General features: G+C 40.1%; 4 protein-coding genes, 2 long non-coding RNA genes and 4 pseudogenes across 8 annotated transcripts; 3 read left to right on the top strand and 7 right to left on the bottom strand.

Annotated features, from left to right (window-relative positions):
* Positions 1-4,699: 4,699 nt before the first annotated feature.
* Positions 4,700-7,519, top strand: LOC120738389 (annotated as a pseudogene).
* Positions 7,520-16,427: 8,908 nt separating this feature from the next.
* Positions 16,428-17,449, bottom strand: LOC120738360 (annotated as a pseudogene).
* Positions 17,450-25,688: 8,239 nt separating this feature from the next.
* Positions 25,689-27,678, bottom strand: LOC120738333. The gene is made up of 4 exons (XR_005696952.1): positions 27,564-27,678; positions 27,037-27,189; positions 26,570-26,659; positions 25,689-25,974 (listed from the first exon to the last, which is right to left on the bottom strand). It is a non-coding gene; the product is annotated as an uncharacterized LOC120738333 (long non-coding RNA).
* A 27,127-nt stretch (positions 27,679-54,805) lies between these two features.
* On the top strand, positions 54,806-177,655 carry map4l (microtubule associated protein 4 like). The gene is made up of 17 exons (XM_040039522.1): positions 54,806-54,949; positions 74,557-74,756; positions 96,240-96,326; positions 97,460-97,534; positions 98,941-99,180; positions 106,233-107,585; positions 139,119-139,480; positions 143,147-143,344; positions 149,880-149,988; positions 153,263-153,322; positions 153,960-154,216; positions 158,937-158,996; positions 165,038-165,130; positions 167,779-167,860; positions 167,945-168,054; positions 168,230-168,422; positions 170,672-177,655. The coding sequence occupies exons 2-17, from the start codon at positions 74,567-74,569 to the stop codon at positions 170,674-170,676; spliced, it is 3,474 nt and encodes a 1,157-aa protein (XP_039895456.1). The 5' UTR covers positions 54,806-54,949; positions 74,557-74,566; the 3' UTR covers positions 170,677-177,655.
* Positions 177,656-191,004: 13,349 nt separating this feature from the next.
* Positions 191,005-202,172, bottom strand: LOC120738373 (annotated as a pseudogene).
* A 4,304-nt stretch (positions 202,173-206,476) lies between these two features.
* On the bottom strand, positions 206,477-217,576 carry LOC120738374 (myosin-7-like). 3 transcript variants are annotated; one of them, XM_040039564.1, is made up of 39 exons: positions 217,457-217,576; positions 217,225-217,261; positions 216,621-216,843; positions 216,399-216,542; positions 216,154-216,310; positions 216,033-216,060; positions 215,838-215,946; positions 215,650-215,742; positions 215,484-215,547; positions 215,178-215,276; positions 214,990-215,093; positions 214,751-214,889; positions 214,227-214,345; positions 213,994-214,143; positions 213,722-213,892; positions 213,283-213,592; positions 213,053-213,129; positions 212,532-212,737; positions 212,306-212,429; positions 212,092-212,228; positions 211,511-211,766; positions 211,164-211,406; positions 210,913-211,089; positions 210,680-210,825; positions 210,499-210,589; positions 210,011-210,400; positions 209,783-209,909; positions 209,588-209,706; positions 209,311-209,507; positions 209,048-209,231; positions 208,808-208,973; positions 208,601-208,725; positions 208,185-208,493; positions 207,889-208,092; positions 207,504-207,800; positions 207,274-207,378; positions 207,095-207,190; positions 206,870-207,004; positions 206,583-206,603 (listed from the first exon to the last, which is right to left on the bottom strand). In XM_040039564.1, exons 3-39 carry the CDS (start codon positions 216,819-216,821, stop codon positions 206,583-206,585), a joined length of 5,820 nt encoding a protein of 1,939 aa, XP_039895498.1. In that variant the 5' UTR covers positions 216,822-216,843; positions 217,225-217,261; positions 217,457-217,576. The 3 variants fall into 3 exon arrangements, with proteins under 3 accessions (XP_039895497.1, XP_039895498.1, XP_039895499.1); XM_040039565.1 differs by having other exon boundaries at positions 216,621-216,829; XM_040039563.1 differs by lacking the exons at positions 217,225-217,261; positions 217,457-217,576 and having other exon boundaries at positions 206,477-206,603; positions 216,621-216,821.
* LOC120738377 lies at positions 212,585-239,071 on the top strand. The gene is made up of 6 exons (XR_005696960.1): positions 212,585-212,695; positions 220,104-220,195; positions 220,347-220,484; positions 228,838-228,980; positions 234,871-234,956; positions 237,001-239,071. It is a non-coding gene; the product is annotated as an uncharacterized LOC120738377 (long non-coding RNA).
* Positions 221,861-232,594, bottom strand: LOC120738372 (annotated as a pseudogene).
* Positions 236,973-252,777, bottom strand: LOC120738376 (myosin-7). The gene is made up of 39 exons (XM_040039569.1): positions 252,648-252,777; positions 252,504-252,539; positions 252,174-252,381; positions 250,774-250,917; positions 250,531-250,687; positions 250,415-250,442; positions 249,267-249,372; positions 249,090-249,182; positions 248,646-248,709; positions 248,463-248,561; positions 248,274-248,377; positions 247,746-247,884; positions 247,536-247,654; positions 247,301-247,450; positions 247,028-247,198; positions 246,635-246,944; positions 246,437-246,513; positions 246,092-246,297; positions 245,798-245,921; positions 245,452-245,588; positions 245,101-245,356; positions 244,707-244,949; positions 244,432-244,608; positions 244,179-244,324; positions 243,999-244,089; positions 243,519-243,908; positions 243,286-243,412; positions 242,985-243,103; positions 242,701-242,897; positions 242,289-242,472; positions 241,826-241,991; positions 241,609-241,733; positions 241,216-241,524; positions 240,925-241,128; positions 240,522-240,818; positions 240,231-240,335; positions 239,630-239,725; positions 239,227-239,361; positions 236,973-237,088 (listed from the first exon to the last, which is right to left on the bottom strand). Exons 3-39 carry the CDS (start codon positions 252,372-252,374, stop codon positions 237,068-237,070), a joined length of 5,817 nt encoding a protein of 1,938 aa, XP_039895503.1. The 5' UTR covers positions 252,375-252,381; positions 252,504-252,539; positions 252,648-252,777; the 3' UTR covers positions 236,973-237,067.
* A 4,616-nt stretch (positions 252,778-257,393) lies between these two features.
* On the bottom strand, positions 257,394-273,456 carry LOC120738375 (myosin-7-like). Its single transcript, XM_040039568.1, has 39 exons — positions 273,390-273,456; positions 272,935-272,995; positions 272,520-272,727; positions 271,786-271,929; positions 270,557-270,713; positions 270,444-270,471; positions 270,254-270,359; positions 269,787-269,879; positions 269,613-269,676; positions 269,415-269,513; positions 269,210-269,313; positions 268,920-269,058; positions 268,731-268,849; positions 268,452-268,601; positions 268,190-268,360; positions 267,791-268,100; positions 267,631-267,710; positions 267,335-267,540; positions 265,572-265,695; positions 265,347-265,483; positions 265,011-265,266; positions 263,084-263,326; positions 262,809-262,985; positions 262,566-262,711; positions 262,380-262,470; positions 261,909-262,298; positions 261,705-261,831; positions 261,503-261,621; positions 261,198-261,394; positions 260,173-260,356; positions 259,787-259,952; positions 259,573-259,697; positions 259,169-259,477; positions 258,884-259,087; positions 258,499-258,795; positions 258,289-258,393; positions 257,989-258,084; positions 257,766-257,900; positions 257,394-257,524 (listed from the first exon to the last, which is right to left on the bottom strand). The coding sequence occupies exons 3-39, from the start codon at positions 272,718-272,720 to the stop codon at positions 257,504-257,506; spliced, it is 5,820 nt and encodes a 1,939-aa protein (XP_039895502.1). The 5' UTR covers positions 272,721-272,727; positions 272,935-272,995; positions 273,390-273,456; the 3' UTR covers positions 257,394-257,503.
* Positions 273,457-276,784: the final 3,328 nt, after the last annotated feature.

Genomic DNA, 276,784 nt, shown 5'->3' with positions numbered 1-276,784 from the left:
TCCATAGGTTATCTGACCCCTGGCAGGAAGTGTTGTGACAGGTATGGATGGAAGAACATGACTGGAAGACGGTGGTCCTTTCATTCTGTACACCGGAAACTCTACAAACGGTTACAATTAGGCAGGGCAGCACTTTGTGTGTGCGTGGATACATATGTGTGTGTGTGTGTACCTCTTTAGAAATCTTTGTGGGGACCAAAAACTGGAATTTTACTATACTTGTGGGGACCAAAGGTCACTTTGAGGACAAAAGTGCCTGTCCTCGTGAGTTTGAAGGCATTTTTGAAAGTCAAAATGTGGTTTTAGTTTCAGGGTTACAGTTAGGTTATGGTTTAGGCTAAGGGTTAGGGTTAATCCTTCATTTTTGATGGTTAGGATAAGCATTATGTCAATTACATAACCTCACTAAGATATAAAAATGAGAATGTGTGTGTGTGTGTGTGACAGAGAGTGGCAACAGTTGCCTCAAGGCGCTTTATATTTTAAGATAAAGACCCTTCAATAATGCTTCGAGAACGCCAACAATCAGATGACCCCATATGAGCAAGCACTTGGAGATGGTGGAAAGGAAAGACTCCCTTTTAACAGAAGGAAACCTAAGGCAAAGCCAGGTTCAGGGAGGTGTAGCCATCTACCCCGTTCAGTTGTGGGTGAGGGGAGGAAAATGGGATCAAAAGACGCCGAGGAAGAGAGCCAGAGATTAATAATAACTCACAATTAAATGCAAAGTGAAAAGAAGTGAGAGTAGAACAAACGCTCATTGCTTCATATTAAGCATCATCACATGATGCTTAATATGAAGCAGCAGTCTAAGCCCACTGAAGTGTAACTAAGGGAGGATTCAGGATCAAGTGATCCAGCTCTAACTATATGCTTTATCAAAAAGGAAAGTTTTAAGCCCGATCTTAAAAATAGAGAGGATGTCTGTCTGCTGAATCCAAACTGGGAGCTGATTCCACAGACAGCCTGAAAGCTGAAGGCTCTGCCTCCCATTCAACTTTTAAATATTCTAGGAACAACAAGTAAGGCCGCAGTCTGAGAGTGAAGTGCTTTATTTGATCAATATGATAATATTAGGTCTTTAAGATAAGATGGGGCACAATTATTCCAGACCTAGTATGCACTGAGAAGGATTTTAAATTCAATTCTGGATTTAACAGAGAGCTTATGAAGAGAATGCAGCGATAGAACGGGAGAAATATGCTCTCATTTTGATGCGCTGAGAGGTTTTGAACATATTAGTTTAATTTAGGATAATTGCTGACGTTGGTTTTTAAATTCTTTAAGTTTTAGTTGATTTAGTATCACAAGATTATTGTTGACTAAATCTAAAGTTGATTCAGTTTACTTAAATATGTAGTGTTTACAAAGCCTCTTATTTTCCTTGACATCAAATGCAAAATGTGTCTGTATGTCTACTCTTCTCTTCCCCACAAACATCGATGTTTTGTCATGTTTCCATGAAAAACAGTAAGCATGGGGGTAAGGTCGCTGACATACATTAACAGTATGAAATTAACAAGTGATGTGATAGTTTTGAAGCCACACAACAGCTACCTAACATTCAGAGCACAAGGTTCTTGGTATGTTCACCAAATGCAAAGTTTTTGTGACACGTGATTGCATACACAGTCTGTGAAATATGGCTTATTAGTATGACACAAATTTGTGCGTGTCAAACCTTTTCAACTTGGGTGAAAAATTTGCGTAGCTCTCCAGGTGGGGGTTAGAGAGAAGTGAGCAGAATAATAGGATTCATCATAAGTTAAAACAAATACATTACTACAACCTCCTTGTTCTGTTGGCTGCTGAGCTGGATATTCATGGGTTTCCAACATGACTGTATTTAAATCAGTAATGGGTGGTGAAACTTTGCTTGTCATTTAGTGTGAACATCACTATACGAGTTTCTCCAAATGTCTCAAGTCCACTTTTTTACTTTTGGACCAAATGTCTGAAATGTCTGCTCCACATATCAAGCCAGATTTTTTATTTTCCAGGTAATTCCACTAAAAATGCTCCAACCGGCACTGACGGGAGAATCACAGTCAATAAGTTTAGAGGACAGCAGGTTGCATTATTTCAGGAAAACCTGATAATTAAATCAGCCACACCACTAACTCTAGCACTGAGATCAATGATATAAAAACAATTCACACACGTTAAGGTTGTTAGGAAGTTGTTTTTCCATATCTCCTAGAATGTAAACATGCTTTCAAACATTGTTTTAGTCCTGGTGGATAGATTCACTTTTGGAACCAGACTTGAGTGAACACAAGAGGGCCAAACACCCAGATTTCATCTAGAAGTGAGGTACTAGGTCTAAAAACATGCAAGAGGAACCCCCAACTTGTTCAGTGTAAAATCAAAAAGACCATAAAGGAAATAATATGCAAAATGATAACAAAAAACATGATAGGATAAAGCAATTTAGTAATACAGACTGCCAGCTAGAGCAGGGCGATATGACCAAAAATATTTATCACGATATACATTTGAAAATTTGCGATAACGATATAACTGACGATATAATTGACACTAGACAAAATACTTTACAACTCCACAACTTTATTAGTGCAAAAAAACCCATCAATGTATTTTTACTTAAACAAGCAGCTGTTTTTTACGTGCATTAAAGTTATATAAAAATTTAACAGTGGAAATGCAAATTCCGTGCTGTCAGTTTAACCAAAAGGCATTTCCAGTGGAAATTGGCCGACATGTCCTCAGCATAACCATGTATAATATCCACAAAACTTAAAAAGAGGTTATACACACACAATATGGTAATATTATGTTGAAGCACAGTACGTATCACTCCGCGAGGCTCCTGCCTACGATAGCTGTAATGCTCCGACAATCCATCAAGCGGTGCGGGTTCGTAGCTTAGCAAAGTCGTACTAAAACATTTGACAGATTTTTGAGCGCTGTGTACCACATAAAATCGTTTCGAGGTCAGTAAACACAACCAGAATTCATACATAAGGCACACGGGATTATAAGGGGCACTGTCGATTTTCAGAAAAATCAAAGGATTGATTTTAAGTGTGCCGTATTTTCCAAAAAACACGGTAATAACGACGGCCCGCTAGCATGCTCTACCAAAAATAGTGCTTTGTTGTGTATCTGACGGACGAAAGCTAAACCAGTTCCACACCACTGAAGTTGCAGCATTTTTACAAACGATTCTGGTCCATCCACTTCATTCAACGATCTGCTTTCGCCGCCATGCTTTTTCCGCTGTGTGCGTATGAAAACAAAGGCACTGCGCGTGCGTGTTTTACCCATATTCTATCACGATATTTCATTTTTCTATCGTTGCCTAACATTATACCGGTATTACCGTGAACGGTATGATATGGCCCAGCCCTACTGCCAGCTAATGTAAGTGACAGCCAGCCGTATAGTCTATAAGCAAATAATGTTCGTCCATCTCTACATCATTACCTTCTCTTATTTTATTTCAGCTCCAAAAAATCTCCAGGACACTGGGACAAGTACAATAAACAGCACGATTCTGGGTACTGTATTGCTCTGACAAGGATAAGTTGGTAGCAGCCGGGGTAACCAGAGGAGTACCACATCTGGGCCTCATTATCTAGTGACAGATGAGTTGTATTCTGCCGGGCGACACAGCTTGGGGCTGGGTAGAGGTGTATTCTGACAGAGGGAAATGACATCATGCAGAGAAATGATGATGATTCCTGGGCCTTGGGGAGCCATTTCTGGTCTAGAGGCATTTCATTAAGTTTCATTTTATTGGGATTGTCATTAACTGATACCGTAAAGAGAGTCTCACTGCGGTCCTGAGCTAGGTCCTTGTTGTATTTCTTGTATTTCAGAGGATCAAATACACCCGTGTGCATAAATGTGTGAATGAATGAATGCTCCTCCTCTCGTTCATCATTTTGCTATTTTCTTCCTCCTTCATGTATTCCCTTTCAAAAATGGAAATGTATGAGATTGCAGGTTTAAATTACAGTATCTGTAAAAAGTTAAATTGTGTAAAGAGAACATTGTAGGAAATGCATTAGAACTTAGACATGGGTAAAGTAAAGTAACATTGACACAAGCATGATGAGCTGCTTTCTTGCATCACTTCACTTCAAAGACTAGCACAGTCTGATGGTATGGATACCGCAGCCGCCTGTGGAGGAGCTACAAGGCATCTGTTTCTCTAAAAGCCTGAGCTACTTGTCCTGTGTGTCTGTTTGTTTATTGGTCTGTTTGTTGTTAATTTTTTGTTTTTGCAATTTCCCACAAGGAAGAGCTGCAATGTACAAGAATATTCACATGAGTTTAGGACAAGTTCATCTTTTCTTTTTTCTTTTGCCTTTAAACTAATTTTCAAGGGCTGAGGTACCAGACACTAAGGCAGAAAAATATTTTCTAATGATCCTTCGGTCCTTTATCAGGACAAATTTGGTAACAGAACACAATTAATAGATGCTCAAAAGGGACGTACACAGACAAATTAATCATTAAGGGGATTTAAGATTGGCTCGCCCCTCCCTGAGCCTGGTTCTGCCGGAGATTTCTTCCTGTTAAAAGGAGTTTTTCCTTCTCACTGTTGCCAAAGTGCTTGCTCATAGGGGGTCATATGATTGTTGGCTTTTTCTCTGTATATATATATATATATAGACCCTTATATTGTAAGGGTCTGCCATACAATATAAAGCACCTTGAGGTGACTGTTGTTGTGATTTGGCGCTGTATAAATAAAATTGAATTGACAATTCTAACACTCATTTTTTATCACTTCAGTGATAAGAGGAAAAAAAGGTCCCAAAACATTTGGGTGGTAGTGTATGTAATCATGTTGTAAGGATCGCGAGTATATCTGACTGAGCCAACCACGATGCAGGTGTTTTTCTGTATACAGATTGTATGTGCAAGGGCTCTAAGTACATTCTAGGGAGTACTGGTCTGAATGTTGATAGCCCTGCAAACCCAAACAGAAGCGTGGAAAGATCGGCTCTCCAAAAACGGCATGTGCCTGAACATCAAGAAGACTGAGTACCTTAATGGGGCCCCCAGACCAACAGTACCATCACTACAAAACTCGACCAGACGCCAGACTCCGAGTCAACGCAGCGTGGATGAAGTGGCGTCAGGTCAGTGGAGTCTTATGTGACAAGAGAATGCCAATCTATCTTAAGGCAAAAGTTTATAAGTCGATTGTGCGCCCAGTGGCACTCTACGGCTCAGAGGGCTGGCCAGCGACGACCAAGCACGAACAAGCCCTTCACACCATGGAGATGAAGATGCTGAGGTGGCCTCTGGGTCTCACATGACTAGACCGAGCAAGGAACGAAGATGTCAGGAAACGATGGGGAGTGACACCGATCACAGAGAAGATGCGGGAGGCGAGGCTCCGATGGTACGGCCATGTTGCCCGTAGCGATAAGAACTCCATCGCAAAGACAGCCCAGCAATTAGATCTGGGTGGCAACAGGCCATGAGGAAGACCAAAAAAGTGCTGGATGGACCGAATCAAAGATGATATGAAGGCTGCGAATGTTACACCAGAAGACGCCCTGGATAGGAAGAAGTGGAGGAAGGCATGCAAAACAGCGGACCCTGCATCGCGGGATATGAACTGCTAGGGAGGAAGAAGACTGGCCTGAATATTGATGTGGTTGTAAGGTTTGTGTTGCATCTTGTTCTCAATTGTGAGACCGAAAATATTTTAAAGACTAATGTAACAATGGAGGAATTTCTTATTCTCATCAAGTCTTTCTATAGTTTTGTTTGTTATTAAAATTAACAAGATAAAAATTTTATAAATCTCTGTGGCAACCTGTCCAGGGGGTACCCCGCCTTTCAGCCTACGTCAGCTGGGATAGGCTCTAGCCCCCCACACTCTGCAAATGAGAACTGGATAAGTGGAAGAGGATGGATGCATACAATTCATTATGCTGCTGTATTCCAGTTCAGTACACTATCTTTAGCTGAAAGGGAGTGATGTTGTGCTGAACACTGTACAGAGATGTTGCTAAAATTGATAATTACCAGTCTAAAGTTCTCAGGTGGCAAAAAGGAGATGAAAACAATGCAACGGACTGAATTAAGAGGTTAACTTTGTCTCCTGCTGTGTTACAAGCGTGAGTCTGCATGTGTTCTCTTGGCTTCAGTTTAGCTGAGATGTTTTGCTTACCCGTCATTCACATCAAGCTCACTGAATCTCCGTTTCAGCCTGTGGAGTTTTCAAAGCTCCCCATTCTGCTCCAAAGGAAACAGTGTGCTCTCCTCAGAGGCTAGCTAACGTGCTAGTGCTCTACTGAGATTAGTGCAGTCAGTCGTCGCCTCTGATTTTCAGTGGCTGTATTGCAGTGGAAACGAACAACAGTCTCTTTGATGTCGGCACTCACATATTGAAATGGAGAATGCTGTAATGCATCTGGGGAGGTTAAAAAGACCTGAATTCTTTGTTTTTATAGTATCCCTCTGTAACGACACACCAACAACCTGTGAAAATGGGGAGTGTGTAAAATGTTAAAAAAAAACAATGCAATGACTTGCAAATTTCATAAAACCATATTTTATATACAATACTACATAGAAGTGTTTAAACTGAAACATGTTATTACACATTTTGAATTTGATGGCAGCAACATATCTCAAAAGTTGGGACAGGGACAACAAAAGACCAGAAGGCTAAGTGGTACTATAGGCTGAAAATAATGTGTAATATTTTATCACCAGCGCTGAAAGGTAAATACATGCTGCCATCCGCACAATGGGCCAGATTTCCTAAACAGGGCAAAATGGCAAGTGAGAGCAATCCCCAAATAGCGCTAATAGGAGTGATTCACAAAAGTTGTGTTGTCTTACTTGCAATTTTGTGACTGTGCTGTCTATTTAAACTTATTTTGACTGCTGTATAGATAACAGGATGCTACATAGTGGTAAACATGGTTCTGGCCAAAAGCAAAAATGAATAGCAGAAACAAAGTAACGTTAGCTTGTTATTCAAAATGTACTTAAGAAGAATTTTCACATACTCGTTGATTGGCTTTACTTTAGAGCACTACCATCATCACTGCATTTTCTGCAGCAGCAAGTAGTTACTGTGCTTTTTAAAGTTTCTTTTGGCTGCTCCCTTATTCACTGTGTTGGGATCACTGTGGTGGCTAACTCAGCAAATTTATTTGGCAGATTTTGACACGTCCTTATGGGGTTAAGGTTAGAGATTTGTATCTCCTTCTGGAAGCAAACCAGGGATTTTATGCTTGTTGAGTTTAAACCACTACACTATGAGTACTACCTGCTTCGTCAGATTTTAAATAACCCTATAAAATTCTTGTTATTTCTGAAGATTAAACCAGCAGGTATGAATATTTTGGGGTGTTGCTCAATGACAAACATCACATCTGTGGTTGGTTTTCCACTGTCATTTGTCAGATGTCTGCAATGTAAACAGCACATTTCAATGCCTTTCTCTGAAGTCAGAAGAAGAAAAATTATCCAATATTTAATTAAAAAGCACAGATCAGAATAAAGAACAAATGGAAGAAAATATTAAATTTCTAGCTGAACTGTCTCCTCCTGATCCCCCAGATTTATTTATGCATTTGGTTAAAAGGTTAAGAACTGAAAGAAGTTCTGCATTACTACACTACTGCATTAGTAAAGTTTTACCAGGCTTTGTGTGTAAAAAGTCTTTTTATATGCTAGAGCTGCATTTTTATTTTTATTTTATTTTATTTTATTTGTTGCCACTTTAGACACAGCAGTCTACATATTTATGAAGTGTAAGGTTAAACTGAAGCATGTCCATCATCATATTTTTGATGGATTATATATAGGCATTAAATAAATGTTTTGTATTAAAAAACACATAAAAAATATTAAGGTCACAACTACAGACTGTAAAAAGTTGTCTGTTGTTTTTAGGAATGAAGACTGGAGTGTCGCCCAGCAGTTGTGAGGCAGGGTACACAGTGTGTCAGTCTGTGACACGCAGAGACAGACAACCATTTAGAATCACCTGTTAACCTCAGATGCATGTCACTGGACTGTAATACAATGAGTTTTGTACTACACAAGATAAGCTACCAGTTGTGCTTTTTCTAAAATAACCTCCCAGCTCACTCTGGCCATCAACCATCTGTTTTGAGAAGCTGGAGTTTCAGTTTTCGGCTCTTACTGTGATGTTAGATTTCCAGTAAAAGATTTACTAAAATGTTTGCTGTGTTTGTGAGCCTTTTGGGTGCAAACTGCTTCTTATATTTGACAAAGGGTTTGTTTGTTTGTTTAGTAATTCCAACAGTCTATATTATTTATTAAGGTGTTTAAAGGTCCTTCATGGTTAATAGTTTTTTTTCTCCTTCCTGCTCCACTGCGTTTTGTATCCTTGTCTTCTCCTGTGGTCTGTCTTCCCCCTTCCTTTCTTTTACTATTTCTGTGCCACTGTGTCTGTGTCTGCTGTTCCCTGCTTTTTACCTGATGATGGTAACCTGCACTACCATCATCACCTGCATATGCTGAACATTTCTGCATGCAGCACCGTGAACATGCATGGTGTGTGGCGACAGCAAGATATGCACTGCATTTACTGATAAGTTCAAGGACTAAATGGCAAACTACTGCAAACATCTGGATGCATTTTATTGAGCTAAAGGGTTCATATAGGTCCTTAAATTTTAAACACCACACTTTATCCATTATTTTTCAGATTTTTATTACAGGTCCTGACCAGTATAACAGTACATTTATTCACATTGCTATTTCACAGTGACTATTATTTTCTACTTGTACACCTCTGAATAAAAAAGATTTACATGCATATTAATAATATTGAAATCTCATTTGCATATCTTACTATAATAATAATAATATTAATGATAATAATTCATATGATTAATATTATTACAGTACATTTTAACACTGTACTACTCCTGTCACCGTTTTGTTCCACAGTTTGCCCACTTTAAAGGTTATTGCTGTTACCTTGAACTAAAACCCAGAATCTTGCTGTATTTGTTGAGTTTACAGTGTACCTGTGGTCACAGGGTGTCCTTTTCAAGCCAATATTAGACAAAACAGTCTTTACTTCAAGTAAAACGCAAAGCAGCACAAGTTTTCTCAGCTCTCTTTCCAAGTCTGTCTTGAGGCCTCACTCTGATGCTGAGAGCTGAAACCTCAGCTTCAAAGCTCTGTCTGTCAGCTGATTGGCTGACACAGCGAACAAACAAACTCCAAACTCACTGAAAGCCTATTGCTGGTGCTGACAGAACATTTTCATCCCATTTCTGTATCCCTCCACTGGCACACACAGATATGTTGCTGTGAAGCGTTTTGAGTAAAACACCCTGCTGTGTGTGCGTATGTTGGACAGAATGTTGGATTCCTATCAAGCTATGTTGGAGGATCTAAAACAGGCACTTGTTATTATCACTCACACTTTATTTAATACATCTGCAAAGGCTCCAATGCAAAACTAATATATATATATATATATATATATATATATATATATATATATATATATATATATATATATACACAGTATATACTGGGTGGGCCAGTATGGGCCATTTATATGGATACACCGTAATAAAATGGGAATGGTTGGTGATATTAAAGTCCTGTTTGTGGCACATTAGTATATGTGAGGGGACAAACTCCTCAAGATGGTTGGTGACCATGGTGGCCATTTAGAAGTCGGCCATCTTGGATGCAACTTTTGTTTTTTCAATAGGAAGAGGGCCATGTGACACATCAAACTTATTGGTAATGTCACAAGAAAAACAATGGTGTGCTTGGTTTCAACGTAACTTTATTCTTTCATGAGTTATTTACAAGTTTCTGACCACTTATAAAATGTGTTCAATGTGCTGCCCATTGTGTTGGATTGTCAATGCAACCCTCTTCTCCCACTCTTCACACACTGATAGCAACACCGCAGGAGAAATGCCAGCACAGGCATCCAGTATCCGTAGTTTCAGGTGCTGCATATCTTGTATCTTCACACCATAGACAATTGCCTTCAGATGACCCCAAAGACAAAAGTCTAAGGGGGTCAGATCGGGAGACCTTGGGGGCCATTCAACTGGCCCATGACGACCAATCCACTTTCCAGGAAACTGTTCATCTAGGAATGCTCGGACCTGGCACCCATAATGTGGTGGTGCACCATCTTGCTGGAAAAACTCAGGGAACGTGCCAGCTTCAGTGCATAAAGAGGGAAACACATCATCATGTAGCAATTTCAAATATCCAGTGGCCTTGAGGTTTGCATTGATGAAGAATGGACCCACTATTGTTGTACCCCATATACCACACCAAACCATCACTTTTGTTGTTCCAACAGTCTTGGAGGGATCCATCCAATGTGGGTTAGTGTCAGACCAATAGCGGTGGTTTTGTTTGTTAACTTCACCATTCACATAAAAGTTTGCCTCATCACTGAACAAAATCTTCTGCGTGAACTGAGGGTCCTGTTTTAATTTTTGTTTTGCCCATTCTGCAAATTCTGTGCGCCGATCTGCATCATCCTCATTGAGATGCTGCAGTAGCTGGAGTTTGTAAGGGTGCCATTTGTGAATAGCTAATATCCACCAAAGGGATGTTCGACTAATGCCACTCTCCAGTGACATGCGGCGAGTGCTACGCTGTGGGCTCTTGCTGAATGAAGCTAGGACAGCCACTGATGTTTCTTTATTAGTGACAGTTTTCTTGCATCCACATTTTGGCAAATCCAACACTGAACCAGTTTCACGAAACTTAGCAAGCAGTTTGCTAACTGTAGCATGGGAGATGGGTGGTCTCGTAGGGTGTCTTGCATTGAAATCTGCTGCAATGACCCGGTTACTGCGTTCACCAGATATCAACACAATTTCAATCCGCTCCTCACGTGTTAACCTGTTCGACATGTCAATGGCTGTGAACAAAGAGAAACTTGTAAATAACTCATGAAAGAATAAAGTTACGTTGAAACCAAGCACACCATTGTTTTTCTTGTGACATTACCAATAAGATTGATGTGTCACATGGCCCTCTTCCTATTGAAAAAACAAAAGTTGCATCCAAGATGGCCGACTTCTAAATGGTCACCATGGTCACCACCCATCTTGAGGAGTTTGCCCCCTCACATATAATAATGTGCCACAAACAGGACTTTAATATCACCAACCATTCCCATGTTATTACGGTGTATCCATATAAATGGCCCATACTGGCCCACCCTGTGGCGGAAAATTAACACTGCACATGACTCTGAACACACCATCCCCACTGTCAAATATGGTGGTGGCAGCATCATGCTCTGGGGGTGCTTCTCTTCAGCAGGGACAGGGAAGCTGGTCAGAGTTGATGGGAAGATGGATGGAGCCAAATACAGGGCAATCTTGGAAGAAAACCTCTTGGAGTCTGCAAAAGACTTAAGACTGGGGCGGAGGTTCACCTTCCAGCAGGACAACGACCCTAAACATAAAGCCAGGGCAACAATGGGATGGTTTAAAACAAATATCCATGTGTTAGAACGGCCCAGTCAAAGACAGATTTAAATCCAATCGAGAATCTGTGTCAAGATCTGAAAACTGCTGTTCACAAATGCTGTCCATCTAATCTGACTGAGCTGGAGCTGTTTAGCAAAGAAGAATGAGCAAGGATTTCAGTCTCTAGATGTGCAAAGCTGGTAGAGACAGACCCTAAAAGACTGGCAGCTGGAATTGCAGCAAAAGGTGGTTCTACAAAGTATTGACTCAGGGGGCTGAATAATTACGCACACCCCACTTTTCAGTTATTTATTTGTAAAAAATGTTTGGAATCATGTATGATTTTTGTTCCACTTCTCACGTGTGCACCACTTTGTGTTGGTCCTTCACATGGAATTCCAATAAAATTCCAACACTGTCCACACCTTCTGTTTGTGAGGGCCAGCCACGAGGAGAAAGTTTGTGAAATGAAATAATCATACAGGAATAGGAGCTAAAGAGAATTAACTGAACGCCTGCACCAAGGCACAGTATAAGAAAAAAGAAGGCATCACGCACAACTACTGTAGTAGAGTCCGAGAATAAAAAAATATAGAGATGAAAATTGGTATAATAAGTTCAGTTTAAGTGTTTTATTTTTTTGATATTTGTGGCCACTCTGGGGGCCACTCCAGTGTTGCAGATCAGATGGTTCTGCAGTGTGACAGAATAAAGGAAAAGAACACTGTGCAGGGTGTTTTGCTGTCAGGTCTCAGTGACCTCTGTGATGAAGCATTCCTATCTTTATGGAACTGTTCTCTCCTGGGATGACAGTCGCCCCCATCGGTAGAGCACTCGGGCTCACCGAATGTCTGATTTTTGGAACATTGTCTTGGACAGTGATCTCCCAAGTTTTCAAATTTATAGTGAGACCAGATCATGCAGAAATAATTGTTTATTTATCCTTACAACCCAATTGTACTTCAGTCGTAAAGATGATGAAAGAAACCCCCAAAATCAGTTACGTCCATCACTATTATCAACAATAAGAAAAATCAGTAAGAATCAAAGAGAAAGAACACAGACGCACCTTACTAAGACACTAGCAGGGTATCAGTCACAAAACATCATTGAGACAATGTTTTTCGTTTGTCTTTTGTTGGTTATATTTTAAATAAATTCTCTTTTCTTACAGTGAACCTGCTTGACTTTTATACTTACTATGAAACATACATCTACAAAATCCTAAAGTCAAAAGTCAAATCTTTAAATTATTATTTTCTTTTTAATTCTTCTAAAGAAATATTCAGATAATGACACATTTGTTTACTTCCAGTTGTTTTTTAAGGGTGTAATATTCTGACGTTTTTCATCAGACCTGGATGCTGATCAAAGCAGCGTCTGTCAGTCTGCTGACTAACGCTGCTAAAAACCATAACCTCTGAGTCACTTCTGTTTTAGAAAACTTTCATCGCTTTATCTGCCGGGGCACGCACCGCAAGCCACCGCTGTTTATCGAATCATATCATAATCACAACAAACCGCTTTGGAACTAAAAGTGGACTTCAAAGCTGTAGGAAAATATTTTTGGCTGCCTTTATCCTTTCTTTATTTCTTTCTTCATTAAACCATCTGGACCTTCTTCCTCTTTTTTCTTGATCTGTCCTTCCAGTTTCCTTCCTCCTCCTCTCTTATATTCTACCTATGTCTCATACATTTCCCTCCTTAAGCCCACATTCACCATTTCTCCCTTATTTCCCTCTCAGCCATCCTCTTTCTATCTATCCTTCCATCTCTCCATCCTGCTCTCTCTGACATGTCTTTGTGTTTCCTGTCCTTTGTGAAACCCTCCTCTCTGTCACATCTTGTTTTCCTCGTTCTATCCTGTTTTAATCCAGTCCCCCCCCCCCTCTTAGGACAGAGTCACGCTATTGGAGGAAACGGGTGAATAGTAAGCGCTGAGTGACAGGTTATTCTGGTCCGACTGTGGAGGTAAACATCTCGAGGTAATGGAGGTAAACGTCCGGTCAGTTGGCTGGGTGGTATACAAACAATAGGCCAGTAGGTTCTGGTTGGGCAGTGACACAGTCCGGATTGTCTGGTGGGCCAGAAAACTCACACAAACTAAATGAATCTAGTCTACTCTTCCACAACTAACTGCAAAATTCTTATTTTCATATCATAGCAAAACACTTTAGTGAATCACCTTGTCCAAACTGGCAATGTAATTTTTCATTTAATTTTTATTAATAGTTTCTCAAAGTTCAAAAATGTGGAAAGGTCAGACTAAGGACCCGGTAATAAGGTTTACTTATAGACTTTGATATTCCAAGGATAAATAATCTAATCAATCAGATTCTATTTGAAAAGGCAATTATGGATTGTAGGCTAATAATTTATCTTCAACCAATTTACCATTTACCACTAAATTGGTCGTCATTTAAACCTTAGAACATATTTAAACAATTATACTACAATTATAAATAATATGTTTACAAATCAGTAGTAGTATTGTACTTATTAGCTATTGTTATTAGTAGTAGTAGTTTGTGAAACAAAAAAGTAATTGTGTTAAAAAGTATATATGGTATTATGTATGGTATTTCAGCATATTGATTCGTGATCGATGAGTCCATTCAGTCAAAACTGTTGGTGTGTCAGGGATATGCAGACACACCAACAGCGTTGACTAGTTTCCTTTAGTGAAACTAGTCTCACTCCCAACTTGTCACATTTTAGCCTATTAGTTCTTAATGATGGTTATTAGAGACTACTGCAGAGTGGTTTATAGTGCCGTGTTTACATGTGTACTTGCCAAGTGAAAGGTCGCTGGTTCCAGCCAGATACCCAAATCCCTTTGGCCTGGTGTCAGGAAGGGCATCCATGTAAACCTGATTACCTATAACAAACTTAAACAAGACAACAACAAAAACAAAAAAAACAAAATCATTTCCTGTACAATTAATACTTCAGTGCTGTTTTGTTGTGGTCGTTTAATTTCACTAACTGTAACTTTTTGTAAAAAGGATTTTATCCAAGCCACCAAAGTGGTTAAAATAAAACTTGATATTATAGATGAATGCTAATATAAGGGAGTCCATGTACAACAAGATAGTTTCTTACATGCACAACTAAATTATATATTTAAAAAAAATCTTCAGGTTACGTATGTGGCAGTCTGCTTTTCTTTCACAGGATGCTGGATCAAAGAACATAGCAGGTAGGGGTTGCTGTTGTTTCTGTAATTTGACCTCACAGTAGCAGCTAGGATCGGCCCCTAATCTATTTATTATTATTAGTATTATTAAATAAGAGACAGTTACCTGCTTAACTCAATTTTTTGGTTTTTGGTTTTTGTTGTTATTTTTCCCCCAGATTTCCGTTGCATTTGTTGACCTGCCATCCTGTTCTGGTGATGATAAAGTCAATCTGCAGGCTCAGAAGTCAAACTGCTACATTTGAAAGGTAAATAGGGGTCACGTGGTTATGTGTGTGTGTGGTACGGCTGTCTGTGCAATAAGCATTCTGTGTGTACACGCACACTCTAGCAATCACACAAAAACATACTTTTCATGTGGGACGTCTCCATGTTATGGCTGGGTGCTCTCAGAGATGGAGAGTTAGTGGAGATGTTGTCTGCTTCTCTTTATCTTCAGCATGTACTAGCAGTGCTTACAGCAAAGCCACGGCAAGAGGTTTCATCTGTTCTTCTGGGCTAGATATTCTCAGTTCAGATAAATGGTAACATTTATTTAAACAGTGACACATTTTTGCTTTCTCATCAAACTATCCATTGTTTTTCAACAAGGCCACGAGAGTGAAATGTAAAACTGTGACCTCAGTCCCTCAGACCACCCTGATTAATGATGCTATTGCTTCACGACAGCAGTAGCATCGCGATCAAGTCGTAGTGGATCAAGTCACAGTCATATGTTTCATATTGATACTGTTGTTCGGTTAGTTAGTTGTTCCGACAATTAAAAGCTACAAAGTAGCCTTTCATTTTGCCTGAATCCTTGAATCTCTTGAATTTTCTTACCACATGAATTTCATCTTCCTCTGTTTCTTCCTCACTGCTAGCTTGTGCTAGCAGCAACAGCCTCCTGTGACTGAGAGGCCTGGTTACTATTTGTTACTAGTTGTTGCTGGTACTACTGCTCACAGTGCAGCAGTTAACATGTTGGTTAATTTGACACATTCTGCTGCATCTATTTTCAGATTTTCAGCTCCACCTTTTCACCACTTGATCTACACTAAATTTATTCTACAAGCTCCGTGAGCGCACAGTGAAGGTAGCGGAGGGGTTGGTCTGATTGGGCAATCCAGTGTCAGTAATGAAAATAAGTGAATGGGCTGCTGTCAGTGCTTGTACAGCCAGTGTGCAGCAGTCCTTGAGGCTGGCAGATGCTGTCAGCATGACGTTTGGGGTTTAAATTGTAAGAAGTAAAGTTGGAAATTACAGAAATCTATCATTTAATTACTTTGGTGTATTGTGAATGGCCATGGTGAGAAAATGTGTAAAATATGTGAAAATACAGTTCCTTTCACATTTACCAATGTCATGCAGTGGGCCAGATTGGAGTCTTTGCCAGGCCAAATCTGGCCTCCAGACCTTATGTTTGATACCCCTGTCCTAAACACACTTCATGTTATTTATATTATTAGTGGATGAACAATGCTTTGCTTGATGAATTCTGTTTCACAATGATAATAAGAGTCGACTTCAAGGGGTCAAAGAGCAATTATCCCTGTGGTGTCCCTTAAAGTTGCACTCTTAAACACATATAACTCAGTCTTTCTTTAGGCAACTGTCTCATCATATGACCAACTTCTGATCTAAAGAGCAGAGTGGGAGTCATGACAAAATGGCTGTGCATTAGTGCACATGCCACATGCTAAAAGAGATACAGCCGTTCTGGAGATACAGAGGTCCCTGCATTTTCCAATGCCAAGCCTCCTACTGTACATTTTACTGTTATATTCTTCTTTTTCTTCTTTCCTAGCGGTTCATGTCCTGCTGGATGCAGGGTCCGCTATTTTGCACACATTCCTCCACTTCTTCCTATCCAGAGCATCTTCCGGTGTGATGTTCGCAGCCTTCATATTGTCTTTGATTTGGTCCATCCAGCGCTTTTTTGGTCTTCGTCGTGGCCTGTTGTTGCCCCCGGTCTAATCGTTGGCCTATTTTCGCAACGGCATTATCATCGCAACGGACAACATGGCCGTATCATCGGAGACTCAACACTCGCATCTTGTCCGTGATCGGCGCCACTCCCCATCATTTCCTGACGTCTTCGTTCATCACTCGGTCGAGTCATGTGAGACCCAGGGGCCACCTCTGCATCTTCATCTCCATGGTGCGAAGAACTTGCCCGTGCTTGGTCGTCGCTGGCCAGCACTCTGAGCCGTAGAGTGTCACTGGACGCACGATCGATTTGTTGACTTTCCCCTTGAGGTAGATTGGCATTCCCTTGTCACACAGGACTCCAGTGACCTGACGCCACTTCATCCACGCTGCGTCTGCTAACGTTTTGAAGTCCGAGGTGATGAGGGACCCAAGCTATTTGAATTGGTGACTTTGGTCAGTGGCTCGCCCTTGATGGTGATAGTGCCGTCAGTCTGGGGGCCGCATTCAAGGTACTCAGTCTTCTTGATGTTCAGGTACATGCTGTTTTTGAAGAGCCGATCTTTCCACACTTGTGTTCGAGTTTGCAGGGCTGGGTGGTCTTCTGTTTCCGATAGGCTCACATCATCTGCATACAGGAGGCTCCATGGGTGTGGTGATTGCAAGTCGGCCATCGCAGTGTCCAGACAGAAGATGAACAATAGGGTGAGAGGGCCGAGGCCTGGTGGATGCTGACGGTGATCAGGAAGGCTGGCGATCATGGGACCACACTTGTAACGTTGCAATAGAGCAGTTGAGTCCATTTCACATAAGCTTTTGGGGCACCGTGGGTTTGTAGCGATCGCCAAATCAGCTCGTGAGGGACCAGATCGAATGCCTTTTCCAGGTCCAGGAAGACCAGAACATTTTACTGGTACATTAAACACAGACCTTCCCAAAGTGTGGGGCCCGCCCCCTGGGGGGGGCGCAGAGCCATTGCAGGGGGGGCGCGGTATGAAAAGGGGGGGAAAAAACCCAAAATGCTTGGACACTGCCAGCACGGGGCTCCCACACAAACGCAAAGCAGGAGATGAAGCATTGCTGAATATGTTTCCAAACCATCTTCATACTAAGCCAAAGCCTAGAAAATATGGTGAAGCATATCTTCCCTTTGATTTCACCTGCACAAGTGCCGAGGTAGGTCTCCCCTGCAGAATTGGTTTTCCCTTCGTCGGGAGCAGCGCTGGGCTCTTCAAATCACGGACGAACAGTATCCCACATTCTTGATTTTTAGTTCACAAACACTTGTTGTAATGACTAACTACTCCTGACATTTTGGAGATGTTTGCTCTTTATACAGTAAAGTTACAGCGGGATACAAATAACATCAGGCTGATCCTGACACGATTTGTTCCCTCGGTTCAAATCACGGACAAACAGTATCCTACAGTTGTTTATGTTTTTAAACCCATTTTGCACAGAGAGGCATTTTTGGAAAAATGTATTGACAGCAATATTGAATATTATTACACAGGAAAAAAAACAACTACACGTAAAATAATCACACCGTGACACCTCTGCCTTTGTAAATAGAGGGACAGTAACTGTGTGTGTGTATGTAAGCGTGTAAAACCTGCAGACAGTCAGATTAACAGTATTTTGTCTCTATCTGCCATTCTGCTATTCATCTCATGTAAACAATAACGTGGTGCACAGCATGACGTGAAAAAAGTCACATACCTTTGATGTTGCGTGACAAACTCTGTATTCCTCGTCCACACGTAAACGCAAAAACTGAATTTTAAAAAATCTCAGTTTTCGGTGATTCAAAACGCCGTTTACATGTGGACGAAACAGCTGCCTTTTCAAAACTACCCGTATAGGTGCGGACATAGCGTAAAAGAGTTAGTAGTTTATTTTATTACTACCTGTAATTTATTGCAGATTGGGGTGGGGTGGCTGTAGCTCAGGTGGCAGAGCAGGTCAGCCACTAATCAGAAGGTCGGTGGTTCGATCCCAGGCTGCCTCCTGGCTGCATGACAAATATCCTTGGGGAAGATACTAACCCCATGTTACCTACTGGTGGTGGTGCCAGTGTCCGGCAGCCTCCCCTCTGTCAGTGCGCCCCAGGGCAGCTGTGGCTACAATGTAGCTTGCCATTGCCAGTGTGTGAATGTGTGTGTGAATGACTGAATGTAGTGTGAAGTTCTTTGGGGTCCTTAGGGACTATAAAAGCGCTATACAAATGCAGGCCATTTACCATTTACTTGTATTTCGACCGTAGCTCAGGGGGTTGGGAAGCGTATCTGTAACCGGAAGGTCGCCGGTTCGATCCCCGGGCTCTCTGTCCTGGTTGTTGTGCCCTTGGGCAAGACACTTTACCCTACCGCCTACTGGTGTTGGCCAGAGGGGCCGATGGCGCGATATGGCAGCCTCGCTTCTGTCAGTCTGCCCCAGGGCAGCTGTGGCTACAACCGTAGCTTGCCTCCACCAGTGTGTGAATGCGAGAGTGAATGAATAGTGGCATTGTAAAGCGCTTTGGGTGCCTTGAAAAGCGCTATATAAATCCAATCCATTACAGGGAGTGCAGAATTATTAGGCAAGTTGTATTTTTGAGGAATAATTTTATTATTGAACAACAACCATGTTCTCAATGAACCCAAAAAACTCATCAATATCAAAGCTGAATGTTTGTGGAAGTAGTTTTTAGTTTGTTTTTAGTTTTAGCTGTTTTAGGGGGATATCTGTGTGTGCAGGTGACTATTACTGTGCATAATTATTAGGAAACTTAACAAGAAACAAATATATACCCATTTCAATTATTTATTTTTACCAGTGAAACCAATATAACATCTCCACATTCACAAATATACATTTCTGACATTCAAAAACAAAACAAAAACAAATCAGCGACCAATATAGCCACCTTTCTTTGCAAGGACACTCAAAAGCCTGCCATCCATGGATTCTGTCAGTGTTTTGATCTGTTCACCATCAACATTGCGTGCAGCAGCAACCACAGCCTCCCAGACACTGTACAGAGAGGTGTACTGTTTTCCCTCCTTGTAAATCTCACATTTGATGATGGACCACAGGTTCTCAATGGGGTTCAGATCAGGTGAACAAGGAGGCCATGTCATTAGTTTTTCTTCTTTTATACCCTTTCTTGCCAGCCACGCTGTGGAGTACTTGGACGCGTGTGATGGAGCATTGTCCTGCATGAAAATCATGTTTTTCTTGAAGGATGCAGACTTCTTCCTGTACCACTGCTTGAAGAAGGTGTCTTCCAGAAACTGGCAGTAGGACTGGGAGTTGAGCTTGACTCCATCCTCAACCCGAAAAGGCCCCACAAGCTCATCTTTGATGATACCAGCCCAAACCAGTACTCCACCTCCACCTTGCTGGCGTCTGAGTCGGACTGGAGCTCTCTGCCCTTTACCAATCCAGCCACGGGCCCATCCATCTGGCCCATCAAGACTCACTCTCATTTCATCAGTCCATAAAACCTTAGAAAAACCAGTCTTGAGATATTTCTTGGCCCAGTCTTGACGTTTCAGCTTGTGTGTCTTGTTCAGTGGTGGTCGTCTTTCAGCCTTTCTTACCTTGGCCATGTCTCTGAGTATTGCACACCTTGTGCTTTTGGGCACTCCAGTGATGTTGCAGCTCTGAAATATGGCCAAACTGGTGGCAAGTGGCATCTTGGCAGCTGCACGCTTGACTTTTCTCAGTTCATGGGCAGTTATTTTGCGCCTTGGTTTTTCCACACGCTTCTTGCGACCCTGTTGACTATTTTGAATGAAACGCTTGATTGTTCGATGATCACGCTTCAGAAGCTTTGCAATTTTGAGACTGCTGCATCCCTCTGCAAGATATCTCACTATTTTTGACTTTTCTGAGCCTGTCAAGTCCTTCTTTTGACCCATTTTGCCAAAGGAAAGGACGTTGCCTAATAATTATGCACACCTGATATAGGGTGTTGATGTCATTAGACCACACCCCTTCTCATTACAATGTTGCACATCACCTAATATGCTTAATTGGTAGTAGGCTTTCGAGCCTATACAGCTTGGAGTAAGACAACATGCATGAAGAGGATGATGTGGACAAAATACTCATTTGCCTAATAATTCTGCACTCCCTATATTATTATTATTTCCTTAATTGTTTACTAAATGTTTGAGGTGTGAAATAAACCGCAATGGAGCAAAATAGGGGTGTGTGTGGTCGGAGGATGTGTTTGTGCGCGTGCGTGCGTGCACGGGAGGGGGGGGGGGGGGGGGACATTTTTCTTGTAAAACAAAGGGGGCCTAGCAAAAAAAGTTTGGGAACCACTGCATTAAACATATTATTTGCACTTGTATTTACAGTTTTTCCACTCTTTAAGACAGAATGTTAGCGCTGTTATTTCCAAAATCAAATGCTAAAAATCACACCAGCTGTCACAAACACACAAAAAAGAGAAAAGAAACAGACTGTCAATCTTTAAAAAATGGAACTGACATCAATATCCTGTCTCTGCCTCTAGGTGTTAAGCCAAGAGGGACACACACTCACACAAAGGAAGTGTGTGAGGCCCTCTCTGTCTGGCAGAGTGGAAGATGATTCTCTTCAAGGAATGAGACCACTTAGTAATTTATTCACACTGGTGGCCAATACAAACCATCTCCTAACATTACACTGTTAGATCTAAGCATGCAACAAGTCTGTGATCCTACACACCAAGAACTACACTAAGACCTGAAATTTGTAAGAACCATTCACTGCCCACAAATGTGTGGAATTTACATCTCAGCCCTTTGCCGAAGAATATGCAAACTGTGCCTTAAAGTAATTTAAATCTAGACTGGTTTTAATGTTTTTATCTTCTGTGATAAGCACATTGAGTTTGCATGTAAGCAAATGTGCTAATAAATAAAACTGCCATTGCCATTCTGTTTAGGTGAGAAAATAATGATTTGATGGCTTGGCACACATATATTGTTGCAGGCAGAATTCCTTTCACTTTAATGTACATTTAAGTTTCGTTAGTTACACAGCTGTTACAGCAACCAATGAGATGCTCCAACCAAAAAGCATTAAAAATAGTCCTCATAAATACAATTACAGTAGCTTTGAGACCAACATCGCTATTAATGTGAACCAATTTTGTTTCATTTTCACCTTTTAGTTGGTGCAAGCATATGCCTATAAAAATAACTGCAAGCTTGCTAATGCTAGCTTTACTTTATCTGCAACTTAGATTCATCCAGCACGGTTTATAAATCACAGTTCATGTCAACATCCAACTCAAATCGAGAATCAGTGGCTCCTACGCAAGCTAGGCTTCCTAAATCACATTTCATCTTATTATATAAAACACTGCACCTCCAATCTCGTAACTGTTTTTAACTAACATCTGTTTAACCTCCTGGGACCTGGCGTCCACATATGTGGACATCACATTTTGGGTTAAATTTTGCTCTAAAAGGGCCTGATATCCACTTACAAGGACATTATACTGATACTTTTCTATGAACAATTTTAAACAAATATCCTCATATATGGCTCTTATTTTTCTTAAAAACAAAAATAAGGTAAAAAAAAAAAAAATCTGGTAATTCTTTGTTTTTACATTCATCGGGCCCCAATATGCCCGAATATCAAAGAGAAATTAAAAATGCATGCAGTGGAAGAGTTCAGGTCTTAGGAGGTTAATGCCTGTTTTATTCTGATTGTGAACTGATTTCTTAATTATTAATTACTGAATGAACATCAAGTTTTATAAAAAAAGAAAAAGAAAAAAAAGACTCTAGTGACCAAGAACATAACCTCGTTAGAGATCCCATCATATAAGCTGAGATCTTTTTTTCTTATAGAAATCTACTGTTTTTGTGACCACCAGTCACTACTTGGTGACCGGGAGAAAACAAAAAAAACCTCCCAAACCCTGAAAAACCTGAACCATAAAATAATTTCCAGAAAATTTTAATTGTTTTAACTGAGCTGTTGATGAACCTTTTGACAATTCGTTGAAAGAAATTAAATCTTAATTTGTACATGTGACTTTTAATTTGTATCGTTTTTCTGTAATTTATTGCTTGAAAATGTATCATGCAATTTATTCAGGTTGTTCAGGAAAAAAAAAAAAAAACACACTGATGATGTAGAGGTCTTATTACAGTGTCTCTAATGGACGTTACAGGGTTTAAGTTTTATAAAAACTATTTACTGCATGACAATGGAAGCTGTAAAGGAAACAGTAAAGTGGTGTCAAGAGATGTTGGAATTTCCTCACCCATTTGGACTAAAGTAAAACATCACCTTGTGTAACCAAAATGAAGAAACAAAGGTACCAGACAGCTACTGCTGCCGTGCTGCCACCTCCCCCAAAAGGTCTGGGTTCAGGAGGTAAGGGATATGTGGAGAGAGTGAATGAGGAGAGTGGGATACAGAGGGGTGAGGAAGGGTAGGGAAGTAAGAGGAGACCTCTGCACCTTCTTGGAGTGTTTATATAATGGTGGTAGGATATCCTGCTACATGGTGAAATCATTACAGACTTGTGAAGTCTTGGTTTGTGTGTGTGTGTGTGTGTGTGTGTGTGCATGTGTGTGTGCATGTGTGTGTGTGTGTGCGTGTGTGTGTGTGCGCGCGCCAAAGGTCAAAACTCTTTGTTGAATTTGTTGAATCAAACCGAGTGAGTGAGATGAGTTAGTCGTTGCATGTGCTGCACAGATCTTTATGAAGAGGAAACATAACAGTTAAAGGTGCTCAGACTGCACTGTAAAAAATGAAGCTCAGGAATTCTAACAAAACAAACTAATGTTTTTAGTTTGTGGTCATTTAAATCAAATGGGCATATTATGTGTTTAATATTAAACATGACCAACACTGAAAAAAATATGTTGTTGGAATTACTTAATTCAATAGTGGACATTTGTTGCACACAGATGTTTTGCTTTGGCAGCAACCTAAACAATTGAGTTAAATTAACACAATTTATTCATGTTCAATAAACCTGTGCAATTTGTGTTGATAAAATGTGACTTAAACATGTTTTGATGAAGTAATTTGAGCTCTTGGAATATTTTAATCCTTCACAATTTTCTCACTTTATCCCAACACCATTCAATAACTTTTACCCAATACTACTTGGTCACTTAAATACTACATGTTATCTTCAAATTATATTTTGCTATTATATTCTAGTATCAAATACACAATTTTCAAATGGAGGCCTTATAACAGATTGTATTGTTCTTTTCCAAGATGGTTGCTGGCATCCACCAGTAACCTTTCAAAACAAAATGTCTAATTTCACTGCATTGACAGTAGGTAGAGAATTAAACTGACATTACTCCTCCACTGAATCTATATAAATCAACAGTTAAATAATGTCAGTTTTTCCGTGTTCTCTGGAATCAATCACAGCAAAGAAATTAGACTGTTTCTTTTGAAAAATGTTACAGGACAATACAAAACATTCTATTGAAGGCCTCTGACGTCAAGATTCAGTTAAACAACAATTATAACTAAACAATTTGAGGTAATGTTAGTTTCCATTAAAATTAAATTAGGTTACTGAATTGGCAAACACCTTCCTATTAACACTACCCATTTTACCCCAATAACTAAAGAAATTAGCATTTGCAGGTCAAAACCTTTATTCAAGAGATGCAAAAACAACATTGATACAGTGACTGTCAAGAATTACAGCACTGATCATACTGTGACATCTTGGTTCAAAACAGCACACTTAGAAATAGGGATGGGTATCGTTTAGGTTTTATCCGATACCGGTGCCAAATCGGTACTTTTGAAACGGTGCCGGTGCTCAAACGGTGCTCAAACCGGTGCTTAAAGAATGGAGAACACAAAATTGGTCCAAAAACCTCTCATGTTCAGCTGTTTTTTTGTAAAAAGATAACAATGTTAGCCTTTTCTGCAGCTATGGGTCATATATGGTATCACTCTTGGCTGGAAGCAGTGCTTAAACAATGGAAAAAACACAAACTTTGTCCAAAACCTCTCATGTTTAACTGTTTTCCACTTTTTCTTTGGTCATTTTAGCCTTTTTGGCCAGGGTGAAGGGAGTATCTGCCATCAAACAAGAAGACAGCTGCATGTAGCTATGATGATGTTTGCTAGTTCACCTTACATGCATTAATTTAATAATGTGGTTAGCCTACTCAACGTAAATTAAACACGAACAACATTAAGCTACTCACGCAGAGAAGAACGGCTGCTGCTGCCATCATCATCCTCATCATTTCTGCTACACTGGCAGGGATAGGGGCCAGGACTCTCCTCTTCGGGGTTTTTGGGGGATATTGCTAACTCCGGGTCAGATAACAGGCAACCCACGCACAGTAGATGTGCTCGGTGTGAGGTCTCGCAGCAAGCTATCATACGGCGCATTTCTGGGCTTTTAAAAAAAACGCTATGCGTTGCCAGGTGTTTCGTCGGATTTGAGGTGTTACCTCCTTTGACAGTATCACAGTATCAGCTTAAAGCACTTGTTGCAGGCTGCTGAGTTTGCATATTTTGCTGTGAAGTACAGCCAGACTTTTGACCGCTTCGCCTTGGGCATTTTTAATCTGTAGCTCTGCTCTAAAAGAACGCACGTACCTGGACCCGCCTACTATCCTCGGAAACGTAAAATTATTGGCTAGAAGTGTATCACAGCTCTGGAAAAAAAGCACCGAAATAAAGCACCGAAATGTGCGCTGCTTTTCGGTCTGGTTACTACCGTTTATGTCAGAACCGGTGCCATCATGGCACCGGACACCGGTACCCATCCCTACTTAGAAATATTCAATTTTCTATACTTCAACTGAATGAAACTGAAAATACCATTTCACACGACCCATATGGGATATTTAGACTGTATAACTGTTCACGCTACATCTCTTCACTAGTAAAAGAAAGAAAAAATACAAAGAGAAATTTAAAAATGCTGCCAAACAGACAAACAGAGAACTTGTACAGAGCAAAAGGAAAAACAAACAACAACAAAAAAACGGCCCTGTCCTCATGGCAGTTGCAGAGTATATAAAAATGAACCCTGCGATCTGTTCTTGGAATTGAGCTTCAAAACTGCAGCAGAACAAGTGTGAGCTTTAAATGTCCTCTCACCTAGAGCTGATCACCTTGCATGCATAACAGTGAGCTTTCCTTGCAGGAGCAGTTTTGTCTTAGTTTTGGCTTTTCTTGAGAGTTGAGTCACATCCAACTCTATTACCACCCTTTGAATCACCTCAAAAGTGTAGCAGAGCTGTGATGGGTAACTCATATTGAAGAAATAAAAAAGGTCCAAACAGCATGGCTACTGCAAAGGTCACGTTATCCAGATCTTGAAGAACTACTACACCCTCGATGATGATGCCAACATCAGAAAAGTCATTGCCTGGCGCATCTCTGGAGACAGATGTTCATTGTGGTTTTCTCAATCTGTGCAGTGGCCTCAGTCAAGTCCTGGTTAAACACAAAACATTTTTTTAAGATTCCTTTTTAAACTCATCTCTTTTGAATCTACCAGTTCTAATGTTAGAGTAATTTAAACCAATGAAAGCAACATAGTAAATAGCTATAGCCAAAGAGTGGCCTGCCATGCTGCCATTCATGGTCTAACAGAGTTTCTAAGAGAGAGTAAAAAACATAATAATTTGAAATGCTTTACATTAGTTTTTGTTAGAAAGACACCGGCCCATCAGAAATCCAGGTTATGTCACTCAGAAGATGTTAGAATTTAGACTTTCAGCCCCACAATTTGGTTAGCTGTTGGTCAGTTGGTCATTTTTTTTTCAAACAAAAGCTAATGTAAATATTGGTGGGATTATCCTTTGTTCACTAGAATGACAAATTCAAAGGTTTTTCACAGTGATGTGACCCCTAATACAGGGTGGGGTGGGGCCTCAAGGGCCGGCGGCCGAGTTCACTACCAGGCCTCATGTGAACTTCAAATTATTAACGAGGACTACTAGTACTAACCAGTCCAATGAGGATCAAGTGGATAACTAAATGCATTTTTAAATGTTGCAAAGCCACAATCTACTCATAAAACACTCACCATGAACTCCTGCACCAAGATGTTGCAATTGTCTTTCACACAGATGCGGAGCACTTTGATGAGGGACTCCCTTTGAGCATTAATGTCATCCTTAAGTATTATAACAAAGAAAACAGAGATTTGTGAACTCAAAATTTTCAGTAGCACAGAAGAAAATGATCCCAGACAATAACTCTTGACTTTTTAAACCAGTCAACATGCAACACCAGCATCTACAAAGCAATATCAAAAGTTCCTGTTTGACATCAACTTTATGGATATACAGTTTCCAGAACATATATTTTTTTAAAAAGACATTTTTTTCTCAGTGGGCCAGTAAATGCATGACGAAAATTATGGCATCCTTTCAGTGGAATCAGTACTCACAGGTAATAGTTGACTGTTTCAATGGATGCAGCATAAAAATCTTTTACTGACCTAATGCAATACATATACACTTTGTAGTTAAAGAATTTTAAAGTTCTTACTGTCATCATGGCAGCTACATCCTTTAGCTTTGTGCCCTGTTCCCCCGATCACTTTGCAAACACTTTCAGCAGACCGTCAGAGAGAAACTCAGCTCCGTCAGAAACCTTGACTGTAAAGGCATGGTTGGGATGCACTGGAATGCTGCATGTTATCTGAAATGACATAAAATTATTTTGAAATAACAGCAGGCACTGTGCTTGGTTAATCAGTAATGTTTTGTTGAATAAAAACTGTGTTTCCAGATCTTATGGGATTAAAAAAGTCCAAACATGTTTGTTTCTGATTTGCAACCCAACAACCCACAAGTTACAACCTCATTTTAGTTCAAGTGTGCATTAACGTGAGTCCAGTAATCACCTTTCTGACAATACATACAGGTATAAGCTAAACCTATGGCAGATTTTGGATTTCTCGGTTGTATTAATAGGGTGGTCTGTTTGAGTATGCATGCACCTAATAATTAAAAATAAATTTATGATAATCAAGTAACAGAAACCTTAAGCGAAAATAGAATATACTTTCTCACCATAACACCTTGAACCCACAATCCATCAGCTGACTCCTGGTGAAATGCAGAATAGAGGTCGTCTCTCAATGTGCAGCAAAAAAAAAACAAAAAAACAAAAAGAAAAGGACAGCAGGTGAGGGCAGGAGGGGTAGGGATGTAAGCTAGCATAATGTCGCTGATGATATTAGCTAAAGCTGTTCAATGTTCAAAATCTCACTAACACCACGGTGCAGTAAATACACAATGTAACTGAAGAGTCAGTTGGCAAATCTATTCACACAGAAAACCAAATTATGTTATGAGTGCCTCGTAATTAGGTTTAATGTGATATTACGGCTCTTGTGCCAAAGACAAATTCAAATGAAAAAGCGCCAATTCTTTGACAACAGATAAAACAGCAAATAAGCTAACGGCTCTTTTTTAGCATGTTACATGGCGACACTCTAGACGTTTAACTACATTTGGCTGAAATATGGTAAATATTCATTCAAAAATCAAGACATACCAAAAAACGTAGAGTTGGCTGCTCGACTTGACTGAGACGGATGCCTTTTTTAAACCACGATCCAAAGCCCGTGAGATGAAATCACGCGTGGTTTCACGAGATTTAACGTTGCTATATTATTGACTTACTTCGCCTGAACATGATATGAACAATTTACTACACCCTTTCTACATATCATGTAGTTTTTACACTATATAGTTACATTTAACTTTAAAACATGAGGCAATTGTGTTAAATACATGCAAGATGCAAACATAAATCCAAGAGATGGCCAGTCCCTTTTTTTCAGTGAACGTTTGTAGAGGTAATCCCAATAAGATCTCAGCCCGCCCTGCATTCTCCGATGTCCTCAGAGCAGATATGTCTGATCTTGCTACTAACTTACATACTTGAATTCAGCCTGTTTTAACTTTAAGATCCTTGCAGTAAAAGATGCATTATAGTGACCAGCTTAGCACTTACAAAATTTTGAAAACTGAGTTTAGCGTCACAAAAAGCGTCACAAAAAGAAAAACAGGTTTCAAATTAAATATATGCTGATATTTATGAAGTAATTACATGTCTCTGATTTTTTATTTTCTGTATTTGTTGTTGAGCATTCAGTAGGACGACTTCAGTTTGTTCAGAATGCAACAACCAGAGTTCTGACATTTACTACATTTACTGAACATATTACCCCAACATTCAAGTCTTGTCACCAGCTCCCAGTGTGATACAGAATTCCCTTTAAAATTCTTCTGTTAGTTTATAAAGCTCTCTGCGGTTTGCATGTTGTCAGTGACACAAACGCTGACATAAAAATAAAATCTGATCATTAGCATTGAATCCATTATATTGTGTTACTAACTCGCTTATCTGCTGCTCATACATGAAGGATGTCGGTGTGTCTGAGCACTTTGAAGGGGAAAAAAAGGTCACAGGAAAGTCTCTAAATCCTTTAATCTTCACTGTTAAACCATTTCCATTGTAATAAATAAATGTGCAAACAGTCAGACATAAAAGACAGGAAATAGCATTAGTTTCTGTGGCTGTGCTACAGTAATTAGATCTTACACACACTCACTGTGGCTCATGTGATCTAGCACAGGTCACTTTTTCAGTAGAGCTGTGTGTGTGTGTGTGTGTGTGTGTGTGTGTGTGTGCGTGTGTGTGTGTGTGTGTGTGTGTGTGTGTGTGCACTTTCCTCCCTTGGACACCGATATGACTATTTTTTATCCATTTGACCACTCTTCTGAAGTTGCTCACTTGGTTGCCTTTTGGAAGCTTCCTACACTCAGCCTGGTCAAATTAAAGCATATATACTTTCCACATCCACAGTCCCCTAGGTCAGCTCAGATCCCAGTCATATAAATTTTGTCATCAGACTGTTAGCATGATAAACCCATGTTAGCAAACAAACCCAGAGCCCATTTGGTGTACATCAAGTGTAGCCACAGAATTTAAATTACAATGTACCAACTACACGGATGACGGATATCAAGTTGATGTCAAGGAAGCAGAACAGGAATGAGTATTTGGCCGTTGGGTCTTCAGCAATCAGTGTCTCTAATAGAGTTTAATGTACGCTTAAGCAGACCTTCAGCCGCACAACATCATCGTCTGCTGCTCAGAGTTCTGGAAAACCAGAGTCGCTCTGCTCCACACTGCCAACAGTAATAAAACATTTTCCAACCACCACTGAACAATGGACAAGAAGTAGTTATCAAGTCAAAAAAAACAACCCTATATTTAAAACTAATTCCAAAAAAAGTTCTCCCTGTATATTAGGCCTTTTGAAATCAAGAAGACTCTTAATGGTAAGACTTCAACTAAAACTGTGAGAAGTCTGCTAATTTTTCATGCGTCACACTCAAAGCCTGTATTTGCCAGTGCTCTCTTATTTTGTTTGGACTCCAGATTCCCTTTTCTGGGCCCACTATCTACTGATCCTGTCCAGTCTGCCAGCCCTTCTACTCTTGCTTGCCTGTCAACACAACCACATGCTCCCCTGGATCAAATTAATATCTTTGGTTGCTTAAACCCAACTCTGGTCTTCTGCACCCCCATTTGAGTCAATCTGTTTAAAACAAGAAATTTCCTTGAGGGGTCTTAAAGCATTATATCCTGTTATGAAGACCAATTTTATGTTCTTTAACCCTATAACGCCCTTTGTATCATATTTGATACATGAGTTTCTGCAACCTCTATCTCATCAATATGATCAATACTTACCATGTTATGGACAAAACTCTTTTTTGTCTAAAATTAACATTGTTGTTAACAAAAACTTGCCAAAAACGCCCAATGTATCAAATGTGATACAAAAAATATATAATAAATATACAATAAAACTATATCGTACACAAAATGATATACCAAAAAAATGTGGATTTTGTTATAAGGGTTAATAAACATCTCAGTTCCAAAAAAAAAAAGAATTTGCTGGCTATTTTTTGATGGGTTGGGTCTTACAGGGTTAATTTAGTAAAACTCACATTATCAATAAGAACTTGCATTGATAAGACATGTACCTACATTTTCTTTCATTAAATCTGACATCTATTCGCGTGTAACATTCTCTGTTGTGGCAAGCATGACTCTACTGAACTATGTTTACTTTTTTAAGTTAAAAAACTGACCTCACAGCCCATTGTTGGCTAGTGGTGCTGGTTTCAGTATATGCAGTATAGGCAAATATACTGTTTATAAGGTTAGAGAAACCTGTAGTGAGGTGAGTCTGAAGAATTCACTGGGATGATGACAAAACGCTTCTCCCACTGAAAACGCTACGTCCAGATGAGGGTTTTTTTTTAGTGGCATGGTACTCACAGGATTTCGACTAATATCAAATAGTATGCACAGTATTGTCTTAAGTTACTTTCATTTTCATGTTTGGTTTAATCACCAAAATGTTTTCCTTCTTTTACACAGAAGCACTGCATAACAGGTTGGATATGGTCTTTATCACCACTCCCCATACTAAAAACACAGAGACACACTTCCTGTGCTTGTGTCTCACAAAGTTGGTAGATTCTTTGAGGACGTTAATGTTCTCTTTTTGTCTCTCATGATGTGAATGTGAGTGTACAGTTGTAATAGCAGACACACTCGTGCACATTTCCTCGCCCTATCTAGGAGGAAGTTTTACATTTGTCACTCTCATGTCTGTCTTCCTACCTTGGACGTGTTGTGTGGGGTGGAGGGTTTGTCCTTTTGGGGGGCTGTTTGTATTCTGACTTGCACAAAGTAATGCAAAGAGTGGAAAGGTGCTGAAAAGCAGAGAGCTGTAACATATTCAACAACGAAGCATGGATCCCCCGGAGGCTTATTCATACAAACACGGAGCAGGAGAGGAAACAAGAATGAATGGATTGATGAAAGAATGAGAGAGAATGTAAGAGTCTGTGCGGGAAAGAATGTTAGTCCTGCGTGTCTGCAAGAAGCCCGACCGACACATCAAGGCGTATTCAGTTACCTTTACTTTCTACATTTCAAAATATATATACCGAGTGCTTTGAGAAGCAATTTAGAAGAGAAATTATCTAAATCCAAATGGCGTAGATGCATTTTAATGTTTAAAGTTGAACTAACAATAATACAGTTTTGAACTTAGCAGATGGAAGCTGATGCTGACTCGATTTCAATATAAGTACGGTATTTCCAGGGTTCACAGTCACTGAAGCCTTTAAAGTATTCAGTTTAAGGCATCTAGCATGTTCATGTAGTTCAAGGTTAGAGTTCAGAAAATGAAAATGCTGCCCTACAAAGGCAGAAAGCAGTAATTACACAAACAGTAAAGTGAAGAAAAGGCCATGTAAATAGGTTTATCCCAAATGTAAACCATAATATAACTGGAGAATGCATTTCCTGATGAAAATGCAGTGCAAATGCTGATTTTTAGCTGAAATCCTGTAATTGCTTAAATATTTGGGAAGCTTGTTAAATTTAACAGAAATACACTGAATCATTTCCCTATAAGGCAAAATCTCCTATTCTTTAAATCACGTTAAGAGTGGAATGATGTATTTTAAATGAATATTTAAAAAAAAGAATATTTGCAAAACATCTGCTGTGTGTGTGTGTGTGTGTGTGTGTGTGTAGGTGTGTGTGTGTGTGTGTGTGTGTGTGTGTGTGTGTGTGTGTGTCAGTGAATGAGTGAATTACAGAGTAAGAGAGGCATCAAATGAGGAGGTAAATTAGTTTTTAATAGTTTTTTAAACTTGCAGATGTCTCACTGCAGTCTTCACACAATATGTTGTGTGTTAACTTTGAATATATTTGTCACTTCTGGTGGTAAGTTGAATTTATTTGTCACAGACACTGACTAAATCTAATGTACTCCTGACTTCATGGGCTCCGACAGGGACTTGTACTTTTATACTTTTGTTAATGGTTGTGATGTCAACATTGTCCAAACAGACTTTGAAGCATTAGGAGAAGCTTTAGAGTAATTGTCCCAGTGAAGAACCTCCTTCTGAAAGTCCACCAATGTCTGATGTTCCTCCAGTTTAAGTTGAACGGTTTAATCCCTCAAAAATGTACAGAATAAAAAGCCCCCTTTTCCATTAGTACCTACTCAGTACCTACAAGCATGCAAACAAGGTACTACTGGTTTGTAATGGAAAACTAGTTGATCCGAGTCGAGTTGTGACGATTCGTGGCGAGTCGACCCCAGTAGGTACTAATTGAAAAGGGGCTAAAATAACATCTCAATACTGTGAAAGCTTAATCAGCATTCACACTAATAATATTAAAAAAATCAGAATAATCGGTTATTTTCCAACAAATAAATATAATAAAACAAATAGATATAACATATGACATGCAATAGTGACATACAAACACACAAGAATTAAAAGCAGACGAGTGGCGTGCTCCTCTTCTTCCAGCGCATCACAGGAAGAAGAGGAGCACGTAGCAGCAAATAAGACCAGAGCCCCAAGTGACATCAAGAGTAGGGCCACGTGTTCTGACCAATAGTTAAAAACATCACCATGTAAAAATGTTGTAAATACTTCACTCACCAAGTAGAAGTTATGGCTTGAGCTATTTTTCCCCAACTTGTTAATAACATTACTGTAAGGTCACTACAATTAATGTAGTTTGTTGGAAGTGAGTTATAGTATATTAAAAAAAACAACAACAACAACAACAACAGTTCTTTAACAAAATATTTTTGTCCTATGACGCCTTTCAGCAGCTCGGTAGTGCGGTGGTAAGTATTGTTTACTCCACCAGCTGGCTGGGGCCTCTCTGTGTGGAGTTTGCATGTTCTGTCTGTGTTTGTGTGGGTTCTTCTCTCCACGCACTCCAGCTTCCTCCCACAGTCCAAAGACATGTAGTTAATGAGGTTAGGTTAACTGGTGATTCTAAATTGTCCTCAGAATCAGAATACTTTCATAATCCCTATGAAAACTATGGGGTTACATAGGTGTGAATGTGGTTGTCTGTTTCTTAAGTGTTGTTGATGTTTTGGGGTTTTTTTAGTTTAAATTTCTTATGTTTTCTGAGTTTACAAACCCCCATAATTGTGTAAGAATTACAGATGAAAGCTGCTCAGTCTGATGACCTGCGTGAACAAATCACTTTTCATCACTAATAAGATGACCAGCTTTCACTGACACGAGATGGAATAAAGGATCATTTCACTTTGCCTTAAAATATTAGAAATTAACACTGATTTTCCTGCAGACAGTCAGACTGTATACCACATCATAATTATCAACCTGTCTTTGATTGAGCAAGTGTCAAAGATAAATATCATGTAGCAGGCAAAAAATATTTTAATCCATCCATTATTGTACTCACTTCATGATATGCTCTTTCGGCCCCTTAAAAAAGGTAAAATATGAAAGTATTTTTTTAAAAAGCCGTAATCCCCCTATTATCCGCTAGGTGGTGCTGTATGTACCTCATATTAGCTCTGGTTTCGTGGCTTTTGAATTGCTGTCTCACAGATTGTGCTCTTCGTGTTTTTTCATTTGAAACAGGAACTGGAGTTAACTGTTTCACTGGACTATATGAGGCAGATAAAATCATTCAAAGAAAGTAAAAGCAAAATAAAAACAAATTTAACAATTATCTAATATCAGTCAATGTATTTATAAGCACAGTTAAAAACAACACAGGTTGTGTACAGGTTTTTTACTGTGTACAACAGTACACAGTAAAAAAAGTAAAAAGTAGAACAAACACACACAGAGAATAAAACATTATACTCAGTCACTATTAAAAGCTAAAGAGTAAAAATGCATTTTCAGATGGGTTTTTAAAAGCCCGACACTAACCCTAGTATGGTAAAGCTCTAAAACCTACTGATTTGGGGCTATTGGTTGTAATCTATGGTAACCAAGAAAAAAATGACATAATTTATATTAAACTATAACTTCTGAATTTCCTCAAGAACAGTTTTACTGTGAGCTGAATGAGAAAAGCTCAAAACATGTTTCCACTAAAATCCCTGCTGTTTGTAATGTTACACACCGGCCTGGGGGGGCTGGAGTGCAACACAAGAAAAATAATAAAAGAAGTAAATCACACAGCCACAGCGTTACAATGACTAGTCGTTTTATTAACTTGACAGGTAGCGAGCGTCAGGGTGGGCATGGCCAAAACAACAAACAAAACACACTGGAAATGAATCAGAACTAACTTACCTATAGTGAATCAACCCCAAAAGAAAATACGAACCTCTAACCTGTCTCCCTACCCGAAACAGGAGAAAAAGGTTGTGAAAGAAACGGCTTCCCACCCCTACAGTTACCATGTCCAGATGCGACTCTCTAAACTGTTTTTACTGCAGCCCAGCTCTGTCACACGCCACGAAGGGCCCCAAACGCGCAGCTCACTGGAAACAGGAAGTAGTAGGAGAGGCTGCCGGCCCAGTCAGGTCCCAATTTGTAGCTGGCCTCATTCCCTCTTCCACCAATGGTCAGCCTCCACCTGGAAACTTACATAACAGACATCACAGAGTACAAACAATGCCCCCGCGTGGTGTGGCAAGTAACAGCACCACACAGCAACAATGACCTGGGTCATAACACCCCCCCCATCTAAAATCAAGCATCTCCATCCTTTAAGAGATGCTGAATCTAGGTCTCTACTCAGGATAGTGCATCGGCCACAATATTATCAGCCCCTCGGAGATGATGAATGTCAATGTTAAAATCCTGCAGCAACAAGGACCATCGCATGAGGCGCTGGTTGTTATTCCGCATGCGAGAAAGGAAGACCAGAGGATTGTGGTCAGTATAAACAACAGTTGGTGCGGGGCTGGAACTGACGTACACTTCAAAATGTTGGAGGGCCAAAAGTAACGCTAAAGTCTCCTTCTCAATTGTGCTATAATTCATCTGATGCTTATTGAACTTTCTCGAGAAGTAGCACACTGGGTGATCAATTCCCCAGTCATCCTCCTGCAAAAGTACAGCACCTGCACCATAAGCACTGGCATCCACCTCCAACTTGAACGTGCGAGTAAAATCAGGGGCACCTAACACTGGGGCACTGCATAACAGGGCTTTGGCTGAGTCAAATGCTTCCTGACAGTCAGAGTTCCACAAAAAGAGGTGTGACGGACTTGTCAACGCAGTCAAGGGAGTAACCACTGTGGCAAAATTTTTGCAGAACCCACGGTAGTAGCCACACATCCCCAGAAAACGGCGAAGTTGACGGCGTGTTGTTGGTACTGGGAAATCCAAAATGGCCTGGACTTTGGCCGTGAGAGGGCGTACCTGCCCCTGTCCCACCTGTTTCCCCAGATAGGTAACCACAGCTTTGCTGAACTCGCACTTGGCAAGATTCACTGTCAAACAGGCACCCTTCAACCGGGCAAAAACTTCCCGCAGCGTGTCCATGTGCTCTGGCCAGGTTGGTGAATAAACTACAATATCATCTAAGTAAACCTCACAGCCATGGACACCCAATAGCACCGTATTCATCAGTCTTTGGAACGTGGCCGGAGCATTTCTTAACCCAAACAGCATCACCGTATATTGCAGGAAGTGGTCTGGTGTCACAAAAGCAGAGATCTCAGCCGCCCGTTGTGAAAGGGGCACCTGCCAATAACCTTTCAAAAGATCCAGCTTTGTGACAAATCTGGCTGAACCCACCCTATCTATGCAGTCATCCATAAGTGGGAGCAGAAAAGAGTCTGGTTTAGTGACGGCATTTACTTTGCGGTAATCATTACAGAAGCGTGGAGTTTGGTCAGATTTAGGCACCAAAAGGGTAGGTGAACTCCAGGGGCTGAAGCCAGGGACCGCAAAACCATTCTTCAGCAAGTATTCCACCTCCTTTTTCATAACAGCCCGCTTTACTGGGTTGACCCGGTAGGCATGCTGCTTAATGGGCCTGTGGTCACCAACATCTATATCATGCTCAAGCATGGTGGTTTGAGTCGGTTTGTCACTGAAAAGCACGGTATGGCCACAGATCAGACTATATATGTCCTGCTTGAGGGGCTCATCCAAGTAAAACAAATGAGCCTCAAGTTCCTCCAGGATTTTAGAATTCTCTAAGTGTGCCCCAGAACTTGGTCCCTGGTGCTCATGCAACCCATCCACCTCAGGTTGGTAGGAGGGTGATCCCACCGTCACAATAGGGGAGCCCATGTCGGTATGACTCTTTTCACGGTCCACATATTTCTTTAACATGCTGATGCGACAGACCCGGGACTTTTTCCGCCTATCTGGGGTTTTAATCAGATAATCTGTGTCACTGATTTGGCGCTCAACCTCATAAGGACCACTAAAGCGAGCTTGAAGACATGAACCCACGACTGGTAGGAAAACCAAAACATGCTCACCAGGCAGAAAGGTACGCTTGAGGGTTTTCCTATCATACCTCTCCTTCATATTACTCTGGGCATTAGAAAGCGAGCTACGTGCCAACTCACACACAGCGTGCAACCTCTCCCTAAACGAACTCACATAATCAAGTACATTGTGCGCGGGTCTCGGCTGGTCTGCAAGCCACCTCTCCTGGAGCAGACGTAAGGGTCCACGCATAGTGTGTCCAAAAACCAACTCTGCCAGGCTAAAACCCAGGGACTCTGGAAACAGGAAGTAGTAGGAGAGGCTGCCGGCCCAGTCAGGTCCCAATTTGTAGCTGGCCTCATTCCCTCTTCCACCAATGGTCAGCCTCCACCTGGAAACTTACATAACAGACATCACAGAGTACAAACAATGCCCCCGCATGGTGTGGCAAGTAACAGCACCACACGGCAACAATGACCTGGGTCATAACAGTAAAAAACAACAAAAACAAACATATTCCACCATTTCCTTTTATTGCTTCTATTTTCACTCATGCTTTTAATCTTCTCAGCTGCCTCCCTTTTCCCTCTTTATATTCCTCCTCCTTACCCATGCTCTGTAAAACTAAACCGCTGCATATCTGCTGCCAAATGCCAGCACTGTGAGTCCCTTTTTTTTATTCATATATTCAGATAATCTTATTTAGATTTTAATTTTAAAGAACAAGCAAAAAAATATTGGGTTTCAAATCCTCTCCATTATATTGTTATTGTCAAACATTCATACAAAGTCATATAAAAGTAACGCCATGTAACAGACATGGAAGGAATGAGCAACAGACAAAAAACATCATAATAAGTATCATTACACAAAAAACCATAGATATGCAATCTAAATAGCAATAAATGTTTGGCCTAAATCTGGTCCATCTGCAGTTTTCTATCACTATATTCAGTTAAATTCAATTTTATTTATATTATTATAGTATTTTTATTCTTATTGTTAAGTTAAAAATTCTGCGACAACAGAAGGAAAATCTCAGTGACCTGATGACCTCAGCAATAAGCAACAGTGAGGAGAAAGAAGTGCCTGCTAACAGGAAGAGACCTCAAGCAATAATAGCTGAAGGCTCCGCCTCCCATTCTACTTTTGGAAACTCTATGAACCATAAGATCTCTTGCCTCTGAGAATGTATGAGCATTTGTATAAAATATTACAATGAGATCTTTAAGGTATGATGAGGCCTAATTGATTTAGGACTTTGCATGTGAGGATGATTCCATATTCAGTTATAAGATTAAGAGGAAGACAATAAAGAGTATCTATATGGTAAATTCCAATAGCTTTTCTGGTTTCACTTTACTTGAGCAAGAAGAATGTTTCTTTTTACTATCTGTGATAAGTTAATGTTAACTGCATGGTGAAAATAATGGTTTACTTATTATTTCTGAGCGATATGAACTTAAAGCAAATGAATAAGAATAAAGGAATCAATGGCATGATCTCACCAGTGGAGAAAGTAATGCCACTGAATGGTACCCTATTTAGGGGTGTCACACAAACTCTTTTAATGTCCTCCTTAAGTATATCCATGAATTTTCACTATGGTTTTCTTCTACTTCGCCTGCTTTGAAGCTCCATCTTCAACATTTTTTGTTCAGTACAGTGCTCCCTCGTTTATAGCGGGAGTTCTAAAAATAACCCACAATAGGTGAAATCCGTGAAGTAGCCAACTTTATTTTTTACAATTAGTATAGATGTTTTAAGGCCGTAAAACCCCTCACTATACATTTTATACACTTTTCTCAGGCAGGCCTTGACATTTCCACACTTTTCTCTCTTGTTTAAACACTCTCAAAGTTCAAATGTTCGTAGAAAAATAAGTCCAGTATTATAGAATGAAACCAAAGATCAAACCATATTTTTAGGTCCAGAACATGGGAATAGAGCAGCTACGAGAGAATTCAACATCAATGAATCAATGGTAAGGAAGTAGAGGAAGAGAAGAATGAGTAAAGTTTGACTTATCTGACTGTTTTGTTTCGCTTAATGCGCCTTATGGTCCAAAAAATATGGTACCTTCTACCTTCTGTAGTGACAATTCCTTTTGTTTGACAAACCAAACGTCCCACAATTAGAAATCCACAAGCCACTGTTGCACTGAGATAATATTTTGTACACAGGCAAAAGAAGTCCATCCATCCATCCATCCATCCATCTTCATCCGCTTTGTCCGGGGCCGGGTCGCGGGGGCAGCAGCCTAAGCAAAGAGGCCCAGACCTCCCTCTCCCCAGCCACCTCCTCCAGCTTATCCGGGGGAATACCAAGGCGTTCCCAGGCCAGCCGAGAGATATAATCTCTCCAGCGTGTCCTGGGTCTGCCCCGGGGCCTCCTCCCGGTGGGACATGCCTGGAACACCTCACCCAGGAGGCGCCCAGGGGGCATCCTTGTCAGATGCCCGAACCACCTCAGCTGGCTCCTTTCGATGTGGAGCAGCAGCTGCTCTACTCTGAGCCCCTCCCGGATGGCCGAACTTCTCACCCTATCTCTAAGGGAGAGGCCAGCCACCCTTCGGAGGAAGCTCATTTCTGCCGCTTGTATCCGCGATCTCGTTCTTTCGGTCACTACCCACAGCTCGTGGCCATAGGTGAGGGTAGGGACGTAGATCGACCGGTAAATTGAGAGCTTCGCTTTTACACTCAGCTCCCTCTTCACCACGACGGACCGGTGCAGCGTCCGCATTACTGCAGCTGCAGCCCCAATCCGTCTGTCGATCTCCGGCTCCCTTCTCCCATCACTCGCGAACAAGACCCCGAGATACTTGAACTCCTCCACTTGGGGCAGGAACTCATCCCCGGCAAAAGAAGTCCACTGTCCAAACTTGAAAGTTGTGTTTTTATGGTTTATTCATCCAGTTTGGCAAGCAATAACAAGATCCATTTTTTGTTACTTCCTGCTGCTTCTCCTGCTCTGGTAAAAAAACAAAACAAAAAAAAAACATAGACCCACCCCAGTGCATGCTGGTCCTATACCAGTCTCTTTATTTATAGAAAAAATGGCCCTACAGTTCTTACTGGCTGACTTAACAAGGTAAACACCAAAACAAAACAAAACATTGAAACAAATATTAACCTATAAATAAAACTTTTAAATAAACAAACCAAAAAAACATAAGTACAGCACCTGCATGTGGATCAACAGCTTCCTCTCGGGCCGTAGACAGAGAGTCAGAGTTGGCCATCACACATCCTCAGCCCTGAGTCTCAGCACTGGCTCACCCCAGGGCTGTGTGCTCAGTCCACTGCTCTACTCTCTCTACACACACGACTGCACTCCTCGCCACCACAGCAACATCTTTGTGAAATTTGCAGATGACACCACAGTGGTGGGGCTCATTTCCAAGGGAGACGAGTCTACGTACAGAGACGAGGTGGAGCAGCTGACGTCATGGTGTAAGGCCAATAACCTCCTCCTCAACACTTCAAAAACCAAAGAACTCATAATAGATTTCAGAAGGAAAAAGGCAGAGATCCAACCACTATTCATAAATGGGGACTGTGTAGAAAGGGTGGCAAGCTTCCGCTTCCTGGGAGTCAATATAGAGGAGAACCTTTCCTGGAGTGTGAACACCTCCGAGCTGCTGAAAAAGGCCCAACAGAGACTGTACTTCCTGAGAATTCTCAGGAGGAATAACATCACACAGAAACTGCTGGTGTCCTTCTACAGAGCCACCATTGAGAGTGTTCTAACTTACTGCATATGTATTTGGTACACTAGCTGCACAGGGGCTCAGAGGAAAGCACTCCAAGGGATCATTAACACCGCCCAAAAGATCACTGGCTGCCCTCTCCCCACACTGGAAGTTCTACACAATGCCCACTGTTTTAAAAAGGCCCAAAACATCATAAAAGACACCTCACATCCTGGCCACTCCCTGTTCGAACTGTTGCCCTCAGGCAGACGGTACAGGGCAATCAGAGCAAGGACTAATAGACTCAAACACAGCTGTTATCCAACTGCAATAACACATCTGAATACTACAAAAAAAATGTCCATCACGCCACTCTTGTGTTAATCTATGCATGGCCTGAAGCATGTGTGTGGGAATGTATGTGAATGTTTTATTGTTACATCTTATTAGTATTTTAAGTATTCTATCTATTTTATTTATTGAATTTTATTGTTTTATTTATATTTTGATATTGCTAGGGATGATGCAATGATCGGGGACCATTCTTCATTTCGTTGTTCTCGTGACAATGACAATAAAGTTTCTGATTCTGATTCTGATTCTGATTCTAAACTAACAACAAAGTTTAACAAATTTCAAAATAATAAAAATAAAAAACAAATAGCTCCAACACTCGGGCCTCTAATTGTGTATACAATCACAATTACTTCAAAATCCCAAAAGGAGGAGCTATTCCCTTAAGCAGGTCCTTAATCTTCGTTGATTATTTTCTTCAAGATGAGGCTTCCAGTAGCAAAAGAAGTTTTGCCACTGGCCTTTCCAAAACACTGGTCTTTGTTTGTAGTCTCACAGAATGCACCAAGCCTTTTGCATCCTGGTTTACATTTAAGACTTTCACCATCATCCATGATCCTCTTGGAGCTGTAGCGTCTGCAATCAAAACAACATCTCCAGGTATAAAACATCTTTTAGTTCTCGTCCATTTTTGTCTTTCTTGCATCAGAGGTAGGTACTCAGAAAGCCATCTCTTCCAAAACAACTCTGCCTACAACTCTGTACCTGTTTCCACCTTTTCCTGACATGAAGATCACTTTGATCAAACAGTCCTGGTGGTAAAACTGGTTTGTTTTTCAGCAACAAGAAGTGATTGGGTGTCAGTGTTTCAAGATCATTTGAGTCATCTGAAACTCTGGCAATGGGTCTGTCGTTCAACATAGCTTCAACCTCACAGAAGACTGTTTGGAGTCCTTCATCATCCAAAACTTGTTCTTTGAGAACTGAGGCAAAAATACTCTTTATGGAGTATAGAGGCTCTCCCACAAGTAAGTAATGAATAAGATAGTTGGTAGGATTTTGTAATTCCTCCACAATGACATTCACTGTCAGGTCCTTTTTGACCTCTGGGTCATCTGCAGAAATTACACTGTACTCCACATCCAGTTTAGGCCATTCCTCCTTTGACTTATAGAGAAATTCTGGCCCATTTATCCATGTCCTACATTTGAGGAAGTCCCCAGCTCTCATGCCTCTGGATGCGTCATCTGCAGGATTCTCCTTGGAAGAAACATATCTCCACTGATTCACATCTGTTGCTTCTCGAATGACAGCAATTCTGTTTGCAACAAAAGTATTAAATCTTCTGGTTTCATTGGAGATGTATTTCAGTACTGTTGTGCGGTTGTTTTTATTTCTGCTGTTACTTCCAGTGCGCAGGGGACCATTTATGACCCAGCCAACTTTGGTTTCTACAGCATAAGGTCCACCTTCCACACTGTTTATCACCTTCCATGGCTCTAAAACGTTGGAAGCACCAGTAGCTCCACATCTGCATCAATGTTGTGAAGTTTAACATATTATTATTCAACGTAGAAAATGGCATGGTCTTTTGAGTCAAAACATCTGGCAACGCCATGAAATCATTGGCTCCCAAACCAGACACTTGTGCACTAACGATCCTATTTTGACTCATTGTTCTCGAAAGGATATTGGTCTTTTTACCCTTTAGATTCAATCTTTTTGCCAGGGTTTCTGTGCAGAATGTACCTGAACTTCCAGGATCCAGAAATGCATAGGTTTGCAGAATTTTATTGCTCTTTTGGCTCTTAACTTGAACTGGAACAATAGAAAAAAATGCATCAACTTCATGACCGGCCCCAATATGCCCACATGTCTGAGTGGTTGCGGTTGAAAAGTTGACATAGGAGCTTGTCATCTGTTGAATTTGTTCTGAAGATGCACTTGGATCTTCTCGCTCTATATGAAGAACCCCTGGGTGCTTTTGTTGACACATATTGCAATCCCCAAGAACAACAAGCCCTCATGCCTGAATGACTACCGGCCAGTTGCACTGACCTCGGTGGTTATGAAGGTGTTCGAGAGGCTGTTGAAGAAAGCCATCTCCTCTTCCATCCCAGACACCACAGATCCGCTCCAGTTTGCCTACCAACCCAACTGATCCACAGAGGACGCCATCACCCACGTCCTGTACACCACCCTCAGCCAAATGGACAAGAAACAGGGTAACTATGTAAGAATGCTGTTTGCTGATTACAGCTCAGCATTCAACACAATAGTGCCCGGTAGACTGTTCAGAAAGCTGAAGGATCTAGGACTCAACAGCCGTCTGTGTGCATGGGTGTTGGACTTCCTGTGTGTACAGAGAGACAGCCAGGTTCATAATGGATATAAGGAAGTTTTTTCAAAAAAAGGAGCCACATTCAGGTAAAAGTGTAAGATCAAATGATCTGACAATAAAGGATAATGTTGGATCAGTGTTTCAATATTTATATCTTTTATTAGATGTACATGTGGTTTGGTAATTTGTCTTTTGTTTGAAAGTACACTGAGAGAGGACTTTTTCATTAGTGATCTTAATGGTATTTTTTTTTTTTATATTAACGTAATTTTTTCATCTAATTGAATACAATCTATTTGTGTATGATTGTTGGTCTGAAGAGGTAGAGAGGAAAGAGGGGAACGTGAGGAGAAAGTACAAGGTCAGGAAGAACCTGGTAAGAAAACAGACAGGGAACAGTGACAGGCAAAACAGAAACTGTTAAACTAACAAAGAAATAAAACCTTATTTTACTCATACAATCTGGAAGTTGTGTCCTCCCTATATTAAAGCTGCTATACAGAATCTGCAAAACAAACTGGGTTGAAACATTTTTGACCCTCTTTAACAACATTCTAATATAACATCATCATTGAATGGGGAGATTAAAATGAATGATATATTTTTATGTGTTTCATAAACACATAAAAATATATCATTTTTATGTGTTTAAAAATGGGCCATTGGCCCATAAATATATCATTTATGGGCCGATGGGTTTTGTTTTGTTTTGTTTTTGTTTTGTTTTTCCCCCGTAACAGTATAAACACTGAAAGGTGGTGGATTGGCCAGATGCTGGGCGATGTGTAAAAATAACTCAGTTGTTTGGTGGTGGCTATTGCGGAGCTTCCACAGATTCAGTAACATTAGCAAGTGGTGGAGGCCAGCAGATGCAACACGCTGGCAGGTGGATGACGGAAAGGCAGGAGGAGCAGAGACCTGAGGCAGTGAACTGAACTTCAGGTAAGAAGTTATGACTTGCAGTCTATCTGGGTCAGATATAAACGAAGTGTAGTTTATTTTCGTTATGCTGACTTTTTACAGTCAGTTACAATAACTCGTACTGCGTAGTAGCTAGCATGACAGAGTTTTTATACTGCTGGGCGGGTGCTATGATATTATTGATGTTGAACTTGTTTTATCTTATTTTATTTATAAGGTTAGTTATTAGAGTTGCTAACCGTCCCGTAAAAAACTGAATCGTCTAGTATTCAGAGAAAATATTGTGCATTTGGTATTGAGGTGAAAAGAAACACAGTTTGTCACGGACACAAAGCTGGAGTTATTCTGTGTCTTTGCCGCACAGCTGCCTTTTCTTCTCTCATTCTCTCCCGTCCCTCTCCTATTTCTACTTCAATCATGAAACTGATCAATGATCATCTTATCGGCTTTTCTCTCTTGTTTGTTTATCTCCCACTTTGCGCCAGAACGGGGAACAGGGTCCCATCATAATTTCTTCAGAAGTAGCTAAGTACTGTATATGATGCCAGTATTTTTCCCACATTTTCTAGATACTGTACCAGTACTGTGTGTAAAATGCCATCAAAAAGTCAATTAAGTTTTATTCTTTCTCACCTGTCTCCTTTCACTTATTAAAGGTTGCCATGTTAGAAAAAATATTTTGCCCTGCCATGCTGTTTATTGATGTGGCAAATGAATGGTTTATGAAAATATATCTAAATCTGTCATCAGTAATCAGTAATGATCATGTCTCACCTCTAGTCACCATGTGTTGTAGATAGTTCAGGAGGCTAACTCGACCAAGCAGTCTACTTTCAGGTACTGTTTAGAATACCAGAATAGGGAGGATGGTGTAGGTTTAAGTTTATTAGACTGATACATATATACCAACAAGACAGTGTACCTGTGACAACAGCGTTTGTTTTCATTCAAAGGATTTAAGGTTTTTCCTATAATACCATGGTGGGCCGGTCACCAGTCAAAATGCCCGGGCCGATTTTTTGTCCCAGTCCAGCCCTGGTTTCAGCCACATCTCTACTAAAACCTCAGCCAATAGCAGGTAGGCCAAATTCTGGACCATCTAGTTATCTGTATGACTGCTGCAGTACGTGCACCACATTTGCGCACTATCAGAAAGTGCCAAACAGCCCTGGTGGAGTGAGGAGCTGTAAGAGAAGCAGAGTGCTCTGTTCAAATTCTAAAGATGTCTTAAGCTTGTTTCAAAGATTCTGTACAGCAGCTTTAAATGTTTTCCAAAAGCACACACACACTTACCTTATCAGTGTTTCTCAAACTTTTTACCGCTTGTTGTTATGTCATCTTAAATCAGTCATGTGATTTGGAGATGCAGCGTGTCCGTGGACCCCAGAGGCTTAATAACACTCACACAACCCTGTTGGTGTAGTCGATTTTTTGTCAGTTCAGCCTTATATATTATGTTTAACCCGAGTGACCACCCGGTCAGCTGGTGGGTAACAGGCATCTCCGAAAATGTTAGAGCACTTTTGCAAATATGTGATGTCTTGATAAATCGAGCAGATATTTGAAATTTACACAGCACCAGTCTCGCATGAAAATATCTTAAAAGTTTCTTTTGTGACCCACAAAGAGTAATATTTCAAACTCCGCCACTCTGCGTTCCTCCGCCGCTACCCGATCCATACCGGAAACCCGATCGGTACCCCGCATGCGCAAATCATACGTCACTTCCTCTCTTTGCCAGCATTGCGACATTCAATATATTTGAATGATGCGGTTAGCGCCCAGTTAGCTCCTAGCATTTCTCAACAGCTCTGCCTCCTTTTCGACTACCAGGACATTTAAACAATGGATAATCCGTATACAAACAAATTCATGCTTTTCTCCTCAACAGAGAGCGTTCCCCGATTGAACAACAGCGCCGTAAAATAAGAAGAATGGCGCCTAATTACAGAGTTAATAATACAGACTTTGTAATATGTCACGTGAAGATTCATCAGCCAGATGAAGTGTTTACTGACAACTGACAGTGATAGCGAACATCATCATCACTATTCCAATCAATCCTCTCCACACAGACAAGCATAAACACACTCGACTATCACTAAATCAAATTTAACACATGTTTGTAATGACGCTAATTCAGTTTACAATAGGGTTCATTTGCTCGGTCAGCAGGTGGCAGTATCCTCGAACACTGGGGAGTAAACTGCCATTAAACGAACAGAAGAAGAAGAAAACCCCTGCACATGTGCGGTACGGATTGGGTAGACCCGATTTGTACGGTCCAACTTTGCACATGCGCAGTAAGGATCGGGGAGTCCTAATCCGTCACTATCTTTTTATTTTTTTGTTTTTGTCTACATTATATTAAATGTTTCATTATCGGAAACATTTTAAGAGATACTTGTTATTCTTAACATCTACACAGATACTCTGACCCGTAACTATCGTAAAATGCTTCGACCGGAAGTAGACACCTTTCGCGCATGCGGGGTACGGATCGGGTTTCCGGTACGGATCGGGTAGTGACAGTGCCTCGTTTGAGTTTTGGACGAAATGGATTCTGGGATATTGCATTTCGCCATTTCGAGCTGATTGGAGACCAAAACAGCCAATCAGATTTTTTTGCATCCAAGTCTGTGATTGGCTGATTTTGTGGCACAAATATAACGGTGTACAGAAAGAGTTGAACGTGCACAGGCAGAAATGTTGAGAGCGCAAGCAACACATTGCGAGCAAGCGCAAATGCAAAAACTGAGCGAGAGGGGCTGCTATTGTGTGTGTGTGTGTGTGTGTGTGTGTGTGTGTGTGTGTGTATGGATAATAGCAAACACTGAAATACAGTTTTTGCACACAGCAATGAATTTTGTTCACTCAAATTTAGCTTTTCTTTGCTCAAAATAAATTTCTCCTCAATATGCAACACTTGCACCTGCAATTTCTTTTTACGTGCACTCATGTTTTTTTTTACGTGCGCTCAGAATAGTGGCACAAAAGTAACGCCATACCAATCAGCCGCCGCCAGCTCTTTAAAGACATACCACAGAACAAATATCCAGCCGGCCAGGGCCATAACATGGCGATTGAAGATTTATGTAAGTTTGACAAGCTGAACGCACTGTACTGTACAGGAGACACTGCACGGAGGAGACTGATTGATCTGCAGCCAATTAGGACACAGAACACAATGCACTGGGAAAAAAAACATGCAAAATTGCACACAAAAATCCGCGAAACAGCAAGGCCACAAAAGGTGAACCTCGTTATAGGGAGGGACCACTGTATATCCACTATCTCTCCTCTTCAAAGGTCCAAACATCTCAGTCTTGTCTCTCTACTTCTATTTCCAAACCACTCCCATTTCAATTTTCCATCCTGGTGACTTCCAATGAAAATCCTAACATCTTCAGCTTTGTCTCCTTCACCTCAGTAGTCTCCTTTTGTTAGTGCCACTGTATCCAAACCATACATCATAGCAGGTCTCACTACCATCTTGTAAACTCCTGCAGCTATCTTTCTGTCACAAATTGCCCTGACACTTGTCTCTACCTACTCCACTTTGCATTCTCTTCTTCATCTGTCTTGTCCACTTTCCGGTGCTTAGGATGATTGACCCCAAGTATTTAAACTCATCTACTTTCACTATCTCTACTTGCACGTTTCCACCTCTCTCCCTCTCATTCACACACATGTATTCTGCCTTCACTCTACTGACTATTCCTCTTCTCTCCAGAGCATTCCTCTACCTCACAAGTTTCTTTTCCACCTGCTCCCTACTCTCATAATTGATCACAACATTGTCTACAAACATCATAGTCCACAGAAACACCTATCTGACCTCATTTGTCAACCTGTTCATCACTCTTGTAAGCAAAAAGGGGTTCAGAGCTGATCTACACCTCAAAAGACCCATCTGTCAAAATCGTAAATTTTGCAGATGACTGAGAGTTACAGACAATGCATACATATGTGGAGTTCCGCAGCTGGCCCTGTGGTGCACACAGAAAAGCCAAGAGTTGAATAAACTGTAGGCATGACAGTGGCCCCTGTCCATTATCCTCCCTCACCTCACTCAAGTAATCACTCAAGTCTAAAGTTATGCCGATCCAGACGTCACCCAGATTAATAAGGTCCGTATGAGGTTCTCAAGATTTAAGAATTGGACAGCAGCAGGTCCTGACACAGTTCACATGTACTGACTAAATAAGCTAACTGCACTCCATGAGCACCTGGGCACCTGTCCCCCAGAAGGGACCAGTCTCATCCAACTATTGGCCAACAACCTGCCTCAGCACAACATGAAAGCTATATAATATCAGCTAAGATGAACAGGCTTCATACATGAGTGGGGCCCAGAAAGGAACAGGCAGGAACACCAAAGGGGCAAAACACCTCCTTCTGATAGAGCAGTCACTCAAGACTGTAAGACCAAAATGACTCTCCTGTGAACTACCTGGATTGATTACAAGAAAGCCTGTGATTCAACGCCCTACACATCGATCCTGGAACAGCTAGAACCATACAAGATCAACAAGAGCCTAAGAGCTTTCATTAGGAATTCGATGGGGACATGGAAGAAAACCCTAGAAGCCAACTTCAAGCCAATAGTACAAGTCGCCATCAAGTGCGGGATTTACCAAGAAGATACTTTGTCCCACTGCTGTTCTGCTAATTTTTAATTGTAAAAAAAAGTTGGCCCATCAAAAAAAGTTTAGGAACCACTGGGTGAACTGGAGATTCTCATTTTGTTAGGCCTGTTGCTCCCTAGAGTGTACCCCATGAGAGCTGGCACAAGCTCCAGACCCCCATCTCAAGCTTGAATTGGATGAGCAAAAGAAAATAGATGAATGGAGGTTGTATTTCAATCAGAAAATGAAACTTAGTGAATCCCAAATATTTCGTACTGTATATAGTTTTTGATCTCAGTACCCTCAGTAGCAATCTGAGTTTTGGAAGAAAAAAAATTCCAAATGAGATTATTTCTGATATTATGAGTTGTTGTAGGTGTTTTATGTTGTCCCATCTCAAATCACCAAAGTTTTTAAATTTTCAATTGTCTAGTCTGGTAGCTCCAGCTTGGCTAAAAATGTATGATCCAAAGGTTGCACATATATAATGTTTGCTGTGAAATTTTTACTTCTTACAGTACCGATCAAAAGTTTAAAACCACTTAAAAAAATGGCAAAGAAAATCATGTTTTGCATGGTTGGATCTTAACAGGGCAGAGCTTCAAGATGCAACAAGAAGAAATGGGAGTGAGACATAACATTTTTTGGAGCATGGAATTTATTGAAAACAACACTTAAACTGAAACAGGCTGTTTTACAGCTGATCAAAAGTTTAGGATCACACCTCCAAAAGAAACCCTGTGAACCCCCAAAACAAAAGTTCCAAACATGAACTCAGTAATGAGTAGCTCCGCTGTTTCTATTGATCGCTTTAAAAATTTGTTGGGGCATGCTTGATGCAAGAGATTCCATGAGGTGAATGGGAACATTTCTCCAAGTGGTGAAGACAGCCGCATGAAGGGTATCTAAAGTCTGGAACTGTTGTCCGTTTTTGTAAACATCCCTTGCCATCCATCCCCAGGGAAACACGCAGGGTGGTCCAAAGGATCACCTCCTGAAGTTTCATTGTTCCGCTGAAGGAAAAAGCACCCCAGAATATTACGGCACTCCCTCCACTGTGGCGCGTAGAAAACATCTCAGGTGGGATCTGCTTGTCATGACAGCAACGTTGGAAACCATCAGGACCATCAAGGTTATATTTTTTCTCATCAGAGAATAAAACTTTCTTCCACCTTTCAGTGTCCCATCTTTGGTGCTCTCATGCAAAGAGAACAGAACAGTCAGCTCTGTGGCGTTCAAGGAGACGAGGCCTTTGAAGACGTTCTTCATTTTTGAAGCCCTTTAGTCTCAGATGCCGTCTGATGGTTATGGGGCTGCAGTTGGCACCAGTAATGGCCTTAATTTGGGTCAAGGATTATCCAGTGTCTTAATGGATACCCAATTGGATCCTCCAGCTCAGTGCTGGTGAAATTATTTGGGGTCTTCCACTTGACTTTTTTGTTCCATAACCCTCAGGATCATTTAAGAAATTCCAAATGACTGTCTTACTGCGTCCCACCTCAGCAGCGATGCCGTGCTGAGAGAAACCCTGCTTATGCAGTTCAACAACCCGACCATGTTCAAAAAGGGAACTTTTTTTGCTTTTGCCATCAGAATGTCATGACAGTGTGACTACCTGACAGAAAATAACAATAAATCCACATATCTGCACAGTTTTGGCCTTTTAAACACATGTGATCTTAAACTTTTGATTAATGAAAAAAAATAAAATAAAAAACAATGACTGAGCATGAATATCTCAGAAACTAAAGATTAAAATTTTCACTGGTCATTCTTACCATAGAGCAGAATCGAATCAGTATCTGTAATTTGGGGCATACTTAAAAAAGCTTACAATTTCACAGCAATCATTATGTATATCTAAACTTTGGACCATAAAATTTTTACAGAACAGACAGAAATATCAGAGAAAGCACAAGACTAATGTCAAGGATCAGCTGCAGTACAAATAAAAACCTACAGGGAGCCAGAACCAACCACATCTTGTATTTGCCTATTTGCCTCCCTGTTCCTCACCCATGCTTTACAGTCTTCACTTCCCTCACCCCCTTTAACCCAGACACCCCCTGTGTAGCCTCGCCCCAAATCCTTTCTCTTCTCTAAATCTCCTTCCTACACAACCCAGACCCTTTCAATGCTGCCAATAATCAAACCAGCTCTCCTATAATAACCTTCAAATGTTTTTATATAATGCTCCAAAAACAGCAAATGTGCCATTTTCATGACATATTACTTATCATTATCCATAGATAGAGAGAATGCTTCCATGTGTCCACTGTGTTGTGTTTAAGCCTTCATATAAAAGTGATTTTATGCGTGAGCCAGAGTGTACATGGTATATCCACAGAATTAGTGTGTCAATCCCTAAGTTAAGCCTCAGCACTGCAGGGGTTCACTCTTTATTTAGGTCATCAGATGGTTAAAAAGTCAAACCCCTCCAGATTGGTGCAAACTGAAAAAAAGACTGATTGCAGCTCCAACAACTGGTCTGTGTTGCCTAAATCCTGCATGGGCCCTCATATTCAGAGGTGGCCACCGACTTTTTGTTTGTTATGCAGGATTTGATAGCAGATTTTATGCTGAACTCCTTTTGTATGATTATCTTCTGCATCTGTATTAAAATGATCAGTAGTTGAGCACCAATAACCAGGACATATGCCTGTATGTGGAAAAAGGAGCTAGTTTTCAAGCCAAACTTCATCTACATGGAACTTTACAATCATATTCTAAATACATGAACAGAAGCATCAATATATTACATTGTTCATGACAGAGTGAGAGATGGGGTACATCCTGCACAAGGTGTCAGTTTATGACAAGACTACCATAGAGATATGTTGTTTTTACAGATTCTATTTCTGAATAGAATCTATTATTGAATTATTCCATGTATAAGGAGCATTGTAAGTGAGTGAAGTGTGGTGGTTTTTAAAAGCATTGCATGTATTTATTTTGATAATGAATCAGTTGATATTATTATTATTGTCTTGCATCCCCCCCCCCCCCCAATAAAATTATGAATTATCTTGCATAAATAGGCTGTTGATTTTCTTTACTCATTTCAGTTATTACCAGCAAAATAGTTGCATGTTTAATCATCTGGGAATCAACCCAAAATTACTAATTTAATTAGACAGAGATCTTTGTCAGTGCTGTGTTGGTGTATTGCAATCAGAAGCTGCCTTTTATCTGCTAACATCAAGTAGCTACGTTAGAGAGCTGTATACCATAAACTGTGTGGACATGAGGCAGAGACACACAGACTTATGTTGCTGGAGCACTGGGTCACTGTGCTCACACCCCTAGATGATGCATGGTACATGGACTGGTATTTATATAGCAGTTTTCTACTCCAACTGAGCGCTCAAAGTGCTTTTTACTTCAAGTGACTGTGAGCAACTGTGGCTCAATATGTACAGCTTATTGTGTAGAGGTGGAGGAAATATAAAGAAAATCACCTTAAAACTGAACTAATATGAAAGATGAAACTTTTAGAGTGTACCGGGCTACAAATATGCTTTTCAAAGAGTATTGTATCATGGCAGCCTATGATCGCAGACCAACCCTTGGAGCCAGCCTCAAGTGGCACCTGGAGAAACTGAAGTTTTTGCCGCATTGGCACTGGCTTCATATTTCAGCTGCAAAGATTGGTTGTCATTGATTGGGACTTAGACCTCAAAGGAGGACCTTCAATTTAGAGTAACTAGATAACAGTACATGTCATTAAACTGCAGGAACTCCAACTGAATAGTTACTTAACAAATTCATTAAATAAAAGCTTTTATGATATTTGAATTTTGATGATGTGTAAGAGAAGGGCTCGTTGCACAGTGGCAGGAAGAGCAACTTTAAGTGTCTTGTCATGTCTTTTACTTTTTAATGAGAGGATTTTAGGAATGGGACAAAATGAATAAAACTGTGCAAAAAGAAGTGAGATGGAAGAATGATACAGCAGAAAGGAAAGAGAGAGACTTGAGCGGATAGATGGTGTGACAGATTGAGTTTCGGTAAGGCAGGACCAGAGATGCTGATGATAGAAAGAGAGGAGGGGGGATGATGCACATAGACAGGGACATTACATAACACTTCATCAGAGCAGAAGAGGAAAAGGGAGGGTAATAGGAGGAGAGGCTGTCACGCAGACTGTGAATGAGAAGAAACCACTCCTCTATTCTGCAAGAACCTTGAGGCCATGCCCCCTGGTTTGACCCATCAGGAGTAACTACAGTCGAGAAAGGAAAACAGAAATGGATGAGTTCAGAACAGGTTTAAAGCTAGAACTTTTTACTTTTTCAAGGATGCCCTCCTGATAATCACTCAAAATTTTATTTGAACAAATAAAATTAGTTTTTTTGTTTTATTAATACAAGAACAGATCAAACTGGCACATGTATTATTGATACGATACTAATCAGTATTTTATGTGTAATGATGATATTTTTGAATCAACAATGAATAATGAAAGAACTGCTATTATAAGCGTTCCTCTCAGCTCTTTTGGGGATAAAAAAAAATGTGTGTCTGCAAATGGATAAAAAAGTTCTTTGCAACCCACCTCTACCCCCAACATCACTTGCCATACTGTTTCTGACTTAATCAGTGTAACATATCTGTTGTCACTGATACCTGCTCTGTTTTGTGCTGGGTCTTGCTATAGCTCTCTAGCTTTCAACATGTGAATGTGGAGCTATGCCACCAAACAAAAATTACTGGCAATTCTGGAACTGACTGAAGCAAGAATATGCCGATGTTCAATTACAGCAGCTACTTTTATTAATGAACATATCAAGTTCTTCATTTCATTTATTTTATTTCATCATTTCATAACAATAGATGAGATCATGAAGTAAGTAGTAATAGATAGTGATTGGTGTCAGATGAATGGTGCCCCCAACTGTGATGAATATATTCATAAGAACAGTCAACAATAGGCGCTAACAAATCCTGGCTTAGGGGATCAGTTAGGTACATGTTGTTATCAATCATATACAAAGATAGGACATGATTATTAGTGTCTGAATTGAGTTAGACTGGTGGAAATACACAATTACTTTCTGCAAGGAGAGTTCTATAGGAACTTTGTTACTTTGATATTTTGCTTGTTGACCATTTTTGTGCTTGTGTATTGTAAACAATATGTGTTATTTGGAGATTACAAACAAACTGCACTGAATCAAATGGAAGGTATAATCCTAGATAATCCTATAGAAACCTCTGTGTCCCCCAGCAGCCACTCAGTCCTCTGGTTCGCTAGCAGCTCACACAATCATCTTAACAAATGTGAAAATATTAAAAGTTAAAGGACACAAGGCAGGCAAAGCTGATGGAAACTGCAGATCAAAAAGATAATTTCAAACATTTTATCACAGAATATCCCATGTACCTGGGTAACCTGAGACTAGAATGTCCACTAGCAACCAACACTAGCTACAAAGTGAACTAGCCCTCTTTGTTAATGGGGTTGTCTGAGAAATAATATGACTTACTGCATGGTTCAGCCCATGCAGAAGGTTTGTGGTTCAGTTTTAATGAGTGAATATTAAATATTTTTATTCTTCATTAAGGTCACTTATAGCACTAATATTAGACTTTAAATTGAGAATTTCAGAAACCAAATGTCCATTTTTTATATACAGTCTCTGGTTGCTGTGTATGTCTCTTAATGTCAAGGATAATTACATTTATAACACAAGATTTAGTTGTATGAAATTATAATTCATTTTCATATTTGGGATTGAAAAATACATCTTGTTGAAGAAAAAAAAAATGCATATTGAGCAAGTAGCTTACTTAAGAGACTTCTTTCATCACGTTAGAAATTACAGGACAAAAATATTCTCCCAGAACAACTTTTTATCGTCCCTTTACCAGAAGGAGAGAAGCAAAATGCCCTCACACATAAAACAGCAACCAGAGCCCCTCAATGTGGAGACCAACGGTTGCATATTTTTCTCTAATTTGTCACCCACTGTACGTGTTTTCATATTAACACGCTCCCCCTGAGATGTACGATTAAATCTCTAAATAATCAAGCCAAAACAAATACCGCTGTCACCGGCGGTCCGTAAAGGCGGCAGCTTCCCCTCCCGCATGCAGACTCTGAAGACTCCTCGTTTGACGCTCCAGGTTCCTGATTGGTCGAGCTGTTCGGGGGAAGGGGCGTGGCTTGCGTCTCAGTCCTGGCACCAGTTTGCTCTGCAAGCACCGAAAGGTGGAGAGATTTTCCCCATCACACACTCTTACTGTCAAACACACACGTTCAGCGAGAGACTCGGGACGCATCCACACGGTGAGTTTCACTGTTTTAACGTGATTCGGGACGTGTCATCGCGTTTTCTCTGCATCCTGGCGATGCGCCAGCCTCGCGTGGGCCTTTATAAATGAAATGTAATTGGTGCCATATTTATATTCAGGTCTGCAGGTTGCAGTGGCACGGAGGCAGGCCTATATTTAGCTTATGATATGGCGGAATCATAGTCGGAGACATCGCTGTGCGCGGTGTTTCCCATCCCAATGGGGAGAGGATGGTGGGCGTGTGAGGAGGAGAAAGAGTCGGGGTGGCGGGGGGTGAGGGGGGTTCAGTGTCTCATGCAGAGGTCCGTGGATTCGTGTCTCTTTGTTATGGTGGTGCCGCAGAGTCGGGATGATACACCCCTCCTGCTGAAAAATCACTACAAAACAGATTCCTCCGATAGTCCTGCTTTGGCTCCTCATTAGTAAGCCAGTAGTAATTGTAGTGGTCTCAGTGCATTTAGCCAGCACCTCTGTCATTATAATATTCCTACATGGGACCGTAGTAGGTTTTACATGATGTTTATCTCTATGGTGAAACAGATGCATCTCCAGTACAGCGAAGGCCTTGTTATATAAAGAATAGAAGAGTATCTGATTTTTATACATAGTACCCCCCCAGTCGAGACGCATACACACTTACACGCACAGACACACTCTGCATGCTGTGTGTGTGTGTGGATTAGAGCGCATTGTTTCGTCTATGCTCATTTTTTCTCCTCTAGGGCTCTTTCTGCCTTTTCTCTATCTCACATGTGAAACCGCATTGAGCTACAGGACTGTAGACTGTCTGTGGGAATACTATGGGAAAATGGTTGTCTCTATTCTGCACTCAAAGTAGAAATGGATTGAAGGTTCAAGTAAACGGTGCATATCTGCTCTGTGTGTGATAGCTGGAGCCAAAGAAGCTACATGATGCAATGCTGAGTAAAATCTCTAAAGCCGAAGAACGTGGCTGCCCCGTTACATAAAGTGGGCATCATCTGTAGCCTGGTACACGGTACAGAGCGTATGTCACTTTGACATGCTCAGTGTGTTTGGGGAGACAGACATCTGAAATAATGTACTCTCATTACACCAGTCAGACTCATCTGACACTGTATTTCAAAGTTGTTGTGTGTTTGTTTATAACTGACATTTCATTAAAAACAGATCGCTGTTTCTGTTTGATCAGTTAATTATTTGCTCTATAGATTGTGAAGATGCAGAAAATCGTAATGTTTAAAAAGGGGAAAAGACTTTGCCATTTGATTGATAGTCACCATGGTCACCAACTCATTTCCAGAGGTTTCTCATATCACTTTATTGTCATTTTGTTGCTGATTATAACAACAACAAACTCATACTACAATGTCATTGTTCCGCATTATCATCTTAAAATTATTGTATATAATATCGTTCAGGTATTTTAATATTGTGATATTGTATTTGACTTAAAAGAGGTTGATGGATCTTTCTTTTCTGTGTTCTGAGTTAAAGAGGTAATTAAGCAAAGTCACATTTGCCAGTATTAACATATAGTAAATGGACTGGTTCTTAGAGAGCGCTTTTCTACTCTACTTGAGCACTCCAAGTGCCTTATACACCTTATTCACACAAGCACTTTTTTGGTGTCTAAGTGCTTTCTATCTAACACTCTGATCAGTGTATTAGGGACAGGCCACTTGGGTTTCAGTATCTTGACCAAGGACACTTTGGCATGCAGACTGGAGCAGCCAGGTATCAAACTACCAACCTTCCAATTAGATGGCCTGTTCTACCTCCTGAGTCACAGCCACTCTTGTATGTAGTCGTAGTCTAAAAATGTAATCCCCGAGATCTAAATAGCCCTAAAGCTGACCCTTAACTACAGCATGTGATTTCTGATTACTAAGACTTGGAAGAATGATTATCAAAATTGTTCTTGGCAATCAGGAGAACCCCCCCCCCCCAAAAAAAAAAAAAAAAATTCTAACTGACATACTTTAGGATTAAGTTTATGACAATGAGCAAAGACTGTCATTTAATCTGAAATGACTTAAAATCTCCAACTCACTGAATTTTGAGAACAGGCCGAGTACAATATTTGTATCCAACATGACCAAAACTTCCAGTGGCTTATTAGTTAAACTGTTCTCATTCCAATGGTGTCATGTTTGGCTGTTTTGTCAAAGCCCCTGGTGTCTCACAGCCCCTGGTGTCTCACACATAGGCGTAAGATATCCTTTGATGATGGTATTATTGGATGCCAAGGGCGAATGCTAAAAACAGGACCAGGAGACTGCAGTTTTTATCTCTTCTCACTTCTTAGCTTTAGGCACCAACACTGCTTACTTAGGTTTAGAAAAAGAACGCTATTTGGGCTAAAACAAACCTATTCAAAGTGTTAACTATGCATGCTAAAAAATAAATGATGCTAAAAGGATAGCCAGTCACCTCAAATTTGACAGTAAGGGACCTGAAGAGTGTATATGTGATGAGTTCAGATTAAAACTGAGCTCAGATATTCTAAATCTTTGCAAACAGGAAGTAATTTTTGTAGGTGAGAGTGCAGAGGACTACACAGTCCAAGTAACCGCAGAGTAGCAAATCAGGAGAACATCCAGATTCCAGACCAGGTGCATGAAAATTCCAGATCATGAATATATAAATGAAAAAGGCATGTCAGTTCAACTCCTTTGACTCCTTGAATGTTTGAATCACAGAGATACTAAATGTAAAAAACGTAAGGCCATTTTTTGCCTGAGACTGCTGGCACAGAAGCTAGATGGATTATCAGAGATGTTTTAATGCATGAGCGTTGTAATGATGATGATGCCATAATTTCTGCCTCAGGGATTGGTGGGATTACATCCAATCCTTCTCAAAGGGATCAACCAAGTAGCCCGGAAGTCAGCAGGCACCCAGCTAGGTATAGTTAACATTTTTGCATCATTTGTAAGGCAATAGGCTTTTCTAGGCTTTTCCACTAAACCAAGCAAACAATATCATTATAGAGCTGGTCAAACCTTGACTACATATATAAGTCATTTTACAGTGTAGCATTGACAGTAATAATCAGTTGTTAGCAGGAAATGTGTAAGCTCTGTTGTCATTCAGTAAGTCAACAAGTCAGCCAGGCAGAGCTAGTACTGTAGAGATACGATCTAATCATGTTGTAGTTTCTCCAGGCGATATCATAGGCCTGGCTTGTAAAATAAGATAAGATGACCTTTATTAGTCCCACAGGTGGGAAATTTGTTAAAATGTAAGAATTATGTAAAAAATGTAAGCTTATGTAACAAAACATGGAGTTATCTCATAAGATTTGTGCCCAGCATGAAACCAGGCGATATGAAGAGTGATAGCTTTCTGTAGCCATTAGGTTTTTCTGGAACTTTAAAGAAAATCTATGGACTACAAGATGAACTTCATTTGTTATCCAAAACTATGATGTTTCCTATTTTTTTCTGTTAAGTAAAGAGGAATGGAACAGTGGAAAAGATGACTAGATTACCAACAGTTAGTGGTCTACAAAAAAAGTAGTAACGGTTGTAAATAATATTGCTAATTATTAAAGTCCTACGGTCAGGAGGAGTCCTAGGTAAGGAGCTTCTGGAGTTAAGGAGTTTTCCTTTAACTGTTCCGTACACCTCTATGGAGAATTTTACTCTATTGTAGCAATTTGTTTCGCTTTTCAGTTCAATTCAATTAAGTTTAATTTATGTAGTACCAAATCACAACAACAGTCATATCAAGTTGCTTTATATTTTAAGGTAAGGACCCTACAATTTATAAAGAACAATCCCAATGATCAGACTGTGAGCAAGTACTTGGCGACAGCAGGAAGGTAAAACTCCCTTTCAACAGGAAGAAACCTTCGGCAGAACCAGGCTCAGGGAGGAGCAGCCATCTGCCACAACTGGATGGGGGTGAGGGGAGGAAAACAGGACGAAAGACGTACCGTAGAAGAGAGCCAGAGTTTAATAAGAGCTAATGATTAAATGCACAGTGTGTAGTCCTTTCCAACTGATTGCTGTTCTATCTCTAAACACCCATGTTTCATGGTGCACAAGGGATGTGTATTCACCAAAAATGTTTGGGTAACACAAACACCAACCAGCAGTCAAAATAAGCAACTAGCTGTTGAAAATAGTGTGAATACTAGCTGAAATGTCAGACCAAATAACATTAATAATAAGGATAAAATTACCGTAGGTAAATTATCAGATAATGAAACAGCCGATGAAAGATAATACTGCTTTTTGTATGCTGGCTTATAAGCCCTTGGTTTGTGTGACAAATTTGGGTTTACAGCTTGCTGCATTGCTTTTAAGTGACAACATAAGTCAAATAATGCAGCTGTGTTACTCACACATGGAAAATAAACTGTCTATCAAATTCCACAAACTTTCATCTTGACACGTTTCAAAACATTATGTTAAGACTAACTGTAAATCCACTGAAATGGAAATTGTGCTTGCAGTCTCACTCCTGCTTAGTGATGAATTCACAGTGAATTAACTTTTCATTAATTCTATATATTTATAAGTTTCCCCCCTCTGAATATTTTAATGTTATCCAGTCAGGTTTTCACTTTGCTAATATATGGATCCTTAATGTGTTACACCAGTCACTTTGAGAATTCCTCTAAAGACTTTCAACAAACTTCATTTATTATTGAAGCCAATTTTATTGCCAGATTGGGGACAAGGTGCGTTAACTTCCCTCAAACATTTATTATGTCTGATGAAATATATCAGTCACTGAAAGAAACATTATTGTTATGTAGTGTTTTAATCCTGCACACATGTTATCCGCTACTGGAAATATCAGGTTATGTGCTTTGATTGCACTGTTATCTTCAAATTATTTGGTTCATGTGAGGATTGGTGAGGAGGTGACCATGTTAAACAGTGTGAACATAGACCTGGTGCTGCTGCCTTATTTGTGGTTACCATAGTGATCTGCCTTGGTTAAAAGTGGATCACATTAAAGCACTTTTCCTGCTTTGTGAGACAGATCTTTTAAGAGAAATGTCGTTGCTAAATCTCAAAATAAACAGTTCAGTGCATTTTTAAAGGTTGATTGATAGCTGTAACTTCAAGATGGAAAGAGCAAAGAGCTTAATTGGTCAACCTCTAATAGTTAGCAAGACAGCAGTTCTTCTGTGAGGACTGTCAGTTTGCTTGAGGGCTTGGCGTTGAACAAAAGTGCTTCAAATGGGAATGCACACCAGATAACACTGTGTATGAAACCTTTAGAACGGGAAAGGCTGGCGTTGTATTGGATGTTAAAGTACTTGCTGTATATGATGATCAGTCCCTGTTACATCCAGGGTATCCAGTGGCATCTGTGCATTGACGGATGGGTTAGCATTATAGATTTAAACAGAGCCTTTAGTATTACTATTAATACCATTACTAGTAACTCAATTATCCATTTACTAATTTACACATCATGATCTTTATCAGATCACCCAGATGAGCTACTTAAATGTGACCAAGGTAAATACCAACAGATATCAAGCACAGTGCAAAAATGATTGTCCATGTAGCCTTTGGAGTGAGCCAACTGTACAGTAGAGGTTCAGTGAATAGATCAAACAATGGCTTCAGAGGCAACAACAAAGGTCAGTTTTTCCTGTGGAGAAAAGAGGCGGAGATTCAAATCAGACCTGACATCATGTGGCAGTTGAACCAGGAATGATGGGAAACACTGTGTTCCTTTCTCATCTTCATATTCATCCTTCTGAGAGCTTCCATTATTATGTGTTCATGATTTGAAATAAGCAAAGGTTATTTCTGTCCTACTGAGCTTAAGATCAGACCAGCCATCAGCCAGTACAGCAGAGCGAGGCAGGAATGAGTATAAAATGTCCCCTTCATTTAAAGCATCAAAACATGCACCCTGCTCCCAGGATGTAAGCAAGAGTTCATTATTTAAACCCAAAGTCTGGAGTGCAGTCACAGTTCATCCCAGTTAAATGTTTGGGTGCAGAAAAATGTTAGCTGCTCAAAATAAGTTGAAGTTTATCCAATCCTCCATATCCATCCAGTCACAATGTTTATTTTTAAACAATAAAATAAACAAATCTCAGTGGTCCGAAACGCAGTGTATTCACTGGCTGAGTCATCCCTAATGGCTTTTCAGTTAAATGGAACCGCAGTTCTGAATACAAAAGGACACATGAACTCAATGTAATTGTTCCTCAAACTGAATTCATTATCAATCACATGTCACTAAGCACACGCAGTATGCTTAGATGAGTGACTACTGTGTTGTCACTCAATTAGCCGAGTCCCATTTTTGAAGCCTAAGATGAGCATTTTTGCTGTTGCTGCTTGTTTTTGCAAACAGACATGATGAATTGATCTGACAGTGAAACCACACATTCACTAGCTATTGATTTGTGACCTCTCAGTCACAAGCTTGGTTTGATGTTTGACATCATCTGACAGAATATCTCTTGAAGTTGGATTGCAAACTTGGAAACTTTATTGGTAACTACTAGCCTAACACAAAGACATTTCTTATTTGACTGTCAACTGCTTAGTTTAAATGTATCAAGCTTTCATTTATGAAAAGATGAATGTGACTATGGTCATTTACAGTTCAACATTTTTACTTTTAGACTTTACTAGAGTAGCTTTGCATGATTCACAGTTCAAAATAAACCTTATTCTTACTCTTGGTACCATTTCTTAAGTAATCATCCATCTAAAACAAGATGTTAAAGCTCCCTTTTTTCCTCTCTTTAGGCCAAATTCTTGCTAGTACATAACATGTAGCTGTGCACACAAACTGGCTGTCTTAGCCATATCCTCTCTTTTGACATCATACTGAACAAAAAAGTTAAAAAAAAATACTGAGCCAAGCCAAGTTTTTACAGTCTAATGAGCCTCTGCTTTTTTCTGCTTTTTGCTATTTGTGCATACATCAACCTCATTATTAAACCTTGGCCATGTTTAACACGAACCTCCACCACTGAATCAGTATATATGTCTCCAGAAAAAAAAGCACAAGCATAATAGGCCCACCTTAATGGACCAAGAATGAAAGAAAGTAACAGAAACAGTGTTCTGTTGAATGAATGTGCTACAAAACACAGAAAGAAAAATCTATGAAATCAGAGTATGCACACAGCAAGAAAAAAGTGAGATGGAAAGATACAGTATCATTTCATGCAGATCAGTTTCCATTTGTTCTCCTCTATTCAACTTCACCAGCTCATATCATCTGTGCACTTCTTGTTTTCTTGAGTACCTTGACAACACACACACACACACACACACACACACAGAAACTGAAACACAACACAAAGTCACACTTGACAGGTTTGCGCAGTTAGTAATCTGGATTTAGCTGACTTGTCTGCACCTACCCTCATATACTGGAACGTGTGTGTGTGTGTGTGTGTGTTATCAGCGGTAATATAAACTGCTGCTCATCAGAGACAGTCTGTGCATGTATGTGTGTGGGTGTGTCAGAACTTGTGCCCATCAAGGAGGAGACAGTGAGGAGCTGCTGAGTCACCATGGCGACTGGCTGGGCAGCCATGACAGGACTTTGTTAACACGTTTTGATGGCATGAGTCTGAAAAACAGAAACCTTCTTATATCACTGATATGATGTTTTTGTCCTGATTCTTTAATCAATGAGAATGGTTCTTTATAGTTACCTACATGTTTCCTGTTTTCATATCACATTGTTTTCCTGCTGTCAGGACCAGGGTTTTAATAGTTTTGCAATTTTCATTCGTTTTTATTTTTATTTAGTTTTGACTTCAGATTTTCAATTATATATCAGTTTTAATTAGTTTTTACCAATTGTTTGCTAGTTTAGTTTAGTTTTTATTTTTTTGAAAATCCTTAGTTTCAGTTTAGTTTTGATTAGTTTCAGTTATAGTTTTAGTTGTGTTTGCAATAATTAAGTGCAACAAAATCCCAGTTTCATCATATCAGTCATGCTCTTCTGCTTATCCTTGGGTATGTTGCTATTCCAGCTACCATACCCTGCACCCTGGACAGGTCGCCTGTCTGTCGCAGGGCTAACACGCAGAGACAGACAACTCACAGTCTCACCTATGGATTCTTTAAATAAATAAATAAATAAATAAATAAAGGCAGATGAACAACCATTGATACCAGGCAACTATAAAATTTATATCTTGGCTCCAATGAGACTATTAACTCTTGCAGCACCGGGTGTTCATAATTTTGGTTCAAGTGAATTGATAAACTTTTTGAAGGCAATTGACTCACACAGTTGTGTAGATATCCCCGTCCTGTTGTCTCGGGATGCATCACGCTGCCTTGCCTGGGGTTAGCTTCTGTTTTCTGGGGATGAGAGTTGAGTGTGCTCCCTTCTCAAGGTAAGCTAGGTTAGCCTTCTTGTGTGAGCTTTTCAAGTGCACTTTAAGGTTTGTGGGATTTTTTTCCTTTAGAAATGTCCCTCATAATTTGTCTCTTTCCACTACAAGACACTTCATCCAAAACACAGTCATATTCAAAGTAATCCCAAATTGGACTCTGGCGCTTTCTCCCGACTTTTCCTGACATGATTCTGCGCGTGGACGGAGCAGTAACACAGACGACTCGACTAACGCACTGCCACCTGCTGGCATAATGAGACACAGCAAGAAAAAAATCTGGAAACTAAACTTCATCTTCACCCTTGACTATTGTATGACACACACACATCTACGAAAACTAAACACATTTTTGCTATAAATTCAGTTAATTTTAGTTAGTTTTGTGAACACTCATTACAGTTTTAGTTAGTTTTCCTTTTTTTTGTTTTTATTTTTATTTCCGTTAACGAAAATGTTTTTTCACTTCTAGTTTTCGTTATTTCGTTAGTTTTCGTTAACGATAATAACCTTGGTCAGGACCATGTGTTTGTCACACCAGGTTTTATTAAAAACATAAAAGGAGAAAAGCAAGAAAACATACGTAGCATGATGAAACCACGATTGAACTGGTATTTCTTTCAGAGTCAACATTTCTAAACCAGTTAATGGACTCTCAGACACATTTCAGCTCTCTAGATTACTTGCTCCCAATTAAATTAGGGAACATATTTATCCTCCACATCTGCCAGCTTTGTCATCTAGCTGCTGAGAGGAGCTGCCTGTCATTGTGGGACAGATCCCTGCTTGGCATGTAACCACGCAGATGAAATCGACTTTGTTCACCGAGTAGTGAGTGTGGATGAGCTCCTTCTATTTCCCTAAAGCTGCACATAACAATTTGTAACTACTTATTAGAACTTATTTAACCTCAGATGTTACTGCTTGCTGTGGAGTCATCATTCAAATGACTTGCTTCACATTAGATATAGTTGTTTGATCTTTCATTAATATGAAAGTTTAGATCAGTAGAGCTTCAAAATACATATGTGCGATGTGTTTAGATTGATGATATGGCACCATGTGGTTAGTCTCCAATAGAGATTTGCAGCTGTGATGGTGGAAGAGCATACAGCCCACTGTCCCTTAACAGACGTTGTTGTTTTTTTTATTACTTTGAGCCAGCTGTTTTCCTACTTTAAGGTACAGATACATCAATCCAGCCATGTTTAGTTCCATCTGAAATACACACCTTGTCTTAAGGTATTTGATGTCACTAGTACAAATCTCATACCAGTGTTAAATGAGTTTGTGTTTTGTTCCATTTGCGTTTTTGTTTTTTTGTGCAAAGTGCAAATCTATATGAAACAGGTCGATGGAGATGCAGCCAGGATTCAAATTTGGTGGAATGCAATGTCAAACCAAATTACAGTGTCCTTCTTGATCTTAGATCTGGAAAATGGAAACACACATCTTCCATTATTCTTTTTTCTTATTACTCCTACTTTCAATGTCATGGAAAGTGTTGCTACAGCAGCGATGTGCTCCTCTACTTTTTTGTGAATGAGCCTGGATGCACAGATGTATTTAAATGAATATATGTGCTATGTTGACTCATAAAATCTCATAATAAACCAGAATCCTGAATATAACCATGTGTTGGTAACTGCACTTAATACTGTAGCTACAAATATTTGTGGTCTTCTAAGCCAAACAGAAGTGCAAATGCATATGATTTTTTTGCCATTTTTAGCCACCAACGAGCACAGTGAATGTGGGAAAGTATATCTCCCCGGGGCCACTAACCTCTCCATTCACTGCTGTTACATCATTAGCACAGATTTAGATATTGTACTGTGAGTCATCACAGAGCTGAATTGACCTACAGCTTAGCTGAAAAACTGACTTGTATCTTTCTGTGTAATGAAAACAAGTGTTTTCTAGTCTGTGGTGAGATGATAACTTGACCAGATGTGTAACAAAATCAGAACTGTATTCATTCCAATTTTGTAAATCTATTTTAACCCACATACAGATGAGAAGTGAATGAAAAAAAATTACAGTGTAAAAGAAAATTGTGTGAATTCCATCTTGACAGTAACTGATAGTGTCCTGGTGTCCATCTCTCCACCTGGTTGCATTGAGTCTTCTGTCATGCAGACATCTGTGGTGAACAAAACAGTAATCACATAGTCACGGTTGCAAGCGTGAAGTGTTAAAGTCAGCGGTGTAGAGAAGCGAATCACCAGTTTTGTTTGTGGCTGAACTTGTGCTGCTGCTGTAGCTCAGAGGTTTACTTTACGTTATGGACGTAGCTGTGTAGTAATCACGCAGCAGACCACAGTCCACGGTTCAGTGCTTTTCAGCATACTTGCTTTATTAACGGTTGCTGTTCACACACTCGTGCTGCAGCTTTACAGCTCAGCCGCACACACTATACTTCCACTATACTTCAAGCCCCTGGCTGTCACCACTAATCTCACAATGTACTGGGCCCAGCTGCTTGTCTTCCTAGGAACACTATATGATATAATACTATATAATAATATATTAACAATGGAAAGTTATGTGCACACTGACATATGTTTAGGACATGCACAAAAGTACCACATTTGGTGTAAATCCCATAATAATCATTGATTATGAATGGTCAGTACAGTCACATCAGTGATGTTAACTTGGTCAAAACACAACAAGGGCAAGAGATGTTCAGCACCAACGGCCTGATAGCGAATTGAGTCTTAGTCCAACTTCTCAGGCACTCATGCTGCCTGTCATCATCATAGAATCAGTTTCAGCTGGGTCTTCATCTCTCTTTTTAAAATCTAGCTAGCTAGTATTGTTTTCCCTGACGCCTCTGTGTTGCATCAGAATAAAAGTGGTCAAGTTGTTTTCTGCTTTTGTCAGAACTATCAGTCTGGCTTTGGTTGAGAACAAGCGTAGGGATTGGAATTGAGAAGAGCTTCCAAATTCTTATCAATCTCAGCAGTTCCTGTTTTCAATGTTGGCACAGTTTTCTGATAAGTGCACATTGCAAAAATATATCAAACTCAACTTGCGCATTTGAGTCATATGCAAGTTTTATTTGTAGTCTATATCTACCATTCATGCTGATCATTAAGAGTGTAAAAGATGGATGTCATCATTTATTATTTGATTTCTCAGAGCTGTTGCTGCTGTATGTTTGGAACCAGAAGTAACATCATTTGAGTGAAAGAACATCAGTGCTAAGTTGTCAGCTAATGGTAGCTAGCTTGGTTGTCAAGCTTCCCCCTTTAAAGAGCTCCGGTGTAACACACAGACACACATATCTGCTAAGCTAAAATAATTTGCAAATAAATAATAGACTATAATGGTAAAAGGTAAGTGGACTGGTTCTTATATAGGGGTTCCCTACTCTACCTGAGCGTTCAAAATGTTTTATATGACAGTCCTCACTCACACAAGCACTTTTTTCTAAGTGCTTTCTAGCTACCAATCACACACTAATACTGCAATGGATGCAAGTTGGGGTTAGTATCTTGCTCAAAGACATTTGGCATGTAGACTGGGAGCAATCAGGGATTGAACTACCAAACTTACAATTAGTTGACCTGCTCTACTTCCTGAGCTTCAGCTTTTTTTTTTAAACTCTGGAGGTTGGGTCATACCCAGAAACATACACAGTTGCAATGATGCTGAAAACGTGTACCTTTTGTTCCACATGGAAAGTTGTGAAAGGATCAGTAAGGAAACTGATAAAGAATCAGACTACTGTATCAACAAAAAAATATCTACAGGATTTAGATAATATCTTGGTAAACTTCTTACCAAGCTTCTTGCTTCTGAAACACTTAGGAATCAGATTACTCCCTCCTCGAGTTGTTCATTAGACTACTCAGCTGCTTTACCTGTTGGTGCTGATAAACTGTTCTCTGACATGTTACTAACCCTAACCCTAACTAAGGTTGTAAAAACAGCCCGATGTACAACCTGTTCTTTGGATCCTCTAACAGCCTGGGCTATAAAAGAACTGTGGTCAGTATTAGGACCCTACATTCTGTTTCCCTTAAGTACTTCGTTGACAACCGGAGTCTTCCCTGAATGTTTTAAATCAGCTGTGGTAGTACCAGTATCTTGAAAAAGCCTGGACTGGACGTTGACATGGTTGCAAACTATAGACCCATCTCACATCTTTCTTTTTTGTCTAAGGTCTTTGAAAAAGTGGTTTTTAAGCAGTTCACTGAGCATTTGTTAACAAACAATCTGTTTGAACCTTTTCAGTCTGCTTTTAGACCAAATCACTCCACAGAAACAGCCTTAGTCAAAGTGGTAAATGATCTGCTGGTAAATGCAAACAACGATCGCACTTCAGCTTTATTACTGCTGGATCTAAGTGCTGCGTTTGACACTGTGGATCACTGTATTTTATTGGATAGGCTTGAACATTTTATTGGAGTTACAGGAAATATTTTATCATGGCTGAGATCTTACCTGTCTGGGAGGTCTCAGACTGTTAGTTTTAAAAATGATCTCTCCGAGACCTGGGCAATGAGGCATGGGGTCCCTCAGGGCTCTGTACTTGGACCATTGCTGTTTTCTATGTATCTGCTGCCTCTTGGTGTTCTTTTACGTTCTTTTAATGTAACCTTTCATTGTTACGCTAACGACCTGCAGCTTTATGTTCCTCTAACCTTTGGAAATTGTGCTGAGGTGTCTAAACTAGAATCTTATCTATCTGCAATTAGGGGCTGGTTATCGGATAATTTCTTGCTCCTAAACACTGATAAGACAGAGTACTTGTCAAAAAACTTCAGTACTTGTCCCAAAATTTCATCTTGAAAATTGATGACATAAATTGCAGGGACAAGGTAAAAAACTTGGGCGTGTGGTTCGACATGGTGCTCTCCTTCGAGTCTCATGTTAAAGAGATAACAAAGACTGCCTTGTATCATTTGAGGAACATAGCCAAATTCAAAATCAAGTTTTGCCAAGCGACATTGCAGAGGTTCTTGTCCGTGCATTTGTGTCTTCATGTATTGATTATTGTAATGCTCTTCTTTCTGGGCTACCAAAGAAAAGCTTTAGAGGTCTACAGATGGTGCAAAATGCAGCTGCTCGCATTTTAACAAGAACTGGGAAATTTGAGCGCATTACCCCTCTACTGAGATCTCTTCGTTGGCTACCTTGTTAGGTTCGAGCAGATTTTAAGATCCTGCTGCTCACCTACAAGGCCAGTGGATTGGCATCGTCATACCTCTCTGACCTTTTACACCTTTATGTTCCATGCCGTGCTCTACGATCTTAGGACTCTGGCCTTCTAAAGGTTCCCAGAGCCAGAAAAAAGACAATTGGAGAACTTGCGTTTTCTTTTCGTGCACCATATTTGTGGAACAACCTCCCTCAAGATGTTAGGCAGGCATGCTCTGTGGGGATTTTTAAAATTAAGTTGAAGACACATTTGTTCAACCTATCCTACATGTCTTAATTCTATGCCTTCTAGTTTTTAAATTCTTATTGTTTTTAACTTGTATTGTGTTTTTTACTTGTATTGCTATGTATTGCTTTTATTTATTTATCCTCTTAGTTTCAAATAGCTGTACAGCACTTTGTTTATTATTGTTGATAGTTTTGTAGCCCAGGGATTGAAGGCTACAATGGGCCTACAGTTGGATTGTAGACCCATTCTAGGTCCTGACATCCCAGTATATGCAGCTCAGGAAGTCCATTGGCGTATGAATGTGTGGGAATGTTAGATAGTATGCAAATGTGTACAGAAAAAAGTGCTTGTGTGAATGAGACAAGTTGTATAAATTGTTTTGACTTCTCAGAGTAGAAAAGACCTATATAATAACTACTTCATTTACCATATGACTGCTCTTTGGTCTTGCCCATAGTGGTGGAGAGGCTGGAATTGGAAATTGATTCTGTAGACAGGTGTGCTTTAATCACATAACAAGTTGAGATCAGGACTATCTACAATTGATTGAGCCAATCTGTGGGAGCCAAAATTCTAGCTGTATTGTAGGGGATCAAATATTTCACTCAGTGACATGCAAATTAACTTCTAACTTTTATATAATAGTTTGTTTGTTTTTTTTTGGGGGGGGGGTATTTTGGTTGATCTTCTGTCTCTCTCCAATAAAACTGCAATAAAAATTAGACACTAATTAGAATTAGAATGTGAGCTAACTTACAAATTCAATAGATCAAATAAACTGTGACAGTTAAGAATGTTGTAAATAAACACTTTCCAACCAACTGATAGTTTAATTGTTGATTTTGATTGTTAATAACTTTTTTGCATCACAAATCTTCATTTATAGTTATAAGAATGCATCAGAGTCTATAGCAGAAATGTAACAGTATACATTTTTAGTTTTAGTATGACATTTCCCTTTTTGTTTGGTTTTATTGGAGCAGATTATGTGGTCTGACTGAGCACTCTGAGCACTTTAGACAGCATAGCTCATTCACCCATTCACACCCACTGATGCAAGCATTTTTTTTTCTACTTTTTTCTACATAAATTGTTGTTTAATGTTGTAGTGATTGAAATGATGAAAAGACATTTTTGTTCAATGACTCTTGCAATTCTAAGAGTTACTCTATTTACTGATACTTCAAGATTGAAAAATCTATAATGCAAACTCCTCCCAGAAAACTTTGTCAGCCTGGTCAAAATAATTACAAAACCTAGCTAATACCCTTTTTATGTAAAGCAGAAAAAGGCAGCAATTTGGAAATAGAGCTTAATTGACATTATGTTTCGCGTTACCTCACACACAGTTACAAAAATATCCTCAGGTTAATCTCAGTAGCTCGGTACAGCAAAGTGTTTAAATTCCTACCAGTGTGTGTGTCCTAGCTTGTGTGAGGACTGCCAGTGGTTTGGAGGGTGAAGTGATTACGTTGCAGACGGTTGGCTTCAGACAGGGAGAGGTGGTGGTTTTCGGGTAGAAAGACAGTTTTTAATCCTTCAGACCTGAACAGCTCACTCAACAGTCTTACCGTCACTATCAGCTTTTTCTTTTTTCCTCCTTACTTTATGTACTGCTTTTTCTTTGCCAACATAGTAACATGATAATACAGATGTGTAGCACTGATGTTAAAGTTTATTCTAAGAGGGAACCCACTGATTGTAGCCATCCTGTTGAAATAATGTTGTTTGTAAAAAAACAGAAGAAAAAAAGAAAATGTGATTCACAGAATGTTTATTTGAATAGAAATTAATTTTCACATATTTTAAACTTAACTGTCTCTGTTTCGTGCAACTTTCTTGTAGTTGTCCACTATATTTCAACATTGTAATAAAGTTCACAGGTATAGTAACTGTTGACTTTGCAGATTACATGTTTAGAAAACTACCTAAAAACAAACAGAATATATTATTCTGCATCTAAAATGATGAGCATGACCAGCTGTTAACTTTACTTTAAAATTTTGGAGTGCATCACTTTTACTAGTACTAGTACTACCTTAAGATAATGTTATTTCATATGTATTATACATTGTGGGAAGAAATATTGAGAAATATATAAGCCAGATTCACTCTTCTTACAGCTCAGCTGTAATACAGCTATTACAGCTTATTCACTAGCCACTCATTAACTATGCATGCTGTAGAGGATGTAATGCACATTGGTTTTATCAGAGCTTTTTCATCTGAAAATATCTGCGTACTGCAGACATAAATAGACAAAAAGCAGCTTCAAACTGAGCAGAACTGCAGAGTCCTGTGATCATCTTTAGTGTTTTTATCATTGTTTTGAGTATTTCTCTGTAAGTAAATCTTCGTATTGAATCTAGAAATTATATACACTGTTACCTTCAAAATGTGAAGCTTTTCCATAATTGGGATTCTGGATAAGCTTCTGTATGGGTTGTATTTCCAGACACAAAACTTAATTGTTATTCTGTATAATTCTGTATGTCAGTAATGATAAAAAAAAATGTCTGCTATTGTGAGTAACAACAGTAGATAGACAGATTCAATGAGGCAAAAAAAAGTCCCCCCCCCCAAAGAACCCCAAGTCCAGGCCTCTGAATGTTCTGGCTTATGAAACCTGTCCAATGAAGCGATAAATATTGCAGTATAATACGCTAGGAGGGCAATGGAGGCTTCTATTTAGGGATAGTTCATTTTAAAAATTAGAATGATGGCATTATTGAGTACATCCTGATTGTGTTTGTGTGAGGAAGAGTCAGGAGGAATGTGTGACTGTGACACAAAGTACTTGGAATGAGCACTTTTGGTAAAAATGTATGTTTATGAGAAAAATGAGAGGAGAGTGAAAAAATAAGACATTTGCATGTGGATTAGCGCAACAGTGAAAACCAACAAGAGAAAACAAGACTGTTAAAGAACCCCAAAGTGACTCTCAGTTTGGGAATGTTGTGTGTGGTGACCACTGTAAGGTGTCTGACCCCTGAAACAATGGCCTACAGTTCTTCTCAAGGCCTGCTAACACTCTACTGTATGTCCTCATCCTGGCTGCTGGCCACAGAGTGTCAGTGTGTGTGTGTTTGGTACAGTTGCAAGACAATGACAGCTTGTTTGCCGCGAGTGTGGATGGAGGGATAAACAGAAATAAAGGACAGGGAGAAAGAAGAGTTTGTAATAGGGTCATGCTGTCTAAGTGTTGGGCTGCAGTGTGTATTTGTGGGATTTAGAAAGTTGTAAGGGGTAATTTCTTAACTGAACATATTGATTTAAGTTATGTCAGGATGAAGTGCATTTCATATTCTTATTTCCTTCCTTGATGCATCTTATTCCAGAAACGGTTTGTCAGTCAAATTGTGCCTCTGTGTCATGGATTAGTTTGCATCATATTTGCTTTTTATGCTGTACTGTATATTACCGCTCTACTTTTCTCCACATTGGAGCTTGCTGAACAGGTGCTTCAATTAAGCATTTAATTAAGCATTAAGATTCCTTCCAAATTAATACGATTCCCAGTAGGGCTGTTCGATATAACGATATATATTGGATGCAATATAAAAACATCTATCGTTTCAGTTTACGCTATCGTTTGTTTAGTGGTGTCGCAAAATAAACTGTTTATGGCAATATTTTTTCATCGTTTTGATGGTCACTGTAGTGGCTGTATTAATTTCTTAAAGTTCTCTCTTTCTCTTATATTTAATATAACCACACTACGAACGGACAAGCGCCTGTTTTTATGCGTTGCCTTTAGCAACAACGACAGTAAAACCATTGCGTGTCCGCTTGTTTATTTTCCACATAACCCTTTCACAATAAAGCTCAAGATCCTGTTGAAACTTTTCAAAATAAACTGAATCACGTGAAAGAGTATGTAGATTATTCACAGATGAGAAGCAAAAAAGAGCCGCCAGGTGCTAAAAAATAAACCTTAGACTCAAACGTTAGAACAGCCTTTTTCCCGCAGCACGCCGTATAATAAATACCCACAAAGAAAACGGCAGCCGTTACAACTTATGTCTAAAAATGTATCGCTTCATGCATCGGTTAAAACACTCGACTCCAGGTACATGACGCCCAGCTGGAAACACTTAACACAAGTCGAACTGCCCGAGATTCACAGCATTTACAGAAAATGTTAAATCTTTGTGATTTATATCGTTAAGGGGACGATAGATGTCTTATATTGGGATATGAGATTTTGGTCATATTGCACAGCCCTAATTCCCAGTTCCAGATGCACTGAAGCATCCCCACAGCATAATACTCCCACTACCATGTTTCACTGTGGGGACGGTGATCTTTCTTCGCACATAAGCAACATATCTGTGCTTATAGTTTCATCTCATCATCAGTAATTCTTTTTTTTTTTCAACTCTGAACTGATTGCTTTTGTTTTTGCCACGATGCTTTCTCAAGTAACAGTTCAGGCCCTTTGTGAAGCTTTTATATTGTGAGTAAAGATACTCCTCAGTTTTGACTAGATTTTTCAAGCTTTGAGCATTTGAAAGGTGCTTAAAAAGAAGTAAATGGTTCAATAAAAAGGTCTGTTTTCAAGTTGCTTATTAATATTTACCCAGGTAATCTTTTCTGAAATATGCCTGCTACTTTCTGTAGATAGAAATAATTTACGTTTTCTAAAAAAGAAGTCATATATTGAAAATCCCTTGCTCTGTTAAAAAAAAGAACTTGGGAGATTTTTTCCTAAAAACTGCCTGATAAAGTTTATAAGTAGGGATGGGTACCGGTGTCCGGTGCCATCATGGCACCGGTTCTGACATAAACGGTAGTAACCAGACCGAAAAGCAGCGCACATTTCGGTGCTTTATTCGGTGCTATTTTTTTCCTGAGCTGTGATTACACTTCTAGCCAATAATTTTACCGCTTCCGAGGATAGTAGGCGGGCCAGGTACGTGCGTTCTTTTAGAGCGGAGCTACAGGATTAAAAAATTTTGGGCCTCAAGGCGAAAGCGGTTCAAAAGTCTGGCTGTACTTCACAGCAAAATATGCAAACTCAGCAGCCGCAACAAGTGCTTTAAGCTGATACTGTGCTACTGTCAAAGGAGGGTAACACCAAGAATCCGATTAAACAGCTGCGACGCATAGCGTTTTTTTTTTAAAAGCCGAGAAATGCGCCCGTATTTGATAGCTTGCTGCGAGACCTCACCCCGTGCCACGTCGGGTGGGTTGCCAGTTATCGGACCCGGAGCAACATCCCCAAAACCCGAAGAATAGAGTTCCTTGGCCCCTAGCCCTGCCAGGTAGCAGAAATGATGAGGATGATGATGCAGCAGCCGTTCTTCTCTGCGTGAGTAGCTAATGGTCGTGTGTAATTTACGTTGAGTAGGCAACCACGTTATTACATTAATGCCATGTAAGGTGAACTAGCAAAAACCATCATAGCTACGTGCTGGCTGTCTTCTTGTTTGATGGCACGATGCTCCCTTCACCCTGCCAAAAGGCTAAAATGACCACCAAAGAAAAAGTGGAAAACAGTAAACATGAGAGGTTTTGGACACAGTTTGTGTTTTTTCAATTGTTTAAGCCACTGCTTCCAGCCAAGAGTGATTACCATATATGCTCACATAGCTGCAGAAAAGGCTAACAATGTTATCTTTTTACAAACACAACCAGCTGAACATGAGACGGTTTTGGACAAAGTTTGTGTTCTCCATCTTTAAGGCACCGGTCGAGCACCGTTTAAGCACCGGCACCGTTTCAAAAGTACCGATTTGGCACCGGTATCGGATAAAACCTAAACGATACCCATCCCTATTTATAAGTGTAGTGAGCAACATGGGCGCCTGACTAAAGGTGAAGAAAAATATCATTAAGCAAAAATTAATGTAAGTAATTTTGTCCCTTTTCTCTCCAGTAACGGGACTATGGACCTGAGCCTGCGAGATGCTCTGGGTGGAGGTGGCGGTGGCGTCCAAGGTGGGGCCCCTGGTGATGCCCTTCTGAAGAGAGACTTTGTGGCTTCACTGGAGAAAGAGAGCTACGATGACAAAGTTGGGGAGACGGTCTCCAAGAGTGACTACCGACCCTTACTGGATGGAAAGGACACCAAGAGCGGTAAGTTGCTACAAGCATTTAAACATAGACATAGTGATTTTCTTCATGTGATCTTCTGGCTGAATGGGTTGGTTGGTAACCCATTAGATATTTAGATATTTTGGCATCACTAGGGTTCAATTTAAGTTGCCTGCCTCACACTGGCGTCCAGTTCACTCTGAAAAACTGAAAAACACAACCTGTATTTACCAGTTGGTTCTGTAGAATGAGCCATCAGTTGATGTGTGCTAGCACTGAGATCAGCTGGGATTGCAACTAAGCTTGACTTCATGGCCTGCTTGAAATAACATTAGGCTTGCGGCGCTTTTACACTGAGTTACATCTTATCAATCTGATGGTAAGTGAAAGCTTAATAATGAAGCTGTGCCGTCTGTGTATGGCTGTTATTGTAGTGCGCCATATCTTAAAGTTATTTTATAAAGTCTACCACATATCTATATGATAATATATGTAATTTAATAGAAACAGAAAGGCAACATTATGGTACAGGACTCGGTGATTGGATTGGAGACTGTATGCTGCTTAGTTTTTTTGTCACGTTAGAAACCTGATCACTTGAAGAACCTCTGGCACTCAGCTTGGATCCAACACTTACTATAATTCAGTTTGACACCATCCTTTTTTAGACAGTCCGTCTCTGGGTCAAAGTTCATTTTCAGACTTTACCTCTTAAAGAAACACAGAAGAAATAGTTAGTTATAGAAATAGAAGAAATAATTTCCCAGGCAGCGTTGTATCCTTTGTGACTGCTAACATATTATTAACTTGACACCTTTTGAAGATGATCGGTGAAAGAGTCACCTCAGATTTGTCCGAAGCTGTAGGAAAACGTTAGTTAGTGTGGAGGCGGCTGGATCTCAGCGAAGTAATGTAGCACAGATAAAGTTCTGTTAACTGTTCATAATATCAGACAAAATGTGCTGAAAAAGTAAAGCAACTTGAAGCTGACTTGGCCTCAAAATGATAATTTGTCACGCAAGCCTGTAATTCAAATGAAAATACCACCAAAGCAAGGTTTGACATGACCATGTTAATCTTCCATAGATGTTGAGTTGATCAAAACTGTGTTATGAAAATGGTGGAGTACAACTGTCCTGTTAGTTTGGTAATGTTTCCTGGCTTGCGGTACTATAATATGGAGAACTGAAGACATATCACTAGATGTTAAGAACGACGGGTGGATAGGGGAGGAGATTTTGATTGCTTTTTGTCAGCACAACGTGTCTGACACACTTGGTTACTGACTTTTAATAAATAAATAAATCTGAGATGCTTGTAAAAACGTGTATACAGCAACTGTTGCCTGAATATTTTTCTGTGATTCATTCCCTACATCATGGTAAATAAATATGGTAGCAGTAGATATTATATAGTGGTTTTAAAGTATACAAACATTGTCTATGAGGGTGCAGTGGAGAGATAAGCTTTGAGACTGCTTGCCTTCCTTCCATAATTGAACCATAGAGAAATGAAAGAAGGAAATGTTAGGGCATCAAGGTTAAGAGCAAAGTAAAATGGATAGCTAACTACAGGGTGTGAGGAAGAGAACACTGAAGGAAGGACAGCAAAGGGGTCATCCAGTCTGCAGAGTTAAATAGAGAAGACACAATAGCTTCATAGACACACAGAGACATGCATTATTATAGCCTTGAGAGAGGGATTTATCTAAATTTCAAGGTGGCTGATTTGTGCTAACAAGGGACTACAGCAGTATTTCAGTTCTGTTGAGTCTACATGTAGAGTCTATAGTCGCTGTGTGGGCCTGTACCAGTATCCAGGGTCCCTTTACAAGGTAGTTTTTTTTCCCGTTTCAACTGGCAAATGCTGGGTACTGCTAAAGCAAAGCTAACCATAACCACAGATTGTTGGGTAATGTTTGTATGTTTTACATACACCTGTGACATTTATTTATCTGTGGTATTACCGAGCACAGCATGTAGACCTACTGATAACTGTTCTGTACTCAGATTTGTTAAACTGTCAAATGGAAACAATGGTTATGGATATGTAGTGATACATTAGATGGTAGAGGTGGCCTCCTCAGGTCACATATTTGGCACTAGTTAGGAGGTCTCCTACAGCTGCTGCTCCCTCGTTCCTCTTTTTAAAAGAATGATGGAGAGGCTTTTCATAGAATTGGAGTTTATAGCTATTTGGTTAATGCTACCATGGGGCCAAGCTAAAGAGGTACTTGGAAACCAAACATCCATTAAGAGAGAAACTTAGCCTTCTTTAGACAAATGATTGGTATGAACCAGATACAGCCAGATGGTTGGATAGTAGGAAGTAGCCATTTGCAAATAAATAAACAAAAAGAAATAAAGAATTAAGAATTTAATGCTGGGCCCCCAAATGGGCAATCAGAAATATGACCAAAACCAAAAAAAAAAAGAAGAAACAAGACAAAACAAACAAGAATTAACAATGTCACATAATATTGCACAGATATGAATTTAAAAAATACCAGCGTATGTCCTTATTTTACATAATCACTTATTTCAGTTATATTTAGTTAGCATTTGTTTCACAGATTAATGGTCTATAGATTTAGGGAATAATGAATCTAGTAACGAACCTCGTCCCCTATTCAGAATTCATGCTGGCTGAAAAAAGAATAACAATAACATTTCACTAAATAATTCATTGTTAGTTATCTTTTGCATGATAATGAAGATACAGGGAGTGCAGAATTATTAGGCAAGTTGTATTTTTGAGGAATAATTTTATTATTGAACAACAACCATGTTCTCAATGAACCCAAAAAACTCATTAATATCAAAGCTGAATGTTTTTGGAAGTAGTTTTTAGTTTGTTTTTAGTTTTAGCTATTTTAGGGGGATATCTGTGTGTGCAGGTGACTATTACTGTGCATAATTATTAGGTAACTTAACAAAAAACAAATATATACCCATTTCAATTATTTATTTTTACCAGTGAAACCAATATAACATCTCCACATTCACAAATATACATTTCTGACATTCAAAAACAAAACAAAAACAAATCAGCGACCAATATAGCCACCTTTCTTTGCAAGGACACTCAAAAGCCTGCCATCCATGGATTCTGTCAGTGTTTTGATCTGTTCACCATCAACATTGCGTGCAGCAGCAACCACAGCCTCCCAGACACTGTTCAGAGAGGTGTACTGTTTTCCCTCCTTGTAAATCTCACATTTGATGATGGGCCACAGGTTCTCAATGGGGTTCAGATCAGGTGAACAAGGTGGCCATGTCATTAGTTTTTCTTCTTTTATACCCTTTCTTGCCAGCCACGCTGTGGAGTACTTGGACGCGTGTGATGGAGCATTGTCCTGCATGAAAATCATGTTTTTCTTGAAGGATGCAGACTTCTTCCTGTACCACTGCTTGAAGAAGGTGTCTTCCAGAAACTGGCAGTAGGACTGGGAGTTGAGCTTGACTCCATCCTCAACCCGAAAAGGCCCCACAAGCTCATCTTTGATGATACCAGCCCAAACCAGTACTCCACCTCCACCTTGCTGGCGTCTGAGTCGGACTGGAGCTCTCTGCCCTTTACCAATCCAGCCACGGGCCCATCCATCTGGCCCATCAAGACTCACTCTCATTTCATCAGTCCATAAAACCTTAGAAAAACCAGTCTTGAGATATTTCTTGGCCCAGTCTTGACGTTTCAGCTTGTGTGTCTTGTTCAGTGGTGGTCGTCTTTCAGCCTTTCTTACCTTGGCCATGTCTCTGAGTATTGCACACCTTGTGCTTTTGGGCACTCCAGTGATGTTGCAGCTCTGAAATATGGCCAAACTGGTGGCAAGTGGCATCTTGGCAGCTGCACGCTTGACTTTTCTCAGTTCATGGGCAGTTATTTTGCGCCTTGGTTTTTCCACACGCTTCTTGCGACCCTGTTGACTATTTTGAATGAAACGCTTGATTGTTCGATGATCACGCTTCAGAAGCTTTGCAATTTTGAGACTGCTGCATCCCTCTGCAAGATATCTCACTATTTTTGACTTTTCTGAGCCTGTCAAGTCCTTCTTTTGACCCATTTTGCCAAAGGAAAGGACGTTGCCTAATAATTATGCACATCTGATATAGGGTGTTTATGTCATTAGACCACACCCCTTCTCATTACAGAGATGCACATCACCTAATATGCTTAATTGGTAGTAGGCTTTCGAGCCTATACAGCTTTGAGTAAGACAACATGCATGAAGAGGATGATGTGGACAAAATACTCATTTGCCTAATAATTCTGCACTCCCTGTAGTTCAGCATCATCATTAATTCACATATACTCACAGATTTTTCTTTAATTCAGAATGGTTTAAGTTGATATAAACAGGGACAGCTCATGTTCCTCAGATTATACTCTACATATCCAGGCTATCAGGGATCTTCCTGGGACTGTGTGTCGCTTTAAAGATTGCTTTAAAGTGTACATGACACTTTGGCTGACCTTGTCTAGACTGAAACTGGCTGTAGGATTGTCTGTCTTTTCTCTCAGGCTTGTTCTCTGCATTTTTTCATAGTTTCATTTTTATTTCACTTTCTCTTTCTCTCAGTTTCTGTTCCATCCCTTTTTTTTGTCTCTCTCCCTTCCTGTCATTGTCATGCTGTGTCGGTCTGGAGACAGTGCTGCCTTAGCATCATTGCCTTCACACACACACACACACACACCCACACACACACACACACACATACATGCTCACACAAAGCCATAATTAGCACCCACCTTGAGGCACAGCCTCATCCATCGAGTCGAAAGTGAACCTGTCTGGCTTTTAGTGTTTTACTTGCAATAATCCAGAGCTTTAAGGAGCCAAAATAATGCATAAACCCTTGTCTATGGCACTAATATGGCATGTTGGTAACTAAAGGACATATACTCGATCTTCCCCTTGCTCATACCCGCACACCCAACCCAGTACTGTATCTCTCTTTAGCAGAGTCAAGTGATGTCTTTTCACAGACGTCTATACAGTCTGACCTTTGCAGCCAGAGGAGTTGTCCTCTGTTGGGTATGAGAAACAATGGAGTCTACCTCTAACAGGAGTTAACCCTGATGATATCAACATGGTTTGATGATTTATAAGCAGTTTATTATGTTAACATTTTAGTTTGCCTTGCACAATCAGTAGTCTGATACAAAACTCTTACTCTGACCCCCACAAACCAAGCCTAGTCAAGTGCTACAGGCAAACAGAATTATGACTGTCAGAATGAATGCTGCAAGAGTTGTGAAAAAGCTACATTTAATGTATGTTTTAATGTATGTTAGGCCTGTAAATGGTAAGTAGAGTTGATCTCAAAAATGAAAACTATGCATATGTTTAGTACAGTTTTTCCAGGCATAATTAGTGCACTACTAATATTTTAGCTTTTTTGGTATTTTCTTAATTCATAGGCTGGATGAAAGTATAGTTGACTTCATTTTTGTGAATAAAAAGATCTCTGCATGTTTCATTTGTCATATATCTGTCCCATTGTGGAAAAAGATACATTTGATATATGAAGCCAAAATTTTGCAGAAGTCACTGGAACATAAAATCTTTATTCAAGTTAGAGATGGTTGACCAGAAAAGGTCTTAAAACTGTGATGAGTTGAGATGGAATTGCCCATGCATGAGATTCAATTTTTTCAATTAATTTCAATTGAAATGCAATTCAAACATTAGCTTCAAGGCATTATATATTGCAATGTAAAGTAACAGATAGCAACCCCACCAATCAAAGGACCCCTTATGAGCAAGCACTTGGCAACAGTGTGAAGGAAAAACTCCCTTTGAACAGGAAGTAACCTTCGGCAGAACCAAGCTAAGGGAAGGGCAGCTATCTGCTGTGACCGTTGGGGGGTGAGGGGAGGGAGACACAACGAGAACATCTAAGCATTGGTGACTATACGCAGTAGGCCTGTAGGTCATATGAGTGTTCCTGCCCAAGAGAGAGGATCATACTGTGTCTGAGAGCAGATGTTTTACCACAGGGGTTTCTCTGATGTTGTCATATCACAACTCCTCAAATGCATCAGACACACAAGTGAGACCTGAAATGTCCATTCGAGGCCGACTTTTTTCCATGCCTAATTGAAGCCTAATTGAAGAAAATGCAATCTAAATACAAAAGTTGCACCCAAGTTAAAATAAGTTATTCATATCTTGATTTGCTGTTCGATGTTCCAAACTTCATTAATGACAAACCTGTCAGTAAACTGTTCAATTTGAGTTGCTCAGTCCAGTTGTTAGACTTTATTATACACTGCTGTCTTCTTTTATAGAGTAAAAAGTAATCGAAATTGTATAAAAATATTAGCAGCGCAATTTTCAGATATATAATAGTTTAAATTAGAGGTGGGTGGTATAAACGGTATACGGTAGAAACGATATGAATTTGGCCAATGGTAGAGATTTTGACTATACCGCTCTACCGCGATAGCGTATGTTGATGGTGTCATCAAGCTGCGCCTGTTTTGGTTGAAAGTATTGCAGCGGCTGCAAGCAATATCATCTGCAAATTATGCCGGGTGACAGTAATAGCGAAGAGATGAAACACGTTTTGGAATATGAAGAAAGCCAAAAACTGCGCTTCCTCCACTTCCGTACTATTGATTCATTAATGTTGAATTCTCTCGCAGCTGCTCTATTCCCATGTTGTTGCAGTATATTAATGACTAACCTCGTATTGTGGATGGATTATCTCAGTTGTTCTCCTGACTGAAGTTTGGTCCATTTACAGCATCCTGCCATGCGATTGCATTTGTCCCTAACCATCGGGAACCCTCACGTTAACTTGTATCGAGTGGAAAAAAGTTAGTGTTCATCCTCCAGCTTCACTGTGTTTATGTTACGCTAACATAGCTGTGTCGCTAGCGATCATGTAGCACATCATTATATACCAGCTAGCCCAACTTCAGTAACCCTACAAAAGTCACTGCTCTTTATTTTCTGTCTTCATTTGTGTTGGAAGTGACAGCAGAGCTATACTTCGAATTTTTCAGTCAATACATGCTATATCATGCTTAGATGGAAACTAGCGAGCTAACTTCCTGCTAACTTCCTGCTAGCTTCTAACTCCATTAAATTTAATAAATTCTGTTTTCATGGATTCCTGGATGTTAAACTTAATTGTTACACCTTGTAAAGCAGCAACTCTGATCATGTTATTAAAGATGAAAGAATTTAGACAGTTTTTAACTCTCAGTGATGCCGCAGTGTTTGTTTGACTTTGGAACCTATAAGTTTTGGACCCAGATTACTCTGTGAGGCTCCTGACTATGGTAGCTGTAATCCTCCAACAATCCATCAAGCGGTGCGGCTTCATAGCTTACCAAAGTCGTACTAAAACATTTTTGACAGATTTTTGAGCGCCGTGTACCACATATAATCAGTTCGAGGTCAGTAAGCACAACCAGAATTCATACATTAGGCGCACTGTTGATTTTTGAGAAAATTAAAGGATTTTAAGTGTGCCTTATAGTGCAGAAAATACATTATGCAGAAGAAAAGAATAGATTGCGATATATATCATTACCGCACATGCTTCAAATTATACCGCAATATGGATTTTAGGCCATATCGCCCAGCCCTAGTTTCAATAGTAAAACAATTTAATAGTAAACACAATTAATCTTGTATTTAGAGTAGTAGTTCTCTGGAATTACAATTCAAAGACTACTTTCTTAAAGCAACTCGGTAACATAATTCATAAAGGACATTGAAAGCTGTACTCTTTGACCTGTTCATTAAGAATAATTTTTACAACTGAATAAAAACATCTGTCTGCACTGATTACAGTGACTTTGGTTGTTTTTTGGTTGATCAGACTAAAAACCTACATGGCAAAAAATCTGATTCTGGATCATCAGTAGTAGCCAGGCCAGTCAGTAATTTGAGTGGTATACCAGAAAATACATTGCATTACATTTCCAAAAAGTAGAAGATTTCAAAGTTAGGAGTTTTTCTCCAGGAGGATTTATATCAGCACTTCTTCCAGTTTGGAGGAGCGCTTATTTGATAGGAGAAGAGGAAAGAGGAAAGAGCCAATATACAATCTGTCAAATGGACAAAAATGAACTCTAACAGCTGCCTTAATGTTATACAGGATAAAATGCTGCTTTAACATGGTCAACATTAAGAGAATAACACAACTTGACTGCAGTTCAAATACATTCTATATTAAGAGGAACTTGGTGAATCATTTTTACATAATGACTTGTTAGACTGGCACATTGACATCTCTAGGTGGATGGTGAAGACACGTCAGACACAATATCAATCAATGTCTCAGACAGGGGAGTTTCTCTTCAGCTTCTGTTTTCTCTGCTTTTTTAACTGCATTGTTTTTTCCATGTCCTCCGATTTCTGTTATTCAGTAGTAGCAGGTGTTTACTCTTCCTTTTGCTGTGCTCAGCTGGGATGAAGGCCTTTAATACACCTTTTTGTAATATGAGCTGAATATGAAGCCAGGTGCTCATGTGTCCTCAATGTCACTGAGGACAGCATGCTTTAGTTCTGCCTCGTTTTTCATCCTCACACCTCATTTTACACAAACAGCACCTACTTTACTGCTTTAGAGTGGACTGAACATGAGTGGCCTTATCTCACTTTACACATAGCAGCGGAAAGATCAAGACCAGTACAATCAGAATTCTAATTCAAGAAAGAAAAACAGAGTATTAAGTGTAGTTCAAACAAATAAATATCATATATAATAAATAATTAAATAAATAATTATTATATTAAATTAATATAATAATAATTATTATATTAATTTATTTAATTAATGATGCCTTAACACCAATTTCTTGTCATCTCCTCTCAACCAGGCACATGATAATTTACCAGTGCATAGTCATGACCCAGTGTGGAGTACTCTCAGCATTTGTTAAATCTAGATTTAAACATATATATACTCTTTCAAGTCTAAGGTTTGACACATCAGGAGTTATACAGTAAAAAGAAGTCATCTGGACCTTCTGCAACATGCGCACTGTAAGCTAAAGTAGCTTTGCATGATTCATGGTTCAAAATAATCCTTACTTCATGTTCTGACCTACAGTAGCATCCTCTCCACTGTACTGCAACATAAGCCCACTGTAAGTACAAAATACTTTCACAGTGATGAGACTAAAAGTCATACAGAAACATCCTCGCTTGAGGATCAATAAGCTATTGAATCATGGGGTACACTTAGTTTACACACCGCTTCTACATTTTGTTCAGTAAATAAAAACATGATGTAATATATCATGTGTTGTTTGTCTGATGTTGCATTTAAAGTAAGGTGATTTTTTAAATTAAAACCTGTATATTCTTTTTACAATAACAAGAGATTAAAAACACTTTATTATGTATCTTTTAGGCCTGATCTTGTCATAGTTATTGTACTAATTGTGTATGTTTCATCGTTTGTAAGCACAAATATCTAAAACCACTTTATAGAAAAACATAATTGTAATGAGTAATGAGCTGCCAATGTCTTCTCTGTAATTTTTTAGTCTTTTTTTCTGTGGAAGTAAAATTTCTTTGTAGTGTTGCTTTTTTTTTTTATTTCTTTGGTAGTTAAATGTCTTTACACTGAATGAAAGGGGAACAATTTGGAGGTGTTTTATTGAAATGATTTATTAATTGTAATTTTAGTGTTCTGGCCCAATTTAGGATTAAACTGGACTGAATGTGTATAGTGACTTTAACAGCAGAGTGAAGTTTACCTTACTGTGGGCTCATGGTGTAACACAATGGATAGGAAGCTACTGCAGTCAACTCATGTTTTTATCAAGCTGGGATGTGGCTGTGTTTGTTGAGGCATACTAACACACCCCTGCAGGAGTATGCTTTTACTGTATGTGTGGTATCACAGTACAGGGGAGGGAGAGAGGAGTGACCTTCTTGGAATATTGTGTGTGTTTGTGTGTGCCTGTGTAAAAAGAAAACACCCAGTGAGAATGTGCGTTTGCATTTGAGGCGTTTTGCATTCCTGAGTGCATGCATTTGTATGTGTATGTGTGTTGTGCTACGGGACCTTGAGGTCATATGCAACTGCAGTACAGTGGAGGAGCAAAGGCAGCAGTGAGGTCATCGCACACACCTTGGCTGTCACTGTCAATAATAGGGATGTGTGTGTGCTGAGTTCAGCTTATCTGTTGAAGTGAATATGACATAAGCGAAGCTTTTACAGCACTTCTGGAAATGGCTGATTGACTGACAGCTGAGCAAATGTGACATCCTAAAGCCACCAACACAGACAGAGCAGTTTTCAAACTCAGATGGCTTTTACTGCAAACTTTGAGCTCTGTTAATAATAATAATAATAGTAATAATATTAAGAATTATTTAAAAAAAATGTGAATAAAAGAGAAAAAGTCAAAGTAGAATTTGTTTATTACAACTTGGCTCTAAATTAAAATAATTCAATTGTACTCCACAAGGTATTTTCTGACACATGGGGGCATAGTGAGATCTATAGCAATATATACGCTTTATTTATCACCAAAACTTTGGTGACTGTTAATCAACCAAAACATGAATAACAAGCAAACTTAATAATAGAAATAAAATAATTTCAGATTCAGTTCTCACCATTCAATTTCAGTTCCAAAATTCAGTTTTTTGGGACTTATATCCGGTTCCGGTTCAAGAGTAATCAACCGCAGATTAATAGAACTACGTTTTACTAGCGGACCGAAAGTGTTACTGACGGGAATCTACAGCGTCTTGAGCTGAATTAAGACTTCAGAAGTCATTCGTCATGTCGAATGACCAGCGGATAAACTCTCAGGTTGGTAATAAATGTATTACATGTATAAGAACAAGCGTCATGTTAACAAACGATAGCCGTACAGTAGCTTTTATGCTTATTGTAGCTGTTGGCTAAAAACGCTAATTTAGCGTAGTTTGCCCTGAATTCAGCTTTGACAAACAAATATGATCGACTGTTTCTAGTAGAATTCCAAAGTTGTCATCTTGTACCCTGTCGGAGCCCTGACAGGGTACAAGAAACTATTTTGTGCAACTTTTTTGTATTTTCAGTTTTGAGGGATAAGCCTCTTAAATTTCTCTAACCAGAAATATATGTTAAAAAAACAAAAACGATTTTCAATGTTTTTGTAGTATATTGCACTTTTTTTTGCAATTTATGTAATTACTATGCACTTAATGCATACATATTATTAACATTTGGGCTATAATGGTTGTATTGATGTATAGCTCCCAAAAATGGCACTACAGCATGTAAAAATATAATATAAGCTCTGGTGGACTTGGTTCTATGGTAGGTCTTAAAGGGTTAAAATAAGATACCATTAACACTTTGAGTGCAGTTACAGTTAACAGTGAATATAAATTCTACAAATGAATTTATTGTATAGTGTTACCCCCCTCCACCATTAACAAATGGTTCAGCCCATAGCAGGACCGGCTTTTTTCTTGTTTTCAGCAGCAAGCCATGCCTATCATTGTGCCAGAGCACATTTTGAACAGCACCGCCCCATGTTGTGTAGCTTTCTGGATTTTATACTTATTGGGCTACATATTTATTTATTATACAGGCTATACAGTACATAGAATCAAAATTCAGTTGTTTTATGTGGATTTTATGTGAAACTACATGTTTAATTATGTGGGCTACAGAAAATAATTAAGTTATGGACTATATTTATATGAAAAGCATGTATACTTACTGCATTTGAATCACTTTAACCATATGTCACCACCTGCATATGTGTTTGAAAAAAAAGGCTTTGATTTTGCCACCCCATTTGATTTCTCTGCCACCCTCATGCCACCCTAAGAAAATTTCTCTAGATCCGCCCCTGCTCCAAGGCACACATTGCCAGCTGTGAGCACAGAAGCCCCAACCAGTCAGAAGAAGCTTAGCTTATCTTAGCTCAGTGGTTCCCAAACTTTTTTTGTTAGCACCACCTCCCCACCTAACCACACACGCACATATTTTGTTTTCAAACTCCATTGAGGTTTATTTCACACCTCAAACATTTAAACAATTGAACAAATAAAAGTAAACTGCAATAAATTACACGTAGCAATAAAATAAACTACTAATTCTTTTACGCTATGTCCACACCTACACGGTATTTTTGAAAACGCAGCTGATTCTTGATGTGTTTGGACCTTTCGTCCACCAGTAAACAGCGTTTCGAATGAACAAAAACGGCGATTTTTTTAAAGCTCCATTTTTGCGTTTACGTGTGGATGAGGAATACAGAGTTCGTCACGCAACGTTAAAGGATTGTGCCTTTATTCACGTCATGCTGTGCGCCACGTTATTGTTTACATGAGATGAATTTCTACAATTACAGATAGAGACAGAGTGGGCGATTGTGGCTCAAGAGTTGGGAGTTCGCCTTGTAATCGGAAGGTTGCCGGTTCGAGCCCCGGCTTGGACAGTCTCGGTCATTGTGTCCTTGGGCAATGGATATGGATATGTAAAGCGCTTTGGGGTCCTTAGGGACTAGTAAAGCGCTATACAAATACAGGCCATTTACAAAATACTGTTAATCTTAATATCTTCAGTTTTTACTTTACTGTATAAAGAACATCTCCAAAATGTCAGGAGTAGTTAGTCATTACAACAACTGTTTGTGAACTAAAAATAAAAAATGTGGGATACTGTTTGTCCGTGATTTGAAGAGCCCAGCGCGTGCTCCCGACGCAGGTAAAACTAATTCTATCACAGAGACCTACCTCGGCACTTGTGCAGGTGAAGCCAAAGGGAAGATATGCTTCACCATATTTTCTTGTCTTTGGCTTGGAATGAGGTTGGTTTGGAAACATTTTGGCGATGCTTCATCTCCTGCTTTGCGTTTGTGTGGGAGCCCCGTCAAAAATCTGTCCATTATGCTAGCAGTGTCCAAGCGTTCTTTTTTGTGTGTATGTGTGTGTGGGCCCCACACTTCGAGAACCTCTGTCTTAGCTAGTGAAGTTGGGGAGTTAAAACAACTTGTTTCAGACTGAGGTTGAACTGAGAGGCTGCACTAGGGCCCAACATGAAATAATAAGGATTACTTTGAACCATCAATCATTCAAAGCTACTATGGCAGAGTCAAAAAACATTAAAATAAAAAATGTGTAAAAACTTTCAGGGCAATAAATGCACACATTATAATGCATTTTTTTAACTGCATCTCCAAAGTGGATATTTAGCTTGTTGTTAGATTAATAAAGCCTGGTCGTTGTGTCCTTGGGCAAGACACTCTACCCTACAGCCTACTGGTGTTGGCCAGAGGGGCCGATGGCGCGATATGGCAGCCTCGCTTCTGTCAGTCTGCCCCAGGGCAGCTGTGGCTACAACCGTAGCTTGCCTCCACCAGTGTGTGAATGTGAGAGTGAATGAATAGTGGCATTGTAAAGCGCTTTGGGTGCCTTGAAAAGTGCTATATAAATCCAATCCATTATTATTATTATTATTATAAGCAAATTTGAGACCACCGCCACAGCTTTAATAGGACAGTGGACTTACTCCTCCCAAAGTTTTAATCCTGTTAGGTTTTTTTAAATTGATTATGCTCATTATTAACTATGGGCTTCGTCTATTATTACAGAGCACCTAGAGTGTGAGTTCTACAGAGGAAAGTAGAACTTCTGTTAGACCGTTCTTTTGCTCTGTGTCATTCATGTGATTTCTGGTTAATTTGTCTGTGCGTATCTTTTTATATTAACAACAGTTAATTCAACACATCTCCCATCTTCCCCGGCACCATCTGCTTGGTTTCTGTCATCTGTTGCCCCTTCTTCTTTGTACTGCTAAACTTTGTCTCTGACAGCAGTAAAACATAGCCAAGAAGAGTTCAAAACTTAGTAATCTTAAAGCGCTGTGGTGCAAGGAGTGATATTCTAGATATTAATATTGGTCAACCCATGAAAAAGCTAAAACCAACAAAATAGTCACTAACGTGAGCACCATAGGCACAAGGTATCATGTTTGCCAGTGAGGACTTAAATATGGGTCTCAAGGTTATCACAGTTAGGTGTGCTTATTTAAAGTGCAATTACAAACTGCTATATACAATGGTGCTGGTAAGGAACGGGACTCCAGGGATCCAGGGAGAGGTAACAAACATCCAGTCATCAAACACTCTTCACAGAACAGAACAATCACTTACAGAAACTCAGGCTTTCCACAGTGAGGGAAAAATCCAGGGAGGTGCCGCAGTGAGGAACCCGCAGTGAGTACCACCCAGGTGGGGAGAACAAAATAAACAAAGAGCAAGGCGAAGGAGGGAAGAGAGAAAAAGAGAGAGAGAGAGAGAGAAAAGAAAAGAAAAGAGAAGACAACAAACAAGCCAACGATCCAGGGAGGACCCCCTCCTTGTCCCATGACTGTTCCTTACACTGAAGACTGGAGAGATATGGTTTTAGCTCGGAAACATGGAAAGCATTGTCGATGTGTATGTTGCGGGGGCAGAGACTTCACGCAAGCAGAGATGGGGTTAACCGCAATCTGGCCTCAATTTCATATGGACCACTAAAATTTGTGGACAGTTTCTTAGATTCTGCTTGAATAGGGCCCTAGTCAGGAGCCAGACCTTCTGCCTAGGAGTATAGGAGTCTGATTCCTTCTGGAGGAAGGTCGCTTGCGTGGTCTTCCAGATACGGCATCACCTGCACAAATGATGCTAAACAGATGGGGCAGAGTGCCCACCTTCTATTCCCGGAAAGAGCGGGGATTGGTGGCCCAAGGAGGCCTCGAAAGGGAACAGGCCAGTTGCTGAAGAGGTCATGCAATTATGAGTGTATTCCACCCAGGCAAGCTGCATGGTCCACGCAGTTATTGGTGGAGACAATGCATGGAGTGCAGATTCCAGCTCCTGATTGTTTTGTTCAGCTTGGCCATTGGTCTGGGGATGAAAACCAGATGACAAACTGACCTTCATGCCAATTGCCGAACAGATCTCTTTCCAGACTTGGGGGCTGCGATCGGAGACAATGTCAAGAAGGATCCTGTGGAGGCAGAAAATGCGGTCTGTGAGGAGCTGAACCATGTCCAGTGCTGCGGAAGGTTTGGGTTGGGCGCCAAAGTGTGCATCTTTTGAAAAGCGATTTACTATGGTGAGTGTTACCGTGTTTCAACTGGAAGGGGTCAGACCAGTCACACAGTTGAGAGTGATGTGGGACCAGGGTTGTCCAGGAGTTGGAAAGTGCCTGAGCAGACCTGCAGGAGGAAAGCTGGAAGACTTACTCTGTGCACAGATAGAACAGGAAGAGAAGTATTCTCTAGCATCCTTTATCAGTGTAGGCCACCAAAAGAGATGCTATAGGAAGGTGAAGGTCTAGTGGATGCCAGGATGCCATGTAAATTTAGTTATGTGTGCCCAGTGGCATACCTGAGATTATACGGAAGCAGAAATTAAGAGCCGGCTAGGCGGTAAAAATGAGTGAATCCCAGGAACCGTTGCAGCTGTCTGCAGTCTCAGACCAGCCAGAGATGATTCCCAGCTGGATATCCAGTGTTTGTTCCAATCAATGCAGGGGTTGTGTAAACATAGCCGGTGTGATCCAGAATGAGAGGTGTGAGAGGTGCTTTGAACATGTAGAAACTATTCTGCTCCATGTGATTACCCGAAAGGGAGAGAGTGACAGAAATGGTCTTATGAGTGATGTCAGGTGTTGACCATCCAGGGCACTGACCATGGAAACATTACATTTTTGCACCAGGCAATCATTAAAATAAAGGTGCAACATTTTGGCCACATGGGAGAGGAGTTGATGTCCCATGTGACCCTTCTTATGCATTATAAGCACTCACCGGCCGCTAATCTATGGTGGTGTTCAGCGGGGGTTTGATGAGAGGGTCTGAGCTGCAGAATCACTTCTCACCTCCTCATGTCTTTCGGCCGCATCAGCAGTGCTTCTGCCCGAATCAACGAACTCTGGGAATTGGCGTTTTGCATCTCCTGATGTGCCCGCATGTGATCATGAATCCTAATACACAAAGGTATAAGAGAGTCTAGGGAAGCAGGCAAATCTCAACCACTAGTTCATCTTTTAATTCATTACAGAGGTTATTTAATGAAGTTCCCCTGAGGGCATTCTTTCCCAGCCTCTGTCCTTCGCTCCGTTTACCTTGCTTGAGGTTTAGCAGACCAAGACACAGGGCATGCAGTCAAAAGGGTCCTTAGCACATTTGTTTTGTGCAGTTCTTGCCAAAAACGAAGTCCAGTGTCTTATTTCAAAATAAAGCTGTTTGCAATTCTTTAAAGGTTTGTGACTTATATAATATAGAGGCCTGAAACTTAGTCCTTCATGCACCATACATCTTCAGGCATGCTGCTTTATTTGACTTAAACACGTACACACAGCAGATAAACACTAGCCAGAGAATATGAATTTAAGGAAATGCAATGCTATTTCATGTCATCCTGTAAAATCACTACCACTCAGTGCCTTTAGAAGGCTTTTGCCATCTTTACAGAAGGAAACACCTGCCATTACAATAAATCTAACCTGTCTTTTCAACTTGGGCAGGCAAGCTGTCGCTTATCTTCATCATCATGTTTATTTATATTTATTCACATCAACACTGAACAATAACAAACAATAATATATTTATAATTAAATTACAATTGATCCTTCAGTTTAAAAATGTTTGTGCTTTACAACCTCTAATAGCTCACTGCCTCCATTACCATTTCTCTCTCCTCTCTTTTACATCCCACTGCTATCCATTGCCTTCTTGGCTTTCTTGTCCGCCCCTTTAAACTTTAAACTCGACTCTTAAGTGCTTGTGTCTCTCCAGACATAGTGACAGCTGTGACTGAGAATGTGCTGCAGCAGTTTGACTCTAACTTCTTCCGTCCTTGGTATGGAGCGAATATTAGCAGCATATGCGTGCCAATATTAGCTCCACAAACTAGTGGCAGGTAGCAGAAACAGGCCAAAGACAGCATAATAACATCGGGAAGATGATGATAAAAGATCTCTCAATTTTGGGGGTAAAATACTGTCCCAGCTGTACTCTCCTGTGATTTGCACATCTCACCTAGTTCTAAGCTCCCTTCTATAATAGGCGGGCCCCTTTGAAAGCATTTGACTGCATTTCAAAACAAATTTGAAAAATGAGTCAGATTAAGAGTTTGCTCAAGACTAATCATATCTTTTCATTTTATGTCACAGGTCAGGGAACACTCAGGTGTTGAAGCTGGCAGTAATATCAAATGATCTTTTATTTGAACCTACAAATAAAGTAAAACACAAAGCAGTGCACAGAGGTGGCAGGAGTACCAACCAGTGAGAGAGACAAACGCAGCAGAGAACTCACAATCAAGAGGAAAATTAGACAACAGCTTTTTCAAGACTAACACACCATTTGCTTGTATTGACAACATTTAGGAAATTATACTGTACTCGTATATAAGGATTCTAAATATCACATGTATATAGTTTGTCTTCAAACATTTGACCTCTGACCTCACGTTTACATTTTCGCCTTTCCTTTAAGTTGGCCCTAAACGAGTTATTCCTAATTCACTATAAACTTTTTAAAGTAAATTTAAAAAGGACAAAGAAAACAAAATCAATTAACAAAATGCATTAATATTCTCTTAAATAATTACTATCCAGTAAATACTGTCCAGAGAGTGATCTGCTTTGGTGGAGGTTAGTGCTCTCTGAGTGATTCTTGTTCAGGACTACTTTCATACTAAACTTCCTAAACTGACCCGTGAGATGTCTATAAATACAGCAGCAGGATTGCCCTCAGCCTGGATGCAATTATCTGGAATCGTTACTCTTGAATAGAGCGGAAGTGCATCTCAGTTCAGTATTGGTGGATGGTTACCTTCACCCCTGTAAGATACGGTCCAAGATGGGAAAAAGTGCACTTAACAAAGCCCAAACCACCCCAGAGGCACTGCACAGCAGGCAGCACTATATGCACTATGACATTGCAGAAGAAATGTTTGAGTTGTGGCTTCCTTCTCAACAACCTTAAAGTGGTATTCCAGAGATGTTCACATTATAGGACCTGAACAATGTTAATCCTTTTAAAGAACTGGAAATTTGGGTTGCAATGTGGTATGCAGATGCACTGCACCTTTAGGCAGACCTAGACAGCTTAAATGAAAGTCAAAAGAAAGCTGACGTGAACTGGCATTGAGATCTCCTAATCCAGCTGATCTAAAAGCATTGCAACTGAGCTGCAACAAATGCTTTATTGCAAATCAAGCACAGAAAGCGTGATATTGCTGACTGTCATCTAAAGTCATTATCATACTAACTGTCTCATTTACACTGCAGTACAATTATTTTGAGAGGTTGTTTTTGTATAAGTCTTGAATCTTACCCATATGGAAAAGATATATATAAATCTTATAAAGTTTGTATCTGTCTTGTGTGAAACTTGTATGAAAAGCATATAAGTGTGAAAACAGATATAAGATCCCTTGAAAAATTATATAATGAAACTTGTATGTTTCTGATCCTTACTAAAACAATGTATGAAAGTAATGCGAAAGTGGCCACTTTCATGAGTAATCACATATAAGTTTTTACTATTTCTTTTCCGTATGGGTAGCCTCACCTGTTATATCAATCTCACATGAATATGTATGTCATCTGTCTGTTATATTGGTATATGCCATCTGATTTGCATATGTTCCAGAGTAGTGCATTTTTTATCAGTTGGACTGTGACTTTAACCTGGCTTTTAAAGCGATTTCCTTCCCTCCATAACAGCTAAAGTTTAAATAAGAGGCGCAAAAGTGCCAGACACTGTGGTGCAATAAGCCTGTGTACAGCACAGTGGGAAGCCCATCAAACTGGATTCCTTCAAACTATGCAGTGAGGGCTATTTTAGTGGTGGTTCCCTGCTGCTATGTTTTTGGCTTGTTTCTGCTGGTAGAAAATTTTAAAGGGCTTCCAGTCCAGTGATGCAGAAATGACATAAAAATAATGTTTGAAAAAAAGGAGGTGTTTGACCTTGAGGCTTGATACTGGCTGCTATCCTCAGAGGGCTGTCTGGCCTCTGACTGTGCTTGCACGCACATGCTGCTGCTGCTGCTGTGCGTGTGTGTGTGTGTGTGTGTGTGTCTGTGTCTGTGTGTCTGTGTCTTAGAAATAGGGGATACAAGAGGAGGGAAGAACAGTGAAACTTTTCAGACATAAAACAATAAAACATATTTATCATTTACTCACATAAGTCTATCGGCTGCATGCACCTTATATCTATGTAGCACTCATAGCTTCTCGGTGACAAATGCTTCAATTTATTTCTATCGCTGTACTGTAAACATGTGCATGTGCATCTTATACTGTATGAAAAAGGAAAGAAAAACAAATAAAGTTACCTTTCATTGATTTGTTATGTATTTTTTTTATCAGTGATTCTGAGGAAAGCTTAACAGCAACTAAACTTGTTAACATAGTCTGTATATAAAAGATGGATGAACAATGCAGAAGCGCCTTAAAGCTGCAATTTTTCTAATGGCCAGCAGAAGGTGGCTCTTCTGGACTTCCAGTTGTACAGAAGTCTTTTGCTTCCTTGGCTTCCTGCTCCTTTTCTCATGGGCAGTTTTCCCAACTCTGCTCGGATCAGCTGGTTCATGCAGTGACAAAGCATAGGTTCATAGAAAGTTTAAGGAAGTTCCTTTGTTGGAAATGTAGCTTCGTTTTCTAAGCGGTGAACATGGCAGATTTGGTTCCAAATTATCACTGAGATGTGGATCATCTAATAGGTCCATCTTTCTCTTTAAAGCGATTCACATTAAGTAACTTCGTAATAACACAAATACAAAAGTAAGTAAAAGTGTGATAGTAATCGGGGGGGGGGAATGGGAGACTGGCGGCTGAAGAGAAATCTACTCAAAGGGAACCCAGACAGAAAAAGAAAAAAAAAAGCTGTGACGTTGTGTCTAGAATGACTCTGCAGTTAGTGCTTCTGTGTGTGTTTCTGTGTGTGCTGCTCTATACTCCAAAAATGGTTGCAGACACAAAGGAACACTGGCTCTCAGAGACACACTCATCCAGTGGACCAAAGCTTCCCTTTAATGCACACTTGTTAATTATTCACAGTATCCACCATTACAGTGCTACTGGGCCGGAGCCAAAAGTATGTGTCCCTGTTTTCCCACAGTACATCTGAAAACAAAAAACAGCTTTTCAGTCAAAACCAATGCATGTGCATTCAGGTATACAAAGCAACAATATGTTTTACTTTCGGCACAAAGCAGCCATTTGTGACGTGCAGCTTCAGTCAGTTTTGGTTTTCAGCTGCAGTGCCAGTTTTTATGTGTATTTCAGGACCACGGACAGATACATATTAGAATTTGTGCTGTTTGTGCAAGAAGCAAAGATCACAGTTCATTTTATTTCAGCTTCTCTCAGCTTCAGCTATTTTCATTTTGGATTGCACTCAAGTACCTTTGCATGTTCCAAATAATACTTATCTTATTCTGGGTTCTTGGTGCAGCCCCTCAGTTCATCCTCTCCCCTTTGGCAGACCTTTGTAAATGGAAAGCCTCAGTTATGCATTAGTTGACTGTATTATATATTATATGCACTATATGTTAGAATCCACCACCATAGAAGATCTCATTGAAACCATATAGTGATTTATTTTGTAATATTTATATAGAATTATAAGTGACAGCTGGTTTTATTTGTTCAACATGGTTTTGTGATTGTCAGTAAAATAACTGTGCAAGTCAGACTTGGAGTTAATGATGTAATGGCCACTGGTAGAGTAAATATTGTATTATTTAGTTAATGCTTGTGTTTCATTGTTAAGATGACAAAATTATTATGTTAAGCTAGTTTTATTTTCAGCCTCTAAGGGGAATTAATGGATGCAAATCCTCCATTTATTTCACTTAACAGATTATATTACACTTTCAGCTTCTTTCCTTTTGCAGCACTCAAAGGAGCTAAGAAAGTCTGGCTCTTCGTGTCCCATGTGTTTGTAATAGTGGTGATGTTTCTGTCTTGTATATGTGCTTGTGAGTGTGTTAGTTCAGTCCTGGCGTGTGCCTCAGCTGTTGGGAACATGCATCGATCCTCTAAGACACGTCTGTTGACAGGTTGTGTTGCCAGGGGAACCACAGATGCTGTCATCTTCTACTTGCGTAACCATGGTGATAGCCCCTTCAGCAGTGTGTTGTGTCTGCTTGCTTCACTGTCAAATGATAGGACAAAGACACACACAGCATGTGGAGGCAGGATTTGGGAAGCAGCACCCGTTTGATGGGCAGACATCTGACAGAGCAGAGCTACATACAGACTGACTGAGGTGCACTGTCTCGCTCTCCATGTGGAGCGCTCTAAAAGGACCCAGCAGAGTGCTCTGTATGATAGGGACAATGGGAAACTACAACTAGTGCAAAAGTAAAACAAAGAAAAATAAATATATCTCCTGTTCAGTGTAATGAAAAACATAAAGCTGTAACAAAGGTTCTTCATATACAGATACGCTTTGCAAATCTAAAACTAGGAAACTAAAGAGACAGTCGTTATATTCTTATATATTCAGCTGAGGATGACAGTGATAATGCTCTTTATTTCCTCAGGTCCAGGGATGATGTCATCAATGATGTCATCAGGAGGACGCCAAGACCCACCAGGACAGCCTGCCTTCAGCTCTGACTACCTGTCTGGTGAGGGTGAATGGACTGAAAGTCATGTAGTAGATAGTAATTTTATCACTCTGCCTACAGTCACAGGAGAAAACCTCTGTAAACACTTTAGTGATTCATTTTGGGCTCAGTCATCCACGGCATTTTCTAAAATCTGGTCATTCAAATTGTCAGAAAGGAGGTTTATGCAGGGTATGCTCATTGGCTAATGGCGTGTGATTGACAAAACAAGCTCTCACTAATCACATTGCATCATTCACCCCTTCACATCCATTCACACAAGCACTTTTTTCTGTGCTTTTTTTATGTAACTGCTTTTTATCTAACATCCACACACCCTCACACTCCGATGGATACAGCAGAGAGCAACTTTGTGGTTAATATCTTGCCCAAGGATATTTGGCATGCTGACTGAAGCAGCCAGGGATCAAACCATCAGTCTACCAATTAGTAGATGACCTCCTTTCTACCATATGGGAATTAAATTCAAAATGTAGCCGTTAAAAAGTTTGAAGCTAACAGAAGACTTCAGCAGTTGACCTATGTACCAAAGTTACCAATTTATACCATAAATTGAGGTTACTGTGCCTCATTCAGGATTTGTTGCTTGTTAAAATGCAAAGAGGAATGTTTTTCCTTTGAAAGAAAAGCTGTTGGTTAACCTGCAGCCACTTTACTGAGCAAATACTTTGCATTTTCCAATCTTCTCTGGTGTGGGGATTATAAAGTAAGTATGCAACGCAATTTATTATCATGCATCAATTGCACAGGAATCATGTACAAAGGAAACAGTGAGGAAAAAAACATCCATTTTCAAAGTATCCTGTCAAAAACCATTACTGTGTGGTGTTTGAGGCTTTTGTTCATTTTTTGTTGCATATATATCTTTGTATTCAGTTTTTGTTACTCCATGCACCAAAATAAAATGCAGGTAGAGTTAGATGCTGATTTTATTTGCATTGGTTGACATTTGTTCTGCCCATTTGTTTGTTTATGTTCTGTCCCACTGCTTTATTTCTTCCTGCTCCTCGTCGTCTTCTTCTTTTTTCCACTCTGTTCATTTTGCTTCTCTCTTTGACTCTCGGTCCCCACTGTCCTTTCTCCATTTGCCAATTTTCTTTGCCTCTGTCTGTCCGGCTCTTTCTCTTGGTCAGGTCCTATGCGTGGGATGACAGATCAGTGGAGCCTGAACAAGACAAAGGACAGCAGCAAGCCTGACTCATTTCTAGGTCCATTTTACTTTTTCACCTTCTGTGCCATGAATACCTTTAACTGCAAACTAAGTAGCAGGTCACTGTATTTTGTCTCTTCTTGCTTTGAATCTAAATAAATGAAAATAAAAAGACTCAAGAATCTGGTGCAGATTCTGGTATTTACTTTATTGTGGGGGTTTTGAAATAAAAATGGGGTTAAAATTGCACATACATGGTCAGAATCCTGCATATAGCATATCTAATATTTGTTTAAATATGCCTTAGTAAGTTTTACTGTCACCAGGCACTTTTAGTACTAATCAAAAGCTGTAAAGGCGTTTGGCAGAATTATAATTGGATGCATTTCATCCATTTCACCACTGGCTTCTATGTGAGTCTGCCTCATTCACAATTACATCCACTCTGTTCTGTGTACTTGTGCCACTGGTACAAAACAGCCCCTGAACATGATGCTGCCACTACCATGCTCCAACAGCTGGGATAATATTCTTGGGGTTGAAAGCTTTATCATTTCACCTCTCATCCGAGAAACCTCTGCAGTTGTTCAGTTCAGAATTGAAGTCTTTTTTTTCAATAATTGAAACATGCCTACTTTACACACACAGTCATCACACTACAAACAGTTTCTACCTCTCTGTCAGTGCAACACAGCAGCCTACAAACCTATTGAAGAGATGTGGGCAGCTAATCTCCGAGCAGACAAACCACTTAGACACTGAATTAATTACTTAATTAATTAATTAATTAATTATTAATTATGTGACAGAGAAAGTGTTCATAGGAGTTTTTGCAGGCATTTGACAAAACTAAGTACACCCCAAGAGGGAAAATCTTTTTCACACTCTTCTTTACAACATCGCTTCAGTTCTTTGTGCTTTGCTGGGATTTGCTTATGCACAGCTCTCTTAAGTTCCTTCCTCACCATTTCAGTCAGGTTGAGGTTTCCACTGGGTATTTGCATCACCTTAATTCTTTTCCTTTTCACCGTTGTGTTGTTGCTAGTGTGCTTGGGATCCTTGTCCTATTGCATTACCTAATTTTAGCTCTTGGACATGTAAATTATAGTCAAATGTGAGGCAACATTTTTATAGAGAGGCGTTCTTAGCTTTCTCAGTGACTGAAAGGTAAAACAAGGCTAAATCATCACCCTTCCAAGACAGTGCTTGACAGTTGGAATGAGGGATTTGTGCTAATATGCCAGGTTTGGTTTTTGCCAAACATGGCAGTCAGCATTCTGCACTTTGGTCTCTTCTGGTCAAAGGACATTATTTTACAAGTCTTGTGGTTTGTTTAGATATAACGTTACCATCAGTATTTAACTTCTCTCCCAGCTGCATGTGGTATGAGTATATAAAGTATACAACATTCAAACAGACAGCTTCCTGTTGGTGATGTAGCTCCTTGCTGTTTCTCTCCATCAGGCTTTTCTCAACCTGGGATTGGAGGGACCATGGGGTCCAGTATGCCACCCTTCCAGACCAGTATGAGCACTACTCTTGGCCAGACTGGAATGAGTCCAGCTATGGACACCCAGAAAAGTTCAAGCCATTTTGGTGTGGAAAGCAAAACCATCAGTAACACCAGTGGGAGCAGTCCCTTTAAAAGCAGCGATCCATTTTCTTCCGGTGGCATGGGAATCCATTCCATGAATCACTCTGCAGGTATCACACTGGAGCTTGGTTGCACGTAATACTGCATTCTGGGGCAGCAGGTGAGGGGGGAGTGAAGGACCAGTGAATCAAAATGTTAATATTGATTCACTTTAATATCGATAATATATAAAGGACTCACAAACTTTCCCAGACCAAATGGGTTTGGTTGCATTTCTAACACAGCAAAAAGTGGAGCTGCAGCTCAAACGTAAAAGTCTAAATCCGTGAACATCACATTTAATTTAATAAAAGCTGAGATGTTATGTTTTTCTTGCTTTAATACTACTGAAGAGATGCAAAGGCAGAGCAGGAGGGAACAGTGGTGACAGGAGAAGTAACACCCTGATCACACAGGCCATGCTTTCAGCAGCAGAGGGCAGTCTTTTCTAGTTTTCACCGTCACTGGAACACTCCCAGCTCTGCTGTTTTGTTGCTGGTGACCTTATTGCTTTTCACTCTGTGCACCCGGCTACTGTCCTTATCATCAATCAACAAACTGGATCAACAGACAAATGAAACAGTGACCATTTTAAATAATATAGTGCCACACAGTGTTCATTAGTTCCTGCAGTGAAGAGAAAATAGTAGCCTAACGTAGATTTAGTACACCACATGACATTTCTAGTTGTCTTTATTATGAATTTCTAATGTTTATCATAATCAGTAGCAACTGGGTGTCAACTAAATTTGTTGTTGCCAGGTAACAGAAACACAAACCCAGAGCAGTGCATCAGAGTTTTCCTGCTCATGTAATTGTACTACATTTTAGAAACTAGAATAGAAACATGCATAACTCCTGCAAATGCTTTTATATGTCTTCATTATGTTGTCATCTACATCTAACTCTAGATTCAGCCAGAAATCAAACCCTGCTATCAAGAGTCAAAAGAAAATGGCCTGCAAAAAAACAACTAAAGGGCTCTAAAGCCCACACTTGAACTCTTATACTGACTTTCCAAGTTTCCATTTTAGGCAGAACTTATTAAACATTTAGTAATATTTTTATTCATTAGCTTTTCTGTATTCTGCTTGTTGGTGTACTAAAGATAAAGCCAGCTAACAGTTATGTAACAGCTTCTATTGAGTTAAGTCCCTGTCTCTCAGCAGATCTGATGCATCAGTGACACAGATGAATATATACTAGATACTTTCAAAATTGCTCTTCTAAAACCAAAGGTGAGCTCAGCTGTTAGCCATTAAGGGCTACTGTAATGGATGCATTTGTACACCACAATTGTTGCAGCAGCTAACATATTTTGCAGATAATTACAGTTTGTTGAGCCTTTGACCCTTATCTATGTTAAATTCTTCTCAAGTAAGGACAACAAACATATGTTCAGAGAACATCACAATGTGCATTATGTCAATACCTGATAAAAATCTGAAGCTGTGAGCTAGCTAGCTTTATTTGGCTATTGGAAGCTTTCTCCTACTGGCTGAAAATTGGTGGTTGGTCCCTCTCCTTTTACATCAGTGTTTCCCAACCACTGTGCCGCGAGAAATGATCGGTAGAACCAGATAATCGGAAGATTATCTGGTTCTACCTGATTAGGACTCTTAAGCCACACCACCAAACCAAAAGTGTCACAAAAAGCATTTTGATAATCTTCCCCCACGCACCAGGTATAGCAGAATGGGCTCAGTTTGTCCCCAGTATACCTTGTATGCTTTCTTCTGACCATTACTCATGCTAGGGCCTTCATCTGGGTCAGAATTTTCTCCAGGACTCAGGTCAGATTGACTGCTTTATCTTTTCAAATATTTATCTATTGCTATTATAAGCCGCATGGTCTCAGAGCATGACTATTATGTCATTTCTGTTTTACTGGCAGTTGGCAACCCATTTAATTAGAGCAGGTAGTTGTACTGCCCTCTAGTGGAACAGAATGTAATTGGTCTGCCCGTTAGTCACGCTGGTCGTTTAGAGCAGCAGTCCCCAACCTTTTTTGCGCCACGGACCGGTTTATGCCCGACAATATTTTCATGGACCGGCCTTTAAGGTGTCGCGGATAAATACAACAAAATAAAACTAGTACCGGTACCGAAAAAAAGAAGATTTATTCATAACACACGTGAAAAGACCCAGGAAAACCGAGTTAACGCTAAAAACGATAACAAAATAACCCTGAAAACCATACATTTCACACCTGAGCCTCAACTCTCGCGGCCCGGTACCAAACGACTCACGGACCGGTACCGGTCCGAGGCCCGGGGGTTGGAGACCGCTGGTTTAGAGTACTCATCAGGTGGAATCAGATAATCTTCCACGGCACACCTGATCATTTTTCATGGCACACCTATGTGCCGCAGCACAGTGGTTGGGAAGCACTGCTCTAAGCGACCCAGATGAAGGCCCTGGCATAAGCAGTGGTCACAAGAAAGCAAAAAAGGTATATTGGGGACAGACTGAGCTATACTTGGTCTGCGGGGGAAAATTCTCAAAATGCTTTTTGTGACATTTTTTTTGGTGGTGTGCCGTGTGATGTTTCTAAAGTGAAATATGCGCCGTGGCTCCAAAAGGCTGGGAAACACGGTTTTACATAACCAAGGTGAAAAAATGTAACCTTCCTGCTTGACAATACAGTCAGTAAAGTAGTGAATAGAAATTATACTTCGTTTAAAGCTGCTTCCAGTCAATTAATCAATCAGTCAACCAATCAGTTTGAGAAATAAATAGAAGTACACTGACAACCTGGAATTTTCTCTTATTTAGGATCGTTGTTTTTTATTCTGGCTTGACTGTGCAAAAAAAACAACCTCTTATTTAAGTTAGAGCATTACAAAATAGTCTGTGCCAATGTGTGCTATGATATTATTTTTATTCATTTTCAAGGTTTGTTTTTTTTCCTTGTTGTAAAAGGCAAGAAAACAGGTGGTTGTGTTCTTATCTGGTGTCCCAGCAGTTAATAGTGTAAAAGTGGAACAGCAGATGCCAGCAACACCTAAAACCAAAACTAGGTCTTTGTCCCCTCACTCAGAACTCATCTGCTGTACCTCAATTTCTCTTAACAGTTGTTAACAGTAAAGGACAAGCAAATGTGATAAAAGTGCAGACTTTCAGGTTTAATTTAAGAGTTTCACAAAATAAATTGCATTAAGTGTTGGGATGAGACTCTATGACAGAGACTCTATGGAACTGCAAATATGTGGTACAATGAGATACTGATGCAAGTGAGGAAAGGCCATCGTCAGACTGACAAATCCAAATAAGCCTGTCAGAGAGATAAAAGAAGCTAGCAAACACTTTCAGGTGGCTAAATCAACAGTCTGCTGCAAAAGAAAAGATTTTCTCAAGGCAAAGAAATAAGATATTCATCTAGACTTTCATCCAGGCGTTAAAAACAGAAAGAAAATGGGGGCCTATGTACTGTAGAATTCCTAATGTAATTCATCTGTAATTCCTGAACAATTAGTGCAGTCCTTTTGTAAAATCCTTGAATAAAAGTCTACACTTTAGTCACATTTTGACTGAATTATTTAAAACCCACTGTGGTGGTGTCCAGAGGCAAAGACGCACTCTAACTAACTGTAAGTACGAAGTGAGAAAGCAGTAATGTCATTCCATTGACGCTGAAATCATAATTTCCTGTCGACACAGTTGCCAGAAACAGCTTAAAAGTTTGTTTTTTGATTGTCCCACATTATCTTTAAGCTTCAGTGAGCATGAATAACTCATCCCTGTTGGCAGGCAGAAAACAGAAACCCAGATTTGGGGTGATGGCGAGTCATGCCCCTCCACTTCCTCCTGTCTCACATCACTGGGTATCTAATGAAGTAACAATAAAAGAGCAAAAAAACAAAAACATGTTACTTAAAGTTACTTTTTTCACAGGGGGATTAAATTGGATCTGTCTAGGCATAGGCACGATTTAGGGATTTAAATTCATGGAAGTGTCATTGCTGAGGTGCTTTATAAGTATGGAAAATAGTCATTTATAACACAAATTCTGTGTGTTTTTTTAAGTTGTGTCTACAACTCAGTGTGGGGATATTTCTGCAGGATAATGATGACACATTTTCCAAACATGCTTCTGTTCTTCTGCGTTTACTATCCTGTGTTTAAGGCTTGCAGTCCACTGTGCTCCTGCTCTGTCTGCAGTAAACCTTAAATAGAATTTGGCAAATTACAGCTCATACTGTGTTTTTGCATGGGTCATGTGTTCAAAGCAGCCCATGCTCCAACCTTAATGTATTTCATGGCGGTTTGCCAGAGTCCAGATTAAGAAGTACTCCCATTAAATATGTTATCCTATTAAATATAGATGATAATATCCCTGGTCTTGTCTTCCCTTAGTGTTGTTTATAGCAGGGCAAGCATCAGGTCGTTGGGAGAAAATAGCCAAGTCAATCAATTAAACCATGCTGGGAAAGGTGCCAGATTTAGAGAGGATTGCACCTTTTTCTGGATTTCCATTAATAAGTAGTGATGTAAGACTGCAGTTAGGATAATGAAAACTAGAAAAAATAATAATATTTTAGACTGGAAGAAGAGCCGATGAGCAGTCATAGACTATTTTACAGTTTGCCTGTTTCTGTCTGTTCATCTTTCTGTTTCTTGTTCTCTCTGAGCTGATGACGTGCTTGTCAGAAATAATTGAGAAATATGGATTCAGAGGAAAAAGCCAGAGCCAACTGCGATGCCTTCATTCCTCAAATAAGAGAAGATAGTGGGAACAGACAAATAAGAAGATCATTTCAGTGCAGGCTGAACATTTTTTGCTTTGTCTGCCATTTGATCGTTTTGTGATTCCGCAGTGCGTTCCTAACGCTTAATGTGATTTGAGTGCGTTTGAATGTGCACTTAGTAGACACGCATGTTTTTAATTTTGTTCTTGCATGCTAGATCCTGTGTTAACTGTGCTTGGTATATTTGTCTGTTTAAGTTGCTTCAAGGTTGCATTGCTCTCACAGTGTGCTTATTTTTCTGTGGCGTGTGTGCGTCCTCCCTCTAAGAGCAACTTTGTATCCTGGATGGTGGTGATGATGATGTTTAAATATTCAGAATTATGCATATTTGTGCAAAAGGACACTTGCATCACACATTTACTGGTTGACTGGCACTTCCTTTCAGACTTCACTGGCAATTTGGAAAACAGAAATCTACACCAAACTATATGACCAACTTTCAGTTTTGACTTCCTCTCATTTTACATTATAGTTATTATCATAAAGAGTAACAACTAAAAACAACATTACCCTTCATGCACACAAATGTGCATGTCAATCACAGTCTAACTTGGTCCTAAAAGGTTCCCTCAAACGTTGTTGTCAGTGAAATTTTAGTTAACAGTATATCCAGTCAAATCCAGGCAGCTGGGACACCAAGCAAATATATCTAATGCCTGGTGTAAAACAGCATCTATAAAACGTTTTATGCACGTGTGATCTATTATAGTCTTTACAGAACCATAGACAAAACAACAGGTGAGTAAAGCAAATACAGGTTGAATGTATTTATAAAAGCAGGCACCATCACATACAACTTACTGCAATAAATTGTTGAAAATGTTGTGCCTAAAAAGAGCCTAAGAGCAGTCAGACTATGGTTACTATCACTGGAAACCAACCCAGCAAAACAAACTTCACTTCATGATTTTATGTGCATTTCCTGGTTGGCATGTGGCATACCACTAGTACGCAAGGCGGGAATTTATTGCGTATTATAGCATATAGCCACGTGTGCTTTCCAAATGCATTGCTAATACATCTTCTATAGTACCAGCTTAGGTGTTTCTCCTGTCCAACCATATCATGTGATGTCACTAAAAATGATCTGTCTTCATCCGGTTGTTATTTTACAGTGTATGTACACCACACCGAAATATTTCAGCAGGTAATACATTTAAACGAGTAAAATTTTAAAATAAGTTATGTTCCACAAAAATGTCTGTTCTTTGTTTTTTGGGGGATGAGTCAGGTGACAGTAATAACAGACGTTTATTATTTACAGTATTTGTTAAGCAATGAAGTACAGTTCAGTAAGATAAACTCATAGAAGACACTTATCTCTACAAATAAACAAATTTAACATTAGTAGGAAATTAGTCCAGCTTTGCTCAATTAATGTGCATAATTGAACTTATTAACAGGATGCCAAGAACTAAAAGCTATCACTGAATGTCAGAGATGCCTCTAACTTGCATTGCAGAGATATCTACTGAAGTTAACTCTCATCAGGTAGTCCTCATCCAGGGACTCATGTGATACCTTTTTGGTACCCAAAGATGGCCTAAAGAGTAGGCTGCCCTCAGTGCAACTTGAAAGGACCAAGAAGTAGCGCTGCCTAAATGTGGTATTTTTCTTTTGTAGAGTCTGTAGCTATTATCAAACCTGAACTTCGAACAATTTTTATTTAGCTATGTTGGCGTAGTTTTCACACACGTCCTTTCTCACATGTAGCACACATCAGGGAATACTCTGGATGCAAACTACTCTAATTACTTTGGTTTAGACAAAAAAACTACCTGAATCATGTTGAAGGACAGGTAGTCAGTGCAACAGTGAGGACAGTGAGGGCTTAAGCTCTTGTAATGCACCCGCTAAAGAGCACTATTAACAAGACAGCTTGCTGGTTAGAGTTTGTTTTTAGCCTAAAATTGTGTAGCTTCTTTAACGTATCGTCAACCACAATGGTCGTTAAATCATTTTGATTGTATAGCAGCGTCTGGCAATGCTAGACATAACAGACTGGGGGCTTTGATGAAGTTAAGAAATGTCAGCCTGGAAAGCTCAACTTAGGATATCAAGCACCACTGAGTGCTCTTGTGAAACCACAGAAACCCTTTCTAAGGTAAGATACATATCTTGCATAAGTTAACCCAACTGCGTAAGAGGGGGAAAAATGTCTGCTTTAGCTTATTTCATAAAAACTCATATTTCAACATGAATTTAGAGTAATCCTATTATCTACCAAAATAGCTGGTACACCCAGTTAAATCAGATTTAAACCTGAAATAACGAGTACAGCTATAGTAACCATAATCTGATGGCTTTTTATCAGGTGTTTCTCTGACACAGTATGTGATTGGTTCCTCCTCTTATAAAACCCTCCCCCTCGGCAGCTCCCATCCTCTCTCCCAGCGGCTCAGTGGATGACAGCAGTGCTACATCCTCCAACTCTGAACCCCTCAGCCCTGACAGAGCAGGGCCGGGGAACGAAGCCGGCAAGCAGCAGCAGCGGCGACGGAAGAAGAAGAGGAAGGGCCGTGATGAGGTCTACGACTTCTTGGATAGCCAGGAGAATAACATCAGCAGGATGCAGGATAAAGGCAGAAGGGAGGTGGAGGAGGACGAAGATGAGGAGGAGAACTGGGAGTGGGAGATCAGAGAGAGTGGAGGAGGGGGTAGGGTAAAAGGCAGAAAGACTAAGAGTCGGGCAAGACTTCCAGAGGAGTGGGGAGCTCCACAGCAGCCTGTCTCTCCCACACCAGCTACAGTTGCCCCTAAGTGGGCTGCAGGTGCTGACATAGGCTCTAGTGACCCCAAAGCTCCAAACTCCATCCCCAGCCCCACTCTACCCTCTGCCCCTGAACAGATACCCACAAGTTTTACCAACTGTTCCCATGTTGGCCAAGTATCAGATTTGTCTTCGCGCTCCTACGAGCCTATGTGTTTAGATGACTTTTCTGTGTCTGTTAAAAATGGGCAAAAGCCCATTGAAGAGAGAATGTCAGCCAAACCTGAAAACCACATTAGCACAGCTGCTAGTACAGTCACCAAGAATAGTTTAGCTGGGGATGTCAGCGGTAGCCTAGCACTAATGACAGGGGACAACCTAAGCCCTGTCTCCCAGACCTTCTCTTTCCTTGATTCAGTTCTCCAGACCCCACCGGGTTCCACTCCCGACTCCCAGACAACCACCCCCATCACCAACACAGCCTCCCTTGCTCCTGCTTCCCTCACAAAGTCAACCCCAGTAGAAACCACTGTCCCTGCTTCACAAGCCGCTTCTGATTTCAACCCTTTCAAGAGCACTTCAGACCTTCCCCCCACTGTGTCCACCAGTCCATCACCTTTAACTTCAGCAGAAACATACCCTTCAGCAGCCATAGCTGGATCGGCCCTCAACGTCGATGCCAAGCCTTTCATCCCCTCAGCCACACTAATGTCCTGCACAGCTACCCCCAGTAATTCGGAGGCCACTCCTGTTGTTAGAACAGCAGCAGTGGCCTCCACGGGAACCGCCGGTCCTGCATCCTCTACCACTTCAGCCACACCTCTTAATTCCTCAGCTGCTTCCTGTAAGAAAGAAGCCACCCCTGCATCGTCATCACCAGACACTCCCCCCAAATGCGTACCAGTGTCCCTTAGCTCAGCCACACCCCCTCCTCCCATCACCCAAGCAGCCCCTCCCTCTCTCCCTGCACACTCAGACCACCAGGAGTCCTCGTCGCCACAGCTCCCCCCATTGGAAGGTTGGTGAACTACAGGGAAGATTATGAATAACATGGAGCTAATTTAAAGAAAAGTGATTGTAGGCTAGGATAGCAAGAAGTAGTGATGTTTGTCTTCCTGTATGCATGGCTCTTTGCCTGCTTGGTGCTCGATCCTGTCGCCTGCGAATCCGAAATAACCGGGGCCCGACAGATATATCCAGAACAGCTTCTGTTTTAATCAGCTTTTAAGATATTTACCTTTACGACAGATAAACATCTGCTCTTTGTTACTACTGCAAATATAATCTGGAAAATATCGCAGACAGAAATTCATTTGTGTCCAAATATATTAATATCCTATGCTGCCAGCATGACTATGGGACACAAATGTACTGTGCTGGTCGGGCCCTACAAACCTGCCAGGGTAAACTGTCTGATTGGATTTTCCTCTGCCTGCCTCTGTGTATCTGTTACTGTGATTATAACAATTTGATAATACTTGACCTGCTGCTGATAGCTGCTGCCGTCTATGCTTGCTCCACTGTCTACTGTTTCATGTGATTGTCAGCTGCTATGTAACCTACCACTATCTCCTTTTTGTCTGTAAAAACACACATAACCTGGGTCGCTGCATGGAAAAGCCAGTTTGTCAATGCCTTTCAGATTCAGTCAGTAACTTTGTAGACTTTAATCATCTGCATAGAGGCAAATTAGTGTATGTAGAAGAGGCAAGGTGTGGCCGTGACCATAGACGTCATATAAAAGATGGACAGGATGTAGCCACTGTGATGCCATTCGTTCATTTGCAAACTTTAGAGGACTGTTTCTGCTGTAGCCATCTTGTCTTTTTGATGCCAAACTGTGAAATTAAGCAGGACTGCACAGTCATAGGATTGCAATGTGTCAGTCAAAATCAGGCTGGAACTAAAGCATAACCTTGTTATCTGAACTAATAGTGACTCATCAGAAAAATGTCAGCTGAGGTCACAGAGCGAGGGAGCCCTTAGACTTCTGTACTTCCTTTAGAAACCAGGAGTTACCACTTCCTGAGTATCAGAAAGCACTTGATTTTTCAGATGCAAAGGCTATGCCCATCTTTTATACACAGTCTATGGTTGTGAACAAGAAAACTGGAAAATGTGTTACAAATTCATCTTTCATTTATTTATTAGGTCGATAAGGCACAAAACCCAGTTTTTTATTTTTTCACCTCTAAAGTTTTCTTTTTGCAGTGATTTTCAAATGCTATAATTCTATCGCAGGTGTTTATTATAAACTATATATGACGTGTTATATGTTAAAGATGCATTACTCCATTCAGCTATTTTCTAAATTCTCTACAATGTAGTATTTGACCCAAAATGAACCAAAAAATCCTCAAATCTCTACTACTTTGAGCCACAGGATGTGACCTTCATCATAAAGTTACCCATGTGTCACCTGTGAGTGACCATATTTTCACATTAAAGTCAAGTATCGGTCTCTGAACCATTTTCATGTCCCTCATTGTTAGATTAAATCTTGTAACAAGGGACTTCAATTTATTCTTTATATTTCATTGGCCAAGAATTAGGGGATCTAAAAAAAGATCAAACGGTGGCCCTCACCGCAGCAATGTGCTCCGATGTGATCAACTCAAGAAAATACCAGCAAAGAGGAAAATACTGTAAAACACATAACAGAAGTTGGATAAAAGAAGTGAAACAGAAAAAAACGGCACAAAAATACCAACTTAAAAACACAACAGAAGTGTTTTTGGGGAGACAATAAGTTAATAAGACGCAACAGTTACAAAATTCACAAGCTAACAGTAAACTGCTAATAGCAAACACATATGTGCAGTTTTTATGTGAATCATATGATAAAAACACACAGACTCCTCTGTTTCTCTCATGCATGTCTCAGTGCAGTCCTTCACATGCTTTGGTTTCTGTCACATTCATATCGTAACACTTCTCTGCTCTTGTTTTGTGAGATTTTTTTCTAGTTCCACTCTGTTTTATTCAGCTTCTGTTGTATTTTGTGTGTTTTTGTAGTATTTTTCTATTTACTGGTATTTTCTTAAGTTGCAGTCTGTTTGACCTCTCAGGACCACCAATCTTAAACATAGATCCAAGTTAATTTGTAGGTACGGAGGAATTTATATTTTTGCTCAGGTCATACTTCAGATTACAATCTTTGTTTTTGCATTATTATCCTGATTAGAAGTAACCTTCATGTAACAGGATTTTCCCCTGTTGTTATTACAACAGACAGGCATATCCATCCAAATCTAACCAATCACCAGCCACATAGTAACCTGCAGTTTACTGTCCAGTGCCTGGTAAGGCCTGCCTCCTGTAACCTGAGAAAAACCCTGATGGCACCTCATTCTAGTACTCCTTCCTCTTACTTGAAATGCCTGCATTCTAGCCTGATCACTCTGTCGCTACAGACTACATCTCGTACCCTCCTTATGAAGATTTACTTTCCACTGTAATTCCCTGTGCTTCGCTTTAGTCCCGACCTTAAACCACCCTGACACTCCTGGTGAAATATGTGTTTAATGCTCTTTAGATAAAAGGTTTTGTCAAGTAGCTAGAATTGCGTCTGTCTCTTCCACACAGATCTTGGCCTGAGCGAAAGTTTTCAGGTACATGACTCAATACTCGAGTCTTATTTTAGCGAGAGAGGTCTTAAAGCAGAGGGATTGTTAGAACTGACGTTGGAGAATTGTGTATAAGACAATGGAGTTAATTCTAAAGCGAGTAAACTTGATTTTTCTCTCTCTCCCTTCCCATTTTTTCTTTTTCATAATGCCACCAACAATGTAACCTCCACAGGTAAGAACAAGTTTCCCTTTTCACTTTTTCTTCTTTCTGACTCGAGGAAGTTTACACATCCTTATGTCAGATCATTTTGGGGATGTTTAGTATGCTTGTCCCTGTGTTTGTTTGTCGATGTGGATGACAGTGAAGTATTTAAATACACAGAACACAGAAAATGTATTTTATTTCTAAAAGTGAACTGAGGGATGTTCCTGTGGTTTAAGATTCTTAAAGCTAATTTGAGATTTCATCCACCTTGCCCAGCATACATCACCACATTACCTTCTTTAGGTGAAAACTGTACACTGTATGTATCTCAAGTCTAAGGTTCATTCCCTCCTTTGTAAGATGGGGTCTGACGAACTCACTAATGTACATGGAAAGAATGCCTGGATCTGTCCATTTATAGTCCAGTTTTGACCTGGAGAATAATGTTTAAACCAGAAATCTCATAGAAAATACATCTAAAATTCATTTTCATAAAGATATAAGTAAACAACCAGTGACTTTGAATGACTAAATAAATGTAAGTGATGATACTTGGCACTCTCTAAATGGGTTGATTTTTATGGTGCCTAAGTCAGCCCCACATCCTGTACGACTCTTCAGCATTACAAATACAGTGATGATGTTTGCAGGGCTGCGATGATTTTTCACAGTTTTTATTCCACAGTTCAAATTTGAACTGCACATTTCCCATTGTGTTTGCAGAAAACTTCATGGTTCGTTATTGCTACGATTTAGTGTTACCAAAAATCTCAATGACATTTCCTAACAAAAGCTGGAAACGACTGAAATCACAAATTTATTCAGATGTTTGTTACAGGATGTGTTTAATGTGGTTCACTACACATTACAGTACTTGGAAGACAGTTGTGTTGCATTTGACATGTATTTCGCGTGGTTTGCTGTGAGACTGACATCACTATGTAAGGCATAGTGATGTATTGATGTTTTTTTTGAATGACCACAGTTATAGTGAATCTTCCTCATCCAACTTGTATCCTGTAGCTTGTATTTCTGTGTTTGCTGAGAGGCAAAAACGCTAATGCTGGAAATAGAACAGCTCTAATAAATAATTTAAAGTTACTGTGAGAGTCATGTCCACGGTGAGTGTATGTACATTTTTCACCACAACTGTACATTATTTCCTTTGGGAATTAGTAGAGATCAAAAATGGAGTTATTAAAGAGTCTGTTTGAGTTTACCTGAAACACAACTTCTATGTGACTGCTTAAAATGGGCAGGGTTGTATCCACAACAACATAAAATCAGTGATTGCAGGTTAAATGATTAAAAATATATTTTTAACAGTAGTATTTCAATAATATTAGAGACAACCAGCCACCCTTCCTCCATAGGGTGTCTGGTTGTATGGTTGCTGCTCTTCTCCGATGTGATCAAATATTAAATATTAGATATTAAAAATTGCTGCTGTTAATGACCTTGTGTGTTAGTCTCTTCACTCTGTGTAATTTGGTCCAGACTGCGCAGGTTGAATGTTTTTATTACCCAGCCAGTCTGGGAGTTTCTCTCTCCTGACTTTATCTTGACTCCATCTATTTTTAACTCTGCATCTTTCCTCTCATATACAATATTGATGACAGTGACTGTTTCACCCTTATGTAAGGCGAACACACCCTCATTTTTTCAATGTGCATGTAGTCCGAAAGAAAGAAGAAATTGTTGTCGTTCCTGCTGTGTCAGTGTGTGTGTGTGCGAGACAAAGAGTCTCTGGTATGCAAAGCAAAGTGGCAACCATCTTTTACCTGATGCTGTGTCCTGGATTCGTCCTTGAGAGAGAGCCAGGGAGATTAAATCAAAGCAAATTCTAGAAATTGAGATAACCACCGGGAAACCCAGTGTGTTGTGGTTGGCTGTGTAACACTGCATACAGTCATGTTGCAGTCTGTGTCTGTTGTTAAAAGAAGGTTGTTGTTGTAGAATCTCAGCCCTGCTCACTGGCTCCATCAGGTGCCTGCTACAGAAATTACACCTATGAACCACTGCTCTCTGAAATCATCACCAAGAGACATGTGCAGGTGTCATAATATTGTCAAGTCTCGGCATAACTGTAAATATTCTTTTTTAGTTTTTACAAAGCATTGTTTCGCCACATTCATTTGGCAAAAATCCAATTTTGGTTCTATTTTTGAAGCATTTTATGGTCTAAAATGTAGGACAGAGGACAGAGAGGACAGAGTCCATCTGACTGAGTCACCTTAGTGTTGTTATCAACTTTTTTCATTAGAAAAAACTGGGCTGCATTTCACTTTTTATTCACAAATGTGCTCCACGTTTATTTTCAGCGTTTTCAGTGTCTGATTTTTCTTTTAACTGGCAATTAAGATTGAGTTTGTTTTGCATGTGCGACTGCTATCCACTGACAAAGCTGTCACCGCTGCTTGTCTAAGCACTAATTAGGAAAATTTGAACAAGTGTTTAAAGCCATTGCTAACTGTTTCCAGTTAATCGGTGCAGACTTGTTTTCGTAACAATAGTAAGTGCCAGGAGGCTAACACTGGTACAGCAACAGCTTTGCTAAATTAGACAAACACTGGATTAGTCATATATATATGTTTCCTGAAGTTGCTAGTAATGGTTCCGTTTACGCATAACTAACATTTTACACACAGCAGCTTTCATTTAGCTCCATTTGTTTTACATAAGTAGACAGCCCACGTCAACTAATGGCTCAGCATCTTACTGAGTATGTGCTAGGGCGTTCTATCTCAGCTCCAGCCCAACAGACTGACGACCTGTCTAGGGTGTACCCCAACTACTGCCCTGTTGCTGAGATAAATGACAGCCCTCCCGCAACCCTGAATTAGATAAGTTGAAGAAAATGAATGATTGAATTAATAAATAGGTCACAGTTGCTACCTACCTTCCTCCTTTCATGCTGTTTCTGACTTAATCACTGTCACAAATGTCTCAGAACAGCGCCTGCCACTAAATATTAATGAATACAGAAAAAAGTATCAGTCTTCTTTTAACTCTAATGGTCTTGAGTAAAATGTACTTTTGAACATTTTGACATTGTTAGCCATAACCAGAGAGCGCTCAATATCAAGGTAAATGTGATTACTCAGCACCAGAAGCTTCATTATAAGGACATGGTGAATTTGAAAATTCCAGCTATGTTAGAATTAAGTAAGATTGCGTAACCAGTATTATCTTTTCTATTGGTAATGAATAATTATGTGCTAATTATTTCTCATCCTAAGTAATCCTGGTCCTTCATACTCTATGACCAGAAACTGTGAAGAAATTCTGAGTTAGGAGTGATGTGATCTATGTTCGCTTTCACCATTGTCGAGTGTAGAAACTCTAGCACCATATCACAGTAACAGTCACCTCAAGGCGCTTCATATTATTAGATAAAAATATGTCTGTGAAGGTTCTCAGTCATCCAGGTCATCGTAGTCTAAGGAGCTTGGAAAGAAAAGCGTCTGGACTTCTTTGAGTTGCTTGAAGACGTTTCACCTCTCATCCAAGAAGCTTCTTCAGTTCTAAGGTCCCTTAGAACTGAAGAAGCTTCTCGGATGAGAGGTGAAACGTCTTCAAGCAACTCAACTTCAAGCAACTCAAAGAAGTCCAGACGCTTTTCTTTCCAAGCTCCTTAGATTATTAGATAAAGTTCCTACAGTAACACCGGAAAAAAAAGACAACTATTAGATCTCTGTGCAAGCGCCTGGCGGCAGTTGAAAGGAAAAACTCCCATTTAAAAGGAAGAAACCTCTGGCAGAATCAGGCTCACTGATGGACAAAGGACACACTGTGGAAGAAACGTAACATTCACCCAACCTTGAGATGATTGATACTACTCTCATATGTAACAAATATGTAGCTTCAATGTTCAATGTTCAATGTTAGTTTATCTTAATGTAGAGACTGGAAACGTGTATTTCACCTAACTATCCTTGCTTAGATATCTGACTGCTCACTCATCATGACGGCTCATTTGGTTCAGTCACGTGATGACTATGTAAGGTTGCTTATCTCCCAGTAGTGTTTAGACTCTCTGAAAGGCAGAATTTTACTCACAAGTGAGCTCAACATAAGACATAGATCGTCTAAAGAACAGCTTTGGACTGAAGATTGACATCTTTACTTGTCTTCTCCTCTGCCCTTTGCATCCCAGTGTTTGCACTATTCCTCCTTCTCCTGTATTTTTATAATTTTTTTCACTCCTTCCCATCTGCTGCCTGTAGATCATCTGAAAGTCGCTCCATCTTCCTGCGTTCCTGCCAATTCTGACTCACTGGCACGTAACAAAAATTGCAATGTAGAGGCTAGAAGTATCTGCCAGTCTTCTATTTGCTTATTTGGGTCTCAAAATGTATCTTTTTCTTTCTTATTTTAGGACAAAATATATTGTCTTTGATGTTTTATCAGCTCTAATTTTCCTAATTAAAAATCTCTGTGGTGCTTTTAAATTAATTCCAGTCCTAGGAACAACAAGTGGGCTAAGGGGGAGGTTTTGGAAATTATTTTTGTTTCTTGCCCTCCTTTTCTATCACCTCCATACTTCACCCCAGTTTTCTTCTTTATTTGTAGCCTCAATCCCCTCTCTGGTTAAGTCTCTTCCTCATGTATTAGCTTTATTTAATCTTTCTATTCCTACCGTTCTCCCGCTTTCTCTTCTACCCTTTATCATGTCTCATCTTTATCTTCTGTCTTCCCCATTCCCCTGTCTACCCACCCTCCTTCTCTCTATTTGTCCTTTCTTTTAATGCCCTCCATCCCTCATTTTCTTCCCCTGCCTCCTCCCTCCCTCTTTGCCCTTACTGTCTCCTCCATCCACATCACGTCTTTCCTTCTCCCTCCCAGACTCCCCGCGTTGCTGCGGAACCATAATAATCACCGCATCGACAATTTGGGTGTGGGTGGGGGCTGTGGGGGTGTCAGCATTGATGGTAGTTTGGGAGGGAGGAGGGTTGGGGAGGGCGTTGTCAGGGAGACATGGGAGGCGGTTGCCGTGGAAACACAGCGACTCTGCAAGTGAGGGATGGAGAAGGGGTGGACTGGGTGTGACACTCAGTGAGGTCGAAGAGTTAAAAATAGAAACGCTCTGACAAGATCCCCCTCCCCACCACCACCACCACCACCTCCTCCACACTGCTCACAGTTTCTCTTTCACTCTCTCTCCCCCTTTTCTGATCTGTGCCACGGGCAACCAGCTGTGGCATGTTCTGCCTTCGTCTCCAGTTTATCCTTGACCTTCAAAAAGAGAGCTGTTTGTGACCTCCACCTCCGATAAACTGCGCCACAAGACTAGATAAGATTTCATTTGCTGCTTTGTCTACGTATGTGATTTTGTTTTGCTGCCTCAAGCTTCTATTTGTGTCCCCAGTGGCTCTGTGGTTGAGTTGCCAAAGTTTTAGTCAAGTACAGATTTTTACATTTACACTCAGGAGGCTGTATTTAACAACTTCAAATTTCTAATCATCAAACTTTCCAGAGATAATTTCTCCAGGCTAAATTTGCATTTACAGCAGGCCTTTCATAGGCAAAGTACAGCCATGTACCATTAGCATACTAATGAAAAGAAAGATTGGAAAGGATTGGAAGGAGCTGGAGTAAAGGAATCAAATATTGAAGCTCATTGCTATCATTTCTCTTTTTGCCTATGAAGATAATATTGAAAATATTATTTAACTTTAATTTGGTTTGCAAAGAAAAAATGTCTTTAACAATGTGCATAGGGTTAGGGTATTCTGAACAGTATTCTGCCTTAAAAATCACAACAGTAATTAAAGTATGCTAACATAGGCAAAAATAGGCCTAATAATGCCAAATAATTGCAGCTATTTAGTCTATAAAATTAAGATTCTTTAATTAATGGCTGAACTAAGAGTTAAGCAGTCCATGCAAACAAAGTAACAAAGGCAGACACGAGGCAGAGTACTAGAAATATTCCCAAAACTCCAAAAAGCAAAACTCATGGGAATTATGCAAAAGCAGTGGAGTTGCAATGCAGTTGTGGAGAGACAATCTGGCAAGGAAGAAATGGAAGCATGAGGTTGTACCTGTAAGTATCGAGTGACTCACCTGTTGGGAAAGGTGTGGTACAAACAGCGAGAAAGTCAAAGTAACTGCAGTAAAACCAGGAGACAGTTTCTCAACGTTATACAGGTCATCACATTTTTACATAATCATTGTTAATAAATAGTAAATAATAGTTAATTAAACTTCAGTATTTTGTTATTTTGCTATTAAAAAAGTTCAATAATAATCATTTTTAGTAAGGTTGTAATTAATGTTTGAATGGTTGTGTCATTAGTCAAATGTCAATTCTTAGTGAAAGCAATGAAACAGAATTTTAACCGATTTCAGTTTTGTAAATGTCATCCAATAATGTTATTAGACCCACCACACAATATTCATTAATGAAAAATTGCTACTTTACAAACTATTAATCCGTTTTTTATTAGTATCATTCCATTTTTAGCAGTAAAAAAAAACCTTTCAAGTGGATTTTAATTAACTGTCAAGTTCTCAAAGTAACTTGCAAATATTGGATGTTTCACAGCAGTTCTCCAAAGCCCCTCTTCTCTCAGTCAAATAGGACAAACAGCAGAGATGGATGTCAGGTTAGGGAGAAAAATAGGTCGGTAACTGACATAGAGACCTCATTTTGGTTCATATCTGCATATAAACTGATCTGATATTTTTTTTTAACGACATATGCAGTACTCTGCAAAGAAACGAGCCACCCTTCATTTCTTCATGTGTTGCCTCCAAGGAGCCAGACTTTGATGTCATTTTTTAAAGAACATTAATCCACAAAACTGTAATATTTGGTAAAAGAAACAATCCATGCTGGGATGGTGGTTATGTAGTTTAGCCGAATGATTCAGCCTTCTAATTAACTTGGTCAGAATTTGGAGCTACAGTGACTTTTAAACACGACTCACTGAAGTAATTCAGGTAATTAGAAACCTTTAAATTGATCTAATTTGTGTCAAAGCTGTAACTCTGAGCTATAACTCGAAGCTCATACACATATTTTTAGAGCGAGCGTCAACTTTCTCAACACTTTCTTGATCGAGGCTGCTATGGTATCGGCAGAGATATTGACTCACAGCTCATGGAGCCAATTAAGGTAGAGGGTTTCTCACATCACACGTCAGTCACAAGGAGACGATTCTCATATTTATAAATTCAGCCTGACTTAATTGGTAGGAAAAAAGCACATGATGTCTTTATAATTATCTGGTTTCCTGAACTGGTAATAAAATGGGATTGAAACTTTGTGTCAATTACAAGTGTAGAAAAACACAATGTGCTTAAGCTAACATCACTGACTGACACTGAGACACAAAAGAAACAGGCATCATGTAGATGTGCAAGATTCTGCCCAAATCTGAATGATCCAACTTCTGTTTCATTAAAAGATTGTTTCATCTCTGCTTTAAAGGTTCATTGTCCAAAGTCCAAAATAATCTGTATGTATCTGTTTATACTAAGCCTTGGTTTAGCCATTTAGTTCATTCATTGATTGAAATGAGCTTGATTGTGTCACAGTAGACACTAGTTGTAATATTCTTTTTTGTACTAGAGGGAAACGAAGTGTTGAAAAAACAAAGCTGTGAAATATTAACTATGTGTCATCATGGTGAACTGCACTGTACTCTAGCAACACAGTGAAACCTGATGTATGGAGTATTAGCTACAGGCCACAAATCCTTCAGATCTGATAGTTCAGCAGGTACCTACAAAGGACTGAATACAAAGTGGAAGTCGTCATCTGTCACACTTTAAACCTTGAACCCAGTTGTGAGTTAAACCATACTCAAACATAAGTGGTGCCTGGATTTTTTGCATAATACCTATCCTTCCTAAGTCTGTTGAAGCTATGCAACGGTCTAATGTCTTCCTCTCATGTGGTTACACTAGACAAATTGTTTATGGATAATTATGTAATAATACTCATTCATTTTCAGTCACGCTTGATGAGCTGTTCTTGCTCTTTTGGCACAGGCCTGGCATGTATTAGGGGTGAAGTGGTGTTTGATGGAGACACTCGACTGCCCCAAGTTGCTTTAAGAGGCAGATTATCTACTGTCTACATATTCAGTAGTGCTTTCTACTACATTCTCTGTCTTTCTAAAGTACTTTTAATCGTTTAATATTATTTTAAGTGTTGAACCATTGGCAGTACAAAAAGATGAAGGTAGCTTTCAGTCTGAAAAGTGGAGCCAACAAAGAAGTGCCTGGTGTCTCCTGTGGTCCTTTAGAAGACTATGAGAAAAAGGCCCTTGAACTTGACCTTGGTAAGCTAGTTTTGTAAATTCATTGTAAAATAATGTTATTAATCCTATCATTCATAACATAGAGTTTCAAAACACAGAGAAGATGACGGCAAAAATGCTCATCTTCAGGTTTCAGAATGGGACTTGGTCTTTAGGGGTTAGTGTTACTGATAGAATAGGATTAGGTTCAGTTTTCCATTAAAGTTTTGCCTGGAACTCCCTAATGGAAAAATTCTACACTAATAGAAAAAATGTATGAGATTTAATTTGTAATGTGATATCTTGTAGTTTCTGAATATTTGTCAGTTTAGCATGTGGGTAAAACAAAATTCAAGGCTAATGCCACGCAGGTTGTTTGGTGACTCAGATGTTAAGATGAAGGTAACACTGCTGGCTGATACTACTAGAACAAAACATTAGCAGGAGACAGCTGCCTGGGGACTGACGTCTAAGTCATCATTGCTGGTATCACTAACCCCTTTTTTGAGGAGGGCAACTTGGAGGACTTTGATCTCAAAGGGTTAAGTCAATTATGATTGCTAGTTCTTAGTGGCTTCCACCTCTGTATGTACTCAGTGCTGCTGATCAGAAACACCCTGCTTGCCTTGCCATTTTGGACATGCTCCAACCCAGTCATCTAGCGGTTGTGATTTGGCCTCGTTCCAAATCAGTTAGGCCTTAACACCTGCACATTTCCTCCACATACAAGATACTGAGTAAGAGAACCAACTGTCATTTATTACCTAATATATCCAGGACTTTCACATTCATCGCTGCTCCAAGACAGTCATCATTGCAGTTTAGAGTTCCATGACGTACATACAGGATATTACGAGAGCTATATCCCCTTTAAAAACATGACCTTGGTCCTTTGGAAAGGTTACTTCTGCCTTTAGGCAACCATAAGAATCTCTAGTAGATTGTGCCAAGAGAGAATACTGAATTCCAGATGGTTGCACTCCTTGAAGTCAATTTATTCTCACTGCAGTGCACATGGTGTTTGTGATATGAGTGCAGCACAGAATGTCAGGTCACTCTGGAAACAGCATCATTTGAATGCCTAGAAAGTGCCTGGAAATTTCACTTTGCTGAACAAGCCTACAGAGAAATGTAATGTAATACTGACAGCTGATGAAAGAGTTCTATTCCTCCTTACAAAGGTTTGTCCCAGGCTGAGACCACTGCACAACTCTTAAAAATCCTTTTTTATAGTCTACGTCAGCTCCAAGTGTTTGGACTTCATCTTAATTTAATTATTGGTGTGTTGTGGATGTCATTATAATAAGGGCACCATTGCCTTGTGCTTTGAGTATTACACAGGCATACAGAGCAATCAAACCTAATGAGTCGCTCTTGATGACACTTAATACCACCGTGCACAAAAGACAGCCACTACTCACTTCGCCATGACCGTGTTGCATTAACAGATCCAACCAGTCGCCTTCAGGCAACTTTTGTTGTAATTTGTCCATATATAAATAAAAATATAGTGCTATATTTCATAAATAAAATTATTTATTATTTTTAATTTTTTTTTTTTAAACTTCCTATCCACTCTCTTATATACTTATCTGCCCTAACTTTAAATATAGATATTCTTTAAATGGTAGATTTTACATGATGAGATATCCATTCATTCATTTTCTTATTTAGTCTTAATTGGTCAGATCAGTCAGATCTCTCACTAGTCCATTTTGCATCACTATTAATATAAAACAAGCACAATGTTCAGTGGAATTTATTACTCATCTGGTCAACATCTCTTATACTAATATATTTAGCTAAATGTGGGACATGTTTTTGACAAGTTACTTTTACCTCAGATAATTTAGCTTGTGTTAGTGATATATGTGCTACATGTGCACAGTCACCTAAAACATTCACAGTCTACTAGGGATTCAATTCAATTCAATTCAATTTTATTTATATAGCGCCAAATCACAACAAAAGTCGCCTCAAGGCGCTTCATAGATACAGAGAAAACCCCAACAATCATATGACCCCCTATGAGCAAGCACTTTGGCGACAGTGGGAAGGAAAAACTCCCTTTTAACAGGAAGAAATCTCCGGCAGAACCAGGCTCAGGGAGGGGCGGGGCCATCTGCTGCGACCGGTTGGGGTGAGAGAAGGAAGACAGGATAAAAGACATGCTGTGGAAGAGAGACAGAGGTTAATAACAGATATGATTCAATGCTGAGAGGTCTATTAATACATAGTGAGTGAGAAAGGTGACTGGAAAGGAAAAACTCAATGCATCATGGGAATCACCATGGCAGCCTACGTCTATTGCAGCATAACTAAGGGAGGATTCAGGGTCACCTGGTCCAGCCCTAACTATATGCTTTAGCAAAACGGAAAGTTTGAAGCCTAATCTTAAAAGTAGAGATAGTGTCTGTCTCCTGAATCCAAACTGGAAGCTGGTTCCACAGAAGAGGGGCCTGAAAACTGAAGGCTCTGCCTCCCATTCTACTTTTAAATACTCTAGGAACAACAAGTAGGCCTGCAGAGCGAGAGCGAAGTGCTCGAATAGGGTGATATGGTACTACAAGGTCATTAAGATAAAATGGGGCCTGATTATTTAAGACCTTGTATGTGAGGAGCAGGATTTTGAATTCTGGATTTAACAGGAAGCCAATGAAGGGAAGCCAAAACAGGAGACATATGCTCTCTCTTTCTAGTCCCTGTCAGGACTCTTGCTGCAGCATTTTGGATTAGCTGAAGGCTTTTCAGTGAGTTTTTTGGACATCCTGATAATAATGAATTACAGTAGTCCAGCCTGGAAGTAATAAATGCATGAACTAGTTTTTCAGCATCACTCTGAGACAGGATATTTCTAATTTTAGAGATGTTGCGCAAATGAAAAAAAGCAGTCTTACATATTTGTTTAATATGTGCGTTGAAGGACATGTCCTGGTCAAAAATGACTCCAAGGTTCCTCACAGCATTACTGGAGGCCAAGGTAATGCCATCCAGAGTAAGAATCTGCTTAGATACCATATTTCTAAGCTTTTCAGGGCCGAGTACAATAACCTCAGTTTGATCTGAATTAAGAAGCAGAAAGTTAGCGGCCATCCAGGTCTTTATGTCTTTAAGACATTCCTGCAGTTTAACTAATTGGTGTGTGTTATCTGGCTTCATGGACAGATAGAGCTGGGTGTCATCTGCATAGCAGTGAAAATTTATGCTATGTCTTCTGATGATGCTGCCTAAGGGAAGCATGTATAATGTAAACAGAATTGGGATGGGAATTGATAAGGATTTAGTGATTCCACAATATCACTTATTCAATTAATTTCTTATAGATTCTCCTATCGATTCCCATTGCTCCATTTTGAGAGTCACCACCATGACTGAGCAGCACAGACATTAGATTCTTGCAAATGAATTACATGCTGTGGGTCAAATGTTTGTGCCTGTTGGAGGTTTTTCCCCTCTTTGCTGTGATCAGTGTTGGGGTCATTACTCATAATAATTATTACACATAATACACAGAAAACTTTTTGTAAAAAATAACGCAGTACTTGACTTAATTACAGAAAGCAGAAAGTAAGTCATTATGCCGCTTGTTACTTTACGTTCATGTTACTCTCTAGAATCACCTTCTGACACATAGTCTAATAATCACCATTTATACCATCATACCATCAGTCCCACACACCAACACCAATCTCTATCCTAATGAGGATACACATATGTTTCTCCCAGTATTTAAATATGAACAAAAAGAGACTTTAAAGTAATCGTGACAGTAATTTTACATTAGAAACATGAACAGGTAGAAATGGATCTGACTGCTCATCTGCTTCTCACCTGTTGAAGTTTAGTGTCTGGTTGCTGGCCTGGGGTATTCACTCAGCTTTAACATCATGCGGGTTCTTGAATAACTTAGGGTTAGCATGTTGTCTGTGCGGGTCCTTACAAAAAACTGAAGTTATGTTTGCAGTAAAATGTGGGTATTTCTGCCCTGGACGCTCTTGTCCTTTTATGCAAGAAAAATGAAAGTAATGTTCATATCTGTGCTGTAGACTGTGTCACTATTGTCACACGAACTGAAAACACCTCATTGTAATGCAAGTACAAGGGGAACTGATAAGCGGGATCAACAGGCAAGCAGACATATAATTCTGGGAACCTGTTCTGGATATCCATCCCTGCATTCAGTACAGCAGTGTATATTATTTCATATGGCAAGCAAGAGCCTTAAAAAATATATAGCACTATATATTCCAGAAATTTGAATCAAAGAACATTTAGCCTTGTCTAGTAATGGTTATGAATGCAGAATCGGTGGCACTTATGTTAATCCCATTGTAGAGACATTGGCTGCAATTCATCCGGAGATGCTTCAGAGGTCACTTGCAAGATAATTCTTCATGAATAGAAGTTAATGGAGCTAAAGAGCTACATTAAAAAAGGCCAGAGTATGTTGTAGGTTTTGCAAATATACTATTAAATATATTTTAGGATTTAATACTTATGCCCTTTTTGATCTCTTGTTTTTGTTTTTTTGACAAAGAAGCCCATTTGTCCATAAAACCCCCGCTAATGTATGCTGATCCATCTCTTAACAATAATAACAGGAGTAATTGCGCTACAGTTACAAATATGTAGTGACTTTCATTACAAAGTTAAGTGCAAGTTAGCAGATAAGAAGGAAAAAGAATAATGTGTTTTCTTGCTTTAATCATCTGGTTTCAGTTTATTTGCCGGGAGGAGTGAAATGGTTGAGTGATCTACAGGTTTTGAGCGGTGAAAATATTTCTTTTAATTTTTATTGCACAAAAGTAGAAGATAAGAATGCAAAGTGCTTTCAGGACAGAAATAACTGCATTATACTGCTAACACAACTTTGGTTAATGCTAACACAAAGCTAGTCAACATGTAATTAAGGCAAGTGATGAGCAGTTAGACTTGCAGCATTGTAGCCTCCATTTCTACCTGTTCATGTTTCTACAGTAGACTCACTACAGTACAGTAGAATTTCAAGTGTCGTTGGTCTGTTTTTTTCAGAATCAGAATACTTTATTAATCCCGAAGGAAATTAGGGTTACAGCAGGCAGCACGCTAATGGCGCATGCGCACTTACAAAGGAACCTTCAAACCTTTTTTAACTTTGCTTTGTATTGTTGGTTTTGTTAGTGTGTGGAGCCATAGCCTAAGGTTTATAGTGTTAACTAGTAACTACATGACAATTACTTTAACATGGGCATTTTAGGCAGTAGCATGAATAACTATCCCAACACTGCTCACAACTGAAACTTCCATGTGTGTGCAAGAAGTAGCTGGTTGTGGTGTTTGAAAGTGATGCTATCATGGGACATCCCCAACACTAAAACTGAAAATGGGCCTAGATCCGTTAAAAACATGATGAAAATGTCCAGAGGATTTCCAGATTGTTGGCTAAAGCTCCATTGGGCTGCATGCTGTTCTTTCCAAACCCCATGTCTGGAGTTCAGAGTTGTCACATTGTCATCTGTTGTTAAAATGTCAGCTATATTTGGCCCCTGTATAAATTAATTGAACCTCAGTTAAAGTAATAAGTGTGATGAAAGGATTTGATTCAGTAATTCATGTCAAGTGGATAAAATCTTTGCACAGGGAAAATGCGAAAAGCGCAAAACAATTTAACTGAAGGCACAAATTAATGGAGACAAAAGTGCAAGGTTCAGACGTAAATTCTTTTGTGTGGCACTTCACGACGTCACTGTGGTAAATTTTATTATGTAGTTTGTCTGCTTTTGTGGCCAGTCACTGGCTGATACAACAGGGAGACAAGTCTCACCAGGATGATTACAGTCTTCAGCGTGTCTTTCGCCATGTATCAACATGTGAACACTGGCTGTCATTTGGCAGACGAGTGACTGTGGCAGCCATTGATCTGGTGCTTGCGCGCATGTGTGCATGCATGTTCCCCGCATGTGTGTATGCAATCTTTGTCTTCATGTGTGTATGCCTGTGCATGTTTGTCGCTAGGGGTTGGATGCTGAAATCTCGCTCCAGCGAATGAGGGAATATTCCTGGCTGTCATGTGACTGTGTGATGTCAGTGAGAGAGAGAGAGAGGAAGAGAACAGAGATAAAGACATAGGGAGAGAGTGTGAGCGAGAGAGAGAGAGAGCAAGGTGCAATTTACCCCCACAGCTGATCAGTGCAGTGCTCAGAGAGAAGCTGAGACGACTAGACTCACACACACACTTCTTTTGGCTCACTTATATGCACATGCACTGTGCACACACACACACACACACACATGCACACATGCACTTTGGGCACGTCAACACACAAACTGGGAGGCATCACTTTAAAAAAGAAAGGATGCATTGCTTCCTCTGCTTTCTAAGCTCATGATACTTTGGATACCGAGGACAGATCTGCCTCCTGGACAAGAGTAAAACGATTCTTACTGGAGAGAGCGAAAAAACTCTGAAGAAGAAAAAAAAAACTACACAAAAAAGGACACGCAATACCAGCAGAGATTATTACTGGCAGCAGCGGGTTTGGACAACCATTCAGTGGGTATTATCAACAGCAGCTGCACCAGCAGCAGCATCAACAACACAAACCTTCCAGCACTCTCTCTGGCGTCAGCGTCCCTGCGCTCCTGGCCTCCTCTCCACTGTTTCCCTCCAGTCCAGTCTCTATGCACCACAGTGACTGGTACTGCCAAGGCCAGATGGCACTGGGGGGGCAGGTTGCAACTGCAGCTCAGGCAGGGTCCAGAATAACTTTGAAGGAAGATCAGGTGAAATTAGGGCAAGCCAGGATGGAAGGTACATCGTCCAGAGTGATGGCCGAGGCTCCAGGTGCCCAAACCTTCAACATGCCGGCACAGAAAATCGATGATGAGGAGTTCAAAGGGGGGAGATTGAGGGAGGGTGGACTTAGGGTGGGGGAGGCAGGAGGGTCATTAGGAAGTGCAGCACAAAGTCCCAACAGCCCCCTGTCCTCCCACTCCTCCCTATCCTCTTCGTCACCCTCACCTTCTCTCTCACCTGGGACATCCATTCTGAATTCAGCCTTGGACCCTAAACCTATACCCAAGCCCGACATTGGCCAAAGTAATCTGCAAGCAAAAAATACAGGCAACAAAGATGATTTGGCTGTCCAGGACCAGGGCTCACTTTCTCCTGCAAAACAGACTTCTGGCCAAGGGGAGAGAAGCACAACAAGCCCTTCCTTCACTGGAAGCACCAACTTAAGTCTTGGAAGTCAAGACGATGAGAAGAAATCATCTGGGAACTTACTCGGAAAGCACAGAGAAACTTTTCCTGCAAGTACAACTGGAAACCAAATCCTCAAGCCATATTTAGAAAAGCAAAGTGTTCATACACAACCTGGTGAGACTGCTCTTCCATCTGCTGACTTAACCCTGAGCAAATCTGGTCACACTGCTGCACAAACCACAGACCCACCTGCGGCCTCAGCCAACAAAACTACCACTAGTGTTGGACAGAGTGGATTGGAAAGAGAATACTCAAGCCATACTGAAAAGAGAACGTCAGGATTGTGGACATCAGAGGATATTAGTGTTGAAAAAGAGCACGAGGTTGCAAGTCCCAGAATGTGCCGGGATTTAAATGGCGCTGAGGATGGCAGAGCGGGATCGTGTCGTCCATGTAACAGAGAAACAAAAACAAACCATAGTAGTGATGCTCCACAGCGGGCTGCAGTGAGACGAGCAATGTCTGACTGTTCACATCTGGCTGTTCCCATGGTAATGGCAGGGACATACCCCACCAGTATGGGAGGCTCACCAGTGATGGCACCAAATGTGCTGAATTTTACCATGACAGGAACAGCATGTCTGACCAGGGCACCCTACCCACACGTGGCTGTCCGGCGCTCACTTACGGTCACGGACGGCACCGAGGCGGCTGCTGCAATGGCGACAATGATGGTTTCCCCATTAATAACATCTCCTGTTTTGCCATCTTCCCCACCCCCAAAGAGACATCATGGAAGCTGCGAGAGCAATTTTCTAATTCCTGTCCCACCCCCTGTTGGAGCGTCAGCTAACGCCTCTCAAGATAGTAAGCTAAACACAGCGGGTAAGACTTCTTGACTCCCTCTATGTGTGTAGTTGTAGTCACTGGAGGCCATGACTATGCATCAACCAATCAGCACACAGTCACGTGCTTTGCTTGACTGAATAATATTTATGTTCTACCAAAAAAAATCAGTTTATACAGCGTATACTTGTCTTGTATATTTCTCTACATTTTGCTGACATCTAGTAGCATGTAAAATGCCTCATCTGCCAGAAGGTGAACTTAATATAATCCAGTGTTTTGGTTAATAGTGTTTCCCAAATACTATTAACCAATAAAAAAGAATGCCATGCGCGCAAGAATGCTTCTGTGTGGCATAGTGAGATTAGATGCTGCTGTGCAAACAGAAAAGTAGAAACATGCAAAGCCAAAGACTATCGCAGCCATCAAATGGCTCTGTCTTTAAAAAGTCCATCAATGGTAGATCTCACTGTGAGACCTAGTGACCCTGCATGCTCATTTTCTAATGGCTTGGGTAACAAACGCAAGCTGTTTGCCAGTGAGCACATCCTGTTGTATCCTCATATGTGACTCCTGTTAATGTTGACTTGAAACTAGTGACTAAACCCACAAAGTCATTAGCTTACTAAGGCCACAGGCTTCTATACAAAAAGTTTTAGGCACTTCTGCATTGGCTTTATTTATTTCCATGCTGTGTACTTGCATTCTTGAAAAACTGTGACAATGTAGTAGTAGTAGCTACGCCCACTGCTTTCACAAAAATGTATATGCATTTGGTGAGATGGGCATTGCAAACTTGTTGGAGCAGCCCAAGGTAACTAAATTAATAGTGTTACTTCAACCCATAGCCACATTGTATATTGTGGGGCATCCCACACTAGCAAAATCAAAACCATGAAGACTAAATGTGTAGAGGGTTTTGCCTTGCCAGGAGAGTTTATTATCTTCAATTAAATTTAAAATCTTCCTTATGTCACTGGAGCATTAACATTATACACCTAAATTCGTGAGTAGCAGCAGATCTTTCTTTGCCCTTCCTTCCTCTGCACTTCAACTGACCACATATCATTACAGCACAATTGCATTTGGCTAAATTTAGCTGTCTGCTGTGGCTTCCTTTCAGACAATAAGCCAGAGTGAAAAGAGATGCATTTTAAATTTCAGTAAGAGGCTTTATTTCTTTATTAGGCTGCCATATCAGTTTCAGTTTTCACAGAAGCCAGTTTTTATCCACAGCGTATATCTAGTGTCATTCTAGTTTATGATAGCAGTTAATCAAGTTAATGAGCTGAGTTGAAAGGAGTGTATGGCAGTTGCACATGTCAATATGTGGAGTAATGTGTAATAAAGTAATGTAATAAAGGTATGAGAGGGTTATCTTACACGGCCACTAACTTAAGTTTGGAATCAATGTATAGCTAAGTTGCATGGCTAGTAAACACACTGAAAATAATGTGGACAGAATGACAAAGAATAAAGGAAATGACAGCAGACAAGAGCTGTTTAACCAGGTTATAAGATTTCTTGCAAAGGGGGAGGAAGAATCACGATGTTGTATTTGAAGTAGAGGTATGATCCATAACCAGGTCAGTGGTACATTGAAAGCTGTCTGGCCAATAGACGTTCTCCTCCAGGGGACTCGTACTATAAAAAAACGTAAAAGGTTGAGTCTCTTTTAATTGACATCTTCTCCTAACAGGTGATGGAATAAGGTAAATCAATCTGGGAAATAACATCACATCTTTATCGTGTTTCATCTTATCTGATGAGTGTCTAACATAGATCATGGTGCAGAATTCTTTTATGAGTGCCTAGAGATATTCAAAGGACATTTTCACAGGTTGAGACCGATGATGAAACAAAAGCATGTGAAGAGAACAGGCAGAGGATTATGGGAGAACTCTGTCATAGATAATTTCCTTTTTTATAGCCTTTTATCTATAACAACAAATCATCTATAACAGTGTTCTCCCATAATCTTCTGCCTGTTCTCTCCCCATGCTTTTGTTTCATCATCATTGCGGGGTGGCTGTAGCTCAGGAGGTAGAGCAGGTCATCTACTGATCAGAAGGTTGGTGGTTTGGTCCCTGGCTCCCCCTGTGTGCATGCCCCAAATTGCTCTCTGAAGGATCCATCGGAGTGTGAATGTGTGTGAGTGTTAGGTAGAAAGTACTTAAAAAGCATAGAAGAAAGTGCTTGTGTGAATGGGTGAATGTGGCGCTTTGAGTTGAGTAGAAAAGCGTTATGAGGAGTCAGTCCATTTAATGTTCCGAGACTGAGTAGAGAGGCCCAGTTCTGCTCACTTTTTGCACCATACCTTTATTTTAAGACTACTAAAGTAGCTTTGCATGATATATAGTTCAAAATAATCTTCGTTTATCTCAGTCAGGGCCTTAGTTTACTTGAAGGCTTATTTTTGATTAGCTGCCCTACGTGAAAGGTTTGATCAGCCAGAGTTGTTTGCCTGCAATGACCTTTTAAGGATATTCGCTGTCACTGATGTCATACAGATGCAAGAGTAGGAAAAACTGCCTGAAACATAGTGTTTAGTGCAGTCTAGCCTGATCCAGTTGCTCGCAGGGATTACTTGTACTGACCTCATTATTTGAAACTGTGTCCATGTTTAATGTGAGTATCAATCATTGGAAGTGTTTGTGTGACAAAACATAAAAGAATAGGCTGAATAGACCCAATCTGAGATTATTTAATATGTACCATTTGCTCTTATTGTAATGGCTTCTGCTGGTTTACTTTTAGAATAACTGCATGCCTCTAACTGTTTAATCCATCCATTCAGTGTGTTGTTTTGTTTTGCAGCCTGCAGTTGACAGAAAGCTGGAACATTGATTAGACATTGACACTGACTGTACTCATTCAAATATAGAGCGGCTATTTCTAGCATTTTGTGTGTGTGCATATTTGTTCATACACACAGTATGTGTGTGTAGGTGAACAGCTTCCACTGACGTGAATCTTTGAGATTCTAAAGGCACACACCCACACAGACACACTCACAACAGACAGCATGTCTGCAACTTAAGGTGCTGTCTTCATTCAGCACAGAAGGGACTCACAGCTACACGTACCACACGCACGACAAAGTACACAACTGTGAAGGGAGGGGGCAGACAAGTGCAAGGCTCAAATCTTGAGCTTACACGACACAGACTGAAAATAAGCAGATATTAAGAACAGTTAGGCTCAGCTAACGGCAGCTTTCATTTAAGACACGTCTTTCAGCTGATGGCATCAAAAGCTTCGTTATGTGCTTGGACTCTCAAACAAGACACAGCTTACAGCAGCTGCCTGTGGTTTTTAGAGCTCATTCAAAGGACTGAGACTGGTACTTATATAGGTGTTTTGTGCTCGAACTAGGCACTCAAAGCTGTTTTTGGACTCTGCTAAATTTGGTAGTATCAGTGGTTCCCGTTAATAACAGCAAACTAACGTTAAAAAGCAGCTGGTTCATCAGACATAACAGCAGCTGGTTTATCTGTAGCCCAAAACAGATCATGGTTTTTGTTTTTTAACTGGAGGTCAGAACACAATCAAATAAATCAGCAAAACAGTTTTTACATAAAATAAGTACTTTACTTCCTGGTTTGTTTGTTGTCAGAAAAGCTGGAAATGGCATCTTCTGGTCATGTTTTGTTAGTTTGATTTTGCTAGCTGAATACGTTTTGCTAAATGCTAACAGTTATAACCACAAATGTTACAAAGTTGCTTTTTGTAACAGTGAGGCTAAAACCAATGAGGCACATTATACTTAAGTGCTTTTTAATTTGCAGGGTTAATGATGTGAACAGCATATATTTAACCCAAACCGTCATCTTTCATAAGCCTAAACAATTTGTATTGTGCTTCAGTGTAGCCACAAAGCCAGTGAAAGGAGTGAAACAAAGCTCTGATTTATTCCACCTTCATTTACAATTTACAAAATTTCATAAACACAATTTACTAAATTGTTAGTTTGCTACAATATCTGTTAACTGCAGCTCAATTAAGTATTAAATGTAATATCTAGTGTTATTCATTGTTTTAATTATTTTAAATTCAACATTAAATTTTATAATTTGTCCAACAGAAAAAAACTAGTACTATATGAGGAAGTCAGGAGCAGTAAAGAAGTATGTGAGGGTGGTGAAGTAAGAGACTGGTGATGGGTCATGGTGGGGAGGGTATGACATCAGGTATCTACTTTGAGCCAAGGGCGTAGATTTGGTTTTGGCATTGGTGGGGACGGATGAGTCAACAACCGAACCTGCCCCGTTTCTTTTTTTTTTTCCTTTTTGTCGTTCTTTCTTGGTGGCTGTAGCTCAGGTGGCAGAGCAGGTCAGCCACTAATCAGAAGGTCGGTGGTTCGATCCCAGGCTGCCTCCTGGCTGCATGCCAAATATCCTTGGGCAAGATACTAACCCCATGTTTGCCTACTGGTGGCGCCAGTGTCCGGCAGCCTCGCTTCTGTCAGTGCGCCCCAGGGCAGCTGTGGCTACAACGTAGCTTGCCATTGCCAGTGTGTGAATGTATGGGTGAATGACTGAATGTAGTGTGAAGCGCTTTGGGGTCCTTTGGGACTGAGTAAAGTGCTATACAAATGCAGGCCATTTTACCATTTTCTTGATAACAAAAGGAGAAATATACTTGCCTACATATGCTATTCTACATGCTTTTAAACCATTTAAAATTACAATTCATAATTATATAATGAATTATATAATTATGACGTATAATTATACGTCAATTATATAATGTTAAATTACTATTAAACAAATAACTGACTAAGTATTTTAGACATTAGTTTACTTCAGCCATATTCCATATAAATCAGGTATCATACAAAAATAAAAATAGCTTCAAATACAGTCATGACAATAAAAGAATATGACTTTAAGGACTTAACAACATTACTTCAGTTATAATACACCAACATCTCTGATACATTAGCACTAAGGGAACACTGAATGACCTGCTGGTTTTTGTCCATAAAGCTACTCATCTAAGATTACCACAAAAGATCTCTCAGCAACATTATGCAACATTTTAGGCACTACTGCTCCGATCAAATCAGTGAGCTGGGATTTTTTATTCTAAACATGAACTACTGTTACAGCAACAGACATTAATACTACTGGTGCCCCACACAACAACTCAATGTCCACTATGTGAAGGAGCCAAACACATGCCTGCTGCTCTCGTTAACTGAGATAAACTGCTGGCATATTTGTTTTATATCTATACTGTCCAGGCTCTCCTGGTGGACATACAGCAGCATTGTTTAATCTCATTTGAGTCATTGTTGACCTTAGCCATCTTTTTAGTCTTCTGAGAGCACTGAAGCTTCTTTCAGCCTCAGTAGATACGTTTTATCCTCAGATTACAATTATTATTCTGTGCTTGATGTGCCTCAGCTTTGGCCCTGGCTCTTCCCCTCTGACTGCACTAAGACATATTGCCACCTGATAAAATAACACATTGATTCATGCCATATAAAAAGTGAGACATGTCAATTCAGATTCTTTGTCAAACATACACTAATGAATCAATTTACATCAGCAGCCTAACAATTGTCATGATAATAAATACTAGTTAATCTATAGCACCAAATCATCAGTCAGTCACCTGTGACCTCAGCTCTTCACCTCTGTCCGAGCTACAACATGGCAGAGCTGCCTCTGTCACCTGATGAATAACAGTGAGACATTCCACATACATGCAGTCACACATGTGCTTCAAATACAGTCATGAACCATCAAGTCATCATCCAATTTCACCTGTGATCTTGCATCACCATTACTCTCTGAGCTTTGTGTTGGTTCTTCTGTCACCTGACAAATAGGACAAACATGACAATAAGAATAAAACGTGGAGCCGCTTCAGTGTTTCTGTCACTTTGTGCAGATCTTGACTCATCAGTAATGTTTGTAGGGTGAGTGCATTTTTAAACAATTTGTGCAAACTGCACTACAAGGTGGAATATTTGCAAAATCGTGACTACCTCATGATATTTTGTCTCAAAAATTAACCCTATGAATATGTCAGTGCCATTAGGATGGAATTATTGTGTCACCAACATTTTAATGTTAGACATATATTTTTAACAGCCTCTGTAAACTAATATCCTGGCTGCTCGAGGCTGCCGTTTTCTCTGACAGTTTCAATCAAAATTAGAAATGCTGCTCTGAGACTGAGAGAACTAATAGTGCTGCATGTTGTGCAGTTAGTTTCCAAAACACGTTATTCATGGTTACATACAGTTTTAGACCGATGTGGGCCAAAGCCTAGAATAGCCTGTAACGTTACTAAGACGGACACATTTTACGAGTTAACTTGACTTTAAGTAACTTACAGGTTTCTTTGAAAAATACTTATATCCAGGTTCTTCCTTTTTGCTGCCATCCTCCTCTCCTCCTTGCAGGTCCTCGCAGCGCAGGCTTGCTGCTGCTAAAACTAAACAGAGCTCCCTGAAAGGCTCAGCCAATCACATTGGCCATATTTGTCACATGACGTAGGACTCCAGTAGAGAACGTAATTTAACTCTTTCTGCACCGCTGGGTGAATGAGACGTTGACAGATCGTTTTTTTTTCTTTCTATCGGGTTTGTTTTTCTTTACTCGAAGAGATCAAATTATTGGTGGGGACAATTCAATAATCGCTGCATATTGGTGGGGACATGTCCCTTCCGTCGATGCCAAATCTGCGCCCTTGCTTTGAGCTCATTCTTGTTGGACAGGTTGACAGATGAGGTCAGGCAGGAGTCTCCATGGACAATGATGTTTGGAGTTTGTAGACTTCATTGTGATCTGTACTGTGAGCAGGGAGCAGGAGGAAGAGAGCCTGGACAGGTGGAGGTATGCACCGTAGAGGAGGGGAATGACAGTGAGTAGTATGGCCATGTTCTGATTTACACAGCAGTCAGCTGTTTCTTTCTCTCTCTGTTTTACTTACAGACACCAGCACGTGCAGTTGGTTGCTAGCAGCTGTAGCATGGTATGATGGTATGGATGATCTGACTTGTTCATGTTGGATGAGTCATATTGCTGGTGTGCCAGGGTGCAGTAATGTGACCGTGAAAACCGAGCAATAAAACCACCAGTTTATTAATCAGGGTATGAAATATAGTGGAAACCATAGAGCAGTCCTGATGTGTCTGCGGTCCATGTTGTTGAGTTTCTCTGAGTTTCACTGAGTAACTAAAGAATAATTTTGATGGTATCCTTTGTTCTCTGTATTTGACATTTTAGTCAGCAAATTGTATGCTGTGATCTACAAACACATATATCACCACAATGCAGTCCAGCCAACAAACACTAGCAATGTGAGGTCCTAAAAGCAGATATAAAATGGATAACACACAGGTTTCTACATGCATAGCATTGCTGAGACAGCACAGATCCTCTTTGCCACCACTTTCCACATAAAAGGCTCCTTGGGTTCGCCTCCCACAAGAACACCTTTCTAGCACATTTAATACTTGCAGCATGTAGGTCAGATGACATATATATATATATACCACCTTTTTCACATTCACTAAGGAATAATTCAAGTAACATATAACTAGTAAACTCAGCTGAACAGCTAAAGGTAAACGTTCAATAGGTCTCAGTCACACAGGGATAGAGACTGGTCAGTGACCCTCGGGCAACCTCTGTTCACTAGAGAAATAAAAGACAAATGGCAACACCAATGACAGCAGACCAGATAAGCTTGCTGTTTAGCAAGGTTACATACAGTCAAGACTACCTACAAAGAGAAGATAGCGATGGCAATAATATATTTGTAAGAGTAGCTGGATTGAAAACAAGGCTAATCCTACTGTGAAGGCTGTCTGGCCAAAGGATATTTTCCTCCAAGGGGATTCAAATTTATTCTGGATGTAATTCATTTTCATTATTTCTAAAGTTAAGCCTCTTTTAATTGTCATCTCCTTCTCTAGTTTGAGATGTAATAAGACAATTCAGTGAGGGGGAATGGTTTTTCTTCATCATTGGGTTTCATCTCATTTGATGACTGTCTAACAGATATGATCTTGCACATTGGTTGATGAGTGTCCGGATGTATTTTTCACATGTGAAGACTGGGGCTTCAATGGCGGGGCAGATCAACTTTTTCTGGGGAAATCTGTTTTGTCCATAGAAGCCCATAGTCTATAGAGGCGAAAAAATGAGGACATTTGTGTTTATTTCTTGCAACAATGCACTAAATTTTATACCATTGAAAAGCCTGTTTGTTTCCCCTTTTTATGGGTTGAGGACCAGAGTTGAGTATTTGGGTCGCACCCATGAAAAACTCAATCTTGTCTGCCAGTGCCATTGTTTCGTTTACTGGATTGGATGATTGAAGTCTGAAGAAAGAGGATGTATTGGCAACAATTTATTCATTTAACGAGGGGGGCCTCAGTAGCACGTGGAAGAACATTATGCAGCCACAGCCTGGCACCTCCTCCTTGTGCTGGTCACCAGCTGTGTGACCAGCATTTGTTTTAAGTAAGCCAGTGTGGTTGCACATGCTATACCTCCCACAACCACTTGCCACCTGGTTGTGGACTACACACTTTGGTTACCAGGATATCACAAACCAGTCTCTAGGCTTGTATGAAGAAGGATTTAAGAAGGTTATTTAAAGCCACAGAAAGCTTGTCGCTGAATCTTGTGCTTCGTATTGCTGAACTATCACTAGTAAAGTTCTATTGTGGCTAAACGCAGGCACCACAGAAAAGGAATGTGTGGCATGAAAAGGACAGTATGTGTGCCTCTGCTCCACTGATTTTGATCTAATTGATCAAACTGGAACGTGTTAATGAAGTGTGCTGCCAACTCAGTATTCTTTTGCACTGGCTGGATTTCACTGTCTGTGAGAAGTTTCTATAACACTCAGTGTTGATTTCTGCCTTTATTGAAAGACTAAAAAAAGACGCTGAGTAATATTGTTTGGAATAAGAGACACATTTTATGGACCTTTGCTGTTCACTGCAGCTAAAGACGTCAGGATGCCTCATTTCTTCTGTCATCAAATTCTCCTTTTAGTTTGTTTGCTGCTATTTGAATGAAATGGATAATATTGACTTATTTTCACCAAAATCAGACAAAGCTCTGTAATAAATCTCGGCCATCAAGGCCATTAAAATTAATTTAACAAAGAAGGCCTCTTTAAGAAGCCACTGCAGCAAGTTATGAGTTTGCATTAACATTAGCTTAACCTTCCAGGGCAGGAAGTGACTTCATTTACAGTTTGATAAACCACCACAAAATAAATCACCGGGGCAGACAACCAGTAAAAAGAGAGAAGCAGCAGGATAAATAGGACAGTAGCACTGAATGCTGAACATACTGTGGCACCTTACCGGCACACGTGAGCCATCCATGTGGCAACTTTCCGTGCTCATTACTGCTTGTGCCTGATTTGATCTCTACTGCAGGCTAGTTTGCAGCTCCAGTTAAGAGCAGCACAAGAAAATGGATCTTTTTTCATGGCAGCTGTAGATGCTGCTTGATTGTTGGAGAAAGCACAGCAGCAGCAAGCTGCCATCGGTTGAAAGGAGGAAGAGCGGTTATCGCGCAGTAAACAGGGGGCAAGAGGGGGGGAGGCATTAGGGTACAGCACAGCCAGGCCTTTCCACTGTCACAGTTACATAAGATGTGTCTTCATGGCAACAAAAGGCCTCTGTCGTTTTCTGCTCCCAGCCCTCAGCCCCGCCGGCTGTGTCCTTAACCCCATTGACCTCATTAACTATTCCCCTCTGCTCTCCTCATGTATCCCTGTTTACTTTCTTTCTTTCACTTTATTGTCCTTTTTCCTCTGTGGATCAGTTATTACCGCCAAAGGTGCTTCATAACCATGTCACACACTGAAAAACACTGGAATTTATGTAAACACGAGTATTATTACAGTGGCATGTTTAAAGTTTCAAATAATGTGGAAATTTTATGTAGAAGTATCCCTGTAGGCCAAACTTCAGGTGTTTTTTGTACTCTTTGTTCTTCATGATGTCATTCTGTCATTCTCGTAGTGAGAAAAACACGCCACATTTAATTTGAGGATTTTCACTCTTGGGAGAGGTGCTGAAGATAGTCTATTGATGAATGATTACAAAAATGTATTAGAAAAATACACTCAGTGATTGCCATATCATCCTCAGAGATGTTAACCAGATACAGAAGAACTGGGCCCATAACACAGCCCTCCTTTCACCGTCGTTGGAGATCATTTTTTTGGTCTCCATGTTCCACCATAACTCAGATCACAGGGCGCAAGCTATTTAAGTATCTCCCAGATTATTAAGGACTCAGTTGGTGGTAGAGCTCTGCTGTTGTGGAATAATTTATTAAGATCACCATCGAGACCTTTAAATCGAGACTAACAACCTATTAATTTCACTTGCAAATGCAGCTTTAAAACCTTCCTGCTGGAACCTCATTTTGTGTTTGCTTTAGTTTTATTCTCCAATCTGTTAGAGTACTCTGCACTTTGTAGTTATTAAGCATTTAATGATAGATGGTGTTTCTTAAAAGAAACGGTTTAGATATTTTGTAATGCTAAATATGCAGTGATATTTTGTATTTTTTATAAACAGTACAATACAAATAAAGACAAATAAAATCTAATTATAGATGAATCATAAGAGAGATATAAGTCATCTAGTTCATAAAAAAGATGACAGATCGACTCTTAAAAAGGGTTCAGGGTTGGATAGGGTTTGACCCCTCTGACATGGATTATTGTGAGGATACAGCCTCACCATTGCAAGCTCTTACATAAGGCAGTGCAATAAAATAGATGGTGCTGGCCTGTTTACCAGCCAGACCCAGAATCATCTGCTGCCTCGACCTACATAAAACCTTCCATGTGGAGATTCAAATCTATAAATAACAAAAGTGCAGTTGCAACCAGAAGATCATTTGATGTGATGGGTTTTGTTGGTGAACACAACCTTCAACATTAGCACTGTGTCATCATTTAGGTGCCACACTGGATTAAAGTTTGTGCTTGGTCCTGTTTGTATGTCACTGTATATTCTTACATTTCACAGGACAGAATAATCTTTATCATTTCACAGACATGGTTTCTTCATAGCCTCAGATGGCCTTTGCTTACACCGATATGACGAGGGCCATTTAACAAATAATGAGTGCACATTGTTAGTGCCAGAAAAAGCTCAGAGAAGATCCGGGACGGGTGGATAAGTCAGCAAATCTCTTACCAGCATTCAGCTTTGGTTTCTTTTACTCATTACTACATTTGTCTTTTATTTTATTTATTTTTTCAGCAGCGGTCCCCAACCCCCGGGCCGCGAGAGTTGAGATTTTCAGTTTATGGTTTTCAGGGTTTTTATCGTTTTTTTTATCTTTAACTCCGTTTCTCTGGGTCTTTTCCCGTGTGTTACGAATAAATCTTTTTTTTGGTACCAGTACTGGTTTTATTTTGTTGTATTTATCCATAAATAAATACAATAAACGAACCGGTCAGTGGTGCAAAAAAGGTTGGGAACCGCTGGTTTAAAACATACAGAATGTTTTAAATTATGCCTGGATGATTGATTTGTGAGGCTGATTTTTATTTAACCTTGTAGAAAGTAAAATGTTAAAACGGATTTATGCTTTCTGCTCAGATAGCACTTATCTTAAATCAGAATCAGAATCAGCATACTTTATTAATCCCTAAGGAAATTATGTGGGTTACAGTTGCTCCAGTATAAATATCAATAACAGAAACAGACAAGACTATTTAACAATACAATATGTTACAGATTTAAGAAATTTAAGAAATAGCACAATATATACAAATCACTAAATAATAAATATCAAGGATTGACGGAGGCGATTATAAATAAATGTCAAGAATGTTGACAGCAACATTACTGAGTAGAAAAGAGTGTGCGCAAAAAGGATGTAACTATTGCAGTGTTTACAGTGTGTTAGATGGAGGAGCTGTACAGGGAGATGGCCACAGGCAGGAATGATTTCCTGTGTCATTCAGTGGTGCTTTTTGGTAATCTCAGTCTGTCACTGAATGTGCTCCTGTGACTAGCCAGCCCGTCATGGAGTGGGTGGGAGGTATTATCCTGCATTGTTTTTACTCTGGTATAACATCCGCCTCTCCGACACCACCTTAAGGGAATCCAGCTCCATCCCCACAACATTACTGGCCTTGCGGATCAGTTTATTTGCATCTGCGACCCTCAACCTGGCCTTTCCTGTAAAGTGCAGTGGCGTTTTTTTTTTTTTTTGTTTTTTTTTTAAGCTAGAGATATAGAGATTTTGAGAATATGAACTAGACTGCACCTAATATGTACATCCTCCTTTTGCTTACTGCAAAGCAGCTTTCAAAATCATGTTGTAAGTTGAACAGAATCTTGATATTTGATGACATTTATTAGAATTTTGTTACAATTTTGAATTTATATATGTGGGCTCTTTTGTCTCCAGTCACATCCCGTTACTCATTATGCAACAGGGTTTGTTAAAATAGTCTGACGCTAATGACAGCATTCTTTCTTTCGCAGTTAAATCTGACAACAAGGACAAGCAGGAGAAGACAGACACCGTGTCTGGGAAAACAGACAAGATTGACAACTTTGACAAGAAGGAAGAACAGCAGAAGGACTACGGCCCAGACAAGAACCAGAAGTCTGAGAAGATAATCAAAAATGAGGAGAAGCTAGAGAAGATGAACGCAGAGAAAAACAACAAGGCCAATGAGAAGGCGGAAAAGGTGGACAAGCCGGAGAAGACCAACAAAGATGAGAAGAAGGAAGAGGAGAAGAAGCCAGCTGAGAAGAAGGAGGAGAAGGGTGTGAAAGGGACGGCCAAGTCTCCCACAGGGAATGGTAGCAAGACCCTGGCGAGCCCTGACAGCAAGAGCAAGGTGGGTCACATACAGACACGCATAAAGAGAATAATTAGTGTCATCTATGCACATTTCCAGCACGCAAACTGCACAGTCATCGTGGTAAAAGCAGTCACCCGATAATAACAAGTCTGACCTCCCACAGTTGCAACGAAAGCCTGTGAAGTGTCCTTGAGCAAGACACACAATTGCTTACAAATGCTGCAGAAGCTGATCACAGAAATCACAGAAACATATTTCCTTTATCTCTTGTGTGTGTGCTAGGGGAGGTCTGTGTGTGTCTGTCTAAAGTCTTGGTCACACCAGTATTTTACCTTCTGAGGCCCATGTCATCATAGGTGGTAACCCTAAGCTTGGTGTGAATAGCGTTTGATGTGCGCCAGTTGGAATAATTGTTTTATTTTCTGATTGACAGGACTACATTACACACACACGTGCACACACACACACACACACACACACACACACACACACACACACACACACACACACACACACACACACAATTACAACCATTTTGAGTTGCAATTTCACACACACACACACACACATATAATGCTAAAGTATATGCATATATACCAATATAGCCACCTTTCTTTGCAAGGACACTCAAAAGCCTGCCATCCATGGATTCTGTCAGTGTTTTGATCTGTTCACCATCAACATTGCGTGCAGCAGCAACCACAGCCTCCCAGACACTGTTCAGAGAGGTGTACTGTTTTCCCTCCTTGTAAATCTCACATTTGATGATGGACCACAGGTTCTCAATGGGGTTCAGATCAGGTGAACAAGGAGGCCATGTCATTAGTTTTTCTTCTTTTATACCCTTTCTTGCCAGCCACGCTGTGGAGTACTTGGACGCATGTGATGGAGCATTGTCCTGCATGAAAATCACGTTTTTCTTGAAGGATGCAGACTTCTTCCTGTACCACTGCTTGAAGAAGGTGTCTTCCAGAAACTGGCAGTAGGACTGGGAGTTGAGCTTGACTCCATCCTCAACCCGAAAAGGCCCCACAAGCTCATCTTTGATGATACCAGCCCAAACCAGTACTCCACCTCCACCTTGCTGGCGTCTGAGTCGGACTGGAGCTCTCTGCCCTTTACCATCCAGCCACGGGCCCATCCATCTGGCCCATCAAGACTCACTCTCATTTCATCAGTCCATAAAACCTTAGAAAAATCAGTCTTGAGATATTTCTTGGCCCAGTCTTGACGTTTCAGCTTGTGTGTCTTGTTCAGTGGTGGTCGTCTTTCAGCCTTTCTTACCTTGGCCATGTCTCTGAGTATTGCACAATTTGTGCTTTTGGGCACTCCAGTGATGTTGCAGTTCTGAAATATGGCCAAACTGGTGGCAAGTGGCATCTTGGCAGCTGCACGCTTGACTTTTCTCAGTTCATGGGCAGTTATTTTGCGCCTTGGTTTTCCCACACGCTTCTTGCGACCCTGTTGACTATTTTGAATGAAACGCTTGATTGTTCGATGATCACGCTTCAGAAGCTTTGCAATTTTGAGACTGCTGCATCCCCCTGCAAGATATCTCACTATTTTTGACTTTTCTGAGCCTGTCAAGTCCTTCTTTTGACCCATTTTGCCAAAGGAAAGGACGTTGCCTAATAATTATGCACACCTGATATAGGGTGTTGATGTCATTAGACCACACCCCTTCTCATTACAGAGATGCACATCACCTAATATGCTTAATTGGTAGTAGGCTTTCGAGCCTATACAGCTTGGAGTAAGACAACATGCATGAAGAGGATGATGTGGACAAAATACTCATTTGCCTAATAATTCTGCACTCCCTGTATATATATATGTGTGTGAAATTTCACTGCAACTCAAAATGGTACTCAGTAGTATGCATGTCCCCCGTGTGCTTGTGTGCATGCTGCCAATGAGATGGTATCCTGGGGGATCTCCTCCCAGATCAGGACCAGGGCATCACTGTGCTCCTGGACAGTCTGAGGTGTAACCTGGCGGTGTCGAAGGGACTGAAACCTAATGTCCCAGAAGTGTTCTGTTGGATTCACGTCAGGTGAGCGTTGGGGTCAAGCATCTTTTATTCTCCAGGAACTGCTTGCATACTCTTACCACTTGAGGCCTGGCATTGTCGTCCATCAGGAGGAACCCAGGACCCACTTCACCAGCAGTAGGTCCAAGGATTTCATCCAGATACTTAATGGCTGCCAGGGTGCTGTTTCCCAGCCTGTAGAGGTCTGTGCCTGTCTTCATGGATATGCCTTCCCAGAGCATCACTGACCCACCACCAAACTGATGTTGAGCAACATGTTGAAGAATATTACAGACATCAATATCTCTCCCTTAGAGATAGGGCACCCAGGAGGCATCTGACAAGGATGCCTCCTGGGTGAGGTGTTCTGGGTATGACCCACTGGGACCCAGGACACGCTTGAGAGATTATATCTCTCTGGTGGACTTGGTGTTCCCCTGGACAAGCTGGAGGAGGTGGCTGGGGAGAGAGAGGTCTGGGCTTCTCTGCTTAGGCTGCTACCCTTGCAACCCGGCCCTGGATAAGCGGAAGAAGATGGATAGATGGATGGACAAACAGTAATACAGCCCACTAGAGGATGTCAGGCCCTTGAGCCATCCAGTGTATTTCTGATTGTTTGGTCAGAAACATTCACACCTGTGGCCTCCTGGGGGTCATTTTGTAGTTCTGGCAGTGCTCGTCCTATTCCTCCTTAGACAAAGGATCAAGTACCGGTTTTGATGATGGCTTAAGAACCAACCCTTTTCAGCTCTCCTAGAGTAACTGCCTGTTTCCTGGAATCTCCTCTATGCTCTTTAGACACAGTAAACCTCTGGCACTGGCATGTATTGATGTGCCATTCTGGTGGAGTTGGATATTCTGTGCTACCTCGGTAGGGTCCAGTTATTGTCTCATACTAGTAATAGTTACACTGAGGCTAGTAGTGACAAAAAAAATGTTCTTGACAAAAAATATCTTGACCTGTAAAACCATTTGTATTGCCTCAGGTTGTCTCATTGTTTCCCCTCTATTGAACCTGTTTCATTAATCGGTTTTAGCTGCTTTACTGTTAATGAAACAGGTGTATACATACAGAACAGAATTATATACATAATAGACTATCACCTTTGGAGTAAATGAGTATAAATTTAGGAGTAAAGAGAAAAACCCAAAGAACTTTAGTGACCAACTGGCAAATAAACCGCTTTCATACTGACATGTTCCCAGTAGGTAGCATTTAAGCTAACTGTTTACGTTAAAGCCACGAGGCCAGAGAGTTTTCATACAAATTTCTACATCATAAGCTTACACAAATGAAACTCACTGTCCACTAACTGCATGCTAGCTGACGTGTTTGTGAATCTGTCCAGTGTCTGACATTGAATTTCCATATTACATGCAGCTGTGGGCTACTGCTCATTTTATCTCATTTGAGGCCTGTAATTTCATTATTTAGTAATCATGACCTTTCTAAGCTGGTTATAAATTGCTTAGTCAGTTTTATAATTTATGGCCTGTTTTATGATTATCTATGGTTGCTGGCTGGGCTGCTATATCACGCTGTCATTGCAGTCATTGCTGAGTTCACTGCAGCTTTTTCTTTTTCTATCTGTCTTTCTTTTTCTTCCTTACTTTTCTGCGCTCTCCTCCTTTTTTTACTATTATTTTGGCTTCTTTAATTTCATAATCACCAGCCTAATGCAGGTTCCACCAAACCAGATTCTGCCAAATCACGCCCATCCACTCTCTCCACAAATGGCGAGGCCAACTCGGCCAAACGCCCCTCCCCCACCACTGCTTCAGCCAATAAAAAAAGCCCTGTACCCAAGGCAACTACACCTACTGCTGCCAAGCGGCCGCCAACAGCAACTAGCTCTGCTAAGGCTGCCAAGGTAAGTATAAGACACAAGGTTACATGTATTTCTTCAGTGCAAGCTATGTCTTTATTTGGTAATTCAATTCAATTCAATTTTATTTATATAGCGCCAAATCACAACAAAAGTCGCCTCAAGGCGCTTCATAGAGACAGAGAAAAACCCAACAATCATATGACCCCCTATGAGCAAGCACTTTGGCAACAGTGGGAAGGAAAAACTCCCTTTTAACAGGAAGAAATCTCCGGCACAACCAGGCTCAGGGAGTGGCGGCCATCTGCTGCGACCAGTTGGGGTGAGAGAAGGAAGACAGGATAAAAGACATGCTGTGGAAGAGAGACAGAGGTTAATAACAGATATGATTCAATGCAGAGAGGTCTGTTAATACATAGTGAGTGAGAAAGGTGACTGGAAAGGAAAAACTCAATGCATCATGGGAATCACCATGGGAGTCACCTGGTCCAGCCCTAACTATATGCTTTAGCAAAAAGGAAAGTTTTAAGCCTAATCTTAAAAGTAGAGATAGTGTCTGTCTCCCGAATCCAAACTGGAAGCTGGTTCCACAGAAGAGGGGCCTGAAAACTGAAGGCTCTCCCTCCCATTCTACTTTTAAATACTCTAGGAACAACAAGTAGGCCTGCAGAGCGAGAGCGAAGTGCTCTAATAGGGTGATATGGTACTACAAGGTCATTAAGATAAGATGGGGCCTGATTATTTAAGACCTTGTATGTGAGGAGCAGGATTTTGAATTCAATTCTGGATTTAACAGGAAGCCAATGAAGGGAAGCCAAAACAGGAGAAATCTGCTCTCTCTTTCTAGTCCCTGTCAGGACTCTTGCTGCAGCATTTTGGATTAGCTGAAGGCTTTTCAGTGAGTTTTTTGGACATCCTGATAATAATGAATTACAGTCGTCCAGCCTGGAAGTAATAAATGCATGAACTAGTTTTTCAGCGTCACTCTGAGACAGGATATTTCTAATTTTAGAGATGTTGCGCAAATGGAAGAACGCAGTCTTACATATTTGTTTAATATGTGCATTGAAGGACATGTCCTGGTCAAAAATGACTCCAAGGTTCCTCACAGCGTTACTGGAGGCCAAGGTAATGCCATCCAGAGTAAGAATCTGGTTAGATACCATATTTCTAAGCTTTTCAGGGCCGAGTACAATAACCTCAGTTTTATCTGAATTAAGAAGCAGAAAGTTAGCGGCCATCCAGGTCTTTATGTCTTTAAGACATTCCTGCAGTTTAACTAATTGGTGTGTGTTATCTGGCTTCATGGACAGATAGAGCTGGGTGTCATCTGCATAGCAGTGAAAATGTATGCTATGTCTTCTAATGATACTGCCTAAGGGAAGCATGTATAATGTAAACAGAATTGGTCCTAGCACTGAACCCTGTGGAACTCCATAATTAACCTCAGTGTGTGAAGAGGACTCTCCATTTACATGCACAAACTGGAGTCTATTAGATAGAGACAATACAAACCACTGCAGCACAGTACCTGTAATACCTACAGCATGTTCTAATCGCTCTAATAGGATATTATGGTCGACAGTATCGAATGCTGCACTAAGGTCTAGCAGGACAAGCACAGAGATGAGTCCACTGTCAGAGGCCATAAGAAGATCATTTTTAACCTTCACTAAAGCTGTTTCTGTGCTGTGATGAGCTCTGAAACCTGACTGAAACTCTTCAAATAAGCCATTCCTCTGCAGATGATCTGTTAGCTGTTTGACAACTACTCTTTCAAGGATTTTTGATATGAAAGGAAGGTTGGAGATTGGCCTATAATTAGCTAAGACTGCTGGGTCTAGAGATGGCTTTTTGAGTAAAGGTTTAACTACAGCTAGCTTGAAGGCCTGTGGTACATAGCCGATTATTAGAGATAGGTTGATCATATTTAAGATCGAAGAATTAATTAATGGCAGGACTTCTTTGAGCAGTTTTGTAGAAATGGGGTCTAAAAGACACGTTGATGGCTTGGAGGAAGTAATTATTGAAGTTAACTCAGAAAGATCAATTAGAGAAAAAGAATCTAACTTAACAACAATGGTACTAAGAGTAGCTGTAGATAATATTACATCTGTGGGATGATTACTGGTAATTTTTTCTCTAATGATAAAAATTTTAGTTGTGAAGAAGTTCATGAAGTCATTACTAGTTAACGTTAAAGGGATTGTTGGCTCAAAAGAGCTCTGACTTTTTGTCAGCCTGGCTACAGTGCTGAAGAGAAACCTGGGGTTGTTCTTATTTTCTTCAATCAGTGATGAATAGTAAGATGTTCTGGCTTTGCGGAGGGCTTTCTTATAAAGCAGCAAACTATTTCTCCAGGCTAAATGATGATCCTCTAAATTTGTGACACGCCATTTCCTCTCCAGATTACGAGTCATCTGCTTTAGGGTACGTGTTTGAGAATTATACCACGGAGTCAGGTACTTCTGATTTGAGACCTTAGTTTTCACAGGAGCTACAGTATCCAGAGTCGTACGTAGTGAGGAGGTGAAATTATTAACAAGATAATCGACCTCTGTTGGGGTAGCGTTCAGATAGCTGCTCTGCTCTGTGTTGGTACAGGGCATTGAAGATGGTAAAGACTGGATGACTCTCAGTCTACATTAATATCTAGATATGTCTTTCAGAGTTATAAAATAGGATCCTTACATGCCATTTCACATTTTAAAATATATATTTCACCCATACATGAAAGATCGATGTAACCACCACTGCCCATTAGATTATGGCAGGGGCCTCCAACTCCAGTCCTCGAGAGCTACTGTCCTGCAGCTTTTAGATCTATCCTTGTTCCAACACACCTGAGTCAGGTTAATGGCTTGTTACCAGGCCTTTGCCAACCTTGATGGCACACTGAAGAGGTAATTCAGCCATCTGAGGCTGTTTCCCAATTCAGAGACCGCACGCTTGAAGTACGCATTTTGAGTGCAATTACGTCACCGCCACGCGACGACGGCTGTCCCAATTCGAAGTGTACTCCAAATGCGCCGTCGATTTCCCCAAATATCAAGCGTGGTCCGTGTCACTACCCGATCTGTACCGGAAACCCGATCGGTACCCAGCATGTGCAAAAGGTGTCTACTTCCGGTTGAAGCATTTTACGATAGTTATGGGTCAGAGTATCTGTTAAGATGTTAAGAATAATAATCTCTTAAAATGTTTCCAATAATGAAACATTTCAATATAATGTAGACAAAAACGAAAAAGATAGTTACGGATCAGGACTCCCCGATCCTTACTGCGCATGTGCAAAGTCGGACCGTACAAATCGGGTCTACCCGATCCGTACCGCGCATGCGCAGATGTTTTCTTCTTCTTCTTCTGTTCATTTAATGGCAGTTTATTCCTCAGTGTACGAGGATACTGCCACCTGCTGACTGAGCGAATGAGCCCTATTGTAAACTGAATTAGCATCATTACAAAATGTGTGTTAAATTTGACTTAGTGATAGTCGAGTGTGTTTATGCTTGTCTGTGTGGAGAGAATTGATTGGAATAGTGATGATGATGTTCGCTATCACTGTCAATTGTCAGTGAACACTTCATCTGGCTGATGAATCTTCACGTGACATATTACAAAGTCTGTATTATTAATTAGGCGCCATTTTTCTTATTTTACAGCGCTGTTGTTCAATCGGAGAACGCTCTGTGTTGAGGAGAAAAGCATGCATTTGTTTGTATACAGATTATCCATTGTTTAAATGTCCCGGTAGTCGAAAAGGAGGCAGAGCTGTTGAGAAATGCTAGGTGCTAACTGGGCGCTAACCGTATCATTCAAATATATTGAATGTGGCAATGTTGGCAAAGAGAGGAAGTGACCTAAGATTTGCGCATGTGGGGTACTGATCGGGTTTCCGGTATGGATCGGGTAGCTACAGTCAATGGTAGCGACAGTCCGGTGCATGCTTCGTGGTCCCATATATCCCACAATTCATAGCGCAGCGGTGGGTGTGGATAATTTTGACGAAAAATACGGCAGACGGCAGAAGAAGAGTGAACTGTCAAAAGTAAGTACTGAATATGATGTCACTTACTTATGTGCGAATGTTTAATAACAAAGAACATTAAAACATTACTGTTGGCCATATGTCGGCAAAGTTATGTGACATTAGTGATGTTTGTACTTTCAGCGTTAACTTGGTTTTAAAGCCTCTACTTCAATATATATATATATATATATATATATAGTCGACCTTAATCTTACAGAGAATGTGATGATTTTATGGATAATTAAAGTCAGTCATATATCCACAAACACAACAAGCTGAAAGTCAGTGAATGCTGCTTGGTTTGCAGTCCTGAATATCACGGCACAAGCAGGATTCACTGCACTGTTAATGTTAGCTATGTTATATTGCTGCCTCTGTTTGGTGGTGTCGAGCCAAACGGACTTTAACGTGTGTTTGAACTCGTTAAGCTGAAAGAAAGATGCTTTAATCACAGGAGTCACACATGTGTCCACTGTACCATCTGGGAACTCTTCTTGTTTAGCACTCGTAATAACACAAACACTAAATCCTCCTGTTTGTAGCAGTGTATACACCTGAGACTGTCACCTGTCTGTCTGTCCTGCACTCTCTCTCTTTTTCTTTCTGATTGTGGAATAAAAGTCTGAACATGTATTTATAAGTTACACTTGTGTTTGAATCCTGCAGCTTATCACACATTTGATTTCCATGTGTGACAACTGCAAGTGTCCAGAGTGAGGACAGACTGAGGGACCCACTGCTGCACATCATCTGTGAGGCTTTGCACCCCTGATGATCCACCAGGACAAACTCAGCAGTGTGTGAGGAAGAGGAGGAGGAAGAGCCAGCAGCAGCTGACAGATGGAGAGAATAGACAGACTGTTCCCTGTTTGTGAAGGACTGCTAGAAAAGTTTAAAATAACTAATTGTCTGTCCTGAATCAGTCTTATTAGGTAATGTTCAAATAATTTTATCATTCCAGTGTTTTCAGTGTGGGAGAAAGTACCCAGGGCCTTCAAGTTACACACTATGAAAGGCAGCAACAAGTTTAATATTCAGAAACCTAAAGTATGTATCAGCAGCAGAATGGAGCTAAAAATAAATGTTTGTTTCAGTTCTATGAAGCTTTGAGTATTTTGGATCAGTAGCTGCTGTGTTTGTTGAATCATATTGCTGTAATTGTTTATATGCTTTATATATTTTGAGGTAAGTTGATCTATAGTGTTACATCATATTCTATAAGGATGTTATGTGTTTGTATACTTTCTGCCCAGTTTGACCCATTCAGCAGAAGTCAGCCTGTTTAAGGCTCTGATATCTATTCTGTGTGACTTAAAGCAGTTTTGACATGGTCTGATTTTCTCACCCAATAAAGGAATATTTAATATATCAGTCTACTCTTCATTCTATCAGAAACAGTTATCACAGCTTGTACATTTTCTTTTTACACATATATGTAAGCAAGCTAAATGTAATAATGCCAACATATTAAAAGAACAATATTTGTCTCTTATGTATAACACATCTGTATATACACTGTCAAAGATACTTGTCTTTGAGTGAAGATTTAAGGTGATAGGAAATATAAACAATTTTATTTATGTATACATATATATATATATATATATATATATATATATATATATATATCATACTAATCTGACAATACATATAATATTGGCCATATTATATTTACATTACCACAGTGAGATGATTTTAGTCTCATGAGCAACATTAGCTAATTGTTATTTACTAGCTAATCTTAAAATGACTGTTCAGTACAGAAATGAAGCCCAACAATCATGTTTTACAGTCCCGTGGTCTCAGCCTCAGATACTCAACTAATCAAAGTGATGTCATGACAAAAATGAATGAGCAAAAAAACATTTTTTCTCCTTCAGTTCTGTCATACAAAGCTGTATGAAACGTTTCTCGCGGTTAGTATCATGGTTGCTAGGCAACCTGAACAGCGTGACGAAGGCTAGACCGTCCCATTTCACAGGCCTCTCTCTTCCGCACTTCTCGTACTTATAGTATGCACCGTACGTAGTACGCGTAGTGCTCGTACTTAAAGCGTGCGGTCTCTTAATTGGGACACAGCCTGATTCAGCTGTGTTGGAGTAGGGATGCATCTAAAAGCTGCAGGACAGTAGCTCTCGAGGACTGGAGTTGAAGATCCCTGGATTATGGACTCTGAAATTAAACATACTGTATAATCCTGTGGTCATGCTATTAATAATGTCCTCTTGTTGGCCATGCTTGGATGACACAGGTCTTCCACTGATTGAGAGCGTTTTCATACAAATCTTTTGCCTACTATCATTTTAAAAGCCCTGATTGTTCCATGTGGTTCCAGATATCAGCCACCATCTGTCGCAAATGTCCTTTTTAATCTCCCAATGTTAAAACCTTAGCCTCCTCTTTTCTCTTGTCACTTTCATTTTCTACTTGCATTTGGCTGCACTATAAAAGCCTGGAAAACACTCCTTATGCACACAGCAGTCATACACAAAGTCATACATGTAAAATTCAGGAACACAGCTGTTTATCTCTTCTTTGGTTTTTCTTCAGACTCCAGAAAATGGGGAAAAACGTCCACCTGTGCCAAAGGCCACGCCCGCTCCCCGTACAACTGCCAGTAAGAATGGCTCCTCTGCAACTGCTGCAGGCAAGACTGCAGGTACGAGGATACAGTGCAGCATCAGTTCCTTTGCTGCACCTGCAGCATATCTGACTGTACCGGTTTGCATGATAAGATAAGATAAGATAAGATAAGATAAGATCACCTTTATTAGTCCCACACGTGGGAAATTTGTTTTGTCACAGCAGAAAGTGGACAATAGAATCTGCCGTTCCTTACAGTATCTCAACATATTCTCTGCAACAGGAAACTTCACTCGCTGCTCTAGCTCGAACAGTGACTTGCATTGCACACTGGCGCTGCTCCAGGCTGCATCAACAGGCTAACTGAATTGCTACCATATGTTAGACTTAATCAGATTCAAGTGCTGGCTTTCGAAGAGCCCAACTGGTATTTTTGTCTGCACATGACAAACAGTATCTCACCTCTCAGAGCAAGGGAGATATGAGCTTTTTGTGTGTACCCTCACACAATATGATTCAGTCACCCAGTTCACAGCAATAGGTGTTATGTGCTGCAGGGTTTATGTTTCATTTTAGCTGCATGAGTGCTCCATTACTCTTTGAGACTTTTGCCCCAGTGTCAACAGTTATGTCCAAGTCCATGATGTTTCTGTCACATCACAGCAGTATTACATACTGTGGCTTTATCAAAAACTGTACATACTGTTACTGGAAACTCATGTTATGCAGTTAACAAACTTCATGTCACCAGAAATTGTTGAGTTTCTGTCTGATTTTGCCTTTAAGCAGTCAGCTCTGCAATATTGTAGAAAAATAAATATCTATGGGCAGAACATATCAGTTAAATAATCACATCCTTGCCAATAAAACCTAAAAGTAGGTGTGATAAATTCAAACTACATCATATAGAAACATATAATATAGTGATAAACAATAGTCTGCACTCACAAAGCTTAATTAAACACAATATTAACAAAACATTTTTAGTTTTAGTCTTTGATTATTTGATCAGTCTGTAAGTCAGCTGATTTGGTTGTCGGGTCTGTATAATCATATCTATTCTAAATGTATTTTACTTTGCCTAAATATTGCATGTAAATATAAATATTTGAAATGCTACAAAATAAACTAAAATGATCAAAACTAATCCCAAAAGTAACCAAAACCAAACGACACAAAAAAAATGTGACAAGTTCATCCAAGTTTCCATGTCTTTCGGAAATAACAAGTAAGAAAACAACTCTACAGCAAGGTAAGAATGGCAGAGCCGTGATTTAGCACTTCTAAATTTACCGTGTGTTAGTACGGTTAACAGTTTTCTGTAACATCAGCTAGACAGGAGGTGACAACAGCAGTGAATGTACATGTCTATTCTTCACTCTCTTTATAGCTTTGATTTGGTGTCCACAGACTTGAGAATAAACAAATAACTCATGAGATGCTGAATATTGAAGTCTCAGCTCAAGTTAGTCATTAATGTTGTCTGTCATATTATTGGATCATTACTATAATTTAATGTGAAAAGAAGTATCCTATTCAACAGGGTGTTATATATATATATATATATATATATATATATATATATATATTAGGGGTGCAACAATACACAAAATTCACGGTTCGGTTCGATACTTTGGTGTCACGGTTCGATATTTTTTTGATACAAAAACATGTCAATGCCTTTTTAATTTGTCATTTATTAAAATTATAAATATATATTTTCACTCAAAAGTACAGTTTTTAAATTTAATGTTGCTGAAACAACAAAGTAATAAAAAAATAAATCTATCTGATCGAGAAATCACTCATCTTTGGAAAAGAGTTAATTACAGAGAAATGGCTCTTTCCAAAATAAAAGCTATACTATACGCTTCTTCTGGGCTATATTCTCAGCAGCATATTAAACATCCCATAAGGTCCCCATAAGGAGAATCATGTGCTAACGGCTGTCTAAATGACTCGGGTAAAGTTTGTAGCATGCCTGCTTGTTGTTTTTGTCTGCTTTCACTTGTCTTTGCACTAGGATGATGTCAGCGTAAATGTGCAGTCATATTCATTGTGTTCCCACTAGTGCTGTCAGCGTTAATCTGAAATGACGTTAACGCTACAACACGGCAAATCTCCGTTAACGAGCTACTGCGGATCCCCCCGTGCGTGGGGCTGGACAGCGTCAACACGTTAACGAGCAAACTGCGCTAATGCACTAGTTCCCACCAATGTAATTGAGCATTGCGTGGCACATCCGACATACTGTTTTGTCCATGACGCGCTTACCTTCAGGGTCATACTTCACATGAAGACCAAAATGAAGACCAAGAAGTTTTTGCAACATCTGGCAAAAACTTTTGCGAGATCTCGCAAAACAAACTCGGGATCTCACAAAAGTTTTAGCCGCATTCTTCAGAGGCCGCCAGCTCGAAGCCGACCGGGAGATCGAGGCACGATGTGCCGGGAAAGCGGTGTTCCTCCCGGCTGTAGTAGGTCTCGACCTCCCGTTAGCTTCGAGATAGTGGTGTCAGATCTCCAAAAACATCGGAGCACTTTTGCAAATATGTGATGTCTTGTAAACCGAGCAGGTATCTGACGTTTACACAACTACATTCACGCCTCAAAATATCTTAAAAGTGTATTTTGTGACCCAGAAAGAGTAATATTACAACTAAGTAGCTGCCACCATTGTTGGAATTCAACTTTTGCGAGATCTCGCAAAATTTTTTGCGAGATCCCGAGTTTGTTTTGCGAGATCTTGCAAAACTTTTGCGAGTCCGTCTTAATTTTTTTTTCTCCCATGTCCCCTGCGGGGCTCTGTATGAATGAGGGTGGGGGAGGTTCAATTTGCTATGTTGCAACAAGCTTAGCTTCTGTCTCACTAGCTTGTGCTGCACTTAGTGGATCTGCGCTCGACAGTGCAGCCTAGGTGGAGTAGTCGAACGCAGATCCACTGAGCTTTCAACACAGACAGCATCGTCAGAAGAAAAGTTGATAAAATAAATTAAAAATTTTGTATTGTTCGATGCATGTGCGTACCGAACCGAAAGCACTGTATCGAACTGTTCAATATCGATACGAGTATTGTTGCACCCCTAATATATATATATATATATATATGTATACTCCTTTCATGCTCACCTTTCCACTCTTTTTCACTTAACCTAATATATAGTCTATATTTCTTTTCTTCCTCTTCTTTCTGGAGCATTAAAATAAGTACCCTAACTCCTCGCAACCTTAAGCCTATTTTTGGAACGGCTAGAGGGGCACCACCTGAGGCTGGAAATGCCTCATTATTTTTTTTGTATTGCTACCTAAAAATAATGGTGAAAAACCTGTTTTCTGTTTTCCACTTACAGCCAACAAGAACGACAAAACTGAGAACAAGACCAGTGAGGCCAAGAAACCCAAGACTACACGTAAGAAACATAAAATACTTAAAATAACAGGTTGATTTTGGGGGGGAAATACACAAACTTACACAATACACATGTTTTCATGCAGTTGTAAGTTAGTTTCACAGACATCCATGACTACAAAAACTCCTTGGGTATTTCCAGTACTTCTTCTACCAGTCAGGTCCCTTTATCCACTTCAGGACCACTTTGAGGTATTTTATCAAAGCAGGGACCAGCATGGTAACACAAAATTCTGGGCCCAAACGTGGGAGAAGGTTACCACCAAAATTTCAGATGCAGCCCGAAAATTTTGTCCCCCATGATTTTATTCAAACACTGGCAGAAGTGTCACAACACTGGTAGAACTGGGGTAATATAGAGCAATAAGTATGTTAGATTAAATAATTAAGCGACATATTTTATTGTATAAGCATTAAATGTAATAGAGAGAAAACCCCAACAATCAGACAAACCCCTGTGAGCAAGCACTTGGCGACAGTGGGAAGGAAAAACAATGCATACTTCCATAAAAAGTAAATGACATAGTGGTAGGCTTTTACATTTTCACAAATTTTACTATATTATACTAGAATATAAATTATTATACTATTATAGTGATATATAAATTATACTTATTATAATTTCTGTTTCTCTGTAGCCCGTCCTCGCCCAGCCTCAACCGCCGCTCCTGCTACCCCGGCTGCTTCCACCAATGGAGAATCCAGTGCCACTCACCGCCGTCGGGTCATCACCAAACCCCCTGTGCCCAAGCAGACCCCCCTGGATAAGAAACCAGCTGTTCCCCGTGCTCCCCGCACCCCCCGACCCATCAATGCTCCGACACCAGATCTAAAGAACGTCCGTTCCAAGATTGGTTCTATTGACAACATCAAGTACCAGCCTGGTGGAGGAAAGGTAAGACAAAGAGACAGCACAAGAGAGGACTATGAATAATTCAGGACAGTGATGTACCTGTCAAGATTCATGAATGAATGCTTTTCTTGTAACAGCGAATGATTTGGCGATGGGTGGTTTGTACTTTAAATAGCGCATGTGTGTTATACAGCATAATAACATGAATTAATTCCTTTACTCTGGGATTGAGATTGGATGTCAGAATATATTTAATTTAACCTCTGCATATTTCATAGTTAATTTACAGTTTTTCTTTTTAATTCCTGGTCATTCTGAAACAGATAACATTTTTTAAATAGATAAAAGTAGTGTTGAAAAATGCTGAATTCAAAGTATTTCAAGTGTTTTACCTTAAACGTAACTGTATAATAGGTCCTGGTACAAACTCTCAGAACAGCACTGCAAATCTTTCTCGCAGTAGAAGTGGATTTCCTGAAACATTGTAAATGTGTTCCTGGATCCTCATAATTCTGTACAAACAATGTCAGTGCCTGGAGTGCAGAAACGATCAGATGACTACATGCTCTGACTCTGCGGAATACACTGGATTCAGTTATATTTGCAGTGCCGTACAGCAGTGCCGTTGGCACGGTGCAGCTATGGTTAGACCTACAGTAGAGAAGAACACTAGTAATCAATCAATCAATTAAAGCTTTATTCGCCACATGCAGGTTCCCCTGCAGTGAAATGGGACGACCCCCCCCCCCCCCCGACCTTACACACACAACACAGACATTACATGGGGATACAAGTCGGACATCGGTAGCATTACAGAAAAACACTGAAATGTACACTACAGTGGGAAAGTACGAGAGGAAAAAAAGAGACCTCTACTCATGCTGTCTCCTCTGCACAAAAAGCACATAAATGTCCACAGCACAACATTGTGAAAGACATGACAAGCCACAGGATTGGGTGGGGGGTGAGGAGTAATCCGAAGCGAACACAGCAGCCGCCCTGCACAGCGCTACCATTCCAGCGCGGCACATAGACCCGCCGTGTTCCCCCGCAGGAAACAAGCATCGAAGGCGTTTGGAAAGGGAGCGGGATGAGTGTGTGCTTATCAGTGTAAGTGTATATGTGTGTGCGTGTCCATAGTTCAGCTGAGACAGTGTCCTTCGCCCTGCCAGGCTAAGTAAACAGTCTACCAGCCAACCCAGGTGGCCTTGCATGGAATGGGAAGGAACAGACTCAACACAGTGGTTATCAGGGTGTTTTTGTTCGGCTCCGGCCTTGAGCCCACAGCTGGCGCCGAAGGGGTAGCCACATCATAATGGTGATTTTTCTTTTACAAACAACTCATGAGAATTTCAAGCTGTTTTTAACACTCCGACACTGGTCTCTCAGTCTCCCGTTGGATAGCTGCGAGTTTCTCCATGATGTTATTTACCTTCAATTCTGTGGTCTTTTCAGTCTTTTGCTCACAGAGCAGATTCTGAGACCTCACGACCCGCGTGTAATCCAGAGGTGTTGTTCCGAGTGGATTCTTCCCTGATGTAATCCAATATACGCTCAGAGGTGTTATTGTGAGCCTTCACTGCAGCCATTAGCGCCTCCAAGCTCTTAACCATGCTGCCTTCAGTGAGCCCTTTCTGAGAAGCCGCACCTCGTCCCATCGTTTCAATCCCAGCGGGCAGCCTTGGGGGGTTTGAACAGCCGGTTCCGCTTTCTTAATTCTCCGATAAGCCAGGGCCAAGCCAGCTCCGATCAGCAAGAACCCTGTTATCATGGTTCCGAATAGGTAGACATCTTCAGCGTCCGCGTTCGACAGTCCCGCCAGGCACACGATCCTGCATGTCTGCCACCCGTCCATCGTGTATCCGGCAGGGAAAGTCCCTCCAGGGCACTCGGGCTCTCACGAGCCAAGACTTCTCGTTAAAGGGTGTCAATAGCATTCAGAGACCAGGTGATCAAATCCATAATTCTCTTTAGGTTTTAGAAACAGACTGTGAGAGTGTGTTCCAGGAAAGTGAAAAAAGCACGAGACAAGACAAGGACATAAGAAGCTAAGCAGGGAAGATAAGGGAGAGGAGAGGAGAAAAGTGCGACCGCCTTCGCTGAGAGCCAAACGAGAAGAGAGTAAGAGAGAAAAGCAATCCTCACATGAGCTACTGAGTGTATATAATTTGACACCATTTGAAATAACAATAACTCAGAAACATGTCACTTCTGCACTGTGGGCATTTTAAAGGGCGTGTACATGTTAACTGAGAAAATAGCAACTTTACAACTCTATATTCGTTTTCCAGCGTCCATCTAACATCAGTCTTTTAACATATTCCTCTTTCTGAAATATCCACTTTTTAACAGCATCTTGCTGCAATGCAAATGTTCTGACAGATGATGTTCTATCTCAGACTGACATACAGAACAGGAAGCATGCATGCTACCTGTATTCCACCACCCTAAAGTTGCCCAGCATGTCATGACATGGATCAGAGACATGACTGTGTTGTCCGTCTCCCTTCAATGTTATGTGACAGTGTGTCTAGAGGAAGGGGTGTGCCGTCGCTTTGAATCACAGGCATCATCCTCTCACTGTCTGCCCTGCCATGTGAAATAATGTGTCCACTCTATCCATTATATCTTCTCTATTGTCCGTCAGAGAGTGGTTTTGCCTCAGAACAATATTGTGCTGAGAAAGTAGCCATTTTGGAAAATGTGCAGGGATTTTTTTCTTTCTTGTTGGGAGTTATTGAGAAGTTTGATGTCTCTCTCAGACGTTTTGAGCTTACTAAAGCTCGAGCTGGAAATCAATTGGATAGGCTTGGAAAACAGAAGCAGGGAAATGGCTAATATGTGTTTTTTTACTTTAAGCAGTGAATGTTTTCGGTTTATGCACAGATAGTAGAAACATGGATGTGGCTTCCAAATATGAAAAAAACAAAAAAAGCTAATGGGGAAGTGCCTCACGCTGTGTACGTAAAGTGCTCTCTATCTGAGGGCCAGCGGACGGTGATTTGCTGTCTGTTTACAGGTTAATAGGCTCGTTCACTTGTTTTGGTTCATATTGAATAAAAAATTAAGTCAGTTTTATAAAACTTGGTCATATCATGATTCAAAATCGAGAATTATGTCTATTATAAAATCACAAGCTAATTGGCTAATAACTTGTCATTAACAAATGAGTGTTTCGCACCTACAGCTCCTGGTGGCATCGTCTTTTGTTTTGCAGCCATGAAAATGGTTGATGTCACACTAGCTACGTCCGTCGGAGTGTTAGCTAAAGAGTAGCAAAATACAGTCAGGCAAATTTACATACGTGCACACACAATGAAATCAGAATAAAATATGTTTATTCTTGAGCTTCAGAGGTTCTGGTAGGGTTGAATGCTAGTAACTAAGCTAATGGGTTCAAGCTTTATGTTGATCATTCAGATAATCGAGGCTGATCAAGAACGTCTACTTTGCAAAATGTTGAATTATATTTAAATGTTCTCACAACTAATAGTTGCATTCCTCATACACTTGTTGACATTTTGTCCACTTGTTTGTATGTTTTTGTGTTTCTCTAGATAGTCAAAGTTAATTTGCGTTCTTTTGCACTAACTACATCGGTTTCATTTCCATGTGTCTGTAGTGACCTTTTCTGAAATTGCAGATACAAAGTGTCTTTCTGTGCACCAAAATAGGTGCACAATGATTAACAAATATTTATGTTAATGTCTTCCTTTCACATCCATTACTTTCTCCTGCCTGGTCATACTGCAGTGTTTGGTTGGGTGTTGTTGTATCCAGCATAGACGTCACCACTACTCCCATTCAGGGGAACACAATCCATGCACCTTTTCAGCAACGCTTAACTTCCACAACCTGTAGCGTTTAGTCATGATTGTATGGCCAATTAAAGTTAGATTACTGTAGAAAAGGAGCTGTTGCTTTCTGTGCAAATAGTTCTGTGAAATTGCCCTGACCTTGTACTTTTCTGTGTGTAACAAAAGAGCAGTCGGAAGGGAAAATATTGCTATGAACTGTACTTAACCGCTCCATTCACTCTTTCAGGCATTGTGTTTCACAGGAGCATCTACCCTGCTTTTCAAAACACACTTTTACTCTTTGAAAGCTTCTTTACACAAACACATCGGCGCCCTGCATCATAATTACTGGCACTGACTCATTCAGTCTTTTGTGATACTAAATTGCTTTGTCTCTCATATGTTTACATTTTCTATTCAGGAGGAGTTTATGTGACTAATAGCCTTTCCCACCTCAGTATTTAGCAATAATATCAGTGCTGTTTATGTGAGCAGTGGTACACTCCAGAAATGTGACATTTGATTTGTTGTTTTCAGACTGTATAAATAATCCAACACTCTTTTTTTATGATGGTATTTGATTAGCTTTTGTCACTAACAAAAGAAAAATGTTACTACATTTGTACTAATGTCATGTTTTAAAAAGGCTCCATCTGTTCCAGTTTTCTACCATCTGAATGCACAATACTTCTGATCTTCATGCTAAATTGTCCCAAAAATAAATTCTAACATTTAACCGGTGCCACTACTATCAATTATATGATATTATTCATACACCCACACATTTGGTTAATGTATTTGGTTCTTCGGTTTCTTTTTTAAGTAGCTCTAACATCCATTACACTCACACAATTGGTCCAGGCATTTGCATTCTTTTGATCACACCCATGTCCTCCACCTCGTTGTGGTGTAGCATGTGGTTGGTTGGAGGTTGTATTGACCAGGGGGGCTGGTTGTCTCCTCAGGTCTCTTCCACCCCGAACAACAAGACATCAGACCCCTCCACCCCTGCTGCCAAGGCCAGAGTGAGTCCCTGCCATTGACACCCTCACACCCCAGTACATTCACCCTTCTGTATGCATTCATCACAAGCACCACCTGCTCAACATCTCGAACAACAACACTCCACCTTGCTGTTCATTCCTACATGCACCTGCATATTCTGTCTGTTGATACTAAAGCAGGTTTCATTGTATGGTATATTTGTAAGAGACAAGTATAAAAAAAAACAACTAAGGTTAATTTCTAACACCAGTACCTTGATTAATAAGTGTAATTGTTTAAAATCATTATTGGACAATATCATATTATGTCATTATTGCAGTTCTGGACAGGCTCTAACTGCGTTATATAAAGTTTTAAAATCTCAAATTTGCTTGGAGTAAACAGTTCAGTGCAAAGGGAGTCTTGTAGTGTCTGACTTTACTCTTTCATGCAGTATATTCAGTGTGTTTATAATATTCTAGTGAAGTCTAAGAACTTGGAATACTATTTTAAAATGTTTAAAAATCCCAATGATTTCTTGGCTTAACTTGGATTGCCTTAATATAGAGGCTTGTAGGTGCTTTAACAACAAATTGTGAATAACCAAGAGGTTATTCAGGTTCAAGAATGAGATAAAAAAGAGTAATGGCAACAGAAAAAGGATGAATCTGTATGCAAATGGTAAGCAATGTGCAATTTTATGGCGTTATTTTTGTGCCACTATTCTGAGCGCACATAAAAAAAAAATTGCAGGTGCAAGTGTTGCATTTTGAGGAGAAATTTATTTTGAGCAAAGAAAAGCTAAATTTGAGTGAACAAAATTCATTGCTGCGTGCAAAAACTGTATTTCAGTGTCTGCTATTATCCACACACACACACACAATAGCAGCCCCTCTCGCTCAGTTTTTGCATTTGCGCTTGCTCGCAATGTGTTGCTCGCGCTCTCAACATTTCTGCTCGTTCGCGCTCAACTCTTTCTCTACATCGTTATATTTGTGCCACAAAACCAGCCAATCACAGACTTGGATGCAAAAAAAATCTGATTGTCTGTTTTGGTCTCCAATCAGCTTGAAACGAGGCAGCGGCGGAGGAACACAGAGTGGCGGAGTTTGAAATATTACTCTTTCTGGGTCACAAAATAAACTTTTAAGATATTTTCATGCGAGAATGGTGCTGTGTGAACTTCAAATACCTGCTCGATTTATCAAGACATCACATATTTGCAAAAGTGCTCTAACGTTTTCGGAGTTACCCGAGAGGGGCTGCTATTGTGTGTGTGTGTGTGTATGGATAATAGCAAACACTGAAATACAGTTTTTGCACGCAACAACATGCTGCTGTCAGATGCATTCGTCAGCAAATGTGGCTGTGTTGGTCACTCTTGCATGAACAGCCTACCCAAGCTACCCTACCCAATCTGTGAGCGAACCGGTCCAAGATCACTACCTCCAGAGAGCCGTGTGTGGTTCTTCCACATGCTACTGAGCCCCCCCCCCCGGTTGTTAAATTGATAAATTGTCAGTATGTCTTGTTTTTTCAGACTTCAATCACCCAATCCAATAAACAACACCAAACAAGAGTCAATAGCAGAATAAGCTGTTTGGCTTAAGTTTTTCATGGGTGTGACACACAACCCAACTGCTGCTCTACCCACAAATGCTTTGTTCTTACAAATGTGACACCATTTAATGGGAAATAAACAGGCTTTCCATTGATATAAGATTTATTGCCAAGAAGCATTGTTAGAAACAAAGAAATAATCAACCAAACACAAATTCACTTACTCTTTGTGCTAAGATTTATCCACTGCAATGAATACAGAACATGGGTAGTATAACAGAGTGTGTACCATTAGCTACAAAAGCTAGAAGACATGATATGTGTACAAATACAAAATGCAAATTAATCTCACGCATTATCTTTGGCTGAAATTGATGTTGCATTCTTTGAAATGTGGTCTCCTCTCATGGATAAGTGTCACTTGGTTGCCACTTTTTAGCGGTAATTTACTAAAATATTTTCATCATCCTGCTTCTTTATCTAGCATAGCATGAGAATCATTAGAAATTAAGGAGACATGATGAACGAGAACCATGCAGCTGCTTGAAATCAATTAGGATATTTATGATGCGCTATCTGTGAGGAATACAAACTGAGGAGTCTGCTGCTTTTTGTCTGTGTGTTTGTGTGTGTTCGTGCTTACGCATTAAGTGTATGTGCACTCACTGCTCAGTGAGTCATCCTTTGCTGGTGCCACCTGCGTCATCATGCCATTTTCATCCTGGAGAAGCAACACTAAGACAGAGACAGAGAGAATGGAGGAAGGCGTCTTAGGCTTGCTGCAGGGCTTTTTTACAATGCAGCGACAGAGCCAATCAAAGTGATATCACACACAAACAGGTTGGTGTTAGCTTATATAGAAGCAGGACAGGGTGGCTGCTTTTGATTCTTCATCATCAAAGTGGCTTATCTGTAACATCTTAAAAGCTTTGACTATTTTCCCTGAGAAAGTTTTGGACACACTAGTGAGTCCAAAGTCCAGAGTCCTTAGGCTGTGAAAAAGATGAAGACATCAAAGGGCAGCCTATTATTTCCATTTCTGGCTCTATATTTTTATTTTGGGAATTTACTAGAGTAGCTTTGAATGATTCACAATTCAAAATAATCCTTCTTTATCATATACTGGACCTTGGTGCAGCCCCTTAGTTTCTCAGCTGTCTGCAAGTGACAGATGATTGAAATTTGCTGTGTCGCCACGTCCATGCTTTTTGACGAAAACTCAAAAACTCCACATTATGACCCAGGTTTGTAGTTGAGACTAACCAAATATGAAGTTGATCCTACAAAAAAACAAGGAGGAGTTGGCAAAAGTATAACACCATGAATAATCTCCTGAAATGCCATCTTCAATTCAAAGGGCAAAATTTCATGAGTTTTCAAGCAGGTTAAAGGCCTCAAAAAGCCATTAGAAGTGATTACACGTTTCATGCTCCGGCCCTAATGATAGTAGTTGGATTAATTCTTATTAAAAGGTAATTAAAAATTAAAGTTTATTTATGAAGGGTATTTCTTCAAGTCAAGTGGCTTTATTGTCATTTCAACCATGTGCAGTGGTAGTCACAGTGAAACCAGACTGCGTTCCTTCAAAATTACAGTGATTTATATAACAGGCAGTCAACACAGGGAGTGCAAAAAAACAGTGCAACACCAGGCAGAACAGAACGATCCCACATAGCAAAATTGGTATGGCTCGGATCTGGCCCACACACCACAAAGAGTGACGGCCCTTTGGTGGCCCAGATCTGGTTTGCCAGATGTGGCCCACACATGGACCAGCAGCAGACACACTGGTGGTCCTGTGCTGGCCCAGAACAGTTCCAGCTCTGGCCCCAGATGTCAGCCTAATATGTACCTTAATCAAGACATGTAATAACAACATGCGCCAGAATATAATAGTGGAAAAGTAACATGAAGAAACTCTGTTCAGACAATGAATGGATTGATTCTTATATAGCCCTTTTCACTATCCCAGATTACTGAAAGTGCTCTATGCAACACACTTTGTCTAAACTGAGTGCTTCCTAACTACATTCATACTCTTGGCATGCAGACTGGAAGAGCCAGGGATCTTACCACTACCCTTCCGATTAGTAAGTGACCGGCTCTACCTCCTGAGCTACAGCCACACAATGGTAAACATGAGTAAACCCTCACTAGGTTTTGGATAAAGTGTATACTCACAAACCTGTCAAACCTGCATTTAAAACGTTGGCTACCACAGCAGTATAGTATTGCAACATGGCATTTGGGTCTTCTAACTAAAACAGGAAAATAGGAACATAACTAGTGCCATCAATGCCAGACCTGGCACACATCTGGTTGACATGCACCAGTCAGTCAGAAGGGCCAGCTTGATGCTGGATCCGGGCCAGACCTGTTTTCTATGAGCCTGGGCCACATAAACCAATCCACAATCGGGCCAGATGTGGCATGCCATCACATAAATGGTGCCATCTATGCCAGGCCCATATCTGGATGACATATGTCTTACCATGCCAGAAGTCAGCCAGCAGTGCCAGCTTGATACCAGATCCGGGCCAGACCTACTTGCTACATGGGATAGAGATGCAAGACAGTGCAAACACAACAACAATTTAAACATACATTTCACTGACAGAAGTTTCACTGACAAATGCAACTGCATGGCAGGATGCTGTAAACGGACCAAACTTCAGTCAGGAGAACAACTGAGATAATCCATCCACAAAACAAGGTTAGTCATTAATATACTGCTGCATGGGCTGGGCTGTAGTTACATCACAAGGGTTTAAAAACTGAGCTTTAAAATGTACAGTGGTAATAAAAACCGAGAGAGGCCAACAGTGATCCCTGACTGTTTTTAGGGGCTTGTTCAGATTAAACAGAACAAGATACAAATCAATTATAACATGTTAAAAAACATGTTTAGAAGTGACCAAAGTCACATTTTGGCAGGTTGAGTCAAGTTTGCTTTGCTCAAAAATGTCTTTTATCTGCAACATATTACTCAGCCCCAATTCAGAATATAAACCCAGATTGTCCAGATAGGCTTCACACCCAGAGAGACCCGCAAGGTTCAGTGTTAACCAGCGTGATCAAGTTTAGTTATTCATTGTGCACTGCAAGCCCACTCTACACAATACTCCATCCTAAGCAAAGGGTATCATTCAGGCTTTGTCATGCTGTTCACTTTCTGGAATCAGTACAAATCTGATCTGACTTATTAGATTTCTCACTAAGAGGCAGGGAGAATCCAGGTTACTTAACTCTGAATTGTTTAACCTTCCCTGTATCGGTCAGCACTGGATGGCACTACCACAGGTAGAAGCAAACTTTACTGGTTGATCACAGGCCATCTACTGAGGGAGATTCAAGATTCAATGTCACATCAATCGGATCACTGAGCTCTTTGGCCCCACAGTATGCCTTCAACACATTAATTTTAGGACAGCCTCCTTTTGCAGTTTGAGGTTAGCAATCAGGTAGGTTCTCAGTCATCCAGGTCATGGTAGTCTAAGGAGCTTGGAAGGAAAGTGACTGGACTTCTTAAAGTTTCATGAACCCCCCAAAATGCAAACGGCATCAGATTTAAATTGGATAAGTATAATTGTTTTCTACTTATACCTCAAACCTATGTCTATGGTGTATGGTAAAGACACTGCAATAATTCAGAGAAAACTCTAACATCAGACAACCTGTTATGAGCAAGCACTTGGCAACAGTGGGAAAGAGAAACTCCCCTTTAACAGGAACAAGCCTCTGGCAGAACCAGGCTCAGGGAGGGGCGGCCATCTGCCGCAGCCAGTTGGGGTGAGAGAAGAAAGACAGGACAAAAGAAATGCTGTGGAATAGAGCCAGAGATTTTTACATTTCAGTTATGTATCTCATTTGTAGCCAAAGCTGAAATACTAAGGAGAGAAGCTGACCATATAACATGTTCTTCCAGCTTGTAGTGTACTGCTGAAAGCACTTCATACAGAACAACAGGTTTTTCTGCAAACTAGTCTATTTTTGAATCTTTTTAAAACCACCTTGTGCCCTCTGTTGTTCTGAATCTGTCACTTGCGGTTGCTTTTTTGCTTTGCTTTTAGCAGCATGTGTTAACACAAAATTACTGTCCACGGCACTCTTCTCTTGCATGTACTCTCTCTCATCTTTGAGTGTTTGTCTTATGCTTTTTTTGTAGCTATTGCTGTTTATGGAAGCGCTCTGTTGTTATTCACTCAGTATTCTCATCTTTTGCTAATTATGCATTCATTTTTGTAAGAATCTGCATTGATTCTTTCTAAGAATGTTTCCCATTAACATTCTCATTTTGATGGTTTGTCACATAATGTACCAAAAGCATTTTTGCTGTCTCATGTGCAAACCATCAATGACCTTCTATAAAAAATGAATAGCAAAAAGTCTTCCATACTTACAGTACAAGGCTACTCTGTTTCCTGTCAACTAAACCTGCCAGCTGATCAGCTTTCTTTCTTTCTTTCTGTCTTTTTTTCTTTCCTCATGTTGCTTGTCTGTGTGTCTGCCTGCTTGTCTTTAGGTTCAGATAGTGCACAAAAAGCTGGACTTCAGCCACGTCACTTCTCGCTGTGGCTCCAAGGACAATATCAAACATGTCCCTGGAGGTGGCAATGTAAGTACTCCTGAAGCTGGAAGGAGACTCTCACATTTTATGCTAATTTAACCTAATTTGGACTATCTTGCTCAAAAGGTTGATCAGTTGGGAATGCCCCTTGTGCCTTGTACTCACCTAGCAGGTGTATTTGTTACAAAGAGATAAAATGGGAATTTATGTTCTTGGTATGTAAATCAGGTCCATCGTTGGGGGATGCATATTGTATTGGGTCCTTATTTACACATTCATACAGTATTGCTCTTGCAAAACAATATTCCTGTTCCTGTTTAAACAATTGCCAGATAATCTCATAATCTCATCGTAAGAAATTGAATCAGTCTGACTTATAAACATTGTACTGTCCTCCGGTGTTCTCTGATTGGATCTCTTCAAACAAATTTAATAAATAGGAGCACCCATAAGATCTGAGACTGACAAAAATATTTCCAAGGTTCAATTCCAAAAATGCACTTTGCGGTTTTGCCTCTTGGTTTAGTTTAACGTTCAGTAATTGAACTGACGGCAGGTGCTCATGCCTACCCTTTCAGGACTGGTCTGAAAACCTGCTTCACTATCGCCATCTCGCACAACCACAGAGTATATACAAAATATTAATTTAGTCTCCAAGTTAAGCCACTGTAGAAGAGCCTTTAAACCTCTAATGGCCATCATGGGGCAACTCCTGTAGTCGAAAAAGAGGTCTGATTGTACAGAAGTCCATTAATACATTAACCTGCTGCTAACTGATGAGATTATGTTCTCAATTTAGAGTAAAACAGTTGATAAAGCAGGGTATAACAGCCAGATTGTCGAATCTGATGAATGAAAACCAGAGTCACTGTGACTGTTTCCATCTTTCACATACTGTAGTCTATCCTCAAAACCACCACTTTGCTCTGTCAGCTCAAATAAACTGGGGGTTTTTTTCAGTGTGGGGACATGCAGTCATACTAAAAGGTCATGGTAAAAAGAAAGTATACCTTGTGTCATTTTTACTTACTAGTGCTTACCAACTAAAACAATCATTTGGAAGTTTATTGGGATTTGTCTATACACAGCTCTCTTAAGATCTGTTATAGATTTGCTGGTTTGCTTGGGATTATTGTCCTTTTACATTAAATCAATATGGCCAAGAATTAGCTGTAGCAGGCCTCATGTTTGACTCTAGAATACTTTGGTATGTAGAGCTTTGTGGTTGACTCATGGTGACGACATGGTGCCCTGAGGCCTGTACTATGAAGCAGGATTTAATCTTATCAAGGTAACTTCAGCGTTCATCCTGAGTTTTCTATACTAAGAAGATTATTCATTTCTTACTGGAGTATATTGCCATAGAAACGTATGCTGTGAACTTGAACTGCGAAGAAGCTGGTTATTTTCAGATTAGAGATCAACAGGTATGAAATCACCACTTGCTGACCAACAGCATTCCCCGAAGGCTCTTTGGACCTCTGCCGTGAGAGTTTGAGGGTTTAACATTTTTCAGCTGCATCTAAAGTCTTCGCATTTCCCTCATGAGCATTAATATTAAACATAGGTTCTTAGATACAACTTAGCATTACTAAAACACAATACACAGACATATCAAGTTTGTACATAGACTAGGCCTAGCATTTTTTATCTTTAGTCTTTACTCTCAAACCTTTAAACAGCACTGAGTCTCCAGGTGAGAGATTTAAAAACTAAAGCTGTTGGGAGCAGGTTATGTTGAGAGTGTTGGTTGAAAATCATCTGGATGTTTTCACTGTTTCTTTTAGTTAAAGCATGTTTTATACATGATGTGATACAGTTTCTATGCTGGGGGTTACATTTTACATCTGCAAGCTGCTGCACCTTAGTAGAACCACTGAATGAAGCACAAACTGTGTCACATTGTCTTGGAGATGTGCATGAATTCATTTGGTGATGAAATGTTACAGTGGATAAAATAATTATTTGAGCTCGCTCACTTAAAAAAGACATAAACACTGTCTAATTTTTATGGTGGTTTCATTTTAATGGAAAGAGACAGGATATCAAGGCAAAATCCAGGAAAAAACACCAGCATTTACATTTTCTGTATTTACTTACATCACTGATGTGTTTTTATAGTGGAAGATGACATTATGAATATTTAAACGGACTTTTAAGGATTTTAACTATTTGTTTCTATTCTTTAATATCTGTTCACATTAGGGTAAGCTACGGGTCCAACAAAAGGTTTTGACAGTTTGTGTTACTAATAAAATTTTATCAGCAGAGTTATGGTCATCTCATTCTCCAGTCTGTCATCTTATATGTGAATCTGACTGATTTTAGCACATGTTGTGAGGCAGGTCATCGTGCCAGCTGCCAACTCTACAGTCATGGTGTGACTAGTTACAGCTCGTCCTGATTTATCTGCACAAACGGAGCGATGCAGAACAAAACAAAAAGGCACCTTCTAAAATAATGAAACAGGTTAAAACAGGAAATCAAGCATGATTGGTAAAAAAAGCTGTGAGTCAATTTCACATACTCTGTTGCATTGTCAGGAATGTCACGCCTCTATATGAATGCGGCAGATGCAGTATAATGAATGATAGCGATTTTCTAAAGTGGCCTTGAGTGGACGCTGAAGTGAAAGTTGCATTGTACTGAATGACGTAGAATATAAAAAGACAAGATTTTTATGTACTCCACCCCAGGTGCAGATCCTGAATAAGAAGGTTGATGTGAGCAAGGTAACATCCAAATGTGGCTCCAAGGACAACATCAAACACAAGCCAGGTCCATCCCAAAACATTTGTGCTTTTTCTTGCCATTAAACCCAAATGGCATCATATTAATTTTTCCTTATTTTTTTAATCCCAGGTGGTGGTGATGTGAAGATTGAGTCTCATAAGCTAAACATTAAGGCTAAGTCTAAGATTGGATCCGTGGACAACGTGGGGGCAGGAAATGGACAGACCAATGGACAAAAGGTCACTCTTAAACACAGTTAAACATGTGTTAGCAGCTCACAGAAAATTAGCTTTTGTGGTTCTGCTGATTCATTGTGCCACTACTGGCCACCATGTGCCACCATGAGTTTTCAAACTTTGTATGCCCATGTTTCTGTCTGACCCCTACGAACTGTGTGTTTATTTTTGGCTGCAGGAAGAGAAAACTGAGCAGAAAACATCATCACCCCCAAGTGGCACTCAGACAACAGGACCAGGAGTCACTGCTAAGGCAACAGCACCTGGAGGTGTTGCTAAGGAGAACAGCATGAAGGAAACCACACCCACTCCTTTTGGGGGAGATGGACTGAGGGAGCCCCTCAGTGCAGAGAAATGCATCACTGAGACAAGTGGGTGTAAAGGCACACACTCACACACACTGGCTTCATTTTTTATTGAGAATACATACAGTTTACAATTATGACAGGTGTGCTACTGAAGTGCCAAATAAATGAGAATAGGGTTCTTAATCCTAGCCAGTCACTTCACGCTATGCTACTCATATCTGCGAACCCTTAATCTGTAAATGTAGGGACTTTAATCTGAATGGTTCATGTGTACAACTATAAGAAATCTCAGAAAAATTTTTTATTGTTCCTTAAAGCTTTTAATGCTGTAGCTAACACCTGTAAGCTAATGTTAACAGTAAGTTGTGGGTAAAAACTCTTTCTTCTGCTCACTTTTTAATGCTTTCCATTGTACAGTTGAAGTGACAATTACACTGTTATAACTTTGTTTGAAAACAATCAATAGATAATTTAACCAAGATTTTTAACTTTTTATGTATTTTCCAACGCCTGGCTGGAGCAAACCTCTCCAAAGTATTACAATCCCATCTAATGCTGCTTCAGTATATAGGAAAATCGACAGCTTAAATGGCCTACTGTGTCGCTTATTAGCAATATGTAGCTTGAAAGTCACTGCTCTGAGAATTTGCAAAAACTCAATTGTAGTGTCTTCTGTTGCATTCACTCTGTTTCTGTTTATACTGTGGATATAACACTGCTACTGAACCGCAAATGCCTTGCTTTGAATCAAGGATTTTCTTTAGTTATTTATCTGTGTCACCTTGTACCACACAGGCATAATGTCTGCCTGAGCTATTTTGATAGTGCTTTAGATAAGGCTACCTTAGGCTACCTGCCTGACAGCCTGGTGTTATTTGCTCAGAGCCACTTGTGCTGACTTTCTAAGAGATCTCGCCTATCAACACAGAATAGCACACAATTTGATTGTTGCCTGCAGGTGCAAAATACTAGTCTTAATACACTTTCAGCATCTGAGGAACTTAAGATTGCTATTATCTTTATGGCAATATCTTCAAAACTACAGGAAAATTGTCCAATGTGTGGTTTTATTATAGTTTGCAGACTTATGTTAGCATCTGTATGCTTCTCTCATACTTGCTGTATTCAAATTCAGCAGTCCTCTTTTACTTTCTCACTTTCTATTTCCAGTTAATAGGAAATGGAATATGGCATTTTGGTCTTTGCCTTTCTGGGGTTTTAAAATATGCATGACTATATTTGGACAAGCAGGCAAAATGAATAGCTAACAGTAACATTAGCTGGTTAGGTTGGTAAGTAAGATGACAGAGAAAAACCCCAGCTCAAAACAAAATATATGTAAACTGAACACTCTTTTCATATTTTTTAGTGTAACCAGAGAGTGAATATGTGGTCATATATAGTACTAACATCTCAATCACAAGTCTCTGCCAGATTCTATCTAAAAGATATAGCCTGGGAGCCAATGTTGAAGTCCCCTAAACCTACAGTCCTTTTTAATGAAAAGCAGAGGGTGAAGGTTGGCCTTTCAGACAGTATGAACATGTAGTTTCCCTCAGATCTTTCTCACAGTGGTCACATCCAGTTTCAAAACAACAAGATGGGGGAACGTGGAATGTTTAAACTAACAAGGAAGCCATGCCACAGTGGCTACATCCATCTTTTATAAGAGTCGGTGATTTGTAGAGAACCAACATTGCTTTATTGTTGTCATGTGTCATGAAAAGTGAAAAGAAGTACAGAGGGAAGCTACAGCATGACAACAGTAATGGGGTTTTTCAACATTAAAGCATATACACCTATTCTTGTAGACCCCTAAAATAAAAATTATGAATAGTGGTACATGTACGATAGGAGTAAATTAAAAATAGATAATGTAGATAGTGTGTGTTTATGAATGAATAAGCACATATACCCGCTCCCTGCTTACATGTCGGATAGAGTAGTGAAGCCAGCTCACCTTTTTACCAAATTATGAAATGAAATAATGAGGAGACCTTCAGAGTGAAGATGAGCCAGTCATGGTGGATAAATTCATCTTTACCACAGCTGGTCTCCAGACTCCCCGAGTTCAGAGGGACAACAGACTGTTGCTGTTGCTAAACTCATCTTAATTGATGAATGGCTGTAGCACTAATACAATTTTAAAAATGTCATTTTGATCATTTGCCCCATAATTCATATGAGCTCACAGCAGACATCAGCTAGAGCCTGTAAGGCTGATAAAAACAACAAACTTGTTTTTCATCCTATCATTTTCTCTTCGTTTTGCGCTTCATCTGTTTTTTCTTCTTTAACTTGTCTCACCTCAGACTGAGTCCCAATGACCCGCAGATTTTGGTGGGACACGCATGGCGCTCGCTGGCCTGCCAATCAACTACCAACCAACTACCACGGCGCAGTCACTTTCCTCTGATCCCGCCCTTCATCTTGCCCACCGCAGCACCGAACTGACCGATCGCCTCTCAGTGTTTCTCTGGGATCTGCCTGCCAGCTTCCTGCTACCAACTCTGACCTTTGGCCCCTTGTCACCCTTGGGTTGCCCCACCTACCACAGAGAAAAGTAATTGCTGTTTGTCCATGTTTCTCTGTGCAGGTTTCCACCAGCTTCTCCACTGATGCCATTTCCTTGTAAGCACTGACTAAGGTCATTCCAACCTTAAAGCCCAAATGTAACAACCCCAAAGCAATAATCCCACAATCAATCAATCAGTGCTCTATTAAGTATCTTGACCATAGCCACTTTTTCTCATAGAATGTTCACCCTACTAGTGAAAACAGTTGCCTCAGATCACAGTAATGGAGCTTTGTTCTAGACCCTCTGGCAGGCTTTGGCATTTAAAAACCAAACTAACAAAAACAGCACCATTCGTAGGTCATCAGACGTCTCATGACAGGTCAGTCTACAATTCATCACACGTTACTTCTCTTGGTATCAGTGCACCAGTTTGTCTCTTCAGAGTTCTTCACAATAATGATTCCTTGAATTTTAATATTATGATGTTTGTAGTCGTGGCTGCAAAGAGCACAAAATGAATCTGGTCTCGAGCGGCTATGAAGAGAGATGTCTGGAAGCAAATCTGAAGATGGATTTTAAAACCAGTGCAATAGCTTCTCAAAAGTCAGATGGTTTTAGTACAATTGAAATCATTCAGCGATGTAACTCGTGCATTATGAAGGCAGCAAGTGGGAGGATACAGGAGCTCTGCTGATACTCTGGGTGGTTTCGGCTCAAAGAGGACTTGGCACAAAAAAATCTGTGTTTGATCTCAGAGCCAAGTGTTTTTAAAGTTAAGATCTCTAATTGACCTTGAAGGAGTGAATATAAATTCCAGCTGAATGAGTGATATTGAAGGATGGTAATAAACCTTGAAATTAAACAGAGTGGCACAGAACACATGCACTCTACAATGTAATGTAGCACTTATGGTGGACAGTGTCAATCACAGTGTCACAGGATTCTTTATAAACATTCAGTCACACCAGCACATTAAATGTGTCCATTTCAGAGTCATTATAGTGTAGATCTGTGGAATCTGTGTGATGGTCTATGGTTGGCATGTCCATACAGGCCAAATGGTTCCTTGCAAATTTTCACTGCTGACTAATAGTAAGCCGTCTTGACAATGCTGAGAGAACAAAGCAGTTTTCAACTGAGGAAGCTACTGTAGGGATCCAGCTGTTTTTCAACATCAGCTTTTATTTCACCTCGGTACGCTCTTTTTTTTCCTTTTCTTAGTACTTGATTGAAATTATAGGGCACAATCTCTGGCACAGTATAAAAAAATGTAGAAGCTCAGAGAGCTGTTGTGATGACTAACTCTACAGCATGCTTTCTGCTTGCTATATTCCAGGCCACCTGCAGTATTAAGTCATTTGAATTTGTTAACATTTGTTCATATATCAGGATATACTAACAAAAACTTCTGCTTTAGATAAATGAGTACAATTCTTTTTCTTTCTGTTACTTACTGTCCACATTCTCCAGAGGAAGTTGAATACTTTGATTTGCAACCTCTTTTCCCAAAAAAGGCAGAAGACTTTGTAGATCATTAAAATGTTGTTTGGTGTTAAAATGTTCATTTGAAAGCATATTGTTGAGATATTCACTCAAGCTGAACTAGGGTTTAATGAGTCACTGTTAGCTTTATTTAACCAGGAGAGCAATTAAGAACACTTTGGGTAAAGGCATTTAAAAGGTAAAAGAACATTTCTACACACCTGAAGCCATTTCTACACGCTCACTGGTGAAACACTGCCCCATAGTGGCAGAAGTTTTACTTACATTTTTCAACAAATACAAAAAATTCCTTAAGGTGATCCAACTTTTTTTGAAAAATCCTGCTGATGTTAAAAATGTAATGGCTTTTGCAAAGCACTGCATTCTGCATTTATTTACATTTTACACATGGCCAACTTTTTGGAATTGAGGTTGCAGATCAGTCCTGGTCACGTGGTTTTAGCACAACTCCGTAAAGTCGTCTGATATATCAGCACTGCGGATATTTTGTTTTGGGATGATGAAGGTATTCAAGTACTAGCTTAATCAACAGCTATTTCAAGACATACAAGTCATTATTTGAGCTTTGAAGGGTACTACACTTAAAATCAACATCATTGTTTGGCTCCTGCACTGATTGCAAACCTTCACACCCACTCATTCACCTGCACCCATCATGAGGGACCTCAGCAGTCACCCTGAGCTTGTATGGCACTTCCTGGTCATGTGGTTGACCCCAGTGGAGGGTTTGGGGCTGCAGAGCAACAATCTCTAGTTAAATCCTCCCTCCTGCTGGTGCTTTGTAGAGCCCACTCCATAAAACCATTTAGTCACACACACATAAGCACAGACTGATACAGGAAAGCACACATATGCTTGCTGGCGTGCATACACAAATAGACACACAAACACAAAGCACCACCGAAAAAAGGTGGTGTGCTGACGACAAAGCATTTCTCTGTTCTGGAATCAAAGCAATTATTTATTGTTTTTCTTTTTTGTCTGTCTGTTATTTTGGTGGTCCATGCCGATATTGTTCAAATAGTGATGAGCTGTGTCAGTGTGATGTTCCTATTATACCATTTTCATGATGGTATCATCGCCTCATTGCACCACCTCCTCATCTGTCACCTCTACCTGTGTCTCACTCCAGTTCTCTGACAGCAATACAGTGTAGGGAAAGCCTCCAGTTACCTGCACATGCACAGGGCGTTCAGATAGAGAAGGACAGACAACCACTGATGTTATCCAGTAGTTATGAGAGGAGAGAGAATGCGTAAATGAAATAATGTATTCATGGCTGATCTAACACCAGAGTTTCCTTTGTAGTGATTTACTTATACTAGACTGGACTGTCTAGTAGATTGAATTTACTGAGCGCTATTTAGCCACCGTGACTACCCACAGTAGCAGACGATGAAATGCCTTCTCTGGCGTATAAATGAGTTTACCCTACTACAACTGTAGTGTAAATAGAAGGAGCTAAATAGTTCTTGTTTGGTTTTTTGCTTTAGTGCTTAGTTTGTGTGATTTTTTTTTTTTAAAGTTTTGTTTAAGTAAAAACCTCAAAGTTAAAAAAAATGTAAAAATTGAAACTCTTAAAGTAAACTGGACAGCGGGAACTGCCCAGCTCCAACATGCCATGAATGCAGCAGTATTTCAGCCAAGCACATCCGAGAGGAGCCTGCAGATACTATAATGAGGCCCACTGAGTGTAAGCTATAAAAATAATGCGCGGGATCACAGTACACACACAAAAAACCTGAATGGCTTAATGCTTTATAGGAAATAATCAACTGAAAGCCAAGTGTGTTCATTTTGTTGTAATTCCAGATGCTATCTTAAGAAATCAAACATGTCAGTTTTAGGTACAGTTTAGATTCTAATAAGCCAGCACTGTGATGTGACTTTGATTTGCACACTGAAAGCATCGCTCCGTATCAGCCCGGTAATACGGACAGGTCCCGTGTGCTCAGCGTGCATTAAAAGGCTGGGATGGTCTCTGCTGAAAACACTGAGGGATTAGTGACATGTCTGTGGCGTGCTCCCATAGTTGTCAGATGTGTGAAGTGTTACTACTGCATCCATCCTGTAGAGAGCGCTGCTTAGCCTCTGGAACACTGATAGTCTGGCTCTTAACAAAGGCTGAGTGAAAAAGCTTACGTCACTATTAGAGATGCTGCAGAAGGCTTCCATTCTGCCCTCATTCAAGCTATCACTATATTATTGTGTCTGGAACACTAAATATTATCATAATCATACAAATTATGTACAGTTCCCCAGAAAACTCTAAAGTCTCGTGCACTTGAACATAGTCTTGTTCATTTTATTGATGCACTTAAGTGATATTAAAGTTGCTTCACTGTATGTTGGTAAACATTGTCAGCAGTGTACTGTACATGTGTGCTTCTGGGAACAAAACAGTTTTGGTAGCTAGATGACGTTATAATATTCAAAGAGCAAGTGATCAAATAGTCAACAATTAAGACAACTAAAAGCACCATTTAAGAATATTCAATATTGTGTTGTTCCCTCCAGATCATTCCCATGCGTTGCCTAAAAGTAACATGTGTTACATGACATATGCGTGGGTCATATATGAAATTAATGATGTGAACCAACTTTCTTCTGGAGCAGAAGAACAAAAGTATGAAAGCACTTTGGGTTGTGGATCGTGTATATATAAGAAGTAAGGTGTAGCTCCATGCGTGAACATCTGGTGGGATGAGCTGATGTTGTGTGTCTAGACCTGGATTTTTGTGGCATTGTACTGTTGGCTACGTTGATTTGACGCTCAGCTCTCCAGTCTGCTCTCATGTTGTTCCTGTTAACATTCCCTGCGTCTTATTTTCTGGCCAAGCTGCAGAGTAACATTCTGTAAGTAGTCCGTTCAAGGTCTTTAATGACCTTTTGGAGGAGCCAGTGGGCCCCTTGTTTGATTTATTCTGAGAGCGCTGACTTTAAAACTATCTCTGGTCAAGAACAGGTTTCAGTGTTAGCATACAGTGTGTTAATGTTAGCATACAGATTTTAATGTTAGCATACAGTGTGTTAAATAACAAAAGCTGATGTTATGAAATCAAGGCTGTTAAAATGGCCCTTTTATAAACATGTTGAGCTCCATATTTATATTCTTGGACTAGAGTAGAGTTCAAAATAATGCTTGCTGGTCTTTTGCTTGTGCAGTCCCTCACTTCATCCTATACCTGAAACAAGCCTTTAAATCAGCTTTGTTCTGATTGACGGATCCTATGATTTGGACAAAGTAATCTCACGATTTTTTTTCTATTGTAAGGTAAATATTCTAAAGTAATACAATTATAATGTTATTCAAGTTAAGTTATATACATTGACAGAAAATACAGGAAAGCCCCACAGACCCTCTTTAAAGCTATGAACTTTAAGCCTGTTTCATTTTGCAACACATTAAATCAAAGAAAGAATTCGTTAACAACAGAAAAATTCAAAAATATTTAAGGCTTTCCACCCTGGCAACCAGTATTTGTACACAACTTTATTTGTATTTATGAGTATACACAAACTTTTCAATGTGAAAAAAGACTGTTAATTTACAAAGTTCTTTAGGAGCAGCTTTTTGGGACCATTGATTATGAGCCAGACAGTAGCCTACAACATGCTTGTATCAATGCTCCCAAGTTAACAGATAAAAAGATTGATGGTGGAGCCTACTCGGTAAGTGGGTTATGAAAAATTTAGAGGCAGACATGTTAATTTATATATATAATATGGCCTTAAATCACAAAAACCTCAGCTGGACTAGATTGCATTTTTGAAACTGATAAGAATATTTGAGCTCTTCAAATCTACACATTCTTTTCATTTATAAGATGAGTCTTGTCTTTGGATATTCAGTAAGGAACCCAATGGACCCTTCAGTTAGTAAAGTTTTAATAGAACCATGGGAATGTGCTCAGTGTTTACTACAGTCATCAGGAATGTGATACAGTTAATGTTACTTTGGAGCTTGGACAGAAAGTAAGAATCAGATTCACTCTGATGTCCGTTTGAACTCCCAGTTATTGCACTCAAATACCACCCTTCCACTAGTATTTCACACTGTATATAGACACCATCACGTTTTTATCACTCCGCGTGTAACTCAAATTAGTTCAAATGAAATAAAAAGAAGAAAAAAACAAAAAAAAATCTTACTTCTTAACAGGGTGTAGTGGATGTTGATAGACGGGCATTTACGTTCATAAACCTAGTTAGAGTTGAGGTAAGACATTCTGGTAAGACTGAAAGCATAGGGAAGGAAAAGTGTACTTTTTTTTCAGAGTCTGCCTTTTTTCCATCAAGAAAAGGGCTGCTGAAGTTTCAAGAATGTTTTAAAAATGTATTAAAGATGCAAGATTATGAATACATGTATGAGGTTTGTCTCTGTTCTGTTTTGGAAGATAGCTCACATATGGAAAACACTGTTTACCAGATTCAAACTGACAGGAAGAGAACCAGTGTGTGTCCACTTAGATATGATCTGAAGAAGCTTTGCATAAAGAGAACATGAGGACACTCCTCAGAATTGGCAACATTTGGTGTGAACTGCACTGACACACACTGGTGAGCCCTTTCTTCTGCCTACCACCACCAGAAAGTAATACCCTTTATTAAACAGCTCCTATGTAGACACCTTGACATATCTACCAACACGGGACTGAATTAAGGCAAGTCATGGACCAAATTATCTTCCCACTGTCAATAACAAAAATAATAGACCATTCTGAACCTCTTTGCAAAGTAACAGAAAAGTGCTTCTGATCCTAAGCAAAGTTTCAAACACTTCAAATGTAGTGTTGGTAGATATATCTGGAGCCCCTAACCACGTCTCCCACCTGCAGTGGCTCATCAGCACCACAGCACTGAAAAGCAGCTGATTTTACCTCTGTCCTTTACCATATATACAGCAGCTACCAATTAAACCAGTATTCCAGCTGTTTAAATGTCAAGTGGAGTGGAAAATTACAAGTGTGTGTATTGTATTCTGGTCTTCTGCTTGCCCTTACTCAACCTGAGAGGCAGCAGGCAAAAAGAAGCTACTTTTCAGCACTGTAGAATAAACCCACACTAGTGGGTATGTGTGTGTGTGCTGTATTACTTTGTAGGGCGCAACACCATAGCAAGAGCATGCAGAAGACAACAAACCAACTGCTGGTTGTTAGAGGTATCTGTCCTATTAGATAGAGCTTATCTCCCCTTTCAATTCTGAATATTTGGTATGAAAGAGATGTTCATTGTGGTTAATTGTTAACTAGTGATGTGAATATTAATCAAGAAATAAAAAGATGAGCAAAAGTTCACTGTTTTGTCATTTCTTCACACATTTCTCTCACATATTGACAGATTGCTTTCCACCAGCACAAGGCCATCAGCAGCTGTCAGTGGATAAGAAATGTTAACAAGTTTAAACCATTGATGCGTTTGGTGGTAATGAAATTAATAACAGCTGCACTAGAGGGGCAACAATGAGACAACCCACAAAACAGGGATGTTTTACAGGTGAGGTTTTCAGGTGTCAAGGTTTGTTGTGTGTCTCAAGAGTATTGAGGCGATTCCAGCAGACAAGCAGTTACTGTAGGAGAGCTGGACAGGGTTGTAGATGGTTCTTAACCCATCAGCAGGACCATTATCTTCTCTACTCTGTGCAAGGAGGAACAGGATGAGCACTACCAGAGCTACTAAATGACCCCCAAACCACTGGTGTGAGTGTCTCTGACCAAAATCAGAAACAAACTGAGGGCCCAACATCCTCTGGTGGGCTCTGTGCTCACTGCCCAATTCTATGTAGTCCAACTGCTATTAACCAAGTACCAGAATCTACTAATGGTGCTTTTTACAGATGAAAGCAGGGAGATCAAAACACCTGGGGACATGTAATAGATAGTATGCGATCTATTACATGCTATCAGCTATCAGCACACACAAATGAAATTATACTTTAGTCAATCAGTAGATTTGAACATGTTAATTGATGCTAGCAAAAATGATATTAATCAGAAACAACTAGTTAATTGTAAATTCATTGATCTTAATGTTATTTTAATCTAACTTTATGAAATCAGAAAAAAATACTTCAAAACTTTTTGCTGTATTAACCACATGAAATATTAGCAAACTATAACATTTTGGCATGTAGTTTGTCTGGTCTGTTTAAACAAATGTACCCACTTTGAACGAGTGTGATATTTTTGGCTTTGTCGTCCTGTTGGCTGCTACCTTCTGTATCATGTTACAACCCACCTGATTTAGATAGCAGAAGCATAGGAGAGCTGGAGGACCCAGATGAACAAAGCATTTGAAACGAAATAGGAAAATTTAATAAACAATTAAATTCTAAATATAATTAAAGTTTGACTGCAGTATTAGTGTGTATTGTTTACATAAATGAATAGTAACTGATGGTACTTGTCAAACTTTAAAATCAATTTACCCAATTTAGGATGGGTAATGAAAACCCTACCTCTTCCCATAATGCATTTACCTGACTGTATTACCACTAAAATACAATGAATTATTAGTACTGTTTCTATAGTTCTTTTTAATCGTGGATGATGAAATTGGACAAGGGTTATTCTCTGACTCGTCAACTGCAGAAAGGACAAAATGAAAACATGTTTAACTGGAGTCGGTGCTTGTCGGGTGCTCTTGATGTCTTCAGTAAGGAAGACTTTAGTTGCTGCAATAGAAAGAAGACAAAAAAGTAATTTGATGACACAAATCAGTGGCGCAGATAAAACACACTTTAGCTGAAACATAGCAAAATGTGATACTGTTCTGAGAATGTGGGGACATTGCTGTGAGTTACTACCTTAACCTGAACCTTCTGAAATGCTGGTCTTTGGACATGTTTAGTTGCTAGAGCCAAAGAGTTGGTCTACTTCATTAGTTTGGTGTGTTTAAAATTTCTTTTGCTTTTCTAGGCTAATTAGGCTTCATTATGTGTTTACATTACAACTTCAGTTCCAGGTGACTTCAAGTCAGGATGTGTCAGAGAAAGAGAGCAAAAAGAAACTGTTAAGACAGTGAACAGTGAACATCTAATTAAAAAGCCAATGTGTGATTGTGGCGGACAGAGGGGGTGTAAAAAGAGCATGAAGAACCAGGTAAGCAAATAGGGAGACAATGAAGTTGGGTGAAAAAACAATAACTATTTTTCACAAAACATTTTACATGTATCTTATGAATGATTTATGCACTTTCCAATAGTACTCTTAAAAAATACCAGTGAACATCCTAAACAGAACTTTGGACATCCACTGAGACAATCGAAGTTGGGTGTGGGTTAATAATGGTCACTGTTGACCACAAATATGAAATTAAATAAAAATGAATAATAAAGATTAGCTGAAAATAAGCCGTGTGGAGACCAGAACTTCTAGAAGTCAGATGTCCACTTGCTTCTCCCCTCGTCCTTGCCTTCTGGCATGGCATTGTATCTTTGAGCACAAAGATAACCTGTGAAATTCCTGCTGGCTGCCTTCAGCGCGGTGATGATTTAGTGGAAAGTTTATGAACCACTTCTGACGCACAGCAGAGGAGCAAACAGAGAAGCTGCAACAGGTGATCATTAAGTGACGGACAATAATATACTGTACAGCCATTTGAACTAGGGAACAACAACAATGTATACTGTACTGTACTGTCCTGTTCAACAAATGCAAGAAAGGGCAAGGCAAGAACCAACCTATTTTAAATGTGAATTTTATATAAAAATTACACAGACATGCTTGTGAGACAGTTAAACTTCTGCAGCACAATCATTTTGTAATTGTATTTTTATCATCCAATTAAAAATGATGGCTTACACCATTAACTTGATGCTACCAATTGAAATACCTCTGTTATGCACAAACCCAATAGTTATGTCAACAGTATTATCATATTTGATCCTGTAATGTTTTAAAGTCTCCAACCACTTTATAACAAGTCCAATGTTACTGAAGGACTTATTCCAACACAAAAGGAAGACGTCACTTGTGTTTTTGGTGCCAGCTGCTGTAGGAATCTCAACTGCTTGGCGCAACCTACTCCTTTGCAGCCACTCCAACTCAACTCAGTGCTCCTCTTTCAACCAGTCCCAGCAGACTACTGAAATAGAGAAGGCATCTTCAACTAAAAGCAGCAGATCACAACCTGTCACATACTTCCACCACCTGACTTAGGCCCAAGAGCCGTCAGACCTAACCTGTCACTATGGATGATAGCATCATACACCACCAGATAGGTGGCAGCATGTACAGAGTGCAGCAGGTGCACTCTGTTCTGTATCTCTTGGTCAAATCCAGCATAATAAAAAAAAACAAGCAGTGCCTAACCGGTCCAGGAGCTCACTGACCCATATAGACCCGTCTGTCTTTACCAGAACTTCAGGGCTACACCAAGCACTGTAGCAATCTTTTATCACCCTCATGTCCAGCATGCCATGTGATCACACGGCAAGTGGGCGATTTGGAAAGAAACTTTGAGCTGAAAGAAGAAAGCAAAAAAAGCACTTTGTCCCACGGTGAAAATTGTCTGAGCATTGTACAGGTGCTGCTGACAATCCTGGCCCTGACCGTATTTTCTGGTTGATAACCTACCCATCATGCAGCTTTGGTCTTAGGTCCAGGGCGTACTGAATTTCAATTTTGCTTGGGCTTGGGCTTTCCTCTCAGTTTTCTTTAATTAGGTCCAGGAAGAAAATCCAGTAGACGCCTGGGGGACCACCCACACTGCAAAACTGTCCAAATCAATGTTGAATTCTCGCGCAGCAGCTCTATTCCCTTGTTGTTGCAGTATATCAATGACTAACCTCATATTGTGGATGGTTTATCTCAGTTGTTCTCCTGACTGAAGTTTGGTCCATATACATGGTCCATCCTGCCATATGTCCATAACCATCAGGAATCCTCCACATTAACTTTTATCAAGTGGAAAAAGGTTAGCTTTACTGTGTTATGCTAACATATGCTAACATAGCTGTGTCGCTAGCGATCACATAGCACATCATTATATACCAGCTAGTCCAACTTCAGTAACCCTACAAAAGTCACTGCTGTTTAGTATTTCTGTCTGCATTTATGTCGGAAGTGATAGCAGAGCTGTATGTTTTAATTTTTTCAGAAATCTCTCAGTCAGAACATGCCATATTACGTTTAGGTGGAAACTAGCGAGCTAACTTTTTGCTAACTTCTAACTCTGTTAAATTTAATAAATTCTGTTTTCATGGATGCCTGGATATTAAACTTAATTGTTACACCTGGTAACAGTGGCGGTCCAAGCCTGTTTGGCGCCCCGGGCGAACACTCCCTCTGGCGCCCTCCCTCTTGGATTTATAACATTATGAATGAAATGTGCTCTATTTGGAAGCCCCCCTCCCCTTTCGACAGGTTGTGTGAGACTTTAAATCATCAAACTGTAAATTACAAATTTTAAATTGTTATTGATCCCTTTACCTCTGGTCCTAAAGTGTATATTTATTTTCTTACTCTTCTTATATATATATTGTTTGTTTACTGCTGTAACTGGAGCCTCGTCGTCTCGTCTCTATATACTGGACTGTATGTAGCGGAGATGACAATAAAGTTTACTTTGACTTCAGCACCGCAGGCGCACCGAGGGCTCTCGCGCTCACTTTTCGCGTATAGAATTTCGAAAAAAAATATTGGTGCAAATTATAAGTCTGTATCATGTCTGGTGTTTTCGTGTTTGTTGGTTTGTTTTTATTTTGTTTTATTTTGTGAGTTGGTTATTAGATGCTGCTCCAGCCAGCCAGAGAATCCCCCGCCGCCCCGCCCTCTCCTCCCTGTGCCGCAAGCAGCAGGCGCACCTCACAAATGGAGGGCACCCTTACTCCCAGCAAATGGGCGATAGAAAACCGATCGGTGCCTATGCCATTCCCAATATGCGCTGGCTGATGTCGGGGCAGCATGAGTACGAGCAATTTTTTATTTTTATTTTTTTTGCCGATGCCTGTGATGCCGCCCCACCACAATGCCGCCCCGGGAAACCGCCCGTGTCGCCCGTATCAAAAACCGCTACTGCCTGGTAAAGCAGCAACTCTGATCATGTTATTAAAGATGAAAGAATTTAGACAGTTTTTAACTCTCAGTGATGCCGCAGTGTTCATTTGACTTTAGGACCTGAAGCGGACGGAGTTTTGAACCCAGATTACTCTGCGAGGCTTTTGACTACGGTAGCTGTAATGCTCCGACAATCCATCAAGCGGTTAGGCTTCGTAGCTCACCAAAGTTGTACTAAAACATTTTTTGACAGATTTGTGAGGGCTGTGTACCACATAAAATTGGTTTGAGGTCAGTAAGCACAAACATAAGGTGCACGGGATTATAAGGCACACTGTCGATTTTTGAGAAAATTAAAGTATTTCAAGTGCGCCTTATAGTGTGGAAAATACGTTAATTTCTTTTCCTGCATCCATCCCCAAACCCTGACAAAGCCACCATGTTCTAAAGATGGCTATAGACACCCACTGTTGTACCTGACCTCTAATGGATACATTGATTTGAACTAAAAATTTCCAATTTGGGTTCATCATTTTATCATTCTCCGCTTCTCTTCCTTAAGAATGGCATCTTGATAGCCAGCAAGTAGTAGATGAAGAACTGAAAGGCCAGATGCATCTCTCAGGTCTTTGCTGGATTTGCTGTAGTTTTCATCTGAGAATCACCTTGCTGGAAACAAAATGCCTAAAGATACAATTTAAAATGTTTTTTTTTTTTTTGTGAATTGATTGTTATGATGTTAAGTGGCCTCTCCGTGAATCACTACCTTATCGTGGTGGAGGGGTTTGTGTGTCCCAGGGATCCCAGGGGCTATTTTGTCTGGGGGCTTTTGCCCCCTGGTAGGGTCTCCCATGGCAAATTGGTTCTGGGTGAAGGACCAGACAAAGAGCGATTCAGAAGACCCTTATGAAGAAAACATCGAGGGAAGAGTTTACCCTGCCCGGGATAGGGTTACCGGGGCCCCGACCTGGAGCCAGGCCAGGGGAGGGTGCCCGAGGGCGAGCGTCTGGTGGCCGGGCCTTTAGTCCATGGGGCCCAGCCGGGCACAGCCCGAAAAGGGGACATGGGCTCATCCTCCCGCAGGCCCACCACCCGCAGGAGGCGCCATAGGGGTCGGGTGCATTGTGTGCCGGGCGGCGGCCAGGAGCGGAGGCCCTGGCAGACTGATCCCCGGCTGCCAAGACTGGCAATTGGGACATGGAATGTCACCTCTCTGGTGGGGAAGGAGCCTGAGTTAGTGCGTGAGGTTGAGAGGTACCGGCTAGATAGTCGGGCTCACCTCTACGCATGGCTTGGGCTCTGGAACCAGTCTCCTGGAGAGGGGCTGGATGCTGTCTCAGTCTGGAGTTGCCCCTGGTGAGAGGCAACGGGCTGGGGTGGGTATTCTAATATCCCCTCGGCTTGCTGCCGGTACGTTGGGGTTTTTCCCGGTGGATGAGAGGGTTTGTTCCCTGCGCCTTAGGGTCGGGGAACGGGTCCTGACCGTCATCTGCGCTCATGCGCCGAGTGGCAGTACAGAGTACCCAGCCTTCTTAGAGTCCCTGGGTGGGGTGCTGGAAGGTGCTCCACCTGGAGACTCTGTTGTCCTGCTGGGAGACTTCAATGCTCACGTGGGTAATGACAGCGAGACCTGGAGGGGCGTGATTGGGAGGAACGGCCTCCCTGATCTGAATCCGAGTGGTGTTTTGTTATTGGACTTCTGTGCAAATCACAGTTTGGCCATAACGAACACCTTGTTTGAACATAAGAGTGTCCATAAGTGCACGTGGCACCAGGACGCTCTAGGTCGCAGGTCGATGATCGATTTTGTAATCGTATCACCAGACCTGCGACCATATGTTCTGGACACTCGGGTAAAGAGAGGGGCTGAGCTGTCAACTGATCACCACCTGGTGGTGAGTTGGATCAGGTGGCAGGGAGGACACTGGACAGACCTGGTGCACCTAAACGCGTAGTGAGGGTGTGCTGGGAACGTCTAGCAGAGGCCCCAGTCCGCGAGATCTTCAACGCACACCTCCGGCAGAGCTTCAACAGCATTCTGAGGAAGACTGGGGACATTGAGTCTGAATGGACCATGTTCAGTGTCTCCATTGCCGAAGCTGCTGCATTGAGCTGTGGCCGCAAGGTGGTTGGTGCCTGCCGTGGTGGTAATCCCCAAACCAAATGGTGGACACCAGAGGTGAGGGGAGCCACCAGGCTGAAGAAGGAGTCCTATCGGGCTTGGTTAGCCTGTGGGACTCCGGAGGCAGCGACAGGTATCGACAGGCCAAGCGGAATGCGGCTCAGGCAGTGGCTGAAGCAAAAACTCGGGTGTGGGAGGAGTTCAGAGAGGCCATGGAAAAAGACTTTCGGACTGCCTCGAAGAGATTCTGGCAAATCGTCAGGCGTCTCAGGAGGGGAAAGCACTGCACTGTGTATAGTGCTGGCGGAGCGCTGCTGACTTTGACTGAGAAAATTGTCAGGCGGTGGAAGGAATACCTCGAGGACCTCCTTAATCCCACTGACACGTCTTCCGAGGAAGAAGCAGAGTCTGGGGATGAGGGGAATGACCTGCCAATTTCGGGAGGCGAGGTCACTGAGGCAGTTAAACAACTCCTTGGTGGCAGAGCCCCTGGTGTTGATGAGGTCCGCCCCAAGTTCCTGAAGGCTCTGGACGTTGTAGGGCTGTCCTGGTTGACACGCCTCTACAATGTTGCGTGGAGATCAGGGGTAGTACCCCTGGACTGGAAGACCGGGGTGGTGGTCCCCATCTTTAAGAAGGGGGACCGGAGGGTGTGTTCCAACTACAGGGGGATCACACTCCTCAGCCTCCCTGGGAAAGTCTATGCCAGGGTGCTGGAAAGGAGAGTTCGTCCGCTAGTCGAACCTCGGATACAGGAGGAACAATGCGGTTTTCGTCCTGGTCGCGGAACACTGGACCAGCTCTTTATCCTCTCAAGGATACTTGAGGGTGCATGGGAGTTTGCCCAACCAGTCTACATGTGTTTTGTGGACTTGGAGAAGGCATTCGACAGTGTCCCTCGGGGTGTCCTTTGGGAGGTGCTGCGGGAGTATGGGGTGTCTGGCCCATTGCTACGGGTCATTCGATCCCTATACAACCGTTGCAAGAGCTTGGTTCGCATCGTTCCCGGTGGGTGATGGGCAGCCAAGTGGCGGAGGGCTTTCACTTCGGTGGCCTCAGAATCTCATCTCTGCTTTTCGCGGATGATGTGGTTCTGTTGGCTTCATCGGGTGAAGGCCTCCAGCTCGCACTGGAACAGTTTGCAGCCGAGTGTGAAGCAGCGGGAATGAGGATTAGCACCTCCAAATCTGAAGCCATGGTTGTCAGCCGGACCCACTCCGGGTCGGGGATGAGTTCCTGCCCCAAGTGGAGGAGTTCAAGTATCTCGGGGTCTTGTTCGCGAGTGATGGGAGAAGGGAGCCGGAGATCGACAGATTGCAGTGATGCAGATGCTGCACCGGTCCGTCGTGATGAAGAGGGAGCTGAGTGTAAAAGCAAAGCTCTCAATTTACCGGTCGATCTACGTCCCTACCCTCACGTCCCTACCCGCCACGAGCTGTGGGTAGTGACTGAAAGAACGAGATCGCGGATACAAGCGGCGGAAATGAGCTTCCTCCAAAGGGTGGCTGGCCTCTCCCTTAGAGATAGGGTGAGAAGTTCGGCCATCCGGGAGGGGCTCAGAGTAGAGCCCTGCTTCTCCACATCGAAAGGAGCCAGCTGAGGTGGTTCGGGTATCTGACAAGGATGCCTCCTGGGCGCCTCCTGGGGTTGGTGTTCCCAGGCATGTCCCACTGGGAGGAGGCCCCGGGGCAGACCCAGGACACGCTGGAGAGATTATATCTCTCGGCTGGCCTGGGAACGCCTTGGTGTTCCCCCGGATAAGCTGGAGGAGGTGGCTGGGGAGAGGGAGGTCTGGGCTTCTCTGCTTAGGCTGCTGCCCCCGCGACCCGGCCCCGGATAAAGCGGATGAAGATGGATGGATGGATGGATGGATGTTAAGTGGCTTAAAAACACAACAAACACAAAAAACCCATTCTTTAAAAATGGTCAGGTACATGGAATCAACTGAAACTGAGAAAAAAAGCAGCCAATCTCAGGAGAAAAACTTTAACAGACCTTTAGAAAAACTGGAGAACTATTGTTCAACACCACTTTAAATATTTTGCTATTTGGAAGCAAAATTCAATAAAGAAGATGAGGGATGGGTCAAGGCTTTTATACAGAACCAAAACATCTAATCTAGATGATAACAAGACATTTTAAGGGCCTAGCTATTGTAAATATGTAACCATTACATTTAACCCACCAAAAGTCAGAAATTGTGAAAAAGGACACGCCTTAAGTAGACCAACCAGATATAATAGCAGCCTAGTAGACTATATAACAAGTGATCCTTTAGGATGGAATAAAATTCTGAATATATGTGTACACATGTGAATACAAGTCAAGATTGCACAACACTGCCCTCAGTTTTTACTGACTAGCCAAGCAAACTTACATCATTTTGGGCTGTCAGATATGTATTTGTAGGCAGAAACATCCCAGTGTTTCTCCAATGTGTCCAAATATTGGAACTCTAGGATTTTTCAGCTATGTAGTATTTCACCCAGGATTAAACTATGAGTGAAATATGTCTCACTGTTGCACCAAGCCACACTCTAAAACAACAGTAGAATGCTAACAACGTGTTATTTTTGTGTTATAAATTGTTACCTTTTAGACTTCAATATTTAATGTACAAAATGCCAAAGTGAAAAAAAAAATATTCAACCAACTGTGCATAATTCTTGTTATTTAGCTTATTTAGATCATCAAGGTTAATCTGTTGTAACTTACAGACAGTTTACCCCACTGAGGTATTCCTTACATGAAATTATAATGCAAATCCTCTAACAACACTTGCTGAAGCAGTTCTGCACTTGTTTGGATAGGTTTATACACATTTACACTACTGCACCTGATGTAGGGAACACAGATAAAACTACATGTGTCAGATTTAATATTGGCTGTGGCAACCATAAGGGATGACTAAACAGGGGTTTGCTGCAACACATGTACAGTACATACTTAGTATTAATAGAGGCCTAGAACTGGCTTAAATGAGTTGTGAAGTGGCATGATGGATATAGACTGAACATGTACATGAAAACTAGCTGTAAAACAAGTAAACAAGATTGTTATAGTGCCTAATTTTAAAGTAATAATTAAAAATTATAAATAAAAATAAATGAAAAGTTATCCGTTGTAATCAGGACAGAGGGGTAATATTTCTGCTTACTTTTAGCATATTCTGCATTTTTATTATAATTGCATTTAAGCTAGTATTGACATCTGTAATGGATGTCCACAACAGGCAGTCTCTGATATACCAATACTTTAACAGTGAAGGCTTCTTAGCCTAAGCTACAACTGGAAATTCTATTGATCAGTCTCCATACAGTGTACATACAGTATATAATGTTAGCAGTGTGTCAGCCCTCATACCAAACTTCTGAACTCCTTTACTTAGCTCTAATCTATTCCAGGCACCATCAAAGGTCCCATTCCCAGCTGTCCAGAATCCTTGTATCCTTGTCTTCTTCAATGACTTGTATATAGAAGGGAAGGTGTGAGACACCTTGTCTCTTAAGTTTGAAGTCTGAGCCAACTGTGGTTTCAGATGTGGTTGCTATTCTTAGAATGCTTGATATTTACTGAAGGTCACTTGAGGAGGTGTTGAGCATTGGTCCCTGCCTCCATATGTCCTCTTGTATTACCCTTTCTCCTTGCCTTCAGTTAGACAATAAAGGAGTTAGTGTTTGGTGTCTTTGCAGTCAGTTCTAGAAGACTTCTGTACATTAAAAAATATGTCTGTTGCTGAAGACTGAATTTCTGTTGAACAGATGAACTTTGCAAGGTATGGTTGAACTTCATCAATCTTTATATAATGTATTTGTTTTATATTTACTGTACAGTTAATGCCTATAAATATAAATACCATATACATTTTTCTATTTCTATTCTATTCTGTTTAGCAGATTAGCATTACTGTTGTTCTAATATCTGTTGTAAATCCAAAGTTTTCTTTATACACAGTAATGTGGAAAAGTTTTTGAACTACGCCTCGTTTCTTTATATTTTGCATCCAAGAAGCAGGAATTTCTTGATAATGTGTAATTTTTTTGTCAGAATGTTGCATGAATTAAAATAATTTAATTTGTTTGAAATTTTCTTACCCTTTCCTTCCTTCAAAGGTTTTTTTTAAATGGGAAAACCAGAGGAATGAGACAAACTCGGGAATTGCATGTCACTACCAAAGGTGAGTTCTTGGGAGAATTGCTGTTTGAATTTTTATAAGAGGTCACAAATCAGACACTTAACTATACCAATGTAGATATGTGCATATGAGAAAGTCTTGATTATATGGTTGAATTACGCAGTGGCTAAAAGGCCAGACTACTGTCTATATCAGTGGTCATTATTATAAGTTACCCTTGTAAGTAGGACAAATTCTAAATAACATGGTCTCTTTGCAATAAAGAGCTTAAGCTAATTAGAAATCTGCTGGAAGTGCTGAGGGTGCTGTGGCGCTGTGGGGTATTGTAGGGAACCTCTATGTCTACAACTACTAATTGAAAGATAACATTTTAATTTTGTTTTTTCAATGACAATAGTGAATTTTAAGTTGCTTAGGTTCATTCGTGTCTCTAACTATAGTGTAGTTACCAAACTTTTTGTAAACAGGCATGCTGTCACACATGAAAATGGATATGGAAATTTCAGATTAATCAATTAATCCATGAAAAAGGGCGCAAGTTATCAGATGATCAGAATCAACTGACGTAATCGTGTGTATTATAATAATAATAATGGATTGGATTTATATAGCGCTTTTCAAGGCACCCAAAGCGCTTTACAATACCACTATTCATTCACTCTCACATTCATACACTGGTGGAGGCAAGCTACAGTTGTAGCCACAGCTGCCCTGGGGCAGACTGACAGAAGCGAGGCTGCCATGTCGCGCCATCGGCCCCTCTGGCCAACACCAGTAGGCAAGTAGGGTAAAGTGTCTTGCCCAAGGACACAACGACCAGGACAGAGAGCCCAGGGATCGAACCGGCGACCTTCCGGTTACAGATGCGATTTCCAACCCCCTGAGCCACGGTCGTATTGTGCTTATAGTACACATGATGAATTCAAAAATATCTTGGCTGTTTCTTTTGCTGTTCAGAGGAGCAGGGAGCTAAACTTTATAGTGTTTGGATGCACAGGGCATGATGAGAAGTTCATCAGTGTGTGACTCCTGAGTGAAGAAACACTTTGTGCATTGTGCTCTGCTACCATACTGTCTGCCCTAGCTTTGCCTGTATCCATGATAAGCCATGTTCTGATCATCAAGATATTTTGTCAATCTTCCCATGAGCTAGGTGCCATAGTCACTTTATGTATTTACCCAGTATTTTCTGTATTATTTTTCTCTGATGATTATCCTTTAGTATTTGACCATGATAAAACTGTATTATTGTCATCAGTGTTTTTACTACTGTATTTTACATTATTAGGACACAAAAATGCAAAAAAAATAAAAAATAAAAAATCCAAAACATGCACAACCAATATACATTTCAAAGAATGTATCAATTCTCTATAGCTCTTTCCTGGATGGGTGGTGTAGCACCTCTTACATAAAACAATGTTTTCACTAGTTAATTAGGTGGGAAAACTCAGCCACCATCCATTGTCTAGAAACAATGTATTCAAAAGACAGCATAGGTCCAGCCAGACTTTAGCCAATCTATCATGAGAAACACTGACACACAAACAAACACCCCATAAAGCTGTTTAACATGAAGCTGCCTATTTCGACTCCTGAGGAAGTTTGATGGAATTATATAACCTTTTTCTTTTCTTTTATTCATATAATCTTTTTTATCAACTGTTTTCACTCCTAGATTAAAAAATTAATGATTATTTATTAATTAACTTATATATGAAAGATACAATTAGGTTCACATTTTGGACAGAGAGGACAGATGGTTTGAAAGAGGAGTGAAAGAAGTCCACTGTGAACGAACATCCTTGAACAGAGACGGTGGCTTACGACACCAACTGTCTGCCATCTATAATCCAGTTTTGAGATCCCTTCCCAGACGCCTTAACGCCCACTCACATCCTGGCCCATCCTGATTAGGTAGAGGATCAATAGGGGGTCCACGACCCTCTTGGTGACACTCCCATAGGGCTTAAAATATGGGACTCTCCACCATTTGCTCTTAGAACTGAAGAAGCTTGTCAGATGAAACTTAAAGAAGTCCAGACACTTTTCTTTCCAAGCTCCTTAGAATACAGCTGGGTCATAATGTATTTTTTGTTCTGTGATCAAAAACTCTAAATCAATCTTTGAGTCTGTAGATTGTATCACATGATATCCACTCTGCTTTTTTAATAACCATTTAATAGCCATTTTCACACGTGTGATACATTTTCTTGATTCCAAATTATTCGAGAAAAGTGTATGCAGTATCATGTTATATTCAAGCTGTACTTACATTTTACAGTTTAATTTTTTAGTTATATTTCTTATATGTAATATTAATTAATAGGACTGCCACTAATAAGCAACAAAAAAAAGTCAAGACACAGTTTCAGATGCAGATTCATTTTATTCTACTGACCAACCAACATGCATAGGGAGACACCGTTACTAATACATCCGATGTCTCAGAAACAGGGATTCAGACCATGTGTTTTACTCCTCATCATGACCTTTCTGGAAACAGAGACACAAACAAGAGAGAATGAAATATTGTTAAGTATTATTGGACATATTAATGGTTCACTTTAATTGACTATACTATGTGACAAAACTGAAAACTTTCAACTGTTGTAGATTCAATTTTGGACATATTTGTAAAATTAACTTTTAAATATGCAGTTATATGCAAACTGTAAAATGCATCTGTGGATTCTGATGGTAAATGAAATCTTTATAAAATTCCTAAAACAGATACATGCGATGTGTCATTATAGAAACAAGACACACTTTTAAAAAAAATGTACAGATACTGACCTTTGACCCTGCGTCACGGCTTTTGACACGTAGCTTGTTGACCTGGGACTCGGCAATGTCAGCTCTTTCCTCAGCTTCATCGAGCTCATGTTGAAGTTTGCGGAACTTGGTAAGATTACTGTTGGCCTGTTCCTCCTGTAGAACAGAAGCACAATATCCTTAAGATGGCCTGCTGTATATTTTCTATATTTCTATATGATTAATAGGCGAGAAGAAATGATGAACAGGTGCAATGCTTTTTTAGTGTGTAAAAGAAAAATGCAAAGACTACTTACAGCTTCCTCAGCAGCTTTCTTGTAGGATTTCACCTTTAGCTGCAACTTGTCTACCAGATCTTGCAGACGGGTAAGATTCTTACGATCCTCTTCTGTCTGGAAGCAAACAAGAAAAAAATTGTATTTCTCTGAGTCAAAGTAAATATGAATTTAATTTTTACTGTTTCTTCCCTCACTCAAAAATACCTGATACGTCAGCTCTTTAATCCGTCTCTCGTATTTTCGTATTCCCTTGACGGCATCACTTGATTTCCTTTGTTCAACTTCAACTTCACTCTCCAATTCTCTGATCTGTTGAACAAAAAGATTACTTATAACATACTAAATATTTTCCTTGTTTGATTATTTGGTAATTTATTATATCGATTTGACTTCATTAACACGATTTTGACTTGCCCTGGCCTCGAGCTTCTGAATCTGCTTCTTGCCTCCCTTCATGGCGATCTGCTCAGCTTCATCCAGGCGGTGCTGCAGGTCTTTGATGGTTTGCTCCATGTTCTTCTTCATTCGCTCCAGATGAGCGCTGGTGTCCTGCTCTTTCTTCAGCTCCTCTGCCATCATGGCAGCATCAGTGATGGCCTTCTTGGCTTTCTCCTCTGCATTCCTGCACTCCTGCACTGCCTCCTCCACTTCAGTTTGAAGCTGGGATGTATCAGCCTCCAGCTTCTTCTTTTGATTTATCAGGCTGGTGTTCTGGTGTTCAGATGAAAAATATAATTTTCTAAATTCCTGAGTATATTTTCAATAGATAGTTTCTGTATCAAGTCTTCTCCAGTCTTACCTGTGAGTGCAGTAGCTGCACTCTCTCACTGACATCCAGCAGCTCTTGCTCTGCAAGTTTGCGGCTTCTCTCCGTTTGATCCAGAGCTGCTCTCAGTTCCTCCACTTCAGCCTGAAGAAGGTTGTTGCGTCGCTCAACAATGACAATGTTTTCCTTCATATCATCACTGGCTCGCAGAGAGTCGTCCAGCTGAAGTTGAGTATCCTTGAAGATAAAAACCCCCAAAATTTTAACTGATGTTTCACTTTGGTTTTGATTTTTGTTTCAAAGAAGTAGAACTGCTTGTTTATTCAGACCTTCAGATGGGCATGGACGGCCTTAAGTTGTTTCTGGGCCTCAGCTGCCTGCCTGTTAGCCTGGCTTAGCTGGATCTCCATCTCATTGAGGTCTCCCTCCATCTTCTTTTTCAGACGCAGGGCCTCGTTCCTGCTGCGAGTCTCAGCCTCCAGAGAGCTTTGAAGAGTATCCACAGTTCGCTGGTGGTTTCTTTTCGATTGCTCCATTTCTTCATCTTTCTCAGCTAGCTTGCGCTCAATGTCCGCCTTTACTTGGTTAAACTCAAGTTGGGCTCTGAGAATCTTCCCTTCCTCATGCTCCAATGTGGCCTGTCACAAATAGAAATTAGACACAATGACTACATAACTTGTAATGAATTAATACTCACAACCTAAAATCTTTCAAATTTGAAAAAGGCCAGTATGCAGCAGCTTACCTCTGCTTCCTCCAGAGCTGTCTGTATCTCAGACTTCTCTTGTTCCAACTGCTTTCGAATCTTCTCAAGCTCATGAATATTCTTTCCACCTTCGCTAATTTGTTCAGTGAGGTCAGATATTTCCTCTGAGGGCATATTGTAAAAAATAAATGCCGTTATACTGTGAACAAACTGTTCATATATGATTTTAATGGGTAATTAAGTCACCTTGTAAGTTCTTGTTCTCTCTCTTCATGGTCTCCAAATGTTCAAGAGATTCTTCATAGGAGTTCTTTAGTTTAAAGAGCTCAGTGCTCAGAGACCTGGCATCTTTCTGAGAGCTCTCCAGCTCTGTTTGAGACTCCTCGTACTTCTGTTTCCACTCTGCCAAGACCTACAAGAAAGTTTTCATTTTAGATAAAAGATTGACCTTCCGCTTCAGTGAAATAATAAGTGCCGGATGAAAACCTTGTCAAAGTTTCTTTGTTTCTTGTCCAGAGCAGCAGCAGCAGCATTAGACCTCTCTACATCCACCATGAGATCTTCAATCTCATTCTGCAGCCTGTGTTTGGTCTTCTCCAGAGAGGAACATTTAGCATTCACTGCTTCAACAGCCTCCTCAGCCTCCTGCAGACGCTGAGCCAGCTTCTTTCTAGGTGATGAAAATATTTATTTGTGGTTAAACGCTCTTTACCTTTGCTGAGTTAGTGGACTTAGTGTATTTGGCTTACTTGGCCTCTTCTAGTTCTTCGGTCCTCTGGATGGCATCAGTTTCATACTTGGTTCTCCACTGAGCCACCTCAGAGTTGGCCTTGGACATGCTACGTTGCAGTTCAGCTTTAGCCTCCTGCTCCTCCTCATACTGCTCCCTGAGCAGGTCACAGTCATGGCGAGAAGACTGCACTGCATGGGCTAATGCGTTCTTGGCCTAAAAGAAAATGTATCTTTATGCACTGGGTGTACCAATGGTCTCTACCTAATGAGGTTACACTGATGATTATTTGCTACCTTGACTTCTTCCTCCAGTTGTCTTTTCAGGTCTTCAATTTGCTGAGTGTACGACTGTTTTCCTCTCGTGAGTTGAGACACCAGAGAATCTTTTTCCTCAAGCTGCCTCAAAAGTTCACCTTATTTAAGCATAACATTAAATTCAGTACCGCACAATGGCACAACTAAAATATGCTGTTCAGGTCTAATGCATACCGTTCTCAGTTTGAAGCTTTGCTTTCTGCATGGTGAAGTCATTGATGGCACGCTGTCCCTCTTCTGATTTTGTTTTATATTCATTCATCTGGTCTTCCAGAGACCTGCACATTTTCTCCAAGTTGTTCTGTGAACAAAAAGCAGTAGATGGCCAATCATGTACACAATTATAAAATTAATGTTTGATTTGGCAATGAGAACAAACCCTAATGCCTGAAAGTAACTTACCTTTGCCTTGACAATTTGTTCCATATTGGAGACCACATCATCCAGCTCCAGTCTGAGCTCACTCTTCTCCTTCTCCAGTTTCTGCTTGACTCTCTGCAGGTTGTCAATCTGCTCTCCCAGCTCAGCAACACTGTCGGCTTGTTTCTTCCTGAGTGTGGCAGTAGTGGCTTCGTGGTGCAGAGTGGCCTCTTCGAGGTCTCTGCGCAGTTTCTGGAACTCGGCCTCCCTCTTCTTGTTCATCTCAATCTGGGCAGCTGTGGCTCCTCCAGCCTCCTCCAACCTCTCACTGATCTCCTCCAGCTCTCTGGCCAGGTCAGCTCTCTGCTTCTCCACCTTGGCTCGAGCAGCTCTCTCTGCTTCTAGCTCTTCCTCCAGCTCCTCAATACGAGCCTAGATCGGAGTCAAAAGCAAACCTTGACATTTAATTTTACTCCTCCAAACCATATGTTTTTCTTTTTCTTTTTCATGGGTCTTGTTTGATTCATTACCTGCAACTCCTTCAGTTTTTTCTGGAGCTGGGCACTCATCACCTGCTCATCCTCAACTTTACCATTCAGCTGACTGATTTCAAAATCTTTCCTTTGGATATAAAATAAAAAGGTTTCACTTGAGGCACAATCGAAAGTGTGTTTTTATTGCTTCATTGTAAACCTGCCCATCTCATCTTACTTTTTCAGCCTCTCTTCGAGCTGCTGCTTATCATTTTCCAGGTCCATGATACTTTCTTGAGCTAACTTGAGGTCTCCTTCAAGCTTCCTCTTTGCTCGTTCAAGGTCCATACGGACTTTCTTTTCTTGCTCTAAAGACCCCTCAAGCTGTGGGGGAAAATAAATATTATTACAATGGTACTGATATATTAAAATTATTATTCATTAACTACCAAAGTCAGTCTATGTTCGTACATCATCCACTTGCTGCTCCAGCTTAGTCTTGGCCTTAGTTAGAGAGTTGACTTTGTCTTCCTCACTCTGCAGGTCGTCCAGAGTTTGCTGATGAGCTTCCTGTAAAGCTTTCTTTTCCTTGGTCAGCTTGGCAATGATTTCATCCAATGCAGCCATTTCCTCAGTCAAGTTTTTTACCTATAGCCAGAATAGAGGTTCAGTTTAGTAACAGATTAATTTCACAATGACAGTCATTAATAGGTTTGTTGTACCTTGTTCTCAGTGGCATGCTTCTCCTTCTCCACTTTAGCTAGAGTTAACTCTAAGTCATCGATGTCTTTCTTCAGCTCAGAGCACTCGTCCTCCAGCTTCCTCTTCTTAGCAGTCAGTTCTGCATTCATCTCCTCCTCATCCTCCAGTCTCTCTGTCAGCTCTTTGATTTTGGCTTCCAGCTGAATTTTGCTCTTGATCAGCCCCTCACATCTTTCTTCAGCATCGCCTAGATTGTCTTGCTCCTGAAGACAAAAAGTATGACGTACGTATTAAGCCGACAAACACACACAATACATGTGATGTTGATATTTGTTGTCATACTGTAAGAAACAATCCTTTAACATACAGCCTGAACTTGGAGCTGCAGGTCGTTCTTTTCTTGGAGAAGAGTGACCATTTTCTCTTCCAGTTCTTTCCTGCGGGCTTCTGATTTTGCATAAGCCTCTTTCAGTTTGGCAAACTCTTCCTTCATGTTGGCCATCTCTTTCTCAGTCTCTGCTGACTTCAGCAGAGGTTTGATCTTGAAGAACATCTTCATCCAGGGCCAATTTTTGACCCCCATGAAGGCACGGATGTTCCACTGGATCACAAGAAGAGCATCCCTGCAGACAACAGATAATCAGTGTTTGTAAAACTCCACCCACCATTAATCCTTCATTAAAAATATGTTTTTAATATATTTTACCAAACCCTCACAACATTCTCCTATGCATGTATCTAATGACAGTTGCCGTATTTTGTGTCCATAAGTCCATGAACATATTGCATTTTGATATTTTGTTCATTGATAAAATATGGTTCAGTGGAAAATATGTCTTGTATACTGGACAGATGATAAATTTTAATGATGCAAATCTGTTTTGACATTGTGCTGCACAACATAAACTGAGTTGGCTAACAGAATTTGACCAAGCTTTGATAAGTTACCTGCGTTCAACAATCTTCTGGAATTCAACTCTTGCCAGAAGGCCTCTTGATCGAGCTTGGATGCCAGTGATGATTAGGGCTAATCTGTCATCTCTCATCTCCTCTAGCTGGCCCAACAGCCCAGCCTTGAAAAACACCTTTTACAGCAACACATAGCAGAGTCAGTAACAGCTTGTTTCTGTTCAAAGTGTTCTATAAGCATGCAAATACTGACCTTGGTGTGTCCCAGTTTGTACTGGTTGTGGTCTATATCTAAAGAACCCAAAAGTTTTTCAGCAGCCTTCTTGTTGTCAATGAACTGTCCCTCGGGAATGGCGTTAGGGTTCAAAATACGGTACCTTTGTTAGAAAAACAACAGATGAAAGAGTTGTTTCTTTTCAAGTACTTACTAATATGGATGGATTGATACTAATATGCATTTGTTTTAAGAGAACTTAAACCTCTGCTTGAAATCTCCATAGAGGATCCTGTTGGGGAAACCCTTTCTGCAGATCCTGATGCCTTCCAGCACACCGTTACAGCGCAGCTGGTGCATCACCAGAGGGTTCTCCATGGCCCCTGGAGTCTTGGTCTCGTTGGGGATGATGCAGCGTACAAAGTGAGGGTGAGTTGACCTCAAGTTGGTCATCAGCTTGTTCAGGTTCTCCTGAAAGTTTTTCATATGTAAATTGTTGCTATTGCTTTTGACACCAAGTACAGTAAGTACGTAAGTTTCCTTTTGGGTGTTTACAAAGTAGTTGCCATAGTCAATTTTAGTCAGATTGTTGACCTTTCTAATGCAGCTCATAAAGGGTTTGTGTCGCCTGGTTAATTTCAGTGTCTATAACTTCAAAACTGGGCAAATCAGAACAAAGTTTTGAACCTCTATCAAAATAATGAGAAATTCTTGCTGAAGTCATGATGTATAACTCAGTACAATCTCTCCTTTACATTAAAAAATAAAAATGTATACATATCTCACCCTGTGCAAAGCTGATACAGTTTGGAAGGAAGAACCTTTCTTCTTGGTTCCACCTTTGCCCTTCCCACCTTCCTGAGCTAAAAAAAATTAATGTCGAACTTTATTGAGAGAACCAACAGATCACAACAGATTTTTAAGGCATTTCAAATCTGTAGAAAAATTGATTACAATACTGTTGTTGTTGGAAATTATTATTGACTTCTAATTTTCACTATGGGATGTCAAAATACCTGAATCAGCTCCTGCATATCCGGCAAAAAGCAAGCCTAAAAGCTTAAGGTTAGACTTCTGGAAAAGACCAACAACAGTCTCATTCAGAGGATCCTTGTTCTTCACCAACCAGTTGTTGATATTATAATCAACAGTTCCAGCGTAGTGCACAAGGGAAAAATGAGCCTCTGGTTTTCCTTTGACAACTCTGGGCTTCTGGAAATTGTTAGATTTTCCCAGGTGGTTGTCGTAGAGCTTAGCTTTAAAGGTGGCATCACTGGCTTTGGGGAACATGCACTCCTCTTCAAGGATGGACATGATACCCATGGGCTAAGATAAATATAATGAAGAAAAACAATTTTCATGACAAAAATTTTAACATACATTTTAGTTTTAAGAATAACATGCACAAACAGTAGGATAAAATTAGAAATGTTTTTATATAGTCCAGTGTCACACCTTTTCAATCAGGTCGATACAGGCCTGCAGATCCATACCAAAATCAATGAACTCCCAATCGATGCCCTCTTTCTTGTACTCTTCCTGCTCCAGTACAAACATGTGGTGGTTGAAAAACTGTTGCAGTTTTTCGTTGGTGAAGTTGATGCACAGCTGCTCAAAGGTGTTGAACTGAAATGAAATGGACCACAGTATGTTCATGATTTAAAATGCATCCTTACATTAGGGACAACCATTTATAAGATTATAAGAACTTATTTTTCCAAACTCACATCAAAGATCTCAAATCCAGCAATGTCAAGCACCCCAATAAAATACTGGCGAGGCTGTTTGGTGTCCAGGGACTGGTTGATTCTCACCACCATCCACAGAAACATCTTCTCATATACTGACTTAGCCAGTGCACCGATAGCGTAGTACACCTTAGAACGGAAATATGTGATTCAAAATAAATGGTGTGTTTTCATTAAATCAAAGCCTGACAAAATTCCCTGTAACTCTGTACCTGGGCGACATTCTGTCCTTTGGTGACCCACTCGTTTCCTACTTTGACTCTTGGGTGACAGAGACCTTTGATGAGGTCAGCAGAGTTCAGGCCCATCAGATATGCAACTTTGTCAGCATCTGAGAAATAGTGACAGTGATACATTTTTTGCATATTTTATTTTGCACAGTTTAAGATGTTCTGACAAAAATAACATCATCCATTCACATTCAGTATTTTTTTTACTTTAAATTGTACTTTAACTGTTCTCCCCCAGAGTTGTCTGTTTTTCTGGTGGATAGTGGCTCTCACCATGGCTTCTTGCAGTTCCAAAGCCTAAGAAATTGATTTTTAACCCTTTGCAGACTGATAGATGTCGTCTGTTCTAGAGGGTTTTTTTTTACATTGTTGTATCCTTCACTTTGTTAGGTTCCATTTAGCTTCTATTTAAGTGATTCCTTGATTCAACAGGTCTGGCATTAGTCAGGCGTCAGAGTGCCTAGTTATTTGAATATCATCTATTATGTTATAATTATATTTCTCACCTTCAGTACCATCGGCCTCTGCCTGCTCTTCTCTCTGCTTCTGTTTAAACTTCATGTTGCCATAGTGCATGATTGCACCAGTAAGCTTGTAAATACTGTTCTTCTCTTCTTGAGTGAAGCCCAGAACATCAAAGGCTTCCTGACGAAAATCAAAAACATTAATTTTACTATTTTCTTTTTTGTTTTATTAAATGAATTTTGGACTAAAATTGCTGCAGTGAATCTGAGATTCAACTCACATCAGTGGCCATCAACTCGTCAGAATCATTGATAGAGGCTACTGTTGTCTCTCCTTGGGAGATGAAGGCGTAGTCATAAGGGTTGTTGGTGATGAGCAGCATCTCTAAAATTAAATAGAAAATGTTTATTTCACTATGAAATGTATGATTGAGTACAAATCAAACACCTGTCCTGTACTCATCCTTACCTAGAAGTTCAGGCTTTTTCTGAGACAGGATCTGGTAGAAAATGTGGTAGTCCCTCTCAGCTTTGAGCTGGAAGGTCACACGAGACTTTTCCAAAAGGTCTGAATGAGTTATCATAAATGGTATGAAAGTGTGACACACAGTAACAAATTTAATAGAGTTTTTCAAATGTTTAATTATGAAATAATACTCCAGATTTAAACAGGCTTTGCATGGTTAAAGCACTCTTGGTTCATATTTGCAGAGGCCTTCAACCAAACAAAAATGGCTCAGAAAATGGAAACATGGATTATCTTAATTTTACTTACAGGTCTCGATGTCAGCCGAGGCCAGCTTTCCTCGGTTGTCAAAATGAATACGGATGAATTTACCCTGGGAGGAAAATGTGTGTTCATTTGTATTTTTGGAATAAGAAGTAACTTCATTTATGAATGTAAACAAGTAGTCTGACATCAGCCAGATACAGACACTCACAAATCTGGAGGAGTTGTCATTCCTGATGGTTTTGGCATTGCCAAAGGCCTCTAGAGCGGGGTTAGCCTGGATGATTTGATCTTCAAGGGTTCCCTGATTTAGTTAAACAAAAAAGAACCTTGAAAAACAGCAATATTATGACTATATTTTGTTTGTCTAACATTAAGAAAATCTTGTCTCATAAGAACCTTCTTCTCTGCAGCTGGATCTTTCTTCCCACTTGGGACAGCAGCAATGCTGGCAAAGTACTGAATGACACGTTTGGTGTTGACAGTCTTTCCAGCTCCAGATTCTCCACTGAGTAGAAAAAGACATACATTTCAAGACCAAGAAGTATAACTCTTAACTGCTGAAAAAAGACTCTTGTTGGTAAAGTTACTTACGTGATAAGGATTGACTGGTTTTCTCTGTCTGTCAGCAAGAGAATATCAGAAAATCAGGGAAAATGCGACGATGTTCAAACAAAATGTCATTCAAGATGAATGCTAAAAGGGATATTTGTACCTGCCAGCATGTACTGATAGGCATTGTCAGAGATGGAGAAGATATGAGGAGGAGCTTCACTCCTCTTCTTTCCTCTGTAGGCAACGACCACCTCCTGGTTGTAGACTGGCAGCCACTTGTAGGGATTGACAGTCACACAGAACAACCCAGAGTAGGTCTGTCATGTAAAGAGAGGGATATTAAATTTTGTTTCAGATGCGAAAATGTTATTTCACTAAAGATAACTTTCAAGTTTGGTAACTCACGTAGATCATCCATGCTGCGTAACGCTCTTTGAGGTTAAACAGCACAGCTGGTTCATGGAGGAAGGTGAACATCGCCATGTCTTCAATTTTATCAAACTTAGGCGGGTTCTGAGGGTGCACATCGCACTCCTTCACTGTGACGGTCTGCAAAAAGAAGTACCAGGTATTACACAAAGCTAAAAACTAAAATACATTTGAATGGAACTGATATGATGAATATACCTTTCCAAATTCAGTGTCGACGGTGGCTTTGTCGCCATCGCGGCTAGTGATTGTTGCTTTAACGTACTCAACTTCAGGGTCAGGAACGAAACACTGTTTTTTTCATGTCAAATGGGCGAGTCTGGGCCTCCAGACGCTCCTTATCTGACTTTCTCAGGTAAGGAGCCGCCGCCCCAAACTCTTTCATGGCAGCATCCCCCATTTTTCAACCTTTAAAAAAATGTCTATTAAATGTAAATAAGCATAAGCATATATTAACCAAATTCATGTAAGACCCAGGAAAAATGCACACAAAGCAGGTTTAGTAACAGAGACAGTAAAAGAATTTCTAAAAACAACAAAAAATATTTATATTCTTGTATATCAAGCATTTCCGGTAACTTTTAGTATGCAGAAGGCTCAAATTAACGTGTTATGCAGCAGGTCTTTGCATGAGACACAACTACTAAAGGTGTTTGAGGTGTTTGGGTATTTAAGACCAGCAACCCCAAACAGACATAATCGCAAAAAATGCCCATTCTTTTCTGACACACACATGCACCAATAGAAAAATGCATTTAAGTTAACTGATTCAGAAATTCAAGAAATGTAGCTTTAAATTTTACCTAAGGCGTTTCACTCCACAGGAAGTAACGATTTGTGCTATTTATATGAAGCACACAGAAAGGAACCAAAGATCACATATAACATCACAAATTCATTACACATTTGACAGCAAGGTTCACAGAAACAGGAGTCCTGTCACTCAAATAAATTGCTAACCTATTACAAAATATAGCTAGCAGCAGAAATTTTAATATAATTAAAACTTTTATACCTGCGTGGGTGTTCTCTTACCTCTGACTGTCAACCTTAAGAGAAATGACTGATCCAGTGGCTGACCAGGCTACCTCTCCATTAATAAAGGTTGTAGGTCAACCAAATATGGGAATGAATATCAGAGAAATGGCATCCAGGTTGTCTATCACAAAAAGCATTCTCCAAATTGGGTAGAGCCTGGAGCAGCTATTTGCTGCTCTCACCTTGTGAGCAACAGAGTAATGCACCCACATGGGCATGACAACGAAGGGTGAAGGAGGAGGTGGGGGAGGCTAGGGCAGATGGTAGTCTGTCTATCTATCTATCTATCTATCTATCTATCTATCTATCTATCTATCTATCTATCTATCTATCTATCTATCTATCTATCTATCTATCTATCTATCATCTGTCTGTTTGTCTGTCTAATTCTAAGTATCAGTATCTAATTAATTATTTGTAAGTAGGTTAAATAGTACGCCAAAACACCATGAGATAGAGATTCAGATATGTTAACCAGGGTTTCTATTTTAGGGAACAATAATTAGGCAGATTTTTTTTTCGGGATGAAAAAAAAAAGGATATTTGTTAATTAGAAGGTAGAGCCACCATGTCATAGGCTTTTGCACTCTGTCGTCTGTTCAACATATGAATACAGTAGGCCAGGATTTGTGCCACTTTAAGCATCTTGACATCTAAAGTTCAACAATAGTCTGTAAAGCAATAGGGTGTAAAATACATTTCAAGAGGAAGAATAAAGAGCAGCTGTTGTCTACAGAGAGGCAAGACAAGGCCAAGGTCGCAGCTGTGAAGTCCCTTTATTATCACTCACCACTGTTCTCAATTAGATCTACACCCTTAGTCTAACCCTGGTCACTCTGCATTCTTTACTTTTCTTTACCAACAATAGATGTGTTCAGATGCAATGCAATCCAACCCAGGTTCATGTTTCATGAAAAAAGGGAATCAAAGGGCTGTAAGTTTTGTACCAAATTAATATTAACAAAATTATAACTCTTCTATTTTACTAAAGAGCATCTGTAATATGATTCTTCATTTAGATCCGTTATCTTTCTGCAGTTCAAGCAAGCATATGAATGGTTCACTGCAACTTTCATGTGTTGTGTTTGTGGGGTCTTCACTCAGCAATATGAGTAGTATAATTGTGTTGCTATGATAAAATTTGCAGTAAGTCATATTTAATTGATCAAGGTGCATGAGCTCCCTAATAGTGTGCCACATGTAATACATGTGTGTATGTTCTATGTTACTGTAACTCGTCATCAGCTGTTTCTGAACAGAGAAGAAAAATCTTGGTCCGTTCAGCAGATCAATAGCACAATAGTATATAAAATGGGTTTTTGTTGTACTTGCATGTACATCTCTTGGGTCTTACAAATAATGTTGCCTTCCCCTTTCCTCTACACAGTTTTAATAGACAATATGATTTCTGGTGGAAGAGCCGTGGGAGTTTTCCTTATGCTGGACTTTGTTTGTTGGTTATTGTTGTTATATTATTATTATTGTTATTATAAAATTATTCATATTGTGTTTCAACTCTGTCTCTATGATAAAGAGACAGAGATATAAGGAAATACACACAGATGTGAACGTTTAATTTCATTTTTGTATTGATTGATTCATTTTGCAAAAAGTTTTAGCCCAACATAATGTTCTTAATTTTAGAGGTCATAACTCTTCTCACAAGAATGCAAATTATTTTTGTCTTTCTCCAGATGAAGCAAACCTTTTATTTCATTTAGTTTTCTATTAAATAAATGACTTTTGCCACTAGAACAAAAGACGAGAGGGCACAAATGACCCCTGACTATGTAGCTATATACTTCAACCTGCTATCAGATGTGACATGCAGCTAGTGCCCTTGGCTGGCTTCTGTTGACATGGAATTGTTTTCTTCCCTTTATCCTTGAGCACAAAGATAACTTGTGAAATTCCTGTTGGCTGCCTTTGAGGGCTTGGCGGTTCAGAGTATAGCTTGGGGACAGCTTGTGACGCAGGTAGTTGAGATTGGTTTGTATTTCTTCTTTGACCAGCAGCAACAGGTGATAACCTCAAGGGAACATAACAATATGCTATATATACTATAGCTAGCGTATTGTGGGATAATATATCATTTATATAAAGCAATATACTATAATTAATCTACGTTCAGTGCAAAATGTATGAACAAATAAACCTGTATGTGTTGCAAATGAAACCTCTAAAACAAGACAAGGAGGGCAAATCATCTTTTAAAGTTTCTCATAAGTTTCTTTTCTTTGTTTGTTTGCTGTTTTTTTTGTTTGTTTGTTTGTTGTTTGATGAAGGTCTGATGAAGGTCTGGCACAAATTAACTACAAATTCTACAACCTCAATTATGTGACTTTCTATCAGATCCCATTTCCTTCTCCTTTACTTATCCTCTGTCTATTCCAGGCTCTAGGACAGTACTCTTCCAGCCATTTAAGGTCTCATTCCCAGCTGTCCACGGTCTTTGTGTCTTTGACTTTTATGATCACATGAGCACACAAAAGAAGGTGTGAGGCACCTTGCCTCACTTAAGTTTGAAACTAGATCCAGCAAAGCTATTGGCAGAATTTGTCCTATGTTACTGTGAAAGGTCACTTCTAAGTGGTGTTGAATTTTAACAGAGGCTTACAGGAGTTGATTGTTCTCCTCCCTTGTTCTCTTCTCACTCATTCAGACTATGGACCTCTCTATAGGATCAAGTCCAGAGTACTGCTTGTCTTCAGATGAGGTAGTGACCAAGAGATCCTCTGATGAAATATTGAAAAGGTAATGTTGGCCATTTAAAGAATTTATTATCAACTTTTTGTTTTACTTTATGCAGAACTTCTCATTCCTGATTGCGGAAATGGCAAAAATAGAAAACATTTCTTTTAGACCTAATATGCTCATATTGTTAATGTACTATTTCCTGTTGGAGGACACACCAAGACCAGATTATCTGCTGCCAGTCTGTCAAGTCTGCTTGTATCCTGTGCTCCAAATGGCCCTCCCCAGTCTGGCTCCAAAAAGAGAGTGCTTGTTAAAAGAAAGAATGGGCGCTACTACTGATGTGAAGGTTAGTAGTTTTCTCTTTTATAGTTTAGTTTTTCAGTATGTTAGCCTGTAGTCATATCAAAATGGAAAGAAATAGTCAGAAATAAATGGTTGTGTCTCTGGATGATGTCCAAGAAGTAGTGAGAAGATGGCTCATATTTATGCAAAAAGAGTAGTCTTGTTTTGTTAATTATCTATTGTGGGTGCATGTGGAGTAGAAATGTCTCACTGTAGTTCACTTATCAAGCACTGTGTCATTTACAGTTCTGTACATAAGCATATTGTTCTTAGTAGCTTCCTAGAGTAATAATAATAATAATAATAATAGTTCAAGACTACATTCGTAAAATTCTTCTGCATTTTCTAGTTGGTAGTGTCATTTAAGTAAGTGTTATACAAAAAAATGGATTTATTTTCTTATTTGAATCAATCAACCTGAATTCTGCAGTCCTCTCTTCACATGTCACCAATTATTCTTTTAAAGTCTTCTTCAATGCCATTGTCACCTATTTTAATCTCATTTAAATCCAGAACACCCAAAAAACATTTAAAAAAATGTTAGATGTCATGCTACAGGCAAATATAAAACATATAAAATGCCTGAAAATCTAAAGAAAATGACATAGCAAACTCTTCTTATCATGTAACATGTAGAGTAAGTTCCATTACTTTCACATGACTTTTTCCAACTGCCTTCTTTATCAAACTATAAGAAATGGATCTGTGAGCGCCATCTGGTGGTCATTTGATGTTTGACTGACTTCTGATGAATGAGGTATAAAAGCTGCCTAGTAATAATACCGCTGTCTACCTTACAAAATAAAGCGCCTTGAGGTGACTGGTGTTGTGATTTGGCACTATATAAATAAAATTGAATTGAATTAATAATAGTCCCAATGGGAACGACTTTGTCATTTATAAGCTACACATAGTTTTCTGCAACACATTTTTTATTTCTAAAAGCTCAAATAAATTGATTTAGTGACCATGGTTTCGAATTTTGTATTCTCTACTATATTGAATACCAAAATGCTTTTTTTATTGTAATGTATTAGTTTTTGTGATTTTGTCTGAAATCACAGTAAGTACAACTGACAACTTGCTCCCTCCTTTCATTGGAAAGAAGTGTGAGAGGGAAAACTACATATTACTATATCTATGGGGAAATTCAGTCAAATTACCGATACATTCCTTATAATGCAATTCTTTAATACCAGTAATAGACATTTAAAACATAACACTTTCACTTTATCTTTGTTGCTATCCTTTTAATTAATTTTGATCTTATTTTTCTACTAGTTTGGTTCAAATTTTATATTTATTTGTTTTGTAAATCAAGTTTGGTTCTCACCAGTATAAACAACAAACACTTTTATCAATGAAACTCACAACACTGTTTGAGATGCTCATTAACTTTATTCTACTAAACAAAAACACATGCATAGGGAGACTTCATTGCAGGACCAAGAGGTGTCTCAGAAATGATCATTTCAAGGTGAACTTCATTCTTCATCAAGTCCTTTCTGAAACAAGAAAGAGGGGAAAAAGAGGATCATTAGTGATCATTTTTTGATTTGAAAAGAAAGCTGGATTGTAAATGAAGTGAAAACAGTCAATGCTCACTCTACAGTGATTCTGCAGTGAGACTACAATGCATGCTTTCGCTTTTATTTTTGTCAATGATCCTTGAGATAAAAAGCTAGAATTTGTGTTGGTGATCTGTCAGCAGGATGCTAAGAGTCCTACTATTCCGGACTAACACTTTTTTTTAACATGTACACATACAAACCTTTGATCCCACATCACGGCTTTTGGCGCGCAGCTTGTTGACCTGAGACTCGGCAATGTCAGCTCGCTCCTCAGCTTCATCGAGCTCATGTTGAAGTTTGCGGAACTTGGTAAGATTACTGTTGGCCTGTTCCTCCTGTAGAATAGAAACACAATATTGTTTGTAAAGAAAATATTCAGTCAGTGGTCAGATGTAAGGGCGGTATTTAAAATCCCTATAACTTACAGCTTCCTCTGCAGCCTTCTTGTAGGACTTGACCTTTAGCTGCAGCTTGTCCACCAAATCTTGAAGACGTGCTAGATTTTTGCGATCTTCTTCGGTCTAATTAGTACAAATTTTTACATAGTTTTGTTTCTGAGTATAATTTCCATCAGACAAGCTAACTGGTTAAGAATTAAAGTTACCTGATAAGTAAGCTCCTTGATACGCCTTTCATACTTTCTTACTCCCTTCACAGCATCGCTCGCCTTTTTCTGCTCATTTTCCACCTCATTTTCAAGTTCCTTGACCTATAAAATTCAGATCCCACAACAAAATTCAGATAACATCACTTAAATTTAGACCAGCTATTTATTTGATATGTAGATGCTGTAGTCAAAGAGATTATAGGGAGAGACTGAAGTGTTATACCCACCCTGGCCTCGAGCTTCTGAATCTGCTTCTTGCCTCCCTTCATGGCGATCTGCTCAGCTTCATCCAGGCGGTGCTGCAGGTCTTTGATGGTTTGCTCCATGTTCTTCTTCATTCGCTCCAGATGAGCGCTGGTGTCCTGCTCTTTCTTCAGCTCCTCTGCCATCATGGCAGCATCAGTGATGGCCTTCTTGGCTTTCTCCTCTGCATTCCTGCACTCCTGCACTGCCTCCTCCACTTCAGTTTGAAGCTGGGATGTATCAGCCTCCAGCTTCTTCTTTTGGTTTATCAGGCTGGTGTTCTGGTGTTCAGATGAAAAATATAATTTTCTAAATTCCTGAGTATATTTTCAATAGATAGTTTCTGTATCAAGTCTTCTCCAGTCTTACCTGTGAGTGCAGTAGCTGCACTCTCTCACTGACATCCAGCAGCTCTTGCTCTGCAAGTTTGCGGCTTCTCTCTGTTTGATCCAGAGCTGCTCTCAGCTCCTCCACTTCAGCCTGAAGAAGGTTGTTGCGTCGCTCAACAATGGCAATGTTTTCCTTCATATCATCACTGGCTCGCAGAGAGTCGTCCAGCTGAAGTTGAGTATCCTTGAAGATAAAAACCCCCAAAATTTTAACTGATGTTTCACTTTGGTTTTGATTTTTGTTTCAAAGAAGTAGAACTGCTTGTTTATTCAGACCTTCAGATGGGCATGGACGGCCTTAAGTTGTTTCTGGGCCTCAGCTGCCTGCCTGTTAGCCTGGCTTAGCTGGATCTCCATCTCATTGAGGTCTCCCTCCATCTTCTTTTTCAGACGCAGGGCCTCGTTCCTGCTGCGAGTCTCAGCCTCCAGAGAGCTTTGAAGAGTATCCACAGTTCGCTGGTGGTTTCTTTTCGATTGCTCCATTTCTTCATCTTTCTCAGCTAGCTTGCGCTCAATGTCCGCCTTTACTTGGTTAAACTCAAGTTGGGCTCTGAGAATCTTCCCTTCCTCATGCTCCAATGTGGCCTGTCACAAATAGAAATTAGACACAATGACTACATAACTTGTAATGAATTAATACTCACAACCTAAAATCTTTCAAATTTGAAAAAGGCCAGTATGCAGCAGCTTACCTCTGCTTCCTCCAGAGCTGTCTGTATCTCAGACTTCTCTTGTTCCAACTGCTTTCGAATCTTCTCAAGCTCATGAATATTCTTTCCACCTTCGCTAATTTGTTCAGTGAGGTCAGATATTTCCTCTGAGGGCATATTGTAAAAAATAAATGCCGTTATACTGTGAACAAACTGTTCATATATGATTTTAATGGGTAATTAAGTCACCTTGTAAGTTCTTGTTCTCTCTCTTCATGGTCTCCAAATGTTCAAGAGATTCTTCATAGGAGTTCTTTAGTTTAAAGAGCTCAGTGCTCAGAGACCTGGCATCTTTCTGAGAGCTCTCCAGCTCTGTTTGAGACTCCTCGTACTTCTGTTTCCACTCTGCCAAGACCTACAAGAAAGTTTTCATTTTAGATAAAAGATTGACCTTCCGCTTCAGTGAAATAATAAGTGCCGGATGAAAACCTTGTCAAAGTTTCTTTGTTTCTTGTCCAGAGCAGCAGCAGCAGCATTAGACCTCTCTACATCCACCATGAGATCTTCAATCTCATTCTGCAGCCTGTGTTTGGTCTTCTCCAGAGAGGAACATTTAGCATTCACTGCTTCAACAGCCTCCTCAGCCTCCTGCAGACGCTGAGCCAGCTTCTTTCTAGGTGATGAAAATATTTATTTGTGGTTAAACGCTCTTTACCTTTGCTGAGTTAGTGGACTTAGTGTATTTGGCTTACTTGGCCTCTTCTAGTTCTTCGGTCCTCTGGATGGCATCAGTTTCATACTTGGTTCTCCACTGAGCCACCTCAGAGTTGGCCTTGGACATGCTACGTTGCAGTTCAGCTTTAGCCTCCTGCTCCTCCTCATACTGCTCCCTGAGCAGGTCACAGTCATGGCGAGAAGACTGCACTGCATGGGCTAATGCGTTCTTGGCCTAAAAGAAAATGTATCTTTATGCACTGGGTGTACCAATGGTCTCTACCTAATGAGGTTACACTGATGATTATTTGCTACCTTGACTTCTTCCTCCAGTTGTCTTTTCAGGTCTTCAATTTGCTGAGTGTACGACTGTTTTCCTCTCGTGAGTTGAGACACCAGAGAATCCTTTTCCTCAAGCTGCCTCAAAAGTTCACCTTATTTAAGCATAACATTAAATTCAGTACCGCACAATGGCACAACTAAAATATGCTGTTCAGGTCTAATGCATACCGTTCTCAGTTTGAAGCTTTGCTTTCTGCATGGTGAAGTCATTGATGGCACGCTGTCCCTCTTCTGATTTTGTTTTATATTCATTCATCTGGTCTTCCAGAGACCTGCACATTTTATCCAAGTTGTTCTGTGAACAAAAAGCAGTAGATGGCCAATCATGTACACAATTATAAAATTAATGTTTGATTTGGCAATGAGAACAAACCCTAATGCCTGAAAGTAACTTACCTTTGCCTTGACAATTTGTTCCATATTGGAGACCACATCATCCAGCTCCAGTCTGAGCTCACTCTTCTCCTTCTCCAGTTTCTGCTTGACTCTCTGCAGGTTGTCAATCTGCTCTCCCAGCTCAGCAACACTGTCGGCTTGTTTCTTCCTGAGTGTGGCAGTAGTGGCTTCGTGGTGCAGAGTGGCCTCTTCGAGGTCTCTGCGCAGTTTCTGGAACTCGGCCTCCCTCTTCTTGTTCATCTCAATCTGGGCAGCTGTGGCTCCTCCAGCCTCCTCCAACCTCTCACTGATCTCCTCCAGCTCTCTGGCCAGGTCAGCTCTCTGCTTCTCCACCTTGGCTCGAGCAGCTCTCTCTGCTTCTAGCTCTTCCTCCAGCTCCTCAATACGAGCCTAGATCGGAGTCAAAAGCAAACCTTGACATTTAATTTTACTCCTCCAAACCATATGTTTTTCTTTTTCTTTTTCATGGGTCTTGTTTGATTCATTACCTGCAACTCCTTCAGTTTTTTCTGGAGCTGGGCACTCATCACCTGCTCATCCTCAACTTTACCATTCAGCTGACTGATTTCAAAATCTTTCCTTTGGATATAAAATAAAAAGGTTTCACTTGAGGCACAATCGAAAGTGTGTTTTTATTGCTTCATTGTAAACCTGCCCATCTCATCTTACTTTTTCAGCCTCTCTTCGAGCTGCTGCTTATCATTTTCCAGGTCCATGATACTTTCTTGAGCTAACTTGAGGTCTCCTTCAAGCTTCCTCTTTGCTCGTTCAAGGTCCATACGGACTTTCTTTTCTTGCTCTAAAGACCCCTCAAGCTGTGGGGGAAAATAAATATTATTACAATGGTACTGATATATTAAAATTATTATTCATTAACTACCAAAGTCAGTCTATGTTCGTACATCATCCACTTGCTGCTCCAGCTTAGTCTTGGCCTTAGTTAGAGAGTTGACTTTGTCTTCCTCACTCTGCAGGTCGTCCAGAGTTTGCTGATGAGCTTCCTGTAAAGCTTTCTTTTCCTTGGTCAGCTTGGCAATGATTTCATCCAATGCAGCCATTTCCTCAGTCAAGTTTTTTACCTATAGCCAGAATAGAGGTTCAGTTTAGTAACAGATTAATTTCACAATGACAGTCATTAATAGGTTTGTTGTACCTTGTTCTCAGTGGCATGCTTCTCCTTCTCCACTTTAGCTAGAGTTAACTCTAAGTCATCGATGTCTTTCTTCAGCTCAGAGCACTCGTCCTCCAGCTTCCTCTTCTTAGCAGTCAGTTCTGCATTCATCTCCTCCTCATCCTCCAGTCTCTCTGTCAGCTCTTTGATTTTGGCTTCCAGCTGAATTTTGCTCTTGATCAGCCCCTCACATCTTTCTTCAGCATCGCCTAGATTGTCTTGCTCCTGAAGACAAAAAGTATGACGTACGTATTAAGCCGACAAACACACACAATACATGTGATGTTGATATTTGTTGTCATACTGTAAGAAACAATCCTTTAACATACAGCCTGAACTTGGAGCTGCAGGTCGTTCTTTTCTTGGAGAAGAGTGACCATTTTCTCTTCCAGTTCTTTCCTGCGGGCTTCTGATTTTGCATAAGCCTCTTTCAGTTTGGCAAACTCTTCCTTCATGTTGGCCATCTCTTTCTCAGTCTCTGCTGACTTCAGCAGAGGTTTGATCTTGAAGAACATCTTCATCCAGGGCCAATTTTTGACCCCCATGAAGGCACGGATGTTCCACTGGATCACAAGAAGAGCATCCCTGCAGACAACAGATAATCAGTGTTTGTAAAACTCCACCCACCATTAATCCTTCATTAAAAATATGTTTTTAATATATTTTACCAAACCCTCACAACATTCTCCTATGCATGTATCTAATGACAGTTGCCGTATTTTGTGTCCATAAGTCCATGAACATATTGCATTTTGATATTTTGTTCATTGATAAAATATGGTTCAGTGGAAAATATGTCTTGTATACTGGACAGATGATAAATTTTAATGATGCAAATCTGTTTTGACATTGTGCTGCACAACATAAACTGAGTTGGCTAACAGAATTTGACCAAGCTTTGATAAGTTACCTGCGTTCAACAATCTTCTGGAATTCAACTCTTGCCAGAAGGCCTCTTGATCGAGCTTGGATGCCAGTGATGATTAGGGCTAATCTGTCATCTCTCATCTCCTCTAGCTGGCCCAACAGCCCAGCCTTGAAAAACACCTTTTACAGCAACACATAGCAGAGTCAGTAACAGCTTGTTTCTGTTCAAAGTGTTCTATAAGCATGCAAATACTGACCTTGGTGTGTCCCAGTTTGTACTGGTTGTGGTCTATATCTAAAGAACCCAAAAGTTTTTCAGCAGCCTTCTTGTTGTCAATGAACTGTCCCTCGGGAATGGCGTTAGGGTTCAAAATACGGTACCTTTGTTAGAAAAACAACAGATGAAAGAGTTGTTTCTTTTCAAGTACTTACTAATATGGATGGATTGATACTAATATGCATTTGTTTTAAGAGAACTTAAACCTCTGCTTGAAATCTCCATAGAGGATCCTGTTGGGGAAACCCTTTCTGCAGATCCTGATGCCTTCCAGCACACCGTTACAGCGCAGCTGGTGCATCACCAGAGGGTTCTCCATGGCCCCTGGAGTCTTGGTCTCGTTGGGGATGATGCAGCGTACAAAGTGAGGGTGAGTTGACCTCAAGTTGGTCATCAGCTTGTTCAGGTTCTCCTGAAAGTTTTTCATATGTAAATTGTTGCTATTGCTTTTGACACCAAGTACAGTAAGTACGTAAGTTTCCTTTTGGGTGTTTACAAAGTAGTTGCCATAGTCAATTTTAGTCAGATTGTTGACCTTTCTAATGCAGCTCATAAAGGGTTTGTGTCGCCTGGTTAATTTCAGTGTCTATAACTTCAAAACTGGGCAAATCAGAACAAAGTTTTGAACCTCTATCAAAATAATGAGAAATTCTTGCTGAAGTCATGATGTATAACTCAGTACAATCTCTCCTTTACATTAAAAAATAAAAATGTATACATATCTCACCCTGTGCAAAGCTGATACAGTTTGGAAGGAAGAACCTTTCTTCTTGGTTCCACCTTTGCCCTTCCCACCTTCCTGAGCTAAAAAAAATTAATGTCGAACTTTATTGAGAGAACCAACAGATCACAACAGATTTTTAAGGCATTTCAAATCTGTAGAAAAATTGATTACAATACTGTTGTTGTTGGAAATTATTATTGACTTCTAATTTTCACTATGGGATGTCAAAATACCTGAATCAGCTCCTGCATATCCGGCAAAAAGCAAGCCTAAAAGCTTAAGGTTAGACTTCTGGAAAAGACCAACAACAGTCTCATTCAGAGGATCCTTGTTCTTCACCAACCAGTTGTTGATATTATAATCAACAGTTCCAGCGTAGTGCACAAGGGAAAAATGAGCCTCTGGTTTTCCTTTGACAACTCTGGGCTTCTGGAAATTGTTAGATTTTCCCAGGTGGTTGTCGTAGAGCTTAGCTTTAAAGGTGGCATCACTGGCTTTGGGGAACATGCACTCCTCTTCAAGGATGGACATGATACCCATGGGCTAAGATAAATATAATGAAGAAAAACAATTTTCATGACAAAAATTTTAACATACATTTTAGTTTTAAGAATAACATGCACAAACAGTAGGATAAAATTAGAAATGTTTTTATATAGTCCAGTGTCACACCTTTTCAATCAGGTCGATACAGGCCTGCAGATCCATACCAAAATCAATGAACTCCCAATCGATGCCCTCTTTCTTGTACTCTTCCTGCTCCAGTACAAACATGTGGTGGTTGAAAAACTGTTGCAGTTTTTCGTTGGTGAAGTTGATGCACAGCTGCTCAAAGGTGTTGAACTGAAATGAAATGGACCACAGTATGTTCATGATTTAAAATGCATCCTTACATTAGGGACAACCATTTATAAGATTATAAGAACTTATTTTTCCAAACTCACATCAAAGATCTCAAATCCAGCAATGTCAAGCACCCCAATAAAATACTGGCGAGGCTGTTTGGTGTCCAGGGACTGGTTGATTCTCACCACCATCCACAGAAACATCTTCTCATATACTGACTTAGCCAGTGCACCGATAGCGTAGTACACCTTAGAACGGAAATATGTGATTCAAAATAAATGGTGTGTTTTCATTAAATCAAAGCCTGACAAAATTCCCTGTAACTCTGTACCTGGGCGACATTCTGTCCTTTGGTGACCCACTCGTTTCCTACTTTGACTCTTGGGTGACAGAGACCTTTGATGAGGTCAGCAGAGTTCAGGCCCATCAGATATGCAACTTTGTCAGCATCTGAGAAATAGTGACAGTGATACATTTTTTGCATATTTTATTTTGCACAGTTTAAGATGTTCTGACAAAAATAACATCATCCATTCACATTCAGTATTTTTTTTACTTTAAATTGTACTTTAACTGTTCTCCCCCAGAGTTGTCTGTTTTTCTGGTGGATAGTGGCTCTCACCATGGCTTCTTGCAGTTCCAAAGCCTAAGAAATTGATTTTTAACCCTTTGCAGACTGATAGATGTCGTCTGTTCTAGAGGGTTTTTTTTTACATTGTTGTATCCTTCACTTTGTTAGGTTCCATTTAGCTTCTATTTAAGTGATTCCTTGATTCAACAGGTCTGGCATTAGTCAGGCGTCAGAGTGCCTAGTTATTTGAATATCATCTATTATGTTATAATTATATTTCTCACCTTCAGTACCATCGGCCTCTGCCTGCTCTTCTCTCTGCTTCTGTTTAAACTTCATGTTGCCATAGTGCATGATTGCACCAGTAAGCTTGTAAATACTGTTCTTCTCTTCTTGAGTGAAGCCCAGAACATCAAAGGCTTCCTGACGAAAATCAAAAACATTAATTTTACTATTTTCTTTTTTGTTTTATTAAATGAATTTTGGACTAAAATTGCTGCAGTGAATCTGAGATTCAACTCACATCAGTGGCCATCAACTCGTCAGAATCATTGATAGAGGCTACTGTTGTCTCTCCTTGGGAGATGAAGGCGTAGTCATAAGGGTTGTTGGTGATGAGCAGCATCTCTAAAATTAAATAGAAAATGTTTATTTCACTATGAAATGTATGATTGAGTACAAATCAAACACCTGTCCTGTACTCATCCTTACCTAGAAGTTCAGGCTTTTTCTGAGACAGGATCTGGTAGAAAATGTGGTAGTCCCTCTCAGCTTTGAGCTGGAAGGTCACACGAGACTTTTCCAAAAGGTCTGAATGAGTTATCATAAATGGTATGAAAGTGTGACACACAGTAACAAATTTAATAGAGTTTTTCAAATGTTTAATTATGAAATAATACTCCAGATTTAAACAGGCTTTGCATGGTTAAAGCACTCTTGGTTCATATTTGCAGAGGCCTTCAACCAAACAAAAATGGCTCAGAAAATGGAAACATGGATTATCTTAATTTTACTTACAGGTCTCGATGTCAGCCGAGGCCAGCTTTCCTCGGTTGTCAAAATGAATACGGATGAATTTACCCTGGGAGGAAAATGTGTGTTCATTTGTATTTTTGGAATAAGAAGTAACTTCATTTATGAATGTAAACAAGTAGTCTGACATCAGCCAGATACAGACACTCACAAATCTGGAGGAGTTGTCATTCCTGATGGTTTTGGCATTGCCAAAGGCCTCTAGAGCGGGGTTAGCCTGGATGATTTGATCTTCAAGGGTTCCCTGATTTAGTTAAACAAAAAAGAACCTTGAAAAACAGCAATATTATGACTATATTTTGTTTGTCTAACATTAAGAAAATCTTGTCTCATAAGAACCTTCTTCTCTGCAGCTGGATCTTTCTTCCCACTTGGGACAGCAGCAATGCTGGCAAAGTACTGAATGACACGTTTGGTGTTGACAGTCTTTCCAGCTCCAGATTCTCCACTGAGTAGAAAAAGACATACATTTCAAGACCAAGAAGTATAACTCTTAACTGCTGAAAAAAGACTCTTGTTGGTAAAGTTACTTACGTGATAAGGATTGACTGGTTTTCTCTGTCTGTCAGCAAGAGAATATCAGAAAATCAGGGAAAATGCGACGATGTTCAAACAAAATGTCATTCAAGATGAATGCTAAAAGGGATATTTGTACCTGCCAGCATGTACTGATAGGCATTGTCAGAGATGGAGAAGATATGAGGAGGAGCTTCACTCCTCTTCTTTCCTCTGTAGGCAACGACCACCTCCTGGTTGTAGACTGGCAGCCACTTGTAGGGATTGACAGTCACACAGAACAACCCAGAGTAGGTCTGTCATGTAAAGAGAGGGATATTAAATTTTGTTTCAGATGCGAAAATGTTATTTCACTAAAGATAACTTTCAAGTTTGGTAACTCACGTAGATCATCCATGCTGCGTAACGCTCTTTGAGGTTAAACAGCACAGCTGGTTCATGGAGGAAGGTGAACATCGCCATGTCTTCAATTTTATCAAACTTAGGCGGGTTCTGAGGGTGCACATCGCACTCCTTCACTGTGACGGTCTGCAAAAAGAAGTACCAGGTATTACACAAAGCTAAAAACTAAAATACATTTGAATGGAACTGATATGATGAATATACCTTTCCAAATTCAGTGTCGACGGTGGCTTTGTCGCCATCGCGGCTAGTGATTGTTGCTTTAACGTACTCAACTTCAGGGTCAGGAACGAAACACTGTTTTTTCATGTCAAATGGGCGAGTCTGGGCCTCCAGACGCTCCTTATCTGACTTTCTCAGGTAAGGAGCCGCCGCCCCAAACTCTTTCATGGCAGCATCCCCCATTTTTCAACCTTTAAAAAAATGTCTATTAAATGTAAATAAGCATAAGCATATATTAACCAAATTCATGTAAGACCCAGGAAAAATGCACACAAAGCAGGTTTAGTAACAGAGACAGTAAAAGAATTTCTAAAAACAACAAAAAATATTTATATTCTTGTATATCAAGCATTTCCGGTAACTTTTAGTATGCAGAAGGCTCAAATTAACGTGTTATGCAGCAGGTCTTTGCATGAGACACAACTACTAAAGATGTTTGAGGTGTTTGGGTATTTAAGACCAGCAACCCCAAACAGACATAATCGCAAAAAATGCCCATTCTTTTCTGACACACACATGCACCAATAGAAAAATGCATTTAAGTTAACTGATTCAGAAATTCAAGAAATGTAGCTTTAAATTTTACCTAAGGCGTTTCACTCCACAGGAAGTAACGATTTGTGCTATTTATATGAAGCACACAGAAAGGAACCAAAGATCACATATAACATCACAAATTCATTACACATTTGACAGCAAGGTTCACAGAAACAGGAGTCCTGTCACTCAAATAAATTGCTAACCTATTACAAAATATAGCTAGCAGCAGAAATTTTAATATAATTAAAACTTTTATACCTGCGTGGGTGTTCTCTTACCTCTGACTGTCAACCTTAAGAGAAATGACTGATCCAGTGGCTGACCAGGCTACCTCTCCATTAATAAAGGTTGTAGGTCAACCAAATATGGGAATGAATATCAGAGAAATGGCATCCAGGTTGTCTATCACAAAAAGCATTCTCCAAATTGGGTAGAGCCTGGAGCAGCTATTTGCTGCTCTCACCTTGTGAGCAACAGAGTAATGCACCCACATGGGCATGACAACGAAGGGTGAAGGAGGAGGTGGGGGAGGCTAGGGCAGATGGTAGTCTGTCTGTCTGTCTATCTATCTATCTATCTATCTATCTATCTATCTATCTATCTATCTATCTATCTATCTATCTATCATCTGTCTGTTTGTCTGTCTAATTCTAAGTATCAGTATCTAATTAATTATTTGTAAGTAGGTTAAATAGTACGCCAAAACACCATGAGATAGAGATTCAGATATGTTAACCAGGGTTTCTATTTTAGGGAACAATAATTAGGCAGATTTTTTTTTCGGGATGAAAAAAAAAAGGATATTTGTTAATTAGAAGGTAGAGCCACCATGTCATAGGCTTTTGCACTCTGTCGTCTGTTCAACATATGAATACAGTAGGCCAGGATTTGTGCCACTTTAAGCATCTTGACATCTAAAGTTCAACAATAGTCTGTAAAGCAATAGGGTGTAAAATACATTTCAAGAGGAAGAATAAAGAGCAGCTGTTGTCTACAGAGAGGCAAGACAAGGCCAAGGTCGCAGCTGTGAAGTCCCTTTATTATCACTCACCACTGTTCTCAATTAGATCTACACCCTTAGTCTAACCCTGGTCACTCTGCATTCTTTACTTTTCTTTACCAACAATAGATGTGTTCAGATGCAATGCAATCCAACCCAGGTTCATGTTTCATGAAAAAAGGGAATCAAAGGGCTGTAAGTTTTGTACCAAATTAATATTAACAAAATTATAACTCTTCTATTTTACTAAAGAGCATCTGTAATATGATTCTTCATTTAGATCCGTTATCTTTCTGCAGTTCAAGCAAGCATATGAATGGTTCACTGCAACTTTCATGTGTTGTGTTTGTGGGGTCTTCACTCAGCAATATGAGTAGTATAATTGTGTTGCTATGATAAAATTTGCAGTAAGTCATATTTAATTGATCAAGGTGCATGAGCTCCCTAATAGTGTGCCACATGTAATACATGTGTGTATGTTCTATGTTACTGTAACTCGTCATCAGCTGTTTCTGAACAGAGAAGAAAAATCTTGGTCCGTTCAGCAGATCAATAGCACAATAGTATATAAAATGGGTTTTTGTTGTACTTGCATGTACATCTCTTGGGTCTTACAAATAATGTTGCCTTCCCCTTTCCTCTACACAGTTTTAATAGACAATATGATTTCTGGTGGAAGAGCCGTGGGAGTTTTCCTTATGCTGGACTTTGTTTGTTGGTTATTGTTGTTATATTATTATTATTGTTATTATAAAATTATTCATATTGTGTTTCAACTCTGTCTCTATGATAAAGAGACAGAGATATAAGGAAATACACACAGATGTGAACGTTTAATTTCATTTTTGTATTGATTGATTCATTTTGCAAAAAGTTTTAGCCCAACATAATGTTCTTAATTTTAGAGGTCATAACTCTTCTCACAAGAATGCAAATTATTTTTGTCTTTCTCCAGATGAAGCAAACCTTTTATTTCATTTAGTTTTCTATTAAATAAATGACTTTTTGCCACTAGAACAAAAGACGAGAGGGCACAAATGACCCCTGACTATGTAGCTATATACTTCAACCTGCTATCAGATGTGACATGCAGCTAGTGCCCTTGGCTGGCTTCTGTTGACATGGAATTGTTTTCTTCCCTTTATCCTTGAGCACAAAGATAACTTGTGAAATTCCTGTTGGCTGCCTTTGAGGGCTTGGCGGTTCAGAGTATAGCTTGGGGACAGCTTGTGACGCAGGTAGTTGAGATTGGTTTGTATTTCTTCTTTGACCAGCAGCAACAGGTGATAACCTCAAGGGAACATAACAATATGCTATATATACTATAGCTAGCGTATTGTGGGATAATATATCATTTATATAAAGCAATATACTATAATTAATCTACGTTCAGTGCAAAATGTATGAACAAATAAACCTGTATGTGTTGCAAATGAAACCTCTAAAACAAGACAAGGAGGGCAAATCATCTTTTAAAGTTTCTCATAAGTTTCTTTTCTTTGTTTGTTTGCTGTTTTTTTTGTTTGTTTGTTTGTTTGTTTGATGAAGGTCTGATGAAGGTCTGGCACAAATTAACTACAAATTCTACAACCTCAATTATGTGACTTTCTATCAGATCCCATTTCCTTCTCCTTTACTTATCCTCTGTCTATTCCAGGCTCTAGGACAGTACTCTTCCAGCCATTTAAGGTCTCATTCCCAGCTGTCCACGGTCTTTGTGTCTTTGACTTTTATGATCACATGAGCACACAAAAGAAGGTGTGAGGCACCTTGCCTCACTTAAGTTTGAAACTAGATCCAGCAAAGCTATTGGCAGAATTTGTCCTATGTTACTGTGAAAGGTCACTTCTAAGTGGTGTTGAATTTTAACAGAGGCTTACAGGAGTTGATTGTTCTCCTCCCTTGTTCTCTTCTCACTCATTCAGACTATGGACCTCTCTATAGGATCAAGTCCAGAGTACTGCTTGTCTTCAGATGAGGTAGTGACCAAGAGATCCTCTGATGAAATATTGAAAAGGTAATGTTGGCCATTTAAAGAATTTATTATCAACTTTTTGTTTTACTTTATGCAGAACTTCTCATTCCTGATTGCGGAAATGGCAAAAATAGAAAACATTTCTTTTAGACCTAATATGCTCATATTGTTAATGTACTATTTCCTGTTGGAGGACACACCAAGACCAGATTATCTGCTGCCAGTCTGTCAAGTCTGCTTGTATCCTGTGCTCCAAATGGCCCTCCCCAGTCTGGCTCCAAAAAGAGAGTGCTTGTTAAAAGAAAGAATGGGCGCTACTACTGATGTGAAGGTTAGTAGTTTTCTCTTTTATAGTTTAGTTTTTCAGTATGTTAGCCTGTAGTCATATCAAAATGGAAAGAAATAGTCAGAAATAAATGGTTGTGTCTCTGGATGATGTCCAAGAAGTAGTGAGAAGATGGCTCATATTTATGCAAAAGAGTAGTCTTGTTTTGTTAATTATCTATTGTGGGTGCATGTGGAGTAGAAATGTCTCACTGTAGTTCACTTATCAAGCACTGTGTCATTTACAGTTCTGTACATAAGCATATTGTTCTTAGTAGCTTCCTAGAGTAATAATAATAATAATAATAATAGTTCAAGACTACATTCGTAAAATTCTTCTGCATTTTCTAGTTGGTAGTGTCATTTAAGTAAGTGTTATACAAAAAAAATGGATTTATTTTCTTATTTGAATCAATCAACCTGAATTCTGCAGTCCTCTCTTCACATGTCACTAATTATTCTTTTAAAGTCTTCTTCAATGCCATTGTCACCTATTTTAATCTCATTTAAATCCAGAACACCCAAAAAACATTTAAAAAAAATGTTAGATGTCATGCTACAGGCAAATATAAAACATATAAAATGCCTGAAAATCTAAAGAAAATGACATAGCAAACTCTTCTTATCATGTAACATGTAGAGTAAGTTCCATTACTTTCACATGACTTTTTCCAACTGCCTTCTTTATCAAACTATAAGAAATGGATCTGTGAGCGCCATCTGGTGGTCATTTGATGTTTGACTGACTTCTGATGAATGAGGTATAAAAGCTGCCTAGTAATAATACCGCTGTCTACCTTACAAAATAAAGCGCCTTGAGGTGACTGGTGTTGTGATTTGGCACTATATAAATAAAATTGAATTGAATTAATAATAGTCCCAATGGGAACGACTTTGTCATTTATAAGCTACACATAGTTTTCTGCAACACATTTTTTATTTCTAAAAGCTCAAATAAATTGATTTAGTGACCATGGTTTCGAATTTTGTATTCTCTACTATATTGAATACCAAAATGCTTTTTTTATTGTAATGTATTAGTTTTTGTGATTTTGTCTGAAATCACAGTAAGTACAACTGACAACTTGCTCCCTCCTTTCATTGGAAAGAAGTGTGAGAGGGAAAACTACATATTACTATATCTATGGGGAAATTCAGTCAAATTACCGATACATTCCTTATAATGCAATTCTTTAATACCAGTAATAGACATTTAAAACATAACACTTTCACTTTATCTTTGTTGCTATCCTTTTAATTAATTTTGATCTTATTTTTCTACTAGTTTGGTTCAAATTTTATATTTATTTGTTTTGTAAAATCAAGTTTGGTTCTCACCAGTATAAACAACAAACACTTTTATCAATGAAACTCACAACACTGTTTGAGATGCTCATTAACTTTATTCTACTAAACAAAAACACATGCATAGGGAGACTTCATTGCAGGACCAAGAGGTGTCTCAGAAATGATCATTTCAAGGTGAACTTCATTCTTCATCAAGTCCTTTCTGAAACAAGAAAGAGGGGAAAAAGAGGATCATTAGTGATCATTTTTTGATTTGAAAAGAAAGCTGGATTGTAAATGAAGTGAAAACAGTCAATGCTCACTCTACAGTGATTCTGCAGTGAGACTACAATGCATGCTTTCGCTTTTATTTTTGTCAATGATCCTTGAGATAAAAAGCTAGAATTTGTGTTGGTGATCTGTCAGCAGGATGCTAAGAGTCCTACTATTCCGGACTAACACTTTTTTTTAACATGTACACATACAAACCTTTGATCCCACATCACGGCTTTTGGCGCGCAGCTTGTTGACCTGAGACTCGGCAATGTCAGCTCGCTCCTCAGCTTCATCGAGCTCATGTTGAAGTTTGCGGAACTTGGTAAGATTACTGTTGGCCTGTTCCTCCTGTAGAATAGAAACACAATATTGTTTGTAAAGAAAATATTCAGTCAGTGGTCAGATGTAAGGGCGGTATTTAAAATCCCTATAACTTACAGCTTCCTCTGCAGCCTTCTTGTAGGACTTGACCTTTAGCTGCAGCTTGTCCACCAAATCTTGAAGACGTGCTAGATTTTTGCGATCTTCTTCGGTCTAATTAGTACAAATTTTTACATAGTTTTGTTTCTGAGTATAATTTCCATCAGACAAGCTAACTGGTTAAGAATTAAAGTTACCTGATAAGTAAGCTCCTTGATACGCCTTTCATACTTTCTTACTCCCTTCACAGCATCGCTCGCCTTTTTCTGCTCATTTTCCACCTCATTTTCAAGTTCCTTGACCTATAAAATTCAGATCCCACAACAAAATTCAGATAACATCACTTAAATTTAGACCAGCTATTTATTTGATATGTAGATGCTGTAGTCAAAGAGATTATAGGGAGAGACTGAAGTGTTATACCCACCCTGGCCTCGAGCTTCTGAATCTGCTTCTTGCCTCCCTTCATGGCGATCTGCTCAGCTTCATCCAGGCGGTGCTGCAGGTCTTTGATGGTTTGCTCCATGTTCTTCTTCATTCGCTCCAGATGAGCGCTGGTGTCCTGCTCTTTCTTCAGCTCCTCTGCCATCATGGCAGCATCAGTGATGGCCTTCTTGGCTTTCTCCTCTGCATTCCTGCACTCCTGCACTGCCTCCTCCACTTCAGTTTGAAGCTGGGATGTATCAGCCTCCAGCTTCTTCTTTTGGTTTATCAGGCTGGTGTTCTGGTGTTCAGATGAAAAATATAATTTTCTAAATTCCTGAGTATATTTTCAATAGATAGTTTCTGTATCAAGTCTTCTCCAGTCTTACCTGTGAGTGCAGTAGCTGCACTCTCTCACTGACATCCAGCAGCTCTTGCTCTGCAAGTTTGCGGCTTCTCTCTGTTTGATCCAGAGCTGCTCTCAGCTCCTCCACTTCAGCCTGAAGAAGGTTGTTGCGTCGCTCAACAATGGCAATGTTTTCCTTCATATCATCACTGGCTCGCAGAGAGTCGTCCAGCTGAAGTTGAGTATCCTTGAAGATAAAAACCCCCAAAATTTTAACTGATGTTTCACTTTGGTTTTGATTTTTGTTTCAAAGAAGTAGAACTGCTTGTTTATTCAGACCTTCAGATGGGCATGGACGGCCTTAAGTTGTTTCTGGGCCTCAGCTGCCTGCCTGTTAGCCTGGCTTAGCTGGATCTCCATCTCATTGAGGTCTCCCTCCATCTTCTTTTTCAGACGCAGGGCCTCGTTCCTGCTGCGAGTCTCAGCCTCCAGAGAGCTTTGAAGAGTATCCACAGTTCGCTGGTGGTTTCTTTTCGATTGCTCCATTTCTTCATCTTTCTCAGCTAGCTTGCGCTCAATGTCCGCCTTTACTTGGTTAAACTCAAGTTGGGCTCTGAGAATCTTCCCTTCCTCATGCTCCAATGTGGCCTGTCACAAATAGAAATTAGACACAATGACTACATAACTTGTAATGAATTAATACTCACAACCTAAAATCTTTCAAATTTGAAAAAGGCCAGTATGCAGCAGCTTACCTCTGCTTCCTCCAGAGCTGTCTGTATCTCAGACTTCTCTTGTTCCAACTGCTTTCGAATCTTCTCAAGCTCATGAATATTCTTTCCACCTTCGCTAATTTGTTCAGTGAGGTCAGATATTTCCTCTGAGGGCATATTGTAAAAATAAATGCCGTTATACTGTGAACAAACTGTTCATATATGATTTTAATGGGTAATTAAGTCACCTTGTAAGTTCTTGTTCTCTCTCTTCATGGTCTCCAAATGTTCAAGAGATTCTTCATAGGAGTTCTTTAGTTTAAAGAGCTCAGTGCTCAGAGACCTGGCATCTTTCTGAGAGCTCTCCAGCTCTGTTTGAGACTCCTCGTACTTCTGTTTCCACTCTGCCAAGACCTACAAGAAAGTTTTCATTTTAGATAAAAGATTGACCTTCCGCTTCAGTGAAATAATAAGTGCCGGATGAAAACCTTGTCAAAGTTTCTTTGTTTCTTGTCCAGAGCAGCAGCAGCAGCATTAGACCTCTCTACATCCACCATGAGATCTTCAATCTCATTCTGCAGCCTGTGTTTGGTCTTCTCCAGAGAGGAACATTTAGCATTCACTGCTTCAACAGCCTCCTCAGCCTCCTGCAGACGCTGAGCCAGCTTCTTTCTAGGTGATGAAAATATTTATTTGTGGTTAAACGCTCTTTACCTTTGCTGAGTTAGTGGACTTAGTGTATTTGGCTTACTTGGCCTCTTCTAGTTCTTCGGTCCTCTGGATGGCATCAGTTTCATACTTGGTTCTCCACTGAGCCACCTCAGAGTTGGCCTTGGACATGCTACGTTGCAGTTCAGCTTTAGCCTCCTGCTCCTCCTCATACTGCTCCTGAGCAGGTCACAGTCATGGCGAGAAGACTGCACTGCATGGGCTAATGCGTTCTTGGCCTAAAAGAAAATGTATCTTTATGCACTGGGTGTACCAATGGTCTCTACCTAATGAGGTTACACTGATGATTATTTGCTACCTTGACTTCTTCCTCCAGTTGTCTTTTCAGGTCTTCAATTTGCTGAGTGTACGACTGTTTTCCTCTCGTGAGTTGAGACACCAGAGAATCCTTTTCCTCAAGCTGCCTCAAAAGTTCACCTTATTTAAGCATAACATTAAATTCAGTACCGCACAATGGCACAACTAAAATATGCTGTTCAGGTCTAATGCATACCGTTCTCAGTTTGAAGCTTTGCTTTCTGCATGGTGAAGTCATTGATGGCACGCTGTCCCTCTTCTGATTTTGTTTTATATTCATTCATCTGGTCTTCCAGAGACCTGCACATTTTATCCAAGTTGTTCTGTGAACAAAAAGCAGTAGATGGCCAATCATGTACACAATTATAAAATTAATGTTTGATTTGGCAATGAGAACAAACCCTAATGCCTGAAAGTAACTTACCTTTGCCTTGACAATTTGTTCCATATTGGAGACCACATCATCCAGCTCCAGTCTGAGCTCACTCTTCTCCTTCTCCAGTTTCTGCTTGACTCTCTGCAGGTTGTCAATCTGCTCTCCCAGCTCAGCAACACTGTCGGCTTGTTTCTTCCTGAGTGTGGCAGTAGTGGCTTCGTGGTGCAGAGTGGCCTCTTCGAGGTCTCTGCGCAGTTTCTGGAACTCGGCCTCCCTCTTCTTGTTCATCTCAATCTGGGCAGCTGTGGCTCCTCCAGCCTCCTCCAACCTCTCACTGATCTCCTCCAGCTCTCTGGCCAGGTCAGCTCTCTGCTTCTCCACCTTGGCTCGAGCAGCTCTCTCTGCTTCTAGCTCTTCCTCCAGCTCCTCAATACGAGCCTAGACCAAAATCAAGGCACACCATGCCATGAAATTTTGTTGCTCTAAGTTACTTTTCACACTTTGTTCTATTCTTTTATCACCTGCAACTCCTTCAGTTTTTTCTGGAGCTGGGCACTCATTACTTGTTCATCTTCTATTTTACCGTTCAGTTGACTAATCTCAAAATCTTTCCTGTGGATGGAAAAAATATATTTTGCTGGTACATATTGCTGGTACAAAATAACTTTGTTATGAAAACCTGTGTTAGACGTTCAGTTCTTAATTCTTACTTTTTCAGCCTCTCTTCGAGCTGCTGCTTATCATTTTCCAGGTCCATGATACTTTCTTGAGCTAACTTGAGGTCTCCTTCAAGCTTCCTCTTTGCTCGTTCAAGGTCCATACGGACTTTCTTTTCTTGTTCTAAAGACCCCTCAAGCTGTGGGGAAAAAAGTAAATATATATAAAAAGTAAATATATATAAAATGTAAATACATAAAAAAGTATTATTATTTAAAAGTTCTTACATCATCCACTTGCTGCTCCAGTTTAGCCTTGGCCTTGGTCAGAGTGTTGACTTTGTCTTCCTCACTCTGCAGGTCATCCAGAGTTTGCTGATGAGCTTCCTGTAAAGCTTTCTTTTCCTTGGTCAGCTTGGCAATGATCTCATCCTGAGCAGCCATCTCTTCAACAAGGTTCTTGACCTGTTGCAAGTAAATGATGGTATTACAAATTCTGTGCACAGTTTAGAAACGTCTCTTTTTCATACCCTTGTTTTCAGAAATAGAAACATCAAGTACCTTGTTCTCAGTGGCATGCTTCTCCTTCTCCACTTTAGCTAGAGTTAACTCTAAGTCATCGATGTCTTTCTTCAGCTCGGAGCACTCGTCCTCCAGCTTCCTCTTCTTAGCAGTCAGTTCTGCATTCATCTCCTCCTCATCCTCCAGTCTCTCTGTCAGCTCTTTGATTTTGGCTTCCAGCTGAATTTTGCTCTTGATCAGCCCCTCACATCTTTCTTCAGCATCGCATAGATTGTCTTGCTCCTGAAGACAAAAAGTATGACGTGCGCATTAAGCCGACAAACACACACAATACATGTGATGTTGATATTTGTTGTCATACTGTAAGAAACAATCCTTTAACATACAGCTTGAACTTGGAGCTGCAGGTCGTTCTTTTCTTGGAGAAGAGTGACCATTTTCTCTTCCAGTTCTTTCCTGCGGGCTTCTGATTTTGCATAAGCCTCTTTCAGTTTGGCAAACTCTTCCTTCATGTTGGCCATCTCTTTCTCAGTCTCTGCTGACTTCAGCAGAGGTTTGATCTTGAAGAACATCTTCATCCAGGGCCAATTTTTGACCCCCATGAAGGCACGGATGTTCCACTGGATCACAAGAAGAGCATCCCTGCAGACATTTGGCTTATTTAATGTCAATGAATCGTTTTTTCAGTCTTCAGTTTGTGAGTTTGAAAGTATCCATTATATCTAAATAAACCTGAAAATATTAATTGTCAGAGTAAATTGTTAAATGTTGCCATTGTTGTACTTAAATTTGTAAACTTTGCCTTAAACAGCATGTTTAGATATTCTTTTGTTCTCCTCCCCGGCCTGTTGAATGCTGGGGAGGCTGTAATGTTTAACCGCAGGCACATTCCATGTGAGATTCTGGTTTCCTTATCTTGTGAAGGATGTTCACTCCCGGCCATTTAGCCATACTCATTTAGCCACCATATACAAGCATAGGCTTGTATATGGTGAACCATTAAAGTTAGGCCATATACGGGTGTGGGGAGATGTCCTGTGGATAACTAGGAAATGTGGTTAAACAGTTGTAAGCATATATTGTGTGGCGGGAAGTCATGTATACACACACACACACACACACACACACACACACACACACACACACACAGTGTTTTAACTTTTTGTGACCATATGGGTGTTACAATGGGTGGTGCTTGTATTCACTGAATAAAAGGCTGCAGGGAAGGCTGTTTCTTTGAAGCTGGCTGGGAAACAGGTGAGGAGCGTTCAGCTCCAAGAGCCTGGTTCCGACCAGCCTTCCCTTGCCATCAAGTAAAGACCGGTTAAGTTGTTGTCTTGCTTTCTTCATGGGTGATGAGTCTCTGAACTAGCGGGCCTGCTGAAGTGCAGAACCAACATTAATGAATAAATAAATTACGTTCTTTATTTAATTTGTACCCTTTATGAAGATGTTTTCAGTGTTCCAAGGAAAATACAATAGCTTGCTAGGATAGTGTAAGGTATTGAGACTATAATACAGTGTCAGAGGACTTTTACACCAAACTCATTTGGTTCAAACTTTTGGACTTCACCTGATCCTAAAAGTAATGTTGTGAAACCTCCTCAAAACTAAAGACCATAGCACACAACCTAGCGGTGTTTTTGACTTTCAGTTAATGAAAGGAAGACAAATGCTACCTTTAGTAAAATGTTTTGTCATTTCTTTGATATTCCATTTTTCATGTAACTTTTGAACTGATTTGAAATCGGAGTTTCATTGTACCAAATACCTGCGTTCAACAATCTTCTGAAATTCAATTCTTGCAAGAACACCTCGGGATCTTGCTTGTATCCTCGTGATGATTAGAGCTAAACGGTCATCTCGCATCTCCTCCAGCAGTCCAAGCAACCCAGCTTTGAAGAATACCTAAGATCAAGAAACCCATGTTGAAGGCACTTTTTGTGTGTGTTAGAATTACTCTTGACCACTTTATTATCATCATGGACATGATAACACCAAGAATAACAGCATATGCCAAAATTTGTTCTATCAGTACTGACCTTGGTGTGACCCAGTTTGTACTGGTTGTGATCTATATCCAAAGAGCCCAAAAGCTTCTCTGAAGCCTTTTTGTTATCGATGAACTGTCCTTCAGGAATAGCACTTGGGTTTAAAATGCGATACCTGGGGAAAAAAAGTGAGCATTTCAACTTTATTTTATATTACATAAAATGTCAAACCACAAAAACACACCAGAATGGATAACTAAGAAATTTGATGTTGCTTATATTTTCCAATTATCTAACAGACACCTCTGCTTGAAATCTCCATAGAGGATCCTGTTGGGGAAACCCTTTCTGCAGATCCTGATGCCTTCCAGCACACCGTTACAGCGCAGCTGGTGCATCACCAGAGGGTTCTCCATGGCCCCTGGAGTCTTGGTCTCGTTGGGGATGATGCAGCGTACAAAATGAGGGTGAGTCGACCTCAAGTTGGTCATCAGCTTGTTCAGGTTCTCCTGATAGCACGTCATAGAGAAAATAATTGCCATTGTCCTTCAAAATACATTACAATTCAAAATGACTTTTAAGGTCCTAAATTCAGGAATAATGTTTCTATTAACCAATTTATAACATGTACAGTTATACTGATATTACCCTGTGCAAAGCTGATACAGTTTGGAAGGAAGAACCTTTCTTCTTGGTTCCACCTTTGCCCTTCCCACCAGATTCAGCTGTAAGATACAGTTGTTATTTGTGGGAAAGTGGGCAGGGGAGGGTTGGGCCAGTAGCTTATTACATGATGCTTTAATAATCACTTGTAAACTAAGATGCTAGTAATTTTTTAAAACCTACCTGAGTCAGCTCCTGCATAATTTGCAAAGAGAGTTGCAAGCAGTTTGACAGTAGACTTTTGGTACAATGCCACAACAGTCTCATTCAGAGGATCCTTGTTCTTCACCAACCAGTTGTTGATATTATAATCAACAGTTCCAGCATAGTGAACCAGGGCAAAGTGAGCCTCTGGTTTTCCTTTGACAACTCTGGGCTTCTGGAAGTTGCTGGATTTTCCCAGGTGGTTGTCATAGAGCTTAGCTTTAAAGGTGGCATCACTGGCTTTGGGGAACATGCACTCCTCTTCAAGGATGGACATGATACCCATGGGCTAAAGGACAGAAAGTATAAGTGTTTGTTAAGGACTATATTTGCATTAGTTTTAGCTGAACATGTAATTGTACAGTGTTTCACCTTTTCAATCAGGTCGATACAGGCCTGCAGATCCATGCCAAAGTCAATGAAAGTCCATTCGATGCCCTCTTTCTTGTACTCTTCCTGCTCCAGTACAAACATGTGGTGGTTGAAAAATTGTTGCAGTTTTTCGTTGGTGAAGTTGATGCACAGCTGCTCAAAGGTGTTGAACTGAAGCGAGACGGACAACAGTATGATCAGGATTTAAATTGTATTTTACATCCAGGACTACCATATAAGAAGAATATAATATTTCCAAACTCACATCAAAGATCTCAAATCCAGCAATGTCAAGCACCCCAATAAAATACTGGCGAGGCTGTTTGGTGTCCAGGGACTGGTTGATTCTCATTACCATCCACAGAAACATCTTCTCATACACTGACTTTGACAGCGCACCGATAGCATAGTTCACCTAACAAGGAAATGCATAAAAGTACACCTTGATAAAGTTTAGGGAATTATTTTGGAATTCTCCAAAAGTTTCATATTATCTCACCTGGGCCACATTTTGTCCCTTGGTGACCCACTCATTTCCTACTTTGACTCTTGGGTGACAGAGACCTTTGATGAGGTCAGCAGAGTTCAGGCCCATCAGATAAGCTACTTTGTCAGCATCTGTGGCAAAATAGCAGTTTTGATTTAAAGTCATCAGTGCCCACAGAGATCCTCACTGACTGTAGTTTGTCAATAGTCTTCTCTCACCTTCAGTACCATCGGCCTCTGCCTGCTCTTCTCTCTGCTTCTGTTTAAACTTCATGTTGCCATAGTGCATGATTGCACCAGTAAGCTTGTAAATACTGTTCTTCTCTTCTTGAGTGAAGCCCAGAACATCAAAGGCTTCCTGACAAAAATCAAAAACATTATTTTACTATTTTCGTTTTTGCTTTTGAATTTTCGACTAAAATTGCTGCAGTGCATCTAAGATTCAACTCACATCAGTGGCCATCAGCTCTTCAGAATCATTGATAGAGGCTACTGTTGTCTCTCCTTGGGAGATGAAGGCGTAGTCATAAGGGTTGTTGGTAATGAGCAGCATCTCTAAGGAGATAGAAAAATATAAAATTACAAAATGTCTAGCTGTTTTCCATATAGTGATAGTTCTTAAGGTTAATGACTGTGTACCCAGAAGTTCAGGCTTTATCTGAGACAGGATCTGGTAGAAAATGTGGTAGTCCCTCTCAGCTTTGAGCTGGAAGGTCACACGAGACTTTTCTAGAAGGTCTGTAAGAGAAATCAATTATTTGTAACTTATCTGGTATACAGATAAGTTGCATGTAATAGTTAAGTCTACTTTCAAATTTTCCACATAAACACAGTTACTTACAAGTTTCAATGTCAGCAGAGGCCAGCTTTCCTCGGTTGTCAAAGTGAATACGGATGAATTTCCCCTGTTAGGTGGAAAAAAGCAGATTTTAGTCATCATATAGCCATGCACAGGGTTGGTGTGACAAAGGAGAATGCAAGGGATAGAGTGAAGTTGAGGCAGATATTCCACTGTGGTGACCCCTAAAGGGAGTAGCTAGAAGAAAAAGATGGAGATGATAAAGGGAAAGAAGAATCTAAAGACACTCACAAATCTCGAGGAGTTGTCATTCCTGATGGTCTTGGCATTGCCAAAGGCCTCTAGAGCGGGGTTAGCCTGGATAATTTGATCCTCCAGGGTTCCCTGATGTGAAAATCAAAGACAAGATCTAAAGTGCAAAGCTTCCCAAGTGGAATTGTGATTGTGAAAAGCATCTTGAGGCACTTGTTGCTGTGATTTGGTGCTGTACACATACCCATGAATTGAACTGAATTGAATTGAATTGAATTGAAAATGTTTGAAAACCTTCTTCTCTGCAGCTGGATCTTTCTTCCCAGTGCTTGGTACAGCAGCAATGCTGGCAAAGTACTGAATGACACGCTTGGTGTTGACAGTCTTTCCAGCTCCAGATTCTCCACTGAGTAGAAAAAGACATACATTTCAAGACCAAGAAGTATAACTCTTAACTGCTGAAAAAAGACCCTTGTTGGTAAAGTTACTTACGTGATAAGGATTGACTGGTTTTCTCTGTCTGTCAGCAAGAGAATATCAGAAAATCAGGGAAAATGCGACGATGTTCAAACAAAATGTCATTCAAGATGAATACTAAAAGGGATATTTGTACCTGCCAGCATGTACTGATAGGCATTGTCAGAGATGGAGAAGATATGAGGAGGAGCTTCACTCCTCTTCTTTCCTCTGTAGGCAGCGACCACCTCCTGATTGTAGACTGGCAGCCACTTGTAGGGATTGACAGTCACACAGAACAACCCAGAGTAGGTCTGATAGTTGGTGAAAAGAGGAGAGCAAAGTGTCAAATATGTAGAATTTGTGGGAGGGCAGTTAGTGTGTTGTGCTGTCAGCTCACGTAGATCATCCACGCTGCATAACGCTCTTTGAGGTTAAACAGCACAGCTGGTTCATGGAGGAAGGTGAACATCGCCATGTCTTCAATTTTATCGAACTTTGGCGGGTTCTGAGGGTGCACATCGCAATCCTTCACTGTGACGGTCTGCAAATGGAAATCAAACAGTTAACAGCCATGTTAACCAAAACAGCACCAAAGTCCTTTGTAGACACATGTACACACTTATGCAGAACCTGAACTTTATTCACCTTTCCAAATTCGGTGTCAGCAGTGACTTTGTCGCCATCGCGGCTAGTGATGGTTGCTTTAACGTACTCAACTTCAGGGTCAGGAACGAAGCACTCTTTCTTCATATCAAATGGGCGAGTCTGGGCCTCCAGACGCTCCTTATCTGACTTTCTCAGGTAAGGAGCCGCCGCCCCAAACTCTTTCATGGCAGCATCCCCCATTTTTCAACCTGTTACAAATGTGAACGTTAGTCTCTAACAATGAATGCAAGCTAGAATCATTCATTGACGATTATTAACGGTGTGAACTGCAGTCGTTTAGCCATCAGTTACCAGGTAAAGTGCGAAAAGGTGCAGGAATAAGCTACAACATCAAAACAGAAGAACAGCAATCATGTCATTACAATGCAGTGTTCTGCTGCAAAATCTTGTATTATGACATTCATGTGAGTGTCACACGTACCACTCTCATAACTGTTGTTGCAGACCAAGAATGCCACCCGCCCACCCACTCATGACATTTTTTTTATTGCTGCAATAGTGTGGTGTCAGTCAAAAACTAATATGTACAGAGGCAAAAGACTTTCAGTCAGTTTTATTTATGTTGCCGAATTACAAAATCTCAGGTTTGCCTCAAGCTGCCGTACAATCTTTACACCATTCAAAACTCGTGTTTTAATACTTTGAATTTCAATACAGAATTATTCCATAAAAACCATGATGAGAATAGACACCCACTTACTCAGAGTATTAACAATAAAACTTGCACATTTCTAGTTAAACCACAAAAATGTAAGTCCTAACTGAGGGTCATTCCTGTTCAACTCAAACCAAGAACAGCTTTTACCTAGGGTGGGTTGGATTCCAAAAAGAAGAGCAGGATCTGTCAGGACTTGCTGTTTAGACCAGAAGAAAAAGCAAAACAAGAAAAATTCCATTACCACTACCACACAGCATCATAATTTATTACCCCACACTAATACGATGTACATGTAAAGTATGGTGACCTTCTATTCTGAACATTAAATTATATGTAAATGTTTTGCTTACCTTTGACTCTAAACCTTCAATCAAGTGAAGTGAAGAGCCCTGCAGCTGACATCTGCCCTTCATCCTTTAATAAAGGTTCTTTATCCACCAAATATGGCCTGAATTTTTGGAGAAAGGTTACACATTAAAAAAGCATTCTCCTAATTGGGTAAGTTGCACTGCTGCTATTTGTTGCGTTCACCTTGTGACAAGCAGGGCGAGAACAATACAGGACAAAGAAAGGGGAGGGCAAGAGGTGGGGATCAGGGACAGGCTTGATATCAAGTGACTCTTATTTTATTCGTTTAATTCGTAACGGGTAACTTTATATATTGTTTGTAATACTGATGAAATTCAGTTTAATACTTCAAGTCATATTTACAATCTTAATATTTATATTTGTCTGGGTTTTACTTACTAGAATAATCCACATGTATTCACTATGTCTGAAGAATCTTCAGCCTCCGTTCTATAAAGTGATTATTGTCACATGGTGTTGGTTGTTTGCTTACAGCAGCTGATAATCTTTCCAGATTACAACATACAAGGCAAAGCAACAAAACCAAGAGCAAATGGTCTGTTTAGATTCAGGGGTTATGACAATAATTCATTCAAAACCTGGTTACAAACAGTAACTCTCATTTTACTACTTAGCCCCAGTCAATTCAATGCCCCTTTTCCAAATTCCAAACAAAGTAGTCAAGCAAAATTAATAAGACTAATTTGCTCCTAAAATATTGTACCTCTTGAACAGCTTTGGCCTCATTGCTCATGCTAAGATGTTTAATCAGAAAGGCAAACTTCAGCAAAGGTCAGGCATGTGAAAGGAAGGTGAAAAGCATTTCTGGAGTCACTGCTGCTGAAACAAAGTATAGCAGCTGTTGTCAAGTGAGAGCTAAGATCAGGGATCACTCACCACTGTTCTGCCCAGTTTGGTCTTCACCCTTTGTCTCACAGTGTCGTCATGGCATTGTTCCCTCTCCTTTGGCCTTGAGGACAAAGATAACCCTGTGAAATTCTTGTCTGGATTTTTTCTCTCTGATTGTGAAGGGCGGCAGTAGCAGAAGTGCATTCTTTGATGTCACGATGGACGGGGGGTAACAGGTGCACATCACTGAAAATGCTCCATATGTTGAAATGTATCTGTTTGATGGTGTTTTTTAAATGTTTGCATTAAAACACTGGGAAGTTTTAGCTAATTAGGGTTTTATGCCAAGTATTTTCTGTGCCCACAGTCATTGAACATTGAAATTAGATGAACATTGTCGTGGGGAGAAGCAGAGAACAGATTTTATTTTGATATCCTTTATGTGACGCAGACAGATCTCCATTATCAGCCCTTAATAACTGAGGGAATTAGAAATTTGGTTTCCTATGGTAAAATGAGAATGACCTTCACTGTGGTGCAGAGCAGTGTTCCAGTGGATCAGAGATTGCTTTCACATTGTTGGACTCATTCTCATTCTCAGCTGTTTAAGCCCCTGTGGAAATCTTCATCTGCTCTTTGGTCCCTTCCTGGCTTCCATCCCTCATCTAGCTGCCTAACCCCTCTAAGGTAAGGTCACATGTTCTTTCATGGAAAAAAATAAATGGTGTCACTTTATGCTGGGGGTGTCTGTCTAATAATCCTAAAGTATTTCTAAACATCAAAGGCCGAGATGTTAAGTAGTTGACACACAGAAGCCTGCAGCACAGAGGTGACGGTATTAAAAGGCTGTCAAGCCCCAAAGAGTCAAAGGAAAGACAAACAAAGCCACGGCTTAGATGGTTGCGTGTGTCTCAAAGTCTGGATAGGAAAGAATAACACGAAGCAATTCGCTTATTTTCTTATAATCTCTCCATTAATAGTGAAGACCTTTGGGCTGTGTTAGATCAGGGTCAGCTTTCACCTAAACCACTGACAGCACAAGAAGGTGTGCTTCAGTCTCTACTGTCCTGCCGCAGAAGCATAATGAACGGTAAGCCTGTCAAAGATTCAAATAGGAATACATTTGCTGTAAAATGTGCTCTTATTTTCTTAGACATACTCTAGTTTCTTTTTTGTGTGTGTTTATATGGTTTATTTCCATCTATATTTGGATTTAATGTGATACATTTTCTCTGAAAGTAGCACAGTGAAAATTGATGATGTCTTTTAAAGAATAATTCTTATTAGTTGTTTTGTTTTACAGCGTTAAAATATCCGTATATCACAGTGAGAGATTGTAAGCAAACCTGAGATATGTCCAACAGTTGTTTAGTGCATTAGACACGAGGCTTCTTTAACCAATGTTGTTTAGTTACAGCCTGGTCTAAATCATCAGGATATTATGTTACAACAATTATACTCAACTAATTTCACTGTTTTTATATTTGACCAGATTATAATGTGTTGCAAAAAACACACACAGAGATATAAAGTTAAAAATGCACATCATAAATATAGTAAAAAAAGTAATTTACTCTTGAATTTGTTTGTTTCATTGTTCTGCACGTAGAGATTCTAATACTGTCCTCCTCTGGTTTTAGGGAAGATTTTAATCATATTTATTCAATCATTTTCTGCTATTCAGTCACATTGTTGGAGTATTTTAAACTGAGAGTATTTTCTTTCTCTCTCCTTTCACTTAGTGAAAGTAACTATTTCTAGCACTGCCTCCACACTCACCAATGGTCCTTGTGTATATAGTAGCATAAGATAACAAGTGGTATTGTGCTGATGGCAAAGAACTCATCACGTTACAGTTATTTCATTGAACAAGTGTCACATTATGAAGTCTCTTCACTAAAAAAGCTTTGCAGCTAATTTTAAGACATCAGGATCAGTGGTATGGGACAAGACTGAGTAAGAGACATACAAGCACTTTTACTTTGAAAATTACACTTTATTGGGGAAATAATTTTTAGGCTTCATTCTGTTTAGCAACCATAAAATTACCATTATTCTTCCCTCAGATTTATTATACAAAAAAAACAACTTCTGACACAGCATTTTTTTAGACCATTGCAAGTAAATTTAAGCTGAATACAGACTCTCATTATAGTTTTTCTATTTCTTTCCTAAACATATTTTTGTCTACTTTGATTACTGCAGCTCGATAAATCTCAAAAACTTGCTGGATTGAGTTTTAAAGGCTTCACACAGAATGAAATCTGCATTTGCAGAAATCTATTTCTGTGGCATATGCTGTATGAAATGATTGTAAATAGGGTGGAAAATATTTTCAGAATACCCACTAACAGTTAATAAAACTTTGCAGATTTGCGGCTGCAACTGTGAATGATAATCAGAAAACAGCACAGAATTCAACACAAGGTGGCAGAAGTTACCCACCTAACATCACACCCCAAACATGATCCTGTGTAAAAAATATAGTGATTAGTAAACTGATTAGCTTCACATATTGTTAATGTGGTAACACCTTACACTTAATATCAGTTTGTCCTTGAATTCTTTTGGCACTTTATAGAATTTTTATACCTTCAAAAACATTGGTATTTTGTCAGTGATGAACACGTGAAATGTAAGTTTTATATGTTGTTATTGACGACTTTATGTGGTGCTACTTAAAAATGAATAAGCACACATTAATTTGAATGCACTTTGCTTTATTCTACAGTTACTTTGGAGACAAAGGAGAACCAATAGAGAAGATCCCAAAGGTCTTAGGTGGCCGTCTGTGAGTTTCACTCCTCATCTAGCCCTTTCTGTGATGAAGAATGATAAGAAAGCAAACAATGAGAGACAGATTAGTGACTGAGGACTAACAACACTCAAATGTGTCGGACAATAAGTACACCAGTAGTTGCTGCCTTAAAACTAATATTCCCATCAATCCATCCATTCGCTTCCGCTTATCCTGTATCAAGGTCGCGGGGGGCTGGAGCCCACCCCAGCTGTCTCATGGTGAGAGGCAGGGTACACCCCGGATAGGTTGCCAGTCTGTCACAGGGCTAACACATAGACACAGACGACCATTCACACTTACATTCACTCCCGCATACACACCTATGGGTAATTTAGAGTTTCCAGTTAACCTGCCCCACTAACTGCATGTCTTTGGATGGTGGGAGGAAGCCAGAGAACCGGGAGCGAACCCACGCAAGCACAGGGAGAACATGCAAACTCCACACAGAAAGACACCGGCGTGATGGTGGAATTAAACTCAGGACCTTCTTGCTGTGAGGCAACAGTGCTAACCACTGTTATATTAAAATACATATTAGCTCAATAGAAAAGAATTTTATTCACTGAGAAGCATAGGCTTCCATAGTTGAGTGTAGCTGATGAGTGTCTCTACTTATCATTTCATTCTATACTAATATTTATAACCTGCCTAGCTAAAAAGTTACAGCTAAGCCAAAAATGTGTTTTTATCTCTACTTTTATCATAGATATCATTTTACTCAAAAGACATTTATTTTATTTTCATGTTTAAATTCTAAATACCAGCAATGATCTTACATTCAACAAATTCACTGAAAATACTGCAAGTAGCAACAACAGTGAGAGCTGGGCTTAAAATTCAGTTATGACACTGATGAAGATTAAGTATTGCTTTGTCTGCCGCTGTGCTTGAGTTTGGGATATTTGGGGCACTTTTGGGAAATTTGTAAAAGCCTCCACCCGTCAAATAGATCTTAAGCTTCCTTATTCTGTTATTCTTTGTTATATAATATTATACATTATATATAATAGTCCTCAATTCATCATATCAGTGTCTACCTCAAGAAGAATTTATTGTTTTGACATTTAAACTGATATTTTATTCAACTATTCTAATCTACAAGATTAATATTATTGATTTTTTTTTTTTTTCAAGAATGACCATTTTCATTTGCAGAGAATACAATGTTATTAAATCACACTGCAAAATCTAACCAATAAGGCAAGGCTTGAGAATAAATTAGTAAAATAAGCAAATAACATAAATCAGCAGGATTCTCTATGATGACATCACAACATTGATCGCTGCACTGATATCACAGAATAACAACCACTTGGCAAAAACAACATCAGAGCGTGGGTCAGGATTCTGTTATTGCATCATGTCGGCTTGGACAAAATCAACACGAATGTTTCATGAGACCAGAAATGTAGCTGAAAAATCTTGAAAAGTTTGTCCACATTTAAGGCTCAAGGCGTGTCTTTAACTCACTGAGTTAGCTAATTCCAAATCTGAATTATGATGCTATAACTGGAAATTTAGACGTTTTTGTTTGTTTTGTTGTTGTTGTTTTTTTAATTTGTTGGTTTTTAAGAAGGTAGAAATATGGCTAAGTAAAGCAACACAGACAATATGTTAGCAAGGTTCATTCACTGCATAAGAGGACAAATTAGTATCTGTCCAAAAGCTGGAAATATATAAACACACAAATTAATCACGAGGTCTTTAAAAAGAACTATATGGCAGGAGATAGCTTAAAGCTGTTTGTTACATCCAACCTCTGCCCTTTTTATGACTCATATCTGTTTTATTTTTTTATTTTTTAGCTTCGTAAAAAACAAATATGTAAAACTACATATTTTTAGTGAAAACTGTCACCTGAATAAGACAAATGAAGAAGGCTTCTGTGAGATGATAAAATAATAATAATACTAATAAAATAAACTTGCACCACTAACCAACATCTAATGTCAATGCCACTAAAACAAACCATACAACTCAAAATAAATGGATTTTTAAAGCATCGCTTCGAATGTGTTTATTGTGTCCTTTTTTAATGAGCCATTTTACAAATTGCAGAATAAAAACAACTTGAAATTAATCGTGTTGAACTGATAATGATGCAGTGAGTTATCATGAACATCATAACAGGGGTTGAAAACTAGAGAAGCCGCTTACCTTAGAGCCCACGTCACGACTCTTGGCACGCAGCTTGTTGACCTGAGACTCAGCAATATCAGCTCTCTCTTCAGCCTCGTCCAGCTCGTGCTGCAGTTTACGGAACTTGCTCAGGTGAGTATTGGCCTGCTCTTCCTACAGGATTCAAAAACAACGCAGTCCACAATATTACGAGGCATGGGGGAGTCGACGTTTCTTGAAGCCACATGATCATAAAATAAAAGGTGTCGGCACAGATGTAGCCAAAATGTTTGTGTTGCAGCAAAAATATGATATGGTATGTATCGAACAGCTATGTTTAAAACTGCGAAAACTTAAAGTATATGTATGGGAAGGAATATTTAGGTTAAAAGAAAGCGGAAAAAATCAAAGTTAGAGACAACTCTGTTAGGAATAAACTCACAGCCTCCTCTGCAGCTCTCTTGTAGGCTTTGACTTTGAGCTGGAGTTTGTCAACCAGATCCTGCAGACGCAGAATATTCTTGCGGTCCTCCTCAGTCTGAGTAAGCCATGGAGACAGATGAGAGAAAATAATGAACCTTTGTAATATTTCCGAAAACTCTGTGGGAATTATTTTGTTAATCTGTGTATAAAGGGGCAGGATAAGAGGACTCCTATGACTGAAAATGTATGTTTGCCTAAGATAAAGCAGCACGTCTAATATTTTATGTGAAGTAACAGGAACACAGACCCCTTTACTCATATCACACAACTATACATTAAATGTGCTATTAACTTCCTGTTGCTGAAACTGAAACACAGTAAAGGTAAAAATGTGAATGATATTAAATTCTTTAATAAGAGTCACACCCTGGACTTGCTGCTGACGTTAAGGAAACTTGAATCAATGTCCAAAATTAACTATAGCAGGTTTTCATTTGTGTAGATTTCACAATAATAATAATTGATTTGAGAAATTACTGACTGAGTCAATTATCTTAAAGTATATGAATATATATGAATATTAATTATTTATGTACTCAAAATGTCTAAAAAAAAAAGACCTGGTATGTGAGCTCCTTAATGCGTCGCTCGTATTTACGGATTCCCTTCACTGCCTCGCTGCTTTTCTTCTGCTCCGACTCCACCTCATTCTCAAGCTCCCTCACCTGAAAAGATGCAAAAATCATTTTCTACAAAGACTCTGGTCCACCACAAATTTTAAAGCTGCTTACATTAAGTATAAACATTTATTACAATTTTAATAAAAACACATCAACTAAAAGACAGTAAACTAAATTAAGTTAAAAAAAAATACCTGTGATTTTTCACATTTGTGTACTTGTGATTCTTACCCTGGCCTCGAGCTTCTGCACCTGCTTCTTGCCTCCCTTCATGGCGATCTGCTCAGCTTCATCCAGGCGGTGCTGCAGGTCTTTGATGGTTTGCTCCATGTTCTTCTTCATTCGCTCCAGATGAGCGCTGGTGTCCTGCTCTTTCTTCAGCTCCTCTGCCATCATGGCAGCATCAGTGATGGCCTTCTTGGCTTTCTCCTCTGCATTCCTGCACTCCTGCACTGACTCCTCCACTTCAGTTTGAAGCTGGGATGTATCAGCCTCCAGCTTCTTCTTTTGGTTTATCAGGCTGGTGTTCTGTATATTATTAAGGTATGCAATGCAAGAATATGAGAAAAAGTGTCCATCTGCACTTTAGAAAAAGTATTCATACATCTGCATGGTTGCAGTAAACAGAACTCACCTGTGAGTGCAGTAGCTGCACTCTCTCACTGACATCCAGCAGCTCTTGCTCTGCAAGTTTGCGGCTTCTCTCCGTTTGCTCCAGAGCTGCTCTCAGCTCCTCCAGTTCAGCCTGAAGAAGGTTGTTGCGTCGCTCAACAATGGCAATGTTCTCTTTAAGGTCATCATTGGCCCGAACAGAGTCATCCAGCTGAATTTGGCAATCCTAGATGAGATAACATTATTCACATTAAAATTTATACCCAGTTTGAATGTAAAACATCTGAAAATTCTTTCACTTTTTTTAGTTTACCTTCATATGTGCATGGACGGCCTTAAGCTGTTTCTGGGCCTCGGCTGCCTGCCTGTTGGCCTGGCTTAGCTGGATCTCCATCTCATTCAGGTCTCCTTCCATTTTCTTCTTCAGCCGCAGAGCCTCATTCCTGCTGCGACACTCAGCTTCAAGAGAGCTCTGCAGGGTGTCGATGGTCCTCTGCAGGTTTCTCTTGCACTGCTCCATCTCTTCATCCTTCTCGGCCAGTTTGCGTTCAATATCAGCTTTAATTTGATTGAACTCAAGCTGGGCTCTTAGAATCTTGCCCTCTTCATGCTCAAGAGAGGCCTAGTGGGAAAGAAGTTGCAGAATTACACATAATGGCAGTTAGTTTTACTTAAAAATGTCTTATTAATTATTCAGAGCGTGTACCTCAGCTTCCTCGAGAGCAGACTGAATCTCACTCTTCTCCTGTTCCAGTTGTTTCCGTAACTTTTCCAGTTCATGGATACTTTTGCCACTCTCACCAAGTTGCTCAGTGATGTCAGAAATCTCCTCTATGGGATGTCAAACACTGCGATTAGGATGACTTTAAAGTTTAATGCTGTGTCTACAGATCTTGTGCGCAAACACCACCAGCAGACCCTACCCTGTAAATTCTTGTTCTCTCTCTTCATGGTCTCCAGATGATCCAGAGCTTCCTCATATGAGTTTTTCAGTTTGAAAAGCTCAGTGCTCAGAGCCCTTGCTTCCTTTTGGGAGCTCTCCAGCTCGCACTGAGACTCCTCATACTTCTGCTTCCACTCAGAAAGAACCTGCAGTGTAACAAAGGCCAACAATAAGTCTGTGTTTGCCAGATTGATTATTCCAATGGACTTATTCCAATATTAGAAATAGTGCTGAAGGAAAGACAGCATTTATAACATTCACATTCACTCTTAACAATTGTGCTCAGAAGCCTGTTGTGGATTTTTAAAACTACCACACGCTGCATGTGTGTTTATATTCTGCTTAAATAACCCCTGTGGGTGCTGAGATTGTTTCTAGTGTAAGGCTTTAGAAGCCACCTTGCATATTGATACTTTTGTCACAAACACTTCAGTGTGTTTCACCTTGTCAAAGTTTCTTTGTTTCTTGTCCAGAGCAGCGGCAGCAGCATTAGACCTCTCTACATCCACCATGAGATCTTCAATCTCATTCTGCAGCCTGTGTTTGGTCTTCTCCAGAGAGGAACATTTAGCATTCACTGCTTCAACAGCCTCCTCAGCCTCCTGCAGACGCTGAGCCAGCTTTTTCCTTAAGAAATCATCATTCAGAGCTGTTTAATTAAAATGCAGCTGTGTGGTGGATAACTAAACTGTGAATTCAACTGCTACAAGTGGCTGCTTGGTCATCCAACAGACAAACTTTTTGTTCGTCTTACATTTTAGTAGGAACATAATACAAACAAAAAGCTGATCTGATAGACGAACGGTAAAGTTTCTTTAGGATAATAAACCATCTATTTAAATTTCAGACTCTTACTTGGCCTCTTCTAGTTCTTCGGTCCTCTGGATGGCATCAGTTTCATACTTTGCCCTCCACTGAGCCACCTCAGTGTTGGCTTTGGACATGCCACGCTGTAGTTCAGCTTTAGCCTCCTGCTCCTCCTCATACTGCTCCCTGAGCAGGTCACAGTCATGGCGAGCAGACTGCACTGCATGGGCCAGAGCACTCTTTGCCTGTTAAAAGAAAGTTATATGAAGAGGTGACACTTTTTAGGAAATAACCGTCTGGTGCTGTCAGCCGGCACTGAAACTTTATTTCACCTTGGTCTCCTCTTCCAGTTGTCTCTTTAGATCCTCAATCTGCTGAGTGTAGGACATTTTCCCTCTTGTGAGTTGAGACACCAAGGAATCCTTATCCTCCAGCTGCCTCGAGAGCTCACCTAATGTTATGGTAAATGTAGATTGTTATTGTTCAGACCCAAAGAACACAAGAATCCTTGTCTGATTTCAGAATAACAATTGAGTTTTCCAGGTTTAAACACTTTTATACAAAATTGAAGTGGATAGTGTTTTCTATCATACAAACCAAGTACATGTAGGTTGTAGTAAAGGAAAAATATACCATTTTCTGTTTGAAGTTTTGCTTTCTGCATGTTGAAGTCACTGATGCAGCGCTGAGCCTCTTCAAACTTTGTCTTGTACTCATTCATTTGATCTTCCAGAGTCCTGCATGCTTTCTCTAGATTAGTCTGAAATTCAACACAAATGTTCAATATGCATGTATTATATCTATGTCAACATGGCTATGTTAACATTGGAGAAAAAAAATTACCAAATAATGTGATTTTAGCACACCTTTGTCTTCACAATATGTTCCATATTGGAGACCACATCATCCAGCTCCAGTCTGAGCTCACTCTTCTCCTTCTCCAGTTTCTGCTTGACTCTCTGCAGGTTGTCAATCTGCTCTCCCAGCTCAGCAACACTGTCGGCTTGTTTCTTCCTGAGTGTGGCAGTAGTGGCTTCGTGGTGCAGAGTGGCCTCTTCGAGGTCTCTGCGCAGTTTCTGGAACTCGGCCTCCCTCTTCTTGTTCATCTCAATCTGGGCAGCTGTGGCTCCTCCAGCCTCCTCCAACCTCTCACTGATCTCCTCCAGCTCTCTGGCCAGGTCAGCTCTCTGCTTCTCCACCTTGGCTCGAGCAGCTCTCTCTGCCTCAAGCTCTTCCTCCAGCTCCTCAATACGGGCCTAGATCACAGCCAAAATCACTGTTAAAGACTTTCTCACTAATAAGTGTTAAACTAGTTTTGATAGCATCACATATTAGTAAGTCATTACCTGAAGCTCTTTCAGTTTCTTTTGAAGCTGAATGGCAATGGCCTGCTCATCTTCAATTTTATTATTAAGCTGGCTGAGCTCAAAGTCCTTCCTGTGGGGAAGAAGGAAGGGCCACTTATAGCACTACTTATATAGCTTTACTTAATCTGTTTGGAACTATTAGGATGTGAACGTGCTTACTTTTTCAAATGCTCCTCAAGTTGTTGCTTGTCATTCTCAAGGTCCATGAGACTCTCTTGGGTCAGTTTCAGGTCTCCTTCCAGCTTTCGCTTTGCTCTTTCAAGATCCATCCTAATCTTCTTTTCTTGTTCCAGAGAACCCTCAAGCTGAATGTTATTAGAAAGAAGCAAACTAATGTCTCCATAATACAAAGGAAAATGGTTCACCAATCAAAAAGTTAAGCTAAAGTGGATAAGTTCATTATAATTCTTACATCATCCACTTGCTGCTCCAGCTTAGCCTTGGCCTTGGTCAGAGTGTTGACTTTGTCTTCCTCACTCTGCAGGTCATCCAGAGTTTGCTGATGAGCTTCCTGTAAAGCTTTCTTTTCCTTGGTCAGCTTGGCAATGATCTCATCTAAAGCAGCCATCTCTTCAACAAGGTTCTTGACCTGTTGCAGGTAAATGATGGTATTACAAATTCCGTGCACAGTTTAGAAACATGTCTCTTTTTCATACCCTTGTTTTCAGAAATAGAAATATCAAGTACCTTGTTCTCAGTGGCATGCTTCTCCTTCTCCACTTTAGCTAGAGTTAACTCTAAGTCATCGATGTCTTTCTTCAGCTCGGAGCACTCATCCTCCAGCTTCCTCTTCTTAGCAGTCAGTTCTGCATTCATCTCCTCCTCATCCTCCAGCCTCTCAGAGAGCTCTTTGGCTTTTGCTTCCATCTGAATTTTGTGTTTGATCAGCCCCTCACATCTTTCCTCGGCATCTGCAAGATTATCTTGCTCCTAATATTTGATGATATTCATTAGCGTATAAGATACAATATCCATGGTTGAGTGTATAAGGAATATTGTGATTAGACTTACAGCTTGAACTTGTTAGTGCTCACTTTAATGGCACATTTAAAACAATATATAACTATGGTGTCATTCTTACAGCTTGAACTTGGAGCTGCAGGTCATTCTTCTCTTGGAGAAGAGTCACCATTTTCTCCTCTAGTTCCTTTCTTCGAGCTTCAGATTTTGCATAAGCTTCTTTGAGTTTTAGGAATTCTTCCTTCATGTTGGCCATCTCCTTTTCTGCCTCGGCAGATCTCAGCAGAGGTTTGATCTTGAAGAAAAGCTTCATCCAGGGCCAATTCTTAACCCCCATGAAGGCACGTATGTTCCACTGGATCACAAGAAGTGCATCCCTGTCAAAGATCAACCATTAGTACAACCAAACTCATTGTGATCAATAACAGTTTTTTTGCTCCTTTCAGCTTATTTATATTTAAGTCTGTCTGACCTCCTTTCAACAATCTTCTGGAATTCCACTCTTGCGAGCAGACCTCTTGATCGAGCCTGGATTCCCGTGATTATGAGGGATAAACGGTCATCTCTCATCTCTTCAAGTTGGCCAAGAAGACCAGCTTTAAAGAATACCTTTAAGAAGCACGAATGACATTAATATATTAGTGTTGAAGAGTTGAATTACTTTTACTTTTTACCAGATATTTCAAAATCTCTATCTATCTACTAGATAGATAGATAGATAGATAGATAGATAGATAGATAGATAGATAGATAGATAGATAGATAGATAGATAGATAGATAGATAGATAGATAGATGTGTTTCTGACTTTTTTGATACCTTAGTGTGACCAAACTTATACTGGTTGTGATCAATATCCAAAGACCCAAGAAGTTTCTCTGCTCCTTTCTTGCTGTCGATGAACTGGCCCTCAGGGATAGCAGCAGGATTCAGGATGCGATATCTGTAAAATCACAGGTATAAGTATCTAGGAGCTTAGTATTACAATTTTTGAAGGAATTGTATAATATGTGATCCTTTTCTTCTTTAAATAAACATCAGTTAACCCAAAAGCTCTTTTTGATTAAAATCTCTCTTTGAAGAGACACATGACCAAGAAGTGGAATGTAATACCTCTGCTTGAAATCTCCATAGAGGATCCTGTTGGGGAAACCCTTTCTGCAGATCCTGATGCCTTCCAGCACACCGTTACAGCGCAGCTGGTGCATCACCAGAGGGTTCTCCATGGCCCCTGGAGTCTTGGTCTCGTTGGGGATGATGCAGCGTACAAAGTGAGGGTGAGTCGACCTCAAGTTGGTCATCAGCTTGTTCAGGTTCTCCTGATAGCACGTCATAGAGAAAATAATTGCCATTGTCCTTCAAAATACATTACAATTCAAAATGACTTTTAAGGTCCTAAATTCAGGAATAATGTTTCTATTAACCAATTTATAACATGTACAGTTATACTGATATTACCCTGTGCAAAGCTGATACAGTTTGGAAGGAAGAACCTTTCTTCTTGGTTCCACCTTTGCCCTTCCCACCAGATTCAGCTGTAAGATACAGTTGTTATTTGTGGGAAAGTGGGCAGGGGAGGGTTGGGCCAGTAGCTTATTACATGATGCTTTAATAATCACTTGTAAACTAAGATGCTAGTAATTTTTTAAAACCTACCTGAGTCAGCTCCTGCATAATTTGCAAAGAGAGTTGCAAGCAGTTTGACGGTCGACTTTTGGTACAATGCCACAACAGTCTCATTCAGAGGATCCTTGTTCTTCACCAACCAGTTGTTGATATTATAATCAACAGTTCCAGCATAGTGAACCAGGGCAAAGTGAGCCTCTGGTTTTCCTTTGACAACTCTGGGCTTCTGGAAGTTGCTGGATTTTCCCAGGTGGTTGTCATAGAGCTTAGCTTTAAAGGTGGCATCACTGGCTTTGGGGAACATGCACTCCTCTTCAAGGATGGACATGATACCCATGGGCTAAAGGACAGAAAGTATAAGTGTTTGTTAAAAACTATATTTGCATTAGTTTTAGCTGAACATGTAATTGTACAGTGTTTCACCTTTTCAATCAGGTCGATACAGGCCTGCAGATCCATGCCAAAGTCAATGAAAGTCCATTCGATGCCCTCTTTCTTGTACTCTTCCTGCTCCAGTACAAACATGTGGTGGTTGAAAAACTGTTGCAGTTTTTCGTTGGTGAAGTTGATGCACAGCTGCTCAAAGGTGTTGAACTGTAAATAAAGTGACAACAGTATACTTGTTTTTAATACTAGTGTTTGTCCTGTCTGTGTTATTTCTTTTGTTGTTGTTGTTGTTGAATTGAGGATTCTTACATCAAAGATCTCAAATCCAGCAATGTCAAGCACACCAATGAAGTACTGGCGGGGCTGTTTGGTGTCCAGGGACTGGTTAATCCTCACCACCATCCACAGAAACATCTTCTCATACACTGCTTTAGCCAGTGCACCGATAGCATAGTACACCTAATGCAGAAATCCCCCTGTAGCTTTAGAATTTACAGATAAACCCATAATGTAAACCTTATTCAGCTGTTGATCATCTTATTACCTGCTGTACATTCTGTCCTTTGGTGACCCACTCGTTTCCTACTTTGACTCTTGGGTGACAGAGACCTTTGATGAGGTCAGCAGAGTTCAGGCCCATCAGATAAGCGGATTTGTCCGCATCTGAAGAAAAAACATGCAAATTTAATTCTTTCAATGTAAGCATCAGATACAGACACGTTTAACTTTCAGGCTTTGAAAGAGCTCCTCTCACCTTCTGTGCCATCTGCCTCTGCCTGCTCTTCACGCTGCTTGTTCTTGAATTTCATGTTCCCATAGTGCATGATGGCACCAGTCAGCTTGTAAATGCTATTCTTTTCTTCTTGAGTAAAGCCCAGCACATCAAAGGCATCCTAAATTAGAAAAGGGGTGTTTTCTTACTTATTTTTACATAGTATCAGAGTGTACAGTGTAGAATTACAGGGAAGATCCAGGGATAACATGGTATTTGCTCTCTGAGCCTTCAAAATCCTGCATTAAACTAGGACTGTCATCTGACATCAGATATTTAATCCAGTCTGTTCAAGTTGTATTCGTTCACATTTCATGATTCAATGATACTCGGTTATAAATACTCCTAAAAGAAATATAAAGTTAAAGCTGACATCTGGAGTGAAATTTTTTTGTGTGTTATTTGAATTTACAGCCTGTCAGGTTTAAATGTAGAACACTCAAAGTATTAATTGAACTAATATGACTTAATAGCGGCACAGGTGCAGATTATTGTTGCATTTCTACTCACATCAGTGGCCATTAGCTCTTCAGCATCATTGATTGAGGCTACTGTTGTCTCTCCTTGAGAGATGAAGGCATAATCATAAGGGTTGTTGGTGATGAGCAGCATCTCTGAAAGGAGAACCAAAGTTGGATTTTTCATTTTAGTTCTACAGGAGTGTTGTTGCTGGTTCTCGCAACTCAGGTTTTTATTTACCGAGAAGCTCGGGCTTCCTTTGAGACAAGATCTGATAGAAGATGTGATAATCTCTCTCAGCCTTGAGCTGAAAGGTGACACGGGACTTTTCCAGCAGATCTGTAAAGATGTTAGCATTATGTAGGTAGCTGATCATTGCGAACATAGAAATAAATTGGATGAAAGCACAGGAAAGGGACTTACATGTCTCTATGTCAGCAGAGGCCAACTTCCCACTGGCTGCAAAGTGAATTCGGATAAATTTACCCTGCAATGTACGAAGGAAAAAAACATTAAGAGCCTTGGGCAGTGTCAGAATATTACTGTATACCGGGAGTATTTATACTTTCAGAAGTATGACAACTTCACCAAGCTGTGAAACATTATACTTTCAGAAGTATGACAACTTCACCAAGCTGTGAAACATGGTAACTGCAGGTAGTGACGGAAGTGTAACTAGTAAAGTGATAAAGGTGAGCCGCCCCACATAGATTTCCATCTAGAAAATCTGGGATAAGGGTAACACTCCAAGCATGAGTTTCTTTCTGCCTGATTACTGACTAGTCTAAACTCAAGACAAATAGATACAGTACAAGCCTAAGCATAAAAAAACAATCAAATGAGTTACTGTTATCAACAAAACTTTACAAATCTGGAGGAGTTGTCATTCCTGATGGTTTTGGCATTCCCAAAGGCCTCTAATGCCGGGTTAGCCTGGATGATTTGATCCTCCAGAGTACCCTAAGAAAAAAAAAAGCAAAACCTTTATTCAAAACACATACACTGCAGGAAAAGCTCTACATCCTGTAAATTGAAGATTCAAACCTTCTTCTCAGACCCTGTATCCTTTTTCCCACTTCCAGCTGCAATGCTGGCAAAGTACTGGATGACTCTCTTGGTGTTGACAGTTTTCCCAGCACCAGATTCTCCACTGAAAACACAAATAGAATGATCAAACAAACAGGACACATTATTCTTCTGGCTGTTCCCTGCACATCAGCTCCAGTATATCCACCATCCCTCCTGTGCACATGTTCAAACCATCTTAGTCTCGCCTCTTTAACTTTGTCTCCAAGCTGCTTAGCTTGAGCTGCGCTCATTTCTAATCTCGGCCATCCTGGTCATTCCCAAAGAAAATCTTCGCATTGTCAACTCTGCCACCTAAAGCTATTCACCATACATCATAGCAGGTCCTTTTCATCCATCCTTTTCACTCTTGCTGCAATCCTTCTGTCACAAATCGCCCCTGGCTCTCGTCTCCACCCACCCTGCCTGCACTCTGTTGTTCGCCTCTCCTGTACACAAAAACATTGCTTTGGATGGTTGACCCCAGGTATTTAAATTCATCTGCCTTCACTATCTCTTCTCCTTGCATGTTCACCTTTCCGCCTGTCTCGCTCTCATTCACCCACACCTCTCCAGACTTTCTTCCAACAGCTCCCACTTTCACTACAGATGACAGTGTTGCCTGCAAACGTTACAGTCAGCCTGTCCCTCACCAAAGCAAGCCAGAATGGACTCAGACCCTATTCCCGTTGCCTCGCCTTGAACTCAAGTAGACAATCCAGTCATCTCTATAATAAGCCACCCTCTCTCACTGTACTTAATTTGTCTATGGCAACAAGTGAAAAGCACTATATGAGTTCATTAGAATATGCAATACGTATTAACTGTTTTAGAGATATTAGCGACATTTTAAAGCCTTCTTTTGAATTTCTTCCCTATTAAATTAATGAAATGATGCCAACATTAAATCTTTCCAATATACCATACTAAGATCTTCTGTTCAAGGACTTCATTTACATACTAAACTGACAAAGCACCACTTAAGCTAATATTCCTGTGGTTAAGTAGACCATCGAGCATGTCAGCAAAAACTGAAAGGTTTCCAGATGGCACTTAGTACAATTCTCACTGTGTGATTTACTGTAATTACCAAGATCAAACAAACAGAGTCAAAATGAATGACTTACGTGATGAGAATTGACTGATTTTCTCTGTCTGTAAAAGAGCAGGACATATAAGGACAACTCTTACTACAAAATCTTATTTTAATTTCAACATACTTCAACAATGGAAGGTAAATTACCAGTTAGCATGTACTGATAGGCATTGTCAGAGATGGAGAAGATATGAGGAGGAGCTTCACTCCTCTTCTTTCCTCTGTAGGCAACGACCACCTCCTGGTTGTAGACTGGCAGCCACTTGTAGGGATTGACAGTCACACAGAACAACCCAGAGTAGGTCTGATAGTTGGTGAAAAGAGGAGAGCAAAGTGTTAAACATGTAGAATTTGTGGGAGGGCAGTTAGTGTGTTGTGCTGTCAGCTCACGTAGATCATCCACGCTGCGTAACGCTCTTTGAGGTTATACAGCACAGCTGGTTCATGGAGGAAGGTGAACATCGCCATGTCTTCAATTTTATCGAACTTTGGCGGGTTCTGAGGGTGCACATCGCACTCCTTCACTGTGACGGTCTGCAAAAAAGGACACAGTAGGTCTTAATATGGACTTATTTCCAAAATATTGTAGGAAGGAGATCTATCAATCCAGGATGAATTATGCCAAACAGTTTGAGAGGAAAAGAAGAAAAGCACAAAACGAAGAAAAGCATGTATAACCCAGTTAAGTCGGTTCGGTGAACAGGAGTACACTGGAGGACTGCTGTACCTTTGACAGACATAATTAATTATGGCTATCCACTTTAATGTGACAATACAAAAATTGGCTTGTTAAAAAGGTTGCAAAAGTACCCATTCATTACATAAATGCACTCATGGTTGGACTGGCTCTTGTCTAGTCTTATTGTTGACTCAAAGCTTTATCCGTTTCATGTCTTAGAGTTAACCAGCTAGTCTGGAAGTTCTTAATGCAGATCCTCGCAGCTGCAAGGCTACAGTGTGAACTTGTTGGAGTCTTTTAAATGCTTTTTATCCACTTTGCATAAGAACCTTAACATTTAAGGAAAAAATAAATATTTTACATATTTTCTTTGTGTGTGTGTGTGTGTGTGTGTGTGTGTGTGCGTGTGTGTGTGTGTGTGTGTGTGTGTGTGTGTGTGTGCGTGTGTGTGTGTGTGTGTGTGTGTGTGTGCGTGCGTGTGTGTGTTTTAGCCAAACAGAGGCTGTAAAATAGTAAATTTCTTATATAACACTTTTCTACTTAAGCATTCAAAGCCTCATTCACCGATTAATACAAGCACTTTTTCTACACCCAAGAAAAATCTAACTTTCACACACATCCATACTCCTGTGAACACATCAGAGAGCAGCTTGGCATTCAGTATGCCCAAGGATATTTAGGCATGCATACTGGAGACTGGAGCAGCCAGGGACCAAAAGCCAACCTTCCAATTAGTAGATGACCTGCCCTACCTCCTGAGCTACAGCCACTGTATGCTGATATTGCATCTCAAAATATAGAAGAAATTATGTAAAGCTGTACCTTTTACTACTTGGTCCTAAAAATGGTACACATAATTACCTTGAGGTGTCAAAGTTTATCCTAAGTGGAAAAAGGTTGATTGAAATATATTTTTATTGTACTCTTGCTTCTGAGTGTGTTTGACAAAATAAACAAAATTCAGCTGTTGAGCTCAGCTGTGTCATGGAGAAAAAGACTGTTCTGGTTGTATCTATACTACATTTGTTAGAGGAAAAATAAGTTCACACCATTTTGGTCTTAGTTAGGAAACCAGCTGTATGAAGAGCAGCTGTGCCAACAAATCACTCACCTTCCCTTTCTCAGTCTGAGCAGTGACTTTGTCCCCATCACGGCTGGTGATCGAAGCCTTCACATATTCATCACTGGGGTCAGGAACAAAACACTCCTTCTTCATGTCAAACGGGCGAGTCTGGGCCTCCAGACGCTCCCTGTCTGACTTCCTCAGGTAAGGGGCCGCTGCCCCAAATTCTTTCATGGCAGCATCACCCATTTTTCACCTTGTGTACAACAAAAAGGGACAAATTACTTATGCTGCAGATAAAGATTTTTCTTTTCCTAAATTTTTTACATAACGTTATATTTCCATTTTTCTCCAGTGTCCATTTGGACACACGCTTACCTTTATCCTTACTGAGAAGACTGAGGTGTACTGGTCCTGAGGAAAGATATAATGGAAAATGGTGAGACTGGTCTGCGGCACAGATAAGCCCATAGCATCAAGATCTAATTTCTCTGTTTGTGAGCACCCGTCCTCATGCCTTACCTTGAGATAGAACGGTGACCTGTTGGAGTTTCACCATGAGTTCTCCTTATAAGCAAAGCCCCTCTGCCAAATATGGAGGAGCGCTTTAAGGCCCAGGAATGTTTTTGTGTCTGGTTGGGCTGGGAGTTAGTGAAGGGAGGTGGTTAATGAGTGGTGGAGGGTAATATAGAAATCAGCGGGATAGAGTCTTATCAGTGATGGAGTCTCCCAACGAGGCCATATTAGGAGCTCCGTGCATGCAGTGCCGTGATTAATCATAGGTATCCTCAAGCAGCCAGGGGACCACAATTCAATCTTTAAATAGACATGGGGAGGAATTCCTCTGTCATCATCCCTTAAGTGTGCTTGTGTTGCAGGAACAATACATGTCGTACCGAACAGAGGCATCCTCATTTAAGACAGGCAGAACTAGCACAGGGTGAAGAATGTTTAAATGTATTTAAATGATGTGTCAATTACACAGATCCTGCAGGGGTCTAAAAACTCTTACCAAAAATGTATTTTAGTAAAACCTTAAGATATGTATATATTCATCATAGGACAGATACTAACAAAAAGCTGTTCTTTCTGCACATCACTGTTATACATGGTGATTAAATAAAATTAGATAAAAAAAATACAAAGATCAAGAAATCCTTATTAAGGCCCTGCCCACACATACATGAGATTTTCAAAAAAGTTTTGTCCTGTCATCAACTTTTCTAGAATATTTTAGACTTTTTGGATGAACTCTTGTACTTGGCGTGCTCTTAGTAGTGCTATCCTTTTTTTTAATAAAAAAGGAATTAGAAACCCCCCCCCCCCCCCCCCCCGTTTTAAAACCCCCTATGTATGTCTGTGTCAGTGTAGTGTAAGACAAGTGGATGAGAACACTGAATTTATCTTTTTTTTTTTTTTTTTTTGCTAAAATTCAGAGTGGAGGCGATTTAAGTGAGTTATTATGTATCAGTTTTGTTTGTTTGTGTATTCTTTGAATAATTTAATCTGATATGATCAGAAATAAGTGAGTTACAGATTGAAACGTAAGTAAGTGAGCTTGAAACCCAAGGTAGGTGTAGTGTCTCAAACCCAACTATAAACTAGGTGTGAAAAAAATCATTTAAATAAAAATAATAATAAGTAGTAATAGTAACTAATAATGACTAACAATGAAAACTAACTGAAGCAAAATTTTGTACTTACAAAATATAGGTAATTTAGCAATTTAAAACAATTATTATAAAAAATGCTTAGTGTGTAGTTTGTAGTATCTGCTATAAAACTAGCAAAACAAATATGTGATGCAGCCAGAAGTAGTTTTTATGTTTTATCTATTTTTCTAAAGATTGTGCAAATTTACAAAAACACCCTTAGATAACAATAATTATGAAACCCACCAAAAACAAACGCTAACTGCAATAAAAACTAAACACTGAAACAACAGTGGAAACAGAAATGAGAAAAAATGTGAAAATAACCCCAAATAAAAATGTGTAACCATGTAATCCCTGCTTAGAGCAAAAAAGCATCCTTTGAATATTTTCCCATCCCAAGGATGTTGCTGAAACACAAAAGACGGTGCACAACGTATCTGGGGAGATATTTTAGAGAAGTATGTTATGTATGGTTCTCAATTACTCTAGGAGCTTAGGGAGAGGCAACATATTGTGTGTAGTTATCACAGAATGAGCTTTGTGGTAACAAAAACAGACATCACATACTGAGTAAGTCGGTCTAAATAAAGAGCATAAGCATTTGAGCTCAACTAGGCGACAAGTGCGGAGTAACACAGACAGAGGTCTGCCACAGGTGACATGCTTGAGATTCATTGAAAGGCAATGATGACACCAGAGGGCTCAGCATCGCACTGAATCGGTCGTGTTGTGCAAAGGTTACTGTAAAAGGCACCTCCCATTATCAGGCAGCAGCTAGCAAAAGCTGGCCCCATGGTTACAGCCCCGTTTAAATGGCATTGTAACTTTGAGGACAAAGATAAATGTGTGAAATTCCTGCCGAGAATGCGGCACTTGATCGAGGAGAACAGCCACGGCTTTCAGGGTGCTGCTATTGCTTGCAGCCAGGATCAACTGTAGCAGATGATGGTCTCACACTGATCTCAGTCTCACATAAATCTCCTGAGAGTGGCAGATATTATCCCACAGCCTATCAAGTGAGAATGTCCCTGCTTCTTTGTGGAGTCGGAGCTTAACTGCCTTCAACATTGTAGCACGATTTACTTTAGGTCATAATAATGATATGATATGTACAATAACAAAGAAACAAAGAATGCATTAAAACTCTGTTAAGTATAAGACCTACTGATATATAGTCCCATTAAATGTTATCTGTATAACTTTAACAATATAATACTGTCTAATAATGTGCAACTTACACACATGCATACATTATGCATAGCACTCATCACAGCCAGCCACTAGCACCAGTAATAACAGCTCCTTGAAAGGTTAAGAGATAAAAGGAGGGTCAACAGCTGCTGACAAGAGCTGAGATTATTTCCATTCTGATAACTTCCCCGGCCCTCTTATTGACAGCTGGCGTCAGCTGGAAGTGAGCGATTCCATGCCCTGCTAAAGAGCAAGTGGAGATAACATCAACCTAAAGGTCAAACGTGACTGAAATATTTTCTTTATGTCACAACAAATACACATTGTCACCACATACACTTAATTAAATACAAGGTTGGCCTTGGGCCCAGAGGCCCTCCACACGACAGGCAGCTATTGTTACAAACTGCATCAGTGAGTATTATGATTTTTTAAAAGAAAAAATCCCACAAAAACAATGTTTTTAATGTGCTTTACTCTGTATTTCACTGTAGAGTATTTATAAAAGTGCTGTGTAAATAAAGTTATCACTGCCATTGTGGGTTAGTTTTGCAGTCTGACTAGATCTGGAAACAGGAATGTTTGGAAGAATTTCAACAATGAAAGATCAGATGAAATTAGAAGATTAAAAAATGAGAAGATTCTATTGAGAACTTCAAGGTACAGTCTAATATATAGCTTCATATGTGGTTTAATTACAGAAGCAGGGAATTGCTGTGTCATTCATGGCTTGTTTTATTCACTCGAGCGTGAGCTCCGATATCTTGTTAATGACACTGATAATCTTCAGCGCATGCTGTGCTGTATGTGGTGTGAGCAGAGGTGTGAATGTGCTTCCATTAGCTCATAGACAAACTTCTGTACCTGTGAGCCCAAACAAGGAGTTAAAGATATGGGATGTAATAAGAGAAGACAAAGGGCTCCCTAAATTTCACACAAAGGGATTCTGGGGCCTCCCTCTCCTCCCTCCTCCTTTCCTGCCTCATATCAATATTTAGTCTCCAGCGGAAACAACAACCACTAAGACCTGACAGCAGCACCAAGGCAAAGCTCTAGACAGGTAAGATTAGCAGTTTCTGTAAATGATAAAAGCAATGGTGCCTCTACACCATTGCAACTATTAGGGATCAGAAACAGCTGCATTTTCAAATATTATGTTCAAGACACTGTAAAAAAAAAAAAATACATTAATTGATTAAAAAGTAAATAAACCAACAGAGTCGAACCTGCTAGATTAAGCATGAAGATCCTGACATGCAGTTTGTATTGTGTTTATCTTTCTGTCGATGTTTGCTTGTTAATCCTCTGGAATTCTCCCCAGGCCTTTGGAACAGACAGACCTGGGCAGGGATTCACTGACCAGCTGCAAGTGATTACAGGCGGTATTACAGTAGGTCCAAGTATGAGCACTGGTTTATGTTTGACCTTGAGGTCCAGGCTCTTGGGCTTTCTTGACCTCTATTTTAAGAACATGAATTTTGTTTTTTCTCTCGCCTCTTTTAGTTATCATCACTATCTCACTATTTAACTTTTCTATTCTTTCCTACTTCTGCACTCGACTTCTAACTTTCCCATTTAGGCCTAGAGCTTGATATATGCCAGTGCTTTGGATTTTACACCATAGCACATGTGTTAGCGTGACATAAAGCTTTCCAGTAAAGAACTACAGACCTACATTACTTGCTTTTAATGCTATTGCAATAGCCAATATTTTGCGAGTGTAGACAACTGCTGTTTCCTTGTTTTCACAGCGCTGACAGAATCTGTTCTGAAGCCTCTCCTTATCGCATTTTATTAAAAGTGATTATTGTTCATGGTGTATTCCCCTCAGCATGATCTGGTCACTTTCACTATTATAGATTTAACTGAACACTTGTCTGCATTTGTAATTGTACACTGGTGTGCTCTAATCCAGTGTACAATTACAAATGCAGACAACAAAGCTGAGAAGTCGAGATTAACCCATCCCCAACCACACCCAGGTGCTTTCAGCTGTTGGATTGACCCGAAGCAATTCTCCCATTTATCATTTATCATATATCTATCTACAGTAGCTTGTGAAGCCTTGTGGATGGGCCTGTGTCTAGAATCCAACTGGGATGTGTCATGAAACCTAAATGTGTTAACTACCAGCCACTATCCCATACCTGACTCATGGTTTATGTTATAATCTACTTCTAAGATACTTATTTACTGTAAATGGGAGTGAAGGGAGGACGCCTTCAAATGTATTTGACATCAATATTTTTTAGCATCTAGAACATTGTAGCTGCATTTTCACCATTAATAGGTATATCTAAAATTTTATGTTTTTAACTACCAGTTAATGTACTATTGCATTATATTGCATGTGTTAGAGGTCATTCAAGTCTTGTACAATTTGTCATGAACCCACTTTGAGAAAAACAGAACGAATACAAGGTTGTGCAACAGCTTAATGAGATTTTATTAGCACTACAGGTTGTAAATAGTGATAGTTGAGGGGATCTATAACACACAGCAGACAAAGGGGTTTCTGTTGACTCCAAAGCTTCACTCCTCATCAAACCCTTTCTGTAGCAGCCGGGGGAGGTTGGAAAAGAAGAAGAGAAACAGCTGTCAGGGCTCCAGATTAGTGCAGCTTTAGTGCAACAAAGCAACTATATATATATATAATTACAAAGTGATATCAACTGACAGAACACATACTCTATCTGTGCTAAAGAACGAACAGCAGAGCAGCAAAAGAGTTAAATGCAGCCACTAGAGGGCAGCACGTGTCAGGGTCAGATGCTGCAAAGTGCATGTGTCAAACCTTGGATCCGACATCGCGGCTCTTGGCACGAAGCTTGTTGACCTGAGACTCAGCGATGTCAGCTCTCTCTTCAGCCTCCTCCAGCTCATGCTGCATCTTGCGGAACTTGCCAAGATGAACATTAGCCTGTTCTTCCTGTTAAGGTTAATGAAACAAACCTGAGTATTTGGAGACAGAAGACGACACTACGTGTAGACTTCACCTCAAACATTACCACACTTACAGCCTCCTCTGCAGATCTTTTGTAGGCTTTAACTTTCAGCTGCAGCTTGTCCACTAGATCTTGAAGCCGCACGATGTTCTTGCGATCTTCTTCAGTCTGTGGAAATGAGAAACAAGGTTACACATTTGGCCTGTGAAAGACTGGCAACCTGTTTAGGGTGTACTCTGTAAGGGCTCTGTCAATCACTCCCATAACCCTAAAGCGGATAAGTAGTGAAGAAAATAAATGGATGGATGGTTTCAAACTTACAAAAAATGCTTAATTCAACCTGGGAAAAGGATGCTGATAGTTTCCACAAACCTGGTAGGTGAGTTCCTTGATGCGACGTTCATATTTACGCACCCCCTTCACAGCATCACTGCTTTTCTTCTGCTCCATTTCCACCTCATTTTCTAGTTCCCTTACCTGGTTGGGGACATGAAATACAGATAACTCTCCAAAGAATTTCTTTCAAGAATTGAAACATTTAATTTCCCAGAAATAACACAGATATGTAAAAGAAGTGCTCACCCTGGCCTCGAGCTTCTGCACCTGCTTCTTGCCTCCCTTCATGGCGATCTGCTCAGCTTCATCCAGGCGGTGCTGCAGGTCTTTGATGGTTTGCTCCATGTTCTTCTTCATTCGCTCCAGATGAGCGCTGGTGTCCTGCTCCTTCTTCAGCTCCTCTGCCATCATGGCAGCATCAGTGATGGCCTTCTTGGCTTTCTCCTCTGCATTCCTGCACTCCTGCACTGCCTCCTCCACTTCACTCTGAAGCTGGGATGTATCAGCCTCCAGCTTCTTCTTTTGGTTTATCAGGCTGGTGTTCTGCATACAATAAACAAAGACAATGATGTCGTATGATATGCAGTACCTTTGGTCAGCAATTTAATATGAACCTTTCTGTCTGTGTCACCTGTGAGTGCAGTAGCTGCACCCTCTCTGTAACATCCAGCAGCTCTTGCTCTGCAAGTTTGCGGCTTCTCTCCGTTTGCTCCAGAGCTGCTCTCAGCTCCTCCACTTCAGCCTGAAGCAGGGTGTTGCGTCGCTCAACAATGACAATGTTTTCCTTCATATCATCACTGGCTCGCAGAGAGTCATCCAGCTGAAGTTGTGTGTCCTAGAAAAATGTTTGATCCTCTGGTTATAAATAATCCATTACAGAAATAGAAACATGAGAAATAATTACTTTTTAGTTTACCTTCAGATGCGCATGAACAGCCTTAAGCTGTTTCTGGGCCTCGGCTGCCTGCCTGTTGGCCTGGCTTAGCTGGATCTCCATCTCATTCAGGTCTCCTTCCATTTTCTTCTTCAGCCGCAGAGCCTCATTCCTGCTGCGAGTCTCAGCTTCAAGAGAGCTCTGCAGGGTGTCGATGGTCCTCTGCAGGTTTCTTTTGCTCTGCTCCATCTCTTCATCCTTCTCAGCCAGTTTACGCTCCATGTCAGCCTTGATTTGGTTGAACTCAAGCTGAGCTCTTAGAATCTTGCCCTCCTCGTGCTCAAGAGAACCCTAAGATGGTCGTGAAATCATATTTTGAACTGTTCTTTTTAAAGTTATAAATATATATACATAAGAGACTGGAGGATATTAGGTTTTAGTCGCACCTCTGCTTCCTCAAGGGCAGACTGAATCTCACTCTTTTCTTGCTCCAGCTGCTTACGGACCTTCTCCAACTCATGAATGGTTTTTCCCCCCTCACCAAGTTGCTCAGTGAGGTCAGAAATTTCCTCTGTGTATGAAAGTGGTTGTGTTCAGTGTACTTTTCTTTTGTACCTGTATGTGTGTGTGTGCATGTGTTGTGAATGTGCATTCAGTTACCCTGAAGATTCTTGTTCTCTCTCTTCATGGTCTCCAAATGTTCAAGAGACTCTTCATAAGAGTTCTTCAGTTTGAAGAGCTCAGTGCTGAGAGACCTGGCCTCCTTCTGGGAGCTCTCCAGCTCACACTGACACTCCTCATACTTCTGTTTCCACTCAGAAAGAATCTGAGATAGACATTGAGATAGAAATGGTATGAATTTAGGCTTAAATCACTGACCTCTCCATAGTTTCCCCTGTATCTGCACTGTAACAACTCTTTGACAAAGCAAGAGGTAGTTATTTGTCACAGACATGCCAGGTTTATAGTTCAACATGAAGAACAGAAAGCATGATTTTAATGATTAATGTGTTTGCAGTAGTTTAACGATAAAATATGAAAAATACTTTGTCAAAGTTTCTTTGTTTCTTGTCCAGAGCAGCAGCAGCAGCATTAGACCTCTCTACATCCACCATGAGATCTTCAATCTCATTCTGCAGCCTGTGTTTGGTCTTCTCCAGAGAGGAACATTTAGCATTCACTGCTTCAACAGCCTCCTCAGCGTCCTGCAGACGCTGAGCCAGCTTCTTTCTAAAAGTGAAACACAACTGTTTTTATATTTTGGGCCATTATTTAGTCATTGAACATTTGTACTCTGTAGCCTTCTATAGATATAAAAATCTATCGAAGGCTTGCAGATGTACGTATGTTTATGCTTGCTTCCAATTACATATTAGAAGCTTGTTTTATTTTGTTTTTGCCTGAAAGGGAGCTTCAGGAACAACACTTTCCTTTCAGAAAATGTTAGATTTTACATTTGTTCAGGTGACCACAACAAGTCAACTATGTACGCGGCATTTTTTTAACTTTCGAATATAACCAACTAGTATTGTTGTTTTTCTGTCATTCTGGGCCAACGACACCCAGCAAAGGACCCCACGTGAACTGTGGACATTGGGGTGTATGCTCATTACTTGAACTCCTTGATCAAAACGGCTCAAATCAAAACATTGAAGACATAATTATCGTCATCACAGCTGTCGCCACTCAGCAAAATCTTCTGCACCAGCATTGGTATTGGAGAAAAAAAAAGCTACAAAAAAATTGCAACTGTTTTCAAAGTTTCCTCCAGAAGGTCTCGCCTTATCATGTATACCTTCTCTACCTATCATCTGGAAATCTCAGAGCTTCTGTACTGATACATTATTGAAATGGCACTGAAGATCAAACACTCGTGTCTTCAACCCATCCATGGTACCCACACAGCAGGTTGTAAAATTTGGGACGTGCACAACATGCCACGCCACCATTTGATAGCAAAAAAGGTATAAAAAGGCCTTAAAGCAGGTGGTCCTATCTTTACTGTTCTTCTTTTGAGCTCTTTATCATATTTCACAGTTTAGATTAATATTCTTGTTTGTATCTAACTTACTTGGCCTCTTCTAGTTCTTCGGTCCTCTGGATGGCATCAGTTTCATACTTGGTTCTCCACTGAGCCACCTCAGAGTTGGCCTTGGACATGCCACGCTGTAGTTCAGCTTTAGCCTCCTGCTCCTCCTCATACTGCTCCCTGAGCAGGTCACAGTCATGGCGAGCAGACTGCACTGCATGGGCTAATGCGTTCTTGGCCTGGATGGATATATATATATATATATAATAGATGTATAATGGGGGCAATTATCTTGCAGCTTGGGTTTTTATTTTTAATTTATTTGGATCTATACTACTTTTGCATACCTTTATTTCCTCTTCTAGCTGTCTCTTTATATCTTCAAGTTGTTGGTTATAGGAATTCTTTCCTCTCGTCAGCTGAGAAACGAGAGATTCTTTCTCTTCCATCTGTCTTAAAAGCTCATCTGCAGAGGTTCAAGTTCATTATATTCCATTGTTCTGTATTAAATGCGTATGACATTTTAAGTGAACACAGGATAATACAAACCATTCTCTGCTTGAAGCTTGGCTTTCTGAGTGGTTAAGTCACTAAGGGATCGTTGATATTCATCACACTTGGTCCTGTATTCATTCATTTGATCCTCCAAAGTTCTGCAGGTCTTTTCCAGTGTAGTCTAAATATCACAGTTCACAGACAGTCTAGATGTTAATCTGTTATTTGATGAGTGACCAACCACATTTTTAAACTTACCTTAGACTTTACAGTTTGTTCCATATTGGAGACCACATCATCCAGCTCCAGTCTGAGCTCACTCTTCTCCTTCTCCAGTTTCTGCTTGACTCTCTGCAGGTTGTCAATCTGCTCTCCCAGCTCAGCAACACTGTCGGCTTGTTTCTTCCTGAGTGTGGCAGTAGTGGCTTCGTGGTGCAGAGTGGCCTCTTCGAGGTCTCTGCGCAGTTTCTGGAACTCGGCCTCCCTCTTCTTATTCATCTCAATCTGGGCAGCCGTGGCTCCTCCAGCCTCCTCCAACCTCTCACTGATTTCCTCCAGCTCTCTGGCCAGGTCAGCTCTCTGCTTCTCCACCTTGGCTCGAGCAGCTCTCTCTGCTTCGAGCTCTTCCTCCAGCTCCTCTACACGAGCCTGGTGCGAGAATAACATGTTGAAATGACTCAGTACTTTAAAAAATACAGTTAAGACAAAAAACAGTGCACATTTTGTCACCTGTAGCTCTTTCAGTTTCTTTTGCAGTTGAATAATGATGGCCTGTTCATCTTCAACTTTGCTGTTCAGCTGGCTGATTTCAAAGTCTTTCCTGCAGCATTTTTTCTTGTCAGTGTTAGGCAACAAAACAGTGTACATGGTATTCAGTGATGATACTGACTGAACAATGTTGAGATGAATGCTTACTTTTTCAGACGCTCCTCCAGCTGTTGCTTGTCATTTTCAAGATCCATCACAGACTCCTGGGTCAACTTTAGATCTCCCTCTAGCTTCCTCTTAGCTCTCTCGAGGTCCATTCGAATCTTTTTCTCTTGCTCAAGAGATCCTTCAAGCTTATGGCAAAAATGAAATATTATTGCATTTCTGAATAGCTTAATCCCCAATATAGTGTCATCTAAGTAGCATAATTTCAAAAAGTTTATATTTTACATCATCCACTTGCTGCTCCAGCTTAGCCTTGGCCTTGGTCAGAGTGTTGACTTTGTCTTCCTCACTCTGCAGGTCATCCAGAGTTTGCTGATGAGCTTCTTGTAAAGCTTTCTTTTCCTTGGTCAGCTTGGCAATGATCTCATCCTGAGCAGCCATCTCTTCAACAAGGTTCTTGACCTGTTGCAGGTAAATGATGGTATTACAAATTCTGTGCACAGTTTAGAAACATGTCTCTTTTTCATACCCTTGTTTTCAGAAATAGAAATATCAAGTACCTTGTTCTCAGTGGCATGCTTCTCCTTCTCCACTTTAGCTAGAGTTAACTCTAAGTCATCGATGTCTTTCTTCAGCTCGGAGCACTCGTCCTCCAGCTTCCTCTTCTTAGCAGTCAGTTCTGCATTCATCTCCTCCTCATCCTCCAGTCTCTCTGTCAGCTCTTTGATTTTGGCTTCCAGCTGAATCTTGCTCTTGATCAGCCCCTCACATCTTTCTTCAGCATCACATAGATTGTCTTGTTCCTACCAAATAGAATTCTTGTTAGTGCTCACTTTAATGGCACATTTAAAACAATATATACAGTGGGGCAAAAAAGTATTTAGTCAGCCACCGATTGTGCAAGTTCCCCCACTTAAAATGATGACAGAGGTCAGTAATTTGCACCAGAGGTACACTTCAACTGTGAGAGACAGAATGTGAAAAAAAAATCCATGAATCCACATGGTAGGATTTGTGAAGAATTTATTCGTAAATCAGGGTGGAAAATAAGTATTTGGTCACCTCAAACATGGAAAATCTCTGGCTCTCACAGACCTGTAACGTCTTCTGTAAGAAGCTTTTCTGTCCCCCACTCGTTACCTGTATGAATGGCACCTGTTTGAACTCATCATCTGTATAAAAGACACCTGTCCACAGCCTCAAACAGTCAGACTCCAAACTCCGCCATGGCCAAGACCAAAGAGCTTTCGAAGGACACCAGGAAAAGTATTGTAGACCTGCACCAGACTGGGAAGAGTGAATCTACAATAGGCAAGCAGCTTGGTGTGAAAAAACCAACTGTGGGAGCAATCATCAGAAAATGGAAGACATACAAGACCACTGATAATCTCCCTCGATCTGGGGCTCCACGCAAGATCTCATCCCGTGGGGTCAAAATGATCATGAGAACGGTGAGCAAAGATCCCAGAACCACACGGGGGGACCTGGTGAATGACCTGCAGAGAGCTGGGACCAAAGTAACAAAGGTCACCATCAGTAACACACTACAACGGCAGGGAATCAAATCCCGCAGTGCCAGACGTGTTCCGCTGCTGAAGTCAGTGCATGTCCAGGCCCGTCTGAAGTTTGCCAGAGAGCACATGGATGATACAGCAGAGGACTGGGAGAATGTCATGTGGTCAGATGAAACCAAAGTAGAACTTTTTGGTATAAACTCAACTCGTCGTGTTTGGAGGAAGAAGAATACTGAGTTGCATCCCAAGAACACCATACCTACTGTGAAGCATGGGGGTGGAAACATCATGCTATGGGGCTGTTTTTCTGCCAAGGGGACAGGACGACTGATCCGTGTTAAGGACAGAATGAATGGGGCCATGTATCGTGAGATTTTGAGCCAAAACCTCCTTCCATCAGTGAGAACTTTGAAGATGAAACGAGGCTGGGTCTTCCAACATGACAATGATCCAAAACACACCGCCCGGGCAACAAAGGAGTGGCTCCGTAAGAAGCATTTGGAAGTCCTGGAGTGGCCTAGCCAGTCTCCAGACCTCAACCCCATAGAAAATCTGTGGCGGGAGTTGAAAGTCCGTGTTGCTCGGCAACAGCCCCAAAACATCACTGCTCTCGAGAAGATCTGCATGGAGGAATGGGCCAAAATACCAGCTACTGTGTGTGCAAACCTGGTAAAGACCTATAGTAAACGTTTGACCTCTGTTATTGCCAACAAAGGTTATGTTACAAAGTATTGAGTTGTATTTTTGTTATTGACCAAATACTTATTTTCCACCCTGATTTACGAATAAATTCTTTACAAATCCTACCATGTGAATTCATGGATTTTTTTTTTCACATTCTGTCTCTCACAGTTGAAGTGTACCTCTGGTGCAAATTACTGACCTCTGTCATCATTTTAGGAGGGGGAACTTGCACAATCGGTGGCTGACTAAATACTTTTTTGCCCCACTGTAACTATGGTGTCATTCTTACAGCTTGAACTTGGAGCTGCAGGTCATTCTTCTCTTGGAGAAGAGTCACCATTTTCTCCTCTAGTTCCTTTCTTCGAGCTTCAGATTTTGCATAAGCTTCTTTGAGTTTTAGGAATTCTTCCTTCATGTTGGCCATCTCCTTTTCTGCCTCAGCAGATCTCAGCAGAGGTTTGATCTTGAAGAAAAGCTTCATCCAGGGCCAATTCTTAACCCCCATGAAGGCACGTATGTTCCACTGGATTACTAATAAAGCATCTCTAGAAGTTTTTTCAAGTAAATTAGGGATTCAGTTAAGCATAAAATCACAAAACAATAATCACGTGGCTGTAGAAGATACCTGCGTTCCACCATCTTCTGATACTCAATGCGAGACAAAAGACCACGGGATCTGGCTTGAATCGCTGTGATGATTTTGGAAAGACGCTCATCTCTCATCTCCTCAAGCAGACCCAGCAAGCCAGCCTTGAAGAACACCTAACAACAGCAATGGGTTTTAAGGTTGGAAAATCCTGTTTTTATTTTTGGACATTTTTACTGATATGAGTAACACCTGAGAAGATACCTTTGTATGCCCAAACTTGTATTGGTTGTGATCAATATCCAAAGACCCAAGAAGTTTCTCTGCTCCTTTCCTACTGTCTATGAACTGGCCTTCGGGAATGGCAGCAGGATTCAGGATGCGATATCTAGAAAATGATGATGTAAACTTGTGCTTATAGTGCAGTGGAAATGAAATCAAAGTTTTGAGATACCCCTAATGAAAGTAGAATGAAGCGCACGAGTGTTTTTCATATTCCCTAAGGCATAGGTGCCAAACTTTGGCCCGCGGGCAGCCTAATTACATTTGGTCCGCGAAGCCATACCAAATTACTATTAGAGCTGGCCTACTGGTATTATACAGCTAATATATATATTGTTTAGTATTAAGCTTTGCTTGTTCCATATTCAGTTATTCAGCAAAACGTGTTTGAGTCCATAAGAAAAGATTCATTCTTATATCTGGAGGAAGATTTTTTTTTCAATAAATATTAATGTTAGCCCACGACTTTGTTCCAGTTTTGAAATTTGGCCCACTGTGTATTTGAGTTTGACACCCCTGCTCTAAGGTGTCTAATATATCAGATTTCTTCTTGTATAAAAATCTTTTACTGCATAATTAGTAAAAGAAGAAAACTGCAAAATAATACTCTGAACTCATGTAATTTCAAAATGTAATGTCTGATTCTTCCTGAATTGGTGTGAGAGTCAACAAGGGGTCTTTATACATTTCTGAAAAACAGAATGTGACTTTCTTAATGTATTAGGTAAATTTACTACTTTCAAATATTTTTAAGTATGAAAATCTGTGCTTAATGTACTCATATACTTTTCAACTTTTTTTTCTTTTTGAAAGCTTGACGACATGATGATTATTGCTCATTTGGAAGCATTTTTCTTTATAGTTTTTCAAGAAATTGAGTACGGGTTTGCACTAAAGAGCTTAAAGCTAGCAACTTAGGTAACTCACCTAGCTTCTCCATACTAAATGAGTTTTTCAATTTTTCAATCTTCAAAGACTTACCATGGATATTTTAGAAATACATCTGTAAAGATTGTGGCTCATTAAGGTTGGTTTAAATTACAAATGAAACGTACTTTAATGTGAAAAAAAATTAATCCAACTACCCTAAACCAGTTACTCATGAGCTCCTATCAGTTAAAGCCTGTATGCTCCCCTTTCCAACAATCCTTAGTAGGCCCTTCTGGTATTCTTTTACAGTTTTGTTTTGGGATTTTTTTTAGTTAATTTAGGCTGCATATCACAATATCTGTCAATGTAAATATTTTTGCAGTAAAATATTTTACACAAGCACTAGTATTGTTCTTGACAGTACTAACAAGATCCCATTTCATATATTAGACATCTTAGACCAGCGGTCCCCAACCTTTTTTGCGCCACGGACCGGTTTATGCCCGACAATATTTTCACGGACCGGCCTTTAAGGTGTCGCGGATAAATACAACAAAATAAAACTAGTACCGGTACCGAAAAAAAGAAAATTTATTCATAACACACGTGTAAAGACCCAGGAAAACCGAGTAAACGATAAAAACGATAACAAAATAACGCTGAAAACCGATAAAAACCCTGAAAACTATACATTTCACAGCTGAGCCCCAACTCTCGCGGCCCGGTACCAAACGACTAACGGACCGGTACCGGGCCGAGGCCCGGGGGTTGGGGACCGCTGTCTTAGACAGTATGAAAAATTGTTTGTTTTTCTTGTGATCTGGGTATCTCGCATGTGGGAGCATTTCCAACCTGTGATCTTAATGAGGTAATACCTCTGCTTGAAATCTCCATAGAGGATCCTGTTGGGGAAACCCTTTCTGCAGATCCTGATGCCTTCCAGCACACCGTTACAGCGCAGCTGGTGCATCACCAGAGGGTTCTCCATGGCCCCTGGAGTCTTGGTCTCGTTGGGGATGATGCAGCGTACAAAGTGAGGGTGAGTTGACCTCAAGTTGGTCATCAGCTTGTTCAGGTTCTCCTTTAATAAGGTAAAACAGATATTTAGAAATACTAATGATAGTTGCACGTAAAACCATTTAGTCCAAGAAATATAAAACATAAGCAGTACCCTGTGAAGAGCAGACACTGTCTGAAAGGAGGATCCTTTTTTCTTCTTCTCTTTTTTTCCCTCGACAGCTTCAGACATAGCTGTTGAGAAAATATGTGTTGTTAGTACTAGACAAGAAACCCTACAAATATCTTCAAACTAGATATTCATCCAGGTGTACCTGAGTCAGCTCCTGCATAATTTGCAAACAGAGTTGCAAGAAGTTTGAGGGTCGACTTTTGGTACAATGCCACAACAGTCTCATTCAGAGGATCCTTGTTCTTCACCAACCAGTTGTTGATATTATAATCAACAGTTCCAGCGTAGTGAACCAGGGCAAAATGAGCCTCTGGTTTTCCTTTGACAACTCTGGGCTTCTGGAAGTTGCTGGATTTTCCCAGGTGGTTGTCATAGAGCTTAGCTTTAAAGGTGGCATCACTGGCTTTGGGGAACATGCACTCCTCTTCAAGGATGGACATGATACCCATGGGCTGCAATTTATGAGTGAAAGGGCAAAATATGAGTGTTTTTTTTTAAAATACCATATTTGAGCTGAACATGTAATAGTTCAGGGTCTCACCTTTTCAATCAGGTCGATACAGGCCTGCAGATCCATGCCAAAGTCAATGAAAGTCCATTCGATGCCCTCTTTCTTGTACTCTTCCTGCTCCAGTACAAACATGTGGTGGTTGAAAAACTGTTGCAGTTTTTCGTTGGTGAAGTTGATGCACAGCTGCTCAAAGGTGTTGAACTGTAAATAAATAAAGAAAGAAAATGTATTCAATTTTAATCTTTCTGTACATATTATGTTGGGAGAGATGCAGTTTACTGTGATTACTCACATCAAAGATTTCAAATCCAGCAATGTCCAGCACCCCTATGAAGTACTGGCGAGGCTGCCTGGTCTCCAGTGACTGGTTGATTCGTATTACCATCCACAGGAACATCCTCTCATAAACAGCTTTTGATAGAGCACCAACAGCATAGTTCACCTGTGGAATGGGAACACAAGGACCATACAAGAAGCCACAAAGCAAGGAGGGTGTATTCCTCATTTTTGAATCTAAATCTAACCATTTAAAGATAACTGTATTGAAATATGCCTTCTCTTATTCTCTGACCTGGGCGACATTTTGTCCTTTGGTGACCCACTCGTTTCCTACTTTGACTCTTGGGTGACAGAGACCTTTGATGAGGTCGGCAGAGTTCAGGCCCATCAGATATGCAACTTTGTCAGCATCTGAAGAAAAAATAGAATACTTTGATTGGTTTGATTCTGTGGCAAAGTGCCAAACAGAACCACACTGTACCTTCAGTGCCATCAGCCTCTGCCTGCTCCTCTCGCTGCTTCTGCTTGAATTTCATGTTACCATAGTGCATGATGGCACCAGTCAGCTTGTACACAGAGTTCTTTTCCTCTTGCGTAAAGCCCAATACATCAAAGGCACTCTGTAGAACAGCATACAATAATGTCTCAACATCCTTAAAATGAAAATATCACTTTAAGTAATCGGTCCAAAACTTCTACGGTGCTCTATTAGACCAACACGTGGACTTATTAAATGAGAGGTTATAAAATAGCAATAAGTGAGAGCCTGACATCTGTTGCCATGAGTTCCTCAGCGTCATCAATGGAGGCCACTTGGGTTTCCCCCTGTGAGATGAAGGCATAGTCATAGGGATTATTGGTGATCAGCAGCATCTCTGGAAGACACATGAATGAATGAAAAAAGGTGATAAAGGTGGGCATGTGACAATATAGAACCTATGTTTTATATCTTTTTTTTACCGTTCCATGCACTAACCCAAGATTTCAGGCTTTTTGTTGGACAGAATCTGGTAGAAGATGTGGTAATCTCTCTCTGCCTTGAGCTGGAAGATCACACGAGACTTCTCCAGAAGGTCTGACAAACGTGAAGTAGAAGGTATTTGTGTTAAATATACTGTGTGACTGTTTGACAAAATAAATATTATATAAGTGTTGAAAGAATGTTTGTTCTTACATGTTTCGATATCAGCAGAGGCTACTTTTCCCCTGGTATCAAAGTGAATTCGGATAAATTTACCCTGAAAAGATAATATTTGCATTTAAAAAACCTTCCTCTTACTGACTAATTCCATAGAAACATAATATTCACAATACTCATGGTTCAGTTGTAAAAATATTTGCCACTCACAAATCTGGAGGAGTTGTCATTCCTAATGGTCTTGGCATTGCCAAAGGCCTCCAGAGCAGGGTTAGCCTGGATAATTTGATCCTCCAAGGTGCCCTGTCATAAAGGAACACTGTGGTTGTTAAATGTGTGAATATTTAGAGGTTATCTCTTTTTTCTGTTTTTTTTTTTTTTTTAAATTAAGAATCTCTTTACTAGCAGATTATATGAAATCAGGAGAAACGTTTGTAGTCTTTGCAGGTCTTAAGCCATCATCATTGATGAGAAGCAATCCAAGCCTATCACCCTGGTTAAAAGTGAAAAATTCTTTTGGTTAGTGTCAATTAGAATATCTATTTCTCTAATTGTTTTCCATGGTTACCCTGAAGAACAATTTTAAAAAGCCTAACATGTTTTGATAACATAGTGTTTGAGGTACTTTGCATTTGCATTGATGAGCTCTTGGACCTAAGACAGAGTTTACTACTTACCTTGTCCTTGACATTTGCGTCCTTCTTAACACTTCCAGCCGCAATACTTGCAAAATACTGGATTACTCGCTTTGTGTTGACGGTCTTTCCTGCACCAGATTCTCCACTGTAATTGCAAAGTCACTCATCAATACGTAAATGCACCATATTGTAGAATAATGTTGTGTTGTGTATCCAAGACTTTACATACGTGATCAGAATTGACTGGTTTTCACGGTCTGCAAAAAAGTACGTTTGCAAAGGTTATGTCAGTATATGTCCCAAAACTTAAACCAAACTGTATCTATTAATATCCATCTGTACCTGCCAGCATGTACTGGTAGGCATTGTCAGAGATGGAGAAGATATGAGGAGGTGCTTCACTCCTCTTCTTTCCTCTGTAGGCAAGAACCACCTCCTGATTGTAGACTGGCAGCCACTTGTAGGGGTTGACAGTCACGCAGAACAACCCAGAGTAGGTCTGAGATTATAAAGAAAACCATTGCTGTTAAGGCATAAATGCATTTCTATTTCTAATTTAGAACTTGTTTGGATTTGCTTCAGGCTTTGGACATGCCGCTCATTTGATGGTAACTCCTAGAACATTGTTGTGTCTAGATTCAAGATTCAAGGTCTTTATTGTCAATGCAGTGTACTAAAATGCCACTTCACCCCAAGCCGCCCGTGGTGCATTTATAAGAATATAAAAAACATATCTAAAAACAGATATGAGACTAGAAATTACAAATAAGTAATAACTCACTAAATTTGGGTAAAGTTAAGAGATAAAAAGTACTATTACTAACTACATCTATGCACAATAAACAAAGACAGGACAGAGGCAATATGAAGTGGCCATGTGCAATTACAGTAAAGTGAGATGATTGTGCAGTAGGAATGAATACCAGGTTCAAGTTATGAGTCAGGATATTGTACACAAGACAGGACGAAGACGTGCAAGATGCAAAATTTGCAAATATAGTATAATTTAGATGTGTTCAGTAACTATGTGACTGAGGTGTGCAAATAAGCGTATTGTTCCTAGTTTGTAGTAGATTTGTGGAAGTTTTTGAGTTTTTTGGTGAGTATTGTAAGGTGTTTTTAAAAGTGTTTGTGTTTATCAGTCCTTTGGTGGTAGTGAGTTGAGGGCTTTGACTGCTTGGGGGGAAAAGCTCTTGCTTCTATGTTAACATTTTAAGTACATTCCTAGTTGATGGAATACAGTATTTGCTAAAGTTAGAAAAAATGAAGCTTCTGAATATTTCTGGCAGCCCCCAATATCAAGCCACAGTTCATAGGTCATCTTCATGCCAACGTTCCCCAGCCGATCACTTATTGCTTGCCTACAGTTCTTACACATCTGCTATCCTCTTTGCAACCCACTTATACGCAATCTCTTCAGTTTCATGCTGTGTCTGATTTAATCAATGCCATCTCATTCCTGTTCTTTTCAGAACATTTTGCTGCTCCTCATCTGGTGAAAGCACCAGATGTAAATGACTGCAAATAGGTTTTACCAGGTTTTCCTTGTTTTTGACTTGCTGACTACTCACATAGATCATCCATGCTGCATAACGCTCTTTGAGATTAAACAGCACAGCTGGTTCATGGAGGAAGGTCAGCATGGCCATGTCTTCAATCTTGTCAAACTTTGGAGGATTTTGTTGCAGAATCTGCGAGTCTTTGACAGTCACAGTCTGGAAGGAAGAAAATAGAATGTGTTTTGATGATTTGGGTTATGAAACCAAACATTAACCTCCTGTTGTCTGTGTTACCTGCTTGTTCTGCACTGTTATTGTCAGCATTACTTGTGTAGTGTTACAGTGCATACCACAGGCTGTCATTGCCAGATGGCAGCAATACCTCGCTTCATCACTCAGCTGCTCTGTGCTGTGAGTGGAGACTTTAATTGCACTAGTAGACAGGCTTCCATTTGAACTTGTCCTGACACTCACTTAAGGACAACACTTTAAATCATTCATAGATTTACACTCAGATTATCACTTTCTCCCAGACATGCACTCATATGCACTCACATCTAATGTGTTTCCTGTGCTGCTCTAACTGACCTGGTTACTGGAGTGGCTCCAGTTCATCAAAATCACCTGATAGATTTAGTTTTATGGTACAGAGTGGTGTACTGAATGATCAAGTGGACCAGGCAATCGATTGCCCACCACTACAGTATGTAAGGTAGGCTAAGTAAGATTATATTTGACTTAACCGCAATCTCACTGTGCGATAAGAATGAGGGCAAACAAAATGCTAAAAACAGCAACGAACTAACCTTCCCATTCTGGGTCTCTACAGTGACCTTGTCTCCATCTCGGCTGGTGATGGTTGCCTTCACAAACTCTTCTACTGGATCAGGGACAAAGCATTCCTTCTTAATGTCAAAAGGACGCGTCGAGGCCTCCATACGTTCCTTCTCCGACTTCCTTAGGTACTGGGCAGCCGCCCCAAACACAGACATCTCTGCATCCCCCATCACAGCACTAATATACATGCAAAGAGTTGGTTCAGGGCTTGATACTTTTTCTTTCTTTTCTTTAAAAATTTACTGCACTCCATACTTATGCAAATGAAAATCTAACTTATTTTCTTTGTCCAAACCATATATAGAATTTCCACTGATGGAAATATATAATTGCCATATAATTGACTCTGTAATATAAGTTGTTATAAAAAGAAAGATCATTTACCAGTGGGTTCAACTCAGATGACAAGTGAGCTCAGACTTCACTGTATGAAATGATGATTCACCTGCAGCAACCAGAGAAAAAGAGTGTTTAATGAGATTCTGCAACATCCTTTTGGGTCATGTAAATGGACTGGATCTTATAAAGTGCTTTTCTACAATACTTAAGCACTTAAAGTGCTGAATACAACGTGTCTCAGTCACCCAAGTATTTTTTCTACATCTTAGTGCTCAGGGTTTAGTCTCTTGCCCACTTTGGCATGTAGCAGCCAGGGATCGAACCAGTAACCTTCTAGATTAGTAGATAACCTACCACAGCCATACAAAGTACACCAGTCCAGTGTTAGCTAAGTGTTAAATAGGACCATGAGACCTTATAACACCACATTTAAACCTGTTTAGTTTAGACAATGGGAAAATAAACTATGATAACAGCATGCAAAGTATAACCAGACTTACAGAGGCCAGGTGAAGAGAAAGCAGCTGGTAGACCTGCAGGCAAAGCTGGGATCAAATATATAACCCCAGATAACCCTACCTTACAAGGCCAAGGGCACCACCCTGACCTGATAACACACACACACACACACACACACACACTTGGTAACCACCATCATTTTCATCACTTATGACAGGGCTCTCCATGGTCATGAGATGATGTCTGGCTGCCCTCTCCGCTTGTTTGTCTCCACCTCTCATGTCCAAATAATGTGATTTTTGGGAACACCGCCAGGAACTTTCTGCAGCATAACTCATCTGTGACTCACCCAAACATAGCTTCTCTATCTCTAATTCTGCCACACTTTTTTCCTGTCATCTCTTGCACTGAATTCTTCTTCCAAGTGGGGACTGGTCATGGATGGAAACCAGATTCCATTTACTGCCTGGGCAGAAGGGGAGAAAAGGACAGAATGACACTTCAAAGGCACAAATTGCCACCTTATTTACTTTTAGTCTACAATGACTCAGTCGTTTTTGCCATGGGCAGTGCACTTCCATAGCTTGGACTTTTCTCCTTGTCACCAGTCCAACTTTCAGCAGCCCACAGAGCAGATGGAATCTTAGCAAAACATTATACAGTTTTCACCCAGTTAGGCACAGTTTGCAGGTTGTCTTAAACACATGTTTGTGTTACACATGAGACACAATAATAAAGGAAGTTTAAAAATACATCACAGATGTCATTTCTAAAATACAACTCAGAACCGTTCACACTTGTCGCGAATGATGTTCATAATGACTCGTTACAGCTGATGCACTTCAGAGTGCACAGCTCTGCACACAAGGTTGATACCAGCGACTGAAAACAATCTAAGGGGAAGTAATTTCAGATTAAATGTGGGCCAATAACCATGTTAAGCTGAAATAGTTTTACATGGAATGACAGGCAATTTGAAAACAGACCTGGTTAAGTATGAGACTAATATATGTCGGACTTTCAGATACTCAGGAAAGTGTGCCCTTTCACATTTTTCTCAAATTTGTTCATGTTTTAGCTTTTAGAATTATATTGGATGAGTAAAAAGTGAAATTGGATAGTATTAAGTAAATTAAAGATTGAGACATGCATGAGACTTGAGCCACCCCGTTTGTTTTTAACACTTTGCTTATTTTTTTGTTATTTTAAAGGCTCGTCGTGAGCAACAGGTTTTTAGGCTTTCTGAAGGTCTTGACTGCTTTGTTAGTTTTTTTCAGTCAAGTCATTGTAACAGACTATTTTCAAAGGAAAGTTATTTGTTGTTGTTGTTGTTGTTGTTGTTGTTAAGCCGCTGAAGACTGACCTATGAATCATTCAAAGCATATAAAAGGCACCTAGCTCAAGGTGATTTCCAGTGAGCTATTAGCTGATCCACTCTGCAGTCCCACCTGGAAAGTGTCCGATTGGTAACAGCTTCATTTTTCAGTCTGACAATGATCCCAAACACACTCCCAATGCAGTAAAAACATTGGATAGAAAAAACACGCAATGAACACTATCAGTCATAGATCGGCTTAAATCTTGTGCATGACACTGTATACATCTTTTTTGGTTTTTACATTTCCAACACAGCCCCGTGGGATTAAAAAGCTTTTCCAAGCCCTGAACATTCTGTTTTTTGTTTTGTGGAGTGTGGAGTGAATCTGGTTTTGACAGATACAACTGTTTCAAAGGGTTTGTGAGATTGTGTGAGAACAATTAGAAGTTCATATAGTGCCAAATCACAACAGCAGTCAACTAAACGTGCTTTATATTGTAAGGTAAAGACTTGACAAAGCCAATCAAAGGGGCACAGAGAGATTGATTTACAGCCTAAACTCTAGGAATTAAATGACCCCCTTTGATTCAAGGTGAGGTTGTTTTTCTGGGAAGAGGTTGGATTTAGCTTGGTGATTCAGTAGTGGTCAGTGTTTTGGAATGACTCACTGAACCAAAGCTTGTACTGATGGTGAACAAGTGACAGACAACTTGGAGCCATGGGCTTCTAATACACTTTCTAATAACAGTTTTATTTTTTCAGTTATTATACAGGAAGTTCCACTTTTGATTTTACATGTGGTTGAATCTTCTTCACACTCACAGTTTGTAGATTATGAATCCTTATAGATGATGATTATACTGTAAAGAGAGAAAGCGGGAGCGAGAATGACATTTGTATATATGAAATTAAAACTTGAAAATATTTAGAATGTTTAAGCATGAGCAAAATTACATTAAAATAAAATTTTCAAATATGTCTAATTAAATTCTGAGTACACTGAAAGATGTTTGAACATTAACCTGTGACTGATAGTAATACTGAAATCATCCACAGGATAGCCTTCTGAACACTTGAATTTTAAAACTGCAATCCTGAAATGTTCTGTTTCTTAGTTTAATTTGAAAACATTTTAACACCTGGCCATATGCAAATCAATGCCAACAGAGGAGGCTATACTGCATCACCACCTCAAGGATTTTAGTTCCATTCTTATTGTAAGTACAAAACATATTTCTGAGAGTATTGGTTGTATTAATGATGTTGTGTCTGTCAGTTCAGGCAGGGTATTATTAGATGCTATTCTTGGTAGCAAATTCTTACACCCATCACACCTCACTGAAGTGATTTGTTGGTCTATTTAAAGCCTCTCTCAGCTGGATTCATTCTATGAAATTCACCCCACCCCAAACTTCCTCTGCTTCAGTCAGACTGTTTTTGTAATCACCACAAACAGATCAAATGGATTTTACAAAGACAGACTTTCATTTTAAGTTTATGATTCAGTCACTATAGAGCAAAAATAGGTGATTTTTTTTTAATAAATTTTGAAGACACATTGCCTCCCACCTGGCGACCTGTGCAGCTGCTTTGCGACTGAGTTGGCCAAAGCCTGAGAGTGACCAATGAAATAATTCAATAGAATCACCGAGCATACACAGATATATCTTAATCACAAGGAGGTTGCTTCCTATTTTTGCTCAAATCACACTAACTGCAATCGTTCCCAGTCAAGCTTTGCAAGTATTACTTTTTAATTTATAAACTCCAGATCTGACAGATGCTGAAAAAAACAAGCAAAAAAACTACCCCGACCCCCCCACCACATTAACAACAATAACCAAAGCAGGGGACAGCTACGCTCTCTTGACCTGTATAGTGCACTCTATGTAGTATTTTGCATTGTAGTAACTGTAGACTGGGATTTCTAATCGATTTAAAGGTTTCAAGCGTATCTGAGACCAGAAGCTTTGAAGTTTTCCGACTCCCATTTTGCAATAGGAAAGGATATTGATTCATCTATTCTGGAGAGTGTCCTGTTTTTTATTAGACAGTAATTTAGGGGTTTTGAGATAAAGGAATTGTACCACATTTTCTTGTTTGCAATTTCACTTGATT

Source organism: Simochromis diagramma, unplaced genomic scaffold, assembly GCF_900408965.1.
Source record: "Simochromis diagramma unplaced genomic scaffold, fSimDia1.1 OVJJ01000337.1, whole genome shotgun sequence".
NCBI classification, from domain to species: domain Eukaryota; kingdom Metazoa; phylum Chordata; class Actinopteri; order Cichliformes; family Cichlidae; genus Simochromis; species Simochromis diagramma.
This window is presented reverse-complemented; position numbering and strand designations above follow the sequence as displayed.

What these genes read in the sequence shown, in the direction of transcription:
- map4l (XM_040039522.1), top strand. Translation starts at nt 74,567, where the DNA reads ATGGACCTGAGCCTGCGAGATGCTCTGGGTGGAGGTGGCGGTGGCGTC. An exon ending in CAGCTCTGACTACCTGTCTG is followed by an intron (nt 96,327 to 97,459) that starts GTGAGGGTGAAT and finishes TCTCTTGGTCAG; the next exon opens with GTCCTATGCGTGGGATGACA. An exon ending in TTCCATGAATCACTCTGCAG is followed by an intron (nt 99,181 to 106,232) that starts GTATCACACTGG and finishes CCCCCTCGGCAG; the next exon opens with CTCCCATCCTCTCTCCCAGC.
- LOC120738374 (XM_040039564.1), bottom strand. Translation starts at nt 216,821, where the DNA reads ATGGGGGATGCTGCCATGAAAGAGTTTGGGGCGGCGGCTCCTTACCTG. An exon ending in ACGAGTTGATGGCCACTGAT is followed by an intron (nt 214,890 to 214,989) that starts GTGAGTTGAATC and finishes GATTTTCGTCAG; the next exon opens with GAAGCCTTTGATGTTCTGGG. An exon ending in GTATCGACCTGATTGAAAAG is followed by an intron (nt 213,593 to 213,721) that starts GTGTGACACTGG and finishes TATTTATCTTAG; the next exon opens with CCCATGGGTATCATGTCCAT.
- LOC120738376 (XM_040039569.1), bottom strand. Translation starts at nt 252,374, where the DNA reads ATGGGTGATGCTGCCATGAAAGAATTTGGGGCAGCGGCCCCTTACCTG. An exon ending in GTATCGACCTGATTGAAAAG is followed by an intron (nt 246,945 to 247,027) that starts GTGAAACACTGT and finishes TCTGTCCTTTAG; the next exon opens with CCCATGGGTATCATGTCCAT. An exon ending in TATGGAGATTTCAAGCAGAG is followed by an intron (nt 245,922 to 246,091) that starts GTATTACATTCC and finishes GTGATTTTACAG; the next exon opens with ATATCGCATCCTGAATCCTG.
- LOC120738375 (XM_040039568.1), bottom strand. Translation starts at nt 272,720, where the DNA reads ATGGGGGATGCAGAGATGTCTGTGTTTGGGGCGGCTGCCCAGTACCTA. An exon ending in CAAAAAGCCTGAAATCTTGG is followed by an intron (nt 269,314 to 269,414) that starts GTTAGTGCATGG and finishes TGTGTCTTCCAG; the next exon opens with AGATGCTGCTGATCACCAAT. An exon ending in AAGGACAAAATGTCGCCCAG is followed by an intron (nt 268,602 to 268,730) that starts GTCAGAGAATAA and finishes CCCATTCCACAG; the next exon opens with GTGAACTATGCTGTTGGTGC.